Consider the following 287016-nt stretch of genomic DNA (forward strand, 5'->3'; position numbering starts at 1 on the left):
TCAATAGATAAGCTGGCCATTACCAGTGTTCTGAAGTTTGTCAGATGTTATAACGAAACAAAGAAAGAATTCTATGAGAAGCTGTTGGGCATAACAAATCTATAGGCATGGGGAGGGGATATCCATGAGGGATAGGGATGCTGACAAAAAAGGGAATAGATCTGAAGTTAGAGATCTCCATCACCATGTCATGACGTTGGCCTCTTTGGGTACAGGAAGGACCCCCTCCCCTTTGTACCATTCCCCAACCTACCTTCCCCCCAACCCAGGCCCTGTGTGAAAGGGTTGTAAAAACCCTAAGAGGAGAATCTCCTACCACATGTTTCATAGAGAGACAAAGGAAATTCTTCCAACTCATAGAATTGGAGAACCGAGCGACATGTGTGTTCTGGAGAAGGTATGGAAGATTGGTGAAGAATCCAGCTACGAACTGGTCCGCTTGGTCCAATTTTGTGATACTCAGAAGAGACAATATAGCCATATTACCATAAAACTGTTTATATAATAGCCTCAGCTTGAGACTTGCATCATAATGGTTGTATAGAATGTATTAATAAGGATAAAGCTTTTGTAATACATTGAGATGCTATGTACTGATGTAATGTGATAGAATTGTATTTCTGTAACCAAGTCTAACTCAGTCATAGGCACGCCCCCAGGGACACATACAGGACCAGGCGTCATTTGACAAGCCTGTTCAAGGGTCACTATAAAACCCACCCTGATTTACATTTCTCCAGACCAGGCCTCCACTCCATGGCCAACAGGTTTTACCATCCAATTCCTCTACTGAAAGTGAACTACACCACGTGGTTAACTTTTAGACTATCGAGACCGACAGAATAAGAACAAGTCTTTGATATTAATTATTAGTCTGCAGCTAAGTAAATTATATCATCAAACGCGAAGACCAACGAAACATCCATTCTATGACGACATTAATGAATGTCGCTCTGAAAGATCCATTCTAACCGAGAGAGAGAGAGAGAACGCGGACAAAACTCCCCAACAGAACAGAACTCTCCAACAAGAATCAGAACGACACATGAGCGTAAATATATATTGATTGCAATTGTTCCCGAATGAGCGAGCCTTCAATTGTCAATTGTTATAATTAATGAACTCTGTGTACCTTCTCAGCTGACCGTTTATGACCCATTGTCTAACAGACCAGCCATGCCTGTTAGCCATTAGGGCACATTACTATACCAATCCTTTGTGACGATAATTACTGTTTGTATGTTTTCTGTTAATTACTTAGTGTAGTAAATAAATGATTTTAAGACAATTGATGTATGGATGATTTTAGTAAAGACTGGGTTTGTGCAGATACAACAATTTACGACGTTTGGAATGAGACTGAACACGAGGTAAAATACACCATTTAAACCAGAAGATAATCGGCCTATATTATATAGGAAAGTTATATTAGGAAAATTATAACTTTGTAATCTGAATATTCTCCTTGGTGCCCCGATCTCCTAGTTAATTACAATTAAACGATTAATCAGTTTAATCGCGTGATAATAATTACAGGGAGTTAATTGATAAACATGTCTTCAGTTTAATGGTACCCCAAAGACACGACAACCACATATGGAGCTTCAGCCATGATAGGAAGAGGGAGGGGACTGGTTGCACGTTTGAAAGACGACCACCCTGACCTGACATCATATCATTGCATTATCCATCAATCTGTCCTGTGTGCCAGTCTGGGAAAATACTATTCTAATGACACTGATTCACTTTTTGAGAGCAACATCATCCCTACAACACCACCTGCTACGAGGCATTCTGACAGAGGCCAAAACCAGTTTTGATGACTTACTTTTAGGGATGTACCGATATAGACTTTTTGGCTGATACCGATATTTTCCATGCCAAAAAACACACACACACACACACACACACACACACACACACACACACACACACACACACACACACACACACACACACACACTGACCAAAAATGTATTTTGTTGGCATTTACGTATGTCCCCATTACCAGTTAAACATAATCAAAACCTATTTCTTTCACTTACTTGTTACGTTATTCATTTGTTCAGTCGTTTCATTCTCAATCAGGATTTCATCATACATGTCAAGCAGTGAAGTTTCAGCTCTGTCTGTTCGTGGCCTCTTCTGTCATAGGTCTTCTTTGTCGGTGCGCACTGTCAATGTGTCCGTTTCCATCTTATGTAAACCCTGTTTCTTGTCTGCGTCGAAGTAGCGGTCCTTGTACCTAGCATCGAGCATGGTGGTGACGCAGTAAAGAGGCTCAGAGAGAATGCCACCGAGTCGCTTGTTCACAGCCTCTAGTAGAGTACTTTTGCAAGTGTTTACCCCACGGTATGTGTCGGCAGTTTTGTTGAGCAGGCGTTTCAATGCCATGACAGAGGGTATCACGTCTGCTGCAGACACAGTTGATGAGCTTATTTCTCCAGTCAGTTGTTCGAATAGAGCTTGGAGTGTGTTCATGTTTACAAGTTTCAAACGTTCTCAAATGCTATTGAAATGGCAGCAGCGGTATGAGAACCAGCAAATTCTTGAGCATGCAATACGGCTTTCCTCAGTACGAAATCCTCGTCGACCCACTGTGCTGTCAGACTAAGCATGCTCATGGGGCTGACATCGCTGGTGCAAATGTCAGTCGCGAAGCTAATAGCAGTGACGCCATGTTTCTTGGCAAGTAGCTCATGGATGTGCATTTCAACAACGGTAGGGCAACATCTGAAAAATAACGCCTACTTGGTGGTGTGTACCGGGGCTCGAGGTGCTAAACCAGTCGGCGAAAGCCAACATCATCCACGACAGAGAACGGTTGATTGTCAAGGGCAATGAATTCCATTATCTTGGCGTTAATGGATTTCACCTTTGAGTTGTCTCGCTGAAATGTTCTTACTCTTTCAACTGACTGCTTGACTTGAAATTGTTTAGTTATTGGAAGTCAGCGCTTAGAATTTTTTTCTGCTTTTGTTCTAAGTAGTCATAAACATCTGGGGGATGATGCACTTTCAAATGACTAATTAGGTTTGTGGTATTGAAAGATTTCACTTTCTCCCCTCCTTGGAAAATAATAGCAGCACAAACGTTGCATATGGCCTTTGTTATCTTTTGAAACTTCAAAATTGATCCACACAGCAGACATTGTGGGCTAGGTTAGGAATGCTGTGTTGCACGCATAGCACAGCATTTTTCGTGGCGTCATTACGTCATCTACCTACGTTATATAGATATGCATAGGTAAGCTTTGACATCGGTTTTGCACATCGGCATTAAAATAGACATCGGGCCGATGCTGATGTTGGCATTTTTAGCTAATATTGTCCGATTCCGATATGCTTACCGATATATCACACATCCCTACTAACTATTGCACAATAATGTGAGATGGCTCAGCAAAGGCGCAGGGTTTTGGAACGCTTTTGGGCCATTCAGGAGGAAATCAAAGCTTTCTTATCAAAGCAAGAGAGTGACAAGGCAACTCAGTTTTCTGAGTTTTTGGAAGACGAGAAGATGGAAACAGGTGCATTTTGACAGACATTACATCACACCTTAATCAACTGGTCCCGTGTGGCTCAGTTGGTAGAGCATGGTGTTTGCAACGCCAGGGTTGTGGGTTTGATTCCAACAGGGGACCAGTACGGGAAAAAATGTATGAAACATATGCATTCACTACTGTAAGTCGCTCTGGATAAGAGCGTCTGCTAAATTACTCAAATGTAAATGTAACTGAATGATAAACTGCAGGAACGGGACAACACAGTGTGTGATATGATAACAGCAGTCCAGGCTTTCAAGAAGAAATTTGAGCTTTTCAAGATTGATCTCCAGGGTTGTTCTTCAACAATGTTGATGCAATTTGAAAGATGTTGTAATTATTTCAAATTTTTGGGACATTTTTATATAACGTTTCCTAAATCATAGATGACTATGTTTGTTATTACGCTGTACCACAGCGCCGATAAAGGACGATATCTATCCGGACCTTTGCCACCTAGGAAATTTGTGTCGCTGGACCTTCGCAAATAGTAGTTCAGTACCCCTGGGCTAGATATTGTTCTAAATGTAATCTCTGTGCCTTTACACATGTATGCATGTTCAACTATTCTACCCTAATGTTGATGTTACAATAGTACAGTTCAACTGTAGTTCAAACTGTACAATAGAGTATCATTTATTTTTTGGTCTTATAGACAATACTGTGTGGTGCCTGGGCTTCTTTCTGGAATGGATTCTATGCTGAACAAAAATATAAGCGCAACATGCAACAATTTGAATGATTTTACTGAGTTACAGTTTATATAAGTAAATCAGTCAATTTAAATGAATTCATTAGGCCCTAATCTAGGGGTGTCACATGACTGGGCAAGGGCACAGCCACTTGGGCGCCAGGCCCAGCCAATCAGAATAAGTTTTTCCCCACAAAATTGCTTTATTACCGACAGAAATACTCAGTTTCATCAGCTGTCCGGGTGGCTGGTCTCAGACGATCCCGCAGGTAAAGAAGCCGGATGTGGAGGTCCTGTGATGGCGTAGTTACATGTGGTTTGCGGTTGTGAAGCCAGTTGGACATACTGCCAAAGTCTCTAAAATGACCTAGGAGGTGACGTATGGTAGAGAAATTAACATTCAATCCTCTGGCAACAGCTCTGGTGGACATTCCTGCAGTCAGCATGCCAATTGCATGCTCCCTTAAAACTTGAGACATCTGTGGCATTGTGTTGTGTGTGTTGAGTGTACCTGTGTAATGATCATACTGTTTAATCAGCTTCTTGATATGCCATACCTGTCAGGTGGATGGATTATCTTGGCAAATGAGAAATGCTCACTAACAGGGATGTAAACAAATTTGTGCAAAAAAATGGAGAGAAATAAGTTTTTTGTGTATGGAAAATTCCTGAGCTCTTTTATTTCAGTTCATGAAACATGAGACCAATACTTTACATGTTGCGTTTATATTTTTGTTCAATATAGATGGAGGGAAACAGAATTCCTTTGCCTGTGTGTCATTATAGCTCAGCCGCAAAGTTGTAGGCCACACAAGCTCACGTAACGGGACCACTGTCTGTCCTCGGTTGCAACACTCATTACTGAGGTCCAAACTGGCTCTGGAAGCAATGTCAGCACAAGAACCGTTCATCTGGAGCTTGATGAAATGGGTTTCCATGGCTGAGCAGCCGCACACAATCCTAAGATCACCATGCGCAATGCCAAGCGTCGGCTGGAGTGGTGTAAAGCTCACCGCCATTGGACTCTGGAGCAGTGGAAACGCATTCTCTGGAGTGATGAATCATGCTTCATCATCTGGAAGTCCGACGGACAAATCTGGGTTTGGTGGATGCCAGGAGAACACTACCTGCCCCAATCATAGTGCCAACTGTAAAGTTTGGTGGAGGAGGAATAATGGTCTGGAGCTGCTTTTTATGGTTCGGGCTAGGCCCCATAGTTCCAGTAAAGCGAAATCTTAACACTACAGCATACATTCTAAACGATTCTGTGCTTCCAACTTTGTGGCAACAATTTGGGGAAGGCCCTTTCCTGTTTAAGCATGCAAAAAGCACGGTCCATACAGAAAAGGTTTTGTCTAGATCAGTGGGAAAGAACTTGACTTGCCTGCACAGAGCCCTGACCTCAACCCCATCGAACACCTTGGGATGAATTGGAACGCTGACTGCAAGCCAGGCCTAATCTCCCAACATCAGTTCCCAACCTCACTAATGCTCTTGTGGCTGAATGGAAGAAAGTCCCAACAGCAATGTTCCAACATCAAGTGGAAAGCCTTCCCATAAGAGTGGAGGCTGTTATAGCAGCTAAGGGGGTGGACCAACTCCATACTAATGCCCATGATTTTGGAATGAAAAGTATGTGGAGCAGGTGTCCACATACTTTTGGCCATATGTATGTCTGATGCTACGGAGCCCTGTACAGCTTATATTTAATATATTCTGTGAATTAATAAAGTTGGAAAACTTTTGAAGAGTACCATGGCATAAGTAATTGATTGACATGGTGTATCCAGAAGATATCCAGCTAGCTATATGATTTAGATGATGGCTTTCAGAGCTCATTACAGGACTGTACCATTAGCTAGCTAGATAACTTGCCTAGACCAACTAGGCTAGCTAATGTTACGTTACCTCCAATGAAAAATCTTATTGTGTCGCATCACTTCTCAGCTGTTGTCGAAATGGATGCCCCATCAGTTCAGCCTGAAAATCCCTCTAATTATCATTTGTCAGCTTAAGCATCATTCTTGATAGCTGCAAGCCACTGACAGCATCGGAGTAAATCTCTGGTAGGAAGAACGGTGAAAGAAAATCTAATTTTCACGCTTGTTCATAATTATCACAGCCAGACACAGAATACTGCACGGGCATGATGACAAACTTTTGTGAAAAACAAACATAACTTATTTTATTTGCCTAAATTCTGAGAACTGTGTGTTGGTCGTTCAAAGTAAACTACCTAGCTGGGCAGTATCAGCATTCGCTATGAACGCCGGACTGTGTGGGTCACTATGAGCAGCCGAATACACAGCAAGTCGAAACTGCCTGACTTCTACCAGTGAAATGAAAATGCACTTGTTCTAGCTTGTAGTTAGGATAATTTTTATGTTTATGACAAAAAAGTAATGTTAATATAGTGATAACTATATGCTATGGCAGGGCCAGGGTGAAATTTCCCTTTAATAAAAAGGTGGGCCTATGGCATACCCTCCCATACCGCCCTTTTAACACAGAGGTAGGCTATTGAAAGACTGGGTGGAGGAATTGACCGACAAAGCTACGGATATAGCAGCCTATTGCCTAATTTCGTCTGTCAAACAAGTAGGCCTACCTCTTTCTTTATTAAATTGGAAGAAAAAGGCTCCAACACAAAGCCCTCTTGTTGATAGTAAAGTGTAATTAAAATGAAGACTGTTAAAAGGAATTATGCCTACACGAATTTGCCTACTTTCAGCACCATGAGCTGTCCATTTCCAATTGATTGTGCTGCGGCTGCTGACTCAAGTTTCAGCACCACAATGTAAATTACTTGAATCTGGCTTATTGTGAGGTCAATAATTCTGATAAATACATAATGGGCAAGAAACATATTGTTTTTAAATAAAATCCATTATAGTAGTAGCAAGCAAAAAAAAATGTCATCTTCGCGCTCTCCTTCTCAAACTGAACCCAACATAGTGCATTTTTAGAACTAGGCCTAATCTAAAATTATTTTCAGAAGAAGCTTTTCACTCTCCTGAACTACAACCATAGGCCTACACAGCACAGCCATTGGTTAGGCAGCACACACACACATTTTTGATCAGCAAGAGCAAAAATGAACATTATGTCCTGAATATAAAGTATTATGTTTGTGGGAAATCACTGAGTACCACTTCAGTGATACCGCTTAAATCTATGGCAAGACTTAAATGGCTATCTAGCAATGATCAACAGCCAACTTGACAGAGCTTGAAGAATTAAAAAAATCCAGGTGTGCAAAACGCTAAGAGACTCAGCTGTAATCGCTGCCAAAAGGGATTCTAACATGTATTGATTCAGGGGTGTGAATACTTATGTATATGAGATTTCTGTATTTAATTTTCAATAAATTAGCAAAAATTTCTAAAAACATGTTTTCACTTTTTCATTATGGGGTATTGTGTGTAGTAAATATATTTAATCTATTTTGTATTTAGACTGTTACACAACATTTGGAATAAGTCAAGGGGTATGAATACTTTCTGAAGGCACCGTTAATCCCTGTCATTTGGTTAGGTTCATTTCTGTATTTATTACAGTCATTTAGCATTCTTATCTCGGACTGAAACGTTTTTTTGCAGAGTTCAAACTGTTACACTTGTGAGAAACAAGTTTTGGTTTATTTCATGACCATTATGAGTTTTGACAATTTTTTTCATTGTCATTTGTTTGGAGATCACCATGTGAGCAATCAGCATGTGTTTCTTTGTCCTGATAATGTTGAGGGAGCATGCATACACGCCTGAGCACACATGAAAGTAGGCCTACCTGGCTTTAGGAAAGTGCCTATTTGAGGATGTCTGATTTCCAGTGGCAACCCGTCATATCAGTTTGCAAACAATGTAAAACACACATATATATATATACACACAGTGGCTTGCGGAAGTATTCACCCCCCTTGGCATTTTTCCTATTTTGTTGCCTTACAACCTGGAATTATACTAGATTTTTGGGGGGGGGTTGTATCATTTGATTTACACAACATGCCTACCACTTTGAAAATGCAAAATATTTTTTCTTGTGAAGCAAACAAGAAATAAGACAAAAAAACAACTTGAGCGTGCATAACTATTCACACCCCCAAAGTCAATACTTTGTAGAGCCACCTTTTGCAGCAATTACAGCTGCAAGTCTCTTGGGGTATGTCTCTATAAGCTTGGCACATATAACCACTGGGACTTTTGCCCATCAAGTTGGATGGCTTCCGCTGGTGTACAACAATCTTTAAGTCATACCACAGATTCTCAATTGGATTGAGGTCTGGGCATTGACTAGGCCATTCCAAGACATTTAAATGTTTCCCCTTAAACCACTCAAGTGTTGCAACTGTTCTGCCTGCAGCTATGGAACCCTGACCTGTTCACCGGACGTGCTACCTGTCCCAGACCTGTTGGCCCAGACCTGCTGGAACCCTGACCTATTCACCGGACGTGCTACCTGTCCCAGACCTGCTGTTTTCAACTCTCTAGAGACAGCAGGAGCGGTAGAGATACTCTCAAAGATCGGCTATGAAAAAGCCAACTGACACTTACTCTTGTGTTACTGACTTGTTGCACCCTCGACAACTACTATGATTATTATTATTTGACAATGCTGGTCATTTATGAACATTTGAACATCTAGGCCATGTGCTGTTATAATCTCCACCCGGCACAGCCAGAAGAGGACTGGCCACCCCTCATAGCCTGGTTCCTCTCTAGGTTTCTTCCTAGGTTTTGGCCTTTCTAGGGAGTTTTTCCTAGCCACCGTGCTTCTACACCTGCATTGCTTGCTGTTTGGGGTTTTAGGCTGGGTTTCTGTACAGCACTTTGAGATATCAGCTGATGTAAGAAGGGCTATATAAATAAATTTGATTTGATTTGATTTACTTTAGCAGTATGCTTAGGGTCATTGTCCTGCTGGAAGGTGAACATCCGTCACAGTCTCAAATTTAGCGCCATCCATCACTCCTTCAATTCTGACAAGTTTCCAAGTCCCTGCCAATGAAAAAAATCCCCACAGCATGATGCTGCCACCACCATGCTTCACTGTGGGGATTGGGTTCTCAGGGTGATGAGATGTGTTGCGTTTGCGCCAGACATAGCGTTTTCCTTGATGGTCAAAATGCTACATTTTAGTCTCATCTGACCTGAGTACTGTACCTTCTTCCACATGTTTGGGGAGTCTCCCACATGCCTTTTGGCGAACACCAAACGTGTTTGCTTATTTTTTTCTTTAAGCAATGTTTTTTTTTCTGGCCACTCGTAAAGCAGGTTTGTTGTGGTGCCATATTCTTTCCATTTTTTAATAATGGATTTAATGGTGCTCAGTGGGATGTTCAAAGTTTCAGATATTTTTTATAACCCAACCCTGATCTGTACTTCTCCACAACTTTGTCCCTGACATGTTTGGAGAGCTCATTGGTCTTCATGGTGCCGCTTGCTTGGTGGTGCCCCTTGCTTAGTGGTGTTGCGGACTCTGGGGCCATTCAGAATCATGTGACAGATCATGTGACACTTAGATTGCACACAGGAGGACTTTATTTAACTAATTATGTGACTTTTGAAGGTAATTGGTTGCACCAGATCTTATTTAGGGGCTGCAAGCAAAGAGGGAGAACACATATGCATGCACCACTTTTCCGTTTAGATTTAAAAAAAATAATTTAAACAAGTAATTATTTTCATTTCACTAATTTTGACTATTTTGTGTATTTCCATTACATGAAATCCAAATAAAAATCTATTTAAATTACAGTTTGTAATGCAACAAAATAGGAAAAACACCAAGGGGGATGAATACTTTTGCAAGGCACTGTATTATTGAGTTAATTAAGCCGCATACAAACATGGTCTCTTTTTTTTTGTTTTCTTGAGTAAGGCAGCTCCAAAATGCAGGTGTTTCAGCCTAGCTCAGTGCTTTCTGTGGTGGTGGGGCAAGCCAGCAGAAAATACATTGCGTTGCACCGTATTAGTGTTCTGTCAGTCATGGGGACACTTCGTCACCGCCAAGTCTAAGGGTAGAGCTAGAGAATCCAAGTCCCTTGGGTGCTGCCATTGACTTACATTAGAAGTGCCCATCGAAGAAGGCTCAAGGTCATTGGGCACAGATAAAATTATGTCAAATCACATATCTACAGTAACTTTGATTGGACTCATGTGAACATATTTTCAAAATCTTAGCTAGCAGTCATCATTATGAATCAAGTCGACAATCTATTGTCAAATCCTTATTAATCTTTGTCATATGAAGACAAATTATAGATAAAGCGAATTGGTGCTCATTGGCCATTGGACATAAACATTACACAACAAGTTGTAAATCGCAAATACAAGAATGAGTGGTTTGGAAGGAATCAGTGGCTAACTGCAAGCATTGCAAAGCAATCATTAGCCTGCTATTTAGTGGTGTGGCTATGTGGTCCCAAGTATAAGATAAAGGACCTGTTTTCCTAGTTGAAAATTATAACCACTCAACATTGGCCATGATGTCAATGAAGTGCTCAAAACAACTTAATTCTTAACTGCAAAATCGGATTTTAGTGAATTCAAGACAACTGGGAACTCAGGAAAAACGAGCAACAACTGGGAAAATACATTTTGAGCTTTCATTCAACAAGCCACATCCTGACTGATGGCAGCCCATTCTTCCATAATCAATGCTTGGAGTTTGTCAGAATTTGTGGGTTTTTGTTTGTCCACCCGCCTCTTGAGGATTGACCACAAGTTCTCAATGGGAACTACAAAACAAAATATCGATGTTTTGTTCCACACGCCACTTAGTTATCATGTTTGCCTTATGGCAAGGTGCTCCATCATGCTGGAAAAGGCATTGTTCGTCACCAAACTGTTCCTGGATGGTTGGGAGAAGTTGCTCTCGGAGGATGTGTTGGTACCATTCTTTATTCATGGCTGTGTTCTTAGGCAAAATTGTGAGTAAGCCCACTCCCTTGGCTGAGAAGCAACCCCACACATGAATGGTCTCAGGATGCTTTACTGTTGGCATGACACAGGACTGATGGTAGCGCTCACCTTGTCTTCTCCGGACAAGCTTTTTTCCGGATGCCCCAAACAATCGGAAAGGGGATTCATCAGAGAAAATGACTTTACCCCAGTCCTCAACAGTCCAATCCCTGTACCTTTTGCAGAATATCAGTCTGTCCCTGATGTTTTTCCTGGAGAGAAGTGGCTTCTTTGCAGCCCTTCTTGACACCAGGCCATCCGCCAAAAGTCTTCGCCTCACGTGCGTGCAGATGCACTCACACCTGCCTGCTGCCATTCCTGAGCAAGCTCTGTACTGGTGGTGCCCCGATCCCGCAGCTGAATCAACTTTAGGAGACGGTCCTGGAGCTGGCTGGACTTTCTTGGGCGCCCTGAAGCCTTCTTCACAACAATTGAACTGTTCTCCTTGAAGGTCTTGATGATCCGATAAATGGTTGATTTATGTGCAATCTTACTGGCAGCAATATCCTTGCCTGTGAAGCCCTTTTTGTGCAAAGCAATGATGACGGCACGTGTTTCCTTGCAGGTAACCATGGTTGACAGAGGAAGAACAATCATTCCAAGCACCACCCTCCTTTTGAAGCTTCCAGTCTGTTATTCAAACTCAATCAGCATGACAGAGTGATCTCCAATCTTGTCCTCGTCAACACTCACACCTGTGTTAACGAGAGAATCACTGACATGATGTCAGCTAGTCCTTTTGTGGCAGGGCTGAAATGCAGTGGAAATGTTTTTGGGGGAATTCAGTTCATTTGCATGGCAAAGAGGGACTTTGCAATTAATTGCAATTCATCTGATCACTCTTCATAACATTCTGGAGTATATGCAAATTGCCATCATACAAACTGAGGCAGCAGACTTTGTGAAAATTAATATTTGTGTCATTCTCAAAACTTTTGGCCACTACTGTATGTTGTGTAGTAAGCTGTAAGTAGCCCATGTGCCTCACCCTAATAATTTAGTCTATTTTCACCTCTTAATTTCACCTACTGTTCTGATATTGTGGTGCACATGTAGCCTTTAAACTGTTTTGAGATATGTAATCCTTGACTATTGTAAGAGCTTTCATTGTCTGCTTATATGCCCCCTTTATTTTCCCTACGGTTATGAATTGGTGTACAGCGAGAACACTGTAAGAACAGCCCATGTTCTGAATTATGTCTCTGTGCTGAACAAATATTTATATTGACTACGTCCGTCCTAGCTCGCTCATTAACGTCTTAATCAAAATTACGAATGACCTCTTATCCGCTTGTCGTCCCATTTTGCCATAGTTTGTCCCCTCAATTTTCAGTAGAAACCACATTTGCTTAATCAAGTCAGCCATATCAGCTATGTTTTTTTAAAAGGCAGTAAATAAGGCTGAATTAACTATTTTGCTGCCAGACAAGGCTCCGCTGATAGCCAGGTGCCAGTGAACGAAGTAGTACACAGCGTTGTACGAGATCTTCAGTTTCTTGACAATTTCTCACATGGAATCATTTCTCTGAACAAGAATAGACTGCCGAGTTTCAAAAGAAAGTCCTTTGTTTCTGGCCATTTTGAGCCTGTAATCGGATGCTGATGCTCCAGATACTCAACTAGTCTAAAGAAGGCCAGTATATTAGTGTCTAGTTTGAGTCCTCAACTGGCAGCTTCATTAAATAGTACCCGCAAAACACCAGTCTCAATGTCAACAGTGAAGAGGCGACTCCGGGGTGCTGGTGTCGTGTCTTTGACCATCATTAAACCTGAAGACAGGTTTATCAAATAACTCTCTGTAATTATTATTACGGGATTAACTGATTAATCGTGTAACTGTAATTAACTAGGAGGTCGGGGCACCAAGGAAAATATTCAGATTACACAGTTATAATTTTCCTAATATAACTGGCCGATATTATAATATCTGATCGATTATCTTCTGATTTAATTATGTATTTTATCTCGTCTCATTCCAAATGTCGTAAATTGTTGTTTATCTGCACGAACCCAGTCTTCACTAAGTCATCCATACATCAATTGTCTTAAAATCATTTATTTACTAAACTAAGTAATTCACAGAAAGCATACAAAACAGTAGGTATCGTTACAAAGAAATGGTAGAGGAATGTGCCCTAGTGGGCTAAACCGGCATGGCGGCTTGTTAAACAAAAGAGTAGTGGGGGTCAGCTGAGAAGACACTACAGAGTTGATAAATATTAACAATTCATATGCTAATCCTTTGCACATGAACGCTCACTCATTCGGGAACAATTGCAATCAATATATATATTTACGCTCAGTGTGTCGTCGGGCTGTTTGTTGGAAAGGTCGTTCTGTTGGAGAGTTCTCTCTCTCTCTCTCTCTCTCTCTCTCCCTCGGTTAGAATGGATCTTTCAAAGCGACATTTGTTCATGTCGTTATAGAATGGATGTTTCGTCGGTCTTCGCGTTCAATGATACCGAATTCCTAGCTGCAGACTAGTAATTAATATCAAAGACTTGTTAGTATTCTGTCGGTAGCGATAGTCTAAAAAGTTAACCACGTGGTATGGTTCAAGTTCAGTAGAGGGATGCATGGTCAAACCTATTGGCCAACTCGTAATGGAGTGGAGGCCTGGTCTAAAGAAAGAAACCCTGGGTGGGGGTTCATATACTGAACGTAGAAAAGGCTGTCACATGACGCCTTGTCCTGTCTGTGTCCCTGGGGGCATGCCGGTGACTTGGTAACGTCATGACACTGGCCTTCTAGGCAGAGTTCCTCTGTCCCGTTTCAGTGTTATTTTGCCCATCTTAATCTTTTCTTTTTATTGGCCAGTCTCAGATGGCTTTATCTTTGCAACTCTGCCTAGAAGGCGAGCATCCTGGAGTCACCTCTTCACTGTTGACGTTGAGACTGGTGTTTTCCGGGTACTTTTTAATAAAGCTGCCAGTTGAGGACTTGTGAGGAGTCTGTTTCTCAAACTAGACACTCTAATGTACTTGTCGTCTTGCTCCGTTGTGCACTGGGGCCTCCCACTCTTTCTATTCTGGTTAGAGCCAGTTTGCGTTGTTCTGTGAAGGAAGAAGTATTCAGCATTGTACAAGATCTTCAGTTTCTTGGCAATTTCTCGCATGGAATAGCCTTCATTTCTCAGAACAAAAATAGACTGACGAGTTTCAGAAGAAAGTTCTTTGTTTCTGGCCATTTTGAGCATGTAATTGAACCCACAAGTGCTGATGCTCCAGATACTCAACTAGTCTAAAGAAGGGCAGTTTTATTGCTTTTTTAATCAGACCAACAGTTTTCAGCTGTGCTAACATAATTGCAAAAGGGTTTTCTAATGATCAATTAGCCCTTTAAAATGAATAACTTGGATTAGCTAACACAACGTGCCATTGGAACACAGGAGTGATGGTTGCTGATAATGGGCCTCTGTATGCCATGTAGATATTCCATAAAAAATCTGCCGTTTCCAGCTATAGTAGTCATTTACAACATTAACAATGTCTACACTGTATTTCTGATCAATTTGATGTTATTTTAATGGACAAAAAAAAAGTGTTTTTCTTTCAAAAACAAGGACATTTTTAAGTGACCCCAAACTTTTGAACGGTAGTGTATATAAATATATTTTGGTGGGGTGGCTTGCATGTTATTTGGCATTAATACGTGTCACATATCAGTTTGCAAACAATGTAAAAAAAATAATAATAAAAAAAATATATATATATATATATATATATATATATATAATTTAGTAAATAAAGCCGCATACAACCATGGTCTCTTTTGTTTTCTTGAGTAAGGAAGCTCCAAAGTGCAGTGTTTCAGCCTAGCTCAGTGCTTCTGTGGTGGTGGAGCAGGCCAGCAGAAAGTAGGAAGCGTTGCGCCATGACTGGCTCAGTATTCTGTTACTCATGGGGACATTGCGCAATCGCCTAGCTTCAGTCCTTAAGTAAGGGTAGACATCCCAAATTTCAGCTCTTTGGGTCCTATCATGGAGTTATATTACAAGTGCCCTTCCAAGAAGGCTGATCATGGGGCTCCTGAGTGGCGCAGTAGTCTAAGGCACTGCATCTCAGTGCTTGAGGCGTCACTATGGACACCCTGGTTCAAATCCAGGCTGTATCATACCTGGCCGGTTTGGGAGTCCCATAGGGCGCGCACAATTGGCCCAGCCTCGTCTGGGTTTGGCCGGTGTAAGCTGTCATTGTAGATAAGAATTTGTTCTTAACTGACTTGCTTGGTTCAATGAAATAAAAGCCTACATCTTACTTTCACAATCTTAGCTATCATTGTGAATCAAGTCCACTGCCAAATCCTTTTTAATCCTTGTCATATGAAGAGAAAATATAGATAAAACATTGGTGGCCATTGGACAAACATTACACAACAAGTTGGAAATCGCAAATTCAACAATGAGTTGTTTGGAAGGAATCGGTGACTGTGGCTAACTGCAAGCATTGCAACTGGGAAGTCAGACTGAGAAAATATGTTTTGAACGGTCATCCAACTCGGAATTGTAAATCTTTTTCTTTGACAAAATTCGCCAACAAAGGCACACAACAAGTCCAAAAATGTCTTATATGCTGCTGCATAAATGATGTAATATGCCAGGGAGATATGGTCAGCCATATCAGCAATGTTTTTTTTAAAAGGCACTAAATGAGGCTGAATGAACTGTTTTACTGCCAGACAAGGCTCCGTTGATAGCTATTGTGAATTTTCCAATACATATGGGGCAATTATTTATTTCAGAAGGAGCCAGCTAAACTAGTGCACTCTATATGTGCTCTGGGTCCTAGGACCATGCCTCAGGACTACCTGGTATGATGACTCCTTGCTGTCCCCAGTCCACCTGGCCGTGCTGCTGCTCCAGTTTCAACTGTTCTGCCTATGGAACCCTGACCTGTTCACCGGACGTGCTTGTTGCACCCTCGACGACTACTATGATTATTATTATTTGACCATGCTGGTCATTTATGAACATTTTAACATCTTGACCATGTTCTGTTATAATATCCACCCTGCACAGCCAGAAGAGGACTGGCCACCCCTCATAGCCTGGTTCCTCTCTAGGTTTCTTCCTAGGTTTTTGGCCTTTCTAGGGAGTTTTTCCTAGGGAGTTTTTCCTAGCCACCGTGCTTCTTTCACATGCATTGCTTGCTGTTTGGGGTTTTAGGCTGGGTTTCTGTACAGCACTTTGAGATATCAGCTGATGTACGAAGGGCTATATAAATAAATTTGATTTGATTTGGGTCATTAGACACCATTAGACATGAACCTGTCTGGGGTGTGGACACGACTGGTTATTCCTGTAACTGTGTTATGGGCAACTATGTACTGTTGCTTTGGTTACATGTCTTGGGTCTTTTCCAGAACATGGGTGTCCCTTTCAGAGGAGTTAGCAGGATGACATGTATGGTTATTTCTGTAAAGTGCCAAGGACTGTTACTATGGTCCTACGTGCATGAACCTGGCTTAAGGCGAGTACAGGTCTATTTTTTAACTACACTGCTCAAAAAAATAAAGGGAACACTTAAACAACACAATGTAACTCCAAGTCAATCACACTTCTGTGAAATCAAAATGTCCACTTAGGAAGCAACACTGATTGACAATACATTTTGCATGCTGTTGTGCAAATGGAGTAGACAACAGGTGGAAATTATAGGCAATTAGCAAGACACCCCCAATAAAGGAGTGGTTCTACAGGTTGGGACCACAGACCACTTCTCAGTTCCTATGCTTCCTGGCTGATGTTTTGGTCACTTTTGAATGCTGGCGGTGCTTTCACTCTAGTGGTAGCATGAGACGGAGTCTACAACCCACACAAGTGGCTCGGGTAGTGCAGCATCCTGAGCTGTGGCAAGAAGGTTTGCTGTGTCTGTCAGCGTAGTGTCCAGAGCATGGAGGCGCTACCAGGAGACAGGCCAGTACATCAGGAGATGTGGAGGAGGCCGTAGGAGGGCAACAACCCAGCAGCAGGACCGCTACCTCCGCCTTTGTGCAAGGAGGAGCAGGAGGAGCACTGCCAGAGCCCTGCAAAATGACCTCCAGCAGGCCACAAATGTGCATGTGTCTGCTCAAACGGTCAGAAACAGACTCCATGAGGGTGGTATGAGGGCCCGACGTCCACAGGTGGGGGTTGTGCTTACAGCCCAACACCGTGCAGGACGTTTGGCATTTGCCAGAGAACACCAAGATTGGCAAATTCGCCACTGGCGCCCTGTGCTCTTCACAGATGAAAGCAGGTTCACACTGAGCACGTGACAGACGTGACAGAGTCTGGAGACGCCGTGGAGAATGTTCTGCTGCCTGCAACATTCTCCAGCATGACCGGTTTGGCGGTGGGTCAGTCATGGTGTGGGGTGGCATTTCTTTGGGGGGCCGCACAGCCCTCCCTGTGCTCGCCAGAGGTAGCCTGACTGCCATTAGGAACCGAGATGAGATCCTCAGACCCCTTGTGAGACCATATGCTGGTGCGGTTGGCCCTGGGTTCCTCCTAATGCAAGACAATGCTAGACCTCATGTGGCTGGAGTGTGTCAGCAGTTCCTGCAAGAGGAAGGCATTGATGCTATGGACTGGCCCGCCCGTTCCCCAGACCTGAATCCCATTGAGCACATCTGGGACATCATGTCTCGCTCCATCCACCAACGCCACATTGCACCACAGACTGTCCAGGAGTTGGCGGATGCTTTAGTCCAGGTCTGAGAGGAGATCCCTCAGGAGACCATCCGCTACCTCATCAGGAGCATGCCCAGGCGTTGTAGGGAGGCCATACAGGGACGTGGATGCCACACACACTACTGAGCCTCATTTTGACTTGTTTTAATAAGGACATTACATCAAAGTTGGATCAGCCTGTAATGTGGTTTTCCACTTTAATTTTGAGTGTGACTCCAAATCCAGACCTCCATGGGTTGATAAATTGGATTTCCATTGATTATTTTTGTGTGATTTTGTTGTCAGCACATTCAACTATGTAAAGAAAAAAGTATTTAATAAGATTATTTCTTTCAATCAGATCTAGGATGTGTTGTTTAAGTGTTCCCTTTATTTTTTTGAGCAGTGTATAAAACGTGTGTAAAACGTGTGTTCCAAGACTGGAAGGGAGTTGCTTCATGAATCCGCTTGGATTTTGTTATTGTAATAAAAGTCTATTTGAACGTACATGCTCCGGTATTTGTGAAATATGATTGACTGAATATTTCCATGACATAGCCAGGTGTAGCAGTGGTAAGGATTCACTCCATTGTGCTGGAAAGAAAGCTCTGCTGTTGGGACAGCTTTATGTAGGCTCTAACCTAGAGGTCGGCCGATTATGATTTTTCAACGCTGATACGATTATTGGCGGGCCAAACAAGCCAATACCGATTAATCGTCCGATTTTTTTTAATTTATTTTTTATTTGTAATAATGACAATTACAACAATACTGAATGAACACTTATTTTAACTTAATATAATACATAAATAAAATCAATTTAGCCTCAAAAAAATTATGAAACAAGTTCAATTTGATTTAAATAATGCAAAAACTAAGTGTTGGAGAAGAAAGTAAAAGTGCAATATGTGCCATTGTAACGGCTGTCGGGAGAGAGAGTTGACAAAGGCGTAGCGGAGTTAGTGTTCATCATGATATTAATTTAATAAAGAACACTACACAAAACAAAACGAGAAAACTGACAGCCAAACAGTCCTGTCAGGTGCAAAACACTCAACAGAAACAATTACCCACAAAACCCAAAGGAAAAACATGCTCCTTATGTGTGACTCCCAATCAGCAACAACGAACTTCAGCTGTGCCTGATTGGGAGCCACACACGGCCCAAAACAAAGAAATACAAAAAACCTAGAAAACGAACATAGAATGCCCACCCAATGTAACACCCTGGCCTAACCAAAATAAAGAACAAAAAACCCCTCTCTACCCCCCCCCTCCAGTACCCCCCCCCCCCCCCCCCCCCCCAAGGTGCGGACTCCGGCCGCAAAACCTGACACTGAAGGGGAGGGTCCGGGTGGGCCTTCTTACGGCGGTGGCTCAGGTGCGGGACGTGGCCTCTGCTCCACCCTCGGCGTCGCCCTCTTAGGTGGCGCACCTGGCCGCGCCGAAGGTCTGGTGGGCGACCCTGACTGCGCCCGGCTGGCGGGCGGTGATAGCTGTGCCCGGCTGGCGGGCGGCGATGGCTGCGCCCGGCTGGCGGGCGACCCTGGTTGCGCCCGGCTGGCGGGCGGTGATGGTTGCGCCCGGCTGGCGGGTGACCCTGGTTGCGCCCGGCTGGCGGGCGGTGATGGCTGCGCCCGGCTGGCGGGCGGCGAAGACTGCGCCCGGGTGGCGGGCGGCGATGGCTGCGCCTGGCTGGCGGGCGACCCTGGTTGTGCCCGGCTGGCGGGCGTCCCTGGCGGCTCCGGCGGCACTGACCCAGGATTCACCAGGCTGAGGAGACATGTAAGAGGCCTGGCCCTAGGCGCAGGCACAGGACTCACCGGGCTAGCGGGTGGCTCTGACTGCTCCGGACAGGCGGGCGGCTCTGGCGGCTCCGGACAGGCGGGCGGCTCTGGCGGCTCCGGACAGGCGGGCGGCTCTGGCGGCTCCGGACAGGCGGGCGGCTCTGGCGGCTCCGGACTGGCGGGCGGCTCTGGCGGCTCCGGAATGGCGGGCGGCTCTGGCGGCTCCGGACTGGCGGGCGGCTCTGGCGGCTCCGGACTGGCGGGCAGCTCTGGCGGCTCTGGACTGGCGAGACCCACTGGAGGCCTTGTCCTAGGAGGCGGCACAGGACAGACCAGGATAGGGAGACTCACTGGAGGCCTGGTCCGAGGAGGAGGCACAGGCTTAACCAGGATGGGGAGACCCACTGGAGGCCTAGTCCTGGGAGGTGGCACAGGACGGACCAGGATGGGGAGACCCACTGGAGGCCTGGTCCGAGGAGGAGGCACAGGCTTAACCAGGATGGGGAGACCCACTGGAGGCCTAGTCCTGGGAGGTGGCACAGGACGGACCAGGCTGGAGAGATCCACTGGAGGCCTGGTCTGAGGAGGAGGCACAGGATAAACCGGGCTGTGGGGGAGCACTGGAGTTCTAGACTTGACGCTCTTTACCCATACTCCAGGTTGAATGCCCACTTTGGCCCGGCACGGGCGGAGAGCAGGCATTGGGCGAACTGGACCCTCCCAGCGCCCTGGAGACACAGTGAGCAGAGCCGGTGCAGGATACCCTGGCCCGAAAAGGCGCACTGGAGACCAGACGCGCTGAGCTGGCACAACCCGTCCTGGCTCGATGCCTGCCCTCGCATGGCACTTGCGGGGGGCTGGCCTATAGCGCACCGGGCTATGCACGCGTACTGGGGACACCGTGCGCTTTACCGCATAACACGGTGTCTGACCAGTACTGCGCTGCCTCCTGTAAGCACGGGGAGTTGGCTCAGGTCTACCGCCTGACTCCGCCAATCTCCCCATGTGCCCCCCAAAAGGCTGCCTCTCGTGTCTGCTGTGCTCCCTTTCCTCACACCAGCGCCTCTCAGCTATCGCCTCCTCGATCTCCCACTGCAGGTGGCGATACTCCCCAGCTTGAGCCCATGGTCCACCTTCGTCCAGTAATTCCTCCCATCTCCAGGAATCCTGAACGATCCTCTCCATTTTCTCCAAAGTCCATGAGTCCATACTATTCTTCTCCTGGTGCCTCTCCTTCCTCCGCTGCTTGGTCTTCTTGTGGTGGGTAATTCTGTAACGGCTGTCGTGAGAGAGAGTAGACCAAGGTGCAGCGGAGTTAGTGTTCAGCATGAATATTTATTTACGTAAGAACACGATACAAAAAACAAGAAAACCGACAGCCAAACAGTACTGACAGGTAACACACTGAACAGAAACAATTACCCACCAAACCCAAAAACATGCTCCTTATGTGTGACTCCCAATCAGCAACAACGAACTTCAGCTGTGCCTGATTGGGAGCCACACACGGCCCAAAACAAAGAAATACAAAAACATAGAAAAAGGAACATAGAACGCCCACCCAATGTAACACCCTGGCCTAACCAAAATAAAGAACAAAAACCCCTCTCTATGGCCAGGGCGTTACAGCCATGTAAGAAAGTTAACGTTTAAGTGCCTTGCTCAGAACATGGGAACATATGAAAGCTGGTGGTTCCTTTTAACACGAGTCTTCAATATTCCCAGGTAAGAAGTTTTAGGTTGTAGTTATTATAGGACTATTTCTCTCTATACGATTTGTATTTCATATACCTTTGACTATTGGATGTTCTTACAGGCACTTTAGTATTGCCAGTGTAACAGTATAGCTTCCGTCCCTCTCCTCGCTCCTACCTGGGCTCGAACCAGGAACACATCGACAACAGCCACCCTCAAAGCAGCGTTACCCATGTAGAGCAAGGGGAACAACTACTCCAAATCTCAGAACGAGTGACGTTTGAAACGCTATTAGCGCGCACCCTGCTAACTAGCTAGCCATTTCACATCGGTTACATCAGCCTAATCTTGGGAGTTGACAGGCTTGAAGTCATAAACAGCGCAATGCATTGCGAAGAGCTGCTGGCAAAACGCACGAAAGTGCTGTTTGAATGAATGCTTACGAGCCTGCTGGTGCCTACCACTGCTCAGTCAGACTGCTCTATCAAATCATAGACTTAATTATAATATAATAAACACACAGAAATACGAGCCTTAGCGCATTAATATGGTCGAATCCGGAAACTATCATCTCTAAAACAAAACGTTTTTTCTCTCAGTGAAATACGGAACCGGTCCGTATTTTATCTAACGGGTGGCATCCCTAAGTCTAAATATTCCTGTTACATTGCACAACCTTCAATGGTATGTCATAATTACGTAAGATTCTGGCAAATTAGTTCGCAACGAGCCAGGCAATGAACGCAAGAGCAGTGACACAATTTCATGTTAGCAGGCAATATTAACTAAATATGCAGGTTTAAAAATATATACTTGTGTGTTGATTTTAAAGAAAGGCATTGATGTTTATGGTTAGGTACATTGGTGCAACGACAGTGCTTTTTTCGCAAATGCGCTTGTTAAATCATCACCCGTTTGTCGAAGAAGGCTGTGATTCGATGAGAAATTAACAGGCACCGCATCGATTATATGCAACGCAAGACACGTTAGATAAACTAGTAATATCATGAACCATGTGTAGTTAACTAGTGATTATGTTAAGATTGATCGTTTTTTATAAGATAAGTTTAATGCTAGCTAGCAACTTACCTTGGCTTCTTGCTGCCCTCGCGTGACAGGTAGTCAGCCTGCCATGCAGGCTCCTCGTGGAGTGCAATGTAAGGCAGGTGGTTAGAGCGTTGGACTAGTAACCAGAATGTTGCAAAAACGAATCCCCGAATCCCCCCTGAACAAGGCAGTTAAACCCCCGTTCCTAGGCCGTCATTGAAAATAAGAATGTGTTCTTAATCTGACTTGCCTAGTTAAATAGGCAAATAGTTATATATTTTTTTGTTAGATTTAAAAAAAAATCTTTATAAAAAATAATAATAATAAAAAATAAAAAAAAACGGCAAATCGGTGGCCAAAAATACCGATTGTTTTGAAAACTTGAAATCGGCCCTAATTAATCGGCCATTCCGATTAATCGGTCGACCTCTACTCTAAACGTTTGTGGGCACCGCTTGTCGACGTTATAGGGCAATTAAGGTATTGTTTAATGTGGTGTTTAGTGGCTTTTTTGAGTTTGACCCACCAAGAATTACATGCTAAAATCACCACTGGGCCTATCTATTTTACTTAGGTGATGATGGAAGTTATAGGCCAACTGCTGCATTGGCCTATATGCTGAGTTCCAGGCGCTCATTTCTTTAACCGCCAATGGATCACAGCGCTGATGCTCTTGCATAAGTTGAATTTTATAAATTTTTTGTATTTTTATCATTTGAATTCAGATTTTTAGGATTAACGACGTACCAATGATTGAGAAACAAAAATCTTATTGTTGAAATGAAACTGTTCCATGAAAATGCTAATCTAAAAATAATTATAATTGGCACGTATGTAGATTGGTTGAAATAAGAAATTGTAAGCGTCCCCAAACTTGAAACTCACAAGCCGCCTATCGTCTTTCCTAGAACACCCATTAAAAAAAAGATGTGGTCCCGTGAAAAAAACGTACCCGCCTATGGAAATCAAATGCCCGTCCAACTTATTAGTTCTGGCGCAGTCTCTGCTTTTCCAACTTCTTCAGTCCCTGCTTTTACAACTTCAACAACTCCTAAATGTATAGTGTAGTTTGTTTCAGGGATTTTACAACTAGCTAACTACTTCACATGCTGATATTGACTTTGGCATTATTGTGTGTAGGCAGCTACGTATTCTAGCTACCTACCTAGCTAGCCAGCCAGCCTTTATGGGTTTTGTAGTGGACTTGAGCTCCAACAGATTTCCATAACAAAATGTTACATGTTGCGTCCAACCAAAAAACACACTATACCGTGCCTATACAGTGCCTTCGGAAAGTATTCAGACCCCTTGACTTTTCCACATTACAGCCTTATTCTGGAATTGATTATATAGATGTTTTTCCTCATCAGTCTACACTCAATACGCTGTAATGACAAAACAAAAACACACGTTTTTACAAATGTTTGTTAAATTTATAAAATTAAAAAAATGATATCACATTTACATAAGTATTCAGACCCTTTACTCTGTAGTTTGTTGAAGCACCTTTGACAGCGATTACAGCATTGAGTGTTCTTGGGGATGACTCTACAAGCTTGGCACACCTGTATTTGGGGAGTTTCTCCCATTCTTCTCTGTAGATCCTCTCAAGCTCTGTCAGGTTGGATGGGGAGTGTTGATGCACAGCTATTTTCAGGTCTCTCCAGTGATGTTCGATCGGGCTTAAATCCGGTCTCTGGTTGGGCCATTCAAGGACACTCAGAGACTTGACCCGAAGCCACTCGTGTGTTGTCTTGGCTGTGTGCTTAGGGTTGTTGTCCTGTTGGAAGATTAACCTTCGCCCCAGTCTGAGGTCCTGAGTGCCCTGGAGCAGGTTTTCATCAAGGATCTCTCTGTACTTTTCTCCATTCATCTTTGCCTTGATCCGGACTAGTCTCCCAGTCCCTGCTGCTGAAAAACACCCCCACAGCATGATGCTGCCACCACCATGCTTCATCGTAGGGATGTGGCCAGATTTCCACCATACGTGACACTTGGCATTCAGCCCAAAGAGTTCAATCTTGGTTTCATCAGGCCATAGAATCTTGTCTATCATGGTCTGAGAGTCTTTAGGTGCCTTTTGGCAAACTCCAAGTGGGCTGTCATGTGCCTTTTACTGAGGAGTGTCTTCTGTCTGGCCACTCTACTATAAAGGCCTGATTGGTGGAGTGCTGCAGAGATGGTTGTCCTTCTTGAAGGTTCTCATCGCCACAAAGGAACTCTAGAGCTCTGTCAGAGTGACCATCGGGTTCTTGATCACCTCCCTGACCAAGGCCCTTCTCCCCTGATTGCTCAGTTTGGCTGGGCGGCTAGCTCTAGGAAGAGTCTTGCTGGTTCCAAACTTCTTCCATTTAAAAATGATGGCGGTCACTGTGTTCTTGGGGACCTTCAATGCTGCAGGCATTGTTTGGTACCCTTCCCCAGATCTGTGCCTCGTTACAATCCTGTTTCGGAGCTCTACAGCCAATTCCTTCGACCTCATGGCTTGTTTTTTTCTCTGTCAACTGTGGGACCTTACATAGACAGGTGTGTGCTTTTCCAAATCATGTCCAATCAATTGAATTGACCACAGGTGGACTCCAATCAAGTTGTAGAAAGATCTCAAGGATGATCAATGGAAACAGGATGCACCTGAGCTCAATTTTGAGTCTTATAGCAAAGGGTCTGAATACTTATGTAAATAAGGTATCCATTTTTTTTTTATATACATTTGCAAACATTTCTCAACCTGTTTTCGCTTTGTCATTATGGGGTATTGTGTGTTGATTGATGTTAGTTTGTATTTTTTTCACTGTATTTATTCCATGTGTCACTATTTCAATGTTTTATTTTATCTTAAACTCTGCATTTTTGGAAAAGTTTTCAGCTGTTGTTTACAAAGTATGTCACCAATATAATTTGATCAGCGATATTTAAAAAATAAAAATAATAATAATAAAAGGTGTGTAATAATTTTACATTTTATAGGGTTCTTTCCACATGGCCATATCTCCATGATACATTAATTTAAAACATTTTTTTTATGGAAGACATGCGCCTAACACCTTTGTGTAAGCATAACTTGGGCGGAAGTGTAGTTTGTCAACTGGAGGCCAGTGATGCCAACTTAGCAATTTTGTTGCTATATTTAGCAACTTTTCAGACTACCCTGGCAACTTTTTTTTCAAACAGCACCTAGCAACAAATTTAGCTACTTTAAAAAATGTATTTTAAACTTTTAGCAACTTTTGAAAAGTGACTAACGCTAAAATGCACGTATATTCCCTCTAAATGACACAAAAACGATTTTCTCTGTCACACACTCAGTCACAATACACGTGCCTGGCTTCAAAAGTGCATTGTGAATGACGTCTGCAGAAGGCCAGCAGCAATTTCAGTACATTGCAAATTATTGTTGGCTGACAGCAGTAGCAGTAGTAGGGGTTCGACGAGCCAAACTCAATGAATATAGATGGTCACGAATGTTTGATCTTGAACAGAACTTACAACATCAATCAACATATCTCAATCAAAATTGTACAGAAAAGAGTGAGAATCTGTACCTGAACAAATGTCAAATCATATTTTTCACCGAGATGGCCAGTCAATTTGAGTAACGTTATTGTGTATTCTACGTCATGATGCAGTTTTACGTTATCACGCAATGACATCACAACGTAATTTAGCAACTTTTAGCAACAAATCAACCTGCCTCTAGCAATTTACCCTGAAAATGTGTTGGCAACACTGCTGGAGGCACATACAGCCTATGAACGGCTTGTGTGTCGTTTTATTTCAAAGATTAATTCTCGCTGATATGAAAGATAAGGGGCATTTCAGTATATGTTTCAAAAACAGTTTCACAAGCAATGATTATTGACTTTTCTAAACACCGTTTGAATTGCGGTACACGCGAAGCAAAACGCTCAAATGTTCTCTGCTGTAATAAAATAAAATATTGTGGGATTTTTTTTCTTCTCTGAAATGACCGGAACCCTGATCAAAGGGTCGAGTTCCTTGCGGAGTATTTTAAGTGACACTCCCGATGCAAGAAGACCGCGGACTTTTTTTTGTTTTTTTTTTGGGGGGGGGGGGGTTCCTTGCGTAGCTAGTTTACGATCTTATTTTCACACGATGGTTTTATTTCTCGCTGAATGAAAATGTTACGCTTTGATGTATAAAGGGAGCATTAGGACAATCACAATGAATCTCGACAGACTTCGAAAACGTGTACGACACTACATTGATCAGGTAAGAAACGTAGACTAGATGTGCTAAATTGGTAGTTGGCTAGTTTGTCGCTGTCAGATTACCGTAATTTGTTGTACCGGCTAGCTAGCTAAATGAATGGACTACTGTTCATAATGACAAGTCTACAGTTTCCAGATGTCTAACACACACTTGCGTTAGCTAGCTCCTCAGATATCAACATTATGCTAACCTTAGTACCTAGTTAGCTTCCCTGCTACCTAAGTCAGTGACCTGAGCTAGTTAACGCACGTTGTGTACTTGGACTACGGTAGCTGGTTACCCCATTCATAGCTCTCAAACTCTAGGCGACATTCTGCCTTCTCCCTACAGTTCTCAGTCGTTAACTTCGCCCACGACTGCCTTATCTGAACTACAATCCCGATGCTTTGTGATAACGTTTAGACACGTCAACCGTCGCTTGCGATCTGGATTTCAAAACATATGGCCCTTGCTTCATTAGTGAGAGAGAATCATTCAATTAAGTTGTAGCCGTTTTGCACAGATCCATACAGTTATGGGTGCCTCCATCCGACGAAACTACACTTCCTAAATTGCGCTTACACAGGTGTTGGGAACATACAAGATGGATAATTAGCGCAGGTGGCCGCCTCTTGTTTTCCGTAAACAAGCACTGTAACTTGGATATAAGACCATTTGGTAAAACTAACCCTATTAAGGTGTGTAGGACTTTGTGACATCTTGATGTAAAAAGGGCTTTAAATACATTTGATTTATTGTATCAATTTGACCTTTTTAATTATTTCTCGCTGATATGAAAGATGATATCTTTATGCTTACGAAACCGTTCAACTTGCCATTCATCAGCTTTTCAAGCTTAATGTCTAAATGCGATTGGTACTTACCAAAGAATGGAGTTTTGCTGATCGACTGTAGTCATGGCTGGTATGTACTTACAAAAAATGTCTAAATAAAATGTTATATGCAACCGAAAAAAGGCATTGGTATTGTTTTTCACCAAGTGTGCATGCATCAAATCCACCTCTTCTGCACCACCTAAAACATCTGTAATTAATGCCATGCACAGATCAGCTGATCCAGCAGCAGGGAAGTATGGGCTTATTTTGGACCTAAACTTGTCGCCTGCCTTCGCGTCTGGGACAATGACTCCCATTGTCAGGGCAGAGATATGAGCATCTCGTCGTTAGATACAGATCTGTTTTATCACCTACAACAGTGGATGAATGTCATATCAATCTATTTCACCTGTACTACACAGAATGCAATAATATTTCATACAAGGGGGATTAAGTAGACAATATACGGTATGTTTACAGTGATTGTATATTTAAGCAATAAGTCACGAGGGGTTGTGGTATATGACCAAAATACCACGGCTAAGGGCTGTTCTTAGGCACAACGCATAATAGCCTTATTGCTATTGTAAACTGGTTACCAATGTAATTAGAGCAGTAAAATAAATGTTTTGTCATACCTGTGGTATATGGTCTGATATACCATATGTACTGTCAGCCAATCAGCATTCAGTGCTTGAACCACCTAGTTTATAATTCTATTTTGTATATTTTAATTTAGTTCCTAATATTGCAGGAGGTGCTGAAGAGGTGGATTTGGTGCAAGCACACTCAGTCAAAAACAATACTTAGATTATTTCCAGACAAGGCATTTTTTTGGTTGCATGTAACTTTTTATTTAGACATTTTTTGGAAGTACATATCGGTGTGACGGCAGTAATGACGATAGTTGCTTGAAAAGCTGTTGAATGGCAAGTTGAATGGCTGCTTCCTGGGCTTAAAGGAGAATCGCCATATTCAACCTAGATTCTGGTTAAATTCAGGGGCTACTTGTAGGGTGGCTAGATAACTGCTAACTTGTATCAGTGAGTATTGACAGCTCCTGACAGTATCAGTTTCATACTTCTAGTTAATACATTCAGAATGTTTGCTTTCATGCTGCCTTTCCTGTCTGTTTTGTTTGCAGCAACAGTATCAAAGCGCTTTATTTTGGGCAGATAAGATTGCATCCCTGTCTCATGGTGAGTAATCTTCTTGATTTGATGAGATCATCTGACTAGGTTACTATAGAAGGTAAGTTAGTCCTCTATTTAACTGAAGTTGTACCTTTCACAGAAGACCCCCAGGATATCTACTGGCTAGCACAGTGCCTTTACCTCACCTCCCAGTACCACAGAGCCTCCCATGCCCTCCGCTCACGCAAACTAGATCAGGTAAGACCACCTGGTTGGCTCCCTGAGTACCAGCATATTTCTGTATGTCAACTCCGCGCTCACTGTGGGGCACTCAGGCTTGCATGCAACCTGACTAATGACATGTCATTACTTTAATAATTATCACTTGCGATACGATTTTGAAAACCTTCTGGAACTTGGATTAGTACAAAAAAAATGTACTTACTGTTTGCAGTTTTAGCACTGTGTTTTGAATAACACATGCATTCAGCCAGTGTATGGAATTTTCTTCTACTGCACTCAAATGTTGTACTTCGGCTGGAAGCATGAATTGCGTTATTCAAAATTCAGCCGCGTGCAACTAAAACTGTACAGTAAGCGTGTCTTTTGTATTTGAAAATATTTATCGCTTATATGAAAAGTAAAGTTTTAAATGTTTCCAAAACCGCATTGCAAGCGACGAGTATTAAGGTTTAGACCAGGGGTATTCAACCGGAGGTACTGCAGGTGTTCAGCGAAAATATTAAACGCCAATGTAACCTGTCTAAATGACCACCTGTAGCACTTCTATCTTTACCCATGAAATGCTTTGGGGCGGCAGGTAGCCTAGTGGTTAGTGTTGGGCCAGTAACTGAAAGGTTGCAAGATCGATTCCTCGAGCTGACAAGGTAAACATTTGTCGTTCTGCCCCTGAACAAGGCAGTTAACCCACTGTTCCTAGGCCGTCATTGAAAATAGTATTTGTTTTTAACTGACTTGCCTAGTTAAAGGTTACACACACACACACACCCCACTGACCCCAAAAAAACATTGTTTATATTTACATGTCCCCATTACTCGTAAAACATAATCAAAACCTATTTATTTTCCTTACTTGCTGTGCTGTTTTGTTGTTCAGTCGTTTCATTCTCAACCAGGATTTCATCATACAAGTCAAGCAGTGAAGTTTCAGCTCTCTGTACGTGGCCTTTCTTCCTCGGTGCGCACTGTCACTGTGTCTGTTTCCATCTTGTCCAGCTGTGTCTGTTACATTTCACGTAAACCCTGTTTCTTGTCTGCATCGAAGTAGTGGGCCATGTACATAGCATCAAGCATGGTGGTGACACAGTAAAGAGAATGCCACCGAATCTCTTGTTCACAGCCTGTGTCGGCAGTTTTGTTGAACATGAGTTTCAATGCCATGACAGAGGGTATCACTTTTGCTGCAGGTGCAGGTGATGAGCTTATTTCTCGTGTCAGTTGTTCGAATGGAGCTTGGTAGCGTGTTCCTGTTTCAATGATGTTATCAATTGCCATTGAAATGGTAGCAGCGGTATGACAGCCAGCATATTCATGAGCGTGCAATACGACTTTCCTCAGTTCGAAATCCTCGACGACCCACTGTGCTGTCAGACTCGGCATGCTCATGGGGCTGACATCGCTGGTCCAAATTTCAGTCGTGAAGCTTTTTTAGCTGTGATGCTATTACTGTATAACTCCTGTAGGGCAACATCTGAAAAATAGCTCACTTGGTAGTGTGTACCGGTGCTCGACCAGTCGGCGAAGCCAACATCACCCATGACCAGAGAATGGTTGATTGTCAAGGGCAATGAATTTCATTATCTTGGTGTTATTGGATTTCGCCTTTAAGAAAATTTCAGCGAGACAACTGTCTTTCAAATGACTGCTCGACTTGTTGACTGCTCGATCCACACAGCAGACATTGTGGGCTAGGTTAGGAATGCTGTGTTGCACTTGTAGCGCAAAACTTTACGTGGTGTCATTACATCATGCACCTACGTTATATAGGTATGCACGTCAACTTTGACATCGGTTTTGCACATCGCTGTTAAAATAGACATCGAACCATGTTGATATTTTTAGCAAATCTAGTCCCATTCCGATATACTTACTGATATCGTGCATCCCTAGTTACAGCCTTATTCTAAAATGTATTAAATTGTCCCCCCCTCAATCTACACACAATACCCCATAAATAACAAAGAAAAAAAAGGGTTTAGAATTTTTTCCAAATGTATTTAAAAATAAAAAAACAGAACATTTACATTAGTATTCAGACCTTTTACTCAGTACTTTGTTGAAGCACCTTTGGCAGTGATTACAGCCTTCAGTCTTCTTGTGTATGACGCTACAAGCTTGGCACACCTGTATTTGGGGAGTTTCTCCCATTCTTCTCTGCAGATCCTCTCAAGCTCTTTCAGGTTGGATGGGGAGCGTCACTGCACAGCTATTTTCAGGTCTTTCCAGAGATGTTCGATCGGGTTCAAGTCCGGGCTCTGGCTGGGCCACTGAAGGACATTCAGAGACTTGTTCCGAAGCCACTCCTGCATTGTCTTCGCTGTGTGCTTTGGGTCATTGTCCTGTTGGAAGGTAAACCATTGCCCAAGTCTGAGGTCCTGAGCGCTCTGGAGCAGGTTTTCATCAAGGATCTCTCTGTACTTTAAAGGCGCAAACATTTTTCTTTGATCCTGACTAGTCTCCCAGTCTCTTCTGCTGAAAAACATCTGCTGAAAAACATCCGCCCAGCATGATGCTGCCACCATCCTTCACCGTAGGGATGGTGCCAGGTTTCCTCCAGACGTGACGTTTGGCATTCAGGACAAAGAGTTCAATCTTGGTTTCATCAGACCAGAGAATCCTGTTTCTCATAGTCTGAGAGCCCTTTAGGTGCCTTTTGGCAAACTCCAAGCGGGCTGTTGTGGCTTCCGTCTGGCCACTCCCTGACCAAGGCCCTTCTTCACCGATTGCTCAGTTTGGCCGGGTGGCCAGCTCTAGGAAGAGTCTTGGTGGTTCCAAACTTCTTCCATTTAAGAATGATGGAGGCGACTGTGTTCTTGGGGACCTTCAATGCTGCAGAAATGTTTTGGTGCTCTTCCCCAGATCAGTGCCTCGACACAATTGTTGCTCAGAATTTCTTCGACCTCATGGCTTGCTTTTTGCTCTGAGATGCACTGTCAACTGTGGGACCTTATATAGACAGGTGTGTGTGTGTGCCTTACCAAATCATGTCCAATCTATTGAATTTACCACAGGTGGACTCCAAGTTGTAAATCTAAAGGATAGGGCTGGGCGACATGGTCAAAGTCTCATCCCGATAACGATACATATCAAGATATACACTTTTTCTGTAAATTCAATGAATAAATAGTTTATATAAAATGACCATGTAAAGCCTTATTTCTTATTACATTTTTAATTATGCTCAACAAATAAAAGGTATTTGGTAACTTGGGTCGAGTGTTATCACCAACTCACTTAACTCCTGTTTCTCAACCGTGTAAATTGGGGACATGTCTTTGCAGATGTAAGTTGTAACGGCTGCTGTTATCTTCGTGACTCTTTGCCATATTGTGTGCCGCGGGCAAAAGCCTCTTGCAACGTCTGAGTTGGGTTTGTTTTGAGCACTCGACTGTACTTTTTTGGGTCTCATCCGTAGAGACTCTCCGTACTGTTTCACATGATTCTTGCGTAGGTGTTAAGAGGTTAGTGGTATTTGAGCCTGTTGACGGGACTGGCCTGCGACATATTTTGCAGAGGTCGGTTTTCTAGTCCGTGTCAGACTTTTCATACCAAACAACGTCCATGCGACCGAAGTAACCCCTCTTTTAGGTACGGTCTCCGTGCTCTGTGTCGCATTCACACTCCATGTTTTTTTTGTGTTGCAAATTTCCTTCCACACGGCACATGTGGAAGAACGCAAAGTGACGTCCAATTTGATGAAAAATATTGCTGTAAATTCTTGAATATGGGGTGAGACATTGTTACTCATTTGTAAATAAAGCCAGTTTGTTATTTAGAATTATTTATGTTTTTAGAGGGAGAGAAACCAAAAACCTACAGTCATCTCATGGGTCTCCCAGTCGAGGCCGGCACAGGTATTGAACCAGCATCTGTAGCATCACGGCTTGCATTGCTACGCAGTGTCTTAGACCGTTCGGTCGGGAGTGTACTACAGTAAGAGCAAAATAAAATAATAACCTTTAGTCTAACAACAGTTTTAGTAAGTAATACTGAAGTCGTGTACAATTATCACTTTCTATTTAGGTTTATGTCGCCCATTCATTGTCAGTTAGAGAGGCAGTAGGACCCAAAAGCATAATCGGTGCTCTGACTCCCCCTTGCGCTGTTCTGGAGCAATGAAGTGGTGACGCAGGGTACCGTATTAAACCACAAATTACCTCTAAGTACCGCAGCATAATCGCAGAACTTTTAGTGGCGTAACCACTGTATGTGAAAAATTGTGTGTTTCTGTTTTGTAGTCAAATATGTGCATCGTGTGATTTATGACCAATTGTGAGTAGGGATTGCCTACTAATTCTCGAATAATTGGTTGACGTCATTGGAAACCATTGTTTGGACTACAAAACAGAAATACGGCGTTTTTGTGAAGTGGAAACGTCAATGAGCAACAACTGCTCAGCCGGCCATGTGGTAGGCCACATAATCTCACAAAGAGACCGCCCAGTGCTGAAGCACGTAAAAATCATCTGTCCTCACTACCGAGTTCAAAACTGCCTCTGGAAGCAACGTCAGCACAATAACTGTTCATCAGGAACTTCATGAAATGGATTTCCATGGCTGAGCTGCCGCACAACAAGCCTAAGATCACCATGCGCAATGCCAAGTGTCGGCTGGAGTGGTGTAACGCTCGCTGCCATTAGACACTGGAGCAGTGGAAACGCGTTCTCTTGAGTGCTGATCACGCTTCACCATCTGGCAGTCCGATGGATGAATCTGGGCTTGGCGGATGCCAGGAAAACGTAGTGCCCGACCTCACTAATGCTCGTGGCTCAATGGAAGTAAATCCCTGCAGGAATGTTCCAATATCTAGTGGAAAGCCTTCCCAGACGAGTGGAGGCTGTTATAGCAGCAAAGGGGGACCAACTCCATATTAATGCTCATGATTTTGAAATGAGATGTTTGATGAGCAGGTGTCCACATACCTTTGGTTATGTAGTGCATGTTGATGTTGGGGCGGTGCTGGAGATTATGATTATGAAGTTTAACGCTTTTGAACGGTCCCTTTAACATTTAGACTGTCGGCATTTCCCTCATATGCCAGATATTTGTAAATAGACGCTAACATGCTAGTGTTACTGTCTATGAATGGGCAAATGCTGGTGCCATTGTTGAGGTGAAAAGTTGTCTGTCAGCTTGTGCTTTGGTTTTCATTTTCCCAATATGTATCTTTCATTTCACAGTTGTATGGTGCGTGTCAATATCTCGCTGCTAGATGCCACGTGAGTATTAACATTAAGCTACTTCTTGTGATGAAATCTACCTGTTCAAACTCTCCATCCTCCTATTAGTCCATGGACCTTCTGGAAAATGGGTTCACTTTTATAGTCATTTTTATATATTGATTGTATGGGAAATTATGCAAAATAATCTTTTGAAGGCTGTTAAAGGACATTTGAGACAAGGTGGAATGTTCACATGCTCAGTGAAAATGACTATCAAACAACAATTTAACATTTTATTGGGTGGAGCTTATCTTAAAAACCATGGGTTTTGGGAAAGGTTCTAATGATTTACCTAGACTGACTCATCTTATGAAACAAAAATGTTAGAAGTAGTAGAAATGCATACATATTTGTTTAAGGAAAATTGGTCATGGCCTAGTGGGAAATGATACCAAGAGATCCAAATCTGGTATCATATTGGTTTTATAGTTGTCACCTGCAATGCTAAGATGAAATGTGTGCTATGTCATTTGTTGAGTTCACACAGATTTAGGTAAACACATTCTCTAAAAAGGAATACTTGTGATAATTTTTTATTTAACCTTTAACTTCTGTCCTTGACCATCATGATTTCAAACTTATGCTCTCTAACCTTTTAACCTTAAGTTATTTAGTGATGTGTTACCTAATTTGGCAGCCATTAGTTCAGCAGCTGGTTGACAAATGTTATAGAAATTATGCCATTGGTGATTAGAAAAACCTTAGCCTATGGGCCTCCCGAGTGGCGCAGCGCTCTAGCGACTCCTTGGGGCGGGCGCATGCACATTGACTTCGGTCGCCAGTTATACAGTCTTTCCTCTGACATATTGGTGCGGCTGGCTTCCTGGTTAAGCGAGCAGTGTCAAGAAACAGTGTGGCTTGGCAGGGTTGTGTTTCTGAGGACGCATGGCTCTCGACCTTTGCCTCTCCTGAGTCCCTACAGGAGTTGCAGCGATGGGACAAGACTGTAACTACCAATTTGGATATTGGGGGGAGGGGGAAAATGACAAAAATACAAAAATAACCAGCCTTTGTGCATTTGGACCATTGCTGATGCCCTCGACAACCCTCAGCAGTCTCTAACTCAGGGCTCTCCATCCCTGTTCATGGAGAGCTACCCTCCTGTCGGTTTTCACTCCAACTCCAGTTGTAACTAAGCTGATTTTTAAGCTTATCGACCAGCTAATTATTAGAATCAGGTGTGCTAGAATAGGGTAGGAGTGAAGCAACAGACGGTAGTGCACCAGGAACAGGGTTGTAGAACCCTGCTTTAACCAGTACATATTTCAGTAGGATGTACACTACAATGTATTTTCCCATAGATAGGGTTAGCTAGACACGATCTATAGAACGTGTCTAGCTAAACCTAAGGCTTCAATACACCAGCTATGTATGTTGATGTCCCCTAATTATCAGGTGGTTTGTTAGAAAGTTAATGTTGGAATGTAGTTTGACAGCATTTAAGACAGCTTTTACTTTTCACAATATGGCATATCATTATAATCACTACAAAACAGTGAAAGATATGTATAATATTCATACAAACATATGTTGTTTTACATAGAAAAATTAGCTATAAATACAGACCAAAAACAGTTGTTTGAAGCATTTTGCTAATCTATTTTACAAAGATTAGATATTTAGCAAACCTGGCTGAATTGGTTATCTGCATAACTAAAATATTTAATTGTCATTAGGCATATTCTACCTATTATTAAAACCAGTGGAGCTGGTTTGTGGCCATGTTGGGAAATGTTTAACCTATGGTTAAATCTGCAAAACTAGGGATCATTGTTTACACTTCTCCTAACTTTGTCAACTTGTGTGCACTCATTATGAAGGCATTTTGCAAGAATGGGTTCCCTGTACCTCTTTGCTGGACGTAATGCATTCCTATGGGATCTCATAGTGCAATGTATGGGGCAGATTTCACAAAAACATTTTATTGTTAACACAATTTATAGTATCATATTGCATATCATTTTAATTATTAGACATCAGTGAATGCTTCTAGAACAGCTTTCCCTGTGGCTCAGTTGGTAGAGCATGGTGTTTGCAGCGCCAGAATGGTGTGTGCAACGCCGGGGGGGCCAGTACAAAAAAATGCATGAAATGAAATGTACACTGCTCAAAAAAATAAAGGGAACACGAAAACAACACATCCTAGATCTGAATGAAAGAAATAATCTTATTAAATACTTTTTCCTTTACATAGTTGAATGTGCTGACAACAAAATCACACAAAAATAATCAATGGAAATCCAATTTATCAACCCATGGAGGTCTGGATTTGGAGTCACACTCAAAATTAAAGTGGAAAACCACACTACAGGCTGATCCAACTTTGATGTAATGTCCTTAAAACAAGTCAAAATGAGGCTCAGTAGTGTGTGTGGCCTCCACGTGCCTGTATGAATGACCTCCCTACAACGCCTGGGCATGCTCCTGATGAGGTGGCGTATGGTCTCCTGAGGGATCTCCTCCCAGACCTGGACTAAAGCATCCGCCAACTCCTGGACAGTCTGTGGTGCAACGTGGCGTTGGTGGCTGGAGCGAGACATGATGTCCCAGATATGCTCAATTGGATTCAGGTCTGGGGAACGGGCGGGCCAGTCCATAGCATCAATGCCTTCCTCTTGCAGGAACTGCTGACACACTCCAGCCACATGAGGTCTAGCATTGTCTTGCATTAGGAGGAACCCAGGGCCAACCGCACCAGCATATGGTCTCACAAGGGGTCTGAGGATCTCATCTCGGTACCTAATGGCAGTCAGGCTACCTCTGGCGAGCACATGGAGGGCTGTGCGGCCCCCCCCCAAAGAAATGCCACCCCACACCATGACTGACCCACCGCCAAACCGGTCATGCTGGAGGATGTTGCAGGCAGCAGAACGTTCTCCACGGCGTCTCCAGACTCTGTCACATGTGCTCAGTGTGAACCTTCTTTCATCTGTGAAGAGCACAGGGCGCCAGTGGCGAATTTGCCAATCTTGGTGTTCTCTGGCAAATGCCAAACGTCCTGCACGGTGTTGGGCTGTAAGCACAACCCCCACCTGTGGACGTCGGGCCCTCATACCACCCTCATGGAGTCTGTTTCTGACCGTTTGAGCAGACACATGCACATTTGTGGCCTGCTGGAGGTCATTTTGCATGGCTCTGGCAGTGCTTCTCCTGCTCCTCCTTGCACAAAGGCGGAGGTAGCGGTCCTGCTGCTGGGTTGTTGCCCTCCTACGGCCTCCTCCACGTCTCCTGATGTACTGGCCTGTCTCCTGGTAGCGCCTCCATGCTCTGGACACTACGCTGACAGACACACCAAACCTTCTTGCCACAGCTCGCATTGATGTGCCATCCTGGATGAGCTGCACTACCTGAGCCACTTGTGTGGGTTGTAGACTCCGTCTCATGCTACCACTAGAGGGAAAGCACCGCCAGCATTCAAAAGTGACCAAAACATCAGCCAGGAAGCATAGGAACTGAGAAGTGGTCTGTGGTCCCCACCTGCAGAACCACTCCTTTATTAGGGGTGTCTTGCTTATTGCCTATAATTTCCACCTGTTGTCTATTCCATTTGCACAACAGCATGTGAAATGTATTGTCAATCATTGTTGCTTCCTAAGTGGACAGTTTGATTTCACAGAAGTGTGATTGACTTGGAGTTACATTGTGTTTAAGTGTTCCTTTTATTTTTTGGAGCAGTATATTTAATGTATGCATTCACTACTTACTGTAAGTCGCTCTGGATAAGAGCGTCTGCTAAATGACTAAAATGTAAAAATGTTTCAGGTAGCCTAGAGCATTGGGCCAGTAACCGAAATGTTGCTTGATCGAATCCCCAAGCTGACAAGCTATAAATCTGTCATTCTGCCCCTGAACAAGGCAGTTAACTCACTGTTCCCCGGTAGGCCGTCATTGTAAATAACAATTTGTTCTTAACTAACTTGCCAAGTTAGATAAAAAATAAATAAAAAATCTTAATGTAATTGAAATGACTACAAAAATTTGTTTTTTTATCCTTTTCAGATTTTTTATTTTTTTTAACCACTATTCTGGTAATTATTTAGCGAAATACATAACTTGCATGGGCCATCATTTTGGGTTGTCCTCATTGTAACACATTTTATGCAATTATTGGTCTTATTACACCAATTATTTATTCAGTTATGGCCATGCAAAATCAATGCAGTTTCTTCCCATTGAAAGGAATGGCGGCCATCTTCGAAATAGGCTGTTAGGACTGATTGACAAAATCTATGATGACTCATATATATATACCTATATATATAGCCAAATGCAATTTAAACTCAGTTTTTCACAATTCCTGACATTTAATACTAGTAAAAAGTCCCTGTCTTAGGTCAGTTAGGATCACCACTTTATTTTAAGAATGTGAAATGTCACAATAATAGTAGTGAATGATTTATTTCAGCTTTTATTTCTTTCATCACATTCCCAGTGGGTCAGAAGTTTACATACACACTCAATTAGTATTTGGTAGCATTGCCTTTAAATTGTTTAACTTGGGTCAAATGTTTCGGGTAGCCTTCCATAAGCTTACTACAATAAGTTGGGTGAATTTTGTCCCATTCCTCCTGACAGAGCTGGTGTAACTGAGTCAGGTTTGCAGGCCTCCTTGCTCGCACACACTTTTTCAGTTCTGCCCACACATTTTCTATAGGATTGAGGTCAGGGCTTTGCCACTCCAATACCTTGACTTTGTTGTCCTTAAGCCATTTTGCCACATCTTTGGAAGTATGCTTGGTCATTGTCCATTTGGAAGACCAATTTGCGACCAAGCTTTAACTTCCTGACTGATGTCTTGAGATGTTGCTTCAATATATCCACCTAATTTTCCTACCTCATGATGCCATCTATTTTGTGAAGTGCACCAGTCCCTCCTGCAGCAAAGCATCCCCACAACATGATGCTGCCACCCACTTGCTTCGCGATTGGGATGGTGTTCTTTAGCTTGCAAGCCTCTCCCCTTTTCCTCCAAACATAACGATGGTCATTATGGCCAAACAGTTCCCATTTTTTGTTTCATCAGACCGGAGGACATTTCTCCAAAAAGTATGATCTTTGTCCCCATGTGCAGTTGTAAACCGTAGTCTGGCTTTTTTTATGCCGGTTTTGGAGCAGTGGCTTCTTCCTTGCTGAGCGACCTTTCAGGTTTTGTCGATGTAGGACTCGTTTTACTGTGGCTATAGATACTTTTGTACCTGTTTCCTCCAGCATCTTCACACGGTCCTTTGCTGCTGTTCTGTGATTGATTTGCACCTTTTGCACCACCAAAGTACCTTCATATCTAGGAGACATACCGCTCAGGAAGGAGACGCATTCTGACAGAACGCATCTCCTTCCTGAGTGGTATGATGGCTGCGTGGTCCCATGGTGTTTATTTGTGTACAATTGTTTGTACAGATGAACGTGGTACCTTCAGGCGTTTAGTTCATTCTTGGGAGAAATTTCCAGACTTGTGGAGGTCTACAATGTTTATTCTGAGGTCTTGGCTGATTTTCTTTTGATTTTCCCATGATGTCAAGCAATGAGGCACAGAGTTTGAAGATGGGCCTTGAAATGCATCCACAGGTACACCTCCAATTGACTCAAATGATGTCAATTAGCCTATCAGAAGCTTCTACTGCCATGACATCATTTCTGTAATTTTCCAAGCTGTTTAAAGGCACAGTCAACTTAGTGTATTTAAACTTCTGACCCATTGGAATTCTGTCATGCACAAAGTAGATGACCTAACCGACTTGCGAAACTATAGTTTGTTAACAAGACATTTGTGGAGTGGTTGAAAAACAAGTTTTAATGACTCCAACCTAAGTGTATGTAAACCTCTGACTTGAACTGTTAAAAAAAACTGCTAAAAAAAATTCCCCAATGGATCTCCTTGTCCTGTATGTATTTGGTATAGTTATCATCTTGGGCAGCCATACTCAACTGGCAGACTGCAGTCCAGATCCGGACTGAGAATGGGGTCAGAAGGACTGTGTTAAATATTAAAAAAAAATGTTTTATAGGAACTGTCAGGCTTTTAACTTACTGCTTTTGAGAATTGTTATAATAGAATATACAAGGTTACATTTGAAATTTGGTATTGCAGGGCAGTTTTCCTCATGTCATTCACTGACAGACCTTGTAGATCTATTTTTACCTGTCAAATGTTCCGTTGATCAACTACTGGCCATGTTAGCTGGTTAGCAAGATTGGTAAATTATACATTTACGTCATTTAGCAGACGCTCTTATCCAGAGCGACTTACAAATTGGGCATTCACCTTATGATATCCAGTGGAACAACCACTTTACAATAGTACATCTATCTTTTTTTTGGGGGGGGGGGGTAGAAGGATTACTTAACCTACCCAGGTATTCCTTAGAGGTGGGGTTTCAGGTGTTTCCGGAAGGTGGTGATTGACTCCGCTGTCCTGGCGTCGTGAGGGAGCTTGTTCCACCATTGAGGTGCCAGAGCAGCGAACAGTTTTGACTGGGCTGAGCGGGAACTGTGTTTCCGCAGAGGTAGGGAGGCGAGCAGGCCAGAGGTGGATGAACGCAGTGCCCTTCTGGTGTAGGGACTGATCAGAGCCTGAAGGTACGGAGGTGCCGTTCCCCTCACAGCTCCGTAGGCAAGCACCATGGTCTTGTAGCGGATGCGAGCTTCAACTGGAAGCCAGTGGAGTGTGCGGAGGAGCGGGGTGACGTGAGAGAACTTGGGAAGGTTGAACACCAGACGGGCTGCGGCGTTCTGGATGTGTTGTAGGGGTTTAATGGCACAGGCAGGGAGCCCCGCCAACAGCGAGTTGCAGTAATCCAGACGGGAGATGACAAGTGCCTGGATTAGGACCTGCGCCGCTTCCTGTGTGAGGCAGGGTTGTACTCTGCGACTGTTGTGGAGCATGAACCTACAGGATCGGGTCACCGCCTTGATGTTAGCGGAGAACGGGTGTTGCGGTTAGCGGGTGTTGTCCAGGGTCACGCCAAGGCTCTTAGCACTCTGGGAGGAGGAGACAATGGAGTTGTCAACCGTGATGGCGAGATCATGGAACGGGCAGTCCTTCCCCGGGAGGAAAAGCAGCTCCGTCTTGCCGAGGTTCAGCTTGAGGTGGTGATCTGTCATCCACACTGATATGTCTGCCAGACATGCAGAGATGCGATTCGCCACCTGGTTATCAGAAGGGGGAAAGGAGAAGATTGTGTGTCGTCTGCGTAGCAATGATTGGAGAGACCATGTGAGGATATGACAGAGCCAAGTGACTTGGTGTATAGTATAAGTCCTTCTCGCTATCTAAATATTGTAGTTATGGCCAGATTACGTGCTCTGGGGCCTCGACTGATTTTTTTATTTTTTTTTATTAGTCAGTCGGGTATCATAACACGACATGGCAAAATTTGTAGAATAGCAGGAAATTCACTTTAAAATTACGACTTTCTTTCACCCCATGTCAAAATATGTATAATTGAGGGGTATGAGCTTTAAAATGGCTAAATGTTCTCGCCGCCAACAAGTAGTGTGAATGGTTTGGGGTTGCATGGGTCGCGAGGTGGGGTTACAAAGATGATAATTTACAATATCCATCCGGACCTTTGCCATCTAGGAAACATGTGACCGGACCTTTTCAAATAGTAGTTGAGTACCCCTGATCCAGGGTACCTTGTGGCAATAGAGCACATCCCAATATTGTCCATTCTGGTTCGATATAGCCCAAAATGCATATGTGTATTACCTTTGACACCCAAAAGGTGAGCCAATAGAGATATCATTACCATTACAATTGTTTCATATCTTAATGTGTTTTATGAATTTAACATATCAAATTGCCTTAGTTTTTAAAGACTGTTCCCTGATAATACAAAATTACGTTTCATACCCTGATCCTGTTGGCTCAAATAATTGTGTAGGGGTCATAAACACAATCACATCAAATTGTAGGTGTAGACCTTACTGTGAAATGCTTAGATACGAGTCCTTCACCAACAATGCAGACTTTTTTTGTAAAGTATTTGCTAATAAACAAAATAATGAACTAAGGTAAGAAAAAAAGTAACAATAAAATAACTTTGAGGCTATATACAGGGTGTACCGAGTCAATGTGCAAGGGTACAGGTTAGTCAAGGTAATCTGTACATGTAGGTAGGGGTCAAGTGACTTTGCATAGACAATAAAAAGTATTGTAGTATTATTTAAGTAATAAAATAATAATAAAATGCAAGCCATTTGATTAACTGTTTAGGAGTCATGGCTTGGGGGTAGAAGCTGTTAAAAGCCTTTTGGACCTAGACTTTGTGCTCTGGTACCACTTGCCGTGCGGTAGCAGAGAGAACAGTCTGACTAGGGTGGCTGGAGTCTTTGACAATTTTTAGGGCCTTCCTCTGACACTGCCTGGTATAAAGTTCCTGGATGGCAGGAAGCTTGGCCCTAGTGATGTGCTGGGCCATACACACTACCCTCTGTAGTGCCTTGCGGTCAGATTCCGAGCAGTTGCCATACCAAGCGGTGATGCAAAAAGTCAGGAAGCTCTCGATGGTGCAGCTGTAGACCTATATAATTAGTTAGGAGCCTGTAAAACGTCGCCAGCCCTCTGGCGCCATTATTCCTTGCGAACATATCATTAATTTCATGCAGTGATGGCCATGTATCGGAGGTAGCTAAATGTGGCTATGATACCAAAATATAATCCACAGACATGACTGTTAATGAAAATCATAATTAGACTTTGCCTCCTGAAAGTGGCCCTCTGGCCCAAGGACTATATGGCCTATGTCGTGTCTATTTAGATACTTTTTAATCCCTTTTTTTTATGGTACAAAAGCTGTAGGCTTCCCCCTCCCCCACCCTTGTATTTTAGCTATACCTTTGTGTCTTTTGAACATGTTTTCTCTCACTTTGTTTACTTTCCACTCTGTTTTACTTATACTTACAGACTAGAGACAAGTACAAGTGCATCGTATTTGTGTGCTGTTATTCCCCAATATGGTCATTTAGCAGCGTCTTCCTAGCCAAATGCATATTAATGCATATTAATTATGTGGCCTATGCAGGAATCAAACCCACAACCCTGATTTTACCAGCACCATGCTCCTAACTGACCTGACCCATTGGAAGCACTAACCTATTGTTTGTTTTGTGCAGTATGCTGCCAAAGAGTTCCAGCAGGCCTTAGACATCCTGGACATGGAGGAGCCAGCCAGCAAGGAGCTGCTGGACCGGAGTGTCAAAGAGGACCACGGGATACAACAGTCGCCTGAGGACTGGGAGATGAGCCCTGCCTCTGTGAGTCTCAGCTCTGACACAATAGGGTCCAATTTTGTTTTTGTGGCCCTGTAATGCCAGGTTTGTGTTCAAGCCTCTTAGTGTGATTAAAAAAAGCCCCAGTTCCTTCACATTTATGGTGTTGTGGTTACAGGTTAACTACAGTATTTGCATACTGTATTGTGGGTGACTGATATGGCAACACAGTATTCAAAGACCCCTTGGCTGCATTTTCATGAATTGTTCCTTTTGAAAGCTATACATTTTCATTTTTGTAGTTATCACCATCATATTATTAAAGGGGTCTGTCGTTCACCCAGTAGCCACATTCATACAAAATGTATGTGTGGGTCTTTATGTCAGTGGCCCCTGGAGGCTTCCCCGACTGATGCTGCTTCAGTGGTCCTGACCCCTGTGGTCTCACATCTTTCTTTAGCTCCCTCTCTCTCCCTCATTTCCCACTCACCCCCTCTCAGATCGACAGTTCTATTTGTCTGTTGCGGGGGAAGATCTATGATGCTATGGACAACCGGCCTCTGGCCACGTCCAGCTACAAAGAGGCCTTGAAACTGGACGTGTACTGCTTTGAAGCCTTCGACCTTTTAACGTCCCATCACATGCTGACCGCTCAGGAAGGTGAAACTTATAGGTTTTGCACGTGTGTAGCAGGAGTAATATAGATTATTTTGTACCATTGTTTTCAATAATGATATACTGTACTTACTGATGTTTCTGTAAGGTAAATATAGTTGTACCATGTATGCTATGAGTGTATACAGTGCATTCGGAAAGTATTCAGACCCCTCAACTTTTTCCACATTTTGTTACTTTACAGCCTTATTCTAAAATTGATTAAATCGTTTTTTCCCCCTCAATCTACACACAATCCACCAAAATCTGTTTTTAGAAATTTTAGCAAATGTATAAAATAAAAATAAATGAAATATAGGGATGCACTGATATGACATTTTTGGCCAATATCTGATATTTTCCTTGCCAAAAAAGAAATGCCGATAACCAATATTTTTGTTAATTTTTGCAAACTTTTAAGCATTCTAGTAAAGTTCAATAGTTAACACACATGGATGCAGCGGTCTAAGGCACTGCATCTCAGTGCAAGAGGCGTCACTACAGTCCCTGGTTTGAATCCAGGCTCTATCACACCTGGCCGTGATTGGGAGTCCCATAGGATGGCGCACAATTGGCCCGGGGTAGGCCGTCATTATAAGTAAGAATTTGTTCTTGCCTGGTTAAATAAAGGTTACACACACACAGCACACTGATCAAAAAGTTATTTTTATGGCATTTATGTATTACCAGTAAAACATAGTCAAAACCTATTTCTTTTACTTACTTGCTGTGCTGTTTTCATTGAGTCATTTCATTCTCAACCAGGATTCCTATGGAACGCAGTTTGGGTCTTTGCTATGGAACACTGTTTGGGTCTTTGCGTGTCCAAAAATATACTATTTCACGTGTCAAATAAGCTTGTTGAACAATCAGGACCTGACTATGACTGCACGTTACATAATAATTAAACGTGTTCATACATTTTTTATGTAGTGTAAAACTAACCTGTCTCACGACGGTAAACCCAGCTCACGTTCCCTATTCCCCATATGTCACAACGATTCATCGACACGTATGCTATGACGCTGGTAAAGTTGTCTCACGCACCTACAGTGCTAGTCCAAAAAAAAGAAAAGAAAAGATAGCTAGCTCTTATTTATTTCACCTTTATTTAACCAGGTAGGCAATTGCGACCTGGCCAAGATAAAGCAAGCAGTTTGACACATACAACAACAGAGTTACACATGGAGTAAAACAAACCTACAGTCAATAATATAGTAGAAAAATAAGTCTATACACAAAGTGAGCAAATGAGGTGAGATAAGGGAGGTAAAGGCAAAAAAGGCCATGGTGGCTAAGTAAATACAATATAGCAAGTAAAACACTGGAATGGTAGATTTGCAGTGTAAAAAGTGCAAAATAGAAATAATGGGGTGCAAAGGAACAAAATAAATACAGTAGGGGAAGTGGTAGTTGTTTGGGCTAAGTTATAGATGGGCTATGTGCAGTGATCTGTGAGCTGCTCTGACAGCTGGTGCTTAAAGCTAGTGAGGGAGATAAGTGTTTCCAGTTTTAGAGATTTTTGTAGTTTGTTCCAGTCATCGGCAGCAGAGAACTGGAAGGAGAGGCGGCCGAAGGAGGAATTGGCTTTGGGGGTGACCAGAGAGATATACCTGCTGGACCGCATGTTACAGGTGGTTGCAGCTATGGTGACCAGCGAGCTGAGATAAGGGGGACTTTACCTAGCAGGGTCTTGTAGATGACCTGGAGCCAGTGGGTTTGGCGACGAGTATGAAGCGAGGGTACAGGTCGCAGTGGTGGGTAGTATATGGGGATTTGGTGACAAAACGGATGGCACTGTGATAGACTGCATCCAATTTATTGAGTAGGGTATTGGAGGCTATTTTGTAAATGACATCACCAAAGTCGAGGTTGGTCAGTTTTACGAGGGTAAGTTTGGCAGCATGAGTGAAAGATGCTTTGTTGCGAAATAGGAAGCCAGTTCTAGATTTAACTTTGGATTGGAGATGTTTGATGTGAGTCTGGAAGGAGAGTTTACAGTCTAACCAGACACCTAGGTATTTGTAGTTGTCCACATATTCTAAGTCAGAACCGTCCAGAGTAGTGATGCTGGACGGGCGGGCAGGTGCAGGCAGCGATCGGTTGAAAAGCATGCATTTAGTTTTACTTGTATTTAAGAGCAGTTGGAGGCCACGGAAGGAGAGTTGTATGGCATTGAAGCTCGTCTGGCGGGTAGTTAGCACAGTGTCCAAAGAAGGGCCAGAGGTATACAGAATGGTGTCGTCTGCGTAGAGGTGGATCAGAGACTCACCAGCAGCAAGAGCGACATCATTGATGTATACAGAGAAAAGAGTAGGCCCAAGAATTGAACCCTGTGGCACCCCCATAGAGACTGCCAGAGGCCCGGACAACAGGCCCTCCGATTTGAGACATTGAACTCTATCAGAGAAGTAGTTGGTGAACCAGGCGAGGCAATCATTTGAGAAACCAAGGCTGTTGAGTCTGCCAATGAGGATGTGGTGATTGACAGAGTCGAAAGCCTTGGCCAGGTCAATGAGTACTAGAGGTCGACCGATTATGATTTTTCAATGCCGATACCGATTATTGGAGGACCAAAAAAAGCCAATACCGATTAATTTGCCAAATTTTTATTTTATATATATTTTTTAATTATTATTTGATTTTTTTAATAATGACAATTACAACAATACTGAATTAACACTTTTGACTTAATATAATACATCAATAAAATCATTTTAGCCTCAAGTAAATAATGAAACATGTTCAATTTGGTTTAAATAATGCAAAAACATAGTGTTGGAGAAGAAGGTAAAAGTGCATTATGTGCCATGTAAGAAAGCTAACGTTTAAGTTCCTTGCTCAGAACATGAGAACATATGAAAGCTGGTGGTTCCTTTTGACATGAGTCTTCAATTTTCCCAGGTAAGAAGTTTTAGGTAGTAGTTATTATAGGACTATTTCTCTCTATACCATTTGTATTTCATATACCTTTGACTATTGGATTTTCTTATAGGCACTTTAGTATTGCCAGTGTAACAGTATAGCTTCCGTCCCTCTCCTCGCTCCTACCTGAGCTCGAACCAGGAACACATCGACAACATCCACCCTCGAAGCAGCGTTACCCATGTAGAGCAAGGGGAACAACCACTCCCAAATCTCAGTGCGAGTGACGTTTGAAACGCTATTAGCGTGCACCCGCTAACTAGCTAGCCATTTCATATGAGTTACACCAGCCTAATCTCGGGGGTTGATAGGCTTGAAGTCATAAACAGCGCAATGCTTGAAGAATTGCGAATTGCTGCGTGCAAAACGCACGAAGGTGCTGTTTAAATGAATGCTTACGAGCCTGCTGCTGCCTACTATCGCTCAGACTGCTCTATCAAATCATAGACTTAATTATAACATAATAACACAAAGAAATACAAGACTTTGGTCATTAATGTTTCGAAAACGAAACGTTTATTATTTAAGTGAAATACGGAACCGTTCCGTATTTTGTCTAATGGGTGGCATCCCTAAGTCTAAACATTCCTGTTACATTGCACGACCTTCAATGTTATGTCATAATTATATACAATTCTGGCAAATTTAATTACGGCTTTTGTTAGGAATAAATGGACTTGACACAGTTCGCAATGAGCCAGGCGGCCCAAACTGCTGTGTATATACCCGGACTGCTCGCACGGAACGCAAGAGAAGTGACAGAAATTAATTTTAGCAGGCAATATTAACTAAATATGCAGGTTTAAAATATATACTTGTGTATTGATTTTAAAGAAAGGCATTGATGTTTATGGTTAGGTACATTGGTGCAACGACAGTGCTTTTTTTCGCAAATGCACTTGTTAAATCATCACCTGTTTGTCGAATTCGGCTGTGATTTGATGAGAAATTAACAGGCACCGCATCGATTATATGCAACGCAGGACACGTCAGATAAACTAGTAATATCATCAACCATGTGTAGTTAACTAGTGATTATGTTACGATTGTTTTTTTATAAGATAAGTTTAATGCTAGCTAGCAACTTACTTCGGCTTCTTGCTGCCCTCGCATAACAGGTAGTCAGCCTGCCATGCAGGCTCCTCGTGGAGTGCAATGTAAGGCAGGTGGGTAGAGCGTTGGACTAGTAACCAGAAGGTTGCAAAAATGAATCCCCGAATCCCCCCTGGACAAGGCAGTTATCCCCGTTCCTAGGCCGTCATTGAAAATAAGAATGTGTTCTTAATCTGACTTGCCTAGGTAAATAAAGGTGTAAAAACGGCAAATCGGTGGCCAAAAATACCGGTTACCAATTATGAAAACTTGAAATCGGCCTAATTAATTGGCCATTCCGATTAATCGGTCGACCTCTTAATACGGCTGCACAGTATTGTTTCTTATCGATGGCGGTTAAGATATCATTTAGGACCTTGAGTGTGGCTGAGGTGCACCCATGACCAGCTCTGAAACCAGATTGCATAGCGGAGAAGGTGCAGTGGGATTCGAAATGGTCAGTAATCTGTTTGTCTTGGCTTTCGAAGACTTTAGAGAGGTAGGATAGACATAGGTCTGTAGCAGTTTGGGTCAAGAGTGTCCCCCCCCTTTGAAGAGGGGGATGACCGCAACTGCTTTCCAATCTTTTGGAATCTCAGACGACACGAGAGGTTGAACAGGCTAGTAATAGGGGTTGCAACAATTTTGGCAGATCATTTTAGAAAGAAAGGGTCCAGATTGTCTAGCCCGGCTGATTTGTAGGGGTCCAGATATTGCAGCTCTTTCAGAACATCAGCTGACTGGATTTGGGAGAAGGAGAAATGGGGAAGGCTTGGGCGAGTTGCTGTGGGGGGTGCAGTGCTGTTGACAGGGGTAGCCAGGTGGAAAGCATGGCCAGCCGTAGAAAAATGCTTATTGAAGTTCTCAATTATAGTGGATTTATCGGTGGTGACAGTTTTTCCTATCCTCAGTGCAGTGGGCAGCTGGGAGGAGGTGCTATTATTCTCCAAGGACTTTACAGTGTCCCAGAACTTTTGAGTTTGTGTTGCAGGAAGCAAATTTCTGCTTGAAAAAGCCAGCCTTGGCTTTTCTAACTGCCTGTGTATATTGGTTTCTAACTTCCCTAAAAAGTTGCATATCACGGGGGCTGTTCGATGCTAATGCAGAACGCCACAGGATGTTTTTGTGTTGGTTAAGGGCAGTCAGGTCTGGAGAGAACCAAGGGCTATATCTGTTCCTGGTTCTAAATTTCTTGAATGGGGCATGCTTATTTAAGATGGTGAGAAAGGCATTTAAAAATAATAACCATGCATCATCTACTGACTGGATGAGGTCAATATCCTTCCAGGATACCCGGGCCAGGTCGATTGGAAAGACTTGCTCGCTGAAATGTTTCAGGGAGCGTTTGACAGTGATGAGTGGACGTCGTTTGACCGCTGACCCATTACGGATGCAGGCAATGAGGCAGTGATCGCTGAAATCTTGGTTGAAAACAGCAGAGGTGTATTTAGAGGGCAAGTTGGTTAGGATGATATCTATGAGGGTGCCTGTGTTTAAGGCTTTGGGGTGGTACCTGGTAGGTTCATTGATAATTTGTGTGAGATTGAGGGCATCAAGTTTAGATTGTAGGATGGCTGGGGTGTTAAGCATGTCCCAGTTTAGGTCACCTAGCAGCACGAGCTCTGAAGATAGATGGGGGGCAATCAGTTCACATATGGTGTCCAGAGCACAGCTGGGGGCAGAGGGTGGTCTATAGCAGGCGGCAACGGTGAGAGACTTGTTTTTAGAGAGATGGATTTTTAAAAGTAGAAGTTTAAATTGTTTGGGTACAGACCTGGATAGTAGGACAGAACTCTGCAGGCTATCTCTGCTGTAGATTGCAACACTGCCCCCTTTGGCCGTTCTATCTTGTCTGAAAATGTTGTAGTTAGGGATGAAGATTTCAGAGTTTTTAGTGGTCTTCCTAAGCCAGGATTCAGACACGGCTAAGACATCCGGGTTGGCAGAGTGCTAAAGCAGTGAATAAAACAAACTTAGGGAGGAGGCTTCTAACGTTATCATGCATGAACCCATGGCTATTGCGGTTACAGAAGTCATCAAAAGAGAGCGCCTGGGGAATAGGAGTGGAGCTAGGCACTGCAGGGCCTGGATTCACCTATACATCGCCAGAGGAACAGAGTAGGGTAAGGGTACGGCTAAAAGATATGAGAATGGATGCAAACAGTGTTCTTCCCCAAAAATATAGAAAAACGACGCCTGTTTCAGTAGCTATAGTTAGCTAACTAACTATATAGGTGTCATCTAAAATAACCCTAATTTATAAGACCGTTCTTATTTGATTGATGGTCGGACCCACCTATGTGACGGTATCCACAATAAGGATTAGCCACAATAGTGGATTTTGCGGGTAGCCTTCAAAATAAAAGGATGGAATAAATATTCTATTTGCATCACTGTCAATGGCACTTTTATTTTGAAGGCAAACCTCAAATTCCTCTATTGTGCCTAATCCTTGTTGTGGAAAGCTTCACAACACACAACCCGGTCAGTTGGAGCCTCACTAGCAAGATGAAGTTAGCTGGCTGCTTATAACGTTAGCTTTGGGCAACAGGGTTAAGTAGCTGGCTCGCTATTTATTTTCATGAACTGAAGTTCAATTTCAATAGGTGAACAACAAGTGGCAACCTAGTTAATACTTACTCACAAGGATTGCTAAACCATTGCTTAGAATAATGAAAATGACTGCAGTTTCTACTGGTCATTGTTTTCAGGCTGAATGTATTGCTGCTAGCTAAGTACCAAGCTAAAGCTAGCTACCCTAGAAGTTGCAGTCGAACAAATGATGCTTTATTACCAACGCGGTATTGTAAACCCATAGTTCATGGCTGGTGTTTGCTTGTTGGCAGACTTTTTTTTTTTTTTTTTGTACAGCTGTTGACAGTGCTACTGTATCTTTTTTGACACGCAAAGACCCAAACGGCGTTCCATAGTATGTATGTTGTGAAGCTAATAGCAGTGATGCTATTACTGTGTAATAGGGCAACATCTGAAAAATAGCTTGGTACTACTTGGTGGTGCGTACCGGTGCTCAACCAATAGGCGAAAGCCAGCATCACCCATGACAGAGAACGGTTTATTGTCAAGGGCAATGAATGAATTCCGTTATCTTGGCTTTAATGGATTTCGCTTTTGAATTGTCTCGCTGAAGTTGTTTTACTCTTTCAAATGACTGCTCGACTTGTTGACTGCTCGATCCACACGGCAGACAGTAGGCTCGTTTAGGAATGCTGTGTTGCGCGTATAGCACAACATTTTATGTGGCGTCACTACGGCATGTACCTACGTTATATAGGTATGCATGGTAGATTTGACATCGGTTTTTACCATCGGCGTTAAACTAGACATTGGCCAATACCGATGTTGGAATTTTTAGCTAATATCGGCCTATTCCGATATGTTCACCTCTTTTTTTTTTTTTATTATATATCTTTTAATTGTGCATCCCGAATGAAATATCACATTTGTGTCTGCACAGATCTGGGGAAGGGTACCAAGAACACTGTGGCCTCCATTCTTAAATGGATGAAGTTTGGAACCACCAAGACTCTTCCTAGAGCTGGCCGCTCATCCAAACTGAGCAATCGGGGGAGACAGAGCTCCAGAGTTCCTCTGTGGAGATGGGAGAACCTTCTAGAAGGACAACATCTCTGCAGCACTCCACTAATCAGGCCTTTATGGTAGAGTACATGACAGCCAACTTAGTTTGCCAAAAGGCATCTAAAGGGCTCTCGGACCATGAGAAAGAACATTCTCTGGTCTGATGAAACCAAGATTGAACTCTTTACCCTGAATGCCAAGTGTCACGTCTGGAGGAAACCTGGCACCATCCCTACTGTGAAGCATGGTGGTGGCAGCATCATGCTGTGGGGATGTTTTTCAGCGGCGGACTGGGAGACTAGTCAGGATCGAGGGAAAGATGAACGGAGTAAAGTACAGATCTTTGATGATAACCTACTCAGGACCTCAGAATGGGGTGATGGTTCACCTTTCAACAGGACAGCGACCCTAAGCACAAAGCCAATACAACCTAGGAGTGGCTTTGGGACAAGTCTCTGAATGTCCTTGAATGGCTCAGTCAGAGCCTGTACTTGAACCTGATCTAACATCTCTGGAGAGACCTGAAAATAGCTGTTCATCAACACTCCCCATCCAACCTGAAAGAGCTTGAGCATATTTTTTTATTTAACTAGGCAAGTCAGTTAAGAGCAAATTCTTATTTACAATGATGGCCTAGGACCAGTGGATTAACTGCCTTGTTCAGGGGCAGAATGCTAGATTTTTACCTTGTCAGCTCTTGGATTCGGTCTAGCAACCTTTCGGTTACTGCCCCAACGCTCTAACCACTAATGTTTTACACCACCTGCCGCCCCAAAATCTGCAGAGAAGAATGGGAGAAACTCCCCAAATACAGGTGTGCCAAGCTTCATACACAAGAAAACTCGAGGCTGTTTAAGGTGCTGAATAAAGGGTCTGAATAATTTTTCGAAAAACCTATTTTTGCTTTGTCATTATTGGGTGTTGTGTGTAGATTGGGGGGGGGGGGAAACGGTCAATTTTAGAATAGGGCTGTAACGTAACAAAATGTCAAGGGGTCTGAATACTTTCCAAATGCACTATTTTTTTTTTGGACTGAAGCCCCTCATTTGAAGACTGGTCATTTTTGTGTGTGATAGAAAAGGACTTCCTGGACTCACTTCCTCTGAGCCAACAGTGCACTGAGGAGGAAGACAAATTACTTCACTTCCTGTTTGAGAATAAATTGAAGAAGGTACGTCCACTGTTGTCCTCCATGTCAGGACATCAGTTCTGTTCAGATTCCTATGTTACTTTTCTGTTTTTACACAGTCAAGGTTGTCTCTGTACTTGAATACCCACGTCATCATAGGGCTGTTGCATGACTCATCACCAGCAGTCATGAGTCATGACCGCAGTAAAATTCCACGTGACCATTGAGTAACAGTAATCTCCTCTTATGCACTCCGGACATGTTTTGGCAGTACCCAACTTGCTAACTATAACATCAGGCCCCGATTGTCCCTCTAACCACTCTGACATCAATGCAAAAGCAATCGGAAATCACATCAAACACTTATCCAAACAGAATCTTGCTTTTAAAACTCACTTAACTGTGATGATAAATTTGAAGAAAGAAGTTCAACAGCAGGTTGAAACTGTGTAAAACATGGTTGTTGTGGATTCTGTTTCAAAGCCTAACACAACGAAATGGAAAACGCCTTCTAAGGTGATGATTAATTCAAAATACCCATACACAGTTAATGCATAGGGTTATGAGGCCAAGCCAGAAAATAAACCTGAATTAAGATTAAGCCGTTATACAATACATAACCTACCACATATTACACATGCCAAAAAAAATCATACTCAAACAGATTTTGGTACATAATTGGTCTAGCCTATACTCCAAAATTAAACACATTCGAGTAATCGCCTTTGAGTGGATTATTATTTCATTTTAATATTGACTGTTATGCTCAAATTTATGTCCATGAGTCTGGGAGAGAACATTTTGCCCTTGGCGACGCTGTTGGTTCATTGATTTTGCAGGGCGGCTCAGAGTTAGCCTATAATTATACTGAATTTGATTTTGAATAGCCTCGTAAAAGGGATTTAAACTTTTTTATTTTCTAAAATAATTGGGTGACACATTACCTTTTTTAGCTATACAGAATATGTCTCCACCATGCGTTTCCATCTCTCCTTGCGCTCCTTTATGGAGTGCACAGAGGGGTTGTCAACAGTTTAATTGTTTTGTTGTGAAGAAATTTTACTGTCGATGTTTCCGAACAGATTTCACTTTCCAAATGAATCACTGGGTAGCTGCAGGAACTGGGTTGGAGAGTCCATGGCATACAGTTTGGGCAGAATATCACCTGTCAGGCAGCGAACGCATGCTCCTCAAACAGTGGTTGAGGCGTGGAGTGAAATAAGTGTGTTCATATTTTACTTCTCAGCTGCTCATATTATGCAAATGCACCGCTATAAAACCGAAGTAGCGCCATCATTGAATAACGGACTGGCGGGAAAGCACACGCCTCCGTTCACTATTCAGTTGCATACAGATGACTTTATTTTTTATCCTGCCCATTTGATAATGGGACATTCTAATTTTACATATCAGTGAAGACAATATTTAATTAAGAATAGTCTGAGTGAAAATATGATCACTTGATGATAGAACAGCTGTGCAGCCTGGAGCAAGCTTTTTTTTGCAATTTGTTAAATCATCAATAGCCTATAGCCACATCATGCAGCCCATGTTTTGATTTTCTAAGACATTCTTATCATTCACAACTGAAGTTGCCAAATAACTAAATATAGGACCTGTTTCAAATGATCACTTTTATGCTCAACATAGCCACTTATGTGTACTCTCTCCAGAATGGGGGAAAAATACCCTTTTTATTTCATTCAGGTAAGTTGAATATAATTGTTCTTACTATAAAATCATATAATATTAAATAATGGCATGGGACTTCTAAGCATATCTTGTCTGCCAAATGAACAAGCCTATGGCATGGAGCATAGCCAGATAACATACAGTAGGCAAACTTTTGTAGATATTCCAAAGGCACGCATCAGCCACTTGGTATGCGTGGAGGCGTAGAGGCTAAACTTGCTTATGTTAACGGTCATTTACCGTGAGAAGAACAGTCTTTGCATGACAATAACCGTTGGAAAAAATCTCACAACCGCCACAGTAGGTCATCACATATCACTTTGGATTTTGCCCTGTAGTCCAGCTGCCCTGTCAGTCAAACAGTAACCATGACAGAAAAACCCTAAAAATGTTCTCCACACCCCCACCCTTTTTGTCCCTCCATCCATTCCTCTTTCCTTCCCTCAGTATAACAAACCTAGTGATATGGTGGTCCCAGAGATGGTCAACGGTCTCCAGGACAACTTGGATGTGGTGGTCTCCATCGCAGAGAGGCATTATTACAACTGTGACTTCAAAATGTGCTACAAACTCACGTCTATGTAAGTTGATAACTAATCGCTGGCCCACCTTAACTAGAAATAAATAGACTGGCTCCTTTTGAGATTTATTGGCAGTCTGCTGGTGTTAATTTGCAAAACAAACTTTTTTGTTTGTTTATAACCTCAGTCTAAGTACCCCCCCCCCCCCGCAACAGCTAAGCGAACATATGGAATGGTATTAAGATGGTCATACCAAGGATCATTTAGCTATTTGATTTAGAATTTTAAGACCCCTTCAGGTATAAAAAAAATGTATATATTATTTGATAAAATATTGAATTTGGCCTAACTACTATAGCCCATGGAAGCATTGAATAACACATTCATAAATGACCCCCAAAAAATCTTAAGGTTTTGAAATGTCTGTCCTATATTTAGGAGATATGACATTTTTTGGGGACACACATTTAACTAATTTTTGTTGGCACAAAACTACTTCAGTTCGTTTGTATGGGTTATTTTCAGACGAATCTGCAGGTGTTAAATCGGTCAAACCTTTTTTTGTACATAATATCTTATGCTATACACTTGAGTGTGAAAAACATTAGGAATACCTTGCTAATATTAAGCTGCACCCCCTTTTGCCTTAGAATGGCCTCAATTCGTCGGGCATGGACTCTACATGGTGTCGAAAGCATTCCACAGTGATGCTGGCCTATGTTGACTCCATTGCTTAACACAGTTGTCAAATTGGCTGGATGTCCTTTGGGTGTTACACCATTCTTGATACACACGGGAAACTGTTTAGTGTGTGAAACCCAGCAGCGTTGCAGTTCTAGACACAAACGGTGCCCCGGCAACTAATACCATACCCTGTTCAAAGGCACTTAAATCTTTTGTCTTGCCCATTCACCCTCTGAAATGCACACATTCACAATCCATGTCTCAATTTCCTCAAGGCTTAAAAATCCTTCTTTAACTTGTCTCTTCCCCGTCATCTACACTGATTGAAGTGGATTTAACAAGTGACCTAAATAAGGGATCATAGCTTTCACATGGTCAATCTGTCATGGAAAGAACAGGAGTTCTTAATGTTTTGTACACTCAGTGCATGTCTGTTGGAATATTATTCTCTCAGCTCAGTTCTGTGAAAAGGGTATAAGTTGCATACTTATAATTTGGCCCCGTCTACATATAACCTGAATGTTTTCTTTCTTCAAGGGTGATGGTGAAAGACCCATTCCATGCCAATTGTTTACCTGTTCATATAGGAACACTGGTGGAGCTCAGCAAAGCAAATGGTAATACGGTTGATGCTCTACTTTAAGTGTGTTTATTCATACATACTCATGAAAGATAAATGTACATCTAAATTGTTTGGTGAAAAAAAGAAATGTACCATGATTCTCTGCTCTTTATTCCCCTACAGAACTGTTTTACCTTTCACACAAGCTTGTGGACTTGTATCCCAACAACCCAGTAAGTATAACCTCTGCTTTGTATACCACTACTTTCCTCTGCTGTGAGTATACCCGCCACAGGAGGCTGCTGAGAGGAAGACTGCTCATAATAATGGCTGGAGCAAATGGAATGGCATCAAACACCTAGAAACCACGTGTTTGATAGCGTTCCACTCATCCTGCTACCAGCCATTGCCCGAGTCCCTCCTCCCCAATTAAGGTGCCACCAACCTCCTGTGATACCCATCTATACTTGCATCTTGACATTGCACATGTCCAAGCTCTGATTGGTACAGTATGTGTTTTTTCTTTATGCATTTAATATTTGACCACTAACCAAATGGTAAGCATTGTTTTCATCCAGGTCTCTTGGTTTGCTGTGGGATGCTACTATCTAATGGTCGGTCACAAAAATGAACACGCTCGTAGATATCTCAGGTACCAGATACCATGTTCTTATTGCCAGGCCTATTCAACATTCAGCAGTCAGCTGTTGATATTCCAAATATTTTGATTGATTCACTTGCTGCTGAATCAAATCTACACATTGGTACTGTATATAGTACTTTGCAGACTAAAGTTTGGACACACCTACTCATTCAAGGGTTTTTCTTTATTTTTACTATTTTCTACATTCTAGAATAATAGTGAAGACATTAAAATATGAAATAACACATGGAATCATGTAGTAACCAAAAAAGTGTTAAACAAATCATATTTTATATTTGAGATTCTTCAAAGTAGCCACCCTTTGCCTTGACGACAGCCTTGCACACTCTTGGCATTCTCAAATAGCCCTTACACAGCCTGGAGGTGTGTTGGGTCATTGTCCTGTTGAAAAATAAATGATAGTCCCACTAAGCACAAACCCAGATGGGATGGCGTATGCTGATTTAAGTGTGCTTTGAATTCTAAATAAATCAGACAGTGTCACCAGCAAAGCCCCATCACACCTCCTCCTCCATGCTTCACGGTGGGAACCACACATGCAGGGATCATCTGTTCACCTACTCTGCGTCCCACAAAGACACGGCTGTTGGAACCAAAAATCTCAAATTTGGACTCAAAGGACAGATTTTCACTGGTCTAATGTCCATTGTTCGTGTTTCTTGGCCCAAGCAAGTCTCTTCCTCTCATTGGTGTCCTTTAGTAGGGGATTCTTTGCAGCAATTTGACCATGAAGGCCTGATTTCATGCAGTCTCTGAACAGTTGATGTTGTCTGTTACTTGAACTCTGTGAAGCATTTATTTGGGCTGCAATTTCTGAGGCTGGTAACTCTAATGAACTTATCCTCTGCAGCAGAGGTAACTCTGGGTCTTCTTTCCGGTGTCGGTCCTCATGAGAGCCAGTTCCATCATAGAGCTTGGTTTTTGCGACTTCACTTGAAGAAACTTTGAGTTCTTGAAACGTTCCGTATTGACTGACCTTCATGACACCATTCTGTATACTTCTGGCCCTTCTTTGGATACTGTGTTAACAACCCTCCAGACGAGCTTCAATGCCATACAACTCTCCTTCCGTGGTCTCCAACTGCTCCTAAATACAAGTAAAACTAAATGCATGCTCTTCAACCGATCGCTGCCTGCACCTGCCCGCCTGTCCAGCATCACTTCTCTGGACGGTTCCGTCTTCGAATTTGTGGACAACTACAAATACCTAGGTGTCTGGTTAGACTGTAAGCTCTCCTTCCAGACTCACATCAATCATCTCCAATCCAAAGTTAAATCTAGAATTGGCTTCCTATTTCGCAACAAAGCATCCTTCACTCATGCTGCCAAACATACCCTCGTAAAACTGACCATCCTACCAATCCTCGACTTCGGCGATGTCATTTACAAAATAGCCTCCAATACCCTACTCAACAAGCTGGATGCAGTCTATCACAGTGCCATCCGTTTTGTCACCAAAGCCCCATATACTACCCACCACTGCGACCTGTACGCTCTCGTTGGCTGGCCTTCGCTACATAATCGTCGCCAAACACATTGGCTCCAGGTCATCTACAAGACCCTGCTAGGTAAAGTCCCCTCTTATCTCCGCTCACTGGTCACCATAGCAGCCCCCACCTGTAGCACGCGCTCCAGCAGGTATATCTCTCTGGTCACCCCTAAAGCCAACTCCTCCTTTGGTCGTCTCTCCTTCCAGTTCTCTGCTGCCAATGACTGGAACGAACTACAAAAATCTCTGAAACTGGAAACACTTATCTCTCTCACTAGCTTTAAGCACCAGCTATCAGAGCAGCTCCCAGATCACTGCACCTGTACATAGCCCATCTATAATTTAGTCCAAACTACTACTTCTTCCCCTACTGTATTTATTTATTTTTCTCCTTTGCACCATATTATTTATATTTTAACTTTTAACTTTCTTCAAATTACAAATCTACCATTCCAGTGTTTTACTTGCTATAATTTATTTACTTTGCCACCATGGCCTTTTTGCCTTTACCTCCCTTATCTCACATAATTTGCTCACATTGTATATAGTCTTATTTTTTTCTACTGTATCATTGATTGTATGTTGTTTTACTCCATGTGTAACTCTGTTTTTGTATGTTGTCAAACTGCTTTGCTTTATCTTGGCCAGGTCGCAATTGTAAATGAGAGCATGTTCTCAACTTGCCTACCTGGTTAAATAAAGGTGAAATAAAAAATAAAAAAATGTTGTAAAGTAATGATAAACTGTCGTTTCTCTTTGCTTATTTGAGCGGTTCTTGCCATCATATGGACTTAGTCCTATTTGGTAAAAGACCATCTTCTGTCTACCACCTCTACCTTGTCACAACACAACTGATTGGCTCAAACTTATTAAGAAGGAACGGAATTCCCCAAATTAACTTTTAACAAGGCACACCTGTTATTTGAATGCATTCCAGGTGACTACCTTATTAAGCTCGTTGAGAGAATGCCAAGTGTGCAAAGCTGTCATAAAGGCGAAGGGTGGTTACTTTTTTGGTTACTACATGATTCCATAGTTGTAATGTCATCACTATTATTCTACAATGTAGAAAACATAAACCCTGGCATGAGTAGGTGTTTTCTTAATTTAACTTTTGACTGGTACTGTATTACTTACATATTAATAATATTTACTCTGCTTTCTTTGTGTGACTGAGTAGAATCTCTTATTTACACTAACGTCCTAATTCTCTCTCCCGCAGCAAGGCGACCACTCTGGAGCGGACGTACGGTCCGGCATGGATCGCCTACGGTCACTCGTTTGCGGTGGAGAGTGAACACGACCAGGCCATGGCTGCCTACTTCACCGCTGCTCAACTGATGAAGGGGTATGCACTGTTATTGAACCCAGACTCCCCTTCCACACACGCACATGGACACCCAGATACATCCACAGAACAGGATGTGTGCGAAAAAGTTGAGTTCAAAGGCTTATTGCTAAAATGGCTAAACACAGGGCTGCCTTGGTCATTGAAAACAGTGAGAAATGTGCAGTGTCATAAACTGATGCAAATAAGATTTTTTTGTTTTTAACTAGGCAAGTCCGTTAAGAACAAATTCATATTTACAATGACAGCCTACCACGGCCAAACCCTCCCCTAACCCAGACGACACTGGGCAAATTGTGCGCCACCCTATGGGACTCCCAATCATGGCTGGTTGTGATACAGCCCGGGATCGAACCAGTGATGCATCTAGCACTGAGATGCAGTGCCTTGGAGCGCTGCGCCACTCGGGAGCCACAAAATAATATACCTTTATTAGCATAAAACTTGTACTTGCCAACCTTCCTTGCCCATTATAATTGACCCCTAACCTTTGCTCTTATCTCTCCTGCCCAGGTGCCATCTCCCTCTGTTGTACATAGGGCTGGAGTACGGCCTTACTAACAACTCTAAACTGGCCGAGCGCTTCTTCAGCCAGGCCTTGAGCATCGCACCAGAAGACCCCTTTGTCATGCATGAGGTGGCCGTGATGGCCTTCCAGAACGGAGAGTGAGTAACACACATAATATTATTTTTGCATGGTCTCTATGCACACTGACACGCTAACACTAACACTCACTCCATCATTTGCTCACACTCATAATATGCACATACATTATACTGAATCTACACACACGCATACCCACTCACATCCAATCAGCATATACGCTGCTGCTACTCTGAGTGTAAAGTTGAAGTCGGAAGTTTACGTACACTTAGGTTGGAGTCATTAAAACTCGTTTTTCAACCACTCCACAAATTTCTTGTTAACAAACTAGTTTTGGCAAGTTGGTTAGGACATCTACTTTGTGCATGACAAGTAATTTTTCCAACAATTGTTTACATACAGATTATTTCACTTATAATTCACTGTATCACAATTCCAGTGGGTCAAAAGTTTACATACACTAAGTTGACTGTGCCTTTAAACAGCTTGAAAAATTCCAGAAAATGATGTCATGGCTTTAGAAGCTTCTGACAGGCTAATTGACATAATTTGAGTCAATTGGAGGTGTACCTGTGGATGTATTTCAAGGCCTACCTTCAAACTCAGTGCCTCTTTGCTTGACAGCATGGGAAAATCAAAAGAAATTAGCCAAGACCTCATAAAAAAAATGGTAGAGCTCCACAAGTCTGGTTCGTCCTTGGGCGCAATTTCCAAACGCCTGAATGTACCACTTTCATCTGTACAAACAATAGTACGCATGTATAAACAACATGGGACCACGCAGCCGTCATACCGCTCAGGAAGGAAATGCGTTCTGTCTCCTGGAGATGAACGTACTTTTGTGCGAAAAGTTCAAATCAATCCCAGAACAACAGCAAAGGACCCTGTGAAGATGCTGGAGGAAACAAGTACAAAAGTATCTATATCCACAGTAAAACAAGCCCTATATCGACATAACCTGAAAGGCTGCTCAGCATGGAAGAAGCCACTGCTCGAAAACCGTCAGAAAAAAGCCAGACTACGGTTTACAACTGCATATGGGGACAAAGATTGTACTTTTTGGAGAAATGTCCTCTGGTCTGATGAAACAAAAATGGAACTGTTTGGCCACAATGTTTGAAGGAAAAAGGGGGAGGCTTGCAAGCCAAAGAACACGATCCCAACCGTGAAGCACGGGAATGGCAGCATCATGTTGTGGGGGTGCTTTGCTGCAGTAGGGACTGGTGCACTTCACAAAATAGATGGCATCATGAGGAGTTATTGAAGCAACATCTCAAGACATCAGTCAGGAAGTTAAAGCTTGGTCGCAAATGGGTCTTCCAAATGGACAATAACCCCAAGCATACTTCCAAAGTTGTGGCAAAATGGCTTAAGGACAACAAAGTCAAGGTATTGGAGTGGCCATCACAAAGCCCTGACCTAACAAAATTGTGGTCAGAACTGAAAAGGCGTGTGCGAGCAAGGAGGCCTACAAACCTGACTCAGTTACACCAGCTCTGTCAGGAGGAATGGGACGAAATTCACCCAACTTATTGTGGGAAGCTTGCGGAAGGCTACCTGAAACATTTGACCCAAGTTAAACCATTTAAAGGCAATACACTCAATTAGTATTAGGTAGCATGTAAACTTCTGACCCACTGGAAATGTGATGAAAGAAATAAAAGCTGAAATAAATCATTCTCTCTACTATTTTTCTGACATTTCACATTATTAAAATAGTGGTGATCCTAACTGACCTAAAACGGAATAGGATTAAATGTCAGGAATTGTGAAATTGAGTTTAAAAGTATTTGTCTAAGGTGTATGAACTTCCAACTTCAACTGTATATCCTGATGCCTAGTCACCTTATGCTTATACATATCTACCACTATCACTCCAATATCCCTTCACATTGTAAATATGGTACTGGAACTGACTGACTGTGTGTTTGTGTGATGCTTGCTTTCTTGTGTGTTTTTGTTGTTTTTAGAATTACATTGTTATTGGGCATTTCACCATACTTGTACATGGGACATTATAGCTTAAGATGATACCAGTATTGCAATATATTTTTTTCCATGGCAAAAATGAAAACACAAAGCAGACCAATGTCTTTAGTCCTTTAAAAACCTGCTGTATGTTTAACATTGTGCTGTTTTCCTGAAGTAGAATTTGCTTCTTGTTTTTCCTTGCCACGATACTAACGAGTATCGCTATACTTATATCATCCTGGCCCTAACACATACTGGGATAATGTGTATTTCTACTCACACACTGAGAAAACGTACGCACACACGCGCACCCGAATATGATGTATAGCACTAGAATACCTCCACGTGCACACATTTGGCAGAGTACTTTTCCTTTTGTGAGGGTTGTGACATCATCTTTGCCGGAAATCTGAACTTCTAACTCTTACAGACGCAGCTGACCAAATTACGTAAGATTTTACTTCTGGGTTAACAAAGATTAGGTTGTGACTAGAAATGTGGGTTCTGTCTATTTAGTCGGGAAAAGATTATCCAACAGCTGTACCTGGCAATGCGTCGTCCATAGTTGCTGGAACTGTGCCGGAAAGGACCATTTGAAAAGACAATCTGAGCTTGCACAGTACTGTTCAGGCTGACACGATGATGTGTGAAAGGTACTATTGCCTTTTTTTTTTTTTTAAATGTTATTCCTGTGTGGATTTTGCTGAAATGTCTTCGATTCTTCCCTTTTCAGCTGGAAAACAGCCGAGAAGTTGTTCCTGGATGCCATGGACAAGATCAAAGCCATTGGGAACGAGGTAGCTGGTCATTTCAATCGAGTGCCACGTATCATGCTCGAATCTTTAAGTTTTGGGACTTCTTAATCATACGACCAACATATATTCCATGCATGGATTACCAACTGGGTTCACTTTGACCCCAAGAAGAAACTATTGGGGGAAAAAGCAACAATCATAGAAAAATGTTAACTTAATTCTTATTAAAACAGTATAAGACATGTAGTAATGTTATCTGGAGAATCAGAATTACCAAAAGACTTTTAGCACAATTACAGTTAATTTGCGTATTCTGTAAAACAAAAATATACATTTTCCCCATTAAGTTTTAATGTCCCGTGTACAAGTATGGTGAAATGCCCAATAACAATGTAATACTAAAAACAACAAAAACACACTAGAAATAAAATTAACACGAGAAAGCAAGCATACCACCCACACACAACTGAGCCGTGTGGCTCAGTTGGTAGAGCATGGTGTTTGCAACACCAGGGTTGTGGGTTCGATTCCCACGGGGGACCAGTGTGGAGAAAAAAAATTATGAAATGTATGCATTCACTACTGTAAGTTGCTCTGGATAAGAGTGTCTGCTAAATGACACACACGGTCAGTCAGTTCCAGTACCATATTTACAATGTGCAGGGATATTGCAGTGAGAGGCAGATATGTATATGCATAAGGTGACTAGGCATCAGGATATATGATAAACAGAGTAGGAGCAGTGTATATGCTGATTGAATGTGAGTGGGTATGCGTGTGTGAGCAAATGATGGAGTGAGTGTTTGTGTTGGCGTGTCAGTGTGCATAGAGACCATGCAAAAATAATATTATGCGTGTTACTCACTCTCCGTTCTGGAAGGCCACCTCATGCATGACAAAGGGGTCTTCTGGTGCGATGCTCAAGGCCTGGCTGAAGAAGCACTCGGCCAGTTTAGAGTTGTTAGTAAGGCCGTACAAGAGAGGGAGATGGCACCTGGACAGGAGAGATGAGAGCAAAGGTTAGGGGTCAATTATAATGGGCAAGGAAGGTTGGCAAGTACAAGTTATATGCTAATAAAGATATTTTATTTTGTGGCTCTCGAGTGGCGCAGTGCTCCAAGGCACTGCATCTCAGTGCTAGAGGCATCACTACAGACCCTGGTTCGATCCTGGGCTGTATCAAAACCGGCCATGATCGGGAATCCCATAGGGCGGCGCACAATTGGCCCAGCGTTGTCTGGGTTAGGGGAGGGTTTGGCATTGGTAGGCCATCATTGTAAATAATAATTTGTTCTTAACTGACTTGCCTAGTTAAATAAAGGTTAAAGTAAAACATGTTTTAAAAAAATGTACTTACGCTACGGGCAGTGTTGGCATCTCTGCTAGTTAAACATTGGAAGTGGTAGGGCCTACTGTAGGATGCTTCAAAAAGCATGCCAAACTCCTCAGTCACTTCAAACCTAATGTACAGTAACCCAAATACCATAACAAGTCTCACACATAGAATATTGGAGGATATTATAGGAATTCTGGTATTTATAAAATTTCCTGTAAAATAGCTTCTTTTTTTGGAGAATACACATGTCTAGAGCACTGTGTTCATATAGAGGGTAGCTGGTTTCTGTATTAGTTCTACCAAGTATTCTTAGTACTGACACTTATGATCTTTAATATGTCAAGGTAAAATTTTATTTTGTTCACGGTTATACTTCTAACCATAGGCGTACATTTTATTAATTTAAAAAATATATATACTGCTCAAAAAAATAAAGGGAACACTTAAACAACACATCCTAGATCTGAATGAAATAAATAATCTTATTAAATACTTTTTCCTTTACATAGTTGAATGTGCTGACAACAAAATCACACAAAAATAATCAATGGAAATCCAATTTATCAACCCATGGAGGTCTGGATTTGGAGTCACACTCAAAATTAAAGTGGAAAACCACACTACAGGCTGATCCAACTTTGATGTAATGTCCTTAAAACAAGTCAAAATGAGGCTCAGTAGTGTGTGTGGCCTCCACGTGCCTGTATGACCTCCCTACAACGCCTGGGCATGCTCCTGATGAGGTGGCAGATGATCTCCTGAGGGATCTCCTCCCAGACCTGGACTAAAGCATCCGCCAACTCCTGGACAGTCTGTGGTGCAACGTGGCGTTGGTGGATGGAGCGAGACATGATGTCCCAGATGTGCTCAATTGCATTCAGGTCTGGGGAACGGGCGGGCCAGTCCATAGCATCAATGCCTTCCTCTTGCAGGAACTGCTGACACACTCCAGCCACATGAGGTCTAGCATTGTCTTGCATTAGGAGGAACCCAGGGCCAACCGCACCAGCATATGGTCTCACAAGGGGTCTGAGGATCTCATCTCGGTACCTAATGGCAGTCAGGCTACCTCTGGCGAGCACATGGAGGGCTGTGCGGCCCCCCAAAGAAATGCCACCCCACACCATGACTGACCCACCGCCAAACCGGTCATGCTGGAGGATGTTGCAGGCAGCAGAACGTTCTCCACGGCGTCTCCAGACTCTGTCACGTCTGTCACGTGCTCAGTGTGAACCTGCTTTCATCTGTGAAGAGCACAGGGCGCCAGTGGCGGATTTGCCAATCTTGGTGTTCTCTGGCAAATGCCAAACGTCCTGCACGGTGTTGGGCTGTCAGCTCAACCCCCACCTGTGGACGTCGTGCCCTCATACCACCCTCATGGAGTCTGTTTCTGACCGTTTGAGCAGACACATGCACATTTGTGGCCTGCTGGAGGTCATTTTGCAGGGCTCTGGCAGTGCTTCTCCTGCTCCTCCTTGCACAAAGGCGGAGGTAGCGGTCCTGCTGCTGGGTTGTTGCCCTCCTATGGCTTCCTCCACGTCTCCTGATGTACTGGCCTGTCTCCTGGTAGCGCCTCCATGCTCTGGACACTACGCTGACAGACACAGCAAACATTCTTGCCACAGCTCGCATTGATATGCCATCCTGGATGAGCTGCACTACCTGAGCCACTTGTGTGGGTTGTAGACTCCGTCTCATGCTACCACTAGAGTGAAAGCACCGCCAGCATTCAAAAGTGACCAAAACATCAACCAGGAAGCATAGGAACTGAGAAGTGGTCTGTGGTCCCCACCTGCAGAACCACTCCTTTATTGGGGGTGTCTTGCTAATTACCTATAATTTCCACCTGTTGTCTATTCCATTTGCACAACAGCATTTGAAATGTATTGTCAATCAGTGTTGCTTCCTAAGTGGACAGTTTGATTTCACAGAAGTGTGATTGACTTGGAGTTACATTATGTTGTTTAAGTGTTCCCTTTATTTTTTTGAGCAGTGTATATTTAACTAGGCACATCAGTTAAGAACAAATTCTTATTTTCAATGACGGCCAAGGAACAGTGGGTTAACTACCTTTAGGGGCAGAACGACAGATTTTTACCTTGTCAGCTCGGGGATTCGCTCTTGCAACCTTTTGGTTACTATTCCAACACTCTAACCACTAGGCACATAAGGTGCATCATCTCTGCAGGTGTTCTGTCTATCTAGTCAAAATCACTTATACAGGTCCCCCTTCACCCTCTGGTGGTATGGATAACTTATTAGGTCTCCAGAGAATCCTGGATTTAAATAAAGATGTGTTTTTAGATTTGCCCTAGAATGACCTGCCTTCTTAGATGATACACACATGGTGTGATATCTTCTTATGTCTCCAGAGAAACCTAGATTCAAATAATATCTGTGAAATTACTACAGTCCTATTTATTTATTTTGGGGGTTGGACTCGGGTCAAAATGACCCCAAAGGTCTTGAATATTTAAAAAGTCCATATTGATACAGAAACATATTTATTTAGATTTGTTAATAACTTGGTCAATTTTAAGAATTCGATAAACCACCTTTGGGTTACCAGTCGATAGTATGAGGGTTAAGAACTGGCAGCCAGTATTTTTTTGCCATGATTTAAGCTTTTTTATTTATCAGGTGACCGTGGACAAGTGGGAGCCTCTCCTGAACAACCTGGGTCACGTTTGTCGAAAACTGAAGTGAGTATGAAGATCCTCCTGGGTTATCCATGTGCAACATGTGGAAGGTGTTGGTTAGATATCCACCTTTGTGATATGGATGAAGCCTGAGCTGAAATGTGGCTCTAGCTTTATCTAATCCAGAATATTTATAGCTGGCTTTGTGACATACACCTTTTGAGGGGATGGAACTGAACAGAATGGAAGTTCTGACTGGCATATCTCTGTTTCTGTATCTCTCCTATGATGCCATTATTGTAATTTCCTTGTTCTCATCACACATATGGGAAGGGTAGGCAGGCATTTATCTATTGTCTTCCAGGTACCACGTTAAAGGACAGGGATCCAAAATTAACCTAAGTGGTATTTCAGGTGGAGAGCCTGAAGTGATGATAGGACCTCTCTCTCTCTCCTCTGACTATTTTCAGAGAGACACACTTGTTCTCCTCAGTCCTTCTATATAAGTAGGTCTCTAATTGAGTATTCATGCACAGATCTGTTCATGGATAATGTGTCCGAGCCACTCAGCAGATCTAGAGAGGCTTTGTGGTACAAGTGGAGGTTTTAAAAAGGTTTGGGTGCTTTTTATCTAAAGGGCTATCTTTGGTAATCTGCACCTTGCAGTTAATGTTTTGTTTTTATTTTAATAAAGGCTTCTTAACCGAACTGCAGTGTGTACTGACCAATTGATTGAATCAGTTTAAGTCAAAGCCCTGCTAATGACATACACATGGTTCAGTATTTGATTTGTACAAAACATGATGGGGTGTTTTCATATGTGGTGAATTTGGACACAGGTCTGAGAGAGGACGATGTGGTTACATCTTATTTTGGATCTCTGAACACACCACAGGGGGCTGCTGAGGGGAGGAATGGCTCATAATAATGTCTGGAACGCTATCAAACGCATGGTTCCACCTATTCTGCTCCAGCCATTACCAGGAGCCCATCCTCCACAATTAAGGTGCCACCCACATCCTGTGGAACACACCCAGACCAGGCAGAGCTCTAGTTTGGCTCTGGGAGAACTGTCTGATTGGTTGTTTTGTTCTGTCCTCCAATAGGAAGTATGACCAGGCGTTGGAGTACCACCGCCAGGCCCTGGTTCTCATCCCTCAGCACGCCTCAACCTACTCGGTCATTGGATATGTGCACAGCCTCATGGGAGACTTCGAGAGCGCCATCGACTACTTTCACACGGTACTGGTTATTCAGTTTTTGTCCCTTTATTTAAATATTAAATCCATTGACATGATCATGTGATATGTTAAATAAATATTGCTATACATTTTTTTTGTATGTTATTACAACAATTGAGTTTTGCTTCTTTCTGACAGGCACTCGGTCTTAAAAGAGATGACACGTTTTCTGTGACTATGCTCGGCCACTGCATTGAGATGTACATTGGAGACACGGATACCTACATAGGTCAAACTTCCTACATGGGTAAAACTACTTTGCAACCCATGTTAGAACACATATACAAAAAATACAAAAAAGTGTTTGTTATATTTTTAACAATGAACATCAGACTTGATACAAGGCAACTGTTGATTTTTAAGGTTTCTGTTTTGCTTTTTCCTAGTCTAGTTGCTAGCATGTGCCTTGCTAGTGAATTACATGTGTTAAAGGGGCAGTGCAGCTAAAAATTTGATATTTCCACACTCTAGCTGGTTTAATATCCAGTTGGCAAACAGATTTTAATGTGAATATTGTAAAATCTACATGCCTTTTTCAAACCATAGATGTTTTCATAAAAGGCTGTGCGTGATGTAGTGCACATAAACTTAGATGTTGCGTTATATAGCGAATGTGCTCAATGGTATTGGCACGTGGGATCTAGACAACAGCTCGCAGATACAGTGCGGGTATAGCCTACATGATGAGATTACTATGAACAAAAGAGATTATTTTTGCCAAACGGCAGCCGAGCATCGATCATAATGTCACCAGAAGAAGAACCTCGATATTTATTGAAAAGGAGCGTCAACGTCCTCACCATGCACTTTCGCCACCCTGAAGTTGTGGTCCCGTGTGGCTCAGTTGGTAGAGCATGGTGTTTGCAATGCCAGGGTTGTGGGTTCGATTCCCATGGGGGACCAGTGCGGGGAAAAAAGTATATAATGTAAGCATTCACTACTATAAGTCGCTCTGGATAAGAGCGTCTGCTCAATGACTAAAATGTAAGTTCATCATAACTAATTTAATCTGTAGCCAAATAAACTGCATGCTTTCCTGAGTCATAGTGGGAGGAACGCATCATATCATCACGTGACTCCAAGTTTACTTTGATATCATGGTTATTATAAACTCAGAAAAAGAAACTTCCTCTCACTGTCAACTGCGTTTATTTTCAGCAAACTTAACGTGTAAATATTTGTATGAACATAAGATTCAACAACTGAGACATAAACTGAACAAGTTCCACAGACATGTGACTAACAGAAATTGAATAATGTGTCCCTGAACAAAGAACAAAGTAAGTCAGTATCTGGTGTGGCCACCAGCTGCATTAAGTACTGCAGTGCATCTCCTCCTCAGACTGCACCAGATTTGCCAGTTCTTGCTGTGAGATGTTATCCCACTCTTCCACCAAGGCACCTGCAAGTTCCCAGACATTTCTGCTCACCCTCCGATCCAACAGGTCCCAGACGTGCTCAATGGGATTGAGATCCGGGCTCTTCGCTGGCCATGGCAGAACAGACATTCCTGTCTTGCAGGAAGTCACGCACAGAATGAGCAATATGGCTGGTGGCATTGTCATGCTGGAGGGTCATGTCAGGATGAGCCTGCAGGAAGGGTACCACATGAGGGAAGAGGATGTCTTCCCTTTAACGCACAGCATTGAGATTGCCTGCAATGACAACAAGCTCAGTCCGATGATGCTGTGACACACCGCCCCAGACCATGACGGACCCTCCACCTCCAAATCGATCCCGCTCCAGAGTACAGGCCTCGGCGTAACGCTCATTCCTTCGACGATAAACGCATATCCGACCATCACCCCTCGACTCACCAGTGAAGAGCACTTTTTGCCAGTCTTGTCTGGTCCAGTGATGGTGTGTTTGTGCCCATAGGTGACGTTGTTGCCGGTGATGACTGGTGAGGACCTGCCTTACAAGCATTGCGAAGAGCTGCTGGCAAACGCAGGAAAGTGCTCTTTGAATGAATGCTTATGAGCCTGCTGCTGCCTACCACCGCTTAATCAGACTGCTCTATCAAATCATAGACTTAATTATAACACAGAAATACGAGCCTTAGTTTCCGGATTTGACCATATTAATGAACTATCATTTCGAAAATATAACGTTTGTTCTTTCAGTGAAATACGGAACCGTTCCGTATTTTATCTAACGGGTGGCATCCATAAGTCTAAATATTCCTGTTACATTGCACAACCTTAAATGTTATCATTTGTATACAGTCATTGGTAACAGCTCTGTATGGCTGACATCCATGAAGGTGCTGGAGAAGGTGGAGCTAGAGGAATACAACTTTGTAACATTTACATTTTATATATAAGTATGGACACCCCTTCAAATTTTGGATTTGGCTATTTCAGCCACACCCGTTGCTGACAGGTGTATAAAATCGACCACACAGCCATGATATCTCTATAGACAAACATTGTCGGTAGGATGGAGCTCAGTGACTTTCAATGCGTTACCGTCATAGGATGCCAACTCAGTTTGTCAAATTTCTGCCTTGCTAGAGCTGCCCCGGTCAACTGTAAGTGCTGTTATTGTGATGTGGAATCATCTAGGAGCAACAACGGCGCAGCCGCGAAGTGGTAGGCCAAACAGCTCACGTGTAAAATAAAAAAATAAGTTGTGTGTCCTCGGTTGCAATACTCACTACTGAATTCCAAACTGCCTCTGGAAGCAATGTCAGCACAATAACTGTTCGTTGGGAGCTTTATGAAGTGGGTTTGCATGGCTGAGCAGCTGCACACGAGCATAAGATAAGATAACTATGCGCAATTCCAAGCATCGGCTGGAGTGGCGTAAAGCTCGCCGCCATTGGACTCTGGAGCAGTGGAAACGCCTTGTCTGGAGTGATAAATCAAGCTTCACCATCTTGCAGTCCAATGGGTGAATCTGGGTTTGGTGGATGCCACATTGCATAGTGTCAACTGTATAGTTTTGTGGGGGAGGAATAATGATTTGGGGCAGTTTTTCATGGTTTGGGCTAGGCCCCTTAATTCCAGTGAAGGGAAATCTTAACGCTACAGCATACAATGACATTCTGTGCTTCCAACTTTGTGCCAACAGTTTGGGGAAGGCCCTTTCCTGTTTCAGCATGACAATGCCCCCGTGCACAAGGCGAGGTCCATACAGAAATGGGTTGTCGAGATCGCTGTGGAAATACTTGACTGGCCTGCACAGAGCCCTGACCTCAACCCCATTGAACACCTTTGGGATGAATTGGAATGCCGACTGCAAGCCAGACCTAATCACCCAAGACCTCACTAATAATCTTGTGGCTGAATGCAAGCAGGTTCCGCAGCAATATTCCAACATCTAGTGGAAAGCCTTCCCAGAAGAGTGGAGGCTGTTATAGCAGCAAAGGGGGGACCAACTCCATTAATACACATGATTTTGGATTGAGATGTTCGACAAGCAGTTGTCTACATACTTTTGATCATATAGTGTAACTAGAATATGGCTAACAATGATACATTATCAATGCAAGCTAGCACATGATGGAAGGTTGCAAGGAGTTATAACTTGTGATAACTGCCGATATATACAACCACCATAATACGGTCAGATATTATGACATATAGAAGAAATGCTCATGTTTTCATAAACGCACACAACTTCAAAATATAGGGAAATAACACTTGGATAATGCTCGAAAAGGTGCTGTAGTGTAGCTGCGCTGGAAACTGAAGAATTGAGAGCATTGTGTGTGTGTGTGTGTGTGTGTGCGTGCGCAGACTTTCACCGATGTGATGCCACAGCTCATGACTGAGGGAGCAGGGAGTTCTTCACAGACCGACTATAAGAATAAGGTAGTTAAGTCTTGAACACTGATGGTACATTCAGCATTTTAATGGTAATGTGTCTTTCAGGGACGGACATAAAGGACAAAGTCCGTGGGACGCTGAGCACGCCAGTCTTGATGAAGATGCTGAACATGTCAACGGAACCCAGTGACGCTCGAGCCACGCCACTTCTGGAGGAGAGCGGCATCATGGTCCTAGAGACGTTGCCGTCCAATCAGGACAAAGTCTCATTGGACACGCCTCTTCGGCGCTCGCTGCCCCTGGAATGTGACATGTACGAGAGCGACATGATGCTTGAGACCTCGATGTCGGACACCAGCACGTAATGTCACTGATGACATGATCGTCGTAGTGACCAGTTGTGGGACCAATTCCAAACCAGACCTTTGGCACTTATCTTTAGGTTTGTTGTCGACTTCCCCTCTTTAGGATTTGAAATTATTGGATTGGTGTAGTTTAAGCGGTGGGGAACAACCTGGGTATAGCTTAATAGAATGTAAGGCAGTGCTTTCAGCATAAATTTGAGTTCTAGTCCAACTGGTTTTGTTGAAAAAGATGTCACACTATCGTAATAGTAAAATAAAATTGTGGCTAAATTAATATTGCTCCCAGTAATCCAGTCCTTTCAGATTCCCAAGGGGAAGTTGACAAGGGCCCAGGGATGTGGGGTGATTTGGTTTGGAATAGGGGCTCAGGTGGGTAGTCTGAAGAAGTGGGGAAAGCAGAGACATTGTCCTCTGATGCTTGACTGAACAGAATGAATGCAGCAGCAACACCTTTTGAGCTCCAACTGACTGCCCCATATCCCAGCCTCCTAGCAGGAACATGTGGGATGCTTACCTGTGGATTTTACTTTGAATAAACAAAACTGTCAATGCCAGAACTTTTTGATTAAAATATTATTGGTAATTCCTACAATAAACCATACATTTATCTTTTTATATTTATTTCTGTGTTCATTGTAATCCTGGCAAGTGTTGTCTCTTGATAGTAATAATTGAAAGCATTGACAGGGAGATGATCTCATGTTATCAATTGTCCCTTGAGTTTAACTGTTAAATTCAGAAACAAAAATGCTTGTGTAATAACACTCAGGTATGTCAGTCATGAAAATGCAAAGCATTGAGAGGTGACGTTGGTCAACAGACCCCAGTATTTTAATCTTCCGCTAGTGTTATTGATATGGTAATTATACAGTACATTGTCACCCTATTTGCGTTATCAATATTGTGTAATTATGCAACACCTACATGGCTACATCAATTTGATGGTAGAAACTCAATCTCATTGTAAGTCAACGCACTACACATTATGCACAGCCCCCTTGAACTTCAGTTTCATAAATAATAATGGTTGATGTGAGTTCCGCAGAGACGCACAAATAAGCTAGGACCGCGACAAATGCATAATGGAATCGAATAGAAACTAAATCAATGGTTCCTGTTCCAAGTAATGATCTTGGTCGATAAACAAGTGGGCAGTAATTTTTCCATTCATTTCAAGCAGCCAAGCCCAATGATTGTCACTGATAAGCGTACCGTGCTCTTATTTGGTCCCTACTTAACCACTTCCTCCACCTCTTGTGTTTCCTCACCATCGACGAAAGTAATGCTCAGTGTTTGTTTTACATCTCAAGAGCTGTCAGAATATAGTGCTCAAGCCTACTCACACAGCCATGTAATAGAGAAAAGCATGTTTTGGGTGTCTTTGTGACACTGTATTTTTGGAGAACCAAGGCAAAATGTCAAACACACACACACTTTAAAGGTCAGATGGAAGGGAGGGATAATGTTTAATTTCTGATATTTCTCCTTGTGCTGCTTCAAATGAGGGCTGGCTACTACTCTCGATCGTCTTCCTGACAACTTAAGCAAGGATTCTAGCTGCGCCCCTGACAACCACCAGAGTTCTCACTCTCAACTACTCCACTTATCCCTCTCTCTATTCCCTCTCACACACAGACCTATTATAACACTCACCCACTCCACTCTACTAACCTCCCTCTCTCTCTTTCACCCTCTCTCCTCCCCCACTCAGTCTCTCAGCAGAACACATGTAGTGAGTGCTTCTTTCATCATGGAGTATAGCAGCAGCAAGCAGAAGGGGTAGTGATGGGCTGCACTCCGTCTAAGTCCTCCATCACCTACACCCAGGAGAGGGTGTGTCGGGACTTGGACACCTGCTCCACCTTCGTCCCTAGTCTCAAGAGTTCCGTGTCTACCCCAGAGAGACCCTCGCCTCAGCTCTGTGTGGAGACCAGCAGCGGCAAACAGACCTTCCTCAGTGGTGAGAGAGGATTGTCACTCAATGACTTTATCTGAAGGTTTGGGGAAATAAAGTATATATAACAGGGGGCACTGTACTATAAGTAGACACCAGGCACATGTTGATGCTTCTCATGGTATCTCAAAGTACTTAAAGAGCATTGTAAGGGGATAATGCACCCTATTTTGTATTGCAGCATTGTTAATTGTAATTTATTGGTGGCTTAAAATATATAGTGCTTAGGCTGATGTGTTAAGGTATTAGTAGCTCAAATAAAATCCAGTTAAAAGGCTATGACACATGAATGTAAATTAATTGCCAGTGCAGACACCTGTGAGTGGTCACTGCTATGGCCATTACTTTTAATCTCCTCTATATGCAGTTCCGTACGGTGACAGCTATGGGCGATCTATAAGCCAGCCTTCTAGCCCGGACGCGTGGAGCACTTTCACCACTGCAACCACCGCCAGCCCGCTCTGCCTGCCACACTCCATCCTCAAGCCCAGCTGCAGCGAGAGAAACAGCGACTCTGACGGGGATGAGACACCCACATGCGGCTAGAGGTGACGGACAATCTGCGGGGACAGATTTGCGTCTATACTGTCTATACTATAGGACTCTGCAAGCTAAATTAAGTGCATGGCTGGCGCACTGAGGTCCAGTTCTTAAGAAAAGTAGTTTCTGAAGAACTTTGAGAATGTTGATTTCCCTTATGAATGTCACTTAAGTTATCCTTCATTGCCAAGAATGTCCCGGTAAAGGACACAGCATTTCTTAAAACACTTTATTAAAAGGCCCAATGTAGCCGTTTTTACTTCACTATCAAATAATTTATGGGTAAAAATTAAGTCCCTTACTGTGATTGAAAATATCAAAATGGTCTAAATGAAACAAATAGCTTCTTAGCAAGAGCAATGTTTCAAGCAATAATTTTGCAAGGACTGTCTTGGAGAAGGAAACCTGAAAACGATCTGTTATTGGCAAATAGGTTTGGAACTCTTATTGGTCTATTAACTAATTTACTGCCTGGTGAGGACAGACCGTAAACTACTGGGAGGCCAAAACTCAATCCCCAACCTGGACTCGGGTAAACTTAGTATATGTTTCGTATTGTAATTATTAATTTGTTTATATCCATCCATTTTGTATGATACCTTACAATTCGTATGGTATGTTACGAATTACAATTTGTTGTGTCTAACGTTAACTAGGTGGCTAATGCTAACGTTAGCTAGGTGGCAAATGTTAGCTAGGTTAGGGTTTAAGGTTGGGGTAGGGTCAGCTAACATGCTAAGTAGTTGGAAAGTAGCTAAAAAGTAGTTGCTAATGGGCTAAAAGTGTTCCGTGATGAGATTTGACCATGCAACATTTGGGTTGCTAGACGTTTGTGTTATACACTCACCCAGACCAACGACCCTACTTTCGTGTTTGCCTTAAGCAACCGGTCTTATGTTACATTTGGTATGGTTACATATCATACTAATGTGTGTGTCCCAGATTTACATTTACTATGTTAGGTCTAGTCTATGAAACCAGGCTGCCAACCCACCAAAACAGGCTGAAATTTCAGGTGGTCTTTTCAAATAGCTCGTACACTGAAATGGCCATATCATCAATTTCACCCTCATAGTTTGGAAATATACATAAAACACAGGTAATCACGTTTTTGACTGCACTGGGCCTTTAACTTCTGCTGTGACGGTTTTATAAGGCTAGATACACTACTCTCTCACTAATCCGCACACCACCGACCAGCCTATCAACATAATATACGCCTATTCGCAGCTCAGACCTGTAGACTGTTTAATGATAAACTATTGTAGCCGAATTAATTGCACCCAATAATTTTGTTACTTTTGGGACAGCTCGTCCTTATTATATGAACAAGGTGTTTTCCAATAGGCCTTTTTTTTTTACGCAATACATACGTAAATAATTTGCGTGAATGGTTTGTGATTACGAGAAGATGGCGCACGGCATAACCACAGCAGCACCAGCTCTTCCTAAACTCTTCAGCTTGGAACTCTCGCGGGGAGAAAATGACTTCCACAGGATAGGGAGAAAGGTGAGGTCTGAAAAGGACCAAATGACCGGAGGCAGGGAGGAAAGTGTCGTCGAAATACAATGCAGAGATATTCCGAGGGGACAGGACGCCCGCCTCTACTGAACTCGTCAGCTTGGAACTCTCGCGAGGGGACATTGACTTCCACAGGAAAGGGAGAGCGATGAGTTCTGAAAAGGACCAAATGACCGGAGGCAGGGAGAAAAGTGTCGTCGAAATACAATGCAGAGATATTCCGAGGGGACAGGACGCCGTCTCCGTCAACTCAAAGCAGAAAGAAGAGAAGAAGGAGGTCTTTACTAAGGTAGGCAGAGCACTGATGGCGGGTTTGTTATATCTATCGATCGCAGATATGAGGAGCAAGATAATCAGCACCACAGACAGCGAACGCGAGAATGATGCGTAGCCATCCAACGATCTGCATTGAAAGGCGCATTCAATATACTGTATGTCAACAACGGACCTGATGTCGTATGCTTGTTTGTGCACAGCAATATAGCTGTAATTTGCTATAATACTATCGTAGGTGTATGCATGTAATGGTATTTACTGTAGCTTATGCTATGTTGATAAAAAGGCAAAAGTAGGCTGTGCACCGGTGCCCAAACATTAAATTCAATGACCAGTGCCTGTAAACAAGCGCACACTTGTGTTTTGTTGACTGTATTTTGGCCTACCTGTCAAAGGCAACGGAAGTTAATTATTACTAGATATGAACATGTCGTCATTATGTCGTAAAACAACCTCCAAAACGCGGTGTAGAATTCAGTAATTAAAATGGCCCAAATGCCGGCAGATGGCGATATTGAGTCGTACCTTATCGTCCAAATGCATTGTATGTAGCCGGCAATACGTTAGTATACCTCGTCGACCAGTTTGTACCTAACAACATTCTCCATTCAGGCTGCATAGGCTTCGATTTCGTCCTTAACTTTATTTAATGTCGAGAAGACGGGAAAATGTGTACTTTCCCGGGTGCAGCCAACTTTAGAAAATGGCTTGGAGTGAACAAAAATATTTGTTTTAATGCTTATTTCCTGCAGTTCTACATATTGTCACGTGGCTTAGGCCCATGACCAGGTTGGAATAAATAAATACAAGTCACAGGTCAGGTGTGTTCGGGATTCTTTTAAATTTGAGTTACTTTGAGACTATTTGGGCATGGAATTTAGAGTTTGCTAACTGGGGGACATTGAATTACATTTTTTTGGTTAGAACATGCTAATATTAATGGTTGGTGGCAGTGGCTAACCATAGGATGGATTGCAGTCTCTCCTTTCCATAAGAAACCAGCATGTAAATAATGAATTCATTTGGGTGAACTTTCCCTCTAAAATAGGGCCATAGAAAATACTGCCTAAAGGTAAAGTGCATTCTGACCCCTTGACTTTACACATTTTATGTTAAAGCCTTAAAAATAAAAAACAGAAATACCTTATTTACATAAGTATTCCTTTGCTATAAGACTCAATTGAGATCAGGTGCATCCTGTTTCCATTGATCATCCTTGAGATGTTTCTACAATTTGATTGGAGTCCACCTGTGGTAAATTCAATTGATTGGACATGATTTGGAAAGGCACACACAGGTCTTTATAAGGTCCCACAGTTGACAGTGCATGTCAGAGCAAAAACAAAGCCATGAGGTCGAAGGAATTGTCCATAGAGCTCCGAGACAGGATTGTGTTGAGGCACAGATGTGGGGAAGGGTACCAAAACATTTCTGCATCATTGAAGGTCCCCAAGAACACAGTGGCCTCCATTATTCTTAAATGGAAGACGTTTGGAACCACCAAGACTCTCATTAGAGCTGGCCGCCCGGCCAAACTGAGCAATCGGGGGAGAAGGGCCTTGGTCAGGGAGGTGACTTTACACCTCCCTGACCAAGGCTTTTACACATTTCTCCAAAATGTGACTTTTCTGTTCAGCAGTTACTACGCCTGCCCTGAAATAGCTAGTCATAACAAGCTCACACAGTTCTCATCACCTCAGTCACACATTTAATTAACAGAGGATGGGTCAAATTGGGTCCAGTCGGTAAATACATTTTTAATTGCACAGACGGAGACCCCTGACAATTATGTCAGACCCGATCCAGATCCGAGACAAAACTCAGCATTTTGGATCCGGACGGGCTTGGGTCCCTGGGTTGGATCTCGGAATGTCAGATCTGGTGGACCCGTCAAGACCTCTACCACAGACACAAAGTCGAAATTGGCTATATCGTAAAAATTACAGAAAAAATTGCTTTTTGATTTTAATTTAAGGTTAGCATTTTGGTTAGGGCTAGGTTTAAAATCACATTTTAAGAACAGAAATTGTAGGAATGGGTCAGGGTTCATGACTGTGGCTATGATAATTAGTGACAACCAGGCACAACTCCGATATAAATAGTTTTTTCACAAAGTTGCTGGTATGTCACGGGTCCTGATTTCAGTATAATTCTAGCAACCTAATAATTCCTGAACTTCTGTTAGATCAAATAAGCCACCCGTAGCAAATAAGCCTTGACATTTTTTTGTTAACGAAATTCAACACTTTCTCATTGACCTTCATACAAATATTCCTTGCTTGGTGAGTGGAAAAAAAAGAAAGAACGGCACCTGCTGGAGAAGACAAATTTTGGGTCCAGGTATCCCTCTCGCTTCGCATATTCCTCTCTGACGCAGCGCTGTATCGCTTTAGTAGAAACCAAGACTATTCTGAGGGCAGGTCTGCCAGTTTTGACTAACATAAATTACTTTTCATAGCAGGTGAGGAGAATTTACGGAGCAGGTTAGGAGAATTAACATGGCAAGTTAGTAGAATTAGGTTAAGATTAGGAAAAGCGTTCGAATTAGCTAAAATGCTAAGCTTTTCTATGACACGACTCAAACAGGTGGTGAAGGTAGGCAACATTACCACCTCTCCCTGCTTCCATCACTCAGACGTGGAACACTGGTCACTTTAATGTTTACGTACTGCTTTACTCATCTCATATGTATATACTATATTCTATTGTACTGTATTTTAGTCAATGCCACTCCGAAATTTCTCCTAATATTTATATATTTCTTAATTCCATTCTTTTACTTTTAGATTTGTGTGTATTGTTATGAATTGTTAGATACTACTGCACTGTTGGAGCTAGGAACACAAGCATTTCGATACACCTGCAATAACATCTGCTAAATATGTGTATGTGACCAATACAATTTTATTTTATTTTGACTATAGGAGCATTAAAAACTGTAAGACTGGTCAATAGTTTCTGCCCAAGACCATCATGCTGCTGAAAAGCCACCACTAGACAGCTACCTACTGCCCCCTCCATTGACATTTACCCTACCCCCACCCCTGCAATGGACAAACAAAAGTTTGGACACACCTACTCATTCAAGGGTTTTTCTTTATTTTTTACTATTTTCTACATTGTAGAATAATAGTGAAGACATCAAAACTATGAAATAACACATATAGAATCATGTAGTAAACAAAAAAGTGGTAAACAAATCAAAATAGTCACCCTTTGCCTTGATGACAGCTTTGCACACTCTTGGCTTTCTCTCAACTAGCTTCAAGAGGTAGTCACCTGGAATGCATTTCAATTAACAGGTGTGCCTTGTTAAAAGTTAATTTGTGGAATTTCTTTCCTTCTTAATGCATTTGAGCCAATCAGTTGTGTTGTGACAAGGTAGGGGTGGTATAAAGAAGATAGCACTTTATGGTAAAAGACCAAGTCCATTTGATGGCAAGAGCAGCTCAAATAAGCGAAGAGAAATGACAGTCCATTACTTTACGACATGGTCAGTCAATACGGAACATTTCAAGAACTGAACGTTTCTTCAAGTGCAGTTGCAAAAACCATCAAGCGCTATGATGAAACTGGCTCTCATGAGGACCACCACAGGAAAGGGAGACCCAGAGTTACCTCTGCTGCAGAGGATAAGTTCAATAGAGTTACCAGCCTCAGGTTGTAGCCCAAATAAATGCTTCGCAGAGTTCAAGTAGCAGACACATCTCAGCATCAACTGTTCAGAGGAGACTGCGTGAATCAGGCCATTATGGTCAAATTGCTGCAAAGAAACCATTACTAAAGGACACCAATAAGAAGATGAGACTTGCTTGGGCCAAGAAACACGAGCAATGGACATTGAGACCGGTGGAAATCAGAGTTCAAATTTGAGATTTTTGGTTCCAATCACTGTGTCTTTGTGAGACGCAGAGTAGGTGAACAGATGATCTCTGCATGTGTGGTTCCCACCGTGAAGCATGAGGGAGGAGGTGTGGGGGTGCTTTGCTGGTGACAATGATTTATTTTGAATTCAAGGCAGACTTAACCAGCATGGCTACCACAGCCTTCTGCAGCAATACACCATCCCATCTGGTTTGCGCTTAGTGGGACTATCATTTGTTTTTCAACAGGACAATGACCCAACACACCTCCAGGCGGTGTAAGGGCTATTTCACCTAGAAGGAGAGTGATGGAGTGCTGCATCAGATGACCTGGCCTCCACAATCACCCGACCTTAACCCAATTGAGATGGTTTGGGATGAGTTGGATGCTGAGTGAAGGGAAAGCAGCCAACAAGTGCTCAGAATATGTGGAAACTCCTTCAAGACTTGAATCGTTCCTCATGAAGCTGGTTGAGAGAATGCCAAGAATGTGCAAAGCTGTCATCAAGGCAAAGGATGGCTACTTTGAGGAATTAAAAATATTTGTTTAACACTTTTGTTTACTACATGATTCCATATGTGTTATTTCATAGTTGTGATGTCTTCATTATTATTCTACAATGTAGTAAATAGTGAAAATCAAGAAAAACCCTTGAATGAATAGGTTTGTCCAAACTTTTGACTGGTACTGTATGCATATACCAATATTTATATTTTAAATCATTATTTCATTCACTTCTCTTTTTGGCCTGTACTGTTGGAGCTCATAGTTTACGAATAGCACTGTACTCTGCAAATACATCTAATCAAATATAAACATATCTAGCTACAACCAGGTCTGCCCCGAGTACAATCGTGGCCAAAAGTTTTGAGAATTACACAAATATACATTTTCACCAAGTCTGCTGCCTCAGTTTGTATGATGGCAATTTGCATATACCCCAGAATGTTATGAAGAGTGATCAGATGAATTGCAATTAATTGCAAAGTCCCTCTTTGCCATGCAAATGAACTGAATCCCCCAAAAACATTTCCACTGCATTTCAGCCCTGCCACAAAAGGACCAGCTGACATCATGTCAGTGATTCTCTCGTTAACACAGGTGTGAGTGTTGATGAGGACAAGGCTGGAGATCACTCTGTCATGCTGATTGAGTTTTAATAACAGACTGGAAGCTTCAAAAGGAGGGTGGTGCTTGGAACCATTGTTCTTCCTCTGTCAATCATGGTTATCTGCAAGGAAACGCGTGCCGTCATCATTGCTTTGCACAAAAAGGGCTTCACAGGCAAGGATATTGCTGCCAGTAAGATTGCACCTAAATCAACCATTTATCGGATCATCAAGACCTTCAAGGAGAGCGGTTCAATTGTTGTGAAGAAGGCTTCAGGGCGCCCAAGAAAGTCCAGCAAGCACCAGGACCGTCTCCTAGTTGATTCAGCTGCGAGATCGGGGCACCACCAGTACAGAGCTTGCTCAGGAATGGCAGCAGGCAGGTGTGAGTGCATCTGCATGTACAGTGAGGCGACTACTTTTGGAGGATGGCCTGGTGTCAAGAAGGGCTGCAAAGAAGCCACTTCTCTCCAGGAAAAACATCAGAGAGACTGATATTCTGCAAAAGGTACAGAGTTTGGACTGCTGATGACTGGGGTAAAGTCATTTTCTCTGATGAATCCCCTTTCCGATTGTTTGGGGCATCCGGAAAAAAGCTTGTCCAGAGAAGACAAGGTGAGCGCTACCATCAGTCCTGTGTCATGCCAACAGTAAAGCATCCTGAGACCATTCATGTGTCGGGTTGCTTCTCAGCCAAGGGAGTGGGCTTACTCACAATTTTGCCTAAGAACACGCCATGAATAAAGAATGGTACCAACACATCCTCCGAGAGCAACTTCTCCCAACCATCCAGGAACAGTTTGGTGACGAACAATGCCTTTTCCAGCATGATGGAGCACCTTGCCATAAGGCAAAAGTGATAACGAAGTGGCTCGGGGAACAAAACATCGATATTTTGGGTCCATGGCCAGGAAACTCCCCAGACCTTAATCCCATTGAGAACTTGTGGTCAATCCTCAAGAGGTGGGTGGACAAACAAAACCCCACAAATTCTGACAAACTCCATGCATTGATTATGCAAGAATGGGCTGCCATCAGTCAGGATGTGGCCCAGAAGTTAACTTCTTTGGGATAGGGGGCAGTATTTTCACGGCCGGATAAAAAACATACCCGATTTAATCTGGTTACTACTCCTGCCCAGAAACTACAATATGCATATAATTAGTAGATTTGGATAGAAAACACCCTAAAGTTTCTAAAACTGTTTGAATGGTGTCTGTGAGTATAACAGAACTCATATGGCAGGCAAAAACCTGAGAAGATTCCATGCAGGAAGTGCCCTGTCTGACAATTTGTTGTCCTTCTGTTGCATCTCTATCGAAATTACAGCGTCTGAGCTGTTACATGACACTTTCTAAGGCTTCCATTGGCTCTCTAAAGCCGCCAGAAAGTGGAATGGGGTGTCTGCTGTCTCTGGGCAAAGTATAGGAGCAGAGTTTGTAAGTGGTCAGCCTGGGGACAGTGAGACTGGAGATGCGCGGTCACGAGAACTCGCCATTTTTTCTTTCTCTCTTTGAATGAATACATTGTTGCCCGGTTGGAATATTATCGCTATTTTACGAGAAAAATAGCATAAAAATTGATTTGTTTGACATGCTTCTAAGTACGGTAATGGAATATTTTGCTTAGTTTTTTTGTCACGAAATGCGCTCGCGCGTTACCCTTCGGATAGTGACCTGAACGCACGAACAAAACTGAGGTATTTGGATATAACTATGGATTATTTGGAACCAAAACAACATTTGTTGTTGAAGTAGAAGTCCTGGGAGTGCATTCTGACGAAGAACAGCAAAGGTAATCCAATTTTTCTAAGAATAATTCTTAGTTTAGGCTGCCCCGACATTGGCGGGTCTGAATAGCTAGCCTTGATGGCCGAGCTATGTACTCAGAATATTGCAAAATGTGCTTTCGCTGAAAAGCTATTTTAAAATCAGACATAGCGATTGCATAAAGGAGTTCTGTATCTATAATTCTTAACCTGTTGGGGCTAGGGGGCAGTATTTTCACGGCTGGATAAAAAAAACGTACCCGATTTAATCTGGTTACTAATCCTACCCAGTAACTAGAATATGCATATACTTATTATATATGGATAGAAAACGCCCTAAAGTTTCTAAAACTGTTTGAATGGTGTCTGTGAGTATAACAGAACTCATTTGGCAGGCAAAACCCTGAGACATTTTCTGACAGGAAGTGGATACCTGATGTGTTGAATTACCTTTAAGCCTATGCCATTGAAACACACAGGGGTTGATTAATGTTTTGGCACTTCCTATTGCTTCCACTAGATGTCACCAGCCTTTACAAAGTGTTTTGAGTCTTTTACTGTGAGATCTGACCGAACAAGAGCCATGGAACGGTGATGGCCGATTAGACTCTGGCGCGCGAGTTCATGTTGGGTACCCTCGTTCCAATACGTTATAAAAGAGAATGCATTCGTCCACCTTGAATATTATTCATGTTCTGGTTAAAAAAGGCCCTAATGATTTATGCTATACAACGTTTGACATGTTTGAACGAACGTAAATATATTTTTTCCCCTCGTTCATGAAGTGAAGTCCGGCGGGCTTAGATCATGTGCTAACAAGACGGAGATTTTTGGACATAAATGATGAGCTTTTTTGAACAAAACTACATTCGTTATGGACCTGTGATACCTGGAAGTGACATCTGATGAAGAGAATCAAAGGTAATGGATTATTTACATAGTATTTTCGATTTTAGATCTCCCCAACATGGCGGCTAGTCTGTATCGCAATGCGTATTTTTCTGGGCGCAGTGCTCAGATTATTGCAAAGTGTGATTTCCCAGTAAGGTTATTTTTAAATCTGGCAAGTTGATTGCGTTCAAGAGATGTAAATCTATAATTCTTTAAATGACAATATAATATTTTACCAATGTTTTCTAATTTTAATTATTTAATTTGTGGTGCTGACTTGACTGCCGGTTATTGGAGGGAAACGATTTCCTCAACATCAATGCCATAGTAAAACGCTGTTTTTGGATATAAATATGAACTTGATAGAACTAAAAATGCATGCATTGTCTAACATAATGTCTTAGGAGTGTCATCTGATGGAGATTGTAAAAGGTTAGTGCATCATTTTAGCTGGCTTTATGGTTTTGGTGACCCTGTCTTTGAATTGACAAAACATTACACACAGCTATTGTCAATGTACTCTCCTAACATAATCTAACTTTATGCTTTCGCCGTAAAACCTTTTTGAAATCGGACAACGTGGTTAGATTAAGGAGATGTTTATCTTTCAAAGGGTGTAAGATAGTTGTATGTTTGAAAAATTTGAATTTTGACATTTATTTGGTTTCAAATTTGCCGCTCTTGAAATGCACCTGCTGTTGATGGAGTGCACCACGGGGGGGACGCTAGCGTCCCACCTAGCCCATAGAGGTTAAAGGTTGAGACTGAGTCTGCTTCTCTCACATTGGTAGGCAGACCATTCCATAAAAATGGAGCTCTATAGGAGAAAGCCCTACCTCCAGCCGTTTGCTTAGAAATTCTAGGGACAATTAGGAGGCCTGCGTCTTGTGACCGTAGCGTACATGTAGGTATGTACGGCAGGACCAAATCGGAAAGATAGGTAGGAGCAAGCCCATGTAATGCTTTGTAGGTTAGCAGTAAAACCTTGAAATCAGCCCTTGCCTTAACAGGAAGCCAGTGTAGGGAGGCTAGCACTGGAGTAATATGATCAAATATTTTGGTTCTAGTCAGGATTCTAGCAGCCGTATTTAGCACTAACTGAAGTTTGTTTAGTGCTTTAACCGGGTAGCCGGAAAGTAGAGCATTGCAGTAGTCCAGCCTAGAAGTAACAAAAGCATGGATTAATTTTTCTGCGTCATTTTTGGACAGAAAGTTTCTGATTTTTGCAATGTTACGTAAATGGAAAAAAGCTGTCCTTGAAACAGTCTTGATATGTTCTTCAAAAGAGAGATCAGGGTCCAGAGTAACGCCGAGGTCCTTCACAGTTTTATTTGAGACGACTGTACAACCATCCAGATTAATTGTCAGATTCAACAGAAGATCTCTTTGTTTCTTGGGACCTAGAACAAGCATCTCTGTTTTGTCCGAGTTTAAAAGTAGAAAGTTTGCAGCCATCCACTTCTTTATGTCTGAAACACAGGCTTCTAGCGAGGGCAATTTTGGGGCTTCACCATGTTTCATTGAAATGTACAGCTGTGTGTCGTCCGCATAGCAGTGCAATTTAACATTATGTTTTCGAATGACATCCCCAAGATGTAAAATATATAGTGAACACAATAGTGGTCCTAAAACGGAACCTTGAGGAACACCGAAATTTACAATTGATTTGTCAGAGGACAAACCATTCACAGAGACAAACTGATATCTTGCCGACAGATAAGATCTAAACCAGGCCAGAACTTGTCCATGTAGACCAATTTGGGTTTCCAATCTCTCCAAAAGAATGTGGTGATCGATGGTATCAAAAGCGGCACTAAGATCTAGGAGCACGAGGACAGATGCAGAGCCTTGGTCTGACGTCATTAAAAGGTCATTTACCACCTTCACAAGTGCAGTCTCAGTGCTATGATGGGGTCTAAAACCAGACCGAAGCGTTTCGTATACATTGTTTGTCTTCAGGAAGGCAGTGAGTTGCTGTGCAACAGCTTTTTCTAAAATTTTTGAGAGGAATGGAAGATTCGATATAGGCCGATAGTTTTTTATAATTTCTTGATCAAGATTCGGCTTTTTCAAGAGAGGCTTTATTACTGCCACTTTTAGTGAGCTTGGTACACATCCGGTGGATAGAGAGCCATTTATTATGTTCAACATAGGAGGGCCAAGCACAGGAAGCACCTCTTTCAGTAGTTTAGTTGGAATAGGGTCCAGTATGCAGCTTGAGGGTTTGGAGGCCATGATTATTTTCATCATTGTGTCAAGAGATATAGTACTAAAACACTTTAGTATCTCCCTTGATCCTAGGTCCTGGCAGAGTTGTGTAGACTCAGGACAATGGAGCTTTGGAGGAATACCCAGATTTAAAGAGGAGTCTGTAATTTGCTTTCTAATGATCATGATCTTTTCCTCAAAGAAGTTCATAAATGTATTACTGCTTAAGTGAAAGCCATCCTCCATTTGCGAAGGCTGCTTTTTAGTTAGCTTTGCGACAGTATCAAAAAGAAATTTCGGATTGTTCTTATTTTCCTCAATTAAGTTGGAAAAATAGGATGATCGAGCAGCAGTGAGGGCTCTTCGATACTGCACGGTACTGTCTTTCCAAGCTAGTCGGAAGACTTCCAGTTTGGTGTGGCGCCATTTCCGTTCCAATTTTCTGGAAGCTTGCTTCAGAGCTCGTGTATTTTCTGTATACCAGGGAGCTAGTTTCTTATGACAGATGTTTTTAGTTTTTAGGGGTGCAACTGCATCTAGGGTATTGCGCAAGGTTAAATTGAGTTCCTCGGTTAGTTGGTTAACTGATTGTTGTCCTCTGACGTCCTTGGGTAGGCAGAGGGAGTCTGGAAGGGCATCAAGGAATCTTTGGGTTGTCTGAGAATTTATAGCACGACTTTTAATGCTCCTTGGTTGGGGTCTGAGCAGATTATTTGTTGCGATTGCAAACGTAATAAAATGGTGGTCCGATAGTCCAGGATTATGAGGAAAAACATTAAGATCCACAACATTTATTCCATGGGACAAAACTAGGTCCAGAGTATGACTGTGGCAGTGAGTAGGTCCAGAGACATGTTGGACAAAACCCACTGAGTCGATGATGGCTCCGAAAGCCTTTTGGAGTGGGTCTGTGGACTTTTCCATGTGAATGTTAAAGTCACCAAAAATTAGAATATTATCTGCTATGACTACAAGATCCGATAGGAATTCAGGGAACTCAGTAAGGAACACTGCATATGGCCCAGGAGGCCTGTAAACAGTAGCTATAAAAAGTGAGTGAGTAGGCTGCATAGATTTCATGACTAGAAGCTCAAAAGACGAAAACGTCATTGTTTTTTTTTTGTAAATTGAAATTTGCTATCGTAAATGTTAGCAACACCTCCGCCTTTGACGGATGCACGGGGGGTATGGTCACTAGTGTAACCAGGGGGTGAGGCCTCATTTAACACAGTAAGTTCATCAGGCTTAAGCCATGTTTCAGTCAGGCCAATCACATCAAGATTATGATCAGTGATTAGTTCATTGACTATAACTGCCTTGGAAGTGAGGGATCTAACATTAAGTAACCCAATTTTGAGATGTGAGGTATCACAATCTCTTTCAATAATGGCAGGAATGGAGGAGGTCTTTATACTAGTGAGATTACTAAAGCGAACACCGCCATTTTTAATTTTGCCCAACCTAGATCGAGGCACAGACACGGTCTCAATGGGGAAAGCTGAGCTGACTACGCTGACTGTGCTAGTGGCAGACTCCACTAAGCTGGCAGGCTGGCTAACAGCCTGCTGCCTGGCCTGCACCCTATTTCATTGTGGAGCTAGAGGAGTTAGAGCCCTGTCTATGTTCGTAGATAAGATGAGAGCACCCCTCTAGCTAGGATGGAGTCCGTCACTCCTCAACAGGCCAGGCTTGGTCCTGTTTGTGGGTGAGTCCCAGAAAGAGGGCCAATTATCTACAAATTCTATCTTTTGGGAGGGGCAGAAAACAGTCTTCAACCAGCGATTGAGTTGTGAGACTCTGCTGTAGAGCTCATCACTCCCCCTAACTGGGAGGGGGCCAGAGACAATTAATCGATGCCGACACATCTTTCTAGCTGATTTACATGCTGAAGCTATGTTGCGCTTGGTGACCTCTGACTGTTTCATCCTAACATCGTTGGTGCCGACGTGGATAACAATATCTCTATACTCTCTACACTCGCCAGTTTTAGCTTTAGCCAGCACCGTCTTTAGATTAGCCTTAACGTCGGTAGCCCTGCCCCCTGGTAAACAGTGTATGATCGCTGGATGATTAGTTTTAAGTCTAATACTGCGGGTAATGGAGTCGCCAATGACTAGGGTTTTCAATTTGTCAGAGCTAATGGTCATGTCAATAGCCTTTGACACTTCTGAAATGCTTGTAATTATACTTCAGTATTCCATAGTAACATCTGACAAAAATATCTAAAGACACTGAAGCAGCAAACTTTGTGGAAATTAATATTTATGTCATTCTCAAAACTTTTGGCCACGGCCGTACAGTCTTGATTTACATTTATGCGACGCTGCTAATGCAGCAGGCGTGAAAAGAAACGGAACCCCTGTTCTGATAGTTTTAACCTGATTGGCTGATTGTGATACACAACATCCAGGATTAGTATTTAGCCACTATCATGGTGGTGGAAAATGGTGTGTCATAAGGAAAGTGCACATATTTTCCCATTTTTTTAATGGTTTATCACCATTAAGTTGAGGAAATCAAAGCCTATGCAGCCTAAATGTATATATTTTTTTAAGTACAAACGATCCAACAGGGATACGAATGTATTGCCGACCTGCATACAATGCATTTGGATCGTAAGATGACACAACTCAATATCGCTGTCTGCCGGCCTTTGGGCTATGATAAAGAAGACATTCCAACTTTGCTCATGACCTTGAATGTCTTTGATGTCTTGGCAATTTTTGTGTAATTTCAACCCACTATTCTGTGTTTGTGCATTTATGTCCTTCTCGGTTCCAGGTAGTAATAAGGCGACTTCCACCCAACCTGTCCAAGGACCAGCTGGAAGAACAGCTCAGTCCTCTTCCATCCTATGACTACTTCGAGTTTTTCCCTGCTGATCAAAGGTGAATATTTAGAACATTTAATGCAATGATACCATGTGTTGGGACAGAGTGCCTGTCAGGGGCAGATTGGGACCCCACACCGGCCCATTTCTTTCCTCGAGGCCCCCGCATAGAGGGTGTTCTTTAATGGAAGCCTCTCCAACAAAATCCAGGTAGAATCAGGAAATCCCCAGGGCAGCTGTCTAGGCCCCTTACTTTTTTCAATCTTTACTAACGACATGTCACTGGCTCTGAGTAGCTGCTGCCTTGGCAATGGGGATCCATAATAAATATAAAATACACCGGCCCATTTTTTTCCCCTTGAGGCCCCTGTCATTAACTGGCTAATTATCAAAAACCCACTGGGCTAAAATGCCCACTGGGCTAAAATGGACCAGCCCATTGCCCGAAATGCCAGATTGACAGTACAGATCAGTGTTTTTCTCAGATTCATGCTGCATCGTGTGATGCCAACATCATGATATTGACATTCCCCACCTATCAAACAATTGACTTCACCTAACCTCTGCTATTGAAACCTATTCAGCTTGAGTGGATACATTCAAAATGATCTGTTCAAAACAAAGAAAGGACACTAGCACAGCCATCTAATTATTAGGCTACCATCTCAAAGCAGGGACTGGAGAAGAGAATGTCATCATCATGCCTATGGAGTCACCCTATTAAGCCCACACTCTAGATAGGCTGCTCTCGTGGAATGGGTTTCTAAGATAACCTGCTCATTTCCCGCAGCCTCTATCCACACCTGTTCTCCAGAGTTTACATTAACTTCAGAAACCCCGAAGACATCCTACTCTTCAGAGACCGCTTTGATGGCTATGTTTTCATTGACAACAAAGGTACCTTTTTCACGTAGACCTATAATACAAACGTCATGAGGCAGTTTCCCAGACACACCAGTCTAGTCCTGGACTAAAATGCATTTTTGATGGAGATTCTCTATTGGGCTTGCTTTTTAGTACAGGACTAGGCTTAACCTGTGTCCTGGAAACCTCTCCTAAATATTTCTTATTACCAATGTGTTAGTGCTTAGTAGTTAGTGTTTACACAATGTTATAATGTTTTTCAGCACATGAAAGTAGGTAGTGGTATAGTGCTATATATACACTGAACAAAAATATAAACACTGCATGCAACAACTTCAACAGCTTCCAGTGTTTTCAAATTGCGCATTCAAATTGCCATTGATAAAATTGTGTTCATTGTCCATAGCTTATGCCTGCCCATACCATAACCCCACCGCTACCATGGTGCACTCTGTTCACAACATTGACATCAGCAAACCACTCGTCCACACGACGCCATCTGCCCGGTACAGTTGAAACCATGATATATCTGTGAAGAGCACACTACTCCAGTGTGCCAGTGGCCATCGAAGGTGAGCATTTGCCCACTGAAGTCGGTTATGACGCCGAACTGCAGTCAGGTCAAGACCCTGGTGACGACGACGAGCATTCAGATGAGCTTCCCTTAGACGGTTTCTGACAGTTTGTGCAGAAATTCTTCGGTTGTGCAAACCCACAGTTTCATCAGCTGTCTGGGTGGGTGGTGACGTTTATGGTAGAGAAATTACCATTCAATTCTCTGACAACAGCTCTGGTGGACATTTCTTCAGTCAGCATGCCAATTGCACGCTCCATCAAAACTTGAGACGTGTGACAAAACTGCACATTTTGTCTCAAGCACAAGGTGCACCTGTGTAATGATCATGCTGTTTAATCAGCTTCTTGATATGCCACACCTGTCAGGTGGATGGATTATCTTGGCAAAGGAGAAATGCTCACAAACAGGGATGTAAACACATTTTTGCAAAACATTTGAGAGAAATAAGCTTTTTGTGTATGAACATTTATGCAATCTTTTATTTCAGCTCATAAAACATGGGACACTTTGCATGTTGCGTTGGTATTTTTGTTCAGTGTATAATTCAATAAATATGTTAGGCTATGTGTTTTAACATCCCCAACGGTCAGTTTTCAGTGTTCTGTTGTGATGCTCCATGGGATTTTGTTTATGGTGCTAAGTGACAAACAATGACGTCTCTCTCTCTCTCTCTCTCTCTCTCTCTGTAGGTGTGTGTGCTCTAATCTTCATGAGACAAGAGGATTATCCTTCTACAGCCACAGGTGCCATGGTAATGGTTTGATCTGTGTCAGGTGTCTGTGTCTAATGATTATCTGTCTCTATGTCAATATTTGCTCAGGCCAGGAGTACCCAGCTGTGGTAGAGTTTGCCCCCTTTCAGAAAGTCTCCAAGAAGAAGCTCAAAAAGAAAGATTCCAAAGCTGGAAGCATTGAAGAAGGTAGGTGCTGGACTTGTCTCTAATCAGAAACTATCCAGACATACAGCTTGGATACCTGATTGTTTCTGCATTCATTGTCAAAACACATTGGGACAGACAGAGACTTGCACCCAAGCTTCCTTTTAAGTGTATAGTATATGTGTTTTCAGACCCCTCATTGTACTTCATGCATTGATTCAGCATCTGCTGAATAACACAAATATAAAATTTAGGCCGTGGATATGGATACAGTGTTTTCGCCCACGCCCCGCCGGAAATCTCTTTCTCAAAGCTAAGGATTCAGATCATGTTCTGCGCATGTGATATTTTACTCACAAATTCGTTTTTCTAACATAGCTGCTGCTCTCACACTCCTTCCTTTACGTTTTGCTCTTTACTCACCTTCTGAACCTGTGACATGGTGAGGTTGGACTCAGGTGCAGAGAATGGACCAGACGAGGAATCAGTGGTTAACCTGTTGGGGCTAGGGGGCAGTATTTGCACGGCCGGATAAAAAACGTACCCGATTTAATCTGGTTACTACTCCTGCCCAGTACCTAGAATATGCATATAATTATTGGCTTTGGATAGAAAACACCCTAAACTTTCTAAAACTGTTTGAATGGTGTCTGTGAGTATAACATATAATGTCACATAAACCCAAACCACAGCTAAATGCAGCACTAACCTTTGATGATCTTCATCAGATGACAACCCTAGGACATTATGTTATAAAATGCATGCATGTTTTGTTCAATCAAGTTCATATTTATATCAAAAACCAGCTTTTTACATTAGCATGTGACTAGCATGTGACTAGCATTCCCACCGAACACTGCCGGTGAATTTACTAAATTACTCACGATAAACGTTCACAAAAAACATAACAATTATTTTAAGAATTATAGATACAGAACTCCTCTATGCACTCGCTATGTCCGATTTTAAAATAGCTTTTCGGTGAAAGCACATTTTGCAATATTCTCAGTAGATAGCCCGGCATCACAGGGCTAGCTATTTAGACACCCAGCAAGTTTAGCACTCACCAAAGTCAGATTTACTAGAAGAAAAATGTTATTACCTTTGCTGTTCTTCGTCAGAATGCACTCCCAGGACTTCTACTTCAATAACAAATGTTGGTTTGGTCCCAAATAATCCATTGTTATATCCAAACAGCGGTGTTTTGTTCGTGCGTTCAAGACACTATCCGAAAGGGTAAATAAGGGTGACGAGCATGGCGCATTTCGTGACAAAACATTTCTAAATATTCCATTACCGTACTTCGAAGCATGTCAACCGCTGTTTAAAATCAATTTTTATGCAATTTTTCTCGTAAAAAAGCGATAATATTCCGACCGGGAAATCGTTTTTTATTACAAAGAGAGTTTTTGTAAAAGCATGCTATCCCCTCATGCACGAGCCTCAGTCTAATGGCCCTCTGATAGAGCACTTGCCAAATGCGCTAATGTGTTTCAGCCTGGGGATGGAATTACATCGTTCAGCTTTTTCCCGCCTTCTGAGAGCCCATGGGAGCCGTAGGAAGTGTCACGTCATGCCAGAGATCCCCTGTATTTGTTAGAGATGATCAAGGAGGGCAAGAAATGGTCAGACAGGCCACTTCCTGTAAGGAATCTTCTCAGGTTTTGGCCTGCCAAATGAGTTCGGTTATACTCAGACACCATTCAAACAGTTTTAGAAACTTTAGGGTGTTTTCTATCCAAAGCCAATAATTATATGCATATTCTAGTTACTGGGCAGGAGTAGTAACCAGATTAAATCGGGTACGTTTTTTATCCGGCCGTGCAAATACTGCCCCCTAGCCCCAACAGGTTAAAGGTCTTACTCACATCGGCTGCAGATGTTAGTAAGTCCCCCGGAACAGTCCCCAGTCCCCTGGAACAGCTGATGTTCTCATGCATGTTTCAGTGTTACTTGCCTCGAAGCGAGCATAGAAGTAAATTTAGCTCGTCTGGTAGGCTCGTGTCACTGGGCAACTCACTTGTCTGACCACATGCATGATGACGAGTTTCTCACACGACTGGCCTATCTGGGTGATGTTTTTTCTCGCCTGAATGATCTTAATCTAGGATTACAGAGACTCTCCGGCAAACTATATTCAATGTGCGGGACAAAATTGAGGCTATGATTAAGAAGTTGGAGCTCTTTTTCTGTGCGTTAACACACAGGTCTTTCCATCATTGTATGATTTTTTTGTGTGCAAATGAACTCAAGCTTACGGACAATGTCAAATGTGATATAGCGAAGCACCTGAGTGAGCTGGGTGCGATTATTATGCTGGTACTTTCCTTTAACGGACGACACAAACAACTGGATTCGTTATCAATTTTATGCCCTGCCTCCAATCCATTTACCGATATCTGAACAAGAGAGCCTCATCGAAATTGCAACAAGCAGTTCTGTGAAAATTTAATTTAATTTAATCAGAAGCCACTGGCAGATTTCTGGATAGGGCAGCACTCAGAGTTCCTTGCTGTTAAATCGCGCTGTTAAGACACTGATGCCCTTTGCAACCATGTATCTATGTGAGAGTGGATTCTCGGCCATCACTAGCATGAGTACTAAATACAGGCACAGACTGTGTGTGGAAAATGATTTAAGACTGAGACTCTCTCCGATACAACCCAACATTGCAGAGTTGTGTGCATCCTTTCAAGAACACCCTTCTCATTAACCTATGGTGAGGTATTCACAATTTTGAATGAAGAAAATGGTTTTATATGTAAGATGGTTAAATAAAGAGCAAAATTATTGATACTTTTTTATTATTATTTGTGCCCTGGTCCTATAAGAGCTCTATGTCACTTCCCACGAGCCGGGTTGTGACAAAAACTCACACTCATTCTTATGTTTAACAAATGTATCGTATAGTGTGTGTGTGGCAGGCTTACAATGATGGCAAAAAACAATATTTGAGAGTGTGCTGACCCTGGTGCTAGAGGAAGTACGCAGCTGGAGGTTGAATGTTTGAAGGGGTACGGGACTATAAAAAGTTTGTCAACCACTGGTGTAGAGAAAGGTGAGGAGACACATTAAAGAAGGATTTTTAACCCTTGAGACAATTAAGACATGGATTGTGTATGTGTGCCATTCAGAGGGTAAATGTGCAAGACAAAAGAGTTAAGTGCCTTTGAACAGGGTATGGTAGTAGGTTGGATGGGTAAGGTATTCTTAATGTTTTGTACACTCAGTGTATGCTGCCGTATAGTGGCAAGAGTAAATAGCTGCATGTAACTCAGCAGCTCAGAAGAGCATGAAGTTGCTAGACTGCCTGTTTGTTGTCAGTATTACAAACATAAGCTTGACAGAAAGTTTGTATGAACATGTCAAGAATGTAGGCCTATTCTGTGTAAAACATGTAAATAGCTGCATGTAGCCTACTTAACCCTGCAAAAAAACATGACATCAAGCTTATGCTTACTGGGGCATGTAATGCAAAGTTCGATTTTTATTTTATTTTTGTAGTTTGTTGGAAATTGTGCTTATGCTTAATAGCCAGGGTTGGGTATGTTACTTTCTAAATGTAATCTGTTACTAGTTACCTGTCCAAAATTGTAATCAGTAACCTAACTTTTGGATTACCCAAACTCAGTAACGTAATCTGATTACATTCAGTTACTTTTAGATTACTTTCCCTTTAAGAGGCATTAGAAGAAGACAAAAATGTATGTTACCAATTGAACAACATCATTGCAGGATAAATCAATGTTAAAGTTTACATAGCTGGCCATATATGGATGTTAAACTTTATGGGTTGGTTATGTAAGGCTTCTTCTAACCCATCGCTTTCTACTACATATAATAATACGATTAAATTATATCTTTACATTAAAAACCAAAGTCTATCAGAATTCCAGTCATTTCAACTCAGGACTTATTAACCAGCCTACTCTGTTGTTTATGATTGTGTTGCCATGGAGGACTGATTGGGCTCATTGATTCGAGTTGAAAAATAAATGCTGCGCTCATGGAATGGCATACTTTGAGCACTACTGAAAAGTGCTATTTACATGTGAAAAATGAATGCCATATGCATTTGCTATAGGCCTATTGTTTACCTTTTTGTTGGTAACACTTTGATACCTTGATAATATGCAGCTGTTTAAAGGGTAAATCCATAGATGAAACAATAACAAAACGGGATGCCCCGCATCTGTTTTGGTAAAAAGCTGAGGGATGGGCGTGGAGAAATGTAACCTTATCTCATGATATCAAAATGATTGTTTTAACCTTGTTATGAGGCTATACAGTGTTTGTTTACATTTAACATGTTTACAAACATTGGAGAAAAACAAGCTTATATCATGGAGTGTGGCAGTTGAACTAAGCTCATGAGGCATTTATAAGTTATATTCTTCAAGAATCAATGGATGTGTGTGTATATATATATATATAAGTCCAAAAATGGATGTAGCAACTACAGATTGCCCCTTTTAAGTCTATTAAAAGTGTGCGAGTTTGAGCATGTGTCCATTAGGCCTATAGATTTGTTCTTTTATCAGCATGAATTAGATTGAGCAATTAAAGCCCCACTTGTATTCCATAGGCTGGGATCTGCACAAAGCAGCTGTTGCAAGAGTGCATTTTTCACTGGCTGTCCTCTAGTTTAAAAAACAATGATTGATAGGCAGCTTAAAGTTCTTGAATTCAACCATTATTGGGTTCAAATTCACATTTAGATTTGTGAACAGCCATCCACAACAACCACAATCCACAAGGCACAAATAGCTAAATGAGAGAGCAGCAGAAGTGATTCACATCAATGCTCTATGTAGATATCAATAATAAGTGATATCCATATCGCTGTAGACTACACCACTGCTGTCATCCTCACCTCCAAGCGTTTATTCAAGTTGGATAATCTTTGGATGCCGACAGCAGTTGCACCATTGGAAGGCATAGATCGGACTGTAGCCAACAAAAGCCTATTCCTGCTCTTTTCCCGCATTCCATCAAACCCATTTGGTGTGTCATCAAAGTGGTCTCTGACTTGTGGTCAGACTCACTCAGGTGGAACAAACTTGAACTTGCGTCTTTTTTCAATGCTGATTTGAATGTTATTGAGAAAACAGAGAAGTGTCGAAGATGTTTTTTCTCGCAAACATCCTTTCTGAATTTAAAAGTAATCCTCAAAGTAATCAAATAAGAATTTGTTCTTAACTGACATTCCTAGTTAAATAAAGGTTACATTTATTATTTATTTTTTAAATCTAGTTTTTCAAACATATATGTAATCTGATTACTGTCTTTTTGCTGGTAACGTAACAGATTACGGTTACAGTTTTTTGTAATCCCTTACATGTAACAGATTACCTGTAATCCGTTACCCCCCCCCCCCCCACCCTGTTAATAGCCTACTGAGGGAATGCAATAGTTAAAACAGTTTTGTATACAATATGATCAAGGAGGGGGGAGCGGCAGCGGAGCACTGAGCACAGCAGCTACGTAGGCAGCAGCGGAGTTGGCACTCAGCAATGTAAAAATGCGCAGAAATATCTGTATTTTTATCTTGGGCAAATTGGGATACAGTGAAGGATAAATGTAGATAAATTCCAATAATATACTTTTCTATTTTGTGAATAGAGATACGCACCTATTACGTCAAATTACCGTATTTACCATTAGCGTGTCCCCACCCAATAACGTTACCGCCTGTCATCTTGAGCTTTAACACTCGATCTTTACCCACCTTTTTCTTTACCACTACATCCTTTTTCAACAAAGTGACTGATTGACGTCCTCCCTCTTCTTGACTCTTCCTTACCCTTCTCCCCCTTGCAGACCCGGAGTACCGGCGGTTTCTGGATAACTACTCCTGTGATGAGGAGAAGTCCATGGCCAACCCTGAAACCCTGCTGGGAGAGATAGAGGCCAAGACAAAGAAACTCATAGGTACTGGATCAATCAGTCAGTCAGTTAGTCTGTCTATCAACCAATAAGTCAGGCAATCAATCAATCTGACTTTACATTATATCTGATTGAATTTCAGCCAAAAGAACAACACCTCTTCTGGAGTACATCAAGAATAAGAAACTTGAGAAGCACGTAAGTGTAATGTAATAGTTAAAAATAATGCATTTATCGTTTCCCTTTGTGGACTCCTATCCAGATGTAGATCAACTCTCACAATAAGATGCAATTTTTCTGTAGAGGATAAGAGAGGAGAAGAGAGACGAGCGTCGACGCAGGGAGCTGGAGAAGAAACGGCAGAGGGAGGAGGAGAAGAGGAAACGGAGGGAGGAGGAGAGACGCAAACGCAAGGAGGCGGATAAACAGAAGAAACTATCGGAGAAGGAGATCAAGATCAAGGTGGTCACTGGTTCTGTTGACACAAAGTTAAAATCAAAGAACATTTGTGACCGACCGGTTCGATTCTGTCTTATGTAGCAAAATGTGATATTGTGTTTTTTTACATTGGATAAAAGCAGAGACACAGCTAGAAAATGGTATATCATACACTACAGTTGAGGAACAATGGTTAACGTAATTCTGCTATGAAAGTTGATAAACTTGTAACCTCCCTTTTGAGAAAATGGCCCTTGAATGTTTTGTACACCTAGTGGAGAGCTCTTCTTTGTCTACACCCATTCAGCGTCGTTCACACCCTCTAAACCTTTAGCCCCACCCATCTTTTTAAGGATTCACATGAGGCCATATACTAAACAACCAAAGATTTCAAGACTGAAGGCTGGTTTATAGTACGGGTGTGTCGTAAATTTTATCTGGGTTGCCAGAGTGTGCTCAGAGTGCGCTCTGGGTGTTCGTAAACTCAGAGCGTTGCCAGATTGTCCGTTCGTAAATTCAGAGTATTTCACTCTCATTCTTGCAGAGCTGGTTATGCTTTTTTATGTTATCCAGAGCGTTAGTGACTGCAACTGTGCTGTTGGCAACAATTTAAATACGCTTTTTTGCCAAGGTTTGCTGACACTGGCCATATTCAACGGGTGTTGAGTGTTCTCAAATCGTCAGTTATTCTGTGCTCTGGCACACTCAGACGAGAGTGTTCTGAAATCGGAGTGGAAAGCCAGAGGGAATTTACCATCTACGTCTATCGAGTGGCGCAGTGGTCTAAGGCAGTGCGGGCTGTGCCACTAGAGATTCTGGGTTCGAGTCCAGGCTCTGTCGCAGCCGGCCACGACTGGGAGACCCATGGGGCGGCGCACAATTGGCACAGCATCGTCTGGGTTAGGGGAGGGTTTGGCCAGATGTCCTAGTTCCATCGCGCACTAGCGACTCCTGTGGCGGGCCAGGTGCAGTGCACGCTGACACGGTCACCAGGTGTACCGCGTTTCCTCCGACACATTGGTGCGGCTGGCTTCCGGGTTAAGTGGGCATTGTGTCAAGAAGCAGTGCGGCTTGGTTGGGTTGTGTTTCGGAGGACCCACGGCTCTCGACCTTCACCTCTCCCGAGTCCGTACGGGAGTTGCAGCGACGAGACAAGTCTGTAACTACAAATTGGATACCATGAAATTGGGGAGAAAAAGGAGAAAGAAAATATATAAAAAATATATATATTTTTAAAATTGTTTGAAGATGTAAAAGAGGTGTTCTCTTTTTGACTCCGTCTGCATATTTACAATCAAATGGCAGAATTTTCTCCATCTCCTTAGCTATCATACTCTAATTCCACTGATTTCAAAACTCAGTCCTCCAGATGTGGACTGCAACACGTATGTAGTTCTATTATGTGTTATCTTTCAAAAAAGCCATGTCAGAAAGGATTATCTACACATACTGACCAGCTCATGTTATAGACAGAAGCTGGCTACATGGCAGACCAATCCCTACTCATCTCTCGGCATGTCCAGCCTTCTCATTGCCTTGGCTAGCGGGAATGTTGCTGCCTTGTTATGTGGCTAAACCAACTAAGCTCGTAATTTAACAATTGTATTTGTATTTACAGATGGCATACACGTTTGTCATTAAGGCACATGAAAGTCCACATGTTCCAGAAGGCATTTCTGCCAAAAAACATATTTAGATCAAAATAAAAAAATTATGTTCAAATGGGTCTCTAGTGGCGTGCGACATACACCTCGTTTTCTGAAACTTGTCCCATTTTGAGTGGTATATGCACATTCACCAATTTTAAAGCTTTTAGGAAGCCCTTCGTGAGCTACATTTTGTTAGTCGTAACTATTAGTCAGACTGTAATCTCGGTACCCAGAGTTAAGGTTGTGACGAGATTTTATAGTTAGTGACTGTTTTGTTAATAACTGTTGGTAGTTGTTGGGTAGTAAGTGTGTTTTGGGCTTGCCTCAGCTCCTGAAGAAGAGTGACCGGGACGATGATGTGGACTCTGACAGGCTCAAGGACAAAGGAGACAGTGGGGACACAGAGAGGGCCAAGTGGGACAAACCCAGTGGACACATGAAGTCAAAGGAAACCAAGGACCAGTAAGGAGCTTTTAATGCACTATTCATGGTATTTTTGTTTTATATCAGTCTCTGATGCTTTGTTTTTCTCAGTTATGAGAAACCCAAATTGGAGTTAGCTAGTGGTAAAGGACGAGATTTCTTCTATGCCTTACTGTGAGTTTTCTATCCTTATCACAGTGGATGCCACATTTGGCCTTGACCAACCTGGAGCCTTTACAGCTTTATGTGACAAAACCAATGTTTCTAGCCAAGGCCTGGTCATGAGCTGATACCACACTCCTCCAGTGTCATAACTAGGGCTGTTGCGCTGAACTTTTACCGCCACACTGGCAGTCATGAGTCATGACCGTTGAGTCACGGTAATCTCCTCTTATGCGCTCAGGTCATGTGTTGGTAGTACCCTAACGAACATTAGGTCGCTAATGGCCTGGTACTCAGGGGTCTATTGTCCCTCTAACCACTCTGACATAAATGCAATTGAAAATCACATAACACGTATCATCAAAACAATATCATGCTTTCAAAACTCACCTCACTGTGATGATACATTTGAAGAAAGAAGTTCAAAAGCAGGTTGAAACTGAGTGGAAGACATGGTCGGTCATTGTGGATGTTGTTTCAAAGCCTAACACAACAAAATGGACAACGCCATCTAAGGTGATGATTAATTAAAAACAACCACATGCATATTAGAGCTTATGCATATGCATAGACTTACGAGGACAAGCTCGAGAAAAAAAACCCAGAATAAAAATAATGATTGTGCTGTTATACAATACATAGCCTACTGCATATTATGCATGGCAGAAAAACATAAAACATAACTGATTTCAAATGTCTTTGGTACATAATTGGTCTAGCCTATAGGCCTACTCCAAAATGAAACACATTTGAGTAATTGCCTTTGTTTGGACTGTATTATTATGCAAACTGGATGGACTGGGTTACCTTATGCTACACTCCAAGATGTATATCCACGAGTCTAGGAGAGAATGTATACCCCTAGGTGATGTTGTTGGTTAATTGATTGTGCAGGGTGGCTTACAATTGTGGTAAATTTGTATATGATTTTGAATAGCCTAGTAATAGGGAATTTTTTATATTTTCATAATTAATAGGCTGACATATTAACGTTACCTTTAGCTACAAAATATCTCACCACCAATCGTTTCCATCTGCTCCTCTCTCTCCTTTTTTTCCTTTCTCAAGCGTGCAGAGGGGATGACAACAGTTTAGTGAAATATGTTTCGTTGTGAAAACATCTTACTATCATTGTTACCGACAGATTTCATTTGGTTTCCCAAATTAAGCATTGGGTAGCTGCAGGAATAGAGTTGGAGCCCATGGCATACAGAAAATCGCCTGTTGTGTAGCGAGAGAATGATCCTCAAACAGTGGTTGATATGTGGAGTGAAATAAGTGTTCTATTTATTTCTCAGCTGCTCATATTAAGCATAGCTCCCCTACAAAACCGAAGTAACCAAGTAGCCTATCCGGCATAACTGAAAAACGGACCACGGGAAAACGCGCGGCCTCCAATCGCTATTCGAGTGCGGATGACGTGTTTTTCCCCCCTGTCCCTCCCAATGGGCCATTCTAAATTGAGACTAATTTGACATATTAGTAAAGACAAGATTAAATTGAGAATAGTCTGATGGGTGAAAATATGATCACTTGATGAGAGAACAGCTGTGCAACCTGATGCAAGGAACAGAGGGCAAGCTTTTTTTCCCGACTTTCTCAAATCATCAATAGCCTATAGTCGCATCATGCACCCCATATCTCTCATACCTCATATCTCCCTCACTAGCTTTAAGCACCAGCTGTCAGAGCAGCTCACAGATCACTGCACCTGTACATAGCCCATCTGTAAATAGCCCATCCAATCTACCTCATCCCCATACTGTATTTATTTATTTATCTTGCTCCTCTGCACCCCAGTATCTCTACTTGCACATTCATCTTCTGCACATCTACCATTCCAGTGTTTAATTGCTATATTGTAATTACTTCGCCACCACGGCCTATTTATTGCCTTAACTTACCTCATTTGCACTCACTGTATATATACTTTTTGTTTTCTTTTGTTCTACTGTATTATTGACTGTATGTTTTGTTTATTCCATGTGTAACTCTGTGTTGTTGTATGTGTCGAATTGCTATGCTTTATCTTGGCCAGGTCGCAGTTGCAAATGAGAACTTGTTCTCAACTAGCCTACCTGGTTAAATAAAGGTGAAATAAAAAATCAAAAAATATATGTTTTGATTTCTAAGACATTTTAAGGTAAGTATCATTCACAACTAAAGTTGCCAACTAACTCTAAATGTAATGTATAGGACCTGTTTCAAATGACCACTTTTACGCTCAACATAGCCACTTCATATGCACACTTTCTCCGGAATGGGAAAAATATCCTTTCTGTTTCATTCAGCTAAGTTCAGTCTTTTGCATGACAATAACCAGCTGACAAAATGTAATGACCGCCACAGCCCTAGTCATAACCAGTCTAACTGTGCTTTCCTTTCCTGCCACTAGGGGTCAGATGGAGAGCGATAAGGAGCAGAGAGAGCACGGCCGCAGGCAGAGAGACAAAGACCACAGAGGAAGAGACGAGGAGAGGAAACGACAGCGCCACCACTACGAGTTCGACAAGTCCATGCGGTGCAAGGAGGATACCAAGTGGGGTAAAGGCTACTGCCAGGACCGGGCAAAGAAAGATGGCCAATACCACAGCTCCTACTCCTACTGCCCCGACACGTGCGACAAGGTGGGAAAGGAGGTCAGAGAAGACATTGGCGGTAGCAGGAAGGACCGCGTCCGGAACAAGGTGAGCGACAAGGTGAGCAAGAGAGGTAGGTTGTAATTTTGTGGTTGATTTTTATTTAAAGAACAACGATAATATAAGTAGGTTACACCTTATTATTGTGTAATTATTCTTGTAAGTACAATGTAACAAGTATTGTTGCAAGGTTTGAGTCCTTTGGAATTCTTTGAGGATTTCAACCTGTCGTTATACTGATTGAAGTATTTTCAAGTAAACAAAGGTTGTTTTACGTTGTGATATATTCCGGGTTTTTTTACGATACAACCCCACCACACACATTTCCAGCTGCTTGTCACACTGCTTGTACCCCCTATTTTGTTTTTCATCAGCTGTGCAAACAGACAGTGCTACACTGTTACAGTGCAGTGGAGACATTTATATTTCAATATAACTTTATTGTCCACGAGATGATAGATTTACAAGCTTAAGATGATCAAAGGTACGGTCATCATACATTGTGTTAAAAACAGTGAGAATTGCAGTACATGTGCACTACACATATTAAAACACACATACATACAAACTCGCATGTATAAATACCTTGACATATGACATATTTGTATGTAACCCCATTGATCCAGGCCTGTGTTTCTCAGTCTGTGTTAGCCTATCAGGACAGAAGGACGTCCCAGACAGAGGGGCCACACCAGATAGGAGGGGCTCTGCCAAACAAGGTATAGTCAGCTAGTCTTTCCACCACCAGCCAAGGTACAGCTACAGCTAGCCTTTCTACATGGGGGATGAGGAGGGGCACACAAGGTAGTGGGAGGGTGCACCAAAGTACAGATGTACAGGTACTCTTCTACCCTTTGGTCCTTTCTACATAGATGGTATATCTGGTTTCAAATAGTATTTGCTGCCTTTCAAATACCTTTGGTGTTTGGTTGAGCCTGCCTGGAGTGCCAGATGAGCAGGGTTTGCACTTTTGGGAGTAATCTATTGCACCAGGCAAGCTCAATTAAGAGCAGATAAAGAAGAAAAAAATACTATTTGAAAATCTGCTAGTACACCTAGTTTTTCTATAGTGAGTGAGGTTACTAGCCAATGGACTGCTAGTCTTACTAGTAGCCTTTCTATAGTTAGATCGTACCACAAAAAAAGTGTGTTTTGCGTCCCTTTGACATTTTAAGTAGAAATTGTGCACCAATTTTAACTTTAAAAAGCCAGTTATATTAAATGAAGTTCCTTTTAATAAAAACCATATGGAAAATTCAGTAAATCAGATTTTTAATATGAATAAAGACTTGCTAAAGTGCCAAAATTCTGACATTTCCCTCTGTACATCCTGTTACTTCTAGGAACATTATAACCCGCTTAACCCCAAAATGTCCCTCATTTTAAGGTCAACCCTTTTATGTGAACTGAACTGTTGTTTTAATATGGCCAAACTATTCCTTTAAACATTTTTTTTCAATTCCATAGAAACATTGAACATATAATTGTCGAATCATAGTGTAAAAGCAGGTGAGCTGGTTCTACTCTTTTTGGCCATTTTCTAGTGTTTTGTGGTGGAAATCTGAGTGGGTCGACCAAAACACATCACCCCTGTTACACACGCATAGGAAGACAGGCTAGAAATGTTTTAACAAATTTCAATTGTTTTGTGAAGCTTGCATTGAGTCAATTGCCCCTCCCTGTTGCACACAACAAGCTGCCATTACCCCGTCATAAGGGGACTTATGGCTGATTTAAGATTAAATAATTAACCCTGTTACAATCAACCCTGTTACTTTATTTGGCCCTTAATAAGCACTTGCTATAGTATTTTTCTTGAGATGGTAAAACATGTTTTTATTAAGTTGAACGTGTGCTCTTTATGGAAATGTTGAAATGTTTTTTTCTTTTACACTACCCCAAAGGTACTAAATTGGTGGAATGACCCAGTTGCTTTACTACTGAAATAAGTGAAGGCATCCCACCGCATCTTTTGGAGGCTCCATTTTCAACAACATAAAGATAAATGAATATACACTGAGTGTACAAAACATTAAAAACACCTTCCTAATATTGTGTTGAACCGCCCACCCTCATTTTGCTCTCAGAACAGCCTCAATTTATCAGGTCATGGACTATACAAGGTGTCGAAAGCAGTCCACAGGGATGCTGGCCCATGTTGACTCCAATGCGTCCCACAGATGTCCTTTGGGTGGTGGACCATTCTTGATACACACGGAAACTGTTGAGTGTGAAAAACCCAGCAGCGTTGCAGTTCTTGACACAAGCCAGTGCCCCTGGCACCTACTACCATACCCTGTAACTCTTTTGTCTTGCCCATTCATCCTCTGAATGGTACCACCCATACACAATCCATTTCTCAATTGTCTCAAGGCTTAAAAATCCTTCTTTAACCTGTTTCCTCCCCTTCATCTACACTGATTGAAGTGGATTTAACAAGTGACATCAATAAGGGATCATATCTTTCACCTGAATTCACCTTGTTAGTTTTGTCATGGAAAGAGCTGGTGTTCTTAATGTTTTGTACACTCAGTGTAGACAGTTCCATTCTCAAAGATTAAAATAAATATATTGTACTATACAGAACAGGCACAAAAAAACATCAGCCTCTTACAGTAAACTCCGAGACAGGTTGCATTTTCTTTTTGCCCCCTTTCAGAACAGTTGGCATCAAATCACTTGCTGATAATGTTACATAAAACGTTTGAAAGGTCTATAATTTTTATTAAACACAATCAAAGTTAATTAACATAGGCCCTAGATGCCTTTAAATTGCTCAACTTATAGGCATGACCAATTTAGGCATATTTTTTACAATGTGTTATTGCGCTCCAAAGGGATAACTTGAAATAACATGATGTGGGGTAATTGAATAATCAAAAGAAAAATCTGTGACTATTTATCTGCCTATGTGGTTATGCAGTGCCTTCAGATAGTATTCACGCCCCATGTATTTTTACACATTTTGTTGTATTACAGCCTGAATTTGAAATGGATTACACACAATACCCCATAATGTCAAAGTAGAATTTTGTTTTTCAATATTTTTTTCTCTCAAATCAATGAAAAAGGGAAAGATGAAATGTCTTGAGTCAATAAGTATTCAACCCCTTTGTTATGGCAAGCCTAAATAAGTTCACATTTAAAAATGTGCTTAACGAGTCACATAATACGTTGTACTCTGTGTGCAATAATAGTGTTTAATTTTTTTACGACTACCTCATCTCTGTACGCCACACATGCAATAATCTGCAAAGATCAGTCAATTGAGAAGTGAAATTCAAACATAGACCACAAAGACCAGGGAGGTTTTCCAATGCCTTGCAAAGTAGGGCACCTATTGGTCGATGGGTAAATTTTAAAAAATAAAGACACTGAATATCCCTTTGAACATGGTGAAGTTATTAATTACACTTTGGATGGTGTATGAATACACCCAGTCATTACAAAGATACAGCCATCCTTCCTAACCACTCAGGGATTTCACCATGAGGCCAATAAAACAGTTGCCAAGTTTAATGGCTGTGATAGGAGAAAAATGTGGATGGATCAACAACATTGTAGTTACTCCACAATACTAACCTAATTGACAGAATGAAAAGACTGTACAGAACAAAAATATTCCAAAACATCCTGTTTGCAATAAGGCACTGAAGTACTGCAAGAAATATGGCAAAGCTGTTTACTTTCTGTCCTGAATACAAAGTGTTATGTTTGGGGCAAATACAATACAATACATTACTGAGTACCACTCTCCATATTTTCAAGCATAGTGTTGGCTGCATCATGTTATGGGTATGCTTGTAATCGTTAAGGACTGTGGAGTTTTTCAGGATAAAAAAGAGAAACGGAATGGAGCTAAGCACAGGCAAAATCCTATAGGAAAACATGGTTCAGTCTACTTTCCATGAGACACTGGGAGATGAACTCACCTTTCAGCAGGACAATAACCTACAACACAAGTCCAAATCTTTTAATTTTATTTCACCTTTATTTAACCAGGTAGGCAAGGCAAAATCTACACTGGAGTTGCTTATCAAGAGGACAGTGAATATTCCTGAGTGGCTGAGTTACAGCTTTGACTTAAATCTACTTGAAAATCTATGGCAAGACCTGGAAATTGTTGTCTAGCAATGATCAACAACCAATTTGACAGAGCTTGAAGAATTTTGAAAAAACTAATAGGCAAATGTTGCACAATCCAGGTGTAGAAAGCTCTTAGAGACTTACCCAGACAGACTCACAGCTATAAACACTGCCAAAGGTGCTTTTACAAAGTATTGCATCAGAGGTGTGAATACTTATATAAATTAGGTATTTCTGTATTTCATTTCCAATAAATGTGCTAAATAGAAATATCAAAATAATCTTACTGACTCGCTGTATTTTTCTGTTATCAAGACACCTTGTCTCTATTCTCAGCACTTACGACCAATATTCTACTCTGAGACGCTTTGTGGATATGACCTCTGGAATTAAAAGCAAGCGCAATGTAGAATCTCCATTGATTGCTTTTTAGTCCAGGACTTGTCAATCTGTGTCCAGTAAAATATAGTATAGTTTAGCAGCCATTTTGTGTTACAGTGAGTTTGTGCTGTTATTGTGACCTAGATCTCTCTCCTGTGTTTCTGCCTCTTTCTCTCCATACAGGACCGGCCTGCCATGCAGCTCTACCAGCCAGGTGCTCACAATCGCAAGCGCGTGAGCTCTGCGATGAAAGGTTATGAGCTTCCCATGAGCCACTTGCCAGAACACGCGGCGGCAGACTGCTGCTACAAGGCCGTCGCCATGGAAACGGGCTCGGAAAAGAGCGGAGACGAGTAGTCCAGTCTGTCTGCTCTGATAAGCCTTTCACAATATTTATGCCTATGAATTATGAAGCTTTTATGTGCTGCTTGATTATATAAATGCTTCAAAATTCACAAAAAGTGACGTTAGCTGATGAAGATGGTCTCATAGAACAAAACGTATAAGATCTCCTAAGCCTGTTTTTAACCACCGAACTTATTTTTTCCGTTTATCAAAAAAAAAACATTAACTTCCCCATAGGCTTTGACCAACAAGCCATGGCAGAGTTAGTGCCTACAAAAAGACGGCATTACTATTGCTCTCTATTGGGCTGCCAGATTGTAGGCTTGCGTGTTACTAAACGGCATGCATGCGCAAGGCTTTGGGGTTGATGGAGCTGCACTCGCCGTTGAAATCATTTCAACTTTCCGACGCTTCTGTGTCAAACCTTTGCACAAATAATTTCAAAAGGATTTGAAGATTGGGTCACCCATGATTGGGGTAGGAGAGTAACAAAGATCAAACATTCCCAATACATTATGGAAAACTTTTCATCTTGTTCTCCTTTGTTGTATTCTGTACATCACAGAGAAGTTTCTCTAGACACGATTAGAATGTGTTTTGTCAAGCAGGACAGGACCAAAGCTAAAGGAAGTTGTTTGTTTCTTGCTCGTGTGTTATTCCCATGTTGTGTCACCCCTGGGTACAATAGCGCAATCATTTGTATTTGCATTTATTATGGATCCCTATTAAGCAGCTACTCTTCCTGGGGTCCGGCAAAATTAAGGCAGCTATACAATAAAAAAGTACAATACATTCATAACAGATTTCACAACACACTAAGTGTGTGCCCTCAGGCCCCTACTCCACTACCACATATCTACAACACAAAATCCATTTGTACGTGTGTGTATAGTGAGTATGTTATCATGTGTGTGTATGCATGTGTCTGTGCATATGTTTGTGTTGCTTCACTGTCCCCGCTGTTCCATAAGGTGTATTTTTATCTCTTTTTAAATCTGATTCTACTGCTTGCATCAGTTACCTGATGTGGAATAAAGTTCCATGTAGTCATGGCTCTATGTATAAGGGCACAAGGCATGACCCAAATGCAGACACAGGAGGCAGATGGTAGAGCTCTGATATTTATTATAACAAAGGGAGTTGGCAAAGGCAGGTCGGGGACAGGCGAGAGTTCATAAACCAGGTCAGAGTCCAAACAGTACCAGGGGATAGGCAGGCTCGAGGTCAGGCCAGGCAGGGGTCAGAAACCAGGTCTGAGTCCAAAACAGTACAAGGGGATAGGCAGGCTGGTAGTCAGAACAGGCAGGCGGGTTCGGAGTCAGGACAGGCAAGGGTCGAAACCAGGAGGACTAGAAACAAACAGAGACTGGGAAAAATAAGAGCAAGGAAAAAGGCTGGTTGACTTGGTAAACAAGACGAACTGGCATAGAGAGACAGGAAACACAGGGATATATACACTGGGGATAATAAGCGACACCTGGAGGGGGTAGAGACAATCACAAGGACAGGTGAACCAGATCAGGGTGTGAAACTATGTAGTACTGTGCGCCTCCCATAGTCTGTTCTGGACTTGGGGACTGTGAAGAGACCTCTGGTGGCAATACCACTTACAAATACAAGTAGTGATGAAGTCATCCTCTTCTCCACTCTGAGCCTAGAGAGATTGACATGCATATTATTAATGTTTGCTCTCTGTGTACATCCAAGGACCAGCCATGCTGCCCTGTTCTGAGCCAATTGCAATTTTCCTAAGTCCCTCTTTGTGGCACCTTACCACACAACTGAACAGTAGTCCAGGTGCGACAAAACTAGAGCCTGTAGAACCTGCCTTGTTGATAGTGCTGTCAAGAAGGTAGAGCAGCGCTTTATTATGGACAGACTTCTCACCATCTTAGCAACTGTTGTGTCAGTATGTTTTGACCATGACAGTTTACAATCCAGGGTTACTCCAAGCAGTTTAGTCACCTTAACTTGCTCAATTTCCACATTATTTATTACATGATTTAGTTGAGGTTTAGGGCTTGGTGAATGATTTGTCCCAAATACAATGCTTTTAGTTTTTGAAATATTTAGGACTAACTTATCCCTTGCCACCCATTCTCAAACCAACTGCAGCTCTTTAAGTGTTGCAGTCATTTCAGTGATTGTAGTAGCTGACGTGTATAGTGTTGAGTCATCCGCATACATAGACACACTGGCTTTACCCAAAGCCATGTCTAAGTAAAGAGATTGAAAGAATTACCTCCATTCATGATGTTTATTCGACCCTTAATGTCTCATGACAACAATACACACAAATCTAAAAGTAAAATAATGTAATTAAGAAATATATAAATATTAGCTTGAGCAATGTCGGCATGGCATTGACTAAAATACAGTAGAATGGAATACAGTTAATACATATGAGATGAGTGAAGCAGTATGTAAACATTATTCAAGTGACTAGTGTTCTAATATTATATATATAATAATATATAATAAGTGGCCAGTGATTCCAAGTCTATGTACAGTGGGGAGAACACGTATTTGATACACTGCCAATTTTGCAGGTTTTCCTACTTACAAAGCATGTAGAGGTCTATTTTTATCATAGGTACACTTCAACTGTGAGAGACGGAATCTAAAGCAAAAATCCAGAAAATCACATTGTATGATTTTTAAGTAATTAATTTGCATTTTATTGCATGACATACGTATTTGATACATCAGAAAAGCAGAACTTAATATTTGGTACAGAAACCTTTGTTTGCAATTACAGAGATCATACGTTTCCTGTAGTTCTTGACCAGGTTTGCACACACTGCAGCAGGGATTTGGCCCACTCCTCCATACAGACCTTCTCCAGATCCTTCAGGTTTCGGAGCTGTCGCTGGGCAATACGGACTTTCAGCTCCCTCCAAAGATTTTCTATTGGGTTCAGGTCTGGAGACTGGCTGGGCCACTCCAGGACCTTGAGATGCTTCTTACGGAGCCACTCCTTAGTTGCCCTGGCTGTGTTTTTAGGGTCGTTGTCATGCTGGAAGACCCAGCCACGACGCATTTTCAGTGCTCTTACTGAGGGAGGGAGGCTGTTGGCCAAGATCTCGCGATACATGGCCCCACCCATCCTCCCCTCAATACGGTGCAGTCGTCCTGTCCCCTTTGCAGAAAAGCATCCCCAAAGAATGATGTTTCCACCTCCATGCTTCACGGTTGGGATGGTGTTCTTGGGGTTGTACTCATCCTTCTTCTTCCTCCAAACACAGCGAGTGGAGTTTGGACCAAAAAGCTCTATTTTTGTCTCATCAGACCACATGACCTTCTCCCATTCCTCCTCTGAATCATCCAGATGGTCATTGGCAAACTTCAGACGGGCCTGGACATGCGCTGGCTTGAGCAGGGGGACCTTGCGTGCACTGCAGGATTTTAATCCATGACGGCGTAGTGTGTTACTAATGGTTTTCTTTGAGACTGAGGTCCCAGCTCTCTTCAGGTCATTGACCAGGTCCTGCCGTGTAGTTCTGGGCTGATCCCTCACCTTCCTCATGATCATTGATGCCCCACGAGGTGAGATCTTGCATGGAGCCCCAGACCGAGGGTGATTGACCATCATCTTGAACTTCTTCTATTTTCTAATAATTGCGCCAACAGTTGTTGCCTTCTCACCTAGCTGCTTGCCTATTGTCCTGTTGCCCATCCCAGCCTTGTGCAGGTCTACAATTTTATCCCTGATGTCCTTACACAGTTCTCTGGTCTTGGCCATTGTGGAGAGGTTGGAGTCTGTTTGATTGAGTGTCTGGACAGGTGTCTTTTATACAGGTAATGAGTTCAAACAGGTGCAGTTAATACAGGTAATGAGTGGAGAACAGGAGGGCTTCTTAAAGAAAAAAAGTTGTCTGTGAGAGCTGGAATTCTTACTGGTTGGTAGGTGATCAAATACTTATGTCATGCAATAAAATGCAAATTAACTACTTACAAATCATACAATGTGATTTTCTGGATTTTTGGATTCCGTCTCTTACAGTTGAAGTGTACCTATGATAAAAATTACAGACCTCTACATGCTTTGTAAGTTGGAAAACCTGCAAAATCGGCAGTGTATCAAATACTTGTTCTCCCCACTGTATATAGGGTAGCAGCCTCTAAGGTGCAGGGTTGAGTAACCAGGTGGAAGCTGGCTAGTGATGGCTATTTAACAGTCTGATGGCCTTGAAATAGAAGCTGTTTTTCAGTCTCCCTGTCCCAGCTGCTTTGATGCAACTGTACTGACCTCGCCTTCTGGATGATAGTGGGGTGAACAGGCCGTGGCTCAGGTGGTTGATGTCCTTGATGATCTTTTTGGCCTTCCTGTGACGTCGAGGTGCTGTAGGTGTCCTGGAGGGCAGGTAGTTTGCCCACGGTGATGCTTTGGGCAGACCGCACCACCCTCTGGAGAGCCCTGCGGTTGCTGGCGGGGCAGTTGCCATACCAGGCGGGGATACAGCCCAACAGGATGCTCTCAATTGTGCATCTGTAAATGTTTGTGAGGGTTTTAGGGGCCAAGACAAATTTCTTCAGCCTCCTGAGGTTGTAGAGGCACTGTTGTGCCTTCTTCACCATAGTGTCTGTGTGGGTGGACCATTTCAGTTTGTCCGTGATGTGTACGCTGAGGACTTGAATGTTTCCACCTTCTCCACTGCTGTCCCGTCGATGTGGATAGGGTCGTGCTCCGTCTGCTGTTTCCTGAAGTCCACGATCAGCTCCATTGTTTTGTTGACGTTCAGTGAGAGGTTATTTTCCTGGCACCACTCTCCCAGGGCCCTCACCTCCTCCCTGCAGGCTGTCTCGTCATTGTTGGTAATCAGGCCTACTACTGTTATGTCTGATGCAAACTTGATGAAGGCGTGCGTGGCCACGCAGTCCTGGGTGAACAGGGAGTACAGGAGTGGGCTGAGCACGCACCCTTGTGGGGCCCCTGTGTTGAGGTGTTGTTTCCTACCTTCACCACCTGGGGGCGGCACGTCAGGAAGTCCAGGACCCAGTTGCACAGGGCGGGGTTCATGCCCAGGGCCCCGAGCTTAATGATGAGCTTGGAGGGTACTATGGTGTTGAATGCTGAGCTATAGTCAATGAACAGCATTCTTACATAGGTATTCCTATTGTCCTGATGGGACAGAGCAGTGCGATGGCGATTGCATCGTCTGTGGATCTATTGGGGCGGTAAGCAAATTGAAATGGTTCTATAAATGGTCCGGTAAGGTAGAGGTGATATGATCCTTAACTAGCCTCTCAAGGCACTTCATGATGACAGAAGTGAGTGCTTTGGGGCAATAGTCATTTAGTTCAATTACCTTTGCTTTCTTGGCTACAGGAACAATGGTGTACATCTTGAAGCAAGTGGGGACAGCAGACTGGGATAGGGAGAGATTGAGTATGTCCGTAAACACTCCAGCCAGCTGGTTTGCGCATGATCTAAGGATTCGGCTAGGGATGCTGTCTGGGCCGGCAGCCTTGCAAGAGTTAAGACTTCATTGTTTTTATGAGAAGTGTTCCTGAGGCAGCACATTATATGCCGGTTTCCCGGACACAGATTAAGCTTTGTCCTGGACTAAAACACTTGGTCAATGGAGAAGCTTTATAGTCCAGGGTTAAGATGAAACTGTGTCTGGGAAACCTCCCCATGTGTCTGTCTACTACCTGCCTGTGAAGGAATACCTCCTCATCCATGAGATCATATTTGATATGCCTTTTTTGTGATTCCATTTGACTGGTATTTTTAAAAGAAAGTCTATAGATTTTATCTCAAAGAAAATATACAAAGTAGCGACAATTGTATTTAAGAAATTATAAATGTGTTTTCTGTGTTGGGTGTAGAACCTGTAAAGCAAATCATTTGTGTGTGCGTGCGTGTTTGTTTCAGCATTTAAGTGTGATAGGAGACGGAGAGGAGAATGTTTAGGTTGTCAACAATATGCTTTGTCAATTCTCTTGTATAATGTGACTTATGACAATTCTTACATAATCCTGTTTCTAGATGTCATAAGACTGCAGCTATTTCTGGTAGGAAACATAAGGTGACGCGAGCCATCTATTATTTAGCAGTATTTCACACTTGAGCCAAGAAGAACATAACTTTGATATTCATCATAATTTACCACAATGAAAAGAAGTAAAATAACGTTGCAGCTGCTGAGTTTGATGCTGTTGAAAATCTCAATGTTTTCTACACTGTTTGCACGGTTTTCTACCAAATTGTGAACTGTTGGATTCAGCTAAAGCCTGAACTGAGATTGGAAGGAAGTGAAATCAGATTCTTGTTAGCTGTAAAAGACACCTTCCTTCTGTTTTTTGTTTGTTTTCATTAAAATATTTGAAAAATAGTTAAATAAAACTATCCAATAAAGATGTCTGTTTGAAAAAAAGGATGACCAACACTTTAGGGCTAGCAGTACACCTATTACGTCCACTTATCTTGAAATTTCCATTACACTTTCTATGAATATCCTCTTCATAATAGGTACATTTTAATGCCTCATGGGCTATGCATACTACTGGCATTATAATGCACAATTTAGGTGCAAAGCTGCACTGTTAATAAAGCATTTTGAGCAGGTTTAGGAAGCAACGTGTTATAATCCATATTCTGAAATGAAACATTGTTACAAAGTCATATTCACATTTTATTACTCGAAATGAGGCATCATTGTCATACAGTGAGCTCCAAAAGTATTGGGACAGTGACACATTTTTGGGATTTGAAATGATACAATGACTGCGGTTAAAGTGTAGACTGTCAGCCAAAAGTATGTGGACAACCCTTCAAATTTGTGGATTCGGCTATTTCAGCCACACCCATTGCTGACAGGTGTATAAAATTGAGCACACAGCCATGCAATCTCCATAGGAAAACATTGGCAGTAGAATGGCCCATACTGAAGAGCTCAGTGACTTTCAAAGTGGCATCGTCATAGGATGCCACCTTTCCAACAAGTCAGTTAATCAAATTTCTGCGCTGCTAGAGCTGCCACAGTCAACTGTAAGTGCTGCTATTGTGAAGTGGAAACATCTAGGAGCAACAAAGGCTCAACCGTGAAGTGGTAGGACACACAAGCTCACAGAACGGGACCGCTGAGTGCTGAAGCGTGTAAAAATAGTCTGTCCTAGGTTGCAACACTCACTACAGAGTTCCAAACTGCCTCTAGAAGCAAGGCTTCTTGAAATAGGTTTCCATGGCCGAGGATCACCATACGCAATGCCAAGCATCAGCTGGAGTGGTGTATAACTTGCTGCCATTAGACTATGGAGTAGTGGAAACGCATTCTCTGGAGTGATGAATCACGCTTCACCATCTGGTAGTCCGACCAACTAATCTGGGTTTGGCGGATGCCAGGAGAACGCTACCTGCCCCAATGCATAGTGCCAACTGTAAAGTTGGTAGAGGAGGATTAATGGTCTGGGGCTGTTTTTAATGGTTTGGGCTAAGCCCCTTAGTTCCAGTAAAGGTAAATCTTAATGCAACAGCATACAATGACATTCTAGACGATTCTGTGCTTCCAACTTTGTGGCAACAGTTTGGGGAAGTCCTTTCTTGTTTCAGCATGACAATGCGCCCATGCGTCATTCCTAACTCAGTTGCCAGAGAGGACGGAAACCGCTAAGGGATTTCACCATTAGGCCAATGGTGACTTTAAAACCTTTGCAAGTTTAATGGTTGTGATAAGAGAAAACTGAGGAGAGATCAACAACATTGTAGTTACTCCACAATACTAATCCAATTGACAGAGTGAAAAGAAGAAAGCCTGTATGGAATACAAATATTCCAAAACATGCATCCTGTTTGCAACAAGGCACTAAAGTAATACTGCAAAAAATGCGGCAAAGCAATTCACTTTTTTGTCCTGAATACAAAGTGTTATGTTTGGGGCAAATCCAATACATCACATTACTGAGTACCACTCTCCATATTTTCAATCATAGTGGAAGCTGCATCATGTTATAGGTATGCTTGTAATCATTAAGGACTGGGGAGTTTTTTAGAATAAAAAAAGAAACAGAATGGAGCTAAGCACAGGCAAAATCCTAGGGGAAAACCTGGTTCAGTCTGCTTTCCACCAGACACAGTTGTCCAAAAAGTTATACTTTTGACTCATCTGTTCATAGACGATTCTTACAAGAGTTTTGATGATCATTCAGGTGCTTCCAGGTGCTTTTTGTCAAACTTGAGCCAAGTTTTTGGACCAGATGGGTCCTATTATGTTTGGTGAAAACCAAACACTGCATTCCACGGTAAGAACCTCATACCAACGGTCAAGCATGGTGATAGTAGTGTGATGGTTTGGAGATGCCTCAGGACCTGGACGACTTGCCTTAACAGAAGGAACCATGAATTCTGATTCTTATCAGAGAATTCTACAGGAGAATGTCAGGCCATCCATCTGTGAGCTGAAGCTGAAGCGCAGCTAGGTCATGCAGCAAGATGGTTAAATGGTTAAAAAGCAAAAAAAATGAAGTTTTGAAATGGCCTAGTCAAAGTCCAGACCTAATCCCAATTGCGATGTGGAAGGACTTGAAACGAGCAGTTCATGCTTGAAAACCCACAAATGTTGCTGAGTTAAAGCAGTTCTGTATGCAAAAGTGGGTCTAAATTACTCCACAGCGATGTTAGAGACTGATCAACAACTACGGGATGCATTTGGTTGCAGTCATTGCAGCTAAAGGTGGCACAACCAGTTATTGAGTGTAAAGGGGTAATTACTACTTTTTTGTTATTCGTAAACTCAGGTTCCCTTTATTTAATATTAGGTATTGGTTGAAGATCTATCAACATTCAGTATCAAAAATTTGCAAAAATAGAGAAAATCAGAAAGGGGGAAAATACTTTTTCTCGGCACTGTATGTAAATGAGATTTCTGTAATACATTTTCAATAGATATGCTAAGAATTGTAAAAATATGTTTTCACTGTCATTATAGGGCATTGTGTGTAGATGGGTGAGAAAAATCTATTTAATACATTTTAAATTCAGGCTGTAACACAACAAAATGTAAGCTCAGATTTTTTTTCCTTGCATATCTTCTACCTTATTTTAAACAATGTCGAAATTGACTACAATTGTAAATAGGATAATTTTGGTCATAAAGTTGGTCTCATCCAAAACAACATTTTGTAAGTGAGTTCGTCATGACTTACTGGAGGATTGGGTATGGATTACTTACATTAGGGTGTCCAATCAACAGTGGTGTAAAGTACTTAAGTAGTAGTTTAAAGTATTTTTACTTGTTTTTGGGAGTATCTATAGTTAGAGCTGGGTGGTATACCATATTTTACGATAAACCGGTATTGATGCACAGACCAGTTTGGGTTTTTACTTTACCTTCTATAATGGTATTTGAATGTTTGGTTTGTTAAATGTGGTAGGCCATGTTTAACTTTCATTTTTATAGTTTACTTCGCTACCTGAGTCATCTCTCTCTGATCTCTCTCTCCATGCCGCTTTCCACACAGACCTAGCCCCACCCCCTGTCACTTGCGTTCAGTCTGCATGATCAATGCAGACATCTATGTTGTTTTCACTTTGCTTCTAATATAAATCCTCTAGCGTTCTATAATAACACAAAATTATTAGTTTGTGTTTCTTACATCTGCAAACAGCTAGTTTGTTATTTCTTAGCAAGTTGGGCCTAAATATTGTTAGCTGGCTAGCTAGCTAGCTACACTATACAGTGCATTCGGGAAAGTATTAAGACCCCTTGACTTTTTCAACATTTTGTTACATTGCAGCCTTATTCTGATGTTGACTAAATAGTTTTTCCCCTTCATCAATCTACACACAATACCCCATAATGACAAAAAAGGTTTTTATATTTTTTTTTCAAATTGATTCAAAATATTCAGACTCTTTACTCAGTAGTTTGCTGAAGCACCTTTGACAGCGATTACAGCCTCAAGTCTTCTTTGGTATGACGATACAGACGTGCCAAGCTTGTATTTGGGGAGTTTCTCCCATTCTTCTCTGCAGATCCTCTCAAGTTCTGTCAGGTTGGATGGGGAGCGTCACTGAACAGCTATTTTCAGGTCTCTCCAGAGATGTTCAATCAGGTTCAAGTACGGGCTCTGGCTGGGCCACTCAAGGACATTCAGAGACTTGTCCCGAAGCCATTCCTATGTTGTCTTGGCTGTGTGCTTAGAGTCGCAGTCCTGTTGGAAGGTGAACCTTCACCCCAGTCTGAGGTCCTGAGCGCTCTGGAGCAGGTTTTCATCAAGGATCTCTCTGTACTTTGCTCTGTTCATCTTTCCCACGATCCTGACTAGTCTCCCAGTCCCTTTCACTGAAAAACATCCCCACAACATGATGCTGCCACCACCATGCTTCACTGTAGGGATGGTGCTAGGTTTCCTCCAGACTTGATGCTTGGTATTCAGGCCAAAGAGTTCAATCTTGGTTTCAGCAGACCAGACAATCTTGTTTCTCATGGTCTGAGAGTCCTTTAGGTGCCTTTTGGAAAACTCCAAACCGGGCTGTCATGTCCTCATACTGAGGAGTGGCTTCCGTCTGGCCACTCTACCATAAAGGCCTAAATGGTGGAGTGCTCTAGAGATGGGTGTTCTTCTGGAAGATACTCCGATCTCCAGAGAGGAACTCTGGAGCTCTATCAGAGTGACCATCGGGTTCTTGGTCATCTCGCTGACCAAGGTCTACTCCTTTGATCGCTCAGTTTGGCCGGGTGGCCAGCTCTTGGAAGAATCTTGGTGGTTCCAAACTTCTTACATTTTAAGAATGATGGAGGCCACTGTGTTCTTGGGGACCTTCAATGCTGCAGAAATCTTTTGGTACCCTTCCCCAGATCTATGCCTCAACACAATCCTGTCTCGGAGCTCTATGGCCAGTTCCTTCAACCTCATGGCTTGGTTTTTGCTCTGATATGCACTGTCAACTGTGGGACCTTATATAGACAGGTGTGTGTCTTTCCAAATCATGTCCAATCAATTGAATTTACCACAGCTGGACTCCAAACAAGTTGTAGAAACATCTCAAGGATGATAAATGGAAACAGGATGCACCTGAGCTCAATTTCGAGTCTCATAACAAAAGGTCTGAAAACTTATGTAAATAAGGTATTTCTGCCTTTATTTTTAATACATGTGCAAACATTTCTAAAATTCTGTTTTCGCTTTGTCATTATGGGTATTGTGTGTAGATTGATGAGGAATTGTTTTTATTTAATAATTTTTAGAATAAGGCTGTAATGTAAAACATTTTTGGGAAAAAGCGAAGGGTTCTGAATATTTTCCGAATGCACTGCATGTTACTTTTATTTCCTCTAAACTTGAGCCCTCCCAAAGTAAAATTGTGAGGAAAATAGTATTGTTTTATACTTCTTATTGTTTAGCTGTGAAGCCCACATTCTGAGTGAGATGTGATATCGCTGGAATGATCCCATAAATATTTGCTTTGCAGTTTGGAGTCATTTGTGTCATGTCTTGCTATGTCCGAAATGCTCCTCAAGATTGCGTCACTAAACCACACTTCCCTCATGCCTCTCTAATTTTCTTTGAAGTGATACACAGACTTCGATATTTTGTTACACTATTTAAAAATCTCCAAGAAGTGGGAATGCATACTAAAGACATTTTATGACAATAAAGGGAATAAAGAGTTATGTTGTCAAGTTTGGGATTGGTAAAGTGTTGGATGCAGATTCTTATGTCATATAGGCTCTCAGCAACATGAAAGTCTTTAATTCTTCGCAGACATATTTTTTGTCTGTCAGCATTGAGGCAAACAGCAGCACAGCCAAAGTGTAGACAGAATAAATCTCTCTCTCCTACTATTATTTTTGACATGGAAAGGGTATCTGCATTATTATTCGTTTTGGATCACCTAAGTATTTTTCTAGTTGGGTAATAAGGGAAATCATTTTCGTGGCTATTTTCCTGTCAGTCTGAGACGAGGCCGTTGGTGGTATCAAGCTGACTTTGATTATCTAGACTTAAATCTTGGTAATAAGAAGAGACTGAGGAAGGGTGACTTTTACAGTTGTGTAGCACATATAAGGTATATATAGTCACACATTCTGAATGCATTGAGAAGCCATATATTTGCAATTTCATTGTCCCGCAATGGCTAAACAATGTGATCGCCTTTATAAATTCAATAAAACTTGGTACCTCATCAAATCCTTGTGAAAGATACTTAATTTATGTGCTTGCTGAAATCAAGAACACTCTAGAAATCTCACAAAGTATTATTATTTTTTCTATATCTTCAGCTCGCTCTACCTCAAACAATAAACACAAAACAAATGTTAATATGTGCAGACGGCCTCAATCTTACATTTGAAATTGAATGCTAACTCGTCCCCTGCCCACAATTAATTTGAAAGCTGTCACATAATCGGTCAATAAAATTGCTCCGCCCATGCATCGGCACATTCTTTCAGCAAGCCGGGGACAGAGTTAGCACTCAATTTCAAATGTATGACCCCGGAGGCGAATGCTGAACGCCCCACTTGGAGCCTATGGTGACACGGCTGTTAAGGGTGGAGTGGAATACAAAACAACAATGAAACACACGTGGCATAGACTAACAGTGACGGGTAAAACTTCTGATCACTGATTAATAGTTAGACATATCAGCATTTAGTAGACGAGAAACTCATATGACCATAATCAACATGCCCCACCTGAAATAACTTTGCCTTTGGTGCATGTAGGGTGTAAATGTGAGCATGTTTTTGATAAACCAGAGTAAATTACAGTATAGTGCTCACAAGTGTGTGTGTGTGTATCTGTGTGTATGCATATGTGACATGATACTTTGAGTCATCCTTCCAGTCTGGAACAATTTGGGCTCTATTCAATCAGATCCGCTTTAGCCAACTTCCGCATAGTGGTTGTTTTGGCGGTGTCGGATGTGGAACTGCATTAGAGCTGTCAAATCCACAAGTGGCTCCCGGCATTACACCTGAAGAGGTCATTGCCATTGGCTGCACAGAGTCACATTAATAGAAATCCCATGCAGCCACACTGAAATTTGAGATGTAAAATACCCCACTGGGCACACCACATCATTTCAACATGGACATTTTGGTAATATTTGGTTGCGACGTTTAATCAATTAGATTTCAACATTTATTCACCCACTCAAAAAGACAGCCAGAGGTATGTTGAATTCCCAATGTGTTATCACTGTGATTTCAACCATCTAAAGGCACAACCAAATTCCAATGGAAAAACAATGTCTGACTTGTTTGGTTTAGTTGCCATCTAAATTTGTTATTATTGCACTTTCAACCATTTAAAAGCGCAACAAAGTTCAAATGGTAATACAATGTCATATGTTTTATTTATAATGTGTTATCACTATGCTTCATCTAATAGCAACCACATTACCTGGATTGTTGAGATTACATTAAAAGTACATAGTGCAAGTAGTCAATGCTGTTCAAGATTCTGCACAGATCATTATAGCAATTGTGAAAATCTCCACAGACCTGCGACATTTGCATGCTATCTTGAACATGCATGCTTTCTATGATTACATAAGAATACATTTAAAGTTACAGAGGGATAACCTCAAAATGTGGCCATGAATGTTTTACTCATTTTAAGGTTGAATAAATACTGTTACATTCGTTTGTAAATTAGTTTGTAAGATTGCCTTAACTTCAGGCTATTTACTGTATTGAAAAAGTTATATTGAATTGTGTTTGGTTGTCAACACAATGTAAAAATAAACTCAAACTCAAATATCAATATTTGAAGGAGATGTATCTTTTGTGCCACTGATTTTGGCTTTAATTCTAGTTTGTCTCCAAATTAATAATTTAAATGTTGGATTCACGTCTCCATCTCAACCGAGAATCAAAGTTAAAGAATAGGACTATAACAAATCAAAATGTATTTAAATTGCATTTCAAGTTTGATTTGATTATTTAACTTGAATTTTTGGTTGAGAATGGAATTAAAGCCAGACCAAATCACACAGATGGAGCTATCCAAGTAGAATATACATCTCCTTCAAAGGAACTCAATTCAATATCCAGTTTGGCTATAAATTAATAATTGATATGTTGGATTCACGTCTCCATCTCAACCCAAAATCTAAGTTGAAGAATAGGACTTAATCTAATTAAACTTTAAATGCACTTTAAATACATTTTGATTTGATTTAGTCATATTCTTTAACTTAGATTGTCGGTTGAGATGAAGAGATCGACTTGATTCAAGCAGCTTGTGCCCAGTGGGACACCTCGATTAGGATGATAGAAATTCAAATTATTTTTTACATTTGAGCGTAATTATTTCTATATAGGTCGTTATCAATAAAACGTCACAATATGGTGTAGAGTGTTTGATTTGGCTGCTGGGGGGCAAGGAAACCCCCAGCTCCGCTAAAACCATTGACAACTATGTGCCGTTTTCAAAGGATTGTTAAATAAATGGTATAACTATTTGGTTTTAATATCATCACCTCTTGAAGAGCATAGTCAGAACTACACATTTCCGATTATTTCAGAATCCACATTAGCTCTATCAACAGAATTATACAGCAAGTAACTGAATTTTCATGATCAGTAAACATCAATTGATCATGTAATTTCAGATACGTGAAGTAGCCTATCCATTTGGCATTAATCTAGCTAGCTAAGCAAACAACGTGTTATTTAGTTTGCTTCATCAGAGATTAGGCTTTTGGAAAGAGCTTGACATTGGAAAATCGATCTGTCTGCTTATTGATAATTAATATTTCATTTTGGCAAGGCCAAACAAGAGGAAATGAATCGTTTTATAATTTTTCAATTGGCAAACCAAAGCAAGAAACTAATGTCGATTTTTTTTTTCCTTTTGCCAATTTTAAAGCCAAACATGATAAATTGCTAAATGCTTTGATTTTCCACTACTCCGATAATTTCAAAATGTGATTTTTCTATTTCCAAGTAAGAAGTAATTAATTTTATTCTTCAAATCCGAAATACCCGCCAAAAAGTTGTTTTCTTTATAAGTTGGAAGAGGTCATATTGTAAAAAACAAAAAAGCACTATTTTTCGAGGAGGCCACCAGAGGCGAGAGATGGTGGGCACGGTGGTGTGGACGACGGAGCAGCACCTGGGGAGGGGTGCTCCATAGCGGCAGAGATGCCACTGGAGGCGTTGCAGCGGGAGGAGGGTAGTGCAGCGGGAGGCATTGGGAATTCAGTGAGGCCTTTGGGAAGTAAGGTTTACATTTTGTAAACTTGAATGTCCAAATCTACTACCGAAGATTGATGAGATATGCCTGTTGGTTCACAAATCAGAGTGGGTGTCTTATGTTTTACAGAGACATTTTGGAATCATCTGTTTGTGACTCAGAAATTGAGATAGACAATTCAAATCAAATCAAAGTTTATTTGTCACGTGCGCCGAATACAACAGGTGTAGACCTTACAGTGAAATGCTTACTTACAGGCTCTAACCAATAGTGCAAAAAAGGTATTAGGTGAACAATAGGTAAGTAAAGAAATAAAAACAGTAAAAAGACAGTGAAAAACAGTAGCGAGGCTATATACAGTAGCGAGGCTATAAAAGTAGCGAGGCTACATACAGACACCTGTTAGTCAGGCTGATTGAGGTAGTATGTACATGTAGATATGGTTAAAGTGACTATGCATATATGAACAGAGAGTAGCAGTAGCGTAAAAGAGGGGTTGGTGGGCACACAATGCAAATAGTCCAGGTAGCCATTTGATTACCTGTTCAGGAGTCTTATGGCTTGGGGGTAAAAACTGTTGAGAAGCCTTTTTGTCCTAGACATGCCACTCTGGTACCGCTAGCCATGAGGAAGTAGAGAGAACAGTCTATGACCGGGGTGGCTGGGGTCTTTGACAATTTTTAGGGCCTTCTTCTGATACCGCCTGGTGTAGAGGTCCTGGATGGCAGGCAGTTTAGCCCCAGTTATGTACTGGGCCGTACATGCGGTCGGAGGCCGAGGAATTGCCATACCAGGCAGTGATGCAACCAGTCAGGATGGTCTCGATGTTGCAGCTGTAGAACCTTTTGAGGATCTCAGGACCCATGCAAAATCTTTTTAGTTTCCTGAGGGGGAATAGGCTTTGTCGTGCCCTCTTCACGACTGTCTTCATGACTGAGCACGCACCCCTGGGGGGCTCCACTGTTGAGGATCAGCGTGGCAGATGTGTTGCTACCTACCCTCACCACCTGGGGGCGGCCCGTCAGGAAGTCCAGGATCCAGTTGCAGAGGGAGGTGTTTAGCCCCAGGATCCTTAGCTTAGTGATGAGCTTTGAGGGTACTATGGTGTTGAACGCTGAGCTGTAGTCAATGAATAGCATTCTCACATAAGTGTTCCTTTTGTCCAGGTGGGAAAGGACAGTGTGGAGTGCAATAGAGATTGCATCATCTGTGGATCTGTTTGGGCGGTATGCAAATTGGAGTGGGTCTCTGGGATAATGGTGTTTTTGTGAGCCAATACCAGCCTTTCAAAGCACTTCATGGCTACAGACATGACGTTATTTAGCCTGTTGGGGATAGGGGGCAGTATTTGCACTGCCGGATAAAAAACGTTCCCGATTTAATCTGGTTACTACTCCTGCCCAGTAACTAGAATATGCATATAATTGTTTGATTTTGATAGAAAACACCCTAAAGTTTCTAAAACTGTTTGAATGGTGTCTGTGAGTATAACAGAACTCATATGGCAGTCAAAACCCTGAGACAAATCCTGACAGGAAACTGAAATCTGATGTGTGGATATCACTTCAAACATTTGCCATTGAAACACACAGGGGCTTATAAATCATTTAGCACTTCCTAAGGCTTCCACTAGATGTCCCCAGTCTTTACAAAGTGGTTTGAGTCTCCTACTATCAAAACTGACTGAAAGAGAGGCTGTGGAAAGTGGTCACAGGTGGAGGGCCATTTACCATTATGACGCCGCCGCCCATGGCTACCCTCCCCTTTCGAAACGTTTTGAAAGACAATGCAAACGTCCCCCCATGGAATATTACTGAAGCTCTGGTTGAACAAGGCCCGAAAGATTTATGTTATACAACGTTTGACATGTTTGAACGAACTTAAATATTTTTTTTTTGTACATTCGTGACGACAAGTCCTACTCAGCACTGTACATTTTCAGTAGCCTTCGGAGCGCGCTAACAATTGGGACATAAATGATTAACTTTTTCGAACAAAACTACATTTGTTATGGACCTGGGATTCCTGGAAGTGCTTTCTGATAAAGATAATCAAAGGTAAGGTTTTATTTACAATAGTATTTTTGATGGTTGATCATTCCAAGATGGCTCCAACATGTATAGCCTAGCCTATTTTGCTGGGTATACCACGTCGTTTATTGCAAAGTGTGATTTCCCAGTAAAGTTCTTTTTAAATCTGGCAAAGCAGTGGCATTCAAGACATGTTAATCTATAAGTCTTTGAATGACAATATTACATTTTAACAATGTTTCCGAATAGTAATTCTGTAAATTGTAGCGCTGTTTCATCGGAAGCATTTGAGGGAAAAGATTTTCTGAATGTCACGCGCCGATGTAAAATGCTGTTTTTATATATAAATATGAACTTTATCGAACAAAAAATGCATGTATTGTGTAACATGATGTCCTAAGATTGTCATCTGATGAAGATTGTCAAAGGTTAGTGCTGCATTTAGCTGTGTTTTGGGTATTTGTGATGCATGCTAGTTGCTTTGAAAATGGCTGTGTGATTATTTCTGGCTGGGTTCTCTCCTAACATAATCTAATGTTTTGCTTTTGCTGTAAAGCCTTTTTGAAATCGAACAACGTGGTTCGATTCAAGAGAGGTGTATCTATAAAACGGTGTAAAATAGTCATATGTTTGAGAAATTGAAGTTATAGCATTTATGAGGTTTTGAATTTTGCGCGACGCGATTCCACTGGCTGTTGATTAGGGTGGGACGCAAGCATCCCACTGGCCCAGACAGGTTATACAGACTGCCTTTGTGTTCTTGGGCACAGGGACTATGGTGGTCTGCTTGAAACATGTTGGTATTACAGACTCAATCAGTGAAGACACCTGCGAGTTGGTCAGCACATGCCCTGAGCACACGTCCTGGTAATCCGTCTGGCCCCACAGCTTTGTGTATGTTGACCTGTTTAAAGGTCTTGCTCACGTCGGCTACGGAGATCATGATCACACAGTCGTCCGGAAACAGCTGATGCTCTCATGTATGCCTCAGTGTTGCTTGCCTCGAAGCGAGCATAGAAGTGATTTAGCTCGTTTGGTAGGCTCGTGTCACTGGGCAGCTCGCTGCTGTGCTTCCCTTTGTAGTCTGTAATAGTTTTCAAGCCCTGCCACATAAGACGAGCGTCGGAGCCGGTGTAGTATGATTCAATCTTAGCCCTGTATTGACGCTTTGCCTGTTTGATGGTTCGTCGCAGGGCGTAGCAGGATTTCTTGTAAGCTTCCGGGTTAGAGTCCCACACCTTGAAAGCGGCAGCTCTACCCTTTAGCTCAGTGCGAATGTTGCCTGTAATCCATGGCTTCTGGTTGGGGTATGTACGTGCAGTCACTGTGGGGACGACGTCCTCGATGCACTTATTGATAAAGCCAGTGACTGATATGGTGTACTCCTCAATGCCATCGGAAGAATCCCGGAACATGTTCCAGTCTGTGATAGAAAAACAGTCCTGTAGTTTAGCATCTGCTTCATCTGACCACTTGTTATATGACCAAGTCACTGGTGCTTCCTGCTTTCATTTTTGCTTGTAAGCAGGAATCCGGAGGATAGAGTTGTGGTCGGATTTATCAAATGGAGGGCGAGGGAGAGCTTTGTACGTGTCTCTGTGTGTGGAGTACAGGTGCTCTAGAATTTTTTCCCCTCTGGTTGCATATTTAACATGTTGATAGAAATTTGGTAGAACTGATTTAAGTTTCCCTGCATTAATTTCCCTGCAATTACTCTGTTGTCAGGAAGGATCAGAACGATGGGGGGATATGTGCATTTGTAAGATCGGACATTGCTTATAACGTCAGATCAGATTTAAGCGATGATCTGGAGATTGTCTGGCTGGATATCTGCCTTCCCAAAACCAAGCCGATTTTGTTGGGGTGTGTTACATGCCACACAATCAGAATGCATTCTATGAAGGTCTTGAAATTGTGTTGTCAAACTGTAATGATTCCCTGGTGAAGGAAATCATTTTGTTAGGGGATTTCAATACAGATGTCTGCAAAAAGGATAGCCCAACCCACAATGTATTTATGCACTTCTGTAGATCAGTCACTCAAATTATAAAAGATCCCTCCAGGGTATGTGAAAGAGTGCAAAGTACGATTTACTTAATATTGGTGTCTGATAAATCCAAAATATCGCAGAGTGGAGTAATAGTCTATGGAATCAGTGTTCATTTGATTACATTTTGCACAAGGAGGGTTTTCAAAGATATATTTAAATGTCACAAAACCGTTAGAATCAGAGGACTCAAAAAATACTGTGTTGAAATGTTTAGGTAGCAAGTGGGTAAAATTCACTGGTCACCTGTGCTGGATGGTGTAGGGGTAGACAGAGCCTGGGAAGCCTTTAAATGTAGATTCCTTGATGTGGTAAATGTGATGGCTCCCATTAGACGGGTCAGAGTAAAGCAGAGATCTAGCCCTTGGTTTAATCATGAAATTCTAGAATCTATCCAAGCAAGGATTAAGGACCTTAAGAAAATTAAAAACTCTCAAGAGCAGCCTGATTTTGTCCTATATACATGTCACAGAAATGAAGCACAGAGCAGGATGGTTGAAGCTAAGAGGCGTTACTTTGCAGATAAAATCATTGAGAACAAAAATGGCCCTAAAAAGCTTTGGAAATCATTTAAGGAACTCGGCTGTAGTAGTACTACTCTGATCTTTTATCAGGCTGTAGTAGTACTACCAAAAAACTACCTAAACAGTATTGGACTGAACATCAGGGGGAGATGGTACAGTGGGGAAAAAAGTATTTAGTCAGCCACCAATTGTGCAAGTTCTCCCACTTAACCTGTTAGGGCTAGGGGGCAGTATTTACACGGCCGGATAAAAAACGTACCCGATTTAATCTGGTTATTACTACTGCCCAGAAACTAGAATATGCATATAATTATTGGCTTTGGATAGAAAAACCCTAAAGTTTCTAAAACTGTTTGAATGGTGTCTGTGAGTATAACAGAACTCATATGGCAGGCAAAAACCTGAGAAGATTCTGTACAGGAAGTGCCCTCTCTGACCATTCCTTGAGCTTCTTGACTCTTTTTATTGAAAACTTAGGATCTTTGCTGTAACGTGACACTTCCTACGGCTCCCATAGGCTCTCAGAACCCGGGAAAAAGCTGAATGATGTCGAGGCAGCCACTGGCTGAAAAACATTAGCGCGTTTGGATAGTGGTCGGTCAGAGTACTATGAGACTGAGGCGCGTGCACGAGGCGACCCCATGTTTTTATTTTCTCTCTCTTTGTACTAAAACACAGATTCCCGGTCAGAATATTATTGCTTTTTTACGAGAAAAATGGCATAAAAATTGATTTTAAACAGCGGTTGACATGCTTCGAAGTACGGTAATGGAATATTTAGAATTTTTTTGTCACGAAACGCGTCGTGCGCGTCACCCTTCTTTACACTTCGGATAGTGTCTTGAACGCGCGAACAAAACAGAGGATATTTGAACATAACTATGGATTATTTTGAACCAAACCAACATTTGTTATTGAAGTAGAAGTCCTGGGAGTGCATTCTGACGAAGAACAGCAAAGGTAATAAAATTTTTCTTATAGTAAATCTGACTTTGGTGAGGGCTAAACTTGGTGGATGTCTAAATAGCTAGCCCTGTGATGCCGGGCTATCTACTTAGAATATTGCAAAATGTGCTTTCACCGAAAAGCTATTTTAAAATCGGACATAGCGAGTGCATAGAGGAGTTCTGTATCTATAATTCTTAAAATAATATATGTTTTTTGTGAACGTTTATCGTGAGTAATTTAGTAAATTCACCGGAAGTTTGCGGGGGGTATGCTAGTTCTGAACGTCACATGCTAATGTAAAAAGCTGGTTTTTGATATAAATATGAACTTGATTGAACAAAACATGCATGTATTGTATAACATAATGTCCTAAGATTGTCATCTGATGAAGATCATCAAAGGTTAGCGCTGCATTTAGCTGTGGTTTGGGTTTATGTGACATTATATGCTATCTTGAAAAATGGGTGTCTGATTATTTCTGGCTGGGTACTCTGCTGACAATCTAATGTTTTTCTTTCGTTGTAAAGCCTTTTTGAAATCGGACAGTGTGGTTAGATTAACGAGAGTCTTGTCTTTAAAATGGTGTAAAATAGTCATATGTTTGAGAAATTGAAGTAATAGCATTTCTAAGGTATTTGAAATTGCTCTTTGTATTAACCATATTGTTAATCTCTCTCTTGAACAAGACATCTTTTCCAGGGACATGAAACAAGCTTAAGTTATACTTCTGTATAAGAATGGGATAAAGCCTGACCCTGGAAAGTATAGGCCTGTAGCTATCATCAGTATGACATCAAAGATCCTGGAGAGAGTTGGACATAAGCACATTTATGAATATGTCAACAAACAACGTCTAATGTTTGATTTTCGGTTGGATTTTAGAAAAACATACTCCACTGATTCATGTCTACTTTACTTGACTGACTTCATCAGGAAAGAGATTGATGTAGGAAATCTCTGTGGAATGGTACTGCTTGACCTACAAAAGGCCTTTGATACAGTTAACCACTGTCTCCTAATCTCCAAACTGGAGGCACTGGGGTTAAGCGGTATCCGTCTAGGCAGGGTAAAGTCCTATTTGTCATGAAGGGAGCGTGTAGTAGAGATTAATGGTTCACTGTCTCATGCAAAACCAATGTTTTGTGGCATCCCGCAGGGGAGCGTGCTTGGGCCTCTACTGGTTTTACTGTATATAAACAATATGCTTGTTCTTGCCCTCTTTTCCTTTATGCGCATGACTCAACACTTCTGGTGTCTCACAAAAGTAGAATGTTGAAATTATGTCGGAGAGCATACTTAGCACAGAGCTTACTAACATTAGCAAATGGCTTGGAGATAAGAAGTTATATCTGCACTTAGGTAAAACTGATGCAGTTATGTTTGAGTCCAGACCTAAATTGTGTAGGTCCTCTGAAATCAGAGTGGAGTTAGAGGAGAGATGCTGATTACTAAAACCTGATGGAAACTTGATGATTACTATAACCTGATGGAAACTTGATGGAAACTTGGGAGGTGATGGAAACTTGGGAGGTGTGAGCATGGCCACTAAAGTGCTAGGGAAGGTTAATGCCAGGACTATGTTTTTGGCTAGAAAGTCCCAAGCTGCTTGATTAGGACTCAATGAGAGTGCTAACCACTGCTCTCATTCAATGCCAATTTGACTATGCTAGTACTTCCTGGTTTGGGGGCTTATCTAAGCTTCTGAAGGGAAAACTCCTGGTAGCCCAGAATAAGGTGATCAAGGTAGTATTGAGTCCACGGACTCACATTGGCAAGAACTGCTTTCAGAAACTCAACTGGCTGCCTGTTGAGGCTAGGGTGTCCCAGATTAAACTGAACTTGGTTTACAGGAGTATTTATGGTTATGTGCCCAGATATCTAACTGATTACTTTCCCCTTGTTAGGAATGCACACAATCACAGCACCAGATCAGGTGTTGCTAATGTGTGCTTAGACAGGTTCAGGAGTAATGCTAGTTCAAACAGAGATGCTAGTTCTAGGTCCCAAGAAACAAAGAGATCTTCTGTTGGATCTGACAATTAATCTTGATGGGTGTACAGTCGTCTCAAATAAAACTTTAAGGACCTCGGTGTTACTCTGGACCCTGATCTCTCGTTTGACGAACATATCAAAACTGTTTCAAGGACAGCTTTTTTCCTCTACATTGCAAAAATCTGAAACTTTCTTTCCAAAAACGATGCAGAAAAATGAATCCATGCTTTTGTCACTTCTTGATTATACTGCAATGCTCTACTTACCGGTTACCCAGATAAAGAACTAAATAAACTTCAGTTAGTGCTAAACACGGCTGCTAGAATCTTGACTAGAACCAAAAAATGGGATCATATTATTCCAGTGCTGATTTCAAGGTTTTACTGCTAACCTACAAAGCATTACGTGGGCTTGCTCCTACCTATCTTTCCGATTTTGTCCTGCCGTACATACCTACACGTACGCTACAGTCACAAGACGCAGGCCTCCTTATTGTCCCTAGAATTTCTAAGAAAACAGCTGGAGGCAGGGCTTTCTCCTATAGAGCTCAATTTGTATGGAATGGTCTGCCTATTCATGTGAGAGACGCAGACTCGGTCTCAACCTTTCAGTCTTTATTGAAGACTCATCTCTTCAGTAGGTCCTATGATTGAGTGTAGTCTGGCCCAGGGGTGTTAAGGTGAACGGAAAGGCACTGGAGCGACGCACCGTCCTTGCTGTCTCTGCCTGGCCGGTTCCCCTCTCTCCACTGGGATTCTCTGCCTCTAACCCTATTATGGGGGCTGAGTCACTGGCTTACTGGTCCTCTTCCATGCCGTCCCTAGGAGAGGTGCGTCACTTTAGTGGGTTTAGTCTCTGACGTGATCTTCCTGCCCTGGTTGGTGCCATGGGGAGATCTTCGTGGGCTATACTCAGCCTTGTCTCGGGGTAGTAAGTTGGTGGTTTGAAGATATCCCTCTACTGGTGTGGGGGCTGTGCTTTGGCTTTGGCAAAGTGGGTGGGGTTATATCCTGCCTGGTTGGCACTGTCCGGGGGTTTCGTTGGAGTCTCCCGACCCTTCCTGTCTCAGCCTCCAGTACTTATGCTACAATAGTTTGTGTCGGGTGGCTAGGCTCAGTTTGTTATATCTGGAGTATTTCTCCTGTCTTATCTAGTGTCCTGTGTGAATTTAGGTATGCTCCCTCTAATTCACTCTCTCTCTCTCTCTCTCTTTTTCTCTCTCTCTTTCTCTCTTCTCTCGGAGGACCTAGGACCATGCCTCAGGACTAGCTGGCCTGATGACTCCTTGCTGTCCCCAGTTCACCTGGTCGTGCTGTTGCTCCAGTTTCAATCTGTTCTGCCTGTGGCTATGGAACCCTGACCTGTTCACCCGACGTGCTACCTTGTCCCGAACCTGCTGTTTTCGACTCTCTCTCTACCGCACCTGCTGTCTCTAACTCTGAATAATCGGCTATGAAAAGCCAACTGAATATTTACTCCTGAGATGCTTACCTGTTGCAACCTCTACAACCACTGTGATTATTATTATTTGACCCTGCTGGTCATCTATGAACATTTGAACATCTTGGCCATTTACTGTTATAATCTCCAACCAGCACAGCCAGAAGAGGACTGACTACCCCTCAGAGCCTGGTTCCTCTCTAGGTTTCTTTCTAGGTTCCTGCCTTTCTAGGGAGTTTTTCCTAGCCACCGTGCTTCAACATCTGCATTTCTTGCTGTTTGGGGTTTTAGGCTGGGTTTGTATATAGCACTTTGTGACATCGGCTGATGTAAAAAGGGCTTTATAAATACATTTGATTGATTGATTGATTGATAATGCTGGGAAAGGTACTTTCTTGTGTGTTATCCTTGATGATTTTATTCATGTGGATATATGGCTTTTTCAAATTTTATGTGTGCTTGTTTTTTAAAACGGTTGAATTAAAAACCTTATTTTGATTAATTTATTCATACTATTTCGTCCTTCCACAATATATAATCCCGACACAAAACTAGTGTTGCTACCCAACCAGCTGGTCATTCGTTCTATCGGTTCGGTTGTCAGAGATGCGAACCACTCGTTCAGTCTTTTTGTTCTGTATCTATGGACGCAACCCAGTCGTTCGTTCTAAATGTTCCATTGCCATACCAGCTGGCAACGTACTTATCCCTTGCTTGCTAGCCAGCCAACTATGGCTAATTTACAGTCACATCAAACAGTGCAGCCAGAATAACAACAGTAGCCACATTTGCATTTGCACCCTTATTTACCCTTTCGGATAGTGTCTTGAACGCACGAACAAAACGCCGCTGTTTGGATATAACTATGGATTATTTTGAACAAAACCAACATTTGTTATTGAAGTAGAAGTCCTGGGAGTGCATTCTGACGAAGACAGCAAAGGTAATAACATTTTTCTTATAGTAAATCTGACTTTGGTGAGTGCTAAACTTGCTGGGTGTCTAAATAGCTAGCCCTGTGATGCCGGGCTATCTACTGAGAATATTGCAAAATGTGCTTTCACCGAAAAGCTATTTTAAAATCGGACATATCGAGTGCATAGAGGAGTTCTGTATCTATAATTCTTAAAATAATTGTTATGCTTTTTGTGAACGTTTACCGTGAGTAATTTAGTAAATTCACCGGCAGTGTTCGGTAGGAATGCTAGTCACATGCTAATGTAAAAAGCTGGTTTTTGATATAAATATGAACTTGATTGAACAAAACATGCATGTATTGTATAACATAATGTCCTAGGGTTGTCATCTGATGAAGATCATCAAAGGTTAGTGCTGCATTTAGCTGTGGTTTGGGTTTATGTGACATTATATGCTATCTTGAAAAATGGGTGTCTGATTATTTCTGGCTGGGTACTCTGCTGACATAATCTAATGTTTTGTTTTCGTTGTAAAGCCTTTTTGAAATCGGACAGTGTGGTTAGATTAACGAGAGTCTTGTCTTTAAAATGGTCTAAAATAGTCATATGTTTGAAAAATTGAAGTTTTTGCATTTTTGAGGTTTTTGAATAACGCGCCACGGGATTACACTGGCTGTTACGTAGGTGGGACGATTTGGTGCCACCTACCCTAGAGAGGTTAAATAAAGGTAAAATAAATAAAATAAACACTGCTGCTACTCGCTGTTTGTTTGTTACCAATGCATAGTCACTTCGTCCCCACCTACATGTACAGATTACCTCAACTAGCTTGTACCCCTGCACACTGACCCGGTACCGGTGCCCCCTGGACATAGCCTTGTTATTGTTGTTCTTTTTGTGTTACTTTTTCTTATTACTTTTTATTTTAGCCTACTTGGTAAATATTTTCTCCTTCTTGAACTGCACTGTTGGTTAAGGGCTTGTAAGTAAGCATTTCACAGTAAAGTCTTCACTTGTTGAATTCGGTGCATGTGGCAAATAACGTTTGATTTGATTTGAAATAAAGAAAAACACTGGAATGAGTAGCTGTGTCCAAACTTTTGACTGGTACTGTATACTTATTTATACTCCGGACACCGACATTGCTCGTCCTAATATTTAAATATTTCTTAATTCCATTATTTTACTTTGTGTGTATTGTTGTGAATTATACAGCGAGTGGGTCTTAACCTGAATGGTGATTGGTTAAATCCACATTTCAGCTGGTGTCTATTCCACAAGTTACCAATGGCTAAATCCATAATGTTAAAATGCCTATTTACTCTGTTCCATCTGACTGTGCAATATATTATATACAAAGAATGCCAATTGAAAAAAAGGTAAAACTAAACAAAGTGCATCTAGTTTGCAGTCTTTCCAACTTCAGTTTGAGGTGATTGTGTTCGCTGTGTTGTTGGCTAGCTCCTCTGAACAACAGTGTCCTGAAAAGTGAGCAAATGTTCTATGCCAGGCGAAATCGTGCCTCATTAGCTCATTGTTATGGATGTATCCAAATAAATGTCACTAGAAAACAGCTTAAACAAAAGCAAATGTGGCTACTTTGCTGTTATTCTAGCTGCACTTTTTGATGCGACTTTAAGTTAGCCGTAGTTGGCTAGCTAGCAAGCAAGCAAGGGATAAGAACGTTTCCAGCCAGTATGGCAATGGAACATTTAGAATGAACAACTAGGTCACGTCCATAAATACAGAACAAAAAGACTGAACAAATGGGTCGCGTCTCTAGCAACCGAACCGATAGAATGAACAACCAGCCGGCTTAGGTAGCAAACCTAGATTTGTGTCGGGACTGTATCTTGTGAAGGAATGAAATAGTATTGTTTTATGAAAATATGTCAATCACTATTTGAATATGTTGGTTAACCGTTCTATAAAAGTGATATTGCCCTTGAAGCCGGTGTTTTGAGGATATATTGACACGGTTTTTCGTCTCGGTCCTATCCTCCAAACACTGTCTTCTCGGGCATTATCACTTAATTGTTAGATATTACTGCACTGTTGGAGCTAGGAACACAAGCATTTCGCTACGCCCGCAATAACATCTGTTATTATTTTATTTTAATTGATGTTATCAATTTGGGATAGAGTCCTGAGCACAGGACTAGATTATAGTGAACAATTGATTTTCCATTTTATTGTTTGCTCAGAATATAATTGTAATTGGTTGTGTAAATATTATCAGAACAGGCATTGAAGGATAAACAAAACATTGAACCATTTTGTGATTTTTTGTTTTACAATGTCATCCACATCTCACTTTATGTAAATATAACAATATTGCTGCTGGCTAAGTCGGTCCATGGTCTACATCACTCAACCCGGGGAATCCTTGGTCCTTTAAGTCATGAAACACATAGGTTCGATGTTGGATGTCATTATGACTGTCACTTATTCAATCCATACATTACCATTTTGATGTTCTCAGTTTGGACCAGAGAACAGAATTAGGCAGGAATTCAGACTTTTCAGACCCCTTGACTTTTCCACATTTTGTTTCGTTACAGCCTTATTCTAAAATAGATTAAATCTTGTTTTTTCTCAATCTACAAACAATGCTCCATAATGACAAAGCGAAAAACAGGTTTTTAGAATTTTTTGCAAATGTATTACAAATTAAAAACAGAAATACCTTATTTACATCCAGTGAGGGAAAAAAGTATTTGATCCCCTGCTGATTTTGTACGTTTGCCCACTGACAAAGAAATGATCAGTCTATAATTTTAACTTTTTAGGGTATGGGGGCAGTATTTTCGATTTCGGATGAAAAGCATGCCCAGAGTAAACTGCCTAATACTCGGGCCCAGAGTCAAATATTTGCATATTATTATTAGATTTGAATAGAAAACACTCTGAAGTTTCTAAAAATGTTTGAATGATGTCTGTGAGAATAACAGAACTCATATGGCAGGCAAAAACCTGAGAAGAATCCAACCAGGAAGTGTGGAAATCTGAGAATTGCAGTTCTTCTTTTGAATCCCTATCGAAACTACAGTGTCTGTGGGGTCACGTTGCACTTCCTAAGGCTTCCATTGGCTGTCAACAGCCTTCAGAAAGTTTATCCATCCTTCACCTGTTACTGGGCAGAGAATAGTAGCTCAGTCAATGAGTGGACTGCCTGAGGACAAAGTGCTTGGTGATTTTACATTTACATTTTAGTCATTTAGCAGACGCTCTTATCCAGAGCGACTTACAGTAGTGAATGCATACATTTCATACATTTTTTTATTTATTTTTTAATATTTTTTTTGTCTGTGCTGGCCCCCCGTGGGAATCGAACCCACAACCCTGGCGTTGCAAACACCATGCTCTACCAACTGAGCTACATGCGAGAGCCCGCCAGTGCGCCCCTCCTTTTTCTACTTGAATGAATATGCTATTGTCCGGTTGGAATATTATCAACGTTTTATGTTAAAAATACCCTAAGGATTGACTGTAAACAACGTTTGACATGTTTCTATGACCGGTAATGGAAAATGTTGACTTTTTGTCTCTGGTACTGTGCTCGCGCGTTATGCCTTTGGATAGTGATCTGAACACACGAACAAAACGGAGGTATTTGGACATAAATATGGAGTATTTCAAACAAAACAAACATTTCTTGTGGAAGTAGGAGTCCTCGGAGTGCATTCTGACGAAGATCAGCAAAGGTAAGAGAATATTTATAATACTAATTCAGAGTTTTGTTGATGCCAGAACTTGGCGGTAGCTGTATAGCTTGCTTCGATGGCTGAGCTATGTACTCAGAATATTGAACAATGTGCTTTCTCCGTAAAGTTATTTTGAAATCTGACAAAGTGGTTGCGTCAAGGAGTAGTGTATCTATAATTCTTTCAATAACTGTTGTAAATTTTATCAACGTTTATAATGAGTAGTTTTGTAAATTGATGTGCACATTCACCGGATGTTTTGGTGGGAATACATTTTCTGAACATCACTCGCCAATGTAAAATGCTGTTTTTGGATATAAATATGAACTTTATCGAGCAAAACATACATGTATTGTATAACATGAAGTCCTATGAGTGCAATCTGATGAAGATCAAAGGTTAATGAATATTTTAGCTGTACTTTTGGTTTTTGTGATGCATGTCCAAACATAATCTAATTTTATGTTTTCGCCGTAAAGCCTTTTTGAAATCGGACAATGTGGCTAGATTAACGAGAGTCTTATCTTTAAAATGGTGTAAAATAGTTGATTGTTTGAGAAAATGAAATTTTTGCTGTTTTGTATTTCACGCCATGCTATTTCACTGGCTGTTGAATAGTGTGGGACGGTCACGTCCCACCTACCCCAGAGACGTTAATGGTAGGTTTATTTGAACAGTGAGAGACAGAATAACAACAAAAAAATCCAGAAAAACGCATGTCAAAAATGTTATAAAATGATTTGCATTTTAATGAGGGAAAAAAGTATTTGACCCCTTCTCAATCAGAAAGATTTCTGGCTCCCAGGTGTCTTTAGCCAGGTAACGAGCTGAGATATACAGACCCTTTGTTATGAAACTCGAAATTGAGTTCAGGTGCATCCTGTTTCCATTGCTCAGCCTTGAGACGTTTCTACAACTTGATTGGAGTCCACCTGTGGTAAATTCAATTGATTGGACATGATTTGGGGCACACACCGTCTATATAAGGTCCCACAGTTGACAGTGCATGTCAGAGCAAAAACCAAGCCATGAGGTTGAAGGAATTGTCCGTAGAGCTCCGAGACAGGATTGTGTCAAGGCACAGATCTGGGGAAGGATATCAAAAGATTTCTGCAGCATTGAAGGTCCTCAAGAACACAGTGGTCTCCATCATTCTTAAATGGAAGAAGTTTGGAACCACCAAGACTTCCTAGAGCTGGATGCCCGGTCAAACTGAACAATTGGGGGAGAAGGGCCTTGGTCAGGGAGGTGACCAAGAACCCCATTGTCACTCTGACAGAGCTCCAGAGTTCCTCTGCGGAGATGGGAAATCCTTCCAGAAAGACAACCATCTCTGCAGCACTCCACCAATCAGGCCTTTATGGTAGATTTGTCAGACGGAAGCCACTCCTCAATAAAAGACACATGAAGGCACGCTTAGAGCTTGCCAAAATTCTCTGGTCTGATGAAACCAAGATTGAACTCTTTCACCTGAATGTCTTGCGTCAACGTCTGGAGGAAACCTGCAGCATCATGCTGTGGGGATGTTTTTCTGCGGCAGGGACTGGGAAACTAGTCAGGATCGAGTGAAAGATGAATGGAGAAAAGTACACAGATCCTTGATGAAAACCTGCTTCGTAGCTCTCAGGATCTCAGACTGGGGACGAAGGTTCACCTTCCAACAGGACAACGACCCTAAGCACACAGCCAAGACAACGCAGGAGTGGCTTCAGGACAAGTCTCTGAAAGTTCTTGAGTGGCCCAGCCAGGTCCCGGACTTGAACCCGATAGAACATCTCTGGAGAGACCTGAAAGTAGCTGTGCAGCGATGCTCCCTATCCAACCTGACAGAGCTTGAGAGGATCTACAGAGAAGAATGGGAAAAACTCCCCAAATACAGGTGTGCCAAGCTTGTCGCGTCATGCCCAAGAAAACTCGAGGCTATAACCGCTGCCAAAGGTGCTTCAAAGTACTGAGTAAAGAGTCTTCATTTCTATATATTTTTTCTATTTTCTATTTTTTTTTCTATTTTTTGAAATATTCGAAATACCTTTTTTTGATGTGTCATTATGGGGTATTGTGTGTAGATTGAGGAGGGGGGAAAAAACGATTTAATCGATTTTAGAATAAGGCTGTAACATAACAAAACGTGAAAAAAGTCTAGGGGTGTTACAGATACAGGTATCTTGTGTTTGTATCCTGTGTGTGTGTGTGTTTCTTTTCTCTCCTTCTCCCCTCACAGGTGACAATCATCATTCCCAAATCAGGCATCAATCAGTCACCAATCAAGACACCTGCTCCTTTTCCCTCAACCAATCACATCCCTTTCCCTTGGTTTAAAAACCCAGCCAGTTGTTTTCTCTTGAGTTCAATCTCACTCTCTGTAGCTCAAGCTCTATATGTCTATATCTATCTCGCTCTCTCTTTGAATACAGATCTCTTTTGTTTTTGGCACTTTAATGTCACTTTGTCCGTCAGCCTGTGAGTATTGTTTTGTTATAGTGTTTTACTGTTTGTTTGTTGGGAAAAGGGGGTACCAAGACAAGTCGCCCATGGGCATACACTACCCGTAGGTAACCCTTGTCTACATACCCTAGTTAGAACTGTGCGGACCACCCACTGTATTTTTGGTTAGTTAGCTAGCTGTTCTTGAAGTAGGCTAGTCTAGCTTAGGGGTGTTTTGGAATATTGTTTCTTTCCTTTGGTCCAGCTCAGCCCCTTTTCCCGCCCCCCCTTTAGCGTGTGTTTTAAAATAAACCTTTGCTGTTTGACGGTAAATTTTTGTCTGTGGTTTTTGTTCTTTATCACTATTGTATGAGTTATGTTACGGGTCTCGTTTCCATCCCCCCCTAGACTGCAGGGCCAAAGGGATTCGTAACAAGGGGTCTGAATACTTTCCAAATGCACTGTATATGTGATGTACAGAGATGAGTTAGTCATTCAAAAATAATGTTAAACACTATTGCACACAGATTGAGTCCATGCAACAAATTATGTGAGTTAAGCACATTTTTTTTAATGCTTGCCATAACAAAGGGGTTGAATACTTATTGACTCAAGACATTTCAGCTTTTCATTTGTCATTAATTAGTAAAAATTATTAAAAACAATTCCACTTTGACATTATGAGTATTGTGTGTAGTCCAGTGACATAACATGTCAATTGAATCCATTTTAAATTCAGGCTCTAAAACAACAAAATGTTAAAGTCAAAGGATGTGAATACTTTCTGAAGGCACTGTACATGGCACTCTCGAAAAGAGGATTCATATGTTAATGCACAGAATCTAAGAATGCATGCACCAACAACCAGAGGCAAAGCAATTGCGTTTGTTGTGGCGGGAAAAGTATTGGTCCTATATGAGTTCAATTCAAGAGCTGAAGTGGCTAAATGAGTATTGCCTAAAAACATGGGGTATCAAAAGATCTTGTAATCATTATCTTCCACTATCCCTGCTTCACTCACGCAATCATCCTTAAATGTATTAGCGTTTGTTAACCAGCGTAAATACAAAGGACTTTGTAATGAAAACCATTCAAGTCAATCAATTTTAGCTGAGATCAAAGGCCAATGTAATTTAGGAAAATGGCAAAAAAATGCAGAGCAATCTTCTGTAATGTGATCTTGCTTGTTGAGCACTCACCGTACTGTACATGTTGGATAAATATGCAGTAACTTTCTTCAAATGCAGCTTTGACAAGCAGCATGGATATCCCACCTGCAAATCATTACGATACTTGTGTTAAGTGCTTTGATATTAAAATGACTGATTTAAAACAATTTGCTGCTTGTAGATAGCAGGATATCTGCAACCACTTCTGTTGATATGCAGGGATAAGCTGAATGAGTTTATGAACAACATGGGACGCAAGCATCATGTCAGCTGCTATCCCCTTTCTTGGCAGCCACCAAAACATACCCCAACATAAATATGGAGACTAATATTATTGACAAACAAATGTTATATTGGTATATAAATGCATTACATTATTCATTACAATACAATAGTTTATGTAAAGTAACACTGCTTACTTGAGCTTCTTTTGTTGCTGAGTATTGAGGCATTTAGTGCACCCTAGATTTTACCCACTTGAGGGCAATGTTGCCTAAGAAAACAGCAATATTTGGCTATTTCCCAGTGACGCCACACCAATGTATACATCTATATAGTGCTATTTTTCTCAGAGCTATTTTTTTTACCTCAAAAGTTCTTACAGAAGTATGGTCCTTTGTGTTGAGTTAAGAATAGAAAAGTTGAAATTGTCTGTCTACTCTTTTTTTTGGCCAATTAAGAAATGTATATTCGAAAAGTTGACTCTGTAATATGTCATACGTACTATATTGTGTTATTTTTCAGAGTTGATAAAAAAGCAGCAGTTCAAATTAATGTGTTATGATCATCAACTTCTACAATCATTTGTAAAGTACACTATCATTGCTATTCATTCAGTTGTGCTTTAATACAATCAATTTGATTGCTGTCTAATCAGTCTCTAAAATGGAACAAAAAGGCACTTAAATAATTACTGATCAGACCACTACTTCACCCCACAAGTCAGATAATAGCAGATCCTCAACCACCATTTGATTTGTTCAAATTGGGTCGAGTTTCATTGATGTTTCAAAGATAGAAGAAGAACATAACTGGTGGGTTTTATACCAGTTTGAAATAACGGAGAACTTCTGCTGTTTGTAGTCTTGTGTGTGTCTCTCTCAGGTTGGACAGAGGAGGAATATTGAGGGGATTTCCCAGTGGAAACAACTGTGTTGACAGTGTGACAGAGGCCTGTTTTCACAACATGGTTGTCAACAAAGAGGATGCATACAACAATTACACAATGTACCCCAATAAAGATGAAATAATGAAACAAAAAGTCTGAAATATGCATCAAATTACTTCACAATATCAGTGAGTGAATAATTAGGTATACATGCCATGTATCAAAACTTACTTTCTGTGGAAACTCAGAGCCCTTCTCAATTGACTCACCCACTCACGAAGCACCCCTATAGTATAGCATATGCATTAACAATATAACTGAGAGAAGCTAGGATCAAAAATAGATGAAATGGAGACAATTTAGTGTTAATTCTGATATCTCATTAGCTTGCATTGTATTTGGAAAACCTAATCATGGTCAAACTAGAGATTTCCTGTGTTTCCTCTCCCATAAGATGAGTGTGGTGTCAGTCAGTCAGAGCTACAGTAGGGGAGGGGACTTTTCTACTATTTCCGTGCTGAAATGGTTGGTGACAGGGCTTTCATCCGACCCACTGAGGGCCCTTTGTTGTTATTTTGGGATATCTCACAGGGGCAATCTCAGCTCGCAGCAGACAGACTACTTCTCATCTCCAAACACACATACGCATCCCACTAGACAATATGCTGCGACATGTTCACTGTCACGTCAATCAAACCAGCTTGCGGGTTTTGGTTGAGAGGAATGTGTGTGTTTTTTTTACTTATTTCTTCATATGCTGCTTTCAATATAATCACTTATCTTACCACTGATTGTTCTGTGCATTGATGGATTGCTGTCACTTCCAGTGTAGAATGGTGAATGAAAATAGTTGCCTCTTAGTAGGGAAATTGGTTCAGATTTCCAGAACTTTAAATTGACAATTTTTGATCGTGTGACACATTAAACATATTGGACGTTTTAATAGCCTAACGTTATTTCAAATGACAGAAGTTATTTATGTTGTCTAACTTCACACTTCACAATTATATACTATATATATTGTATATTAGTATTTTTGTCTTGATATTGAACCAAAAATACAAGTCCTCCCCCAATACTGGAAGGAAATCACAACATATACAGTTGAAAGTGAAGGTTTACACACCGCTTGCAGCCTTCACATTTTGCTGTCCTAAAATAAAATCTAAAAAAGGTATTAAATTAGATTTTTTTCCTTACCGATGTATACAACCTACTCCAAATGACTAAGAAATACAAAATGAGGATCTACTGATACTTGGTGGAAGCACCTTTGGCAGCCATTACAGCTGTGAATAATTTTGAACAAGATTCAACCAACCTTGCACAACTCGTAGGGCAACATAAATCCATTGTTTTTGTCAAAATTGCTCATGCTCAGTAATTGTTGGGGGGAATCATTGATGGACAGCAATATTCAAACAGGTGACATCAATACGGGATCATACTGTAGCTTTCACTTGGATTCACCTGATCAGTCTATGTCATGGAAAGAGTAAAATTTGTACACTCAGTGTATATCACTTGTTTTTACACTGGCTGTAATGCTTTTTTAGTTTTTATATTCGTTGTCAGTGTTCCCATGACAACGAATATAATCTGATCTCCATCAAAGATGGTGGATTTTACTCTGTAGCCTATACAGAGAACTACAACAATATTCCACTTTTCAAATCACATAAATGAACAGCATTCATTTGTTTACTAAGTCTGACATGAAGTGATTTCATTTTCAAACGGTTCACGAGAACATTCTTAACCCGGTGCCACAAAACAAATAGACACAACTTAGCCTATGTGGTTCATGTTGATTAGATATTTATGTTGGCCACGAAGTGCACCGTGAATCTGTTTTGGTTGTCTCAGTTCTGAGTGAAGGGTGCTACTGTAGTGTGACCCTCAGGCACGGATAACAGAATGCTGCTGTTTAAAACAGATGAGGCGGTAGCTCTCTCTCGCTGTGAATCGCTGACCCCCGCTCTTAACCCCCCCTAAGCTTCCCAGTTCCCAGTCTACACTCCACCAAACAATAGCAATAAATTCCCCCCACATCAGACGTGGAGCCAGAGAACAACTTCTAAATGATATGCATCTCCTGCTGGTCCCACGGCAACCGGCTTGACTTTACTTTTGCATTGTCTTTGATCCCGCCAAAGCTTTGATTCATTTTCTCTTTCACCCTTTTAGCTAAACATATCATGTGAATTTGGAGCTTTGTTCCTGACAGGCCCCGTCTTAACTTGCTCTCTCCACAGGCGCCAATCGCTTCCCAGAGGACATATGCAGTGGAGGAGGAGAGGAATTCTGCGGGATTCAAAGACTTTGCCTATACTCTCCAGTTTCTTTCTTTCTTTCACTCTTCTCTTTCCCTCCCCACGTTGGCCTGCTCTGTCTGTGAGAATCTGCTTGCTCTCATACTGAACCCACAGCCCAGCCCAGGAGGACCATGGTCTGCAGGCTTTTGTTCCAGCCCAGCTCTTAATTGGATTGAACCTGATCGAGGTCTTATTGGTTGATTATGATTGTGTGTTAGACCTGGGCAGGAACAAAAAGCCTGCTGTTTTAAGGCTACTGTTTTAGATTCACAGTCCAGTGTGAAAAGTAGGGGGAACCAGGGCTGAGGAATCTCGGCCATCTTATGAGTAATAGGAATAGCAGAATGCGAGTGTTCTCAATACCATGTAGTGGTTTCTGTTACTTACAGCAGCACAGATCTACATACACTCAACACTACCAACTAGAATGAGATACACAGAAGTCAAATGCCACATGCAGGAAAACAACTTGCACATTTACAGACCACATTGACATGACTAGGGCACTGTGAAATAGACCTCATGCCCCCACCCTACAAAGAGAGAGAGAGTTTACCTATTATCTCTGTCTTCCTTCTGTCTCCCCCTCCAAATACTGGGGACAGCTTATAGGTACTGTCTGGCTGAGGTGAGATGTTCACAGAACTGTCTGATGGGCTGGGGAGATAGACGGGTCACACAGCCTCCTGCATGCCACAGAGTTTGCCATTATTAGTGGCTGTGGAAACTGGGGGGAAATGGGTGATTTGGTCACCAGTGCCTTTGGAACCATTTGCTTTCTATCAGTGTGTTGATGGTTTAATTGAGAATGAACAGAAAATTACCGAATTAATAATGGCTTTTTGAACAGGATAAGGATGATTCTTTATGTTGATGTATGATAACTATCATAAAACATGAGGATAAAAAAGTGATTTTCAGCTTTGAGAACAAATGTAGATACACTGCTCAAAAAAATAAAGGGAACACTTAAACAACACAATGTAACTCCAAGTCAATCACACTTTTGTGAAATCAAACTGTCCACTTAGGAAGCAACACTGATTGACAATACATTTCACATGCTGTTGTGCAAATGGAATTGACAACAGGTGGAAATTATAGGCAATTAGCAAGACACCCCCAATAAAGGAGTGGTTCTGCAGGTGGTGACCACAGACCACTTCTCAGTTCCTATGCTTCCTGGCTGATGTTTTGGTCACTTTTGAATGCTGGCGGTGCTTTCACTTTTTACTGGAAAAATGTGTTTATATATAGAAATCAGACAAAGTTTAAATCAAGTTGATAAATCGGCATATCCCCAAGCAACTGGGAAAGTGTGAACGGTCAGTTTTGTACAACAGCGAACCAGTCAGTTGGTAAAACAGCACAGTGATACGAATCCAACTGACCATGGTTTCCTTCAAAGGAAAAGACAAGGAGCAACTTGGAGACGCAAATGAAAGTAATGAACAGTTAAAGGCCTACCAAGAAAACGTAGCTAGAATACTTTCAATGCACACCAAAACAAACAAACTGCGACAATCTGGTGTTAAAAAAGTAGATTTGCTCGAAAAGACAGTAGAGGCTATCGTGTCAGACAAGCACAATCAAGGCGTGTGCATGAACGAACAAGACAACAAAACGTGCCTTTTGGAAACAAAGTTGCAAACTTGAGAAGAATTGGAGCACCAAGAAAACAGAATGAAAAAAATGAAAAAAATATGGCGCTGTACAACGTGACGTCGGCAGCACAGTACTTGGTTATTTAGCTAAAGAATCCCTGTGTCTTGCGGGCAGGGCAGGCGGGAGACCGGGGTTCAATTCCTCGACAGGGAGGAAGGAGTAGTATGTCTTTGTAAATAAGAATATGTTCTTAACTGACTTGCTGAGTTAAATAAGGGTTACACTAAGAGCATAACATTTCTGCACCCAATTTTCTAATTCTACTCAAACCAATACGCAAATGGAGATTAAGTGAAAATAAAAATCTCATTGATTTATCAAGACCAGTCTCAATGCTTGTCTCAGAGCAGTGCGAAACGGTGCTAAAATAGTTGTAGGCTTTTGCTTAAGATCTTATTACTTCAATATGATCTTTAAATAAATAAGACCTACACCACTTTAGGCCTACAGTATATCTAAAAATATTTTTTTCAATGAAGTGACTCTCAGCCAATAATTACATTTAGAGGATTGGAGGATTCTAAATTAATATCTAAGCGGCATTTTCCGGATCTGTGAGAATATCTGAGAATCTCTAAGGGGCTTTTTATATAATTCCAAATTAATTAATAATAATCACTTTGATTACAAAGTAATGAGATTTTAGAGATTTTTAACCTATTAACCTAGAGTGAGCGAGAAAAACCTAGAGTGAGCGACGCAATTCTTGAACATGGGGTGAGACATTCTCACTAATTTGTGAATAAAGCTAGTTTGATATTTAGAATTATTTATTTCTGGAGAAACCTAAGTTGATTGGGCCAATTGGGCCAATTGTGCACCGCCCTATGGCACTCCCAATCACATATGATACAGCTCGTCTTTGAATGGGCCAAAATTCACCCAACTTATTGTGGGAAGCTTGTGGAAGGCTACCCGAAACGTTTGACCCAAGTTAAACAATTTAAAGGCAATGCTACCAAATACTAATTGAGTGTATGTAAACTTCTAACCCATTGGGAATGTGATGAAAGAAATAAATGCTGAAATAAATCATTCTCCCTACTATTATTCTGACATTTCACATTCTTAAAATAAAGTGGTGATCCTAACTGACCTAAGACAGGGAATTGTTACTAGGATTAAATGTCAGGAATTGTGGAAAACTGAGTTTAAATGTATTTGACTATGGTGTATGTAAACACTTCCGACTTCAACTGTATATCTATTTTTTCAGAACATTAACCGTAGGTCGGTAGATACGTGTGTAGGTAGATAAAAATTATTTGTTGAAAATTGGGGAGGTTTCACACCGAGGTCAAGTAGGAGTGAGGGGGGTCGGCTATTAGAACATTCTTTAGTAAAGGTTGAATGGTCTATTGTTCAGCTAATAGCCCATCCTAGAAACATTGTTAACAGAATTCACAGCCTGCTACGCATATGAAAAACAAATAATACTTTCCCCCTTTCCACTTGTTAAAGATTCCAATTGATAAAGTGTTTTTAGCCACAATTGGCCCCAACCCCAATTAATACATTTGGGCACAGTCGATTGCATGCTGGACTTTGTGCAAGAATGTTGAGGGATTGAAACCTGCTCCCTGCTTGGATTCTTACTCCTATCTCGTTCCTCACCCTCTTCCACGCGTCATTCTCCGCCTGAGTGGCTTGCTTGTGGGCGTGCTGGCAGGATATGGCAGTGCCTTTGGTTGTGTGTCAATAATTCAGCAAAGCAAGTTTGTATGAAGGTCTGGTTATTCACAGGCAAGTAGTAATATGCTCTACCCCACTTTGGTGACAAACAAACACGTGGTCTGTAGTTGTGAGGCCGGTTGGACGTATTGCAAAATTCTCTTAAACGATGTTGGAGGCGGCTTATTGTAGAGCAGTGGTTCCCAAACTTTTTATAGTCCCGTACCCCTTCAAACATTCAACCTCCAGCTGCGTACTCCCTCTAACACCAGGGTCAGCACACTTACAAATATTGTTTTTTGCCATCAATGTAAGCCTGCCACACACACACATACGATACATTTATTAAACATAAGAATGAGTGTGAGTTTTTCTCACAATCCGGCTCGTGGGAAGTGACAAAAAGCTCTTATAGGACCAGGGAACAAATAATAATATAATAATAATCAATCATTTTACTGTTGATTTAGCCATCTTACATATACAATCTTATTTGTTAATCGAAATTGTGAATAACTCACCATTGTAACGACTTTCGTCGGAAGGAGTGGACCAAAGCGCAGCGTGGTAAGTGTTCATGATTTTTATTATCCAAAAAACACTCAAACAAAATAATGTAAGGGAAAAACAAAAGCGCACAGTTCTGTCAGGTACAGAATAACAAAACAGAAAACAACTACCCACAAAACACAGGTGGGAAAAGGCTGCCTAAGTATGACTCCCAATCAGAGACAACGATAGACAGCTGCCTCTGATTGGGAACCCTACATTTACATTTTTACATTTACATCATTTAGCAGACGCTCTTATCCAGAGCGACTTACAAATTACCCTACTTACCCTACTAGGCCAACACAAAGAAATAGATAACATAGATAACATTTCCACAATTCCCACCCCACATCACACCCTGACCTAACCAAATAGAGAAATAAAGCGGCTCTATAAGGTCAGGGCGTGACAGTACCCCCCCAAAGGTGCGGACTCCCGGCCGCAAACCTGAACATATAGGGGAGGGTCCGGGTGGGCATATATCCTTGGTGGCGGCTCCGGTTCGGGGCGTAGCCCCCGCTCCGCCCGCTGATCCCTCCGCTTTTGTGTCACCGGACCATGGATCGTCGCCGGAGGAACCGGACCGTGGATCAACGCTGGAGGCTCCGAACTGGGAACCCCCGCTGGAGGTTCTGGATTGCAGACCGCCGCTGAAGACTCCGGACTGCAGACCGCCGCTGGAGACTCCGGACTGCAGGCCGCCGCTGGAGACTCCGGACCGCAGGCCGTCGCTGGAGGTTCCGGACCGCAGGCCGTCGCTGGAGACTCCGGACCGCAGGCTGCCGCTGGAGACTCCGGACCGCAGGCTGCCGCTGGAGACTCCGGACCGCAGGCCGTTGCTGGAGGTTCCAGACTGCAGGCCATCGCTGGAGGTTCGGGTCTCACCGGACTGAGGAGACGTACTGACAGCCTGGTACGTGGTGCTGCCACAGGGCGTACCCGGCTGGAGAGATGCACTGGAGACTGGGTGCGTGGAGCAGGCACAGGGCGTACCAGGCTGGAGAGACTCACTGGAGGCCGGGTGCGTGGGGCAGGCACAGGATATACTGGGCCGTGGAGGCACACTGGAGGTCTCGAGCGTAAAGCTGGCACAACCCGTCCTGGCTGGATGCTTACTTTCACTTGGCTCAGGTCTTAACCCTGACTCTGCCAATCTCCCCGTGTGCCCCCCCCCTCTCGTGCTTCCGTCGTTGCCATGCTAGTTCCTCGTATCATCACCGTTCTGCTCTCGCTGCTTCAATCTCCTCCTTCGGACGGCGATACTCCCCCACCTGCCTCCAGGGTCCTTTCCCGTCCAGGATTTCCTCCCAGGTCCATTGGTCCTGACCACGCCGCTTGGTCCTTTGGTGGGTAGTTCTGTAACGGGTTTCGTCGGAAGGAGTGGACCAAAGTGCAGCGTGGTAAGTGTTCATGATTGTTATTATCCAAAAAACACTCAAACAAAATAACGTAAGGGAAAAACGAACGCACACAGTTCTGTCAGGTACAGAATAACAAAACAGAAAACAACTACCCACAAAACACAGGTGGGAAAAGGCTGCCTAAGTATGATTCCCAATCAGAGACAACGATAGACAGCTGCCTCTGATTGGGAACCCTACTCGGCCAACACAAATAAATAGATAACATAGAATGCCCACCCCACATCACACCCTAACCTAACCAAATAGAGAAATAAAGCGGCTCTCTAAGGTCAGGGCGTGACAACCATAGGTTAATGAGAAGGGTATGCTTGAAAGGATGCACATAACTCTGCAATGTTGGGTTGTATTGAAGAGGGTCTCTGTCTTAAATAATAATAATAATACAGTCTGTGCCTGTATTTAGTTTTCTTGCTAGTGAGGGCTGAGAATCCACTCTCACATCGGCACGTGGTTGCAAAGGGCATCAGTGCCTTAATAACAGAGCGATTTGCCAAGGCAGGAAACTCTGAGCACAGTCCAATCCAGAAATCTGTCAGTGGCTTCTGATTAAATTAAATTTTCACAGAACTGCTTGTTCCAATTTCGAATAGGCTCTCTTGTTCAGATATCGATAAGTGGAATGGAGGCAGGGCATAAAAGGGATAACGAATCCAGTTGTTTGTGTCATCCGTTTCGGGAAAGTACCTGCGTAATTGCGCACCCAACTCACTCAGGTGCTTCGCTATATCACATTTGACGTTGTCCGTAAGCTTGAGTTCAGTTGCACACAAAAAATCATACAATGATGGAAAGACTTGTGTGTTGTCCTTGTTAATGCAGACAGAGAAGAGCTCCAACTTCATAATCATAGCCTCATTTTTGTCCCACACATTGACTATAGTTGTGGAGTCCCTGTAATCCTAGATTCTGATCATTCAGGCGAGAAAAAACATCACCCAGATAGGCCAGTCGTGTGAGAAACTCGTCATCATGCAAGTGATTAGTCAAATGAAACTTATGGTCAGTAAAAAATAAATGTGTCAATACTTTGCCCCTTGATAACCAGTGCAATTCTGTATGTTGTAAAAGTGTTACATGGTCACTGCCCATATCATTGCATAGTGCAGAAAATACACAAGAGTTCAGGGGTCTTGCTTTAACAAAGTTAACCATCTTCACTGTAGTGTCCAAAACGTCTTTCAAGCTGTCAGGCATTCCCTTGGCAGCAAGAGCATCTTAGTGGATGCTGCTGTGTACCCAAGTGGCATCGGGAGCACATGCTTGCACGTAATTTACCACTCTACTATGTCTCCCTGTCATGGCTTTTGCGCCATCAGTACAGATACCAACACATCTTGACCACCAAAGTCCATTAGATGTCACAAAGATGTCCAGTACTTCAGAAACTTCTTATGGATCAAACCCCATTAGCGGGATCGATTTGACAACACCCGGTGACAGGCCACTTCCTGCATGGAATCTTCTCAGGTTTTTGCCTGGCATATGAGTTCTGTTATACTCACAGACACCATTCAAACAGTTTTAGAAACTTTAGAGTGTTTTCCATCCAAATAGACTAATTATATGCATATTCTCGTTTCTGGGCAAGAGTAGTAACCAGTTTAAATTGGGTATGTTTTTTATCCGTCCGTGAAAATACTGCCCCCTAGCCCAGACAGGTTAATGAGCATGAACTGCATAGACTCACTATGTTTCCCTGACACTCGCAGGTTGATAGGAGTGGTGTTGTGGATGAGTCTGCCTATAGAGCGCCCATCCAGCGCTCTAACGTCCATGGGAATAGAGAGGGGCTGAGTGGGGATGCATCGGTCTGATACCAGGGTAGCATCCATGAAACTCTCATCGGCCCCCGAGTCAATCAGAACCCGGTGAGATTTCGACTGGTCGCCCCACAGTAGAATGGCATGGAGAGGGGTACGAGTAAGGGGAGAAGGAAAATTCTCTATATGGCCTACCAGAGTACTCGTACCTACTGATGAGCCTGGACAGGTAGACACGTAATGATCAGTAGTCCTTCAATACAGACAACTCTTGGTGTTAAGTCTGCGTAAACATTCGGCTGGAGACAGCCTCTCATTACTGAGTTGCATCGGCTCCGGAAGAGGCGAGTCGGCAGACCTCGGAGACTCTCTGGAGAACTCTCTATAACCTCGGATTCTCTCGGGAACGTAGACACCGGGGACTTCCAGGATTCCGTGTAGGCGAGGTTGGATCCTTGGGCAAGTGAGTGGGACAAATCAAAATATATTTTAGATTCTTCAAAGTACCCAAACTTTGCCTTGACAGTTTGCACACTCTTGGTATTCTCAAACTTTTTACTGGTGCTGTAGGTCAATGTGATATTTCATTATTATACATTTTTTTGAACAGTTTTTGCTTTGTTATTATGTGGTATTGTGTGTAGATTGATGAGGAAAATAAACAATTGAATACATTTTAGAATAAGGCTGTAATGTAACAAAATGTGGAAAAAGTGAAGGGGTCTGAAAACTTTCCGAAGGCACTGGATTTGCATGAGCTAAATCTAACTCAGCTGATAACTGAACCAAACTACCCAAACTTTAAACACCCTGAAAAATCTACTATTTTAGATATTATTTTGACAAATGCCCCTCATAAGAGATGCTAAGCTACCTAAATCTTACCCTCGTATTATTACAAAGAGAAATTATAGGAATTTTAATGAGAAACAATTTCTTGTCTGATCTGGGATTTTGTGGATGGGGGCCTGTGTCCGATATCTCTAATTCGGATCAGGCCCTACATTGTTTTACTTCTTTGCTTAACTCTATTGCAGATAAGCATGTACCGTTCAAGAAACTAAGCATAGAGCTAATCCCTGGTTCACGCTTTTAATAACCACTTTTCCTCAGCAGGCCACCTACAGTATTTGACAGAATAGCTTCTGAAAACTCTGATCCCAGTAAAGTCCTTTACTCACCTTGAGCCAGGTTGCAAAGAACTCTACATTAACAGACACACATTCCTCATTTTCATTTCAATCATTTGATATCTATGATACACTAAGTGGCTTATTAAAGAGCAATGTAAAACAATTCCACTGAGGCTGACTTGATCCCTTTTTGCTGCAGCTTTCTGCCCCACTTACCTATATTTTTAACTTGACAATTGCTTCTGGGGTTATCCCAAAGATCTTATTGCATGCTCTCAACCGATCGCTGCCCGCACCTGCCCGCCCAACTAGCATCACTACTCTGGACGGTTCTCACCTAGAATAAGTGTACAACTATAAATACTTAGGTGTCTGGCTAGACTGTAAACTCTCCTTCCAGACTCATATTAAACATCTCCAATCCAAAATTAAATCTAAAATCGGCTTCCTATTTCGCAACAAAGCCTCCTTCACTCACGCTGCCAAACATACCCTCGTAAAACTGACTATCCTACCGATCCTCGACTTCGGCGATGTAATTTACAAAATAGCCTCTACTTAGCAAATTGGATGCAGTCTATCACAGTGCCATCCATTTTGTCACCAAAGCCCCACATACTACCCACCACTGTGACCTGTATACTCTCGTTTGCTGGTCCTCGCTACATATTCTTAGCCAAACCCACTGGCTCCAGGTCATCTATAAGTCTTTGCTAGGTAAAGCTCCACCTTATCTCAGCTCACTGGTCACCATAGCAACGCCCACCCGTAGCACGCGCTCCAGCAGGTATATTTCACTGGTCATCCCCAAAGCCAACACCTCCTTTGCCCGCCTTTCCTTCCAGTTCTCTGCTGCCAATGACTGGAACGAATTGCAAAAATCACTGAAGTTGGAGACTTATATCTCCCTTACTAACTTTAAGCATCAGCTGTTAGAGCAGCTTATCGATCGCTGCAGCTGTACACAGCCCGTCTGTAAATAGCCCATCCAACCAACAACCTACCTCATCCCATATTTGTTTTTCTGCTGTTTTGCACACCAGTATTTCTACTTGCACATCTATCACTCCAGTGTTAATTGCTTATTTGTAATTACTTTGCCAATATGGCCTATTTATTGCCTTACCTCCTTACTTCATTTGCACACACTGTATACAGATTTTTCTATTGTGTTATTGACTATTCGTTTGTTTATCCCATGTGTAACTCTGTGTTGTTGTTTTTGTCGCACTGCTTTGCTTTATCTTTGCCAGGTCGCAATTGTAAATGAGAACGTGTTCTCAACTGGCCTATCTGGTTAAATAGAGGTGAAATTCAATTAAAAAAATATATATATATTTACTCCTCCCCTTACACAAAGGCAGAGATTCTTCTGAATTGGATAACTATTCCCCCCCCCCCCCCCCCCCACAAAAAAAACAACATATTACAACCTACACTGTGTTGTGATAATTGAGTTGTTTGCTGTTACTTCAGCTGCCTTACAACCGTGATAAAGAGGCCTAAATGCCAAGACAATAAGTAGACAGCGGCAGAATAAATTCAGCCACACCTTTGTTTTACTACAGAACCGGATAGCAACCTCTGTCCGTTGAAGTCCACGATGCCTATTGCATGTAACAGACAGTCACATGACCTACAGCATGGTTAAACATGTTCATGTTTCTGACAATTCAGACCACTGAACAACTATTGATTTAGAACCACAGAGAGTTACCACAAGTCACAAAGAAAACAGGAGCTGCCTCCACTATTTCAGCACCATTTCAACTTCAGCATTTCAACATCAAATCACCCTTGCTCAGTGAGAACTAAAAGATACCATTTAAACAATTTAGTCCAATCAACATAAGTGAAATATGATGTGGCTGTCCATGGTTCTGATTTAGTTTGTGTGCGCGTGTGTGTGCGCATGTTTCGTGCAAGTAGAAAAAACATGTTGACTCATCCTACTTGTAGAGAAACGCCAATGCCATCCTCCCCTTCTTTCATGTTGATGAAATGGTCTATCACTCTGTCATACAGTGCACGCTTTTATTTGTTGTTTTCCTAGGCTACCTGGCAAAAATTCTTGCTCACTAGCCTAACTTCTATTCATGGGCAACGTTAACTAGTTAACATCAGCCTTTTACATCCATCCTTTCAGGCCAGTGGCACAACAATATATGAATTAATGGTTGGATCAGAATCGCCATTATAATCATTGGCTAGTACGGAGAATTAAGTAAAACCACAATTTCAAATCCCTATCTCCATCCATCACTAATTTAGGAAAGGGACAATTTTTGCTAGCTAGCTAGCCACCGGAGAACAACAACGCAACGAGATACAACAATTCAAGTAGTTTCTGTTAATGACGTATGCTCTCAAAGCAATTTGATAGGAGAGATGCCAAATCCAAGCTGGCTTTCCTTGACACTTTTGTTTTTCACCTGGAGCATTTGAGCTCGTTCAGTTTAGCTCAACGCTGATTGACAAATGTGTTATACTTTTTTTGTCGAGGGAGGCCAAATACTCGCTGTCATCCCTTGCATTCAATGCTACGGACGGCAACAATGTTATACTCGTTTGGACCAGACAGTATCAGATAGATGGCCTGGCTTCCCTTGGCCACCATGAATACATGCCACTGCATACTGATGTTATCAAATGTAGTTTTCTCACTATTATGAAATGGGTTGATTTTCAGACCCTTTTCTCTTCACTATTTATAAATATAACATTGGTCTATCTGTTTGAACCTGTAACATTCATATCTACGCGTATGATACAGTTATTTACTCCTGTACCCCATCTGTACAGCAGGCCATTCATGACCTTTAACATGGTTTTAACTCAATTCAAAAATTGCTTACTGATCTTACACTTGTGCTAAATGCTAATAAAATCAAATTTATGTTGTTCTTTAGGTCTGCTAATATTGACCTTGAGGATTTGCACATTAAAGGGAGCCCAAATTGAGAAAGTGCCCCATTATAAGTTCTTGGGTATTTGGATAATCCTTCTTTTAAAAACATATTGAAAAACTGACAAAAAAGCTAAGAATTAATAATGGTTTATTTTATAGAAATAATTTCTGCCTCACTTTGGAAAGGTGAAGGAAGGTATTTCAAGCAAAGCTTCACCCAGTACTTGATTATGGTGATGTAATCAACATGCATGCAGCAGCCTCTGTTTTAACCTGTTGGGGATAGGGGGCAGTATTGACACGGCTGGATAAAAAATGTACCCGATTTAATCTGGTTACTACTCCTGCCCAGTAACTAGAATATGCATATAATTATTGGCTTTGGATGGAAAACACCCTAAAGTTTCTAAAACTGTTTGAATGGTGTCTGTGAGTATAACAGAACTCCTATGGCAGGCCAAAACCTGAGAAGATTTCAAGCAGGAAGTGGCCTGTCTGAGAAGTAGTGTTTCATCTTGGATCTTTTTATTGAAGACTCAGGATCTGTGCAATAACGTGACACTTCCTACGTCTTCCATAGGGTCTCAGAGCCCGGGAAAATGTTGAACGATATCGAGGCAGGCTCTGGCTGAAACACTTTATCGCTTTTGGCAAGTGGCCACTCAGAGTACCCTGGGCTTAGGCGCGTGCCCGCTTCGACCGAATGCTTTGTTTTCCTTTGTCTGTTTATCTAAACGCAGATTTCCGGTCGGAATATTATCGTTTTTTTATGAGAAAAATGGCATAAAAATTGATTTTAAACAGCGGTTGACATGCTTCGAAGTACGGTAATGGAATATTTAGAATTCTTTTGTCACGAATTGCGCCATGCTCGTCACCCTTATTTAGCCTTTAGGATAGTGTCTAGAACGCACGAACAAAACGCCGCTGTTTGGATATAACGATGGATTATTTTGGACCAAACCAACATTTGTTATTGAAGTAGAAGTCCTGAGAGTGCATTCTGACGAAGACAACAAAGGTAAGAACATTTTTCTTATAGTAAATCTGACTTTGATGAGTGCTAAACCTGCTGGGTGTCTAAATAGCTAGCCCTGTGATGCCGGGCTATCTACTGAGAATATTGCAAAATGTGCTTTCACCGAAAAGCTATTTTAAAATCGGACATATCGAGTGCATAGAGGAGTTCTGTATCTTTAATTCTTAAAATAATTGTTATGCTTTTTGTGAACGTTTATCATGAGTAATTTAGTAAATTCACCGGCAGTGTTCGGTGGGAATGCTAGTCACATGCTAGTCACATGTTAATGTAAAAAGCTGGTTTTTGATATATGAACTTGATTGAACAAAACATGCATGTATTGTATAACATAATGTCCTAGGGTTGTCATCTGATGAAGATCATCAAAGGTTAGTGCTACATTTAGCTGTGGTTTGGGTTTATGTGACATTATATGCTAGCTTGAAAAATGGGTGTCTGATTATTTCTGGCTCGGTACTCTGCTGACATAATCTAATGTTTTGCTTTCGTTGTAAAGCCTTTTTGAAATCGGACAGTGTGGTTAGATTAACGAGAGTCTTGTCTTTAAAATGGTTTAAAATAGTCATATTTTTGAAAAATTGAAGTAATAGCATATCTAAGGATTTGAATAACGCGCCACAGGATTCAACTGGCTGTTGAGTAGGTCTAGCCCATAGAGGTTAAAACCTTTAGACTCAGTCTATCACTAAGCACTGCGTTTTATCACAATTTTCGTACACATCTCTAGGCTTGAGCAGAATTCAGATTGTCAAACCTTCATAACAACGTTATGCCATACCAGGATATTCGGTAATACCGGAACTGAACACGAGAGGCGATGTTTTCAAACCCCACTGATACTCTGTAACCTAAAGGTTAATAATGCTAACAAGTACATGTAAAATCCCATAAAAAATGCTAACTACACTGAACAAAAATATAAACACAACATGCAACAATTTCTAAGATTTTACTCAGTCAATTTAAATAAATTCATTAGGCCCTAATCTGTGGATTTCACATGATTGGGTATACAGATATGCATCTATTGGTTACAGATACCTTAAAAAAGGCAGGGGTTTAGATCAGAAAGCCTCATGCAGCGCGACACAGCTCGCATAGAGATGATCAGGCTGATTGTGGCCTGTGGAATGTTGTCCCACTCCTCTTCAATGGCTGTGCGAAGTTTCTGGATATTGGCGGGAACTGGAACATGCTGTTGTACACGTCGACCCAGAGCATCCCAAACATGCCCAATGGGTGACATGTCTGGTGAGTATGCAGGCCATGGAAGAACTGAGACATTTTCAGCATCCAGGAATTGTGTACAGATCCTCGCTGCATTATCATGCTGAAATATGTGACTCGTTTCAGGAAACAAGGCCTATGTCGCAAGTCACGACTTCACAGGAGAGGTAGTTTATTTTTGATCAAAATGCGTTTTTGGGCAGAAATGCCTCCTGGAACATTTGAACTTTCATGTGCTTTAATAACAAATTTGTATGTCATCTGTAAATATGAATAAAGTTGTTAAATTACGAGCCTAGTTGGTTTAGCCACAGAAAAAGCCAGGAACCTGGCTGAGATAATGAATGCGCTAGACATGCCGAGAGATGAGTTTCGGATTGATCTTCAGTCTAGCATCTTTTGTCTATAAAATGAGCTGCTCGTTATGTGTAATCCTTTCTACTGCAATCTTTTTCAAAAGCTATAACGTTAGCCATAGAGAGCTGCAAATGTGTTGCTACTGCTTTCAATAACATTACTGCCCTGAATTTATCAGGCGCTATCGACAAAGGTCAGTGGGAAAAAGTTGTGATGGACTACTTTCAGGAGGATGATTCTTATGGCATTGTACATGGTCAGTGTGAACCAGAATGACTTGACACAATGGACCATGCAAGCTGTACAAACAAAACGGAAACGACACAGGAAGTTATAGCCTAATGTTAGCTAGCTAACTAACTAACTAACATTGAACCTTTATGGTTAACTTTAGATAGCTATGACAATCAGTTTGTATTGCTAGTACTCTATGCATTGGGATTATGGTTCATTGTGTAGCTAGCTAGCTACATGTCTAAACCAAAGACTCCACTTTGCCAGATGATTACTGTCTGACGGTGATCTTCGGTCATTTATTGTGTATTAATACAAAAATATTTATATCTGGAATTTGTCTTTCAGCATTAGTAGAACACACCTGACTCTCCTCCACCAGTCATACAAGGGGAATGGTCTAATGCCTCCCATCAAAAAGAGAGCTGGTCAAAACAAGCACAGATTACACCTGAAGCATGAGGACACAAGCACTTTGGTGGAAAGCTGCTGCAATCTCATGTGACAAAAGCAGCGGTGTGGCGCCTCTACAATAAATTGATGACAACACTTGGTATGTAACGCATAAACAACATGTTTTGATTATGTAATTTACATCCAACATGAATGGCACTACTTTTATTGATCTCACATTATTTCAGTATTTTCCAGAGGTACGTGTAGTCAGAATGTCTTTCTTCAGGAATCTATGGGAAAAATTCCTGCTGGCAGTAACAGAGGAACAGCTATCAGGTTTTCAGATCTGCCAATCTGCCAGAAGCTGTTAAGTCAGCAAAGCTGAATAAGCAAGAGCAGCATCTCCTGCTTGTTCAGAGTGAGCAGTATGGCTACCAGAAGATGGTTGCTGACTGCAAGATCACCTGTCAAGACCAGCAGTTGTCTCTGGGGGCCCCTACTGAACCAGCAAGCAAAGACATCAGGATGCATTAAAGATTTGATTTTATTCAACAAGTAAGCAACATTTCCTCCTTTATACTGATTAAGGAAATACACTACCATTCAAAAGTTTGGGGTCACTTAGAAATGTCCTTGTTTTTTTTTTTAAGAAAAGCACATTTTATGTCCATTAAAATAACATCAAATTGATCAGAAATACAGTGTAGACATTGTTAATGTTGTAAATGACTATTGTAGCTGGAAACGGCTGATTTTTTTATGGAATATCTGCATAGGTGTACAGAGGCCCATTATCAGCAACCATCACTACTGTGTTCCAATGGCACGTTGTGTTAGCTAATCCAAGTTTATAATTTTAAAAGTCTAATTTATCATTAGAAAACCCTTTTGCAATTATGTTAGCACAGCTGGAAATTGTTGTCCTAATTAAAGAAGCAATACAACTGGCCTTCTTTAGACTAGTTGAGTATCTGGAGCATCAGCACATTAGAGCGTCTAGTTTGAGGAACAGATGCCTCACAAGTCCTTAACTGGCAGCTTCATTAATTAGTACCTGCAAAACACCAGTCTCACCATCAACAGTGAAGAGGCGGCTCCGGGATGCTGGCCTTCTAGACAGAGTTCCTCTGTCCAGTGTCTATGTTCTTTTGCCCATCTTAATCTTTTATTTTTATTGGCCAGTCTGAGATATGGGTTTTTCTTTGCAACTCTGCCTAGAAGGCGAGCATCCCGGAGTTGCCTCTTCACTGTTGACGTTGAGACTGGTGTTTTGCGGGTACTATTTAATGAAGCTGTCCGTTGAGGACTTGTGAGGCGGCTGTTTCTATTTGGACGAGCTATGTCGGAGCGACATAGACTAAGATACAGTAGAAAAGAATAGAAAAGAGTATATACATATGAGATGAGTAATGCAAAATATGTAAACATTATTAAAGTGACCAGTATTCCATTTTTAAAGTGGCCAGTGATTTCAAGTCTATATATAAAGGGCAGCAGCCTCGAAGGTGCTACTGATGCCTATTTAACAGTCTGATGGCCTTAAGAAAGAATCTGTTTTTCAGTCTCTAGGTCCCAGCTATGATGCACCTGTACTGTCCTCTCCTTCTGATAGTGGGCTGAACAGGCAGTGGCTCAGGTGGGGTTTGTCCTTGATTATCTTTTTGGCCTTCCTGTGACATAGGGTGCTATAGGTGTCCTGGAGGGCAGGCAGGGAGTACAGGAGGGGGCTGAGCACGCACCCTTGTGTGGCCCCTGTGTTGAGGATCAGCGAAGTGGAGGTGTTGTTTCCTAGCTTCAGCACCTGGGGGCGGCACGTCAGGAAGTCCAGGGCCCTCATTTATCAATGTTGCGTACGAACAGAAATGTTCATAAACCATGCGTGCGATCATTTCTAAGGAAAGTGTGGGATTTATCAATTTGTACTTATACTTGAGAATGTGTGGGATTTATCAATTTGTACTTATACTTGAGAACGTGTGGGATTTATCCATTTGTACTTATACTTGAGAACGTGTGGGATTTATCCATTTGTACTTATACTTGAGAATGTGTGTCAATTTAAGCACACCTCTGACCATGCATACCCACAGCACCTTGTGGTAGAAAAGTCAAACTGATAATGAAATTCCATCCACCAAATGGAGAAAGGACTGACATACTGTACCAAATCATAAACATAATACATTAACAGTTTATTAATGTATTTATTTTATAGACACTTAAACTGCTAATAGTTTTCTCAGGGTGCTATCGAATTCATAAACATGAAACCATTTAAGCCTAATTGAATAATAAAGTCAATTAGAAAGAGTGGAATGTAAGGTTGGAGGCAATTTAGTTAAACCAGTTAAATAATATAAAAGGCAACACTGAGGCATTGTGACTTGTCCAAAATGGCAAATCTTGCATTGATGGAGGATCTGGCACAAGCTGCATTACACAGGGAGCGTGTTTTCAATGAGCGTGCAGATATTTTTGCTGAGAGTGACGCTTAGCTTACTAGTAGATTTTGTTTTCCAAGGCATATTTTACTGTATCTCAGCAACCAACTCTCTCCACTATTAAAAAGGGAGACAAAATGCACCAATGCCATCCCAGTGCATGCCCAAGTCCACTCCACCCTGGGATTTTTGGCCACTGGAACATTCCAAAGGGAGATTGCGGATCGGTCTGGCATTTCACAACCAACCAGGAGCCGAATATTGCCTGCAGTCCTTCATGGCATTATTTCATTCACCCACAATACATACAGTTTCCGTACACTGCCATGCAACAGGCCAGAGTGAAAAGGGATTTCCATACCATAGCTGGATTTACCAATGTCATTGGAGTAATTGGCTGCACCCACATCACAATAAAAGTTCAATCAACAAGTTCTTTCAATGATTGATTTATCTCTCTCAGGCCAATGCATACATCCTCCATCTGCTATTTGAGTCCAAGAATTGATGTGTTGATCTCTTGTTGTTTCAGGACTGCGTCAGTCAAAACATGCGGCGCAGCTGAAGCGCTCACCTGTCACGCAAGTTTAAAGGATTTTGGAGACAGGCGCAGGAGTGCGTAATAGTTTTTTTTATTACACCCAAATTACGGTGTGCCGTGTAAAGGCATGGGGACTGTACTAACTTGACAAGGAATGCCCACACGCATTTCGATATTACTTTCCTTTACTTTCAACCCAAACCTAAAGGTGTATTGCCAGGTACAAACGGTACAAATATAGCAGAACTATATAGCCCACTCAACCGGTGGTAGAATCACATTGCACAGAACTTAGTGATGACATCATCAAAAGGGAAAGGTCACGGTCAATACCAATAATAACCATGTCATTATTTATATAGTGTCCACACTATAACACTTCTCCCCCCTCAATTTAAATCCCCCCTGTAAGGAAAACATAAGGTTAACAAGTAAACCACATCAGTGTTTTCTTTTCTTTACTACACCACACTGTAGAACTTCTGCTGGTGTTACCGTAAATGTAAACAAAACAACAACAACAAAATGACAGTCCTTATTTCTTTTCAACTAGGTCTGCTGCTCCAAACAAACACTAACACCACGAGTCTCTCAGTCTCAACTACAGCGTTAGTCTTTCAGGAGGCTTGTGACTACGCTGTGATCTGCGCAGTACTCCTGGTGTGCTACGAGACACAGGTAAGGCGTGTCCCAGTGGAGCTGGGTCTGAGGGCACAGGAGCGGGTTGGGTGCTTGTGAGAGAATGTCCATCACCCTCTGCTGGAACCACTGAATGCCCCTGTTCCTCAGATGCTGTTTCCTGTGGGATTTCAACTTGTATACTACCACCCACAGCTGTTCCGTCTGAAAACATGGTCTTGTCTTTGTCATAGCGCAGGCGGAGATGGTCCTGGTGTCTGCGCATGACTCGCCCATCAGTCAGTTTGACCACAAAGGAGACGGGACCACTCTGACTCAGAATGATACCTGGCAACCAGCGTTGGCTGCTTGTGAAGTTGCGGATGTAGACAGTGTCATTGGGTTTTAACTGTCTCTCCCTTGCGTGGTGGTCATGTCTCTCTTTTTGTTTCTCCTGCTTCCGTTCCACTCGTGCTCTGATGTTCGGAAGCAGTAGATCCAGGTGAGCTTTTGGCTTTCTGCCCATTAACATCACCGCTGGAGCCTGTCCTGTTGTTGTTTGGGGCGTGATGCGGTACTGGAACAAGAACCGAGAGAGCTTAGTTGTGATGGTTCCCCCAGTCATCCTTTTGAGCCCCTCTTTCAGTGTCTGCACAGCCCGCTCCGCTAAGCCGTTTGAGGCCGGGTGAAACGGGGCGCTGCGGACATGGCGGATCCCGTTTCTCTGCATGAATTCTTGGAACAAGTCACAGGTAAACGTTGTTGCGTTGTCGGACACCAGAGAGTCCGGCAGACCATGAAAACACCTGCCGAAGCTTTTCGATGGTTGTGGTCACTGTGATGTTGCTCATGATGTGCGCCTCCAGCCACTTGGAGTGTGCGTCCACCATGACAAGGAACATGTGACCCATGAAAGGGCCTGCAAAATCTATATGCAGCCTGGACCATGGGCGGTCAGGCCACTCCCACAGATGTAGTGGCGCGGGCGGCGCCATCTTCTGGTTGATCTGGCACTCAGAAAATGATTTAACTTTGTCTTCTACCTCCTGATCCATGTTAGGCCACCAGATGTAAGATCTGGCTAAACTTTTCATCCGGGAGGCACCCGGGTGAGCCTCATGGACCTCATCCATGACTTGTGCATGGCCAGGGGGTGGAACAACCACTCTGGACCCCCAGAGTATGCAGCCATCCTGCACACTCAGCTCAGTTTTGCGCTTTGCATAAGGTCTTAGTCCATCATCCTCTATGACAGGAGGCCAACCCTGCATCAGGAATCGTTTCACTTGGGACAGGATAGGATCCCGGTCTGTCCACTGTTTGATCTGTTTGGCATTCACAGGTGAGTTTGACAATCTCTCCATTAGGAAAATTGTCTCGGGAGGCACCACAGTTGTGGCAGGCATCTCTGGTAGCGGGAGATGGCTGAGCGCGTCTGCATTTGCATTGTCCTTCCCCGCTCTATACACTATCGTATGGTGAAATGACGACCATAGAGGTACTGATGGAAGCGTTTCACAGAAAAGACTATGGCCAGACCTTCCTTGTCTAACTGTGAATAACCCTTCTCAGCACTCGTCAGCGTACGTGATGCGAATCCAATGGGTCTCTCTGACCCGTCCTCCATCTGATGAGAGAGTACTGCCCCGACGCCATAGGGTGAGGCGTCACATGACAGGATGATCCCTTTGTCTTGGTCAAAATGAACCAGAAGTTGTGCTGATTGTAGTAGTGCTTTCACTTCCTTGAAAGCTTTCTCTTGTGCTGGCCCCCACTTCCATTTACAGTCTTTGTGGAGCAACTGATAAAGTGGAGCCAACACTGTTGACAGCCCCGGGAGGAACTTACCATAGTAGTTCACCATGCCCAGGAACGACCTGAGCTCTGACCCATTCTTGGGGTTTGGAGCATCCTTGATTGCCCTGACTTTGTCCTCCACAGGACACAGACCCTGCGCTGTGATCTTGTGACCTAGGTATGTCACACTCTATGCTTGGAATGTGCACTTGCTACACTTCAGGTGCAGCCCTGCCTCAGAGAATCTCTTTAACACCTGGTCCAGATGGTGGAGGCGCTCCTCCTCCGTCTCCCCTGTAACCAGGATGTCATCCAGGTACACTGCTACATGAGGGATCCCCTGCAGCAGATTGTCCATTGTCCTCTGGAAAATGGCTGGGCTGGACGCCACTCCGAAAACCAAGCGGTTGTACCTGAACAAGCCTTTGTGCGTGTTCAGTGTGACACTCTTTTGAGTCCTCGTCCAGGAGGAGCTGTTGGTAGGCGTGACTCATGTCAAGCTTTGAGAACGTCTTGCCTCCTGCCAGTGTCGCGAACAAGTCCTCCACCCGTGGCAGCGGGTAAGCGTCTAGCTTAGAGGCCCTGTTGATGGTGAGTTTGTAGTCCCCGTGCCGTCACTTTTCAGAACGGAAATGATAGGAGCTGCCCAGCGGGAGAACTGAACGGGAGTAATGACGTTTGCTTCCTGCAGCCGCTCCAACTCATCTTCCACTTTCTTTTTCATGGCGTAAGGCACTGTCCTGGGCTTGAAAAAGCAAGGCTCAGCCTGAGGATCCACAAACAGCTTAACTGCAGTGCCCTGCAGTGTGCCCAGTTCATCTTTGAAAATCTCTGGGTACTTTTGAATGACATCCTCGGTCACTCGGGTGTGTTTTATCTCACCCTAGCTCAGTTGTATTTTGTTTAGCCAGTCACGCCCTAGTAAACTAGGCCCATTCCCTTTCACCACCAGGAGCCGTGCTCTTGCTTCCTGGCTGTTGTATGCAATGTCCACCTCTAGAGCCCCCAGCAATGGTATGGTCTCCCCGGTTTACGTACGCAGTCTGATCCCTGCCGGTGTGAGGGCAGAAACCTGTCTTGAGCCCCATTTTTGTTTGTAGGTCTCCTCATTTATGACAGAGGCAGACGCCCCCGTGTCAACCTCCATCCTCATCTGCTTTCCATCTACCTCCACTGTAGCATAGATAGGCTCTGCTCACTCACATTAAACATGTTGTAGGAACAATGCTCTTCCTCCTCCTCTGTGCTCTCTAGGTGGTGCGCTGCTGACTGAGGCTTTGGTGCTGTGAACTTGCCCAGCCCAGTCCGCCCACCCTCTGGCTTGCTCCTAGGATCCCTGCATTTTTTTGCTAAATGTCCCTTTTTGTTGCAATTGTGACAGACAGTCTCCATGAACTTACAGTTGTTACCATAATGTGTCCCTCCACATCTGAAACATTCCACTGCTTTTCCCCTTTTTCCTGCCACCTCTTTTGTCACCTGATGCACTGCACAACTTTCACTGTTGGCCTTTTGAATATTTTTCACATTACTAGCGGCCATCTCCATCCCTTGAAATAGTTCCAATGCTCTCTTGAAAGTCAGTGTGGCTTCCCCCAGCAACCGACGCTGTATGCTGTCCTCATTAATGCCACAGACTAATCTGTCACGGAGCATGTCCTCTAACATAGCCCCAAACTCACAATGTTTAGAGCGTTCACGTAATTCAGCAACAAAGTTAGCAACAGACTGACCTGTTTTCCCGAAAATGGCGGTTAAACTTGAACCTCTGGACAATCACTGACGGCTTTGGATTGTGGTGAGTCTGAACGAGAGCAACTAGATCCCCAAAAGGAATTTCTCCCGGTCTCCGTGGTGTAGCCAAATTCCTCATTAGCTTGTAGCTTTTAGCCCCACACACACTCAAGAGAATAGAGCGCTGTTTAGCCTCATCTATGATTCCATTTGCCAAGAAAAAGTGTCCCAACCTTTCCACATATTCCGTCCAGTCCTCGTTCTCTTCCACAAACTCAGTGATAGTCCCAAACATTGCCATTATAACGCCAACTGTCCTTGATCCTCGTTAGCGATTATTCACTTGCTGCTGATTGTCCCCGTCGGCGTTTCCGTCCAGCGGCACCTGCTCTCCGTCGCTCATTAAGCTAGCTAGCTAACTGACTACCTCCACTGTTTCTTAGCTAGCTAGCACCTCGCCCTGTACAAGTTGATAAAGTTTTATCCTCGTCGCCAAAAAGGTGTAGTAATTTGACAAGGAATGCCCACACGCATTTCGATATTACTTTCCTTTACTTTCAACCCAAACCTAAAGGTGTATTGCCAGGTACAAACGGTACAAATATAGCAGAAATATATAGCCCACTCAACCAGTGGTAGAATCACATTGCACAGAACTCACTCTTAGTGATGACATCATCAAAAGGGAAAGGTCACGGTCAATACCAATAATAACAATGTCATTATTTATATAGTGTCCACACTATAACAGGGACGAAGACCAAAAAAACATGTATACAAAACACAGAGTTGAATCCCAAACAAAAGAGTGAGGAGTACCTCGAATAAATACACACGCACACAATGATTAACACACGGGACGAGACCCGTAATCATCTACACAATCCACAATCCACAATGGCACAAAAGGCAAAATACGCAGCACAGGTACTCCAATGGACATTGTAACAATAATCGACAGGACACTGGTAAACAAAGGGCACAATTATACAATTACTAATCACGGGGAATAGGGGCCAGGTGTGCGTAATGAAAGTTCCGGAGGGATCCGTGACATCGCCAAAAAAGACACCCTTCTTGTAGGCCTGGGGATGGCTGAGGGGTCTGGCAAATCACCCACATCTGTGAAGATTTCATGTTTTGTTATCTTTGTAATATTCATTTTCTTACATTTATTTTGTTATATATATATTTTATATTTATGGTCAAGAAAAAATATTTAGAATATAAAGCTTGACTTACCATCAGTTGGTGTGTCTGGTATTCCTTCAGGGTCAGGGAGAGGGTCCTCAGTATCACCATCAGTTGGTGTTCCTGGTATTCCTTCAGGGTCTGGGAGAGGGTCCTCAGTATCACCATCAGTTGGTGTTCCTGGTATTCCTTCAGGGTCTGGGAGAGGGTCCTCAGTATCACCATCAGTTGGTGTTCCTGGTATTCCTTCAGGGTCTGGGAGAGGGTCCTCAGTATCACCATCAGTTAATGTGTCTGGTATTCCTTCAGGGTCTGGGAGAGGGTCCTCAGTACCACAATCAGTTGGTGTGTCTGGTATTCCTTCAGGGTCTGGGAGAGGGTCATCAGTATCACCATCAGTTAATGTGTCTGGTATTCCTTCAGGGTCTGGGAGAGGGTCCTCAGTACCACAATCAGTTGGTGTGTCTGGTATTCCTTCAGGGTCTGGGAGAGGGTCCTCAGTACCACAATCAGTTGGTGTGTCTGGTATTCCTTCAGGGTCTGGGAGAGGGTCCTCAGTATCACCATCAGTTGGTGTGTCTGGTATTCTTTCAGGGTCTGGGTGAGGGTCCTCAGTATCACCATCAGTTGGTGTGTCTGGTGTTCCTTCAGGGTCCGGGAGAGGGTCCTCAGTATCACCATCAGTTGGTGTGTCTGCTTTTCCTTCAGGGTCTGGGAGAGGGTCCTCAGTATCACCATCAGATGGTGTGTCTGGTATTCCTTCAGGGTCTGGGAGAGGGTCCTCAGTACCACCATCAGTTGACTTGTCTGGTATTCCTTAAGGGTCTGGGAGAGGGTCCTCAGTATCACCATCAGTTGGTGTGTCTGGTATTCCTTCAGGGTCTGGGAGAGGGTCCGCAGTACCACCATCACTTGGTGTGTCTGGTATTCCTTCAGGGTCTGGGAGAGGATCCTCAGTACCACCATCAGTTAGTGTTTCTGGTATTCCTTCAGGGTCTGGGAGAGGGTCCTCAGTATCACCATCAGTTGGTGTGTCTGGTATTCTTTCAGGGTCTGGGCGAGGATCCTCAGTATCACCATCAGTTGGTGTGTCTGGTGTTCCTTCAGGGTCCGGGAGAGGGTCCTCAGTATCACCATCAGTTGGTGTGTCTGCTTTTCCTTCAGGGTCTGGGAGAGGGTCCTCAGTATCACCATCAGATGGTGTGTCTGGTATTCCTTCAGGGTCTGGGAGAGGGTCCTCAGTACCACCATCAGTTGACTTGTCTGGTATTCCTTAAGGGTCTGGGAGAGGCTCCTCAGTATCACCATCAGTTGGCGTGTCTGGTATTCCTTCAGGGTCTGGGAGAGGGTCCTCAGTATCACCATCAGTTGGTGTGTCTGGTGTTCCTTAAGGCCCTGGAGAGGGTCCTCAGTATCACCATCAGTTGGTGTGTCTGGTATTCCTTCAGGGTCTGGGAGAGGGTCCTCAGTACCACCATCAGTTGGTGTTTCTGGTATTCCTTCAGGGTCTGGGAGAGGGTCCTCAGTACCACCATCAGTTGGTGTTTCTGGTATTCCTTCAGGGTCTGGGAGAGGGTCCTCAGTATCACCATCAGTTGGTGTGTCTGGTATTCCTTCAGGATCTGGGCGAGGGTCCTCAGTATCACCATCAGTTGGTGTGTCTGGTATTCCTTCAGGGTCTGCGAGAGGGTCCTCAGTACCACCATCATTTGGTGTGTCTGGTATTCCTTCAGGGTCTGGGAGAGGGTCCTCAGAATCACCATCAGTTGGTGTGTCTGGTGTTCCTTCAGGGTCTGGGAGAGGGTCCTCAGTACCACCATCAGTTGGTGTGTCTGGTATTCCTTCAGGATCTGGGAGAGGGTCCTCAGTATCACCATCAGTTGGTGTGTCTGGTATTCCTTCGGGGTCTGGGAGAGGGTCCTCATTACCACCATCAGTTGGTGTGTCTTGTATTCCTTCAGGTTCTGGGAGAGGGTCCTCACTACCACCATAAGTTGGTGTTCCTGGTATTCCTTCAGGGTCTGGGAGAGGATCCTCAGTATCACCATCAGTTGGTGTGTCTGGTATTCCTTCAGGGTCTGGGAGAGGGTCCTCACTACCACCATCAGTTGGTGTGTCTGGTATTCCTTCAGGGTCTGGGAGAGGGTCCTCAGTACCACCATCAGTTGGTGTGTCTGGTATTCCTTCAGGGTCTGGGAGAGGGTCCTCAGTACCACCATCAGTTGGTGTTTCTGGTATTCCTTCAGGGTCTGGGAGAGGATCCTCAGTATCACCATCAGTTGGTGTGTCTGGTATTCCTTCAGGGTCTGGGCGAGGGTCCTCAGTATGACCATCAGTTGGTGTGTCAGGTGTTCCTTCAGGGATGTGGGAGAGAGTCCTCAGTATCACCAGCAGTTGGTGTGTCTGGTGTTCCTTCAGGGTCTGGGAGAGGGTCCTCAGTACCACCATCAGTTGGTGTGTCTGATATTCCTTCAGGATCTGGGAGACGGTCCTCAGTATCACCATCAGTTGGTGTGTCTGGTTTTCCTTCAGCGTCTGGGAGAGGGTCCTCAGTATCACCATCAGTTGGTGTGTCTGCTATTCGTTCAGGGTCTGGGAGAGTGTCCTCAGTACCACCATCAGTTGGTGTGTCTGGTATTCCTTCAGGGTCTAGGAGAGGATCCTCAGTACCACCATCAGTTGGTGTCTGGTATTCCTTCAGGGTCTGGGAGAGGGTCCTGAGTATCACCATCAGTTGGTGTGTCTGGTATTCTTTCAGGGTCTGGGCGAGGGTCATCAGTAACACCATCAGTTGGTGTGTCTGGTATTCCTTCAGGGTCTGGGAGAGGGTCCTCAGTATCACCATCAGTTGATGTTCCTGGTATTGCTTCAGGGTCTGAGAGAGTGTCCTCAGTACCACCATCAGTTGGTGTGTCTGGTATTCCTTCATTGTCTGGGAGAGGGTCATCAGTACCACCAACAGTTGACTTGTCTGGTATTCCTTCAGGGTCTGGGAGAGGGTCCTCAGTATCACCATAAGTTGGTGTGTCTGGTGTTCCTTCAGGGTCTGGGAGAGGGTCCTCAGTATCACCATCAGTTGGTGTTCTTGGTATTGCTTCAGGGTCTGGGAGAGTGTCCTCAGTACCACCATCAGTTGGTGTGTCTGGTATTCCTTCATTGTCTGGGAGAGGGTCATCAGTACCACCATCAGTTGGTGTTTCTGGTATTCCTTCAGGGTCTGGGAGAGGGTCCTCAGTATCACCATCAGTTGGTGTGTCTGGTATTCCTTCAGGGTCTGGTTGAGGGTCCTCAGTATCACCATCAGTTGGTGTGTCTGGTATTCCTTCAGGGTCTGGGAGAGGGTCCACAGTACCACCATCAGTTGGTGTGTCTGGTATTCCTTCAGGGTCTGGGAGAGGGTCCTCAGAATCACCATCAGTTGGTGTGTCTAGTGTTCCTTCAGGGTCTGGGAGAGGGTCCTCAGTACCACCATCAGTTGGTGTGTCTGGTATTCCTTCAGGGTCTGGGAGAGGGTCCTCAGTACCACCATATGTTGGTGTGTCTGGTATTCCTTCAGGATCTGGGAGAGGGTCCTCAGTATCACCATCAGTTGGTGTGTCTGGTATTCCTTCAGGGTCTTGGAGAGGGTCCGCAGTACCACCATCACTTGGTGTGTCTGGTATTCCTTCGGGGTCTGGGAGAGGATCCTCAGTACCACCATCAGTTAGTGTTTCTGGTATTCCTTCAGGGTCTGGGAGAGGGTCCTCAGTATCACCATCAGTTGGTGTGTCTGGTATTCTTTCAGGGTCTGGGCGAGGGTCCTCAGTATCACCATAAGTTGGTGTGTCTGGTGTTCCTTCAGGGTCCGGGAGAGGGTCCTCAGTATCACCATCAGTTGGTGTGTCTGCTTTTCCTTCAGGGTCTGGGAGAGGGTCCTCAGTATCACCATCAGATGGTGTGTCTGGTATTCCTTCAGGGTCTGGGAGAGGGTCCTCAGTACCACCATCAGTTGACTTGTCTGGTATTCCTTAAGGGTCTGGGAGAGGCTCCTCAGTATCACCATCAGTTGGCGTGTCTGGTATTCCTTCAGGGTCTGGGAGAGGGTCCTCAGTATCACCATCAGTTGGTGTGTCTGGTGTTCCTTAAGGCCCTGGAGAGGGTCCTCAGTATCACCATCAGTTGGTGTGTCTGGTATTCCTTCAGGGTCTGGGAGAGGGTCCTCAGTACCACCATCAGTTTTTGTTTCTGGTATTCCTTCAGGGTCTGGGAGAGGGTCCTCAGTACCACCATCAGTTGGTGTTTCTGGTATTCCTTCAGGGTCTGGGAGAGGGTCCTCAGTATCACCATCAGTTGGTGTGTCTGGTATTCCTTCAGGATCTTGGCGAGGGTCCTCAGTATCACCATCAGTTGGTGTGTCTGGTATTCCTTCAGGGTCTGCGAGAGGGTCCTCAGTACCACCATCATTTGGTGTGTCTGGTATTCCTTCAGGGTCTGGGAGAGGGTCCTCAGAATCACCATCAGTTGGTGTGTCTGGTGTTCCTTCAGGGTCTGGGAGAGGGTCCTCAGTACCACCATCAGTTGGTGTGTCTGGTATTCCTTCAGGATCTGGGAGAGGGTCCTCAGTATCACCATCAGTTGGTGTGTCTGGTATTCCTTCGGGGTCTGGGAGAGGGTCCTCATTACCACCATCAGTTGGTGTGTCTTGTATTCCTTCAGGTTCTGGGAGAGGGTCCTCACTACCACCATAAGTTGGTGTTCCTGGTATTCCTTCAGGGTCTGGGAGAGGATCCTCAGTATCACCATCAGTTGGTGTGTCTGGTATTCCTTCAGGGTCTGGGAGAGGGTCCTCACTACCACCATCAGTTGGTGTGTCTGGTATTCCTTCAGGGTCTGGGAGAGGGTCCTCAGTACCACCATCAGTTGGTGTGTCTGGTATTCCTTCAGGGTCTGAGAGAGGGTCCTCAGTATCACCATCAGTTGGTGTGTCTGGTATTCCTTCAGGGTCTGGGAGAGGGTCCTCAGTACCACCATCAGTTAGTGTGTTCTGGTATTCCTTCAGGGTCTGGGAGAGGGTCCTCAGTATCACCATCAGTTGGTGTGTCTGGTATTCCTTCAGGGTCTGCCCGAGGGTCCTCAGTATCACCATCAGTTGGTGTGTCAGGTGTTCCTTCAGGGATCTGGGAGAGGGTCCTCAGTATCACCAGCAGTTGGTGTGTCTGGTGTTCCATCAGGGTCTGGGAGAGGGTCCCCAGTACCACCATCAGTTGGTGTGTCTGGTATTCCTTCAGGGTCTGGGCGAGGGTCATCAGTACCACCATCAGTTGGTGTGTCTGGTATTCCTTCAGGGTCTGGGAGAGGGTCCTCAGTATCACCATCAGTTGGTGTGTCCTGGTATTCCTTCAGGGTCTGGGAGAGGGTCCTCAGTACCACCATCAGTTGGTGTGTCTGGTATTCCTTCATTGTCTGGGAGAGGGTCATCAGTACCACCAACAGTTGACTTGTCTGGTATTCCTTCAGGGTCTGGGAGAGGGTCCTCAGTATCACCATCAGTTGGTGTGTCTGGTGTTCCTTCAGGGTCTGGGAGAGGGTCCTCAGTACCACCATCAGTTGGTGTGTCTGGTATTCCTTCAGGATCTGGGAGAGGGTCCTCAGTATCACCATCAGTTGGTGTGTCTGGTATTCCTTCAGGGTCTGGGAGAGGGTCCTCAGTATCACCATCAGTTGGTGTTCTTGGTATTGCTTCAGGGTCTGGGAGAGTGTCCTCAGTACCACCATCAGTTGGTGTGTCTGGTATTCCTTCATTGTCTGGGAGAGGGTCATCAGTACCACCATCAGTTGGTGTTTCTGGTATTCCTTCAGGGTCTGGGAGAGGGTCCTCAGTATCACCATCAGTTGGTGTGTCTGGTATTCCTTCAGGGTCTGGTTGAGGGTCCTCAGTATCACCATCAGTTGGTGTGTCTGGTATTCCTTCAGGGTCTGGGAGAGGGTCCTCAGTACCACCATCAGTTGGTGTGTCTGGTATTCCTTCAGGGTCTGGGAGAGGGTCCTCAGAATCACCATCAGTTGGTGTGTCTAGTGTTCCTTCAGGGTCTGGGAGAGGGTCCTCAGTACCACCATCAGTTGGTGTGTCTGGTATTCCTTCAGGGTCTGGGAGAGGGTCCTCAGTACCACCATCAGTTGGTGTGTCTGGTATTACTTCAGGATCTGGGAGAGGGTCCTCAGTATCACCATCAGTTGGTGTGTCTGGTATTCCTTCAGGGTCTGGGAGAGGGTCCTCAGTCTCAACTTCAGTTGGTGTGTCTGGTATTCCTTCAGGGTCTGGGAGAGAGTCCTCGGTACCACCATCAGTTGGTGTGTCTGGTTTTCCTTCAGGGTCTGGGAGAGGGTCCTCAGTACCACCATCAGGTGGTGTGTCTGGTATTACTTCAGGGTCTGGGAGAGGGTCCTCAATAACACCATCAGTTGGTGTGTCTGGTATTCCTTCATGGTCTGGGAGAGGGTCATCAGTACCACCAGCAGTTGACTTGTCTGGTATTCCTTCAGGGTCTGGGAGAGGATCCTCAGTGTCACCATCAGTTGGCGTGTCTGGTATTGCTTCAGGGTCTGGGAGAGGGTCCTCAGTATCACCATCAGTTGGAGGTTCTGGTATTCCTTCAGGGTCTGGGAGAGTGTCCTCATTACCACCATCAGTTGGTGTGTCTGGTACTCCTTCAGGGTCTGTGAGAGTGTCCTCAGTACCACCATCAGTTGGTGTGTCTGGTATTCCTTCAGGTTCTGGGAGAGGGTCCTCAGTACCACCATCAGTTGGTGTTTCTGGAAATTCCTTCAGGGTCTGGGAGAGGATCCTCAGTATCACCATCAGTTGGTGTGTCTGGTATTCCTTCAGGGTCTGGGAGAGGGTCCTCAGTACCACCATCAGTTTGTGTGTCTGGTATTCCTTCAGGGTCTGGGAGAGGGTCCTCAGTACCACCATCAGTTGGTGTGTCTGGTATGCCTTCAGGGTCTGGGAGAGTGTCCTCAGTACCACCATCAGTTGGTGTGTCTGGTATTCCATCAGGGTCTTGTGTCCTCAGTACCACCATCAGTTGGTGTTTCTGGTATTCCTTCAGGGTCTGGGCGAGGGTCCTCAGTATCACCATCAGTTGGTGTGTCTGGTATTCCTTCAGGGTCTGGGAGAGGGTCCTCAGTACCACCATCAGTTGGTGTGTCTGGTATTCCTTCAGGGTCTGGGAGAGGGTCCTCAGTACCACCATCAGTTGGTGAGTCTGGTATTCCTTGAGTGTCTGGGAGAGGGTCCTCAGAATCACCATCAGTTGGTGTGTCTGGTGTTCCTTCAGGGTCTGGGAGAGGGTCCTCAGTACCACCATCAGTTGGTGTGTCTGGTATTCCTTCAGGGTCTGGGAGAGGGTCCTCAGTACCATCATCAATTGGCGTGTCTGGTATTCCTTCGGGGTCTGGGAGAGTGTCCTCAGTACCACCATCAGTTGGTGTGTCTGGTATTCCTTCAGGGTCTGGGAGAGTGTCCTCAGTACCTCCATCAGTTCGTGTGTCTGGTATTCCTTCAGGGTCTTGTGTCCTCAGTACCACCATCAGTTGGTGTTTCTGGTATTCCTTCAGGGTCTGGGAGAGGCTCCTCAGTATCACCATCAGTTGGTGTGTCTGGTATTCCTTCAGGGTCTGGGCGAGGGTCCTCAGTATCACCATCAGATGGTGTGTCTGGTATTCCTTCAGGGTCTGGGAGAGGGTCCTCAGTACCACCATCAGTTGGTGTGTCTGGTATTCCTTCAGGGTCTGGGAGAGGGTCCTCAGTATCACCATCAGTTGGTGTGTCTGGTATTCCTTCAGGGTCTGGGAGAGAGTCCTCGGTACCACCATCAGTTGGTGTGTCTGGTTTTCCTTCAGGGTCTGGGAGAGGGTCCTCAGTACCACCATCAGGTGGTGTGTCTGGTATTACTTCAGGGTCTGGGAGAGGGTCCTCAGTAACACCATCAGTTGGTGTGTCTGGTATTCCTTCATGGTCTGGGAGAGGGTCATCAGTACCACCAGCAGTTGACTTGTCTGGTATTCCTTCAGGGTCTGGGAGAGGATCCTCAGTGTCACCATCAGTTGGCGTGTCTGGTATTGCTTCAGGGTCTGGGAGAGGGTCCTCAGTATCACCATCAGTTGGAGGTTCTGGTATTCCTTCAGGGTCTGGGAGAGTGTCCTCAGTACCACCATCAGTTGGTGTGTCTGGTATTCCTTCAGGGTCTGTGAGAGTGTCCTCAGTACCACCATCAGTTGGTGTGTCTGGTATTCCTTCAGGGTCTTGTGTCCTCAGTACCACTATCAGTTGGTGTTTCTGGTATTCCTTCAGGGTCTGGGAGAGGGTCCTCAGTATCACCATCAGTTGGTGTGTCTGGTATTCCTTCACGGTCTGGGAGAGGGTCCTCAGTACCACCATCAGTTGGTGTTTCTGGAAATTCCTTCAGGGTCTGGGAGAGGGTCCTCAGTACCACCATCAGTTTGTGTGTCTGGTATTCCTTCAGGGTCTGGGAGAGGGTCCTCAGTACCACCATCAGTTGGTGTGTCTGGTATGCCTTCAGGGTCTGGGAGAGTGTCCTCAGTACCACCATCAGTTGGTGTGTCTGGTATTCCATCAGGGTCTTGTGTCCTCAGTACCACCATCAGTTGGTGTTTCTGGTATTCCTTCAGGGTCTGGGCGAGGGTCCTCAGTATCACCATCAGTTGGTGTGTCTGGTATTCCTTCAGGGTCTGGGAGAGGGTCCTCAGTACCACCATCAGTTGGTGTGTCTGGTATTCCTTCATGGTCTGTGAGAGGGTCATCAGTACCACCAGCAGTTGACTTGTCTGGTATTCCTTCAGGGTCTGGGAGAGGGTCCTCAGTACCACCATCAGTTGGTGTGTCTGGTATTCCTTCAGGGTCTGGGAGAGGGTCCTCAGAATCACCATCAGTTGGTGTGTCTAGTGTTCCTTCAGGGTCTGGGAGAGGGTCCTCAGTACCACCATCAGTTGGTGTGTCTGGTATTCCTTCAGGGTCTGGGAGAGGGTCCTCAGTACCACCATCAGTTGGTGTGTCTGGTATTCCTTCAGGATCTGGGAGAGGGTCCTCAGTATCACCATCAGTTGGTGTGTCTGGTATTCCTTCAGGGTCTGGGAGAGGGTCCTCAGTCTCAACTTCAGTTAGTGTGTCTGGTATTCCTTCAGGGTCTGGGAGAGGGTCCTCAGTACCACCATCAGGTGGTGTGTCTGCTATTACTTCAGGGTCTGGGAGAGGGTCCTCAGTAACACCATCCGTTGATGTGTCTGGTATTCCTTCATGGTCTGGGAGAGGGTCATCAGTACCACCAGCAGTTGACTTGTCTGGTATTCCTTCAGGGTCTGGGAGAGGGTCCTCAGTATCACCATTAGTTGGCGTGTCTGGTATTCCTTCAGGGTCTGGGAGAGGGTCCTCAGTATCACCATCAGTTGGAGTGTCTGGTATTCCTTCAGGGTCTGGGAGAGTGTCCTCAGTACCACCATCAGTTCGTGTGTCTGGTATTCCTTCAGGGTCTGGGAGAGTGTCCTCAGTACCACCATCAGTTGGTGTGTCTGGTATTCCTTCAGGGTCTTGTGTCCTCAGTACCACCATCAGTTGGTGTTTCTGGTATTCCTTCAGGGTCTGGGAGAGGCTCCTCAGTATCACCATCAGTTGGTGTGTCTGGTATTCCTTCAGGGTCTGGGCGAGGGTCCTCAGTATCACCATCAGATGGTGTGTCTGGTATTCCTTCAGGGTCTGGGAGAGGGTCCTCAGTACCACCATCAGTTGGTGTGTCTGGTATTCCTTCAGGGTCTGGGAGAGGGTCCTCAGTACCACCATCAGTTGGTGGTGTCTGGTATTCCTTCAGGATCTGGGAGAGGGTCCTCAGTATCACCATCAGTTGGTGTGTCTGGTATTCCTTCAGGGTCTGGGAGAGAGTCCTCGGTACCACCATCAGTTGGTGTGTCTTGTTTTCCTTCAGTGTCTGGGAGAGGGTCCTCAGTACCACCATCAGGTGGTGTGTCTGGTATTACTTCAGGGTCTGGGAGAGGGTCCTCAGTAACACCATCAGTTGGTGTGTCTGGTATTCCTTCATGGTCTGGGAGAGGGTCATCAGTACCACCAGCAGTTGACTTGTCTGGTATTCCTTCAGGGTCTGGGAGAGGATCCTCAGTGTCACCATCAGTTGGCGTGTCTGGTATTGCTTCAGGGTCTGGGAGAGGGTCCTCAGTATCACCATCAGTTGGAGGTTCTGGTATTCCTTCAGGGTCTGGGAGAGTGTCCTCAGTACCACCATCAGTTGGTGTGTCTGGTATTCCTTCAGGGTCTGTGAGAGTGTCCTCAGTACCACCATCAGTTGGTGTGTCTGGTATTCCTTCAGGGTCTTGTGTCCTCAGTACCACTATCAGTTGGTGTTCCTGGTATTCCTTCAGGGTCTGGGAGAGGGTCCTCAGTATCACCATCAGTTGGTGTGTCTGGTAGTCCTTCAGGGTCTGGGAGAGGGTCCTCAATACCACCATCAGTTGGTGTTTCTGGAAATTCCTTCAGGGTCTGGGAGAGGATCCTCAGTATCACCATCAGTTGGTGTGTCTGGTATTCCTTCAGGGTCTGGGAGAGGGTCCTCAGTACCACCATCAGTTTGTGTGTCTGGTATTCCTTCAGGGTCTGGGAGAGGGTCCTCAGTACCACCATCAGTTGGTGTGTCTGGTATGCCTTCAGGGTCTGGGAGAGTGTCCTCAGTACCACCATCAGTTGGTGTGTCTGGTATTCCATCAGGGTCTTGTGTCCTCAGTACCACCATCAGTTGGTGTTTCTGGTATTCCTTCAGGGTCTGGGCGAGGGTCCTCAGTATCACCATCAGTTGGTGTGTCTGGTATTCCTTCAGGGTCTGGGAGAGGGTCCTCAGTACCACCATCAGTTGATGTGTCTGGTATTCCTTCATGGTCTGTGAGAGGGTCATCAGTACCACCAGCAGTTGACTTGTCTGGTATTCCTTCAGGGTCTGGGAGAGGGTCCTCAGTACCACCATCAGTTGGTGTGTCTGGTATTCCTTCAGGGTCTGGGAGAGGGTCCTCAGTACCACCATCAGTTGGTGTGTCTGGTATTCCTTCAGGGTCTGGGAGAGGGTCCTCAGTACCACCATCAGTTGGTGTGTCTGGTATTCCTTCAGGATCTGGGAGAGGGTCCTCAGTATCACCATCAGTTGGTGTGTCTGGTATTCCTTCAGGGTCTGGGAGAGGGTCCTCAGTCTCAACTTCAGTTACTGTGTCTGGTATTCCTTCAGGGTCTGGGAGAGGGTCCTCAGTACCACCATCAGGTGGTGTGTCTGCTATTACTTCAGGGTCTGGGAGAGGGTCCTCAGTAACACCATCCGTTGGTGTGTCTGGTATTCCTTCATGGTCTGGGAGAGGGTCATCAGTACCACCAGCAGTTGACTTGTCTGGTATTCCTTCAGGGTCTGGGAGAGGGTCCTCAGTATCACCATTAGTTGGCGTGTCTGGTATTCCTTCAGGGTCTGGGAGAGGGTCCTCAGTATCACCATCAGTTGGAGTGTCTGGTATTCCTTCAGGGTCTGGGAGAGTGTCCTCAGTACCACCATCAGTTCGTTTGTCTGGTATTCCTTCAGGGTCTGGGAGAGTGTCCTCAGTACCACCATCAGTTGGTGTGTCTGGTATTCCTTCAGGGTCTTGTGTCCTCAGTACCACCATCAGTTGGTGTTTCTGGTATTCCTTCAGGGTCTGGGAGAGGATCCTCAGTATCACCATCAGTTGGTGTGTCTGGTATTCCTTCAGGGTCTGGGCGAGGGTCCTCAGTATCACCATCAGATGGTGTGTCTGGTATTCCTTCAGGGTCTGGGAGAGGGTCCTCAGTACCACCATCAGTTGGTGTGTCTGGTATTCCTTCAGGGTCTGGGAGAGGGTCCTCAGTACCACCATCAGTTGGTGGTGTCTGGTATTCCTTCAGGATCTGGGAGAGGGTCCTCAGTATCACCATCAGTTGGTGTGTCTGGTATTCCTTCAGGGTCTGGGAGAGAGTCCTCGGTACCACCATCAGTTGGTGTGTCTGGTTTTCCTTCAGGGTCTGGGAGAGGGTCCTCAGTACCACCATCAGGTGGTGTGTCTGGTATTACTTCAGGGTCTGGGAGAGGGTCCTCAGTAACACCATCCGTTGGTGTGTCTGGTATTCCTTCATGGTCTGGGAGAGGGTCATCAGTACCACCAGCAGTTGACTTGTCTGGTATTCCTTCAGGGTCTGGGAGAGGGTCCTCAGTATCACCATTAGTTGGCGTGTCTGGTATTCCTTCAGGGTCTGGGAGAGGGTCCTCAGTATCACCATCAGTTGGAGTGTCTGGTATTCCTTCAGGGTCTGGGAGAGTGTCCTCAGTACCACCATCAGTTCGTGTGTCTGGTATTCCTTCAGGGTCTGGGAGAGTGTCCTCAGTACCACCATCAGTTGGTGTGTCTGGTATTCCTTCAGGGTCTTGTGTCCTCAGTACCACCATCAGTTGGTGTTTCTGGTATTCCTTCAGGGTCTGGGAGAGGATCCTCAGTATCACCATCAGTTGGTGTGTCTGGTATTCCTTCAGGGTCTGGGCGAGGGTCCTCAGTATCACCATCAGATGGTGTGTCTGGTATTCCTTCAGGGTCTGGGAGAGGGTCCTCAGTACCACCATCAGTTGGTGTGTCTGGTATTCCTTCAGGGTCTGGGAGAGGGTCCTCAGTACCACCATCAGTTGGTGGTGTCTGGTATTCCTTCAGGATCTGGGAGAGGGTCCTCAGTATCACCATCAGTTGGTGTGTCTGGTATTCCTTCAGGGTCTGGGAGAGAGTCCTCGGTACCACCATCAGTTGGTGTGTCTGGTTTTCCTTCAGGGTCTGGGAGAGGGTCCTCAGTACCACCATCAGGTGGTGTGTCTGGTATTACTTCAGGGTCTGGGAGAGGGTCCTCAGTAACACCATCATTTGGTGTGTCTGGTATTCCTTCATGGTCTGGGAGAGGGTCATCAGTACCACCAGCAGTTGACTTGTCTGGTATTCCTTCAGGGTCTGGGAGAGGATCCTCAGTGTCACCATCAGTTGGCGTGTCTGGTATTGCTTCAGGGTCTGGGAGAGGGTCCTCAGTATCACCATCAGTTGGAGGTTCTGGCATTCCTTCAGGGTCTGGGAGAGTGTCCTCAGTACCACCATCAGTTGGTGTGTCTGGTATTCCTTCAGGGTCTGTGAGAGTGTCCTCAGTACCACCATCAGTTGGTGTGTCTGGTATTCCTTCAGGGTCTTGTGTCCTCAGTACAACTATCAGTTGGTGTTTCTGGTATTCCTTCAGGGTCTGGGAGAGGGTCCTCAGTATCACCATCAGTTGGTGTGTCTGGTATTCCTTCAGGGTCTGGGAGAGGGTCCTCAGTACCACCATCAGTTGGTGTTTCTGGAAATTCCTTCAGGGTCTGGGAGAGGGTCCTCAGTATCACCATCAGTTGGTGTGTCTGGTATTCCTTCAGGGTCTGGGAGAGGGTCCTCAGTACCGCCATCAGTTTGTGTGTCTGGTATTCCTTCAGGGTCTGGGAGAGGGTCCTCAGTACCACCATCAGTTGGTGTGTCTGGTATGCCTTCAGGGTCTGGGAGAGTGTCCTCAGTACCACCATCAGTTGGTGTGTCTGGTATTCCATCAGGGTCTTGTGTCCTCAGTACCACCATCAGTTGGTGTTTCTGGTATTCCTTCAGGGTCTGGGCGAGGGTCCTCAGTATCACCATCAGTTGGTGTGTCTGGTATTCCTTCAGGGTCTGGGAGAGGGTCCTCAGTACCACCATCAGTTGGTGTTTCTGGAAATTCCTTCAGGGTCTGGGAGAGGATCCTCAGTATCACCATCAGTTGGTGTGTCTGGTATTCCTTCAGGGTCTGGGAGAGGGTCCTCAGTACCACCATCAGTTTGTGTGTCTGGTATTCCTTCAGGGTCTGGGAGAGGGTCCTCAGTACCACCATCAGTTGGTGTGTCTGGTATGCCTTCAGGGTCTGGGAGAGTGTCCTCAGTACCACCATCAGTTGGTGTGTCTGGTATTCCATCAGGGTCTTGTGTCCTCAGTACCACCATCAGTTGGTGTTTCTGGTATTCCTTCAGGGTCTGGGCGAGGGTCCTCAGTATCACCATCAGTTGTTGTGTCTGGTATTCCTTCAGGGTCTGGGAGAGGGTCCTCAGTACCACCATCAGTTGGTGTGTCTGGTATTCCTTCATGGTCTGTGAGAGGGTCATCAGTACCACCAGCAGTTGACTTGTCTGGTATTCCTTCAGGGTCTGGGAGAGGGTCCTCAGTACCACCATCAGTTGGTGTGTCTGGTATTCCTTCAGGGTCTGGGAGAGGGTCCTCAGTACCACCATCAGTTGGTGTGTCTGGTATGCCTTCAGGGTCTGGGAGAGTGTCCTCAGTACCACCATCAGTTGGTGTGTCTGGTATTCCATCAGGGTCTTGTGTCCTCAGTACCACCATCAGTTGGTGTTTCTGGTATTCCTTCAGGGTCTGGGCGAGGGTCCTCAGTATCACCATCAGTTGGTGTGTCTGGTATTCCTTCAGGGTCTGGGAGAGGGTCCTCAGTACCACCATCAGTTGGTGTGTCTGGTATTCCTTCATGGTCTGTGAGAGGGTCATCAGTACCACCAGCAGTTGACTTGTCTGGTATTCCTTCAGAGTCTGGGAGAGGGTCCTCAGTACCACCATCAGTTGGTGTGTCTGGTATTCCTTCAGGGTCTGGGAGAGGGTCCTCAGAATCACCATCAGTTGGTGTGTCTAGTGTTCCTTCAGGGTCTGGGAGAGGGTCCTCAGTACCACCATCAGTTGGTGTGTCTGGTATTCCTTCAGGGTCTGGGAGAGGGTCCTCAGTACCACCATCAGTTGGTGTGTCTGGTATTCCTTCAGGATCTGGGAGAGGGTCCTCAGTATCACCATCAGTTGGTGTGTCTGGTATTCCTTCAGGGTCTGGGAGAGGGTCCTCAGTCTCAACTTCAGTTAGTGTGTCTGGTATTCCTTCAGGGTCTGGGAGAGGGTCCTCAGTACCACCATCAGGTGGTGTGTCTGCTATTACTTCAGGGTCTGGGAGAGGGTCCTCAGTAACACCATCCGTTGATGTGTCTGGTATTCCTTCATGGTCTGGGAGAGGGTCATCAGTACCACCAGCAGTTGACTTGTCTGGTATTCCTTCAGGGTCTGGGAGAGGGTCCTCAGTATCACCATTAGTTGGCGTGTCTGGTATTCCTTCAGGGTCTGGGAGAGGGTCCTCAGTATCACCATCAGTTGGAGTGTCTGGTATTCCTTCAGGGTCTGGGAGAGTGTCCTCAGTACCACCATCAGTTCGTGTGTCTGGTATTCCTTCAGGGTCTGGGAGAGTGTCCTCAGTACCACCATCAGTTGGTGTGTCTGGTATTCCTTCAGGGTCTTGTGTCCTCAGTACCACCATCAGTTGGTGTTTCTGGTATTCCTTCAGGGTCTGGGAGAGGCTCCTCAGTATCACCATCAGTTGGTGTGTCTGGTATTCCTTCAGGGTCTGGGCGAGGGTCCTCAGTATCACCATCAGATGGTGTGTCTGGTATTCCTTCAGGGTCTGGGAGAGGGTCCTCAGTACCACCATCAGTTGGTGTGTCTGGTATTCCTTCAGGGTCTGGGAGAGGGTCCTCAGTACCACCATCAGTTGGTGGTGTCTGGTATTCCTTCAGGATCTGGGAGAGGGTCCTCAGTATCACCATCAGTTGGTGTGTCTGGTATTCCTTCAGGGTCTGGGAGAGAGTCCTCGGTACCACCATCAGTTGGTGTGTCTGGTTTTCCTTCAGTGTCTGGGAGAGGGTCCTCAGTACCACCATCAGGTGGTGTGTCTGGTATTACTTCAGGGTCTGGGAGAGGGTCCTCAGTAACACCATCAGTTGGTGTGTCTGGTATTCCTTCATGGTCTGGGAGAGGGTCATCAGTACCACCAGCAGTTGACTTGTCTGGTATTCCTTCAGGGTCTGGGAGAGGATCCTCAGTGTCACCATCAGTTGGCGTGTCTGGTATTGCTTCAGGGTCTGGGAGAGGGTCCTCAGTATCACCATCAGTTGGAGGTTCTGGTATTCCTTCAGGGTCTGGGAGAGTGTCCTCAGTACCACCATCAGTTGGTGTGTCTGGTATTCCTTCAGGGTCTGTGAGAGTGTCCTCAGTACCACCATCAGTTGGTGTGTCTGGTATTCCTTCAGGGTCTTGTGTCCTCAGTACCACTATCAGTTGGTGTTCCTGGTATTCCTTCAGGGTCTGGGAGAGGGTCCTCAGTATCACCATCAGTTGGTGTGTCTGGTAGTCCTTCAGGGTCTGGGAGAGGGTCCTCAATACCACCATCAGTTGGTGTTTCTGGAAATTCCTTCAGGGTCTGGGAGAGGATCCTCAGTATCACCATCAGTTGGTGTGTCTGGTATTCCTTCAGGGTCTGGGAGAGGGTCCTCAGTACCACCATCAGTTTGTGTGTCTGGTATTCCTTCAGGGTCTGGGAGAGGGTCCTCAGTACCACCATCAGTTGGTGTGTCTGGTATGCCTTCAGGGTCTGGGAGAGTGTCCTCAGTACCACCATCAGTTGGTGTGTCTGGTATTCCATCAGGGTCTTGTGTCCTCAGTACCACCATCAGTTGGTGTTTCTGGTATTCCTTCAGGGTCTGGGCGAGGGTCCTCAGTATCACCATCAGTTGGTGTGTCTGGTATTCCTTCAGGGTCTGGGAGAGGGTCCTCAGTACCACCATCAGTTGATGTGTCTGGTATTCCTTCATGGTCTGTGAGAGGGTCATCAGTACCACCAGCAGTTGACTTGTCTGGTATTCCTTCAGGGTCTGGGAGAGGGTCCTCAGTACCACCATCAGTTGGTGTGTCTGGTATTCCTTCAGGGTCTGGGAGAGGGTCCTCAGTACCACCATCAGTTGGTGTGTCTGGTATTCCTTCAGGGTCTGGGAGAGGGTCCTCAGTACCACCATCAGTTGGTGTGTCTGGTATTCCTTCAGGATCTGGGAGAGGGTCCTCAGTATCACCATCAGTTGGTGTGTCTGGTATTCCTTCAGGGTCTGGGAGAGGGTCCTCAGTCTCAACTTCAGTTACTGTGTCTGGTATTCCTTCAGGGTCTGGGAGAGGGTCCTCAGTACCACCATCAGGTGGTGTGTCTGCTATTACTTCAGGGTCTGGGAGAGGGTCCTCAGTAACACCATCCGTTGGTGTGTCTGGTATTCCTTCATGGTCTGGGAGAGGGTCATCAGTACCACCAGCAGTTGACTTGTCTGGTATTCCTTCAGGGTCTGGGAGAGGGTCCTCAGTATCACCATTAGTTGGCGTGTCTGGTATTCCTTCAGGGTCTGGGAGAGGGTCCTCAGTATCACCATCAGTTGGTGTGTCTGGTATGCCTTCAGGGTCTGGGAGAGTGTCCTCAGTACCACCATCAGTTGGTGTGTCTGGTATTCCATCAGGGTCTTGTGTCCTCAGTACCACCATCAGTTGGTGTTTCTGGTATTCCTTCAGGGTCTGGGCGAGGGTCCTCAGTATCACCATCAGTTGGTGTGTCTGGTATTCCTTCAGGGTCTGGGAGAGGGTCCTCAGTACCACCATCAGTTGATGTGTCTGGTATTCCTTCATGGTCTGTGAGAGGGTCATCAGTACCACCAGCAGTTGACTTGTCTGGTATTCCTTCAGGGTCTGGGAGAGGGTCCTCAGTACCACCATCAGTTGGTGTGTCTGGTATTCCTTCAGGGTCTGGGAGAGGGTCCTCAGTACCACCATCAGTTGGTGTGTCTGGTATTCCTTCAGGGTCTGGGAGAGGGTCCTCAGTACCACCATCAGTTGGTGTGTCTGGTATTCCTTCAGGATCTGGGAGAGGGTCCTCAGTATCACCATCAGTTGGTGTGTCTGGTATTCCTTCAGGGTCTGGGAGAGGGTCCTCAGTCTCAACTTCAGTTACTGTGTCTGGTATTCCTTCAGGGTCTGGGAGAGGGTCCTCAGTACCACCATCAGGTGGTGTGTCTGCTATTACTTCAGGGTCTGGGAGAGGGTCCTCAGTAACACCATCCGTTGGTGTGTCTGGTATTCCTTCATGGTCTGGGAGAGGGTCATCAGTACCACCAGCAGTTGACTTGTCTGGTATTCCTTCAGGGTCTGGGAGAGGGTCCTCAGTATCACCATTAGTTGGCGTGTCTGGTATTCCTTCAGGGTCTGGGAGAGGGTCCTCAGTATCACCATCAGTTGGAGTGTCTGGTATTCCTTCAGGGTCTGGGAGAGTGTCCTCAGTACCACCATCAGTTCGTGTGTCTGGTATTCCTTCAGGGTCTGGGAGAGTGTCCTCAGTACCACCATCAGTTCGTGTTTCTGGTATTCCTTCAGGGTCTCGGAGAGGATCCTCAGTATCACCATCAGTTGGTGTGTCTGGTATTCCTTCAGGGTCTGGGCGAGGGTCCTCAGTATCACCATCAGATGGTGTGTCTGGTATTCCTTCAGGGTCTGGGAGAGGGTCCTCAGTACCACCATCAGTTGGTGTGTCTGGTATTCCTTCAGGGTCTGGGAGAGGATCCTCAGTACCACCATCAGTTGGTGGTGTCTGGTATTCCTTCAGGATCTGGGAGAGGGTCCTCAGTATCACCATCAGTTGGTGTGTCTGGTATTCCTTCAGGGTCTGGGAGAGAGTCCTCGGTACCACCATCAGTTGGTGTGTCTGGTTTTCCTTCAGGGTCTGGGAGAGGGTCCTCAGTACCACCATCAGGTGGTGTGTCTGGTATTACTTCAGGGTCTGGGAGAGGGTCCTCAGTAACACCATCCGTTGGTGTGTCTGGTATTCCTTCATGGTCTGGGAGAGGGTCATCAGTACCACCAGCAGTTGACTTGTCTGGTATTCCTTCAGGGTCTGGGAGAGGGTCCTCAGTATCACCATTAGTTGGCGTGTCTGGTATTCCTTCAGGGTCTGGGAGAGGGTCCTCAGTATCACCATCAGTTGGAGTGTCTGGTATTCCTTCAGGGTCTGGGAGAGTGTCCTCAGTACCACCATCAGTTCGTGTGTCTGGTATTCCTTCAGGGTCTGGGAGAGTGTCCTCAGTACCACCATCAGTTGGTGTGTCTGGTATTCCTTCAGGGTCTTGTGTCCTCAGTACCACCATCAGTTGGTGTTTCTGGTATTCCTTCAGGGTCTGGGAGAGGATCCTCAGTATCACCATCAGTTGGTGTGTCTGGTATTCCTTCAGGGTCTGGGCGAGGGTCCTCAGTATCACCATCAGATGGTGTGTCTGGTATTCCTTCAGGGTCTGGGAGAGGGTCCTCAGTACCACCATCAGTTGGTGTGTCTGGTATTCCTTCAGGGTCTGGGAGAGGGTCCTCAGTACCACCATCAGTTGGTGGTGTCTGGTATTCCTTCAGGATCTGGGAGAGGGTCCTCAGTATCACCATCAGTTGGTGTGTCTGGTATTCCTTCAGGGTCTGGGAGAGAGTCCTCGGTACCACCATCAGTTGGTGTGTCTGGTTTTCCTTCAGGGTCTGGGAGAGGGTCCTCAGTACCACCATCAGGTGGTGTGTCTGGTATTACTTCAGGGTCTGGGAGAGGGTCCTCAGTAACACCATCATTTGGTGTGTCTGGTATTCCTTCATGGTCTGGGAGAGGGTCATCAGCACCACCAGCAGTTGACTTGTCTGGTATTCCTTCAGGGTCTGGGAGAGGATCCTCAGTGTCACCATCAGTTGGCGTGTCTGGTATTGCTTCAGGGTCTGGGAGAGGGTCCTCAGTATCACCATCAGTTGGAGGTTCTGGTATTCCTTCAGGGTCTGGGAGAGTGTCCTCAGTACCACCATCAGTTGGTGTGTCTGGTATTCCTTCAGGGTCTGTGAGAGTGTCCTCAGTACCACCATCAGTTGGTGTGTCTGGTATTCCTTCAGGGTCTTGTGTCCTCAGTACCACTATCAGTTGGTGTTTCTGGTATTCCTTCAGGGTCTGGGAGAGGGTCCTCAGTATCACCATCAGTTGGTGTGTCTGGTATTCCTTCAGGGTCTGGGAGAGGGTCCTCAGTACCACCATCAGTTGGTGTTTCTGGAAATTCCTTCAGGGTCTGGGAGAGGGTCCTCAGTATCACCATCAGTTGGTGTGTCTGGTATTCCTTCAGGGTCTGGGAGAGGGTCCTCAGTACCGCCATCAGTTTGTGTGTCTGGTATTCCTTCAGGGTCTGGGAGAGGGTCCTCAGTACCACCATCAGTTGGTGTGTCTGGTATGCCTTCAGGGTCTGGGAGAGTGTCCTCAGTACCACCATCAGTTGGTGTGTCTGGTATTCCATCAGGGTCTTGTGTCCTCAGTACCACCATCAGTTGGTGTTTCTGGTATTCCTTCAGGGTCTGGGCGAGGGTCCTCAGTATCACCATCAGTTGGTGTGTCTGGTATTCCTTCAGGGTCTGGGAGAGGGTCCTCAGTACCACCATCAGTTGGTGTTTCTGGAAATTCCTTCAGGGTCTGGGAGAGGATCCTCAGTATCACCATCAGTTGGTGTGTCTGGTATTCCTTCAGGGTCTGGGAGAGGGTCCTCAGTACCACCATCCGTTTGTGTGTCTGGTATTCCTTCAGGGTCTGGGAGAGGGTCCTCAGTACCACCATCAGTTGGTGTGTCTGGTATGCCTTCAGGGTCTGGGAGAGTGTCCTCAGTACCACCATCAGTTGGTGTGTCTGGTATTCCATCAGGGTCTTGTGTCCTCAGTACCACCATCAGTTGGTGTTTCTGGTATTCCTTCAGGGTCTGGGCGAGGGTCCTCAGTATCACCATCAGTTGGTGTGTCTGGTATTCCTTCAGGGTCTGGGAGAGGGTCCTCAGTACCACCATCAGTTGATGTGTCTGGTATTCCTTCATGGTCTGTGAGAGGGTCATCAGTACCACCAGCAGTTGACTTGTCTGGTATTCCTTCAGGGTCTGGGAGAGGGTCCTCAGTACCACCATCAGTTGGTGTGTCTGGTATTCCTTCAGGGTCTGGGAGAGGGTCCTCAGAATCACCATCAGTTGGTGTGTCTAGTGTTCCTTCAGGGTCTGGGAGAGTGTCCTCAGTACCACCATCAGTTGGTGTGTCTGGTATTCCTTCAGGGTCTGGGAGAGGGTCCTCAGTACCACCATCAGTTGGTGTGTCTGGTATTCCTTCAGGATCTGGGAGAGGGTCCTCAGTATCACCATCAGTTGGTGTGTCTGGTATTCCTTCAGGGTCTGGGAGAGGGTCCTCAGTCTCAACTTCAGTTACTGTGTCTGGTATTCCTTCAGGGTCTGGGAGAGGGTCCTCAGTACCACCATCAGGTGGTGTGTCTGCTATTACTTCAGGGTCTGGGAGAGGGTCCTCAGTAACACCATCCGTTGGTGTGTCTGGTATTCCTTCATGGTCTGGGAGAGGGTCATCAGTACCACCAGCAGTTGACTTGTCTGGTATTCCTTCAGGGTCTGGGAGAGGGTCCTCAGTATCACCATTAGTTGGCGTGTCTGGTATTCCTTCAGGGTCTGGGAGAGGGTCCTCAGTATCACCATCAGTTGGAGTGTCTGGTATTCCTTCAGGGTCTGGGAGAGTGTCCTCAGTACCACCATCAGTTCGTGTGTCTGGTATTCCTTCAGGGTCTGGGAGAGTGTCCTCAGTACCACCATCAGTTCGTGTTTCTGGTATTCCTTCAGGGTCTCGGAGAGGATCCTCAGTATCACCATCAGTTGGTGTGTCTGGTATTCCTTCAGGGTCTGGGCGAGGGTCCTCAGTATCACCATCAGATGGTGTGTCTGGTATTCCTTCAGGGTCTGGGAGAGGGTCCTCAGTACCACCATCAGTTGGTGTGTCTGGTATTCCTTCAGGGTCTGGGAGAGGATCCTCAGTACCACCATCAGTTGGTGGTGTCTGGTATTCCTTCAGGATCTGGGAGAGGGTCCTCAGTATCACCATCAGTTGGTGTGTCTGGTATTCCTTCAGGGTCTGGGAGAGAGTCCTCGGTACCACCATCAGTTGGTGTGTCTGGTTTTCCTTCAGGGTCTGGGAGAGGGTCCTCAGTACCACCATCAGGTGGTGTGTCTGGTATTACTTCAGGGTCTGGGAGAGGGTCCTCAGTAACACCATCCGTTGGTGTGTCTGGTATTCCTTCATGGTCTGGGAGAGGGTCATCAGTACCACCAGCAGTTGACTTGTCTGGTATTCCTTCAGGGTCTGGGAGAGGGTCCTCAGTATCACCATTAGTTGGCGTGTCTGGTATTCCTTCAGGGTCTGGGAGAGGGTCCTCAGTATCACCATCAGTTGGAGTGTCTGGTATTCCTTCAGGGTCTGGGAGAGTGTCCTCAGTACCACCATCAGTTCGTGTGTCTGGTATTCCTTCAGGGTCTGGGAGAGTGTCCTCAGTACCACCATCAGTTGGTGTGTCTGGTATTCCTTCAGGGTCTTGTGTCCTCAGTACCACCATCAGTTGGTGTTTCTGGTATTCCTTCAGGGTCTGGGAGAGGATCCTCAGTATCACCATCAGTTGGTGTGTCTGGTATTCCTTCAGGGTCTGGGCGAGGGTCCTCAGTATCACCATCAGATGGTGTGTCTGGTATTCCTTCAGGGTCTGGGAGAGGGTCCTCAGTACCACCATCAGTTGGTGTGTCTGGTATTCCTTCAGGGTCTGGGAGAGGGTCCTCAGTACCACCATCAGTTGGTGGTGTCTGGTATTCCTTCAGGATCTGGGAGAGGGTCCTCAGTATCACCATCAGTTGGTGTGTCTGGTATTCCTTCAGGGTCTGGGAGAGAGTCCTCGGTACCACCATCAGTTGGTGTGTCTGGTTTTCCTTCAGGGTCTGGGAGAGGGTCCTCAGTACCACCATCAGGTGGTGTGTCTGGTATTACTTCAGGGTCTGGGAGAGGGTCCTCAGTAACACCATCATTTGGTGTGTCTGGTATTCCTTCATGGTCTGGGAGAGGGTCATCAGCACCACCAGCAGTTGACTTGTCTGGTATTCCTTCAGGGTCTGGGAGAGGATCCTCAGTGTCACCATCAGTTGGCGTGTCTGGTATTGCTTCAGGGTCTGGGAGAGGGTCCTCAGTATCACCATCAGTTGGAGGTTCTGGTATTCCTTCAGGGTCTGGGAGAGTGTCCTCAGTACCACCATCAGTTGGTGTGTCTGGTATTCCTTCAGGGTCTGTGAGAGTGTCCTCAGTACCACCATCAGTTGGTGTGTCTGGTATTCCTTCAGGGTCTTGTGTCCTCAGTACCACTATCAGTTGGTGTTTCTGGTATTCCTTCAGGGTCTGGGAGAGGGTCCTCAGTATCACCATCAGTTGGTGTGTCTGGTATTCCTTCAGGGTCTGGGAGAGGGTCCTCAGTACCACCATCAGTTGGTGTTTCTGGAAATTCCTTCAGGGTCTGGGAGAGGGTCCTCAGTATCACCATCAGTTGGTGTGTCTGGTATTCCTTCAGGGTCTGGGAGAGGGTCCTCAGTACCGCCATCAGTTTGTGTGTCTGGTATTCCTTCAGGGTCTGGGAGAGGGTCCTCAGTACCACCATCAGTTGGTGTGTCTGGTATGCCTTCAGGGTCTGGGAGAGTGTCCTCAGTACCACCATCAGTTGGTGTGTCTGGTATTCCATCAGGGTCTTGTGTCCTCAGTACCACCATCAGTTGGTGTTTCTGGTATTCCTTCAGGGTCTGGGCGAGGGTCCTCAGTATCACCATCAGTTGGTGTGTCTGGTATTCCTTCAGGGTCTGGGAGAGGGTCCTCAGTACCACCATCAGTTGGTGTTTCTGGAAATTCCTTCAGGGTCTGGGAGAGGATCCTCAGTATCACCATCAGTTGGTGTGTCTGGTATTCCTTCAGGGTCTGGGAGAGGGTCCTCAGTACCACCATCAGTTTGTGTGTCTGGTATTCCTTCAGGGTCTGGGAGAGGGTCCTCAGTACCACCATCAGTTGGTGTGTCTGGTATGCCTTCAGGGTCTGGGAGAGTGTCCTCAGTACCACCATCAGTTGGTGTGTCTGGTATTCCATCAGGGTCTTGTGTCCTCAGTACCACCATCAGTTGGTGTTTCTGGTATTCCTTCAGGGTCTGGGCGAGGGTCCTCAGTATCACCATCAGTTGGTGTGTCTGGTATTCCTTCAGGGTCTGGGAGAGGGTCCTCAGTACCACCATCAGTTGATGTGTCTGGTATTCCTTCATGGTCTGTGAGAGGGTCATCAGTACCACCAGCAGTTGACTTGTCTGGTATTCCTTCAGGGTCTGGGAGAGGGTCCTCAGTACCACCATCAGTTGGTGTGTCTGGTATTCCTTCAGGGTCTGGGAGAGGGTCCTCAGAATCACCATCAGTTGGTGTGTCTAGTGTTCCTTCAGGGTCTGGGAGAGTGTCCTCAGTACCACCATCAGTTGGTGTGTCTGGTATTCCTTCAGGGTCTGGGAGAGGGTCCTCAGTACCACCATCAGTTGGTGTGTCTGGTATTCCTTCAGGATCTGGGAGAGGGTCCTCAGTATCACCATCAGTTGGTGTGTCTGGTATTCCTTCAGGGTCTGGGAGAGGGTCCTAAGTCTCAACTTCAGTTACTGTGTCTGGTATTCCTTCAGGGTCTGGGAGAGGGTCCTCAGTACCACCATCAGGTGGTGTGTCTGCTATTACTTCAGGGTCTGGGAGAGGGTCCTCAGTAACACCATCCGTTGGTGTGTCTGGTATTCCTTCATGGTCTGGGAGAGGGTCATCAGTACCACCAGCAGTTGACTTGTCTGGTATTCCTTCAGGGTCTGGGAGAGGGTCCTCAGTATCACCATTAGTTGGCGTGTCTGGTATTCCTTCAGGGTCTGGGAGAGGGTCCTCAGTATCACCATCAGTTGGAGTGTCTGGTATTCCTTCAGGGTCTGGGAGAGTGTCCTCAGTACCACCATCAGTTCGTGTGTCTGGTATTCCTTCAGGGTCTGGGAGAGTGTCCTCAGTACCACCATCAGTTGGTGTGTCTGGTATTCCTTCAGGGTCTTGTGTCCTCAGTACCACCATCAGTTGGTGTTTCTGGTATTCCTTCAGGGTCTGGGAGAGGATCCTCAGTATCACCATCAGTTGGTGTGTCTGGTATTCCTTCAGGGTCTGGGCGAGGGTCCTCAGTATCACCATCAGATGGTGTGTCTGGTATTCCTTCAGGGTCTGGGAGAGGGTCCTCAGTACCACCATCAGTTGGTGTGTCTGGTATTCCTTCAGGGTCTGGGAGAGGGTCCTCAGTACCACCATCAGTTGGTGGTGTCTGGTATTCCTTCAGGATCTGGGAGAGGGTCCTCAGTATCACCATCAGTTGGTGTGTCTGGTATTCCTTCAGGGTCTGGGAGAGAGTCCTCGGTACCACCATCAGTTGGTGTGTCTGGTTTTCCTTCAGGGTCTGGGAGAGGGTCCTCAGTACCACCATCAGGTGGTGTGTCTGGTATTACTTCAGGGTCTGGGAGAGGGTCCTCAGTAACACCATCAGTTGGTGTGTCTGGTATTCCTTCATGGTCTGGGAGAGGGTCATCAGTACCACCAGCAGTTGACTTGTCTGGTATTCCTTCAGGGTCTGGGAGAGGATCCTCAGTGTCACCATCAGTTGGCGTGTCTGGTATTGCTTCAGGGTCTGGGAGAGGGTCCTCAGTATCACCATCAGTTGGAGGTTCTGGTATTCCTTCAGGGTCTGGGAGAGTGTCCTCAGTACCACCATCAGTTGGTGTGTCTGGTATTCCTTCAGGGTCTGTGAGAGTGTCCTCAGTACCACCATCAGTTGGTGTGTCTGGTATTCCTTCAGGGTCTTGTTTCCTCAGTACCACTATCAGTTGGTGTTTCTGGTATTCCTTCAGGGTCTGGGAGAGGGTCCTCAGTATCACCATCAGTTGGTGTGTCTGGTATTCCTTCAGGGTCTGGGAGAGGGTCCTCAGTACCACCATCAGTTGGTGTTTCTGGAAATTCCTTCAGGGTCTGGGAGAGGATCCTCAGTATCACCATCAGTTGGTGTGTCTGGTATTCCTTCAGGGTCTGGGAGAGGGTCCTCAGTACCGCCATCAGTTTGTGTGTCTGGTATTCCTTCAGGGTCTGGGAGAGGGTCCTCAGTACCACCATCAGTTGGTGTGTCTGGTATGCCTTCAGGGTCTGGGAGAGTGTCCTCAGTACCACCATCAGTTGGTGTGTCTGGTATTCCATCAGGGTCTTGTGTCCTCAGTACCACCATCAGTTGGTGTTTCTGGTATTCCTTCAGGGTCTGGGCGAGGGTCCTCAGTATCACCATCAGTTGGTGTGTCTGGTATTCCTTCAGGGTCTGGGAGAGGGTCCTCAGTACCACCATCAGTTGGTGTGTCTGGTATTCCTTCATGGTCTGTGAGAGGGTCATCAGTACCACCAGCAGTTGACTTGTCTGGTATTCCTTCAGGGTCTGGGAGAGGGTCCTCAGTACCACCATCAGTTGGTGTGTCTGGTATTCCTTCAGGGTCTGGGAGAGGGTCCTCAGAATCACCATCAGTTGGTGTGTCTAGTGTTCCTTCAGGGTCTGGGAGAGGGTCCTCAGTACCACCATCAGTTGGTGTGTCTGGTATTCCTTCAGGGTCTGGGAGAGGGTCCTCAGTACCACCATCAGTTGGTGTGTCTGGTATTCCTTCAGGATCTGGGAGAGGGTCCTCAGTATCACCATCAGTTGGTGTGTCTGGTATTCCTTCAGGGTCTGGGAGAGGGTCCTCAGTCTCAACTTCAGTTAGTGTGTCTGGTATTCCTTCAGGGTCTGGGAGAGGGTCCTCAGTACCACCATCAGGTGGTGTGTCTGCTATTACTTCAGGGTCTGGGAGAGGGTCCTCAGTAACACCATCCGTTGGTGTGTCTGGTATTCCTTCATGGTCTGGGAGAGGGTCATCAGTACCACCAGCAGTTGACTTGTCTGGTATTCCTTCAGGGTCTGGGAGAGGGTCCTCAGTATCACCATTAGTTGGCGTGTCTGGTATTCCTTCAGGGTCTGGGAGAGGGTCCTCAGTATCACCATCAGTTGGAGTGTCTGGTATTCCTTCAGGTTCTGGGAAAGTGTCCTCAGTACCACCATCAGTTCGTGTGTCTGGTATTCCTTCAGGGTCTGGGAGAGTGTCCTCAGTACCACCATCAGTTGGTGTGTCTGGTATTCCTTCAGGGTCTTGTGTCCTCAGTACCACCATCAGTTGGTGTTTCTGGTATTCCTTCAGGGTCTGGGAGAGGATCCTCAGTATCACCATCAGTTGGTGTGTCTGGTATTCCTTTAGGGGCTGGGCAAGGGTCCTCAATATCACCATCAGTTGGTGTGTCTGGTATTCCTTCAGGGTCTGGGAGAGAGTCCTCAGTACCACCATCAGTTGGTGAGTCTGGTATTCCTTCAGGGTCTGGGAGAGGGTCTTCAGAATCACCATCAGTTGGTGTGTCTGGTGTTCCTTCAGGGTCTGGGAGAGGGTCCTCAGTACCACCATCAGTTGGTGTGTCTGGTATTCCTTCAGGGTCTGGGAGAGGGTCCTCAGTATCACCATCAGTCGGTGTGTCTGGTATTCCTTCAGGGTCTGGGAGAGGGTCCTCAGTACCACCATCAGTCGGTGTGTCTGGTATTTCTTCAGGGTCTGGGCGAGGGTCCTCAGTATCACCATCAGTCGGTGTATCTGGTATTCCTTCAGGGTCTGGGAGAGGGTCCTCAGTACCACCATCAGGTGGTGTGTCTGCTATTACTTCAGGGTCTGGGAGAGGGTCCTCAGTAACACCATCCGTTGGTGTGTCTGGTATTCCTTCATGGTCTGGGAGAGGGTCATCAGTACCACCAGCAGTTGACTTGTCTGGTATTCCTTCAGGGTCTGGGAGAGGGTCCTCAGTATCACCATTAGTTGGCGTGTCTGGTATTCCTTCAGGGTCTGGGAGAGGGTCCTCAGTATCACCATCAGTTGGAGTGTCTGGTATTCCTTCAGGGTCTGGGAGAGTGTCCTCAGTACCACCATCAGTTCGTGTGTCTGGTATTCCTTCAGGGTCTGGGAGAGTGTCCTCAGTACCACCATCAGTTGGTGTGTCTGGTATTCCTTCAGGGTCTTGTGTCCTCAGTACCACCATCAGTTGGTGTTTCTGGTATTCCTTCAGGGTCTGGGAGAGGATCCTCAGTATCACCATCAGTTGGTGTGTCTGGTATTCCTTCAGGGTCTGGGCGAGGGTCCTCAGTATCACCATCAGATGGTGTGTCTGGTATTCCTTCAGGGTCTGGGAGAGGGTCCTCAGTACCACCATCAGTTGGTGTGTCTGGTATTCCTTCAGGGTCTGGGAGAGGGTCCTCAGTACCACCATCAGTTGGTGGTGTCTGGTATTCCTTCAGGATCTGGGAGAGGGTCCTCAGTATCACCATCAGTTGGTGTGTCTGGTATTCCTTCAGGGTCTGGGAGAGAGTCCTCGGTACCACCATCAGTTGGTGTGTCTGGTTTTCCTTCAGGGTCTGGGAGAGGGTCCTCAGTACCACCATCAGGTGGTGTGTCTGGTATTACTTCAGGGTCTGGGAGAGGGTCCTCAGTAACACCATCAGTTGGTGTGTCTGGTATTCCTTCATGGTCTGGGAGAGGGTCATCAGTACCACCAGCAGTTGACTTGTCTGGTATTCCTTCAGGGTCTGGGAGAGGATCCTCAGTGTCACCATCAGTTGGCGTGTCTGGTATTGCTTCAGGGTCTGGGAGAGGGTCCTCAGTATCACCATCAGTTGGAGGTTCTCGTATTCCTTCAGGGTCTGGGAGAGTGTCCTCAGTACCACCATCAGTTGGTGTGTCTGGTATTCCTTCAGGGTCTGTGAGAGTGTCCTCAGTACCACCATCAGTTGGTGTGTCTGGTATTCCTTCAGGGTCTTGTGTCCTCAGTACCACTATCAGTTGGTGTTTCTGGTATTCCTTCAGGGTCTGGGAGAGGGTCCTCAGTATCACCATCAGTTGGTGTGTCTGGTATTCCTTCAGGGTCTGGGAGAGGGTCCTCAGTACCACCATCAGTTGGTGTTTCTGGAAATTCCTTCAGGGTCTGGGAGAGGATCCTCAGTATCACCATCAGTTGGTGTGTCTGGTATTCCTTCAGGGTCTGGGAGAGGGTCCTCAGTACCGCCATCAGTTTGTGTGTCTGGTATTCCTTCAGGGTCTGGGAGAGGGTCCTCAGTACCACCATCAGTTGGTGTGTCTGGTATGCCTTCAGGGTCTGGGAGAGTGTCCTCAGTACCACCATCAGTTGGTGTGTCTGGTATTCCATCAGGGTCTTGTGTCCTCAGTACCACCATCAGTTGGTGTTTCTGGTATTCCTTCAGGGTCTGGGCGAGGGTCCTCAGTATCACCATCAGTTGGTGTGTCTGGTATTCCTTCAGGGTCTGGGAGAGGGTCCTCAGTACCACCATCAGTTGGTGTGTCTGGTATTCCTTCATGGTCTGTGAGAGGGTCATCAGTACCACCAGCAGTTGACTTGTCTGGTATTCCTTCAGGGTCTGGGAGAGGGTCCTCAGTACCACCATCAGTTGGTGTGTCTGGTATTCCTTCAGGGTCTGGGAGAGGGTCCTCAGAATCACCATCAGTTGGTGTGTCTAGTGTTCCTTCAGGGTCTGGGAGAGGGTCCTCAGTACCACCATCAGTTGGTGTGTCTGGTATTCCTTCAGGGTCTGGGAGAGGGTCCTCAGTACCACCATCAGTTGGTGTGTCTGGTATTCCTTCAGGATCTGGGAGAGGGTCCTCAGTATCACCATCAGTTGGTGTGTCTGGTATTCCTTCAGGGTCTGGGAGAGGGTCCTCAGTCTCAACTTCAGTTAGTGTGTCTGGTATTCCTTCAGGGTCTGGGAGAGGGTCCTCAGTACCACCATCAGGTGGTGTGTCTGCTATTACTTCAGGGTCTGGGAGAGGGTCCTCAGTAACACCATCCGTTGGTGTGTCTGGTATTCCTTCATGGTCTGGGAGAGGGTCATCAGTACCACCAGCAGTTGACTTGTCTGGTATTCCTTCAGGGTCTGGGAGAGGGTCCTCAGTATCACCATTAGTTGGCGTGTCTGGTATTCCTTCAGGGTCTGGGAGAGGGTCCTCAGTATCACCATCAGTTGGAGTGTCTGGTATTCCTTCAGGTTCTGGGAAAAAGTCCTCAGTACCACCATCAGTTCGTGTGTCTGGTATTCCTTCAGGGTCTGGGAGAGTGTCCTCAGTACCACCATCAGTTGGTGTGTCTGGTATTCCTTCAGGGTCTTGTGTCCTCAGTACCACCATCAGTTGGTGTTTCTGGTATTCCTTCAGGGTCTGGGAGAGGATCCTCAGTATCACCATCAGTTGGTGTGTCTGATATTCCTTTAGGGGCTGGGCAAGGGTCCTCAATATCACCATCAGTTGGTGTGTCTGGTATTCCTTCAGGGTCTGGGAGAGAGTCCTCAGTACCACCATCAGTTGGTGAGTCTGGTATTCCTTCAGGGTCTGGGAGAGGGTCCTCAGAATCACCATCAGTTGGTGTGTCTGGTTTTCCTTCAGGGTCTGGGAGAGGTTCCTCAGTACCACCATCAGTTGGTGTGTCTGGTATTCCTTCAGGGTCTGGGAGAGGGTCCTCAGTATCACCATCAGTCGGTGTGTCTGGTATTCCTTCAGGGTCTGGGAGAGGGTCCTCAGTACCACCATCAGTCGGTGTGTCTGGTATTTCTTCAGGGTCTGGGCGAGGGTCCTCAGTATCACCATCAGTCGGTGTATCTGGTATTCCTTCAGGGTCTGGGAGAGGGTCCTCAGTACCACCATCAGTTGGTGTGTCTGGTATTCCTTCAGGGTCTGGGAGAGGGTCCTCAGTATCACCATCAGTTGGTGTGTCTGGTATTCCTTCAGGGTCTGGGAGAGGGTCCTCAGTACCACCAACAGTTGGTTTTTCTGGAAATTCCTTCATGGTCTGGGAGAGGATCCTCAGTATCACCATCAGTTGGTGTGTCTGGCATTCCTTCAGGGTCTGGGCGAGGGTCTTCAGTATCACCATCAGTTTGTGTGTCTGGTATTCCTTCTGGGTCTGGGAGAGGGTCCTCAGTACCACCATCAGTTGGTGTGTCTGGTATTCCTTCAGGGTCTGGGCGAGGGTCCTCAGTACCACCATCAGTTGGCGTGTCTGGTATTCCTTCAGGGTCTGGGAGAGTGTCCTCAGTACCACCATCAGTTGGTGTGTCTGGTATTCCTTCAGGGTCTGGGAGTGTGTCCTCAGTACCTCCATCAGTTCGTGTGTCTGGTATTCCTTCAGGGTCTTGTGTCCTCAGTACCACCATCAGTTGGTGTTTCTGGTATTCCTTCAGGGTCTGGGAGAGGGTCCTCAGTATCACCATCAGTTGGTGTGTCTGGTATTCCTTCAGGGTCTGGGCGAGGGTCCTCAGTATCACCATCAGATGGTGTGTCTGGTATTCCTTCAGGGTCTGGGAGAGGGTCCTCAGTACCACCATCAGTTGGTGTGTCTGGTATTCCTTCAGGGTCTGGGAGAGGGTCCTCAGTACCACCATCAGTTGGTGGTGTCTGGTATTCCTTCAGGATCTTGGAGAGGGTCCTCAGTATCACCATCAGTTGGTGTGTCTGGTATTCCTTCAGGGTCTGGGAGAGAGTCCTCGGTACCACCATCAGTTGGTGTGTCTGGTTTTCATTCAGGGTCTGGGAGAGGGTCCTCAGTACCACCATCAGGTGGTGTGTCTGGTATTACTTCAGGGTCTGGAAGAGGGTCCTCAGTAACACCATCAGTTGGTGTGTCTGGTATTCCTTCATGGTCTGGGTGAGGGTCATCAGTACCACCAGCAGTTGACTTGTCTGGTATTCCTTCAGGGTCTGGGAGAGGATCCTCAGTGTCACCATCAGTTGGCGTGTCTGGTATTGCTTCAGGGTCTGGGAGAGGGTCCTCAGTATCACCATCAGTTGGAGGTTCTGGTATTCCTTCAGGGTCTGGGAGAGTGTCCTCAGTACCACCATCAGTTGGTGTGTCTGGTATTCCTTCAGGGTCTGTGAGAGTGTCCTCAGTACCACCATCAGTTGGTGTGTCTGGTATTCCTTCAGGGTCTTGTGTCCTCAGTACCACTATCAGTTGGTGTTTCTGGTATTCCTTCAGGGTCTGGGAGAGGGTCCTCAGTATCACCATCAGTTGGTGTGTCTGGTATTCCTTCAGGGTCTGGGAGAGGGTCCTCAGTACCACCATCAGTTGGTGTTTCTGGAAATTCCTTCAGGGTCTGGGAGAGGCTCCTCAGTATCACCATCAGTTGGTGTGTCTGGTATTCCTTCAGGGTCTGGGAGAGTGTCCTCAGTACCACCATCAGTTGGTGTGTCTGGTATTCCTTCAGGGTCTGGGAGAGTGTCCTCAGTACCTCCATCAGTTCGTGTGTCTGGTATTCCTTCAGGGTCTTGTGTCCTCAGTACCACCATCAGTTGGTGTTTCTGGTATTCCTTCAGGGTCTGGGAGAGGATCCTTAGTATCACCATCAGTTGGTGTGTCTGGTATTCCTTCAGGGTCTGGGCGAGGGTCCTCAGTATCACCATCAGATAGTGTGTCTGGTATTCCTTCAGGGTCTGGGAGAGGGTCCTCAGTACCACCATCAGTTGGTGTGTCTGGTATTCCTTCAGGGTCTGGGAGAGGGTCCTCAGTACCACCATCAGTTGGTGGTGTCTGGTATTCCTTCAGGATCTGGGAGAGGGTCCTCAGTATCACCATCAGTTGGTGTGTCTGGTATTCCTTCAGGGTCTGGGAGAGAGTCCTCGGTACCACCATCAGTTGGTGTGTCTGGTTTTCATTCAGGGTCTGGGAGAGGGTCCTCAGTACCACCATCAGGTGGTGTGTCTGGTATTACTTCAGGGTCTGGGAGAGGGTCCTCAGTACCACCATCAGTTGGTGTGTCTGGTATTCCTTCAGGGTCTGTGAGAGTGTCCTCAGTACCACCATCAGTTGGTGTGTCTGGTATTCCTTCAGGGTCTTGTGTCCTCAGTACCACTATCAGTTGGTGTTTCTGGTATTCCTTCAGGGTCTGGGAGAGGGTCCTCAGTATCACCATCAGTTGGTGTGTCTGGTATTCCTTCAGGGTCTGGGAGAGGGTCCTCAGTACCACCATCAGTTGGTGTTTCTGGAAATTCCTTCATGGTCTGGGAGAGGCTCCTCAGTATCACCATCAGTTGGTGTGTCTGGTATTCCTTCAGGGTCTGGGAGAGTGTCCTCAGTACCACCATCAGTTGGTGTGTCTGGTATTCCTTCAGGGTCTGGGAGAGTGTCCTCAGTACCTCCATCAGTTCGTGTGTCTGGTATTCCTTCAGGGTCTTGTGTCCTCAGTACCACCATCAGTTGGTGTTTCTGGTATTCCTTCAGGGTCTGGGAGAGGATCCTTAGTATCACCATCAGTTGGTGTGTCTGGTATTCCTTCAGGGTCTGGGCGAGGGTCCTCAGTATCACCATCAGATAGTGTGTCTGGTATTCCTTCAGGGTCTGGGAGAGGGTCCTCAGTACCACCATCAGTTGGTGTGTCTGGTATTCCTTCAGGGTCTGGGAGAGGGTCCTCAGTACCACCATCAGTTGGTGGTGTCTGGTATTCCTTCAGGATCTGGGAGAGGGTCCTCAGTATCACCATCAGTTGGTGTGTCTGGTATTCCTTCAGGGTCTGGGAGAGAGTCCTCGGTACCACCATCAGTTGGTGTGTCTGGTTTTCATTCAGGGTCTGGGAGAGGGTCCTCAGTACCACCATCAGGTGGTGTGTCTGGTATTACTTCAGGGTCTGGGAGAGGGTCCTCAGTACCACCATCAGTTGGTGTGTCTGGTATTCCTTCATGGTCTGGGAGAGGGTCATCAGTACCACCAGCAGTTGACTTGTCTGGTATTCCTTCAGGGTCTGGGAGAGGATCCTCAGTGTCACCATCAGTTGGCGTGTCTGGTATTGCTTCAGGGTCTGGGAGAGGGTCCTCAGTATCACCATCAGTTGGAGGTTCTGGTATTCCTTCAGGGTCTGGGAGAGTGTCCTCAGTACCACCATCAGTTGGTGTGTCTGGTATTCCTTCAGGGTCTGTGAGAGTGTCCTCAGTACCACCATCAGTTGGTGTGTCTGGTATTCCTTCAGGGTCTTGTGTCCTCAGTACCACTATCAGTTGGTGTTTCTGGTATTCCTTCAGGGTCTGGGAGAGGGTCCTCAGTATCACCATCAGTTGGTGTGTCTGGTATTCCTTCAGGGTCTGGGAGAGGGTCCTCAGTACCACCATCAGTTGGTGTTTCTGGAAATTCCTTCAGGGTCTGGGAGAGGCTCCTCAGTATCACCATCAGTTGGTGTGTCTGGTATTCCTTCAGGGTCTGGGAGAGGGTCCTCAGTACCACCATCAGTTTGTGTGTCTGGTATTCCTTCAGGGTCTGGGAGAGGGTCCTCAGTACCACCATCAGTTGGTGTGTCTGGTTTGCCTTCAGGGTCTGGGAGAGTCTCCTCAGTACCACCATCAGTTGGTGTGTCTGGTATTCCATCAGGGTCTTGTGTCCTCAGTACCACCATCAGTTGGTGTTTCTGGTATTCCTTCAGGGTCTGGGCGAGGGTCCTCAGTATCACCATCAGTTGGTGTGTCTGGTATTCCTTCAGGGTCTGGGAGAGGGTCCTCAGTACCACCATCAGTTGGTGAGTCTGGTATTGCTTCATGGTCTGTGAGAGGGTCATCAGTACCACCAGCAGTTGACTTGTCTGGTATTCCTTCAGGGTCTGGGAGAGGGTCCTCAGTACCACCATCAGTTGGTGTGTCTGGTATTCCTTCAGGGTCTGGGAGAGGGTCCTCAGTACCACCATCAGTTGGTGGTGTCTGGTATTCCTTCAGGATCTGGGAGAGGGTCCTCAGTATCACCATCAGTTGGTGTGTCTGGTATTCCTTCAGGGTCTGGGAGAGAGTCCTCGGTACCACCATCAGTTGGTGTGTCTGGTTTTCCTTCAGGGTCTGGGAGAGGGTCCTCAGTACCACCATCAGGTGGTGTGTCTGGTATTACTTCAGGGTCTGGGAGAGGGTCCTCAGTAACACCATCAATTGGTGTGTCTGGTATTCCTTCATGGTCTGGGAGAGGGTCATCAGTACCACAAGCAGTTGACTTGTCTGGTATTCCTTCAGGGTCTGGGAGAGGATCCTCAGTGTCACCATCAGTTGGCGTGTCTGGTATTGCTTCAGGGTCTGGGAGAGGGTCCTCAGTATCACCATCAGTTGGAGGTTCTGGTATTCCTTCAGGGTCTGGGAGAGTGTCCTCAGTACCACCATCAGTTGGTGTGTCTGGTATTCCTTCAGGGTCTGTGAGAGTGTCCTCAGTACCACCATCAGTTGGTGTGTCTGGTATTCCTTCAGGGTCTTGTGTCCTCAGTACCACTATCAGTTGGTGTTTCTGGTATTCCTTCAGGGTCTGGGAGAGGGTCCTCAGTATCACCATCAGTTGGTGTGTCTGGTATTCCTTCAGGGTCTGGGAGAGGGTCCTCAGTACCACCATCAGTTGGTGTTTCTGGAAATTCCTTCAGGGTCTGGGAGAGGATCCTCAGTATCACCATCAGTTGGTGTGTCTGGTATTCCTTCAGGGTCTGGGAGAGGGTCCTCAGTACCACAATCAGGTTGTGTGTCTGGTATTCCTTCAGGGTCTGGGAGAGGGTCCTCAGTAGCACCATCAGTTGGTGTGTCTGGTATGCCTTCAGGGTCTGGGAGAGTGTCCTCAGTACCACCATCAGTTGGTGTGTCTGGTATTCCATCAGGGTCTTGTGTCCTCAGTACCACCATCAGTTGGTGTTTCTGGTATTCCTTCAGGGTCTGGGCGAGGGTCCTCAGTATCACCATCAGTTGGTGTGTCTGGTATTCCTTCAGGGTCTGGGAGAGGGTCCTCAGTACCACCATCAGTTGGTGTGTCTGGTATTCCTTCATGGTCTGTGAGAGGGTCATCAGTACCACCAGCAGTTGACTTGTCTGGTATTCCTTCAGGGTCTGGGAGAGGGTCCTCAGTATCACCATCAGTTGGCTTTTCTGGTATTCCTTCAGGGTCTGGGAGAGGGTCCTCAGTATCACCATCAGTTGGAGTGTCTGGTATTCCTTCAGGGTCTGGGAGAGTGTCCTCAGTATCACCATCAGTTGGTGTGTCTGGTATTCCTTCAGGGTCTGGGAGAGTGTCCTCAGTACCACCATCAGTTGGTATGTCTGGTATTCCTTCAGGGTCTTGTGTCCTCAGTACCACCTTCAGTTGGTGTTTCTGGTATTCCTTCTGGGTCTGGGAGAGGATCCTCAGTATCACCATCAGTTGGTGTGTCTGGTATTCCTTCAGGGTCTGGGAGAGGGTCCTCAGTACCACCATCAGTTGGTGTGTCTGGTATTCCTTCAGGGTCTGGGAGAGGGTCCTCAGAATCACCATCAGTTGGTGTGTCTGGTGTTCCTTCAGGGTCTGGGAGAGGGTCCTCAGTACCAACATCAGTCGGTCTGTCTGGTTTTCCTTCAGGGTCTGGGAGAGGGTCCTCAGTACCACCATCAGTCGGTGTGTCTGGTATTTCTTCAGGGTCTGGGCGAGGGTCCTCAGTATCACCATCAGTCGGTGTATCTGGTATTCCTTCAGGGTCTGGGAGAGGGTCCTCAGTACCACCATCAGTTGGTGTGTCTGGTATTCCTTCAGGGTCTGGGAGAGGGTCCTCAGTACCACCATCATTTGGCGTGTCTGGTATTCCTTCAGGGTCTGGGAGAGTGTCCTCAGTACCACCATCAGTTGGTGTGTCTGGTATTCCTTCAGGGTCTGTGAGAGTGTCCTCAGTACCACCATCAGTTGGTGTGTCTGGTATTCCTTCAGGGTCTTGTGTCCTCAGTACCACTATCAGTTGGTGTTTCTGGTATTCCTTCAGGGTCTGGGAGAGGGTCCTCAGTATCACCATCAGTTGGTGTGTCTGGTATTCCTTCAGGGTCTGGGAGAGGGTCCTCAGTACCACCATCAGTTGGTGTTTCTGGAAATTCCTTCAGGGTCTGGGAGAGGCTCCTCAGTATCACCATCAGTTGGTGTGTCTGGTATTCCTTCAGGGTCTGGGAGAGGGTCCTCAGTACCACCATCAGTTTGTGTGTCTGGTATTCCTTCAGGGTCTGGGAGAGGGTCCTCAGTACCACCATCAGTTGGTGTGTCTGGTTTGCCTTCAGGGTCTGGGAGAGTCTCCTCAGTACCACCATCAGTTGGTGTGTCTGGTATTCCATCAGGGTCTTGTGTCCTCAGTACCACCATCAGTTGGTGTTTCTGGTATTCCTTCAGGGTCTGGGCGAGGGTCCTCAGTATCACCATCAGTTGGTGTGTCTGGTATTCCTTCAGGGTCTGGGAGAGGGTCCTCAGTACCACCATCAGTTGGTGAGTCTGGTATTGCTTCATGGTCTGTGAGAGGGTCATCAGTACCACCAGCAGTTGACTTGTCTGGTATTCCTTCAGGGTCTGGGAGAGGGTCCTCAGTACCACCATCAGTTGGTGTGTCTGGTATTCCTTCAGGGTCTGGGAGAGGGTCCTCAGTACCACCATCAGTTGGTGGTGTCTGGTATTCCTTCAGGATCTGGGAGAGGGTCCTCAGTATCACCATCAGTTGGTGTGTCTGGTATTCCTTCAGGGTCTGGGAGAGAGTCCTCGGTACCACCATCAGTTGGTGTGTCTGGTTTTCCTTCAGGGTCTGGGAGAGGGTCCTCAGTACCACCATCAGGTGGTGTGTCTGGTATTACTTCAGGGTCTGGGAGAGGGTCCTCAGTAACACCATCAGTTGGTGTGTCTGGTATTCCTTCATGGTCTGGGAGAGGGTCATCAGTACCACCAGCAGTTGACTTGTCTGGTATTCCTTCAGGGTCTGGGAGAGGATCCTCAGTGTCACCATCAGTTGGCGTGTCTGGTATTGCTTCAGGGTCTGGGAGAGGGTCCTCAGTATCACCATCAGTTGGAGGTTCTGGTATTCCTTCAGGGTCTGGGAGAGTGTCCTCAGTACCACCATCAGTTGGTGTGTCTGGTATTCCTTCAGGGTCTGTGAGAGTGTCCTCAGTACCACCATCAGTTGGTGTGTCTGGTATTCCTTCAGGGTCTTGTGTCCTCAGTACCACTATCAGTTGGTGTTTCTGGTATTCCTTCAGGGTCTGGGAGAGGGTCCTCAGTATCACCATCAGTTGGTGTGTCTGGTATTCCTTCAGGGTCTGGGAGAGGGTCCTCAGTACCACCATCAGTTGGTGTTTCTGGAAATTCCTTCAGGGTCTGGGAGAGGATCCTCAGTATCACCATCAGTTGGTGTGTCTGGTATTCCTTCAGGGTCTGGGAGAGGGTCCTCAGTACCACAATCAGGTTGTGTGTCTGGTATTCCTTCAGGGTCTGGGAGAGGGTCCTCAGTACCACCATCAGTTGGTGTGTCTGGTATGCCTTCAGGGTCTGGGAGAGTGTCCTCAGTACCACCATCAGTTGGTGTGTCTGGTATTCCATCAGGGTCTTGTGTCCTCAGTACCACCATCAGTTGGTGTTTCTGGTATTCCTTCAGGGTCTGGGCGAGGGTCCTCAGTATCACCATCAGTTGGTGTGTCTGGTATTCCTTCAGGGTCTGGGAGAGGGTCCTCAGTACCACCATCAGTTGGTGTGTCTGGTATTCCTTCATGGTCTGTGAGAGGGTCATCAGTACCACCAGCAGTTGACTTGTCTGGTATTCCTTCAGGGTCTGGGAGAGGGTCCTCAGTATCACCATCAGTTGGCTTGTCTGGTATTCCTTCAGGGTCTGGGAGAGGGTCCTCAGTATCACCATCAGTTGGAGTGTCTGGTATTCCTTCAGGGTCTGGGAGAGTGTCCTCAGTACCACCATCAGTTGGTGTGTCTGGTATTCCTTCAGGGTCTGGGAGAGTGTCCTCAGTACCACCATCAGTTGGTATGTCTGGTATTCCTTCAGGGTCTTGTGTCCTCAGTACCACCATCAGTTGGTGTTTTTAGTATTCCTTCTGGGTCTGGGAGAGGATCCTCAGTATCACCATCAGTTGGTGTGTCTGGTATTCCTTCAGGGTCTGGGAGAGGGTCCTCAGTACCACCATCAGTTGGTGTGTCTGGTATTCCTTCAGGGTCTGGGAGAGGGTCCTCAGAATCACCATCAGTTGGTGTGTCTGGTGTTCCTTCAGGGTCTGGGAGAGGGTCCTCAGTACCAACATCAGTCGGTCTGTCTGGTTTTCCTTCAGCGTCTGGGAGAGGGTCCTCAGTACCACCATCAGTCGGTGTGTCTGGTATTTCTTCAGGGTCTGGGAGAGGATCCTCAGTATCACCATCAGTTGGTGTGTCTGGTATTCCTTCAGGGTCTGGGCGAGGGTCCTCAGTATCACCATCAGTTGGTGTGTCTGGTATTCCTTCAGGGTCTGGGAGAGGGTCCTCAGTACCACCATCAGTTGGTGTGTCTGGTATTCCTTCAGGGTCTGGGAGAGGGTCCTCAGTACCACCATCAGTTGGCGTGTCTGGTATTCCTTCAGGGTCTGGGAGAGTGTCCTCAGTACCACCATCAGTTGGTGTGTCTGGTATTCCTTCAGGGTCTGGGAGAGTGTCCTCAGTACCACCATCAGTTGGTGTGTCTGGTATTCCTTCGGGGTCTGGGAGAGTGTCCACAGTACCACCATCAGTTGGTGTGTCTGGTATTCCTTCAGGGTCTGGGAGAGGGTCCTCAGTACCACCATCAGTTGGTGAGTCTGGTATTGCTTCATGGTCTGTGAGAGGGTCATCAGTACCACCAGCAGTTGACTTGTCTGGTATTCCTTCAGGGTCTGGGAGAGGGTCCTCAGTACCACCATCAGTTGGTGTGTCTGGTATTCCTTCAGGGTCTGGGAGAGGGTCCTCAGTACCACCATCAGTTGGTGGTGTCTGGTATTCCTTCAGGATCTGGGAGAGGGTCCTCAGTATCACCATCAGTTGGTGTGTCTGGTATTCCTTCAGGGTCTGGGAGAGAGTCCTCGGTACCACCATCAGTTGGTGTGTCTGGTTTTCCTTCAGGGTCTGGGAGAGGGTCCTCAGTACCACCATCAGGTGGTGTGTCTGGTATTACTTCAGGGTCTGGGAGAGGGTCCTCAGTAACACCATCAGTTGGTGTGTCTGGTATTCCTTCATGGTCTGGGAGAGGGTCATCAGTACCACCAGCAGTTGACTTGTCTGGTATTCCTTCAGGGTCTGGGAGAGGATCCTCAGTGTCACCATCAGTTGGCGTGTCTGGTATTGCTTCAGGGTCTGGGAGAGGGTCCTCAGTATCACCATCAGTTGGAGGTTCTGGTATTCCTTCAGGGTCTGGGAGAGTGTCCTCAGTACCACCATCAGTTGGTGTGTCTGGTATTCCTTCAGGGTCTGTGAGAGTGTCCTCAGTACCACCATCAGTTGGTGTGTCTGGTATTCCTTCAGGGTCTTGTGTCCTCAGTACCACTATCAGTTGGTGTTTCTGGTATTCCTTCAGGGTCTGGGAGAGGGTCCTCAGTATCACCATCAGTTGGTGTGTCTGGTATTCCTTCAGGGTCTGGGAGAGGGTCCTCAGTACCACAATCAGGTTGTGTGTCTGGTATTCCTTCAGGGTCTGGGAGAGGGTCCTCAGTAACACCATCAGTTGGTGTGTCTGGTATGCCTTCAGGGTCTGGGAGAGTGTCCTCAGTACCACCATCAGTTGGTGTGTCTGGTATTCCATCGATGGTATTCCTTCAGGGTCTGGGCGAGGGTCCTCAGTATCACCATCAGTTGGTGTGTCTGGTATTCCTTCAGGGTCTGGGAGAGGGTCCTCAGTACCACCATCAGTTGGTGTGTCTGGTATTCCGTCAGGGTCTGGGAGAGGGTCCTCACTACCACCATCAGTTGGTGTTTCTGGTATTCCTTCAGGGTCTGGGAGAGGGTCCTCAGTATCACCATCAGTTGGTGTGTCTGGTATTCCTTCAGGGTCTGGGAGAGGGTCCTCAGTACCACCATCAGTTGGTGTGTCTGGTATTCCTTCAGGGTCTGGGAGAGGGTCCTCAGTACCACCATCAGTTGGTGTGTCTGGTGTTCCTTCAGGGTCTGGGAGAGGGTCCTCAGTACCACCATCAGTTGGTGTGTCTGGTATTCCTTCAGGGTCTGGGAGAGGGTCCTCAGTATCACCATCAGTTGGTGTGTCTGGTATTCCTTCAGGGTCTGGGACGAGGCGTCCTCAGTACTCACCATCAGTTGGTGTGTCTGGTATTCCTTCAGGGTCTGGGAGAGGGTCCTCAGTAACACCATCAGTTGGTGTGTCTGGTATTCCTTCAGGGTCTGGGAGAGGGTCCTCAGTACCACCATCAGTCTGGTCGTGTCTGGTATTCCTTCAGGGTCTGGGAGAGGGTCCTCAGTATCACCATCAGTTGGAGTGTCTGGTATTCCTTCAGGGTCTGGGAGAGTGTCCTCAGTACCACCATCAGTTGGTGTGTCTGGTATTCCTTCAGGGTCTGGGAGAGTGTCCTCAGTACCACCATCAGTTGGTGTGTCTGGTATTCCTTCAGGGTCTTGTGTCCTCAGTACCACCATCAGTTGGTGTTTCTGGTATTCCTTCAGGGTCTGGGAGAGGGTCCTCAGTATCACCATCAGTTGGTGTGTCTGGTATTCCTTCAGGGTCTGGGAGAGGGTCCTCAGTACCACCATCAGTTGGTGTGTCTGGTATTCCTTCAGGGTCTGGGAGAGGGTCCTCAGTATCACCATCAGTTGGTGTGTCTGGTGTTCCTTCAGGGTCTGGGAGAGGGTCCTCAGTACCACCATCAGTCGGTCTGTCTGGTATTCCATCGAGGGTCTGGGAGAGGGTCCTCAGTACCACCATCAGTTGGTGTTTCTGGTATTCCTTCAGGGTCTGGGCGAGGGTCCTCAGTATCACCATCAGTTGGTGTGTCTGGTATTCCTTCAGGGTCTGGGAGAGGGTCCTCAGTACCACCATCAGTTGGTGTGTCTGGTATTCCTTCAGGGTCTGGGAGAGGATCCTCAGTATCACCATCAGTTGGTGTGTCTGGTATTCCTTCAGGGTCTGGGAGAGGGTCCTCAGTACCACCATCAGTTGGTGTGTCTGGTATTCCTTCAGGGTCTGGGAGAGGGTCCTCAGTATCACCATCAGTTGGTGTGTCTGGTATTCCTTCAGGGTCTGGGAGAGGGTCCTCAGTACCACCATCAGTTGGTGTGTCTGGTATTCCTTCAGGGTCTGGGAGAGTGTCCTCAGTACCACCATCAGTTGGTGTGTCTGGTATTCCTTCAGGGTCTGGGAGAGGGTCCTCAGTACCACCATCAGTTGGTGTGTCTGGTATTCCTTCAGGGTCTTGTGTCCTCAGTACCACCATCAGTTGGTGTTTCTGGTATTCCTTCAGGGTCTGGGAGAGGGTCCTCAGTATCACCATCAGTTGGTGTGTCTGGTATTCCTTTAAGGTCTGGGCGAGGGTCCTCAGTACCACCATCAGTTGGTGTGTCTGGTATTCCTTCAGGGTCTGGGAGAGGGTCCTCAGTATCACCATCAGTTGGTGTGTCTGGTGTTACTTCAGGGTCTGGGAGAGGGTCCTCAGTACCACCATCAGTTGGTGTGTCTGGTATTCCTTCAGGATCTGGGTGAGGGTCCTCAGTATCACCATCAGTTGGTGTGTCTGGTATTCCTTCAGGGTCTGGGAGAGGGTCCTCATTACCACCATCAGTTGGTGTGTCTGGTATTCCGTCAGGGTCTGGGAGAGGGTCCTCACTACCACCATCAGTTGGTGTTCCTGGTATTCCTTCAGGATCTGGGAGAGGGTCCTCAGTATCACCATCAGTTTGTTGTGTCTGGTATTCCTTCAGGGTCTGGGAGAGGGTCCTCAGTACCACCATCAGTTGGTGTGTCTGGTATTCCTTCAGGGTCTGGGAGAGGATCCTCAGTATCACCATCAGTTGTTGTGTCTGGTGTTCCTTCAGGGTCTGGGAGAGGGTCCTCAGTACCACCATCAGTTGGTGTTTCTGGAAATTCCTTCAGGGTCTGGGAGAGGGTCCTCAGTACCACCATCAGTCGGTGTGTCTGGTATTCCTTCAGGGTCTGGGAGAGGCTCCTCAGTACCACCATCAGTTGGTGTTTCTGGTATTCCTTCAGGCTCTGGGAGAGGGTCCTCAGAATCACCATCAGTTGGTGTGTCTGGTGTTCCTTCAGGGTCTGGGAGAGGGTCCTCAGTACCACCATCACTTGGTGTGTCTGGTATTCCTTCAGGGTCTGGGAGAGGGTCCTCAGAACCACCATCACTTGGTGTGTCTGGTATTCCTTCAGGATCTGGGAGAGGGTCCTCAGTATCACCATCAGTTGGTGTGTCTGGTATTCCTTCAGGGTCTGGGAGAGTGTCCTCTGTATCACCATCAGTTGGTGTGTCTGGTATTCCTTCAGGGTCTGGGAGAGGGTCCTCAGTACCACCATCAGTCGGTGTGTCTGGTATTCCTTCAGGGTCTGGGAGAGGGTCCTCAGTACCACCATCAGTTGGTGTGTCTGGTATTCCTTCAGGGTCTGGGAGAGGGTCCTCAGTACCACCATCAGTTGGTGTGTCTGGTATTCCTTCAGGGTCTGGGAGAGTGTCCTCAGTACCACCATCAGTTGGTGTGTCTGGTATTCCTTCAGGGTCTGGGAGAGGGTCCTCAGTACCACCATCAGTTGGTGTTCCTGGTATTCCTTCAGGATCTGGGAGAGGGTCCTCAGTATCACCATCAGTTTGTTGTGTCTGGTATTCCTTCAGGGTCTGGGAGAGGGTCCTCAGTACCACCATCAGTTGGTGTGTCTGGTATTCCTTCAGGGTCTGGGAGAGGGTCCTCAGTATCACCATCAGTTGGTGTGTCTGGTGTTCCTTCAGGGTCTGGGAGAGGGTCCTCAGTACCACCATCAGTTGGTGTTTCTGGAAATTCCTTCAGGGTCTGGGAGAGGGTCCTCAGTACCACCATCAGTTGGTGTGTCTGGTATTCCTTCAGGGTCTGGGAGAGGGTCCTCAGTACCACCATCAGTTGGTGTGTCTGGTATTCCTTCAGGGTCTGGGAGAGGGTCCTCAGTACCACCATCAGTTGGTCGTGTCTGGTATTCCTTCAGGGTCTGGGAGAGGGTCCTCAGTATCACCATCAGTTGGTGTGTCTGGTATTCCTTCAGGGTCTGGGAGAGGGTCCTCAGTACCACCATCAGTTGGTGTGTCTGGTATTCCTTCAGGGTCTGGGAGAGGGTCCTCAGTACCACCATCAGTTGGTGTGTCTGGTATTCCTTCAGGGTCTGGGAGAGGGTCCTCAGTACCACCATCAGTTGGTGTGTCTGGTATTCCTTCAGGGTCTGGGAGAGGGTCCTCAGTACCACCATCAGTTGGTGTGTCTGGTATTCCTTCAGGGTCTGGGAGAGGGTCCTCAGTACCACCATCAGTTGGTGTGTCTGGTATTCCTTCAGGGTCTTGTGTCCTCAGTACCACCATCAGTTGGTGTTTCTGGTATTCCTTCAGGGTCTGGGAGAGGGTCCTCAGTATCACCATCAGTTGGTGTGTCTGGTATTCCTTCAGGGTCTGGGAGAGGGTCCTCAGTACCACCATCAGTTGGTGAGTCTGGTATTGCTTCATGGTCTGTGAGAGGGTCATCAGTACCACCAGCAGTTGACTGTGTCTGGTATTCCTTCAGGGTCTGGGAGAGGGTCCTCAGTACCACCATCAGTTGGTGTGTCTGGTATTCCTTCAGGGTCTGGGAGAGGGTCCTCAGTACCACCATCAGTTGGTGTGTCTGGTATTCCTTCAGGATCTGGGAGAGGGTCCTCAGTATCACCATCAGTTGGTGTGTCTGGTATTCCTTCAGGGTCTGGGAGAGGGTCCTCAGTACCACCATCAGTTGGTGTGTCTGGTATTCCTTCAGGGTCTGGGAGAGGGTCCTCAGTACCACCATCAGTTGGTGTGTCTGGTATTCCTTCAGGGTCTGGGAGAGGGTCCTCAGTACCACCATCAGGTGGTGTGTCTGGTATTACTTCAGGGTCTGGGAGAGGGTCCTCAGTAACACCATCAGTTGGTGTGTCTGGTATTCCTTCATGGTCTGGGAGAGGGTCATCAGTACCACCAGCAGTTGACTTGTCTGGTATTCCTTCAGGGTCTGGGAGAGGGTCCTCAGTATCACCATCAGTTGGCGTGTCTGGTATTCCTTCAGGGTCTGGGAGAGGGTCCTCAGTATCACCATCAGTTGGTGTGTCTGGTATTCCTTCAGGGTCTGGGAGAGGGTCCTCAGTACCACCATCAGTTGGTGTGTCTGGTATTCCTTCAGGGTCTGGGAGAGGGTCCTCAGTACCACCATCAGTTGGTGTGTCTGGTATTCCTTCAGGGTCTGGGAGAGGGTCCTCAGTACCACCATCAGTTGGTGTGTCTGGTATTCCTTCAGGGTCTGGGAGAGGGTCATCAGTACCACCAGCAGTTGACTTGTCTGGTATTCCTTCAGGGTCTTGTGTCCTCAGTACCACTATCAGTTGGTGTTTCTGGTATTCCTTCAGGGTCTGGGAGAGGGTCCTCAGTAACACCATCAGTTGGTGTGTCTGGTATTCCTTCATGGTCTGGGAGAGGATCCTCAGTGTCACCATCAGTTGGCGTGTCTGGTATTGCTTCAGGGTCTTGTGTCCTCAGTACCACCATCAGTTGGTGTTTCTGGTATTCCTTCAGGGTCTGGGAGAGGGTCCTCAGTATCACCATCAGTTGGTGTGTCTGGTATTCCTTCAGGGTCTGGGAGAGGGTCCTCAGTACCACCATCAGTTGGTGTTTCTGGAAATTCCTTCAGGGTCTGGGAGAGGATCCTCAGTATCACCATCAGTTGGTGTGTCTGGTATTCCTTCAGGGTCTGGGAGAGGGTCCTCAGTACCACAATCAGGTTGTGTGTCTGGTATTCCTTCAGGGTCTGGGAGAGGGTCCTCAGTACCACCATCAGTTGGTGTGTCTGGTATGCCTTCAGGGTCTGGGAGAGTGTCCTCAGTACCACCATCAGTTGGTGTGTCTGGTATTCCATCAGGGTCTTGTGTCCTCAGTACCACCATCAGTTGGTGTTTCTGGTATTCCTTCAGGGTCTGGGCGAGGGTCCTCAGTATCACCATCAGTTGGTGTGTCTGGTATTCCTTCAGGGTCTGGGAGAGGGTCCTCAGTACCACCATCAGTTGGTGTGTCTGGTATTCCTTCATGGTCTGTGAGAGGGTCATCAGTACCACCAGCAGTTGACTTGTCTGGTATTCCTTCAGGGTCTGGGAGAGGGTCCTCAGTATCACCATCAGTTGGCTTGTCTGGTATTCCTTCAGGGTCTGGGAGAGGGTCCTCAGTATCACCATCAGTTGGAGTGTCTGGTATTCCTTCAGGGTCTGGGAGAGTGTCCTCAGTACCACCATCAGTTGGTGTGTCTGGTATTCCTTCAGGGTCTGGGAGAGTGTCCTCAGTACCACCATCAGTTGGTATGTCTGGTATTCCTTCAGGGTCTTGTGTCCTCAGTACCACCATCAGTTGGTGTTTCTGGTATTCCTTCTGGGTCTGGGAGAGGGTCCTCAGTATCACCATCAGTTGGTGTGTCTGGTATTCCTTCAGGGTCTGGGAGAGGGTCCTCAGTACCACCATCAGTTGGTGTGTCTGGTATTCCTTCAGGGTCTGGGAGAGGGTCCTCAGAATCACCATCAGTTGGTGTGTCTGGTGTTCCTTCAGGGTCTGGAAGAGGGTCCTCAGTACCAACATCAGTCGGTCTGTCTGGTTTTCCTTCAGGGTCTGGGAGAGGGTCCTCAGTACCACCATCAGTCGGTGTGTCTGGTATTTCTTCAGGGTCTGGGCGAGGGTCCTCAGTATCACCATCAGTCGGTGTATCTGGTATTCCTTCAGGGTCTGGGAGAGGGTCCTCAGTACCACCATCAGTTGGTGTGTCTGGTATTCCTTCAGGGTCTGGGAGAGGGTCCTCAGTACCACCATCAGTTTGTGTTGCTGGAAATTCCTTCAGGGTCTGGGAGAGTGTCCACAGTACCACCATCAGTTGGTGTGTCTGGTATTCCTTCAGGGTCTTGTGTCCTCAGTACCACCATCAGTTGGTGTGTCTGGTATTCCTTCAGGGTCTGGGAGAGGGTCCTCAGTACCACCCTCAGTTGGTGTTGCTGGAAATTCCTTCAGGGTCTGGGAGAGGATCCTCAGTATCACCATCAGTTGGTGTGTCTGGTATTCCTTCAGGGTCTGGGCGAGGGTCCTCAGTATCACCATCAGTCGGTGTATCTGGTATTCCTTCAGGGTCTGGGAGAGGGTCCTCAGTACCACCATCAGTTGGTGTGTCTGGTATTCCTTCAGGGTCTGGGAGAGGGTCTTCAGTATCACCATCAGTTGGTGTGTCTGGTATTCCTTCAGGGTCTGGGAGAGGGTCCTCAGTACCACCATCAGTTGGTGTTTCTGGAAATTCCTTCAGGGTCTGGGAGAGGATCCTCAGTATCACCATCAGTTGGTGTGTCTGGTATTCCTTCAGGGTCTGGGAGAGGGTCCTCAGTACCACCATCAGTTTGTGTGTCTGGTATTCCTTCAGGGTCTGGGAGAGGGTCCTCAGTACCACCATCAGTTGGCGTGTCTGGTATTCCTTCAGGGTCTGGGAGAGTGTCCTCAGTACCACCATCAGTTGGTGTGTCTGGTATTCCTTCAGGGTCTGGGAGAGTGTCCTCAGTACCACCATCAGTTGGTGTGTCTGGTATTCCTTCAGGGTCTTGTGTCCTCAGTAACACCATCAGTTGGTGTTTCTGGTATTCCTTCAGGGTCTGGGAGACGGTCCTCAGTATCACCATCAGTTGGTGTGTCTGGTATTCCTTCAGGGTCTGGGAGAGGGTCCTCAGAACCACCATCAGTTGGTGTGTCTGGTATTCCTTCATGGTCTGTGAGAGGGTCATCAGTACCACCAGCAGTTGACTTGTCTGGTATTCCTTCAGGGTCTGGGAGAGGGTCCTCAGTATCACCATCAGTTGGTGTGTCTGGTATTCCTTTAGGGGCGAGGGTCCTCAGTATCACCATCAGTTGGTGTGTCTGGTATTCCTTCAGGGTCTGGGAGAGGGTCCTCAGTACCACCATCAGTTGGTGTGTCTGGTATTTCTTCACGGTCTGGGAGAGGGTCCTCACTACCACCATCAGTTGGTGTGTCTGGTATTCCTTCAGGGTCTGGGAGAGGGTCCTCAGTACCACCATCAGTTGGTGTGTCTGGAATTCCTTCAGGGTCTGGGAGAGGGTCCTCAGTACCACCATCAGTTGGTGTTTTTGGAAATTCTTTCAGGGTTTGGTAGAGGCTCCTCAGTATCACCATCAGTTGGTGTGTCTGGTATTCCTTCAGGGTCTGGGCGAGGGTCCTCAGTATCACCATCAGTTGGTGTGTCTGTTATTCCTTCAGGGTCTGGGAGAGGGTCCTCAGTACCACCATCAGTTGGTGTGTCTGGTATTCCTTCAGGGTCTGGGAGAGGGTCCTCAGTACCACCATCAGTTGGTGTGTCTGGTATTCCTTCAGGGTCTGGGAGAGGGTCCTCAGTAACACCATCAGTTGGTGTGTCTGGTATTCCTTCATGGTCTGGGAGAGGGTCATCAGTACCACCAGCAGTTGACTTGTCTGGTATTCCTTCAGGGTCTGGGAGAGTGTCCTCACTACCACCATCAGTTGGTGTTCCTGGTATTCCTTCAGGGTCTGGGAGAGGGTCCTCAGTATCACCATCAGTTGGTGTGTCTGGTATTCCTTCAGGGTCTGGGAGAGGGTCCTCAGTACCACCATCAGTTGGTGTGTCTGGTATTCCTTCAGGTTCTGGGAGTGGGTCCTCAGTATCACCATCAGTTGGTGTTCCTGGTATTCCTTCAGGATCTGGGAGAGGGTCCTCAGTACCACCATCAGTCGGTCTGTCTGGTATTCCTTCAGGGTCTGGGAGTGGGTCCTCTGTACCACCATCAGTCGGTGTATCTGGTATTCCTTAAGGGTCTGGGAGAGGGTCCTCACTACCACCATCAGTTGGTGTTCTTGGTATTCCTTCAGGGTCTGGGAGAGGGTCCTCATTACGAACCATCAGTTGGTGTGTCTGGTATTCCTTCAGGGTCTGGGAGAGGGTCCTCATTACGAACCATCAGTTGGTGTGTCTGGTATTCCTTCAGGGTCTGGGAGAGGATCCTCAGTACCACCATCAGTCGGTCTGTCTGGTTTTCCTTCAGGGTCTGGGAGAGGGTCATCAGTACCACCAGCAGTTGACTTGTCTGGTATTCCTTCAGGGTCTGGGAGAGGGTCCTCACTACCACCATCAGTTGGTGTTCCTGGTATTCCTTCAGGGTCTGGGAGAGGGTCCTCAGTATCACCATCAGTTGGTGTGTCTGGTATTCCTTCAGGGTCTGGGAGAGGGTCCTCAGTACCACCATCAGTTGGTGTGTCTGGTATTCCTTCAGGGTCTGGGAGTGGGTCCTCAGTATCACCATCAGTTGGTGTTCCTGGTATTACTTCAGGATCTGGGAGAGGGTCCTCAGTACCACCATCAGTCGATCTGTCTGGTATTCCTTCAGGATCTGGGAGTGGGTCCTCTGTACCACCATCAGTTGGTGTGTCTGGTATTCCTTCAGGGTCTGGGAGAGGGTCCTCAGTACCACCATCAGTCGGTGTGTCTGGTATTCCGTCAGGGTCTGGGAGAGGGTCCTCAGTACCACCATCAGTCGGTCTGTCTGGTATTCCTTCAGGGTCTGGGAGTGGGTCCTCTGTACCACCGTCAGTCGGTGTATCTGGTATTCCTTAAGGTTCTGGGAGAGGGTCCTCACTACCACCATCAGTTGGTGTTCTTGGTATTCCTTCAGGGTCTGGGAGAGGGTCCTCAGTACCACCATCAGTTGGTGTTTCTGGTATTCCTTCATGGTCTGGGAGATGGTCCTCAGGATCCCCATATGTTGGTGTGTCTGGTGTTCCTTCAGGGTCTGGCAGAGGGTCCTCAGTACCACCATCAGTTGGTGTGTCTGGTATTCCTTCAGGATCTGGGTGAGGGTCCTCAGTATCACCATCAGTTGGTGTGTCTGGTATTCCTTCAGCGTCTGGGAGAGGGTCCTCACTACCACCATCAGTTGGTGTTCCTGGTATTCCTTCAGGGTCTGGGAGAGGGTCCTCAGTATCACCATCAGTTGGTGTGTCTGGTATTCCTTCAGGGTCTGGGAGAGGGTCCTCAGTACCACCATCAGTTGGTGTGTCTGGTATTCCTTCAGGGTCTGGGAGTGGGTCCTCAGTATCACCATCAGTTGGTGTTCCTGGTATTCCTTCAGGGTCTGGGAGAGGGTCCTCAGTACCACCATCAGTTGGTGTGTCTGGTATTCATTCAGGGTCTGGGAGAGGGTCCTTACTATGACCATCAGTTGTTGTGTCTGGTGTTCCTTCAGGGTCTGGGAGAGGGTCCTCAGTACCACCATCAGTTGGATGTGTCTGGTATTCCTTCAGGGTCTGGGAGAGGGTCCTTAGTATGACCATCAGTTGTTGTGTCTGGTGTTCTTTCAGGGTCTGGGAGAGGGTCCTCAGTACCACCATCAGTTGGTGTTTCTGGAAATTCCTTCAGGGTCTGGGAGAGGGTCCTCAGTACCACCATCAGTCGGTGTGTCTGGTATTCCTTCAGGATCTGGGAGAGGGTCCTCAGTATCACCATCAGTTGGTGTGTCTGGTATTCCTTCAGGGTCTGGGAGAGGGTCCTCAGTACCACCATCAGTTGGTGTGTCTGGTATTCCTTCAGGGTCTGGGAGAGGGTCCTCAGTACCACCATCACTTGGTGTGTCTGGTATTCCTTCAGGGTCTGGGAGAGGGTCCTCAGAACCACAATCAGTTGGTGTGTCTGGTATTCCTTCAGGATCTGGGAGAGGGTCCTCAGTATCACCATCAGTTGGTGTGTCTGGTATTCCTTCAGGGTCTGGGAGAGTGTCCTCTGTATCACCATCAGTTGGTGTGTCTGGTATTCCTTCAGGGTCTGGGAGAGGGTCCTCAGTACCACCATCAGTCGGTGTGTCTGGTATTCCTTCAGGGTCTGGGAGAGGGTCCTCAGTACCACCATCAGTCGGTATGTCTGGTATTCCTTCAGGGTCTGGGAGAGGGTCCTCACTACCACCATCAGTTGGTGTTCTTGGTATTCCTTCAGGGTCTGGGAGAGGGTCCTCAGAATCCCCATCAGTTGGTGTGTCTGGTGTTCCTTCAGGGTCTGGGAGAGGGTCCTCAGTACCACCATCAGTTGGTGTGTCTGGTATTCCTTCAGGATCTGGGTGAGGGTCCTCAGTATCACCATCAGTTGGTGTGTCTGGTATTCCTTCAGGGTCTGGGAGAGGGTCGTCATTACCACCATCAGTTGGTGTGTCTGGTATTCCGTCAGGGTCTGGGAGAGGGTCCTCACTACCACCATCAGTTGGTGTTCCTGGTATTCCTTCAGGGTCTGGGAGAGGGTCCTCAGTATCACCATCAGTTGGTGTGTCTGGTATTCCTTCAGGGTCTGGGAGAGGGTCCTCAGTACCACCATCAGTCGGTCTGTCTGGTATTCCTTCAGGGTCTGGGAGTGGGTCCTCTGTACCACCATCAGTCGGTGTATCTGGTATTCCTTAAGGGTCTGGGAGAGGGTCCTCACTACCACCATCAGTTGGTGTTCTTGGTATTCCTTCAGGGTCTGGGAGAGGGTCCTCAGTACCACCATCTGTCGGTCTGTCTGGTATTCCTTCAGGGTCTGGGAGTGGGTCCTCTGTACCACCATCAGTCGGTGTATCTGGTATTCCTTAAGGGTCTGGGAGAGGATCCTCACTACCACCATCAGTTGGTGTTCTTGGTATTCCTTCAGGGTCTGGGAGAGGGTCCTCAGTACCACCATCAGTTGGTGTGTCTGGTATTCCTTCAGGGTCTGTGAGAGGGTCTTCATTACCACCATCAGTTGGTGTGTCTGGTATTCCTTCAGGGTCTGGGATAGGGTCCTCAGTACCACAATCAGTCGGTCTGTCTGGTATTCCTTCAGGGTCTGGGAGTGGGTCCTCTGTACCACCATCAGTCGGTGTATCTGGTATTCCTTAAGGGTCTGGGAGAGGGTCCTCACTACCACCATCAGTTGGTGTTCTTGGTATTCCTTCAGGGTCTGGGAGAGGGTCCTCAGTACCACCATCAGTTGGTGTGTCTGGTATTCCTTCAGGGTCTGGGAGAGGGTCCTCATTACCACCATCAGTTGGTGTGTCTGGTATTCCTTCAGGGTCTGCGAGAGGATCCTCAGTATCACCATCAGTTGGTGTGTCTGGTTTTCCTTTAGGGTTTGGGCGAGGTTCCTCAGTACCACCATCAGTTGGTGTGTCTAGTATTCCTTCAGGGTCTGGGAGAGGGTCCTTAGTATGACCATCAGTTGTTGTGTCTGGTGTTCCTTCAGGGTCTGGGAGAGGGTCCTCAGTACCACCATCAGTTGGTGTTTCTGGAAATTCCTTCAGGGTCTGGGAGAGGGTCCTCAGTACCACCATCAGTCGGTGTGTCTGGTATTCCTTCAGGGTCTGGGAGAGGGTCCTCAGTACCACCATCAGTTGGTGTTTCTGGTATTCCTTCAGGCTCTGGGAGAGGGTCCTCAGAATCACCATCAGTTGGTGTGTCTGGTGTTCCTTCAGGGTCTGGGAGAGGGTCCTCAGTACCACCATCACTTGGTGTGTCTGGTATTCCTTCAGGGTCTGGGAGAGGGTCCTCAGAACCACCATCAGTTGGTGTGTCTGGTATTCCTTCAGGGTCTTGTGTCCTCAGTACCACCATCAGTTTGTGTTTCTGGTATTCCTTCAGGGTCTGGGAGAGGATCCTCAGTATCACCATCAGTTGGTGTGTCTGGTATTCCTTTAGGGTCTGGGCGAGGGTCCTCAGTATGACCATCAGTTGGTGTGTCTGGTATTCCTTCAGGGTCTGGGAGAGGGTCCTCAGTACCACCATCACTTGGTGTGTCTGGTATTCCTTCAGGGTCTGGGAGAGGGTCCTCAGAACCACCATCAGTTGGTGTGTCTGGTATTCCTTCAGGGTCTTGTGTCCTCAGTACCACCATCAGTTGGTGTGTCTGGTATTCCTTCAGGGTCTGGGAGAGGGTCCTCAGTACCACCATCAGTCGGTGTGTCTGGTATTCCTTCAGGGCCTGGGAGAGGGTCCTCAGTACCACCATCAGTCGGTGTGTCTGGTATTTCTTCATGGTCTGGGCGAGGGTCCTCAGTATCACCATCAGTAGGTGTATCTGGTATTCATTCAGGGTCTGGGAGAGGATCCTCATTATCACCATCAGTTGGTGTGTCTGGTATTCCTTCTGGGTCTGGGAGAGGGTCCTCAGTACCCCCATCAGTTGGTGTGTCTGGTATTCCTTCAGGGTCTGGGAGAGGGTCCTCAGTACCACCATCAGTTGGTGTTTCAGGAAATTCCTTCAGGGTCTGGGAGAGGGTCGTCAGTACCACCATCTGTCGGTGTGTCTGGTATTCCTTCAGGGTCTGGGAGAGGGTCCTCGGTACCACCATCAGTTGGTGTTTCTGGTATTCCTTCAGGCTCTGGGAGAGTGTCCTCAGAATCACCATCAGTTGGTGTGTCTGGTGTTCCTTCAGGGTCTGGGAGAGGGTCCTCAGTACCACCATCACTTGGTGTGTCTGGTATTCCTTCAGGGTCTGGGAGAGGGTCCTCAGAACCACCATCAGTTGGTGTGTCTGGTATTTTTTCAGCGTCTTGTGTCCTCAGTACCACCATCAGTTGGTGTTTCTGGTATTCTTTCAGGGTCTGGGAGAGGATCCTCAGTATCACCATCAGTTGGTGTGTCTGTTATTCCTTTAGGGTCTGGGCGAGGGTCCTCAGTATCACCATCAGTTGGTGTGTCTGGTATTCCTTCAGGGTCTGGGAGAGGGTCCTCAGTACCACCATCACTTGGTGTGTCTGGTATTCCTTCAGGGTCTGGGAGAGGGTCCTCAGAACCACCATCTGTCGGTCTGTCTGGTATTCCTTCAGGGTCTGGGAGTGGGTCCTCTGTACCACCATCAGTCGGTGTATCTGGTATTCCTTAAGGGTCTGGGAGAGGATCCTCACTACCACCATCAGTTGGTGTTCTTGGTATTCCTTCAGGGTCTGGGAGAGGGTCCTCAGTACCACCATCAGTTGGTGTGTCTGGTATTCCTTCAGGGTCTGTGAGAGGGTCTTCATTACCACCATCAGTTGGTGTGTCTGGTATTCCTTCAGGGTCTGGGATAGGGTCCTCAGTACCACAATCAGTCGGTCTGTCTGGTATTCCTTCAGGGTCTGGGAGTGGGTCCTCTGTACCACCATCAGTCGGTGTATCTGGTATTCCTTAAGGGTCTGGGAGAGGGTCCTCACTACCACCATCAGTTGGTGTTCTTGGTATTCCTTCAGGGTCTGGGAGAGGGTCCTCAGTACCACCATCAGTTGGTGTGTCTGGTATTCCTTCAGGGTCTGGGAGAGGGTCCTCATTACCACCATCAGTTGGTGTGTCTGGTATTCCTTCAGGGTCTGCGAGAGGATCCTCAGTATCACCATCAGTTGGTGTGTCTGGTTTTCCTTTAGGGTTTGGGCGAGGATCCTCAGTACCACCATCAGTTGGTGTGTCTAGTATTCCTTCAGGGTCTGGGAGAGGGTCCTTAGTATGACCATCAGTTGTTGTGTCTGGTGTTCCTTCAGGGTCTGGGAGAGGGTCCTCAGTACCACCATCAGTTGGTGTTTCTGGAAATTCCTTCAGGGTCTGGGAGAGGGTCCTCAGTACCACCATCAGTCGGTGTGTCTGGTATTCCTTCAGGGTCTGGGAGAGGGTCCTCAGTACCACCATCAGTTGGTGTTTCTGGTATTCCTTCAGGCTCTGGGAGAGGGTCCTCAGAATCACCATCAGTTGGTGTGTCTGGTGTTCCTTCAGGGTCTGGGAGAGGGTCCTCAGTACCACCATCACTTGGTGTGTCTGGTATTCCTTCAGGGTCTGGGAGAGGGTCCTCAGAACCACCATCAGTTGGTGTGTCTGGTATTCCTTCAGGGTCTTGTGTCCTCAGTACCACCATCAGTTTGTGTTTCTGGTATTCCTTCAGGGTCTGGGAGAGGATCCTCAGTATCACCATCAGTTGGTGTGTCTGGTATTCCTTTAGGGTCTGGGCGAGGGTCCTCAGTATGACCATCAGTTGGTGTGTCTGGTATTCCTTCAGGGTCTGGGAGAGGGTCCTCAGTACCACCATCACTTGGTGTGTCTGGTATTCCTTCAGGGTCTGGGAGAGGGTCCTCAGAACCACCATCAGTTGGTGTGTCTGGTATTCCTTCAGGGTCTTGTGTCCTCAGTACCACCATCAGTTGGTGTGTCTGGTATTCCTTCAGGGTCTGGGAGAGGGTCCTCAGTACCACCATCAGTCGGTGTGTCTGGTATTCCTTCAGGGCCTGGGAGAGGGTCCTCAGTACCACCATCAGTCGGTGTGTCTGGTATATCTTCATGGTCTGGGCGAGGGTCCTCAGTATCACCATCAGTAGGTGTATCTGGTATTCATTCAGGGTCTGGGAGAGGATCCTCATTATCACCATCAGTTGGTGTGTCTGGTATTCCTTCTGGGTCTGGGAGAGGGTCCTCAGTACCCCCATCAGTTGGTGTGTCTGGTATTCCTTCAGGGTCTGGGAGAGGGTCCTCAGTACCACCATCAGTTGGTGTTTCAGGAAATTCCTTCAGGGTCTGGGAGAGGGTCGTCAGTACCACCATCTGTCGGTGTGTCTGGTATTCCTTCAGGGTCTGGGAGAGGGTCCTCGGTACCACCATCAGTTGGTGTTTCTGGTATTCCTTCAGGCTCTGGGAGAGTGTCCTCAGAATCACCATCAGTTGGTGTGTCTGGTGTTCCTTCAGGGTCTGGGAGAGGGTCCTCAGTACCACCATCACTTGGTGTGTCTGGTATTCCTTCAGGGTCTGGGAGAGGGTCCTCAGAACCACCATCAGTTGGTGTGTCTGGTATTTTTTCAGCGTCTTGTGTCCTCAGTACCACCATCAGTTGGTGTTTCTGGTATTCTTTCAGGGTCTGGGAGAGGATCCTCAGTATCACCATCAGTTGGTGTGTCTGTTATTCCTTTAGGGTCTGGGCGAGGGTCCTCAGTATCACCATCAGTTGGTGTGTCTGGTATTCCTTCAGGGTCTGGGAGAGGGTCCTCAGTACCACCATCACTTGGTGTGTCTGGTATTCCTTCAGGGTCTGGGAGAGGGTCCTCAGAACCACCATCAGTTGGTGTGTCTGGTATTCCTTCAGGGTCTTGTGTCCTCAGTACCACCATCAGTTGGTGTTTCTGGTATTCCTTCAGGGTCTGGGAGAGGATCCTCAGTATCACCATCAGTTGGTGTGTCTGGTATTCCTTTAGGGTCTGGGCGAGGGTCCTCAGAACCACAAACAGTTGGTGTGTCTGGTATTCCTTCAGGATCTGGGAGAGGGTCCTCAGTATCACCATCAGTTGGTGTGTCTGGTATTCCTTCAGGGTCTGGGAGAGTGTCCTCTGTATCACCATCAGTTGGTGTGTCTGGTATTCCTTCAGGGTCTGGGAGAGGGTCATCAGTACCACCATCAGTCGGTGTGTCTGGTATTCCTTCAGGGTCTGGGAGAGGGTCCTCAGTACCACCATCAGTCGGTCTGTCTGGTATTCCTTCAGGGTCTGGGAGAGGGTCCTCACTACCACCATCAGTTGGTGTTCTTGGTATTCCTTCAGGGTCTGGGAGAGGGTCCTCATTATCACCATCAGTTGGTGTGTCTGGTATTCCTTCTGGGTCTGGGAGAGGGTCCTCAGTACCACCATCAGTTGGTGTGTCTGGTATTCCTTCAGGGTCTGGGAGAGGGTCCTCAGTACCACCATCATTTGGTGTTTCTGGAAATTCCTTCAGGGTCTGGGAGAGGGTCCTCAGTACCACCATCTGTCGGTGTGTCTGGTATTCCTTCAGGGTCTGGGAGAGGGTCCTCAGTACCACCATCAGTTGGTGTTTCTGGTATTCCTTCAGGCTCTGGGAGAGTGTCCTCAGAATCACCATCAGTTGGTGTGTCTGGTGTTCCTTCAGGGTCTGGGAGAGGGTCCTCAGTACCACCATCACTTGGTGTGTCTGGTATTCCTTCAGGGTCTGGGAGAGGGTCCTCAGAAACACCATCAGTTGGTGTGTCTGGTATTCCTTCAGGGTCTTGTGTCCTCAGTACCACCATCAGTTGGTGTTTCTGGTATTCCTTCAGGGTCTGGGAGAGGATCCTCAGTATCACCATCAGTTGGTGTGTCTGGTATTCCTTTAGGGTCTGGGCGAGGGTCCTCAGTATCACCATCAGTTGGTGTGTCTGGTATTCCTTCAGGGTCTGGGAGAGGGTCCTCAGTAACACCATCACTTGGTGTGTCTGGTATTCCTTCAGGGTCTGGGAGAGGTTCCTCAGAACCACCATCAGTTGGTGTGTCTGGTATTCCTTCAGGGTCTTGTGTCCTCAGTACCACCATCAGTTGGTGTTTCTGGTATTCCTTCAGGGTCTGGGAGAGGATCCTCAGTATCACCATCAGTTGGTGTGTCTGGTATTCCTTTAGGGTCTGGGCGAGGGTCCTCAGAACCACAATCAGTTGGTGTGTCTGGTATTCCTTCAATATCTGGGAGAGGGTCCTCAGTATCACCATCAGTTGGTGTGTCTGGTATTCCTTCAGGGTTCTGGGAGAGTGTCCTCTGTATCACCATCAGTTGGTGTGTCTGGTATTCCTTCAGGGTCTGGGAGAGGGTCATCAGTACCACCATCAGTCGGTGTGTCTGGTATTCCTTCAGGGTCTGGGAGAGGGTCCTCAGTACCACCATCAGTCGGTCTGTCTGGTATTCCTTCAGGGTCTGGGAGAGGGTCCTCACTACCACCATCAGTTGGTGTTCTTGGTATTCCTTCAGGGTCTGGGAGAGGGTCCTCAGTACCACCATCAGTTGGTGTTTCTGGTATTCCTTCAGGATCTGGGTGAGGGTCCTCAGTATCACCATCAGTTGGTGTGTCTGGTATTCCTTCAGGGTCTGGGAGAGGGTCGTCATTACCACCATCAGTTGGTGTGTCTGGTATTCCGTCAGGGTCTGGGAGAGGGTCCTCACTACCACCATCAGTTGGTGTTCCTGGTATTCCTTCAGGGTCTGGGAGAGGGTCCTCAGTATCACCATCAGTTGGTGTGTCTGGTATTCCTTCAGGGTCTGGGAGAGGGTCCTCAGTACCACCATCAGTCGGTCTGTCTGGTATTCCTTCAGGGTCTGGGAGTGGGTCCTCTGTACCACCATCAGTCGGTGTATCTGGTATTCCTTAAGGGTCTGGGAGAGGGTCCTCACTACCACCATCAGTTGGTGTTCTTGGTATTCCTTCAGGGTCTGGGAGAAGGTCCTGAGTACCACCATCTGTCGGTCTGTCTGGTATTCCTTCAGGGTCTGGGAGTGGGTCCTCTGTACCACCATCAGTCGGTGGATCTGGTATTCCTTAAGGGTCTGGGAGAGGGTCCTCACTACCACCATCAGTTGGTGTTCTTGGTATTCCTTCAGGGTCTGGGAGAGGGTCCTCAGAACCACCATCAGTTGGTGTGTCTGGTATTCCTTCAGGGTCTGGGAGAGGGTCCTCATTACCACCATCAGTTGGTGTGTCTGGTATTCCTTCAGGGTCTGGGAGAGGGTCCTCAGTACCACAATCAGTCGGTCTGTCTGGTATTCCTTCAGGGTCTGGGAGTGGGTCCTCTGTACCACCATCAGTCGGTGTATCTGGTATTCCTTCAGGGTCTGGGAGAGGGTCGTCATTACCACCATCAGTTGGTGTGTCTGGTATTCCGTCAGGGTCTGGGAGAGGGTCCTCACTACCACCATCAGTTGGTGTTCCTGGTATTCCTTCAGGGTCTGGGAGAGGGTCCTCAGTATCACCATCAGTTGGTGTGTCTGGTATTCCTTCAGGGTCTGGGAGTGGGTCCTCTGTACCACCATCAGTCGGTGTATCTGGTATTCCTTAAGGGTCTGGGAGAGGGTCCTCACTACCACCATCAGTTGGTGTTCTTGGTATTCCTTCAGGGTCTGGGAGAGGGTCCTGAGTACCACCATCTGTCGGTCTGTCTGGTATTACTTCAGGGTCTGGGAGTGGGTCCTCTGTACCACCATCAGTCGGTGTATCTGGTATTCCTTAAGGGTCTGGGAGAGGGTCCTCACTACCACCATCAGTTGGTGTTCTTGGTATTCCTTCAGGGTCTGGGAGAGGGTCCTCATTACCACCATCAGTTGGTGTGTCTGGCTGGTATTCCTTCAGGGTCTGGGAGACGGTCCTCAGTACCACAATCTATCGGTCTGTCTGGTATTCCTTCAGGGTCTGGGAGTGGGTCCTCTGTACCACCATCAGTCGGTGTATCTGGTATTCCTTAAGGGTCTGGGAGAGGGTCCTCACTACCACCATCAGTTGTTGTGTCTGGTATTCCTTCAGGGTCTGGGAGAGGTTCCTCAGTACCACCATCCGTTGGTGTGTCTAGTATTCCTTCAGGGTCTGGGAGAGGGTCCTTAGTATGGCCATCAGTTGTTGTGTCTGGTGTTCCTTCAGGGTCTGGGAGAGGGTCCTCAGTACCACCATCAGTCGGTGTGTCTGGTATTCCTTCAGGGTCTGGGAGAGGGTCCTCAGTACCACCATCACTTGGTGTGTCTGGTATTCCTTCAGGGTCTGGGAGAGGGTCCTCAGAACCACCATCAGTTGGTGTGTCTGGTATTCCTTCAGGGTCTTGTGTCCTCAGTACCACCATCAGTTGGTGTTTCTGGTATTCCTTCAGGGTCTGGGAGAGGATCCTCAGTATCACCATCAGTTGGTGTGTCTGGTATTCCTTTAGGGTCTGGGCGAGGGTCCTCAGAACCACAATCAGTTGGTGTGTCTGGTATTCCTTCAGGATCTGGGAGAGGGTCCTCAGTATCACCATCAGTTGGTGTGTCTGGTATTCCTTCAGGGTTCTGGGAGAGTGTCCTCTGTAACATCATCAGTTGGTGTGTCTGGTATTCCTTCAGGGTCTGGGAGAGGGTCATCAGTACCACCATCAGTCGGTGTGTCTGGTATTCCTTCAGGGTCTGGGAGAGGGTCCTCAGTACCACCATCAGTCGGTCTGTCTGGTATTCCTTCAGGGTCTGGGAGAGGGTCCTCACTACCACCATCAGTTGGTGTTCTTGGTATTCCTTCAGGGTCTGGGAGAGGGTCCTCAGTACCACCATCAGTTGGTGTTTCTGGTATTCCTTCAGGGTCTGGGAGAGGGTCCTCAGAATCCCCATCAGTTGGTGTGTCTGGTGTTCCTTCAGGGTCTGGGAGAGGGTCCTCAGTACCACCATCAGTTGGTGTGTCTGGTATTCCTTCAGGATCTGGGTGAGGGTCCTCAGTATCACCATCAGTTGGTGTGTCTGGTATTCCTTCAGGGTCTGGGAGAGGGTCGTCATTACCACCATCAGTTGGTGTGTCTGGTATTCCGTCAGGGTCTGGGAGAGGGTCCTCACTACCACCATCAGTTGGTGTTCCTGGTATTCCTTCAGGGTCTGGGAGAGGGTCCTCAGTATCACCATCAGTTGGTGTGTCTGGTATTCCTTCAGGGTCTGGGAGAGGGTCCTCAGTACCACCATCAGTTGGTGTTTCTGGTATTCCTTCAGGCTCTGGGAGAGGGTCCTCAGAATCACCATCAGTTGGTGTGTCTGGTGTTCCTTCAGGGTCTGGGAGAGGGTCCTCAGTACCACCATCACTTGGTGTGTCTGGTATTCCTTCAGGGTCTGGGAGAGGGTCCTCAGAACCACCATCAGTTGGTGTGTCTGGTATTCCTTCAGGGTCTTGTGTCCTCAGTACCACCATCAGTTTGTGTTTCTGGTATTCCTTCAGGGTCTGGGAGAGGATCCTCAGTATCACCATCAGTTGGTGTGTCTGGTATTCCTTTAGGGTCTGGGCGAGGGTCCTCAGTATGACCATCAGTTGGTGTGTCTGGTATTCCTTCAGGGTCTGGGAGAGGGTCCTCAGTACCACCATCACTTGGTGTGTCTGGTATTCCTTCAGGGTCTGGGAGAGGGTCCTCAGAACCACCATCAGTTGGTGTGTCTGGTATTCCTTCAGGGTCTTGTGTCCTCAGTACCACCATCAGTTGGTGTGTCTGGTATTCCTTCAGGGTCTGGGAGAGTTTCCTCTGTATCACCATCAGTTGGTGTGTCTGGTATTCCTTCAGGGTCTGGGAGAGGGTCATCAGTACCACCATCAGTCGGTGTGTCTGGTATTCCTTCAGGGTCTGGGAGAGGGTCCTCAGTACCACCATCAGTCGGTCTGTCTGGTATTCCTTCAGGGTCTGGGAGAGGGTCCTCACTACCACCATCAGTTGGTGTTCTTGGTATTCCTTCAGGGTCTGGGAGAGGGTCCTCATTATCACCATCAGTTGGTGTGTCTGGTATTCCTTCTGGGTCTGGGAGAGGGTCCTCAGTACCACCATCAGTTGGTGTGTCTGGTATTCATTCAGGGTCTGGGAGAGGGTCCTCAGTACCACCATCATTTGGTGTTTCTGGAAATTCCTTCAGGGTCTGGGAGAGGGTCCTCAGTACCACCATCTGTCGGTGTGTCTGGTATTCCTTCAGGGTCTGGGAGAGGGTCCTCAGTACCACCATCAGTTGGTGTTTCTGGTATTCCTTCAGGCTCTGGGAGAGTGTCCTCAGAATCACCATCAGTTGGTGTGTCTGGTGTTCCTTCAGGGTCTGGGAGAGGGTCCTCAGTACCACCATCACTTGGTGTGTCTGGTATTCCTTCAGGGTCTGGGAGAGGGTCCTCAGAAACACCATCAGTTGGTGTGTCTGGTATTCCTTCAGGGTCTTGTGTCCTCAGTACCACCATCAGTTGGTGTTTCTGGTATTCCTTCAGGGTCTGGGAGAGGATCCTCAGTATCACCATCAGTTGGTGTGTCTGGTATTCCTTTAGGGTCTGGGCGAGGGTCCTCAGTATCACCATCAGTTGGTGTGTCTGGTATTCCTTCAGGGTCTGGGAGAGGGTCCTCAGTAACACCATCACTTGGTGTGTCTGGTATTCCTTCAGGGTCTGGGAGAGGGTCCTCAGAACCACCATCAGTTGGTGTGTCTGGTATTCCTTCAGGGTCTTGTGTCCTCAGTACCACCATCAGTTGGTGTTTCTGGTATTCCTTCAGGGTCTGGGAGAGGATCCTCAGTATCACCATCAGTTGGTGTGTCTGGTATTCCTTTAGGGTCTGGGCGAGGGTCCTCAGAACCACAATCAGTTGGTGTGTCTGGTATTCCTTCAGGATCTGGGAGAGGGTCCTCAGTATCACCATCAGTTGGTGTGTCTGGTATTCCGTCAGGGTCTGGGAGAGGGTCCTCACTACCACCATCAGTTGGTGTTCCTGGTATTCCTTCAGGGTCTGGGAGAGGGTCCTCAGTATCACCATCAGTTGGTGTGTCTGGTATTCCTTCAGGGTCTGGGAGAGGGTCCTCAGTACCACCATCAGTCGGTCTGTCTGGTATTCCTTCAGGGTCTGGGAGTGGGTCCTCTGTACCACCATCAGTCGGTGTATCTGGTATTCCTTAAGGGTCTGGGAGAGGGTCCTCACTACCACCATCAGTTGGTGTTCTTGGTATTCCTTCAGGGTCTGGGAGAGGGTCCTGAGTACCACCATCTGTCGGTCTGTCTGGTATTCCTTCAGGGTCTGGGAGTGGGTCCTCTGTACCACCATCAGTCGGTGTATCTGGTATTCCTTAAGGGTCTGGGAGAGGGTCCTCACTACCACCATCAGTTGGTGTTCTTGGTATTCCTTCAGGGTCTGGGAGAGGGTCCTCAGAACCACCATCAGTTGGTGTGTCTGGTATTCCTTCAGGGTCTGGGAGAGGGTCCTCATTACCACCATCAGTTGGTGTGTCTGGTATTCCTTCAGGGTCTGGGAGAGGGTCCTCAGTACCACAATCAGTCGGTCTGTCTGGTATTCCTTCAGGGTCTGGGAGTGGGTCCTCTGTACCACCATCAGTCGGTGTATCTGGTATTCCTTCAGGGTCTGGGAGAGGGTCGTCATTACCACCATCAGTTGGTGTGTCTGGTATTCCGTCAGGGTCTGGGAGAGGGTCCTCACTACCACCATCAGTTGGTGTTCCTGGTATTCCTTCAGGGTCTGGGAGAGGGTCCTCAGTATCACCATCAGTTGGTGTGTCTGGTATTCCTTCAGGGTCTGGGAGTGGGTCCTCTGTACCACCATCAGTCGGTGTATCTGGTATTCCTTAAGGGTCTGGGAGAGGGTCCTCACTACCACCATCAGTTGGTGTTCTTGGTATTCCTTCAGGGTCTGGGAGAGGGTCCTGAGTACCACCATCTGTCGGTCTGTCTGGTATTCCTTCAGGGTCTGGGAGTGGGTCCTCTGTACCACCATCAGTCGGTGTATCTGGTATTCCTTAAGGGTCTGGGAGAGGGTCCTCACTACCACCATCAGTTGGTGTTCTTGGTATTCCTTCAGGGTCTGGGAGAGGGTCCTCAGAACCACCATCAGTTGGTGTGTCTGGTATTCCTTCAGGGTCTGGGAGAGGGTCCTCATTACCACCATCAGTTGGTGTGTCTGGCTGGTATTCCTTCAGGGTCTGGGAGAGGGTCCTCAGTACCACAATCTGTCGGTCTGTCTGGTATTCCTTCAGGGTCTGGGAGTGGGTCCTCTGTACCACCATCAGTCGGTGTATCTGGTATTCCTTAAGGGTCTGGGAGAGGGTCCTCACTACCACCATCAGTTGTTGTGTCTGGTATTCCTTCAGGGTCTGGGAGAGGTTCCTCAGTACCACCATCCGTTGGTGTGTCTAGTATTCCTTCAGGGTCTGGGAGAGGGTCCTTAGTATGGCCATCAGTTGTTGTGTCTGGTGTTCCTTCAGGGTCTGGGAGAGGGTCCTCAGTACCACCATCAGTCGGTGTGTCTGGTATTCCTTCAGGGTCTGGGAGAGGGTCCTCAGTACCACCATCACTTGGTGTGTCTGGTATTCCTTCAGGGTCTGGGAGAGGGTCCTCAGAACCACCATCAGTTGGTGTGTCTGGTATTCCTTCAGGGTCTTGTGTCCTCAGTACCACCATCAGTTGGTGTTTCTGGTATTCCTTCAGGGTCTGGGAGAGGATCCTCAGTATCACCATCAGTTGGTGTGTCTGGTATTCCTTTAGGGTCTGGGCGAGGGTCCTCAGAACCACAATCAGTTGGTGTGTCTGGTATTCCTTCAGGATCTGGGAGAGGGTCCTCAGTATCACCATCAGTTGGTGTGTCTGGTATTCCTTCAGGGTTCTGGGAGAGTGTCCTCTGTATCACCATCAGTTGGTGTGTCTGGTATTCCTTCAGGGTCTGGGAGAGGGTCATCAGTACCACCATCAGTCGGTGTGTCTGGTATTCCTTCAGGGTCTGGGAGAGGGTCCTCAGTACCACCATCAGTCGGTCTGTCTGGTATTCCTTCAGGGTCTGGGAGAGGGTCCTCACTACCACCATCAGTTGGTGTTCTTGGTATTCCTTCAGGGTCTGGGAGAGGGTCCTCAGTACCACCATCAGTTGGTGTTTCTGGTATTCCTTCAGGGTCTGGGAGAGGGTCCTCAGAATCCCCATCAGTTGGTGTGTCTGGTGTTCCTTCAGGGTCTGGGAGAGGGTCCTCAGTACCACCATCAGTTGGTGTGTCTGGTATTCCTTCAGGATCTGGGTGAGGTTCCTCAGTATCACCATCAGTTGGTGTGTCTGGTATTCCTTCAGGGTCTGGGAGAGGGTCGTCATTACCACCATCAGTTGGTGTGTCTGGTATTCCGTCAGGGTCTGGGAGAGGGTCCTCACTACCACCATCAGTTGGTGTTCCTGGTATTCCTTCAGGGTCTGGGAGAGGGTCCTCAATATCACCATCAGTTGGTGTGTCTGGTATTCCTTCAGGGTCTGGGAGAGGGTCCTCAGTACCACCATCAGTTGGTGTTTCTGGTATTCCTTCAGGCTCTGGGAGAGGGTCCTCAGAATCACCATCAGTTGGTGTGTCTGGTGTTCCTTCAGGGTCTGGGAGAGGGTCCTCAGTACCACCATCACTTGGTGTGTCTGGTATTCCTTCAGGGTCTGGGAGAGGGTCCTCAGAACCACCATCAGTTGGTGTGTCTGGTATTCCTTCAGGGTCTTGTGTCCTCAGTACCACCATCAGTTTGTGTTTCTGGTATTCCTTCAGGGTCTGGGAGAGGATCCTCAGTATCACCATCAGTTGGTGTGTCTGGTATTCCTTTAGAGTCTGGGCGAGGGTCCTCAGTATGACCATCAGTTGGTGTGTCTGGTATTCCTTCAGGGTCTGGGAGAGGGTCCTCAGTACCACCATCACTTGGTGTGTCTGGTATTCCTTCAGGGTCTGGGAGAGGGTCCTCAGAACCACCATCAGTTGGTGTGTCTGGTATTCCTTCAGGGTCTTGTGTCCTCAGTACCACCATCAGTTGGTGTTTCTGGTATTCCTTCAGGGTCTGGGAGAGGATCCTCAGTATCACCATCAGTTGGTGTGTCTGGTGTTCCTTCAGGGTCTGGGAGAGGGTCCTCAGTACCACCATCAGTTGGTGTGTCTGGTATTCCTTCAGGGTCTGGGAGAGGGTCCTCAGTACCACCATCAGTCGGTGTGTCTGGTATTCCTTCAGGGCCTGGGAGAGGGTCCTCAGTACCACCATCAGTCGGTGTGTCTGGTATTTCTTCATGGTCTGGGCGAGGGTCCTCAGTATCACCATCAGTCGGTGTATCTGGTATTCATTCAGGGTCTGGGAGAGGATCCTCATTATCACCATCAGTTGGTGTGTCTGGTATTCCTTCTGGGTCTGGGAGAGGGTCCTCAGTACCACCATCAGTTGGTGTGTCTGGTATTCCTTCAGGGTCTGGGAGAGGGTCCTCAGTACCACCATCAGTTGGTGTTTCAGGAAATTCCTTCAGGGTCTGGGAGAGGGTCCTCAGTACCACCATCTGTCGGTGTGTCTGGTATTCCTTCAGGGTCTGGGAGAGGGTCCTCAGTACCACCATCAGTTGGTGTTTCTGGTATTCCTTCAGGCTCTGGGAGAGTGTCCTCAGAATCACCATCAGTTGGTGTGTCTGGTGTTCCTTCAGGGTCTGGGAGAGGGTCCTCAGTACCACCATCACTTGGTGTGTCTGGTATTCCTTCAGGGTCTGGGAGAGGGTCCTCAGAACCACCATCAGTTGGTGTGTCTGGTATTTTTTCAGGGTCTTGTGTCCTCAGTACCACCATCAGTTGGTGTTTCTGGTATTCCTTCAGGGTCTGGGAGAGGATCCTCAGTATCACCATCAGTTGGTGTGTCTGGTATTCCTTTAGGGTCTGGGCGAGGGTCCTCAGTATCACCATCAGTTGGTGTGTCTGGTATTCCTTCAGGGTCTGGGAGAGGGTCCTTAGTACCACCATCACTTGGTGTGTCTGGTATTCCTTCAGGGTCTGGGAGAGGGTCCTCAGAACCACCATCAGTTGGTGTGTCTGGTATTCCTTCAGGGTCTTGTGTCCTCAGTACCACCATCAGTTGGTGTTTCTGGTATTCCTTCAGGGTCTGGGAGAGGATCCTCAGTATCACCATCAGTTGGTGTGTCTGGTATTCCTTTAGGGTCTGGGCGAGGGTCCTCAGAACCACAATCAGTTGGTGTGTCTGGTATTCCTTCAGGATCTGGGAGAGGGTCCTCAGTATCACCATCAGTTGGTGTGTCTGGTATTCCTTCAGGGTCTGGGAGAGTGTCCTCTGTATCACCATCAGTTGGTGTGTCTGGTATTCCTTCAGGGTCTGGGAGAGGGTCATCAGTACCACCATCAGTCGGTGTGTCTGGTATTCCTTCAGGGTCTGGGAGAGGGTCCTCAGTACCACCATCAGTCGGTCTGTCTGGTATTCCTTCAGGGTCTGGGAGAGGGTCCTCACTACCACCATCAGTTGGTGTTCTTGGTATTCCTTCAGGGTCTGGGAGAGGGTCCTCATTATCACCATCAGTTGGTGTGTCTGGTATTCCTTCTGGGTCTGGGAGAGGGTCCTCAGTACCACCATCAGTTGGTGTGTCTGGTATTCCTTCAGGGTCTGGGAGAGGGTCCTCAGTACCACCATCATTTGGTGTTTCTGGAAATTCCTTCAGGGTCTGGGAGAGGGTCCTCAGTACCACCATCTGTCGGTGTGTCTGGTATTCCTGCAGGGTCTGGGAGAGGGTCCTCAGTACCACCATCACTTGGTGTGTCTGGTATTCCTTCAGGGTCTGGGAGAGGATCCTCAGTATCACCATCAGTTGGTGTGTCTGGTATTCCTTCAGGGTCTTGTGTCCTCAGTACCACCATCAGTTGGTGTTTCTGGTATTCCTTCAGGGTCTGGGAGAGGATCCTCAGTATCACCATCAGTTGGTGTGTCTGTTATTCCTTTAGGGTCTGGGCGAGGGTCCTCAGTATCACCATCAGTTGGTGTGTCTGGTATTCCTTCAGGGTCTGGGAGAGGGTCCTCAGTAACACCATCACTTGGTGTGTCTGGTATTCCTTCAGGGTCTGGGAGAGGGTCCTCAGAACCACCATCAGTTGGTGTGTCTGGTATTCCTTCAGGGTCTTGTGTCCTCAGTACCACCATCAGTTGGTGTTTCTGGTATTCCTTCAGGGTCTGGGAGAGGATCCTCAGTATCACCATCAGTTGGTGTGTCTGGTATTCCTTTAGGGTCTGGGCGAGGGTCCTCAGAACCACAATCAGTTGGTGTGTCTGGTATTCCTTCAGGATCTGGGAGAGGGTCCTCAGTATCACCATCAGTTGGTGTGTCTGGTATTCCTTCAGGGTTCTGGGAGAGTGTCCTCTGTATCACCATCAGTTGGTGTGTCTGGTATTCCTTCAGGGTCTGGGAGAGGGTCATCAGTACCACCATCAGTCGGTGTGTCTGGTATTCCTTCAGGGTCTGGGAGAGGGTCCTCAGTACCACCATCAGTCGGTCTGTCTGGTATTCCTTCAGGGTCTGGGAGAGGGTCCTCACTACCACCATCAGTTGGTGTTCTTGGTATTCCTTCAGGGTCTGGGAGAGGGTCCTCAGTACCACCATCAGTTGGTGTTTCTGGTATTCCTTCAGGATCTGGGTGAGGGTCCTCAGTATCACCATCAGTTGGTGTGTCTGGTATACCTTCAGGGTCTGGGAGAGGGTCGTCATTACCACCATCAGTTGGTGTGTCTGGTATTCCGTCAGGGTCTGGGAGAGGGTCCTCACTACCACCATCAGTTGGTGTTCCTGGTATTCCTTCAGGGTCTGGGAGAGGGTCCTCAGTATCACCATCAGTTGGTGTGTCTGGTATTCCTTCAGGGTCTGGGAGAGGGTCCTCAGTACCACCATCAGTCGGTCTGTCTGGTATTCCTTCAGGGTCTGGGAGTGGGTCCTCTGTACCACCATCAGTCGGTGTATCTGGTATTCCTTAAGGGTCTGGGAGAGGGTCCTCACTACCACCATCAGTTGGTGTTCTTGGTATTCCTTCAGGGTCTGGGAGAGGGTCCTGAGTACCACCATCTGTCGGTCTGTCTGGTATTCCTTCAGGGTCTGGGAGTGGGTCCTCTGTACCACCATCAGTCGGTGTATCTGGTATTCCTTAAGGGTCTGGGAGAGGGTCCTCACTACCACCATCAGTTGGTGTTCTTGGTATTCCTTCAGGGTCTGGGAGAGGGTCCTCAGAACCACCATCAGTTGGTGTGTCTGGTATTCCTTCAGGGTCTGGGAGAGGGTCCTCATTACCACCATCAGTTGGTGTGTCTGGTATTCCTTCAGGGTCTGGGAGAGGGTCCTCAGTACCACAATCAGTCGGTCTGTCTGGTATTCCTTCAGGGTCTGGGAGTGGGTCCTCTGTACCACCATCAGTCGGTGTATCTGGTATTCCTTAAGGGTCTGGGAGAGGGTCCTCACTACCACCATCAGTTGTTGTGTCTGGTATTCCTTCAGGGTCTGGGAGAGGTTCCTCAGTACCACCATCCGTTGGTGTGTCTAGTATTCCTTCAGGGTCTGGGAGAGGGTCCTTAGTATGGCCATCAGTTGTTGTGTCTGGTGTTCCTTCAGGGTCTGGGAGAGGGTCCTCAGTACCACCATCAGTCGGTGTGTCTGGTATTCCTTCAGGGTCTGGGAGAGGGTCCTCAGTACCACCATCACTTGGTGTGTCTGGTATTCCTTCAGGGTCTGGGAGAGGGTCCTCAGAACCACCATCAGTTGGTGTGTCTGGTATTCCTTCAGGGTCTTGTGTCCTCAGTACCACCATCAGTTGGTGTTTCTGGTATTCATTCAGGGTCTGGGAGAGGATCCTCAGTATCACCATCAGTTGGTGTGTCTGGTATTCCTTTAGGGTCTGGGCGAGGGTCCTCAGAACCACAATCAGTTGGTGTGTCTGGTATTCCTTCAGGATCTGGGAGAGGGTCCTCAGTATCACCATCAGTTGGTGTGTCTTGTATTCCTTCAGGGTTCTGGGAGAGTGTCCTCTGTATCACCATCAGTTGGTGTGTCTGGTATTCCTTCAGGGTCTGGGAGAGGGTCATCAGTACCACCATCAGTCGGTGTGTCTGGTATTCCTTCAGGGTCTGGGAGAGGGTCCTCAGTACCACCATCAGTCGGTCTGTCTGGTATTCCTTCAGGGTCTGGGAGAGGGTCCTCACTACCACCATCAGTTGGTGTTCTTGGTATTCCTTCAGGGTCTGGGAGAGGGTCCTCAGTACGACCATCAGTTGGTGTTTCTGGTATTCCTTCAGGGTCTGGGAGAGGGTCCTCAGAATCCCCATCAGTTGGTGTGTCTGGTGTTCCTTCAGGGTCTGGGAGAGGGTCCTCAGTACCACCATCAGTTGGTGTGTCTGGTATTCCTTCAGGATCTGGGTGAGGGTCCTCAGTATCACCATCAGTTGGTGTGTCTGGTATTCCTTCAGGGTCTGGGAGAGGGTCGTCATTACCACCATCAGGGTGTGCTGGTCCGTCAGGGTCTGGGGGGCCCCCCCCTCAGGGGTTCCTGGTACCCAGGGTCTGGGAGAGGGTCCTCAGTATCACCATCAGTTGGTGTGTCTGGTATTCCTTCAGGGTCTGGGAGAGGGTCCTCAGTACCACCATCAGTCGGTCGCTGGTCTCGGGCTGGGAGTGGGTCCCGTCCCCTCAGCGGGCGGATCCTGGGCTGGGAGAGGGTCCTCACTACCACCATCAGTTGGTGTGTCTGGTATTCCTTCAGGGTCTGGGAGAGGGTCCGGTCCCCACTGTAGGCGCGGACCCAGGGTCGGGAGGGGCCTCTGCCCCCGTCGGTGTCTGGTATTCCTTCAGGGTCTGGGAGAGGGTCCTCACTACCACCATCAGTTGGTGTTCTTGGTATTCCTTCAGGGTCTGGGAGAGGGTCCTCAGTACCACCATCAGTTGGTGTGTCTGGTATTCCTTCAGGGTCTGGGAGAGGGTCCTCATTACCACCATCAGTTGGTGTGTCTGGTATTCCTTCAGGGTCTGGGAGAGGGTCCTCAGTACCACAATCAGTCGGTCTGTCTGGTATTCCTTCAGGGTCTGGGAGTGGGTCCTCTGTACCACCATCAGTCGGTGTATCTGGTATTCCTTAAGGGTCTGGGAGAGGGTCCTCACTACCACCATCAGTTGTTGTGTCTGGTATTCCTTCAGGGTCTGGGAGAGGTTCCTCAGTACCACCATCCGTTGGTGTGTCTAGTATTCCTTCAGGTTCTGGGAGAGGGTCCTTAGTATGACCATCAGTTGTTGTGTCTGGTGTTCCTTCAGGGTCTGGGAGAGGGTCCTCAGTACCACCATCAGTTGGTGTTTCTGGAAATTCCTTCAGGGTCTGGGAGAGGGTCCTCAGTACCACCATCAGTCGGTGTGTCTGGTATTCCTTCAGCGTCTGGGAGAGGGTCCTCAGTACCACCATCAGTTGGTGTTTCTGGTATTCCTTCAGGCTCTGGGAGAGGGTCCTCAGAATCACCATCAGTTGGTGTGTCTGGTGTTCCTTCAGGGTCTGGGAGAGGGTCCTCAGTACCACCATCACTTGGTGTGTCTGGTATTCCTTCAGGGTCTGGGAGAGGGTCCTCAGAACCACCATCAGTTGGTGTGTCTGGTATTCCTTCAGGGTCTTGTGTCCTCAGTACCACCATCAGTTGGTGTTTCTGGTATTCCTTCAGGGTCTGGGAGAGGATCCTCAGTATCACCATCAGTTGGTGTGTCTGGTATTCCTTTAGGGTCTGGGCGAGGGTCCTCAGTATGACCATCAGTTGGTGTGTCTGGTATTCCTTCAGGGTCTGGGAGAGGGTCCTCAGAACCACCATCAGTTGGTGTGTCTGGTATTCCTTCAGGGTCTGGGTGTGTCCTCAGTACCACCATCAGTTGGTGTTTCTGGTATTCCTTCAGGGTCTGGGAGAGGGTCATCAGTACCACCATCAGTTGGTGTGTCTGGTATTCCTTCAGGGTCTGGGAGAGGGTCCTCAGTACCACCATCAGTCGGTCTGTCTGGTATTCCTTCAGGGTCTGGGAGAGGGTCCTCACTACCACCATCAGTTGGTGTTCTTGGTATTCCTTCAGGGTCTGGGAGAGGGTCCTCAGTACCACCATCAGTTGGTGTTTCTGGTATTCCTTCAGGGTCTGGGAGAGGGTCCTCAGAATCCCCATCAGTTGGTGTGTCTGGTGTTCCTTCAGGGTCTGGGAGAGGGTCCTCAGTACCACCATCAGTTGGTGTGTCTGGTATTCCTTCAGGATCTGGGTGAGGGTCCTCAGTATCACCATCAGTTGGTGTGTCTGGTATTCCTTCAGGGTCTGGGAGAGGGTCGTCATTACCACCATCAGTTGGTGTGTCTGGTATTCCGTCAGGGTCTGGGAGAGGGTCCTCACTACCACCATCAGTTGGTGTTCCTGGTATTCCTTCAGGGTCTGGGAGAGGGTCCTCAGTATCACCATCAGTTGGTGTGTCTGGTATTCCTTCAGGGTCTGGGAGAGGGTCCTCAGTACCACCATCAGTCGGTCTGTCTGGTATTCCTTCAGGGTCTGGGAGTGGGTCCTCTGTACCACCATCAGTCGGTGTATCTGGTATTCCTTAAGGGTCTGGGAGAGGGTCCTCACTACCACCATCAGTTGGTGTTCTTGGTATTCCTTCAGGGTCTGGGAGAGGGTCCTGAGTACCACCATCTGTCGGTCTGTCTGGTATTCCTTCAGGGTCTGGGAGTGGGTCCTCTGTACCACCATCAGTCGGTGTATCTGGTATTCCTTAAGGGTCTGGGAGAGGGTCCTCACTACCACCATCAGTTGGTGTTCTTGGTATTCCTTCAGGGTCTGGGAGAGGGTCCTCAGTACCACCATCAGTTGGTGTGTCTGGTATTCCTTCAGGGTCTGGGAGAGGGTCCTCATTACCACCATCAGTTGGTGTGTCTGGTATTCCTTCAGGGTCTGGGAGAGGGTCCTCAGTACCACAATCAGTCGGTCTGTCTGGTATTCCTTCAGGGTCTGGGAGTGGGTCCTCTGTACCACCATCAGTCGGTGTATCTGGTATTCCTTAAGGGTCTGGGAGAGGGTCCTCACTACCACCATCAGTTGTTGTGTCTGGTATTCCTTCAGGGTCTGGGAGAGGTTCCTCAGTACCACCATCCGTTGGTGTGTCTAGTATTCCTTCAGGGTCTGGGAGAGGGTCCTTAGTATGACCATCAGTTGTTGTGTCTGGTGTTCCTTCAGGGTCTGGGAGAGGGTCCTCAGTACCACCATCAGTTGGTGTTTCTGGAAATTCCTTCAGGGTCTGGGAGAGGGTCCTCAGTACCACCATCAGTCGGTGTGTCTGGTATTCCTTCAGCGTCTGGGAGAGGGTCCTCAGTACCACCATCAGTTGGTGTTTCTGGTATTCCTTCAGGCTCTGGGAGAGGGTCCTCAGAATCACCATCAGTTGGTGTGTCTGGTGTTCCTTCAGGGTCTGGGAGAGGGTCCTCAGTACCACCATCACTTGGTGTGTCTGGTATTCCTTCAGGGTCTGGGAGAGGGTCCTCAGAACCACCATCAGTTGGTGTGTCTGGTATTCCTTCAGGGTCTTGTGTCCTCAGTACCACCATCAGTTGGTGTTTCTGGTATTCCTTCAGGGTCTGGGAGAGGATCCTCAGTATCACCATCAGTTGGTGTGTCTGGTATTCCTTTAGGGTCTGGGCGAGGGTCCTCAGTATGACCATCAGTTGGTGTGTCTGGTATTCCTTCAGGGTCTGGGAGAGGGTCCTCAGTACCACCATCACTTGGTGTGTCTGGTATTCCTTCAGGGTCTGGGAGAGGGTCCTCAGAACCACCATCAGTTGGTGTGTCTGGTATTCCTTCAGGGTCTTGTGTCCTCAGTACCACCATCAGTTGGTGTTTCTGGTATTCCTTCAGGGTCTGGGAGAGGATCCTCAGTATCACCATCCAGTTGGTGTGTCTGGTATTCCTTCAGGGTCTGGGCGAGGGTCCTCAGTATCACCATCAGTTGGTGTGTCTGGTATTCCTTCAGGGTCTGGGAGAGGGTCCTCAGTACCACCATCAGTTGGTGTGTCTGGTATTCCTTCAGGGTCTGGGAGAGGGTCCTCAGAATCACCATCAGTTGGTGTGTCTGGTGTTCCTTCAGGGTCTGGGAGAGGGTCCTCAGTACCACCATCAGTTGGTGTGTCTGGTATTCCTTCAGGGTCTGGGAGAGGGTCCTCAGTACCACCATCAGTCGGTGTGTCTGGTATTCCTTCAGGGTCTGGGAGAGGGTCCTCAGTATCACCATCAGTTGGTGTGTCTGGTATTCCTTCAGGGTCTGGGAGAGGGTCCTCAGTACCACCATCAGTCGGTCTGTCTGGTATTCATTCAGGGTCTGGGAGTGGGTCCTCTGTACCACCATCAGTCGGTGTATCTGGTATTCCTTAAGGGTCTGGGAGAGGGTCCTCACTACCACCATCAGTTGGTGTTCTTGGTATTCCTTCAGGGTCTGGGAGAGGGTCCTGAGTACCACCATCTGTCGGTCTGTCTGGTATTCCTTCAGGGTCTGGGAGTGGGTCCTCTGTACCACCATCAGTCGGTGTATCTGGTATTCCTTAAGGGTCTGGGAGAGGGTCCTCACTACCACCATCAGTTGGTGTTCTTGGTATTCCTTCAGGGTCTGGGAGAGGATCCTCAGTATCACCATCCATTGGTGTGTCTGGTATTCCTTCAGGGTCTGGGCGAGGGTCCTCAGTATCACCATCAGTTGGTGTGTCTGGTATTCCTTCAGGGTCTGGGAGAGGGTCCTCAGTACCACCATCAGTTGGTGTGTCTGGTATTCCTTCAGGGTCTGGGAGAGGGTCCTCAGAATCACCATCAGTTGGTGTGTCTGGTGTTCCTTCAGGGTCTGGGAGAGGGTCCTCAGTACCACCATCAGTTGGTGTGTCTGGTATTCCTTCAGGGTCTGGGAGAGGGTCCTCAGTACCACCATCAGTCGGTGTGTCTGGTATTCCTTCAGGGTCTGGGAGAGGGTCCTCAGTACCACCATCAGTTGGTGTGTCTGGTATTCCTTCAGGGTCTGGGAGAGGGTCCTCAGTACCACCATCAGTTGGTGTTTCTGGAAATTCCTTCAGGGTCTGGGAGAGGGTCCTCAGTACCACCATCAGTCGGTGTGTCTGGTATTCCTTCAGGGTCTGGGAGAGGGTCCTCAGTACCACCATCAGTTGGTGTTTCTGGTATTCCTTCAGGCTCTGGGAGAGTGTCCTCAGAATCACCATCAGTTGGTGTGTTTGGTGTTCCTTCAGGGTCTGGGATAGGCCCCTCAGTACCACCATCACTTGGTGTGTCTGGTATTCCTTCAGGGTCTGGGAGAGGGTCCTCAGAACCACCATCAGTTGGTGTGTCTGGTATTCCTTTAGGGTGTGGGCGAGGGTCCTCAGTATCACCATCAGTTGGTGTGTCTGGTATTCCTTCAGGGTCTGGGAGAGGGTCCTCAGTACCACCATCACTTGGTGTGTCTGGTATTCCTTCAGGGTCTGGGAGAGGGTCCTCAGAACCACCATCAGTTGGTGTGTCTGGTATTCCTTCAGGGTCTTGTGTCCTCAGTACCACCATCAGTTGGTGTTTCTGGTATTCCTTCAGGGTCTGGGAGAGGATCCTCAGTATCACCATCAGTTGGTGTGTCTGGTATTCCTTTAGGGTCTGGGCGAGGGTCCTCAGTATCACCATCAGTTGGTGTGTCTGGTATTCCTTCAGGGTCTGGGAGAGGATCCTCATTATCACCATCAGTTGGTGTGTCTGGTATTCCTTCAGTGTCTGGGAGAGGGTCCTCAGTACCACCATCAGTTTGTGTGTCTGGTATTCCTTCAGGGTCTGGGAGAGGGTCCTCAGTACCACCATCAGTTGGCGTGTCTGGTATTCCTTCAGGGTCTGGGAGAGTGTCCTCAGTACCACCATCAGTTGGTGTGTCTGGTATTCCTTCAGGGTCTGGGAGAGTGTCCTCAGTATCACCATCAGTTTGTTGTGTCTGGTATTCCTTCAGGGTCTTGTGTCCTCAGTACCACCATCAGTTGGTGTTTCTGGTATTCCTTCAGGGTCTGGGAGAGGGTCCTCAGTATCACCATCAGTTGGTGTGTCTGGTATTCCTTTAGGGTCTGGGCGAGGGTCCTCAGTATCACCATCAGTTGGTGTGTCTGGTATTCCTTCAGGGTCTGGGAGAGGGTCCTCAGTACCACCATCAGTTGGTGTGTCTGGTATTTCTTCAGGGTCTGGGAGAGGGTCCTCACTACCACCATCAGTTGGTGTGTCTGGTATTCCTTCAGGGTCTGGGAGAGGGTCCTCAGTACCACCATCAGTTGGTGTGTCTGGTATTCCTTCAGGGTCTGGGAGAGCGTCCTCAGTACCACCTTCAGTTGGTGTTTCTGGAAATTCCTTCAGGGTCTGGGAGAGGGTCCTCAGTATCACCATCAGTTGGTGTGTCTGTTATTCCTTCAGGGTCTGGGCGAGGGTCCTCAGTATCACCATCAGTTGGTGTGTCTGGTATTCCTTCAGGGTCTGGGAGAGGGTCCTCAGTACCACCATCAGTTGGTGTGTCTGGTATTCCTTCAGGGTCTGGGAGAGGGTCCTCTACCACCATCAGTTGGTGTGTCTGGTATCCCTTCAGGGTCTGGGAGAGGGTCCTCAGTACCACCATCAGGTGGTGTGTCTGGTATTACTTCAGGGTCTGGGAGAGGGTCCTCAGTAACACCATCAGTTGGTGTGTCTGGTATTCCTTCATGGTCTGGTAGAGGGTCATCAGTACCACCAGCAGTTGACTTGTCTGGTATTCCTTCAGGGTCTGGGAGAGTGTCCTCAGTACCACCATCAGTTGGTGTGTCTGGTATTCCTTCAGGGTCTTGTGTCCTCAGTACCACCATCAGTTGGTGTGTCTGGTATTCCTTCAGGGTCTGGGAGAGGGTCCTCAGTACCACCATCAGTTGGTGTGTCTGGTATTCCTTCAGGGTCTGGGAGAGGGTCCTCAGAATCACCATCAGTTGGTGTGTCTGATATTCCTTCAGGGTCTGGGAGAGAGTCCTCAGTACCACCATCAGTTGGTGTGTCTGGTGTTCCTTCAGGGTCTGGGAGAGGGTCCTCAGTACCACCATCAGTTGGTGTGTCTGGTGTTCCTTCAGGGTCTGGGAGAGGGTCCTCAGTACCACCATCAGTTGGTGTGTCTGGTATTCCTTCAGGGTCTGGGATAGGGTCCTCAGTACCACCATCAGTCGGTCTGTCTGGTTTTCCTTCAGGGTCTGGGAGAGGGTTCTCAGTACCACCATCAGTCGGTGTGTCTGGTATTTCTTCAGGGTCTGGGCGAGGGTCCTCAGTATCACCATCAGTCGGTGTATCTGGTATTCCTTCAGGGTCTGGGAGAGGGTCCTCAGTACCACCATCAGTTGGTGTGTCCGGTATTCCTTCAGGGTCTGGGAGAGGGTCCTCAGTATCACCATCAGTTGGTGTGTCTGGTATTCCTTCAGGGTCTGGGAGAGTGTCCTCAGTACCACCATCAGTTGGTGTTTCTGGAAATTCCTTCAGGGTCTGGGAGAGGGTCCTCAGTATCACCATCAGTTGGTGTGTCTGGTATTCCTTCAGGGTCTGGGCAAGGGTCCTCAGTATCACCATCAGTTGGTGTGTCTGGTATTCCTTCAGGGTCTGGGAGAGGGTCCTCAGTACCACCATCAGTTGGTGTGTCTGGTATTCCTTCAGGGTCTGGGAGAGGGTCCTCAGTATCACCATCAGTTGGTGTGTCTGGTATTCCTTCAGGGTCTGGGAGAGGGTCCTCAGTACCACCATCAGTTGGTGTGTCTGGTATTCCTTCAGGGTCTGGGAGAGTGTCCTCAGTACCACCATCAGTTGGTGTGTCTGGTATTCCTTCAGGGTCTTGTGTCCTCAGTACCATCATCAGTTGGTGTTTCTGGTATTCCTTCAGGGTCTGGGAGAGGAACCTCAGTATCACCATCAGTTGGTGTGTCTGGTATTCCTTCAGGGTCTGGGAGAGGGTCCTCAGTACCACCATCAGTTGGTGTGTCTGGTATTCCTTCAGGGTCTGGGAGAGGGTCCTCAGAATCACCATCAGTTGGTGTGTCTGGTGTTCCTTCAGGGTCTGGGAGAGGGTCCTCAGTACCACCATCAGTTGGTGTGTCTGGTATTCCTTCAGTTTCTGGGAGAGGGTCCTCAGTACCACCATCAGTCGGTCTGTCTGGTTTTCCTTCAGGGTCTGGGAGAGGGTCCTCAGTACCACCATCAGTCGGTGTGTCTGGTATTTCTTCAGGTTCTGGGCGAGGGTCCTCAGTATCACCATCAGTCGGTGTATCTGGTATTCCTTCAGGGTCTGGGAGAGGGTCCTCAGTACCACCATCAGTTGGTGTGTCTGGTATTCCTTCAGGGTCTGGGAGAGGGTCCTCTGTATCACCATCAGTTGGTGTGTCTGGTATTCCTTCACGGTGTGGGAGAGGGTCCTCAGTACCACCATCAGTTGGTGTGTCTGGTAATCCTTCAGGGTCTGGGAGAGGGTCCTCAGTACCACCATCAGTTGGCGTGTCTGGTATTCCTTCAGGGTCTGGGAGAGTGTCCTCAGTACCACCATCAGTTGGTGTGTCTGGTATTCCTTCAGGGTCTGGGAGAGTGTCCTCAGTACCACCATCAGGTGGTGTGTCTGGTATTCATTCAGGGTCTTGTGTCCTCAGTACCACCATCAGTTGGTGTTTCTGGTATTCCTTCAGGGTCTGGGAGAGGGTCCTCAGTATCACCATCAGTTGGTGTGTCTGGTATTCCTTTAAGGTCTGGGCGAGGGTCCTCAGTACCACCATCAGTTGGTGTGTCTGGTATTCCTTCAGGGTCTGGGAGAGGGTCCTCAGTATCACTATCAATTGGTGTGTCTGGTGTTCCTTCAGGGTCTGGGAGAGGGTCCTCAGTACCACCATCAGTTGGTGTGTCTGGTATTCCTTCAGGATCTGGGTGAGGGTCCTCAGTATCACCATCAGTTGGTGTTTCTGGTATTCCTTCAGGGTCTGGGAGAGGATCCTCATTACCACCATCAGTTGGTGTGTCTGGTATTCCGTCAGGGTCTGGGAGAGGGTCCTCACTACCACCATCAGTTGGTGTTCCTGGTATTCCTTCAGGATCTGGGAGAGGGTCCTCAGTATCACCATCAGTTGGTGTTTCTGGTATTCCTTCAGGCTCTGGGAGAGGATCCTCAGAATCACGTTCAGTTGGTGTGTCTGGTGTTCCTTCAGGGTCTGGGAGAGGGTCCTCAGTACCACCATCACTTGGTGTGTCTGGTATTCCTTCAGGGTCTGGGAGAGGGTCCTCAGAACCACCATCAGTTGGTGTGTCTGGTATACCTTCAGGGTCTGGGAGAGGGTCCTCAGTATCACCATCAGTTGGTGTGTCTGGTATTCCTTCAGGGTCTGGGAGAGTGTCCTCTGTATCACCATCAGTTGGTGTGTCTGGTATTCCTTCAGGGTCTGGGAGAGGGTCCTCAGTACCACCATCAGTCGGTGTGTCTGGTATTCCTTCAGGGTCTGGGAGAGGGTCCTCAGTACCACCATCAGTCGGTCTGTCTGGTATTCCTTCAGGGTCTGGGAGTGGGTCCTCTGTACCACCATCAGTTGGTGTTTCTGGTATTCCTTCAGGGTCTGGGAGAGGGTCCTCACTACCACCATCAGTTGGTGTTCTTGGTATTCCTTCAGGGTCTGGGAGAGGGTCCTCAGTACCACCATCAGTTGGTGTTTCTGGTATTCCTTCAGGGTCTGGGAGAGGGTCCTCAGAATCCCCATCAGTTGGTGTGTCTGGTGTTCCTTCAGGGTCTGGGAGTTTCCCCTCAGTACCACCATCAGTTGGTGTGTCTGGTATTCCTTCAGGATCTGGGTGAGGGTCCTCAGTATCACCATCAGTTGGTGTGTCTGGTATTCCTTCAGGGTCTGGGAGAGGGTCCTCACTACCACCATCAGTTGGTGTTCCTGGTATTCCTTCAGGGTCTGGGAGAGGGTCCTCAGTATCACCATCAGTTGGTGTGTCTGGTATTCCTTCAGGGTCTGGGAGAGGGTCCTCAGTACCACCATCAGTTGGTGTGTCTGGTATTCCTTCAGGGTCTGGGAGAGGGTCCTCAGTACCACCATCAGTTGGCTTGTCTGGTATTCCTTCAGGGTCTGGGAGAGGGTCCTCAGAATCCCCATCAGTTGGTGTGTCTGGTGTTCCTTCAGGGTCTGGGAGAGTCCCCTCAGTACCACCATCAGTTGGTGTGTCTGGTATTCCTTCAGGATCTGGGTGAGGGTCCTCAGTATCACCATCAGTTGGTGTGTCTGGTATTCCTTCAGGGTCTGGGAGAGGGTCCTCACTACCACCATCAGTTGGTGTTCCTGGTATTCCTTCAGGGTCTTGGAGAGGGTCCTCAGTATCACCATCAGTTGGTGTGTCTGGTATTCCTTCAGGGTCTGGGAGAGGGTCCTCAGTACCACCATCAGTTGGTGTGTCTGGTATTCCTTCAGGGTCTGGGAGTGGGTCCTCAGTATCACCATCAGTTGGTGTTCCTGGTATTCCTTCATGATCTGGGAGAGGGTCCTCAGTACCACCATCAGTCGGTCTGTCTGATATTCCTTCAGGGACTGGGAGTGGGTCCTCTGTTCCACCATCAGTCGGTGTATCTGGTATTCCTTAAGGGTCTGGGAGAGGGTCCTCACTACCACCATCAGTTGGTGTTCTTGGTATTCCTTCAGGGTCTGGGAGAGGGTCCTCAGTACCGCCATCAGTCGGTCTGTCTGGTATTCCTTCAGGGTCTGGGAGTGGGTCCTCTGTACCACCATCAGTCGGTGTATCTGGTATTCCTTAAGGGTCTGGGAGAGGGTCCTCACTACCACCATCAGTTGGTGTTCTTGGTATTCCTTCAGGGTCTGGGAGAGGGTCCTCAGTACCACCATCAGTTGGTGTGTCTGGTATTCCTTGAGGGTCTGGGAGAGGATCCTCAGTACCACCATCAGTTGGTGTGTCTGGTATTCCTTCAGGGTCTGGGAGAGGGTCCTCAGTATCACCATCAGTTGGTGTGTCTGGTATTCCTTCAGGGTCTGGGAGAGTGTCCTCAGTACCACCATCAGTTGGTGTTTCTGGAAATTCCTTCAGGGTCTGGGAGAGGGTCCTCAGTATCACCATCAGTTGGTGTGTCTGGTATTCCTTCAGGGTCTGGGCGAGGGTCCTCAGTATCACCATCAGTTGGTGTGTCTGGTATTCCTTCAGGGTCTGGGAGAGGGTCCTCAGTACCACCATCAGTTGGTGTGTCTGGTATTCCTTCAGGGTCTGGGAGAGGGTCCTCAGTACCACCATCAGTTGGCGTGTCTGGTATTCCTTCAGGGTCTGGGAGAGGGTCCTCAGTACCACCATCAGTTGGTGTGTCTGGTATTCCTTCAGGGTCTGGGAGAGGGTCCTCAGTATCACCATCAGTTGGTGTGTCTGGTATTCCTTCAGGGTCTGGGAGAGTGTCCTCAGTACCACCATCAGTTGGTGTTTCTGGAAATTCCTTCAGGGTCTGGGAGAGGGTCCTCAGTATCACCATCAGTTGGTGTGTCTGGTATTCCTTCAGGGTCTGGGCGAGGGTCCTCAGTATCACCATCAGTTGGTGTGTCTGGTATTCCTTCAGGGTCTGGGAGAGGGTCCTCAGTACCACCATCAGTTGGTGTGTCTGGTATTCCTTCAGGGTCTGGGAGAGGGTCCTCAGTACCACCATCAGTTGGCGTGTCTGGTATTCCTTCAGGGTCTGGGAGTCTCCTCAGTACCACCATCAGTTGGTGTGTCTGGTATTCCTTCAGGGTCTGGGAGAGTGTCCTCAGTACCACCATCAGTTGGTGTGTCTGGTATTCCTTCAGGGTCTGGGAGAGTGTCCTCAGTACCACCATCAGTCGGTCTGTCTGATATTCCTTCAGGGACTGGGAGTGGGTCCTCTGTTCCACCATCAGTCGGTGTATCTGGTATTCCTTAAGGGTCTGGGAGAGGGTCCTCACTACCACCATCAGTTGGTGTTCTTGGTATTCCTTCAGGGTCTGGGAGAGGGTCCTCAGTACCGCCATCAGTCGGTCTGTCTGGTATTCCTTCAGGGTCTGGGAGTGGGTCCTCTGTACCACCATCAGTCGGTGTATCTGGTATTCCTTAAGGGTCTGGGAGAGGGTCCTCACTACCACCATCAGTTGGTGTTCTTGGTATTCCTTCAGGGTCTGGGAGAGGGTCCTCAGTACCACCATCAGTTGGTGTGTCTGGTATTCCTTGAGGGTCTGGGAGAGGATCCTCAGTACCACCATCAGTTGGTGTGTCTGGTATTCCTTCAGGGTCTTTGAGAGGGTCCTCAGTATCACCATCAGTTGGTGTGTCTGGTATTCCTTCAGGGTCTGGGAGAGTGTCCTCAGTACCACCATCAGTTGGTGTTTCTGGAAATTCCTTCAGGGTCTGGGAGAGGGTCCTCAGTATCACCATCAGTTGGTGTGTCTGGTATTCCTTCAGGGTCTGGGCGAGGGTCCTCAGTATCACCATCAGTTGGTGTGTCTGGTATTCCTTCAGGGTCTGGGAGAGGGTCCTCAGTACCACCATCAGTTGGTGTGTCTGGTATTCCTTCAGGGTCTGGGAGAGGGTCCTCAGTACCACCATCAGTTGGCGTGTCTGGTATTCCTTCAGGGTCTGGGAGAGGGTCCTCAGTACCACCATCAGTTGGTGTGTCTGGTATTCCTTCAGGGTCTGGGAGAGGGTCCTCAGTACCACCATCAGTTGGTGTGTCTGGTATTCCTTCAGGGTCTGGGAGAGGGTCCTCAGTACCACCATCAGTTGGTGTGTCTGGAAATTCCTTCAGGGTCTGGGAGAGGGTCCTCAGTATCACCATCAGTTGGTGTGTCTGGTATTCCTTCAGGGTCTGGGAGAGGGTCCTCAGTACCACCATCAGTTGGCGTGTCTGGTATTCCTTCAGGGTCTGGGAGAGCGTCCTCAGTACCACCATCAGTTGGTGTGTCTGGTATTCCTTCAGGGTCTGGGAGAGTGTCCTCAGTACCACCATCAGGTGGTGTGTCTGGTATTCATTCAGGGTCTTGTGTCCTCAGTACCACCATCAGTTGGTGTTTCTGGTATTCCTTCAGGGTCTGGGAGAGGGTCCTCAGTATCACCATCAGTTGGTGTGTCTGGTATTCCTTTAAGGTCTGGGCGAGGGTCCTCAGTATCACCATCAGTTGGTGTTTCTGGTATTCCTTCAGGGTCTGGGAGAGTGTCCTCAGTACCACCATCAGGTGGTGTGTCTGGTATTCATTCAGGGTCTTGTGTCCTCAGTACCACCATCAGTTGGTGTTCCTGGTATTCCTTCATGATCTGGGAGAGGGTCCTCAGTACCACCATCAGTCGGTCTGTCTGATATTCCTTCAGGGACTGGGAGTGGGTCCTCTGTTCCACCATCAGTCGGTGTATCTGGTATTCCTTAAGGGTCTGGGAGAGGGTCCTCACTACCACCATCAGTTGGTGTTCTTGGTATTCCTTCAGGGTCTGGGAGAGGGTCCTCAGTACCACCATCAGTTGGTGTGTCTGGTATTCCTTGAGGGTCTGGGAGAGGATCCTCAGTACCACCATCAGTTGGTGTGTCTGGTATTCCTTCAGGGTCTGGGAGAAGGTCCTCAGTATCACCATCAGTTGGTGTGTCTGGTATTCCTTCAGGGTCTGGGAGAGTGTCCTCAGTACCACCATCAGTTGGTGTTTCTGGAAATTCCTTCAGGGTCTGGGAGAGGGTCCTCAGTATCACCATCAGTTGGTGTGTCTGGTATTCCTTCAGGGTCTGGGCGAGGGTCCTCAGTATCACCATCAGTTGGTGTGTCTGGTATTCCTTCAGGGTCTGGGAGAGGGTCCTCAGTACCACCATCAGTTGGTGTGTCTGGTATTCCTTCAGGGTCTGGGAGAGGGTCCTCAGTACCACCATCAGTTGGCGTGTCTGGTATTCCTTCAGGGTCTGGGAGAGGGTCCTCAGTACCACCATCAGTTGGTGTGTCTGGTATTCCTTCAGGGTCTGGGAGAGGGTCCTCAGTATCACCATCAGTTGGTGTGTCTGGTATTCCTTCAGGGTCTGGGCGAGGGTCCTCAGTACCACCATCAGTTGGTGTGTCTGGTATTCCTTCAGGGTCTGGGAGAGGGTCCTCAGTACCACCATCAGTTGGTGTGTCTGGTATTCCTTCGGAGAGGGTCCTCAGTACCACCATCAATTGGTGTGTCTGGTATTCCTTCAGGGTCTGGGAGAGGGTCCTCAGTACCACCATCAGTTGGCGTGTCTGGTATTCCTTCAGGGTCTGGGAGTCTCCTCAGTACCACCATCAGTTGGTGTGTCTGGTATTCCTTCAGGGTCTGGGAGAGTGTCCTCAGTACCACCATCAGTTGGTGTGTCTGGTATTCCTTCAGGGTCTGGGAGAGTGTCCTCAGTACCACCATCAGGTGGTGTGTCTGGTATTCATTCAGGGTCTTGTGTCCTCAGTACCACCATCAGTTGGTGTTTCTGGTATTCCTTCAGGGTCTGGGAGAGGGTCCTCAGTATCACCATCAGTTGGTGTGTCTGGTATTCCTTTAAGGTCTGGGCGAGGGTCCTCAGTATCACCATCAGTTGGTGTTCAGTACCACCATCAGTTGGCGTGTCTGGTATTCCTTCAGGGTCTGGGAGAGGGTCCTCAGTACCACCATCAGTTGGTGTGTCTGGTATTCCTTCAGGGTCTGGGAGAGGGTCCTCAGTATCACCATCAGTTGGTGTGTCTGGTATTCCTTTAAGGTCTGGGCGAGGGTCCTCAGTATCACCATCAGTTGGCGTGTCTGGTATTCCTTCAGGGTCTGGGAGAGGGTCCTCAGTATCACCATCAGGTTGGAGTGTCTGGTATTCCTTCAGGGTCTGGGAGAGTGTCCTCAGTACCACCATCAGTTGGTGTGTCTGGTATTCCTTCAGGGTCTGGGAGAGTGTCCTCAGTACCACCATCAGTTGGTGTGTCTGGTATTCCTTCAGGGTCTTGTGTCCTCAGTACCATCATCAGTTGGTGTTTCTGGTATTCCTTCAGGGTCTGGGAGAGGATCCTCAGTATCACCATCAGTTGGTGTGTCTGGTATTCCTTCAGGGTCTGGGAGAGGGTCCTCAGTACCACCATCAGTTGGTGTGTCTGGTATTCCTTCAGGGTCTGGGAGAGGGTCCTCAGAATCACCATCAGTTGGTGTGTCTGGTGTTCCTTCAGGGTCTGGGAGAGGGTCCTCAGTACCACCATCAGTTGGTGTGTCTGGTATTCCTTCACGTTCTGGGAGAGGGTCCTCAGTACCACCATCAGTCGGTCTGTCTGGTTTTCCTTCAGGGTCTGGGAGAGGGTCCTCAGTACCACCATCAGTCGGTGTGTCTGGTATTTCTTCAGGTTCTGGGCAAGGGTCCTCAGTATCACCATCAGTCGGTGTATCTGGTATTCCTTCAGGGTCTGGGAGAGGGTCCTCAGTACCACCATCAGTTGGTGTGTCTGGTATTCCTTCAGGGTCTGTGAGAGGGTCCTCAGTATCACCATCAGTTGTTGTGTCTGGTATTCCTTCAGGGTGTGGGAGAGGGTCCTCAGTACCACCATCAGTTGGTGTGTCTGGTATTCCTTCAGGGTCTGGGAGAGGGTCCTTAGTACCACCATCAGTTGGCGTGTCTGGTATTCCTTCAGGGTCTGGGAGTGTCCTCAGTACCACCATCAGTTGGTGTGTCTGGTATTCCTTCAGGGTCTGGGAGAGTGTCCTCAGTACCACCATCAGGTGGTGTGTCTGGTATTCCTTCAGGGTCTTGTGTCCTCAGTACCACCATCAGTTGGTGTTTCTGGTATTCCTTCAGGGTCTGGGAGAGGGTCCTCAGTATCACCATCAGTTGGTGTGTCTGGTATTCCTTTAAGGTCTGGGCGAGGGTCCTCAGTACCACCATCAGTTGGTGTGTCTGGTATTCCTTCAGGGTCTGGGAGAGGGTCCTCAGTATCACCATCAGTTGGTGTGTCTGGTGTTCCTTCAGGGTCTGGGAGAGGGTCCTCAGTACCACCATCAGTTGGTGTGTCTGGTATTCCTTCAGGATCTGGGTGAGGGTCCTCAGTATCACCATCAGTTGGTGTGTCTGGTATTCCTTCAGGGTCTGGGAGAGGATCCTCATTACCACCATCAGTTGGTGTGTCTGGTATTCCGTCAGGGTCTGGGAGAGAATCCTCACTACCACCATCAGTTGGTGTTCCTGGTATTCCTTCAGGATCTGGGAGAGGGTCCTCAGTATCACCATCAGTTGGTGTGTCTGGTATTCCTTCAGGCTCTGGGAGAGGATCCTCAGAATCACCATCAGTTGGTGTGTCTGGTGTTCCTTCAGGGTCTGGGAGAGGGTCCTCAGTACCACCATCACTTGGTGTGTCTGGTATTCCTTCAGGGTCTGGGAGAGGGTCCTCAGTATCACCATCAGTTGGTGTGTCTGGTATTCCTTCAGGCTCTGGGAGAGGGTCCTCAGAATCACCATCAGTTGGTGTGTCTGGTGTTCCTTCAGGGTCTGGGAGAGGGTCCTCAGTACCACCATCACTTGGTGTGTCTGGTATTCCTTCAGGATCTGGGAGAGGGTCCTCAGTACCACCATCAGTCGGTCCGTCTGATATTCCTTCAGGGACTGGGAGTGGGTCCTCTGTTCCACCATCAGTCGGTGTATCTGGTATTCCTTAAGGGTCTGGGAGAGGGTCCTCAGTATCACCATCAGTTGGTGTGCCTGGTATTCCTTCAGGGTCTGGGAGAGGGTCCTCAGTACCACCATCAGTTGGTGTGTCTGGTATTCCTTCAGGGTCTGGGAGTGGGTCTTCAGTATCACCATCAGTTGGTGTTCCTGGTATTCCTTCAGGATCTGGGAGAGGGTCCTCAGTACCACCATCAGTCGGTCTGTCTGATATTCCTTCAGGGACTGGGAGTGGGTCCTCTGTTCCACCATCAGTCGGTGTATCTGGTATTCCTTAAGGGTCTGGGAGAGGGTCCTCACTACCACCATCAGTTGGTGTTCTTGGTATTCCTTCAGGGTCTGGGAGAGGGTCCTCAGTACCACCATCAGTTGGTGTGTCTGGTATTCCTTGAGGGTCTGGGAGAGGATCCTCAGTACCACCATCAGTTGGTGTGTCTGGTATTCCTTCAGGGTCTGGGAGAGGGTCCTCAGTACCACCATCAGTCGGTGTGTCTGGTATTCCTTCAGGGTCTGGGAGAGGGTCCTCAGTACCACCATCAGTCGGTGTGTCTGGTATTCCTTCAGGGTCTGGGAGAGGGTCCTCAGTATCACCATCAGTCGGTGTGTCTGGTATTCCTTCAGGGTCTGGGAGAGGGTCCTCAGTACCACCATCAGTTGGTGTGTCTGGTATTCCTTCAGGGTCTGGGAGAGGGTCCTCAGTATCACCATCAGTTGGTGTGTCTGGTATTCCTTCAGGGTCTGGGAGAGGGTCCTCAGTACCACCATCAGTTGGTGTTTCTGGAAATTCCTTCAGGGTCTGGGAGAGGGTCCTCAGTATCACCATCAGTTGGTGTGTCTGGTATTCCTTCAGGGTCTGGGCGAGGGTCCTCAGTATCACCATCAGTTGGTGTGTCTGGTATTCCTTCAGGGTCTGGGAGAGGGTCCTCAGTACCACCATCAGTTGGTGTGTCTGGTATTCCTTCAGGGTCTGGGAGAGGGTCCTCAGTACCACCATCAATTGGCGTGTCTGGTATTCCTTCAGGGTCTGGGAGAGTGTCCTCAGTACCACGATCAGTTGGTGTGTCTGGTATTCCTTCAGGGTCTGGGAGAGTGTCCTCAGTACCACCATCAGTTGGTGTGTCTGGTATTCCTTCAGGGTCTGGGAGAGTGTCCTCAGTACCACCATCAGTTGGTGTGTCTGGTATTCCTTCAGGGTCTGGGAGAGTGTCCTCAGTACCACCATCAGTTGGTGTGTCTGGTATTCCTTCAGGGTCTTGTGTCCTCAGTACCACCATCAGTTGGTGTTTCTGGTATTCCTTCAGGGTCTGGGAGAGGGTCCTCAGTATCACCATCAGTTGGTGTGTCTGGTATTCCTTTAGGGTCTGGGCGAGGGTCCTCAGTACCACCATCAGTTGGTGTGTCTGGTATTCCTTCAGGGTCTGGGAGAGGGTCCTCAGTATCACCATCAGTTGGTGTGTCTGGTATTCCTTCAGGGTCTGGGAGAGGGTCCTCAGTACCACCATCAGTTGGTGTGTCTGGTATTCCTTCAGGATCTGGGTGAGGGTCCTCAGTATCACCATCAGTTGGTGTGTCCTGGTATTCCTTCAGGATCTGGGAGAGGGTCCTCAGTACCACCATCAGTCGGTCTGTCTGATATTCCTTCAGGGACTGGGAGTGGGTCCTCTGTTCCACCATCAGTCGGTGTATCTGGTATTCCTTAAGGGTCTGGGAGAGGGTCCTCACTACCACCATCAGTTGGTGTTCTTGGTATTCCTTCAGGGTCTGGGAGAGGGTCCTCAGTACCACCATCAGTTGGTGTGTCTGGTATTCCTTGAGGGTCTGGGAGAGGATCCTCATTACCACCATCAGTTGGTGTGTCTGGTATTCCTTCAGGGTCTGGGAGAGGGTCCTCAGTACCACCATCAGTCGGTCTGTCTGGTTTTCCTTCAGGGTCTGGGAGAGGGTCCTCAGTACCACCATCAGTCGGTGTGTCTGGTATTTCTTCAGGGTCTGGGCGAGGGTCCTCAGTATCACCATCAGTCGGTGTATCTGGTATTCCTTCAGGGTCTGGGAGAGGGCCCTCAGTACCACCATCAGTTGGTGTGTCTGGTATTCCTTCAGGGTCTGGGAGAGGGTCCTCAGTATCACCATCATTTGGTGTGTCTGGTATTCCTTCAGGGTCTGGGAGAGTGTTCTCAGTACCACCATCAGTTGGTGTTTCTGGTATTCCTTCAGGGTCTGGGAGAGGGTCCTCAGTATCACCATCAGTTGGTGTGTCTGGTGTTCCTTCAGGGTCTGGGAGAGGGTCCTCAGTACCACCATCAGTTGGTGTTTCTGGAAATTCCTTCAGGGTCTGGGAGAGGGTCCTCAGTACCACCATCAGTCGGTGTGTCTGGTATGCCTTCAGGGTCTGGGAGAGGGTCCTCTGTACCACCATCAGTTGGTGTGTCTGGTATTCCTTAAGGGTCTGGGAGAGGGTCCTCACTACCACCATCAGTTGGTGTTCTTGGTATTCCTTCAGGGTCTGGGAGAGGGTCCTCAGTTCCACCATCAGTTGGTGTTTCTGGTATTCCTTCAGGGTCTGGGAGAGGGTCCTCAGAATCTCCATCAGTTGGTGTGTCTGGTGTTCCTTCAGGGTCTGGGAGAGTCCCCTCAGTAACACCATCAGTTGGTGTGTCTGGTATTCCTTCAGGATCTGGGTGAGGGTCCTCAGTATCACCATCAGTTGGTGTGTCTGGTATTCCTTCAGGGTCTGGGAGAGGGTCCTCACTACCACCATCAGTTGGTGTTCCTGGTATTCCTTCAGGGTCTGGGAGAGGGTCCTCAGTACCACCATCAGTTGGTGTGTCTGGTATTCCTTCAGGGTCTGGGAGTGGGTCCTCAGTATCACCATCAGTTGGTGTTCCTGGTATTCCTTCAGGATCTGGGAGAGGGTCCTCAGTACCACCATCAGCCGGTCTGTATGGTATTCCTTCAGGGACTGGGAGTGGGTCCTCTGTACCACCATCAGTCGGTGTATCTGGTATTCCTTAAGGGTCTGGGAGAGGGTCCTCACTACCACCATCAGTTGGTGTTCATGGTATTCCTTCAGGGTCTGGGAGAGGGTCCTCAGTACCACCATCCGTCGGTCTGTCTGGTATTCCTTCAGGGTCTGGGAGTGGGTCCTCTGTACCACCATCAGTCGGTGTATCTGGTATTCCTTAAGGGTCTGGGAGAGGGTCCTCACTACCACCATCAGTTGGTGTGTCTGGTATTCCTTCAGGGTCTGGGAGAGGGTCCTCAGTATCACCATCATTTGGTGTGTCTGGTATTCCTTCAGGGTCTGGGAGAGGGTTCTCAGTACCACCATCAGTTGGTGTTTCTGGAAATTCCTTCAGGGTCTGGGAGAGGGTCCTCAGTATCACCATCAGTTGGTGTGTCTGGTATTCCTTCAGGGTCTGAGCGAGGGTCCTCAGTATCACAATCAGTTGGTGTGTCTGGTATTCCTTCAGGGTCTGGGAGAGGGTCCTCAGTACCACCATCAGTTGGTGTGTCTGGTATTCCTTCAGGGTCTGGGAGAGGGTCCTCAGTACCACCATCAATTGGCGTGTCTGGTATTCCTTCAGGGTCTGGGAGAGTGTCCTCAGTACCACGATCAGTTGGTGTGTCTGGTATTCCTTCAGGGTCTGGGAGAGTGTCCTCAGTACCACCATCAGTTGGTGTGTCTGGTATTCCTTCAGGGTCTGGGAGAGTGTCCTCAGTACCACCATCAGTTGGTGTGTCTGGTATTCCTTCAGGGTCTTGTGTCCTCAGTACCACCATCAGTTGGTGTTTCTGGTATTCCTTCAGGGTCTGGGAGAGGATCCTCAGTATCACCATCAGTTGGTGTGTCTGGTATTCCTTTAGGGTCTGGGCGAGGGTCCTCAGTACCACCATCAGTTGGTGTGTCTGGTATTCCTTCAGGGTCTGGGAGAGGGTCCTCAGTATCACCATCAGTTGGTGTGTCTGGTGTTCCTTCAGGGTCTGGGAGAGGGTCCTCAGTACCACCATACCATCATCAGTTGGTGTGTCTGGTATTCCTTCATGGTCTGGGAGAGGCTCCTCTGTACCACCATCAGTTGGTGTTTCTGGTAGTCCTTCAGGGTCTGGGAGAGGGTCCTCAGGATCACCATCATTTGGCGTGTCTGGTATTCCTTCAGGGTCTTGGCGAGGGTCCTCAGTATTCTGGTATTCCTTCAGGTTCTGGGAGAGGGTCCTCAGTACCACCATCAGTCGGTGTGTCTGGTATTCCTTCAGGGTCTGGGAGAGGGTCCTCAGTACCACCATCAGTTGGTGTGTCTGGTATTCCTTCAGGTTCTGGGCAGAGGGTCCTCAGTATCACCATCAGTTGGTGTGTCTGGTATTCCTTCAGGGTCTGGGAGAGGGTCCTCAGTACCACCATCAGTTGGTGTGTCTGGTATTCCTTCAGGGTCTGGGAGAGGGTCCTCAGTACCACCATCAGTTGGTGTGTCTGGTATTCCTTCAGGGTCTGGGAGAGGGTCCTCAGTATCACCATCAGTTGGTGTGTCTGGTGTTCCTTCAGGGTCTGGGAGAGGGTCCTCAGTACCACCATCAGTTGGTGTGTCTGGTATTCCTTCAGGGTCTGGGAGAGGGTCCTCAGTACCACCATCAGTTGGTGTGTCTGGTATTCCTTCAGGGTCTGGGAGAGGGTCCTTAGTATGACCATCAGTTGTTGTGTCTGGTTTTCCTTCAGGGTCTGGGAGAGTGTCCTCAGTACCACCATCAGTTGGTGTTTCTGGAAATTCCTTCAGGGTCTGGGAGAGGGTCAACAGTACCACCATCAGTCGGTGTGTCTGGTATGCCTTCAGGGTCTGGGAGAGGGTCCTCTGTACCACCATCAGTTGGTGTGTCTGGTATTCCTTAAGGGTCTGGGAGAGGGTCCTCACTACCACCATCAGTTGGTGTTCTTGGTATTCCTTCAGGGTCTGGGAGAGGGTCCTCAGTTCCACCATCAGTTGGTGTTTCTGGTATTCCTTCAGGGTCTGGGAGAGGGTCCTCAGAATCTCCATCAGTTGGTGTGTCTGGTGTTCCTTCAGGGTCTGGGAGAGTCCCCTCAGTAACACCATCAGTTGGTGTGTCTGGTATTCCTTCAGGATCTGGGTGAGGGTCCTCAGTATCACCATCAGTTGGTGTGTCTGGTATTCCTTCAGGGTCTGGGAGAGGGTCCTCACTACCACCATCAGTTGGTGTTCCTGGTATTCCTTCAGGGTCTGGAAGAGGGTCCTCAGTATCACCATCAGTTGGTGTGTCTGGTATTCCTTCAGGGTCTGGGAGAGGGTCCTCTGTACCACCATCAGTTGGTGTGTCTGGTATTCCTTCAGGGTCTGGGAGTGGGTCCTCAGTATCACCATCATTTGGTGTTCCTGGTATTCCTTCAGGATCTGGGAGAGGGTCCTCAGTACCACCTTCAGTCGGTCTGTTGGTGTTCCTTCAGGGTCTGGGAGAGGGTCCTCAGTACCACCATCAGTTGGTGTGTCTGGTATTCCTTCAGGGTCTGGGAGAGGGTCCTCAGTACCACCATCAGTCGGTGTGTCTGGTATGCCTTCAGGGTCTGGGAGAGGGTCCTCTGTACCACCATCAGTTGGTGTTTCTGGTATTCCTTCAGGCTCTGGGAGAGGGTCCTCAGAATCACCATCAGTTGGTGTGTCTGGTGTTCCTTCAGGGTCTGGGAGAGGGTCCTCAGTACCACCATCACTTGGTGTGTCAGGTATTCCTTCAGGGTCTGGGAGAGGGTCCTCAGAACCACCATCAGTTGGTGTGTCTGGTATTCCTTCAGGATCTGGGAGAGGGTCCTCAGTATCACCATCAGTTGGTGTGTCTGGTATTCCTTCAGGATCTGGGAGAGGGTCCTCTGTATCACCATCAGTTGGTGTGTCTGGTATTCCTTAAGGGTCTGGGAGAGGGTCCTCACTACCACCATCAGTTGGTGTTCTTGGTATTCCTTCAGGGTCTGGGAGAGGGTCCTCAGTTCCACCATCAGTTGGTGTTTCTGGTATTCCTTTAGGGTCTGGGAGAGGGTCCTCAGAATCTCCATCAGTTGGTGTGTCTGGTGTTCCTTCAGGGTCTGGGAGAGTCCCCTCAGTAACACCATCAGTTGGTGTGTCTGGTATTCCTTCAGGATCTGGGTGAGGGTCCTCAGTATCACCATCAGTTGGTGTGTTTGGTATTCCTTCAGGGTCTGGGAGAGGGTCCTCACTACCACCATCAGTTGGTGTTCCTGGTATTCCTTCAGGGTCTGGGAGAGGGTCCTCAGTACCACCATCAGTTGGTGTGTCTGGTATTCCTTCAGGGTCTGGGAGAGGGTCCTCAGTACCACCATCAGTTGGTGTGTCTGGTATTCCTTCAGGGTCTGGGAGTGGGTCCTCAGTATCACCATCAGTTGGTGTTCCTGGTATTCCTTCAGGATCTGGGAGAGGGTCCTCAGTACCACCATCAGTCGGTCTGTATGGTATTCCTTCAGGGACTGGGAGTGGGTCCTCTGTACCACCATCAGTCGGTGTATCTGGTATTCCTTAAGGGTCTGGGAGAGGGTCCTCACTACCACCATCAGTTGGTGTTCTTGGTATTCCTTCAGGGTCTGGGAGAGGGTCCTCAGTACCACCATCCGTCGGTCTGTCTGGTATTCCTTCAGGGTCTGGGAGTGGGTCCTCATTACCACCATCAGTTGGTGTGTCTGGTATTCCTTCAGGGTCTGGGAGAGGGTCCTCATTACCACCATCAGTTGGTGTGTCTGGTATTCCTTCAGGGTCTGGGAGAGGGTCCTCTTTACCACCATCAGTTGGTGTGTCTGGTATTCCTTCAGGGTCTGGGAGAGGGTCCCCAGTACCACCATCAGTCGGTCTGTCTGGTTTTCCTTCAGGGTCTGGGAGAGGGTCCTCAGTACCACCATCAGTCGGTGTGTCTGGTATTTCTTCAGGGTCTGGGCGAGGGTCCTCAGTATCACCATCAGTCGGTGTATCTGGTATTCCTTCAGGGTCTGGGAGAGGGTCCTCAGTACCACCATCAGTTGGTGTGTCTGGTATTCCTTCAGGGTCTGGGAGAGGGTCATCAGTATCACCATCATTTGGTGTGTCTGGTATTCCTTCAGGGTCTGGGAGAGGGTCCTCAGTACCACCATCAGTTGGTGTTTCTGGAAATTCCTTCAGGGTCTGGGAGAGGGTCCTCAGTATCACCATCAGTTGGTGTGTCTGGTATTCCTTCAGGGTCTGAGCGAGGGTCCTCAGTATCACCATCAGTTGGTGTGTCTGGTATTCCTTCAGGGTCTGGGAGAGGGTCCTCAGTACCACCATCAGTTGGTGTGTCTGGTATTCCTTCAGGGTCTGGGAGAGGGTCCTCAGTACCACCATCAGTTGGCGTGTCTGGTATTCCTTCAGGGTCTGGGAGAGTGTCCTCAGTACCACCATCAGTTGGTGTGTCTGGTATTCCTTCAGGGTCTGGGAGAGTGTCCTCAGTACCATCATCAGTTGGTGTGTCTGGTATTCCTTCAGGGTCTGGGAGAGGCTCCTCTGTACCACCATCAGTTGGTGTTTCTGGTAGTCCTTCAGGGTCTGGGAGAGGGTCCTCAGTATCACCATCATTTGGCGTGTCTGGTATTCCTTCAGGGTCTTGGCGAGGGTCCTCAGTATCACCATCAGTTGGTGTGTCTGGTATTCCTTCAGGGTCTGGGAGAGGGTCCTCAGTACCACCATCAGTTGGTGTGTCTGGTATTCCTTCAGGGTCTGGGAGAGGATCCTCAGTATCACCATCAGTTGGTGTGTCTGGTGTTCCTTCAGGGTCTGGGAGAGAGTCCTCAGAACCACCATCAGTTGGTGTGTCTGGTATTCCTTCAGGGTCTGGGAGAGGGTCCTCAGTACCACCATCAGTTGGTGTGTCTGGTATTCCTTCAGGGTCTGGGAGAGGGTCCTTAGTATGACCATCAGTTGTTGTGTCTGGTGTTCCTTCAGGGTCTGGGAGAGGGTCCTCAGTACCACCATCAGTTGGTGTGTCTGGTATTCCTTCAGGGTCTGGGAGAGGGTCCTCAGTACCACCATCAGTTGGTGTGTCTGGTATTCCTTCAGGGTCTGGGAGAGGGTCCTTAGTATGACCATCTTTTGTTGTGTCTGGTGTTCCTTCAGGGTCTGGGAGAGTGTCCTCAGTACCACCATCAGTTGGTGTTTCTGGAAATTCCTTCAGGGTCTGGGAGAGGGTCCTCAGTACCACCATAAGTCGGTGTGTCTGGTATTCCTTCAGGGTCTGGGAGAGGGTCCTCTGTACCACCATCAGTTGGTGTTTCTGGTATTCCGTCAGGCTCTGGGAGAGGGTCCTCAGAATTACCATCAATTGGTGTGTCTGGTGTTCCTTCAGGGTCTGGGAGAGGGTCCTCACTACCACCATCAGTTGGTGTGTCTGGTATTCCTTCTGGATCTGGGTGAGGGTCCTCAGTATCACCATCAGTTGGTGTGTCTGGTATTCCTTCAGGGTCTGGGAGAGGGTCCTCATTACCACCATCAGTTGGTGTGTCTGGTATTCCGTCAGGGTCTGGGAGAGGGTCCTCACTACCACCATCAGTTGGTGTTCCTGGTATTCCTTCAGGGTCTGGAAGAGGGTCCTCAGTACCACCTTCAGTCGGTCTGTCTGGTATTCCTTCAGGGTCTGGGAGTGGGTCCTCTGTACCACCATCAGTCGGTGTATCTGGTATTCCTTAAGGGTCTGGGAGAGGGTCCTCACTACCACCATCAGTTGGTGTTCTTGGTATTCCTTCAGGGTCTGGGAGAGGGTCCTCAGTACCACCATCAGTTGGTGTGTCTGGTATTCCTTCAGGGTCTGGGAGAGGGTCCTCATTACCACCATCAGTTGGTGTGTCTGGTATTCCTTCAGGGTCTGCGAGAGGATCATCAGTATCACCATCAGTTGGTGAGTCTGGTTTTCCTTTAGGGTCTGGGCGAGGGTCCTCAGTATCACCATCAGTTGGTGTGTCTGGTATTCCTTCAGGGTCTGGGAGAGGGTCCTCAGTACCACCATCAGTTGGTGTGTCTAGTATTCCTTCAGGGTCTGGGAGAGTGTCCTTAGTATGACCATCAGTTGTTGTGTCTGGTGTTCCTTCAGGGTCTGGGAGAGGGTCCTCAGTACCACCATTAGTTGGTGTTTCTGGAAATTCCTTCAGGGTCTGGGAGAGGGTCCTCAGTACCACCATCAGTCGGTGTGTCTGGTATTCCTTCAGGGTCTGGGAGAGGGTCCTCAGTACCACCATCAGTTGGTGTGTCTGGTATTCCTTCAGGGTCTGGGAGAGGATCCTCAGTATCACCATCAGTTGGTGTGTCTGGTGTTCCTTCAGGGTCTGGGAGAGGGTCCTCAGAACCACCATCAGTTGGTGTGTCTTGTATTCCTTCAGGGTCTGGGAGAGGGTCCTTAGTATGACCATCAGTTGTTGTGTCTGGTGTTCTTTCAGGGTCTGGGAGAGGGTCCTCAGTACCACCATCAGTTGGTGTGTCTGGTATTCCTTCAGGGTCTGGGAGAGGGTCCTTAGTATGACCATCAGTTGTTTTGTCTTGTGTTCCTTCAGGGTCTGGGAGAGGGTCCTCAGTACCACCATCAGTTGATGTTTCTGGAAATTCCTTCAGGGTCTGGGAGAGGGTCCTCAGTACCACCATCAGTTGGTGTTTCTGGTATTCCGTCAGGGTCTGGGAGAGGGTCCTCAGTACCACCATCAGTCGGTCTGTCTGGTATTCCTTCAGGGTCTGGGAGTGGGTCCTCTGTACCACCATCAGTCGGTGTATCTGGTATTCCTTAAGGGTCTGGGAGAGGGTCCTCACTACCACCATCAGTTGGTGTTCTTGGTATTCCTTCAGGGTCTGGGAGAGGGTCCTCAGTACCACCATCAGTTGGTGTTTCTGGTATTCCTTCAGGGTCTGGGAGAGGGTCCTCAGTATCCCCATCAGTTGGTGTGTCTGGTGTTCCTTCAGGGTCTGGGAGAGGGTCCTCAGTATCACCATCAGTTGGTGTGTCTGGTATTCCTTCAGGGTCTGGGAGAGGGTCCTCAGTATCACCATCAGTTGGTGTGTCTGGTATTCCTTCAGGGTCTGGGAGAGGGTCCTCAGTACCACCATCAGTTGGTGTGTCTGGTATTCCTTCAGGGTCTGGGAGAGGGTCCTCAGTACCACCATCAGTTGGCGTGTCTGGTATTCCTTCAGGGTCTGGGAGAGTGTCCTCAGTACCACCATCAGTTGGTGTGTCTGGTATTCCTTCAGGGTCTGGGAGAGTGTCCTCAGTATCACCATCAGTTGGTGTGTCTGGTATTCCTTCATGGTCTGGGAGAGGCTCCTCTGTACCACCATCAGTTGGTGTTTCTGGTAGTCCTTCAGGGTCTGGGAGAGGGTCCTCAGGATCACCATCATTTGGCGTGTCTGGTATTCCTTCAGGGTCTTGGCGAGGGTCCTCAGTATCACCATCAGTTGGTGTGTCTGGTATTCCTTCAGGGTCTGGGAGAGGGTCCTCAGTACCACCATCAGTTGGTGTGTCTGGTATTCCTTCAGGGTCTGGGAGAGGGTCCTCATTACCACCATCAGTTGGTGTGTCTGGTATTCCGTCAGGGTCTGGGAGAGGGTCCTCACTACCACCATCAGTTGGTGTTCCTGGTATTCCTTCAGGGTCTGGAAGAGGGTCCTCAGTATCACCATCAGTTGGTGTGTCTGGTATTCCTTCAGGGTCTGGGAGAGGGTCCTCTGTACCACCATCAGTTGGTGTGTCTGGTATTCCTTCAGGGTCTGGGAGTGGGTCCTCAGTATCACCATCATTTGGTGTTCCTGGTATTCCTTCAGGATCTGGGAGAGGGTCCTCAGTACCACCTTCAGTCGGTCTGTCTGGTATTCCTTCAGGGTCTGGGAGAGGGTCCTTAGTATGACCATCAGTTGTTTTGTCTTGTGTTCCTTCAGGGTCTGGGAGAGGGTCCTCAGTACCACCATCAGTTGATGTTTCTGGAAATTCCTTCAGGGTCTGGGAGAGGGTCCTCAGTACCACCATCAGTTGGTGTTTCTGGTATTCCGTCAGGGTCTGGGAGAGGGTCCTCAGTACCACCATCAGTCGGTCTGTCTGGTATTCCTTCAGGGTCTGGGAGTGGGTCCTCTGTACCACCATCAGTCAGTGTATCTGGTATTCCTTAAGGGTCTGGGAGAGGGTCCTCACTACCACCATCAGTTGGTGTTCTTGGTATTCCTTCAGGGTCTGGGAGAGGGTCCTCAGTACCACCATCAGTTGGTGTGTCTGGTATTCCTTCAGGGTCTGGGAGAGGGTCCTCAGTACCACCATCAGTTGGCGTGTCTGGTATTCCTTCAGGGTCTGGGAGAGTGTCCTCAGTACCACCATCAGTTGGTGTGTCTGGTATTCCTTCAGGGTCTGGGAGAGTGTCCTCAGTACCATCATCAGTTGGTGTGTCTGGTATTCCTTCATGGTCTGGGAGAGGCTCCTCTGTACCACCATCAGTTGGTGTTTCTGGTAGTCCTTCAGGGTCTGGGAGAGGGTCCTCAGTATCACCATCATTTGGCGTGTCTGGTATTCCTTCAGGGTCTTGGCGAGGCTCCTCAGTATCACCATCAGTTGGTGTGTCTGGTATTCCTTCAGGGTCTGGGAGATGGTCCTCAGTACCACCATCAGTTGGTGTGTCTGGTATTCCTTCAGGGTCTGGGAGAGGATCCTCAGTATCACCATCAGTTGGTGTGTCTGGTGTTCCTTCAGGGTCTGGGAGAGAGTCCTCAGAACCACCATCAGTTGGTGTGTCTGGTATTCCTTCAGGGTCTGGGAGAGGGTCCTCAGTACCACCATCAGTTGGTGTGTCTGGTATTCCTTCAGGGTCTGGGAGAGGGTCCTTAGTATGACCATCAGTTGTTGTGTCTGGTGTTCCTTCAGGGTCTGGGAGAGGGTCCTCAGTACCACCATCAGTTGGTGTGTCTGGTATTCCTTCAGGGTCTGGGAGAGGGTCCTCAGTACCACCATCAGTTGGTGTGTCTGGTATTCCTTCAGGGTCTTGGAGAGGGTCCTTAGTATGACCATCTTTTGTTGTGTCTGGTGTTCCTTCAGGGTCTGGGAGAGTGTCATCAGTACCACCATCAGTTGGTGTTTCTGGAAATTCCTTCAGGGTCTGGGAGAGGGTCCTCAGTACCACCATAAGTCGGTGTGTCTGGTATTCCTTCAGGGTCTGGGAGAGGGTCCTCTGTACCACCATCAGTTGGTGTTTCTGGTATTCCTTCAGGCTCTGGGAGAGGGTCCTCAGAATTACCATCAATTGGTGTGTCTGGTGTTCCTTCAGGGTCTGGGAGAGGGTCCTCACTACCACCATCAGTTGGTGTGTCTGGTATTCCTTCTGGATCTGGGTGAGGGTCCTCAGTATCACCATCAGTTGATGTGTCTGGTATTCCTTCAGGGTCTGGGAGAGGGTCCTCAGTACCACCATCAGTTGGTGTTTCTGGTATTCCGTCAGGGTCTGGGAGAGGGTCCTCAGTACCACCATCAGTCGGTCTGTCTGGTATTCCTTCAGGGTCTGGGAGTGGGTCCTCTGTACCACCATCAGTCAGTGTATCTGGTATTCCTTAAGGGTCTGGGAGAGGGTCCTCACTACCACCATCAGTTGGTGTTCTTGGTATTCCTTCAGGGTCTGGGAGAGGGTCCTCAGTACCACCATCAGTTGGTGTTTCTGGTATTCCTTCAGGGTCTGGGAGAGGGTCCTCAGAATCCCCATCAGTTGGTGTGTCTGGTGTTCCTTTAGGGTCTGGGAGAGGGTCCTCAGTACCACCATCAGTCGGTGTGTCTGGTATTCCTTCAGGGTCTGGGAGAGGGTCCTCACTACCACCATCAGTTGGTGTGTCTGGTATTCCTTCAGGGTCTGGGAAAGGCTCCTCTGTACCACCATCAGTTGGTGTTTCTGGTAGTCCTTCAGGGTCTGGGAGAGGGTCCTCAGTATCACCATCAGTTGGCGTGTCTGGTATTCCTTCAGGGTTTGGGAGAGGGTCCTCAGTATCACCATCAGTTGGTGTGTCTGGTATTCCTTCAGGGTCTGAGCGAGGGTCCTCAGTATCACCATCAGTTGGTGTGTCTGGTATTCCTTCAGGGTCTGGGAGAGGGTCCTCAGTACCACCATCAGTTGGTGTGTCTGGTATTCCTTCAGGGTCTGGGAGAGGGTCCTCAGTACCACCATCAGTTGGCGTGTCTGGTATTCCTTCAGGGTCTGGGAGAGTGTCCTCAGTACCACCATCAGTTGGTGTGTCTGGTATTCCTTCAGGGTCTGGGAGAGTGTCCTCAGTACCATCATCAGTTGGTGTGTCTGGTATTCCTTCATGGTCTGGGAGAGGCTCCTCTGTACCACCATCAGTTGGTGTTTCTGGTAGTCCTTCAGGGTCTGGGAGAGGGTCCTCAGGATCACCATCATTTGGCGTGTCTGGTATTCCTTCAGGGTCTTGGCGAGGGTCCTCAGTATCACCATCAGTTGGTGTGTCTGGTATTCCTTCAGGGTCTGGGAGAGGGTCCTCAGTACCACCATCAGTTGGTGTGTCTGGTATTCCTTCAGGGTCTGGGAGAGGATCCTCAGTATCACCATCAGTTGTTGTGTCTGGTGTTCCTTCAGGGTCTGGGAGAGAGTCCTCAGAACCACCATCAGTTGGTGTGTCTGGTATTCCTTCAGGGTCTGGGAGAGGGTCCTCAGTACCACCATCAGTTGGTGTGTCTGGTATTCCTTCAGGGTCTGGGAGAGGGTCCTTAGTATGACCATCAGTTGTTGTGTCTGGTGTTCCTTCAGGGTCTGGGAGAGGGTCCTCAGTACCACCATCAGTTGGTGTGTCTGGTATTCCTTCAGGGTCTGGGAGAGGGTCCTCAGTACCACCATCAGTTGGTGTGTCTGGTATTCCTTCAGGGTCTGGGAGAGGGTCCTTAGTATGACCATCTTTTGTTGTGTCTGGTGTTCCTTCAGGGTCTGGGAGAGTGTCATCAGTACCACCATCAGTTGGTGTTTCTGGAAATTCCTTCAGGGTCTGGGAGAGGGTCCTCAGTACCACCATAAGTCGGTGTGTCTGGTATTCCTTCAGGGTCTGGGAGAGGGTCCTCTGTACCACCATCAGTTGGTGTTTCTGGTATTCCTTCAGGCTCTGGGAGAGGGTCCTCAGAATTACCATCAATTGGTGTGTCTGGTGTTCCTTCAGGGTCTGGGAGAGGGTCCTCACTACCACCATCAGTTGGTGTGTCTGGTATTCCTTCTGGATCTGGGTGAGGGTCTTCAGTATCACCATCAGTTGGTGTGTCTGGTATTCCTTCAGGGTCTGGGAGAGGGTCCTCATTACCACCATCAGTTGGTGTGTCTGGTATTCCGTCAGGGTCTGGGAGAGGGTCCTCACTACCACCATCAGTTGGTGTTCCTGGTATTCCTTCAGGGTCTGGAAGAGGGTCCTCAGTATCACCATCAGTTGGTGTGTCTGGTATTCCTTCAGGGTCTGGGAGAGGGTCCTCTGTACCACCATCAGTTGGTGTGTCTGGTATTCCTTCAGGGTCTGGGAGTGGGTCCTCAGTATCACCATCATTTGGTGTTCCTGGTATTCCTTCAGGATCTGGGAGAGGGTCCTCAGTACCACCTTCAGTCGGTCTGTCTGGTATTCCTTCAGGGTCTGGGAGAGGGTCCTTAGTATGACCATCAGTTGTTTTGTCTTGTGTTCCTTCAGGGTCTGGGAGAGGGTCCTCAGTACCACCATCAGTTGATGTTTCTGGAAATTCCTTCAGGGTCTGGGAGAGGGTCCTCAGTACCACCATCAGTTGGTGTTTCTGGTATTCCGTCAGGGTCTGGGAGAGGGTCCTCAGTACCACCATCAGTCGGTCTGTCTGGTATTCCTTCAGGGTCTGGGAGTGGGTCCTCTGTACCACCATCAGTCAGTGTATCTGGTATTCCTTAAGGGTCTGGGAGAGGGTCCTCACTACCACCATCAGTTGGTGTTCTTGGTATTCCTTCAGGGTCTGGGAGAGGGTCCTCAGTACCACCATCAGTTGGTGTTTCTGGTATTCCTTCAGGGTCTGGGAGAGGGTCCTCAGAATCCCCATCAGTTGGTGTGTCTGGTGTTCCTTCAGGGTCTGGGAGAGGGTCCTCAGTACCACCATCAGTCGGTGTGTCTGGTATTCCTTCAGGGTCTGGGAGAGGGTCCTCACTACCACCATCAGTTGGTGTGTCTGGTATTCCTTCAGGGTCTGGGAAAGGCTCCTCTGTACCACCATCAGTTGGTGTTTCTGGTAGTCCTTCAGGGTCTGGGAGAGGGTCCTCAGTATCACCATCAGTTGGCGTGTCTGGTATTCCTTCAGGGTTTGGGAGAGGGTCCTCAGTATCACCATCAGTTGGTGTGTCTGGTATTCCTTCAGGGTCTGAGCGAGGGTCCTCAGTATCACCATCAGTTGGTGTGTCTGGTATTCCTTCAGGGTCTGGGAGAGGGTCCTCAGTACCACCATCAGTTGGTGTGTCTGGTATTCCTTCAGGGTCTGGGAGAGGGTCCTCAGTACCACCATCAGTTGGCCTGTCTGGTATTCCTTCAGGGTCTGGGAGAGTGTCCTCAGTACCACCATCAGTTGGTGTGTCTGGTATTCCTTCAGGGTCTGGGAGAGTGTCCTCAGTACCATCATCAGTTGGTGTGTCTGGTATTCCTTCATGGTCTGGGAGAGGCTCCTCTGTACCACCATCAGTTGGTGTTTCTGGTAGTCCTTCAGGGTCTGGGAGAGGGTCCTCAGTATCACCATCATTTGGCGTGTCTGGTATTCCTTCAGGGTCTTGGCGAGGCTCCTCAGTATCACCATCAGTTGGTGTGTCTGGTATTCCTTCAGGGTCTGGGAGATGGTCCTCAGTACCACCATCAGTTGGTGTGTCTGGTATTCCTTCAGGGTCTGGGAGAGGATCCTCAGTATCACCATCAGTTGGTGTGTCTGGTGTTCCTTCAGGGTCTGGGAGAGAGTCCTCAGAACCACCATCAGTTGGTGTGTCTGGTATTCCTTCAGGGTCTGGGAGAGGGTCCTCAGTACCACCATCAGTTGGTGTGTCTGGTATTCCTTCAGGGTCTGGGAGAGGGTCCTTAGTATGACCATCAGTTGTTGTGTCTGGTGTTCCTTCAGGGTCTGGGAGAGGGTCCTCAGTACCACCATCAGTTGGTGTGTCTGGTATTCCTTCAGGGTCTGGGAGAGGGTCCTTAGTATGACCATCTTTTGTTGTGTCTGGTGTTCCTTCAGGGTCTGGGAGAGTGTCATCAGTACCACCATCAGTTGGTGTTTCTGGAAATTCCTTCAGGGTCTGGGAGAGGGTCCTCAGTACCACCATAAGTCGGTGTGTCTGGTATTCCTTCAGGGTCTGGGAGAGGGTCCTCTGTACCACCATCAGTTGGTGTTTCTGGTATTCCTTCAGGCTCTGGGAGAGGGTCCTCAGAATTACCATCAATTGGTGTGTCTGGTGTTCCTTCAGGGTCTGGGAGAGGGTCCTCACTACCACCATCAGTTGGTGTGTCTGGTATTCCTTCTGGATCTGGGTGAGGGTCCTCAGTATCACCATCAGTTGATGTGTCTGGTATTCCTTCAGGGTCTGGGAGAGGGTCCTCAGTACCACCATCAGTTGGTGTTTCTGGTATTCCGTCAGGGTCTGGGAGAGGGTCCTCAGTACCACCATCAGTCGGTCTGTCTGGTATTCCTTCAGGGTCTGGGAGTGGGTCCTCTCTGGTATTCCGTCAGGGTCTGGGAGAGGGTCCTCAGTACCACCATCAGTCGGTCTGTCTGGTATTCCTTCAGGGTCTGGGAGTGGGTCCTCTGTACCACCATCAGTCAGTGTATCTGGTATTCCTTAAGGGTCTGGGAGAGGGTCCTCACTACCACCATCAGTTGGTGTTCTTGGTATTCCTTCAGGGTCTGGGAGAGGGTCCTCAGTACCACCATCAGTTGGTGTTTCTGGTATTCCTTCAGGGTCTGGGAGAGGGTCCTCAGAATCCCCATCAGTTGGTGTGTCTGGTGTTCCTTTAGGGTCTGGGAGAGGGTCCTCAGTACCACCATCAGTCGGTGTGTCTGGTATTCCTTCAGGGTCTGGGAGAGGGTCCTCACTACCACCATCAGTTGGTGTGTCTGGTATTCCTTCAGGGTCTGGGAAAGGCTCCTCTGTACCACCATCAGTTGGTGTTTCTGGTAGTCCTTCAGGGTCTGGGAGAGGGTCCTCAGTATCACCATCAGTTGGCGTGTCTGGTATTCCTTCAGGGTTTGGGAGAGGGTCCTCAGTATCACCATCAGTTGGTGTGTCTGGTATTCCTTCAGGGTCTGAGCGAGGGTCCTCAGTATCACCATCAGTTGGTGTGTCTGGTATTCCTTCAGGGTCTGGGAGAGGGTCCTCAGTACCACCATCAGTTGGTGTGTCTGGTATTCCTTCAGGGTCTGGGAGAGGGTCCTCAGTACCACCATCAGTTGGCGTGTCTGGTATTCCTTCAGGGTCTGGGAGAGTGTCCTCAGTACCACCATCAGTTGGTGTGTCTGGTATTCCTTCAGGGTCTGGGAGAGTGTCCTCAGTACCATCATCAGTTGGTGTGTCTGGTATTCCTTCATGGTCTGGGAGAGGCTCCTCTGTACCACCATCAGTTGGTGTTTCTGGTAGTCCTTCAGGGTCTGGGAGAGGGTCCTCAGGATCACCATCATTTGGCGTGTCTGGTATTCCTTCAGGGTCTTGGCGAGGGTCCTCAGTATCACCATCAGTTGGTGTGTCTGGTATTCCTTCAGGGTCTGGGAGAGGGTCCTCAGTACCACCATCAGTTGGTGTGTCTGGTATTCCTTCAGGGTCTGGGAGAGGATCCTCAGTATCACCATCAGTTGTTGTGTCTGGTGTTCCTTCAGGGTCTGGGAGAGAGTCCTCAGAACCACCATCAGTTGGTGTGTCTGGTATTCCTTCAGGGTCTGGGAGAGGGTCCTCAGTACCACCATCAGTTGGTGTGTCTGGTATTCCTTCAGGGTCTGGGAGAGGGTCCTTAGTATGACCATCAGTTGTTGTGTCTGGTGTTCCTTCAGGGTCTGGGAGAGGGTCCTCAGTACCACCATCAGTTGGTGTGTCTGGTATTCCTTCAGGGTCTGGGAGAGGGTCCTCAGTACCACCATCAGTTGGTGTGTCTGGTATTCCTTCAGGGTCTGGGAGAGGGTCCTTAGTATGACCATCTTTTGTTGTGTCTGGTGTTCCTTCAGGGTCTGGGAGAGTGTCATCAGTACCACCATCAGTTGGTGTTTCTGGAAATTCCTTCAGGGTCTGGGAGAGGGTCCTCAGTACCACCATAAGTCGGTGTGTCTGGTATTCCTTCAGGGTCTGGGAGAGGGTCCTCTGTACCACCATCAGTTGGTGTTTCTGGTATTCCTTCAGGCTCTGGGAGAGGGTCCTCAGAATTACCATCAATTGGTGTGTCTGGTGTTCCTTCAGGGTCTGGGAGAGGGTCCTCACTACCACCATCAGTTGGTGTGTCTGGTATTCCTTCTGGATCTGGGTGAGGGTCTTCAGTATCACCATCAGTTGGTGTGTCTGGTATTCCTTCAGGGTCTGGGAGAGGGTCCTCATTACCACCATCAGTTGGTGTGTCTGGTATTCCGTCAGGGTCTGGGAGAGGGTCCTCACTACCACCATCAGTTGGTGTTCCTGGTATTCCTTCAGGGTCTGGAAGAGGGTCCTCAGTATCACCATCAGTTGGTGTGTCTGGTATTCCTTCAGGGTCTGGGAGAGGGTCCTCTGTACCACCATCAGTTGGTGTGTCTGGTATTCCTTCAGGGTCTGGGAGTGGGTCCTCAGTATCACCATCATTTGGTGTTCCTGGTATTCCTTCAGGATCTGGGAGAGGGTCCTCAGTACCACCTTCAGTCGGTCTGTCTGGTATTCCTTCAGGGTCTGGGAGTGGGTCCTCTGTACCACCATCAGTCGGTGTATCTGGTATTCCTTAAGGGTCTGGGAGAGGGTCCTCACCACCACCATCAGTTGGTGTGTCTGGTATTCCTTCAGGGTCTGGGAGAGGGTCCTCAGTACCACAATCAGTCGGTCTGTCTGGTATTCCTTCAGGGTCTGGGAGTGGGTCCTCTGTACCACCATCAGTCGGTGTATCTGGTATTCCTTAAGGGTCTGGGAGAGGGTCCTCACTACCACCATCAGTTGGTGTTCTTGGTATTCCTTCAGGGTCTGGGAGAGGGTCCTCAGTACCACCATCAGTTGGTGTGTCTGGTATTCCTTCAGGGTCTGGGAGAGGGTCCTCATTACCACCATCAGTTGGTGTGTCTGGTATTCCTTCAGGGTCTGCGAGAGGATCATCAGTATCACCATCAGTTGGTGAGTCTGGTTTTCCTTTAGGGTCTGGGCGAGGGTCCTCAGTATCACCATCAGTTGGTGTGTCTGGTATTCCTTCAGGGTCTGGGAGAGGGTCCGCAGTACCACCATCAGTTGGTGTGTCTAGTATTCCTTCAGGGTCTGGGAGAGTGTCCTTAGTATGACCATCAGTTGTTGTGTCTGGTGTTCCTTCAGGGTCTGGGAGAGGGTCCTCAGTACCACCATTAGTTGGTGTTTCTGGAAATTCCTTCAGGGTCTGGGAGAGGGTCCTCAGTACCACCATCAGTCGGTGTGTCTGGTATTCCTTCAGGGTCTGGGAGAGGGTCCTCAGTACCACCATCAGTTGGTGTGTCTGGTATTCCTTCAGGGTCTGGGAGAGGGTCCTCAGTATCACCATCAGTTGGTGTGTCTGGTGTTCCTTCAGGGTCTGGGAGAGGGTCCTCAGAACCACCATCAGTTGGTGTGTCTGGTATTCCTTCAGGGTCTGGGAGAGGGTCCTTAGTATGACCATCAGTTGTTGTGTCTGGTGTTCCTTCAGGGTCTGGGAGAGGGTCCTCAGTACCACCATCAGTTGCTGTGTCTGGTATTCCTTCAGGGTCTGGGAGAGGGTCCTCAGTACCACCATCAGTTGGTGTGTCTGGTATTCCTTCAGGGTCTGGGAGAGGGTCCTTAGTATGACCATCAGTTGTTGTGTCTTGTGTTCCTTCAGGGTCTGGGAGAGGGTCCTCAGTACCACCATCAGTTGATGTTTCTGGAAATTCCTTCAGGGTCTGGGAGAGGGTCCTCAGTAGCACCATCAGTCGGTGTGTCTGGTATTCCTTCAGGGTCTGGGAGAGGGTCCTCAGTACCACCATCAGTTGGTGTTTCTGGTATTCCTTCAGGGTCTGGGAGAGGGTCCTCAGAATCACCATCAGTTGGTGTGTCTGGTGTTCCTTCAGGGTCTGGGAGAGGGTCCTCAGTACCACCATCAGTTGGTGTGTCTGGTATTCCTTCAGGGTCTGGGAGAGGGTCCTCAGTACCACCATCAGTTGGTGTGTCTGGTATTCCTTCAGGGTCTGGGAGAGGGTCCTCAGTATCACCATCAGTTGGTGTGTCTGGTATTCCTTCAGGGTCTGGGAGAGTGTCCTCAGTATCACCATCAGTTGGTGTGTCTGGTATTCCTTCAGGGTCTGGGAGAGGGTCCTCAGTACCACCATCAGTTGGTGTGTCTGGTATTCCGTCAGGGTCTGGGAGAGGGTCCTCAGTACCACCATCAGTTGGTGTGTCTGGTATTCCTTCAGGGTCTGGGAGAGGGTCCTCAGTACCACCATCAGTTGGTGTGTCTGGTATTCCTTCAGGGTCTGGGAGAGGGTCCTCAGTACCACCATCAGTTGGTGTGTCTGGTATTCCTTCAGGGTCTGGGAGAGGGTCCTCAGTATCACCATCAGTTGGTGTGTCTGGTATTCCTTCAGGGTCTGGGAGAGGGTCCTCAGTACCACCATCAGTTGGTGTGTCTGGTATTCCTTCAGGGTCTGGGAGAGGGTCCTTAGTATGACCATCAGTTGTTGTGTCTGGTGTTCCTTCAGGGTCTGGGAGAGGGTCCTCAGTACCACCATCAGTTGGTGTTTCTGGAAATTCCTTCAGGGTCTGGGAGAGGGTCCTCAGTACCACCATCAGTTGGTGTGTCTGGTATTCCTTCAGGGTCTGGGAGAGGGTCCTCAGTACCACCATCAGTTGGTGTGTCTGGTATTCCTTCAGGGTCTGGGAGAGGGTCCTCAGTACCACCATCAGTTGGTGTGTCTGGTATTCCTTCAGGATCTGGGAGAGGGTCCTCAGTATCACCATCAGTTGGTGTGTCTGGTATTCCTTCAGGGTCTGGGAGAGGGTCCTCAGTATCACCATCAGTTGGTGTGTCTGGTATTCCTTCAGGGTCTGGGAGAGGGTCCTCAGTACCACCATCAGTTGGTGTGTCTGGTATTCCTTCAGGGTCTGGGAGAGGGTCCTCAGTACCACCATCAGTTGGTGTGTCTGGTATTCCTTCAGGGTCTGGGAGAGGGTCCTCAGAACCACCATCAGTTGGTGTGTCTGGTATTCCTTCAGGGTCTGGGAGAGGGTCCTCAGTATCACCATCAGTTGGTGTGTCTGGTATTCCTTCAGGGTCTGGGAGAGGGTCCTCAGTATCACCATCAGTTGGTGTGTCTGGTATTCCTTCAGGGTCTGGGAGAGGGTCCTCAGTACCACCATCAGTTGGTGTGTCTGGTATTCCGTCAGGGTCTGGGAGAGGGTCCTCAGTACCACCATCAGTCGGTCTGTCTGGTATTCCTTCAGGGTCTGGGAGTGGGTCCTCTGTACCACCATCAGTCGGTGTATCTGGTATTCCTTCAGGGTCTGGGAGAGGGTCCTCAGTACCACCATCAGTTGGTGTGTCTGGTATTCCTTCAGGGTCTGGGAGAGGGTCCTTAGTATGACCATCAGTTGTTGTGTCTGGTGTTCCTTCAGGGTCTGGGAGAGGGTCCTCAGTACCACCATCAGTTGGTGTGTCTGGTATTCCTTCAGGGTCTGGGAGAGGGTCCTTAGTATGACCATCAGTTGTTGTGTCTGGTGTTCCTTCAGGGTCTGGGAGAGGGTCCTCAGTACCACCATCAGTTGGTGTTTCTGGAAATTCCTTCAGGGTCTGGGAGAGGGTCCTCAGTACCACCATCAGTCGGTGTGTCTGGTATTCCTTCAGTGTCTGGGAGAGGGTCCTCAGTACCACCATCAGTTGGTGTTTCTGGATTCCTTCAGGCTCTGGGAGAGGGTCCTCAGAATCACCATCAGTTGGTGTGTCTGGTGTTCCTTCAGGGTCTGGGAGAGGGTCCTCAGTACCACCATCACTTGGTGTGTCTGGTATTCCTTCAGGGTCTGGGAGAGGGTCCTCAGAACCACCATCAGTTGGTGTGTCTGGTATTCCTTCAGGATCTGGGAGAGGGTCCTCAGTATCACCATCAGTTGGTGTGTCTGGTATTCCTTCAGGGTCTGGGAGAGGGTCCTCAGTATCACCATCAGCTGGTGTGTCTGGTATTCCTTCAGGGTCTGGGAGAGGTTCCTCAGTACCACCATCAGTCGGTGTGTCTGGTATTACTTCAGGGTCTGGGAGAGGGTCCTCAGTACCACCATCAGTTGGTGTGTCTGGTATTCCTTCAGGGTCTGGGAGAGGGTCCTCAGAACCACCATCAGTTGGTGTGTCTGGTATTCCTTCAGGATCTGGGAGAGGGTCCTCAGTATCACCATCAGTTGGTGTGTCTGGTATTCCTTCAACGTCTGGGAGAGGGTCCTCAGTATCACCATCAGTTGGTGTGTCTGGTATTCCTTCAGGGTCTGGGAGAGTGTCCTCAGTACCACCATCAGTTGGTGTGTCTGGTATTCCTTCAGGGTCTGGGAGAGGGTCCTCAGTACCACCATCAGTTGGTGTGTCTGGTATTCCTTCAGGATCTGGGAGAGGGTCCTCAGTATCACCATCAGTTGGTGTGTCTGGTATTCCTTCAGGGTCTGGGAGAGTGTCCTCTATTTCACCATCAGCTGGTGTGTCTGGTATTCCTTCAGGGTCTGGGAGAGGGTCCTCAGTACCACCATCAGTCGGTGTGTCTGGTATTCCTTCAGGGTCTGGGAGAGGGTCCTCAGTACCACCATCAGTTGGTGTGTCTGGTATTCCTTCAGGGTCTGGGAGAGGGTCCTCAGAACCACCATCAGTTGGTGTGTCTGGTATTCCTTCAGGGTCTGGGAGAGGGTCCTCAGTATCACCATCAGTTGGTGTGTCTGGTATTCCTTCAGGGTCTGGGAGAGTGTCCTCTGTATCACCATCAGTTGGTGTGTCTGGTATTCCTTCAGGGTCTGGGTGAGGGTCCTCAGTATCACCATCAGTTGGTGTGTCTGGTATTCCTTCAGGGTCTGGGAGAGGGTCCTCAGTACCACCATCAGTCGGTGTGTCTGGTATTCCTTCAGGGTCTGGGTGAGGGTCCTCAGTATCACCATCAGTTGGTGTGTCTGGTATTCCTTCAGGGTCTGGGAGAGGGTCGTCATTACCACCATCAGTTGGTGTGTCTGGTATTCCGTCAGGGTCTTTGAGAGGGTCCTCACTACCACCATCAGTTAGTGTTCCTGATATTCCTTCAGAATCTGGGAGAGGGTCCTCAGTATCACCATCAGTTGGTGTGTCTGGTATTCCTTCAGGGTCTGGGAGAGGGTCCTCACTACCATCATCAGTTGGTGTGTCTGGTATTCCTTCAGGGTCTGGGAGAGGCTCCTCTGTACCACCATCAGTTGGTGTTTCTGGTAGTCCTTCAGGGTCTGGGAGAGGGTCCTCAGTATCACCATCATTTGGCGTGTCTGGTATTCCTTCAGGGTCTTGGCGAGGGTCCTCAGTATCACCATCAGTTGGTGTGTCTGGTATTCCTTCAGGGTCTGGGAGAGGATCCTCAGTATCACCATCAGTTGGTGTGTCTGGTGTTCCTTCAGGGTCTGGGAGAGAGTCCTCAGAACCACCATCAGTTGGTGTGTCTGGTATTCCTTCAGGGTCTGGGAGAGGGTCCTCAGTACCACCATCAGTTGGTGTGTCTGGTATTCCTTCAGGGTCTGGGAGAGGGTCCTCAGTACCACCATCAGTTGGTGTGTCTGGTATTCCTTCAGGGTCTGGGAGAGGGTCCTTAGTATGACCATCAGTTGTTGTGTCTGGTGTTCCTTCAGGGTCTGGGAGAGGGTCCTCAGTACCACCATCAGTTGTTGTGTCTGGTATTCCTTCAGGGTCTTGGAGAGGGTCCTCAGTACCACCATCAGTTGGTGTGTCTGGTATTCCTTCAGGGTCTGGGAGTGGGTCCTCAGTATCACCATCAGTTGGTGTTCCTGGTATTCCTTAAGGGTCTGGGAGAGGGTCCTCACTACCACCATCAGTTGGTGTTATTGGTATTCCTTCAGGGTCTGGGAGAGGGTCCTCAGTACCACCATCAGTTGGTGTTTCTGGTATTCCTTCAGGGTCTGGGAGAGGGTCCTCAGAATCCCCATAAGTTGGTGTGTCTGGTGTTCCTTCAGGGTCTGGGAGAGGGTCCTCAGTACCACCATCAGTTGGTGTGTCTGGTATTCCTTCAGGATCTGGGTGAGGGTCCTCAGTATCACCATCAGTTGGTGTGTCTAGTATTCCTTCAGGGTATGGGAGAGGGTCGTCATTACCACCATCAGTTGGTGTGTCTGGTATTCCGTCAGGGTCTGGGAGAGGGTCCTCACTACCACCATCAGTTGGTGTTCCTGGTATTCCTTCAGGGTCTGGGAGAGGGTCCTCAGTATCACCATCAGTTGGTGTGTCTGGTATTCCTTCAGGGTCTGGGAGAGGGTCCTCAGTACCACCATCAGCTGGTGTGTCTGGTATTCCTTCAGGGTCTGGGAGTGGGTCCTCAGTATCACCATCAGTTGGTGTTCCTGGTATTCCTTCAGGATCTGGGAGAGGGTCCTCAGTACCACCATCAGTTGGTGTGTCTGGTATTCCTTCAGGGTCTGGGAGTGGGTCCTCAGTATCACCATCAGTTGGTGTTCCTGGTATTCCTTAAGGGTCTGGGAGAGGGTCCTCACTACCACCATCAGTTGGTGTTATTGGTATTCCTTCAGGGTCTGGGAGAGGGTCCTCAGTACCACCATCAGTTGGTGTTTCTGGTATTCCTTCAGGGTCTGGGAGAGGGTCCTCAGAATCCCCATAAGTTGGTGTGTCTGGTGTTCCTTCAGGGTCTGGGAGAGGGTCCTCAGTACCACCATCAGTTGGTGTGTCTGGTATTCCTTCAGGATCTGGGTGAGGGTCCTCAGTATCACCATCAGTTGGTGTGTCTGGTATTCCTTCAGGGTCTGGGAGAGGGTCCTCATTACCACCATCAGTTGGTGTGTCTGGTATTCCGTCAGGGTCTGGGAGAGGGTCCTCACTACCACCATCAGTTGGTGTTCCTGGTATTCCTTCAGGGTCTGGGAGAGGGTCCTCAGTATCACCATCAGTTGGTGTGTCTGGTATTCCTTCAGGGTCTGGGAGAGGGTCCTCAGTACCACCATCAGTTGGTGTGTCTGGTATTCCTTCAGGGTCTGGGAGTGGGTCCTCAGTATCACCATCAGTTGGTGTTCCTGGTATTCCTTCAGGATCTGGGAGAGGGTCCTCAGTACCACCATCAGTTGGTGTGTCTGGTATTCCTTCAGGGTCTGGGAGAGGGTCCTCAGTATCACCATCAGTTGGTGTTCCTGGTATTCCTTAAGGGTCTGGGAGAGGGTCCTCACTACCACCATCAGTTGGTGTTCTTGGTATTCCTTCAGGGTCTGGGAGAGGGTCCTCAGTACCACCATCAGTTGGTGTTTCTGGTATTCCTTCAGGGTCTGGGAGAGGGTCCTCAGAATCCCCATAAGTTGGTGTGTCTGGTGTTCCTTCAGGGTCTGGGAGAGGGTCCTCAGTACCACCATCAGTTGGTGTGTCTGGTATTCCTTCAGGATCTGGGTGAGGGTCCTCAGTATCACCATCAGTTGGTGTGTCTAGTATTCCTTCAGGGTCTGGGAGAGGGTCGTCATTACCACCATCAGTTGGTGTGTCTGGTATTCCGTCAGGGTCTGGGAGAGGGTCCTCACTACCACCATCAGTTGGTGTTCCTGGTATTCCTTCAGGGTCTGGGAGAGGGTCCTCAGTATCACCATCAGTTGGTGTGTCTGGTATTCCTTCAGGATCTGGGAGAGGGTCCTCAGTATCACCATCAGTTGGTGTGTCTGGTATTCCTTCAGGGTCTGGGAGAGTGTCCTCTGTATCACCATCAGCTGGTGTGTCTGGTATTCCTTCAGGGTCTGGGAGAGGGTCCTCAGTACCACCATCAGTCGGTGTGTCTGGTATTCCTTCAGGGTCTGGGAGAGGGTCCTCAGTACCACCATCACTTGGTGTGTCTGGTATTCCTTCAGGGTCTGGAAGAGGGTCCTTAGAACCACCATCAGTTGGTGTGTCTGGTATTCCTTCAGGATCTGGGAGAGGGTCCTCAGTATCACCATCAGTTGGTGTGTCTGGTATTCCTTCAGGGTCTGGGAGAGTGTCCTCTGTATAACCATCAGTTGGTGTGTCTGGTATTCCTTCAGGGTCTGGGAGAGGGTCCTCAGTACCACCATCAGTCGGTGTGTCTGGTATTCCTTCAGGGTCTGGGAGAGGGTTCTCAGTACCACCATCAGTCGGTCTGTCTGGTATTCCTTCAGGGTCTGGGAGTGGGTCCTCTGTACCACCATCAGTCGGTGTATCTGGTATTCCTTAAGGGTCTGGGAGAGGGTCCTCACTACCACCATCAGTTGGTGTTCTTGGTATTCCTTCAGGGTCTGGGAGAGGGTCCTCAGTACCACCATCAGTTGGTGTTTCTGGTATTCCTTCAGGGTCTGGGAGAGGGTCCTCAGAATCCCCATCAGTTGGTGTGTTTGGTGTTCCTTCAGTGTCTGGGAGAGGGTCCTCAGTACCACCATCAGTTGGTGTGTCTGGTATTCCTTCAGGATCTGGGTGAGGGTCCTCAGTATCACCATCAGTTGGTGTGTCTAGTATTCCTTCAGGGTCTGGGAGAGGGTCGTCATTACCACCATCAGTTGGTGTGTCTGGTATTCCTTCAGGGTCTGGGAGAGTGTCCTCTGTATCACCATCAGCTGGTATGTCTGGTATTCCTTCAGGGTCTGGGAGAGGGTCCTCAGTACCACCATCAGTCGGTGTGTCTGGTATTCCTTCAGGGTCTGGGAGAGGGTCCTCAGTACCACCATCACTTGGTGTGTCTGGTATTCCTTAAGGGTCTGGGAGAGGTTCCTCAGAACCACCATCAGTTGGTGTGTCTGGTATTCCTTCAGGATCTGGGAGAGGGTCCTCAGTATCACCATCAGTTGGTGTGTCTGGTATTCCTTCAGGGTCTGGGAGAGTGTCCTCTGTATCACCATCAGTTGGTGTGTCTGGTATTCCTTCAGGGTCTGGGAGAGGGTCCTCAGTACCACCATCAGTCGGTGTGTCTGGTATTCCGTCAGGGTCTGGGAGAGGGTCCTCAGTACCACCATCAGTCGGTCTGTCTGGTATTCCTTCAGGGTCTGGGAGTGGGTCCTCTGTACCACCATCAGTCGGTGTATCTGGTATTCCTTCAGGGTCTGGGAGAGGGTCCTCAGTACCACCATCAGTTGGTGTGTCTGGTATTCATTCAGGGTCTGGGAGAGGGTCCTTAGTATGACCATCAGTATGTGTGTCTGGTGTTCCTTCAGGGTCTGGGAGAGGGTCCTCAGTACCACCATCACATGGTGTGTCTGGTATTCCTTCAGGGTCTGGGAGAGGGTCCTCAGAACCACCATCAGTTGGTGTGTCTGGTATTCCTTCAGGATCTGGGAGAGGGTCCTCAGTATCACCATCAGTTGGTGTGTCTGGTATTCCTTCAGGGTCTGGGAGAGTGTCCTCTGTATCACCATCAGTTGGTGTGTCTGGTATTCCTTCAGGGTCTGGGAGAGGGTCCTCAGTACCACCATCAGTCGGTGTGTCTGGTATTCCGTCAGGGTCTGGGAGAGGGTCCTCAGTACCACCATCAGTCGGTCTGTCTGGTATTCCTTCAGGGTCTGGGATTGGGTCCTCTGTACCACCATCAGTCGGTGTATCTGGTATTCCTTCAGGGTCTGGGAGAGGGTCCTCAGTACCACCATCAGTTGGTGTGTCTGGTATTCCTTCAGGGTCTGGGAGTGGGTCCTCAGTATCACCATCAGTTGGTGTTCCTGGTATTCCTTCAGGATCTGGGAGAGGGTCCTCAGTACCACCATCAGTTGGTGTGTCTGGTATTCCTTCAGGGTCTGGGAGTGGGTCCTCAGTATCACCATCAGTTGGTGTTCCTGGTATTCCTTAAGGGTCTGGGAGAGGGTCCTCACTACCACCATCAGTTGGTGTTCTTGGTATTCCTTCAGGGTCTGGGAGAGGGTCCTCAGTACCACCATCAGTTGGTGTTTCTGGTATTCCTTCAGGGTCTGGGAGAGGGTCCTCAGAATCCCCATAAGTTGGTGTGTCTGGTGTTCCTTCAGGGTCTGGGAGAGGGTCCTCAGTACCACCATCAGTTGGTGTGTCTGGTATTCCTTCAGGATCTGGGTGAGGGTACTCAGTATCACCATCAGTTGGTGTGTCTAGTATTCCTTCAGGGTCTGGGAGAGGGTCGTCATTACCACCATCAGTTGGTGTGTCTGGTATTCCGTCAGGGTCTGGGAGAGGGTCCTCACTACCACCATCAGTTGGTGTTCCTGGTATTCCTTCAGGGTCTGGGAGAGGGTCCTCAGTATCACCATCAGTTGGTGTGTCTGGTATTCCTTCAGGATCTGGGAGAGGGTCCTCAGTATCACCATCAGTTGGTGTGTCTGGTATTCCTTCAGGGTCTGGGAGAGTGTCCTCTGTATCACCATCAGCTGGTGTGTCTGGTATTCCTTCAGGGTCTGGGAGAGGGTCCTCAGTACCACCATCAGTCGGTGTGTCTGGTATTCCTTCAGGGTCTGGGAGAGGGTCCTCAGTACCACCATCACTTGGTGTGTCTGGTATTCCTTCAGGGTCTGGGAGAGGGTCCTTAGAACCACCATCAGTTGGTGTGTCTGGTATTCCTTCAGGATCTGGGAGAGGGTCCTCAGTATCACCCTCAGTTGGTGTGTCTGGTATTCCTTCAGGGTCTGGGAGAGTGTCCTCAGTACCACCATCACTTGGTGTGTCTGGTATTCCTTCAGGGTCTGGGAGAGGGTCCTCAGAACCACCATCAGTTGGTGAGTCTGGTATTCCTTCAGGATCTGGGAGAGGGTCCTCAGTATCACCATCAGTTGGTGTGTCTGGTATTCCTTCAGGGTCTGGGAGAGTGTCCTCTGTATCACCATCAGCTGGTGTGTCTGGTATTCCTTCAGGGTCTGGGAGAGGGTCCTCAGTACCACCATCAGTCGGTGTGTCTGGTATTCCTTCAGGGTCTGGGAGAGGGTCCTCAGTACCACCATCAGCTGGTGTGTCTGGTATTCCTTCAGGGTCTGGGAGTGGGTCCTCAGTATCACCATCAGTTGGTGTTCCTGGTATTCCTTCAGGATCTGGGAGAGGGTCCTCAGTACCACCATCAGTTGGTGTGTCTGGTATTCCTTCAGGGTCTGGGAGTGGGTCCTCAGTATCACCATCAGTTGGTGTTCCTGGTATTCCTTAAGGGTCTGGGAGAGGGTCCTCACTACCACCATCAGTTGGTGTTCTTGGTATTCCTTCAGGGTCTGGGAGAGGGTCCTCAGTACCACCATCAGTTGGTGTTTCTGGTATTCCTTCAGGGTCTGGGAGAGGGTCCTCAGAATCCCCATAAGTTGGTGTGTCTGGTGTTCCTTCAGGGTCTGGGAGAGGGTCCTCAGTACCACCATCAGTTGGTGTGTCTGGTATTCCTTCAGGATCTGGGTGAGGGTCCTCAGTATCACCATCAGTTGGTGTGTCTAGTATTCCTTCAGGGTCTGGGAGAGGGTCGTCATTACCACCATCAGTTGGTGTGTCTGGTATTCCGTCAGGGTCTGGGAGAGGGTCCTCACTACCACCATCAGTTGGTGTTCCTGGTATTCCTTCAGGGTCTGGGAGAGGGTCCTCAGTATCACCATCAGTTGGTGTGTCTGGTATTCCTTCAGGATCTGGGAGAGGGTCCTCAGTATCACCATCAGTTGGTGTGTCTGGTATTCCTTCAGGGTCTGGGAGAGTGTCCTCTGTTTCACCATCAGCTGGTGTGTCTGGTATTCCTTCAGGGTCTGGGAGAGGGTCCTCAGTACCACCATCAGTCGGTGTGTCTGGTATTCCTTCAGGGTCTGGGAGAGGGTCCTCAGTACCACCATCACTTGGTGTGTCTGGTATTCCTTCAGGGTCTGGAAGAGGGTCCTTAGAACCACCATCAGTTGGTGTGTCTGGTATTCCTTCAGGATCTGGGAGAGGGTCCTCAGTATCACCATCAGTTGGTGTGTCTGGTATTCCTTCAGGGTCTGGGAGAGTGTCCTCTGTATAACCATCAGTTGGTGTGTCTGGTATTCCTTCAGGGTCTGGGAGAGGGTCCTCAGTACCACCATCAGTCGGTGTGTCTGGTATTCCTTCAGGGTCTGGGAGAGGGTTCTCAGTACCACCATCAGTCGGTCTGTCTGGTATTCCTTCAGGGTCTGGGAGTGGGTCCTCTGTACCACCATCAGTCGGTGTATCTGGTATTCCTTAAGGGTCTGGGAGAGGGTCCTCACTACCACCATCAGTTGGTGTTCTTGGTATTCCTTCAGGGTCTGGGAGAGGGTCCTCAGTACCACCATCAGTTGGTGTTTCTGGTATTCCTTCAGGGTCTGGGAGAGGGTCCTCAGAATCCCCATCAGTTGGTGTGTTTGGTGTTCCTTCAGTGTCTGGGAGAGGGTCCTCAGTACCACCATCAGTTGGTGTGTCTGGTATTCCTTCAGGATCTGGGTGAGGGTCCTCAGTATCACCATCAGTTGGTGTGTCTAGTATTCCTTCAGGGTCTGGGAGAGGGTCGTCATTACCACCATCAGTTGGTGTGTCTGGTATTCCTTCAGGGTCTGGGAGAGTGTCCTCTGTATCACCATCAGCTGGTATGTCTGGTATTCCTTCAGGGTCTGGGAGAGGGTCCTCAGTACCACCATCAGTCGGTGTGTCTGGTATTCCTTCAGGGTCTGGGAGAGGGTCCTCAGTACCACCATCACTTGGTGTGTCTGGTATTCCTTAAGGGTCTGGGAGAGGTTCCTCAGAACCACCATCAGTTGGTGTGTCTGGTATTCCTTCAGGATCTGGGAGAGGGTCCTCAGTATCACCATCAGTTGGTGTGTCTGGTATTCCTTCAGGGTCTGGGAGAGTGTCCTCTGTATCACCATCAGTTGGTGTGTCTGGTATTCCTTCAGGGTCTGGGAGAGGGTCCTCAGTACCACCATCAGTCGGTGTGTCTGGTATTCCGTCAGGGTCTGGGAGAGGGTCCTCAGTACCACCATCAGTCGGTCTGTCTGGTATTCCTTCAGGGTCTGGGAGTGGGTCCTCTGTACCACCATCAGTCGGTGTATCTGGTATTCCTTCAGGGTCTGGGAGAGGGTCCTCAGTACCACCATCAGTTGGTGTGTCTGGTATTCATTCAGGGTCTGGGAGAGGGTCCTTAGTATGACCATCAGTATGTGTGTCTGGTGTTCCTTCAGGGTCTGGGAGAGGGTCCTCAGTACCACCATCACATGGTGTGTCTGGTATTCCTTCAGGGTCTGGGAGAGGGTCCTCAGAACCACCATCAGTTGGTGTGTCTGGTATTCCTTCAGGATCTGGGAGAGGGTCCTCAGTATCACCATCAGTTGGTGTGTCTGGTATTCCTTCAGGGTCTGGGAGAGTGTCCTCTGTATCACCATCAGTTGGTGTGTCTGGTATTCCTTCAGGGTCTGGGAGAGGGTCCTCAGTACCACCATCAGTCGGTGTGTCTGGTATTCCGTCAGGGTCTGGGAGAGGGTCCTCAGTACCACCATCAGTCGGTCTGTCTGGTATTCCTTCAGGGTCTGGGATTGGGTCCTCTGTACCACCATCAGTCGGTGTATCTGGTATTCCTTCAGGGTCTGGGAGAGGGTCCTCAGTACCACCATCAGTTGGTGTGTCTGGTATTCCTTCAGGGTCTGGGAGTGGGTCCTCAGTATCACCATCAGTTGGTGTTCCTGGTATTCCTTCAGGATCTGGGAGAGGGTCCTCAGTACCACCATCAGTTGGTGTGTCTGGTATTCCTTCAGGGTCTGGGAGTGGGTCCTCAGTATCACCATCAGTTGGTGTTCCTGGTATTCCTTAAGGGTCTGGGAGAGGGTCCTCACTACCACCATCAGTTGGTGTTCTTGGTATTCCTTCAGGGTCTGGGAGAGGGTCCTCAGTACCACCATCAGTTGGTGTTTCTGGTATTCCTTCAGGGTCTGGGAGAGGGTCCTCAGAATCCCCATAAGTTGGTGTGTCTGGTGTTCCTTCAGGGTCTGGGAGAGGGTCCTCAGTACCACCATCAGTTGGTGTGTCTGGTATTCCTTCAGGATCTGGGTGAGGGTACTCAGTATCACCATCAGTTGGTGTGTCTAGTATTCCTTCAGGGTCTGGGAGAGGGTCGTCATTACCACCATCAGTTGGTGTGTCTGGTATTCCGTCAGGGTCTGGGAGAGGGTCCTCACTACCACCATCAGTTGGTGTTCCTGGTATTCCTTCAGGGTCTGGGAGAGGGTCCTCAGTATCACCATCAGTTGGTGTGTCTGGTATTCCTTCAGGATCTGGGAGAGGGTCCTCAGTATCACCATCAGTTGGTGTGTCTGGTATTCCTTCAGGGTCTGGGAGAGTGTCCTCTGTATCACCATCAGCTGGTGTGTCTGGTATTCCTTCAGGGTCTGGGAGAGGGTCCTCAGTACCACCATCAGTCGGTGTGTCTGGTATTCCTTCAGGGTCTGGGAGAGGGTCCTCAGTACCACCATCACTTGGTGTGTCTGGTATTCCTTCAGGGTCTGGGAGAGGGTCCTTAGAACCACCATCAGTTGGTGTGTCTGGTATTCCTTCAGGATCTGGGAGAGGGTCCTCAGTATCACCCTCAGTTGGTGTGTCTGGTATTCCTTCAGGGTCTGGGAGAGTGTCCTCAGTACCACCATCACTTGGTGTGTCTGGTATTCCTTCAGGGTCTGGGAGAGGGTCCTCAGAACCACCATCAGTTGGTGAGTCTGGTATTCCTTCAGGATCTGGGAGAGGGTCCTCAGTATCACCATCAGTTGGTGTGTCTGGTATTCCTTCAGGGTCTGGGAGAGTGTCCTCTGTATCACCATCAGCTGGTGTGTCTGGTATTCCTTCAGGGTCTGGGAGAGGGTCCTCAGTACCACCATCAGTCGGTGTGTCTGGTATTCCTTCAGGGTCTGGGAGAGGGTCCTCAGTACCACCATCACTTGGTGTGTCTGGTATTCCTTCAGGGTCTGGGAGAGGGTCCTCAGAACCACCATCAGTTGGTGTGTCTGGTATTCCTTCAGGATCTGGGAGAGGGTCCTCAGTATCACCATCAGTTGGTGTGTCTGGTATTCCTTCAGGGTCTGGGTGAGGGTCCTCAGTATCACCATCAGTTGGTGTGTCTGGTATTCCTTCAGGGTCTGGGTGAGGGTCCTCAGTACAACCATCAGTCGGTGTGTCTTGTATTCCTTCAGGATCTGGGTGAGGGTCCTCAGTATCACCATCAGTTGGTGTGTCTGGTATTCCTTCAAGGTCTGGGAGAGGGTCGTCATTACCACCATCAGTTGGTGTGTCTGGTATTCCGTCAGGGTCTGGGAGAGGGTCCTCACTACCACCATCAGTTAGTGTTCCTGGTATTCCTTCAGAATCTGGGAGAGGGTCCTCAGTATCAACATCAGTTGGTGTGTCTGGTATTCCTTCAGGGTCTGGGAGAGGGTCCTCACTACCATCATCAGTTGGTGTGTCTGGTATTCCTTCAGGGTCTGGGAGAGGCTACTCTGTACCACCATCAGTTGGTGTTTCTGGTAGTCCTTCAGGGTCTGGGAGAGGGTCCTCAGTATCACCATCATTTGGCGTGTCTGGTATTCCTTCAGGGTCTTGGCGAGGGTCCTCAGTATCACCATCAGTTGGTGTGTCTGGTATTCCTTCAGGGTCTGGGAGAGGGTCCTCAGTACCACCATCAGTTGGTGTGTCTGGTATTCCTTCAGGGTCTGGGAGAGGATCCTCAGTATCACCAACAGTTGGTGTGTCTGGTGTTCCTTCAGGGTCTGGGAGAGAGTCCTCAGAACCACCATCAGTTGGTGTGTCTGGTATTCCTTCAGGATCTGGGAGAGGGTCCTCAGTACCACCATCAGTTGGTGTGTCTGGTATTCCTTCAGGGTCATGGAGAGGGTCCTCAGTACCACCATCAGTTGGTGTGTCTGGTATTCCTTCAGTGTCTGGGAGAGGGTCCTTAGTATGACCATCAGTTGTTGTGTCTGGTGTTCCTTCAGGGTCTGGGAGAGGGTCCTCAGTACCACCATCAGTTGGTGTGTCTGGTATTCCTTCAGGGTATTGGAGAGGGTCCTCAGTACCACCATCAGTTGGTGTGTCTGGTATTCCTTCAGGGTCTGGGAGTGGGTCCTCAGTATCACCATCAGTTGGTGTTCCTGGTATTCCTTAAGGGTCTGGGAGAAGGTCCTCACTACCACCATCAGTTGGTGTGTCTGGTATTCCTTCAGGGTCTGGGAGAGGGTCCTTAGTATGACCATCAGTTGTTGTGTCTGGTGTTCCTTCAGGGTCTGGGAGAGGATCCTCAGTACCACCATCAGTTGGTGTTTCTGGAAATTCCTTCAGGGTCTGGGAGAGGGTCCTCAGTACCACCATCAGTCGGTGTGTCTGGTATTCCTTCAGGGTCTGGGAGAGGGTCCTCAGTACCACCATCAGTTGGTGTTTCTGGTATTCCTTCAGGCTCTGGGAGAGGGTCCTCAGAATCACCATCAGTTGGTGTGTCTGGTGTTCCTTCAGGGTCTGGGAGAGGGTCCTCAGTACCACCATCACTTGGTGTGTCTGGTATTCCTTCAGGGTCTGGGAGAGGGTCCTCAGAACCACCATCAGTTGGTGTGTCTGGTATTCCTTCAGGATCTGGGAGAGGGTCCTCAGTATCACCATCAGTTGGTGTGTCTGGTATTCCTTCAGGGTCTGGGAGAGTGTCCTCTGTATCACCACCAGTTGGTGTGTCTGGTATTCCTTCAGGGTCTGGGAGAGGGTCCTCAGTACCACCATCAGT

The 287016-nt window shown here is 46.6% G+C and overlaps 5 protein-coding genes across 15 annotated transcripts; 3 read left to right on the forward strand and 2 right to left on the reverse strand.

Moving 5' to 3' along the window:
• Positions 1-19186: 19186 nt before the first annotated feature.
• Positions 19187-25984, reverse strand: LOC145862544 (uncharacterized). Its single transcript, XM_082966927.1, has 2 exons — positions 25915-25984; positions 19187-20909 (listed from the first exon to the last, which is right to left on the reverse strand). The coding sequence occupies exon 2, from the start codon at positions 20837-20839 to the stop codon at positions 19208-19210; it is 1632 nt and encodes a 543-aa protein (XP_082823053.1). The 5' UTR covers positions 20840-20909; positions 25915-25984; the 3' UTR covers positions 19187-19207.
• Positions 25985-26424: 440 nt separating this feature from the next.
• LOC106581643 (cell division cycle protein 16 homolog) lies at positions 26425-72875 on the forward strand. 7 transcript variants are annotated; one of them, XM_045704361.2, is made up of 18 exons: positions 26425-26602; positions 28562-28616; positions 28696-28808; positions 33971-34009; positions 43127-43267; positions 43723-43882; positions 52567-52661; positions 54759-54892; positions 56054-56133; positions 56262-56311; positions 56657-56730; positions 59454-59579; positions 60093-60245; positions 62888-62951; positions 66886-66947; positions 67991-68126; positions 68264-68372; positions 72001-72875. In XM_045704361.2, exons 1-18 carry the CDS (start codon positions 26525-26527, stop codon positions 72258-72260), a joined length of 1929 nt encoding a protein of 642 aa, XP_045560317.2. In that variant the 5' UTR covers positions 26425-26524; the 3' UTR covers positions 72261-72875. The 7 variants fall into 7 exon arrangements, with proteins under 7 accessions (XP_045560317.2, XP_014019273.2, XP_045560318.2 ...); XM_014163798.3 differs by having other exon boundaries at positions 28711-28808; XM_045704362.2 differs by having other exon boundaries at positions 28714-28808.
• Positions 72876-72981: 106 nt separating this feature from the next.
• Positions 72982-75138, forward strand: LOC145862545 (uncharacterized). Its single transcript, XM_082966930.1, has 2 exons — positions 72982-74220; positions 74582-75138. Exons 1-2 carry the CDS (start codon positions 74046-74048, stop codon positions 74758-74760), a joined length of 354 nt encoding a protein of 117 aa, XP_082823056.1. The 5' UTR covers positions 72982-74045; the 3' UTR covers positions 74761-75138.
• A 75-nt stretch (positions 75139-75213) lies between these two features.
• On the forward strand, positions 75214-113912 carry LOC106581644 (regulator of nonsense transcripts 3A). Of its 4 annotated transcripts, none has more exons than XM_082966929.1 (11): positions 75214-75286; positions 89174-89280; positions 90013-90119; positions 91353-91582; positions 97361-97471; positions 97569-97624; positions 97730-97888; positions 99842-99975; positions 102494-102797; positions 103379-103456; positions 107388-113912. In XM_082966929.1, the coding sequence occupies exons 4-11, from the start codon at positions 91450-91452 to the stop codon at positions 107559-107561; spliced, it is 1149 nt and encodes a 382-aa protein (XP_082823055.1). In that variant the 5' UTR covers positions 75214-75286; positions 89174-89280; positions 90013-90119; positions 91353-91449; the 3' UTR covers positions 107562-113912. The 4 variants fall into 4 exon arrangements, with proteins under 4 accessions (XP_082823055.1, XP_014019278.3, XP_014019276.3 ...); XM_014163803.3 differs by lacking the exon at positions 75214-75286 and adding an exon at positions 75355-76565 and having other exon boundaries at positions 91484-91582; positions 102494-102810; XM_014163801.3 differs by lacking the exon at positions 75214-75286 and adding an exon at positions 75355-76565 and having other exon boundaries at positions 91484-91582; positions 102494-102785.
• Positions 113913-165347: 51435 nt separating this feature from the next.
• On the reverse strand, positions 165348-171017 carry LOC145862546 (uncharacterized). 2 transcript variants are annotated; one of them, XM_082966931.1, is made up of 2 exons: positions 166057-171017; positions 165348-165936 (listed from the first exon to the last, which is right to left on the reverse strand). In XM_082966931.1, exon 1 carries the CDS (start codon positions 169418-169420, stop codon positions 168362-168364), a length of 1059 nt encoding a protein of 352 aa, XP_082823057.1. In that variant the 5' UTR covers positions 169421-171017; the 3' UTR covers positions 165348-165936; positions 166057-168361. Both variants share the same exon structure in this region, with proteins under 2 accessions (XP_082823057.1, XP_082823058.1).
• Between the last annotated feature and the right edge of the window lie 115999 nt (positions 171018-287016).

This window comes from Salmo salar, chromosome 21 (genome assembly GCF_965601325.2).
Source record: "Salmo salar chromosome 21, fSalSal1, whole genome shotgun sequence".
NCBI classification, from domain to species: Eukaryota; Metazoa; Chordata; class Actinopteri; order Salmoniformes; family Salmonidae; genus Salmo; species Salmo salar.

Excerpts from the sequence above, each read along its gene's own strand:
- LOC145862544 (XM_082966927.1), bottom strand. The coding sequence starts at position 20,839 with ATGGACTCATGGACTTTGGAGAAAATGGAGAGGATCGTTCAGGATTCC.
- LOC106581643 (XM_045704361.2), top strand. The coding sequence starts at position 26,525 with ATGTATAAAGGGAGCATTAGGACAATCACAATGAATCTCGACAGACTT. Across the intron at positions 34,010-43,126 it reads ATCTCGCTGCTAGATGCCAC|TATGCTGCCAAAGAGTTCCA; the intron begins GTGAGTATTAAC and ends TGTTTTGTGCAG. Across the intron at positions 43,268-43,722 it reads GGGAGATGAGCCCTGCCTCT|ATCGACAGTTCTATTTGTCT; the intron begins GTGAGTCTCAGC and ends ACCCCCTCTCAG.
- LOC145862545 (XM_082966930.1), top strand. The coding sequence starts at position 74,046 with ATGGGCTGCACTCCGTCTAAGTCCTCCATCACCTACACCCAGGAGAGG. Across the intron at positions 74,221-74,581 it reads CAAACAGACCTTCCTCAGTG|TTCCGTACGGTGACAGCTAT; the intron begins GTGAGAGAGGAT and ends CTCTATATGCAG.
- LOC106581644 (XM_014163800.3), top strand. The coding sequence starts at position 76,425 with ATGAGTTCTGAAAAGGACCAAATGACCGGAGGCAGGGAGAAAAGTGTC. Across the intron at positions 97,472-97,568 it reads CAAGACAAAGAAACTCATAG|CCAAAAGAACAACACCTCTT; the intron begins GTACTGGATCAA and ends ATTGAATTTCAG. Across the intron at positions 103,457-107,387 it reads GAGGGGCTCTGCCAAACAAG|GACCGGCCTGCCATGCAGCT; the intron begins GTATAGTCAGCT and ends CTCTCCATACAG.
- LOC145862546 (XM_082966931.1), bottom strand. The coding sequence starts at position 169,420 with ATGGTGATTCTGAGGACCCTCTCCCAGACCCTGAAGGAATACCAGACA.